The sequence below is a fragment of the Salmo salar genome, chromosome ssa18 (assembly GCF_905237065.1).
Source record: "Salmo salar chromosome ssa18, Ssal_v3.1, whole genome shotgun sequence".
In the NCBI taxonomy this organism is placed as follows: Eukaryota; Metazoa; Chordata; class Actinopteri; order Salmoniformes; family Salmonidae; genus Salmo; species Salmo salar.
In genome coordinates this window covers 73,617,830-73,906,187 of record NC_059459.1, presented here as the reverse complement: position 1 = coordinate 73,906,187, position 288,358 = coordinate 73,617,830, and the positions used below count along the sequence as shown (strand labels likewise).

The following is a 288,358-nucleotide window of genomic DNA, read 5'->3' as shown; positions in this document are numbered from 1 at the left end:
TAGACCACTAAGCTTTAAACAACATGCTAGACCTCTAAGCTTTATACCACATTTAAGACCTTTAAGCTTCATACAACAACATTCTAGACCTCTAAGCTTTATACAACATGCTAGACCTCTAAGCTTTATACAATATGCTAGACCTCTAAGCTTTATACAACAACATGCTAGACCTTTTAGCTTTATACAACAACATGCTAGACCTCTAAGCTTTACACAACAACATGCTAGACCTCTAAGCTTTACACAACAATATGCTAAACCTCTAAGCTTTATACAGCAACATGCTAGACCTCTAATCTTTATACAACAATATGCTAGACATCTAAGCTTTATACAACATGCAAGACCTCTAAGCTTTACACAACAACATTCGAGACCTCTAAGCTTTATACAACAAGCTAGAGCTCTAAGCTTTATACAACAACATGCTTGACCTCTAAGCTTTATACAACATGCTAGACCTCTAAGCTTTATACAACATTTAAGACCTCTAAGCTTTATACAAAAACATGCTAGACATCTAAGCTTTATACAACATGCTAGACCTCTAAGCTTTATACAACATTCTAGACCTCTAAGCATTAAACAACATGCTAGACCTCTAAGCTTTAAACAACATTATAGACCACTAAGTTTCAGACAACAACATGCTAGACCTCTAAGCTTTGTACAACATGCTAGACCTCTAAGCGTTATACAACATGCTAGACCTCTATGCTTTATACAACATTCTAGACCTCTAAGCTTTACACAACAACATGCTAGACCTCTAAGCTTTATACAACATGCTAGACATCTAAGCTTTATACAACAACATGCAAGACCTCTAAGCTTTATACAACAACATGCTAGACCTCTAAGCTTTATACAACAAGATGCTAGACCTCTAAGGTTTATACAACATGCTAGACCTCTAAGCTTTAAACAATAACATTCTAGACCTCTAAGCTTTAAACAACATGGTAGACCTCTAAGCTTTATACAACAACATGCTAGACCTCTATGCTTTATACAACATGCTAGAGCTCTAAGCTTTATACAACATGCTAGACCTCTAAGCTTTAAAGAACAACATGCTAGACCTCTAAGCTTTATACAACATGCTAGACCTCTAAGCTTTATACAACATGCTAGACCTCTAAGCTTTATAAAACAACATGCTAGACCTCTAAGCTTTATACAACATGCTAGACCTCTAAGGTTTATACAACAACATGCTAGACCTCTAAGATTGAAACAATAACATGATAGACCTCTAAGCTTTATACAACAACACGCTAGACCTCTAAGTTTTATAAAACAACATGCTAGACCTCTAAGATTTATAAAACAACATGCTAGACCTCTAAGCTTTATACAACATGCTAGACTGCTAAGCTTTATACAACATGCTAGAAATCTAAGCTTTATACAACATGCTAGACCTCTAAGCTTTATAAAACAAAATGCTAGACCTCTAAGCTTTATACAACATGCTACACCTCTAAGCTTTATACAACACGCTAGACCTCTAAGCTTTAAACAACATTCTAGACCTCTAAGCTTTATACAACATGCTACACCTCTAAGCTTTATACAACATGCTAGACCTCTAAGCTTTATACAACACGCTAGATCGCTAAGCTTTATACAACATGCTAGACCTCTAAGCTTTATACAACATGCTAGACCTCCAAGCTTTGAACAACATTCTAGACCACTAAGCTTTAAACAACATGCTAGACCTCTAAGCTTTATACAACAACATGCTAGACCTCTAAGCTTTACACAACATGCTAGACCTCCAAGCTTTGAACAACATTCTAGACCACTAAGCTTTAAACAACATGCTAGACCTCTAAGCTTTATACAACATGCTAGACCTCTAAGCTTTATACAATATGCTAGACCTCTAAGCTTTATACAACAACATGCTAGACCTTTTAGCTTTATACAACAACATGCTAGACCTCTAAGCTTTATACAACATTCTAGACCTCTAAGCTTTAAACAACATGCTAGACCTCTAAGCTTTATATAACATGCTAGACGCCTAAGCTTTAAACAACAACATGATAGACCTCTAAGATTTATACAACATGCTAGACATCTAAGCTTTATACAACAACATGCAAGACCTCTAAGCTTTATACAACAACATGCTAGACCTCTAAGCTTTATACAACAAGATGCTAGACCTCTAAGGTTTATACAACATGCTAGACCTCTAAGCTTTAAACAATAACATTCTAGACCTCTAAGCTTTAAACAACATGGTAGACCTCTAAGCTTTATACAACAACATGCTAGACCTCTATGCTTTATACAACATGCTAGAGCTCTAAGCTTTATACAACATGCAAGACCTCTAAGCTTTACACAACAACATTCGAGACCTCTAAGCTTTATACAACAAGCTAGAGCTCTAAGCTTTATACAACAACATGCTTGACCTCTAAGCTTTATACAACATGCTAGACCTCTAAGCTTTATACAACATTTAAGACCTCTAAGCTTTATACAAAAACATGCTAGACATCTAAGCTTTATACAACATGCTAGACCTCTAAGCTTTATACAACATTCTAGACCTCTAAGCATTAAACAACATGCTAGACCTCTAAGCTTTAAACAACATTATAGACCACTAAGTTTCAGACAACAACATGCTAGACCTCTAAGCTTTGTACAACATGCTAGACCTCTAAGCGTTATACAACATGCTAGACCTCTATGCTTTATACAACATTCTAGACCTCTAAGCTTTACACAACAACATGCTAGACCTCTAAGCTTTATACAAAAACATGATAGACCTCTAAGCTTTATACAACATTCTAGACCTCTAAGCTTTAAACAACATGCTAGACCTCTAAGCTTTATATAACATGCTAGACGCCTAAGCTTTAAACAACAACATGATAGACCTCTAAGATTTATACAACATGCTAGACATCTAAGCTTTATACAACAACATGCAAGACCTCTAAGCTTTATACAACAACATGCTAGACCTCTAAGCTTTATACAACAACATGCTAGACCTCTAAGCTTTATACAACAAGATGCTAGACCTCTAAGCTTTAAACAATAACATTCTAGACCTCTAAGCTTTAAACAACATGGTAGACCTCTAAGCTTTATACAACAACATGCTAGACCTCTATGCTTTATACAACATGCTAGAGCTCTAAGCTTTATACAACATGCTAGACCTCTAAGCTTTAAAGAACAACATGCTAGACCTCTAAGCTTTATACAACATGCTAGACCTCTAAGCTTTATACAACATGCTAGACCTCTAAGCTTTATAAAACAACATGCTAGACCTCTAAGCTTTATACAACATGCTAGACCTCTAAGGTTTATACAACAACATGCTAGACCTCTAAGATTGAAACAATAACATGATAGACCTCTAAGCTTTATACAACAACACGCTAGACCTCTAAGTTTTATAAAACAACATGCTAGACCTCTAAGATTTATAAAACAACATGCTAGACCTCTAAGCTTTATACAACATGCTAGACTGCTAAGCTTTATACAACATGCTAGAAATCTAAGCTTTATACAACATGCTAGACCTCTAAGCTTTATAAAACAAAATGCTAGACCTCTAAGCTTTATACAACATGCTAGACCTCTAAGCTTTATACAACACGCTAGACAGCTAAGCTTTATACAACATTCTAGACCTCTAAGCTTTATACAACATGCTACACCTCTAAGCTTTATACAACACGCTAGACCTCTAAGCTTTAAACAACAAGATGCTAGACCTCTAAGGTTTATACAACATGCTAGACCTCTAAGCTTTAAACAATAACATTCTAGACCTCTAAGCTTTAAACAACATGGTAGACCTCTAAGCTTTATACAACAACATGCTAGACCTCTAAGCTTTAAACAACAACATGCTAGACCTCTAAGCTTTATACAACATGCTAGACCTCTAAGCTTTATAAAACAACATGCTAGACCTCTAAGCTTTATACAACATGCTAGACCTCTAAGGTTTATACAACAACATGCTAGACCTCTAAGATTGAAACAATAACATGATAGACCTCTAAGCTTTATACAACAACACGCTAGACCTCTAAGTTTTATAAAACAACATGCTAGACCTCTAAGATTTATAAAACAACATGCTAGACCTCTAAGCTTTATACAACATGCTAGACTGCTAAGCTTTATACAACATGCTAGAAATCTAAGCTTTATACAACATGCTAGACCTCTAAGCTTTATAAAACAAAATGCTAGACCTCTAAGCTTTATACAACATGCTAGACCTCTAAGCTTTATACAACACGCTAGACAGCTAAGCTTTATACAACATTCTAGACCTCTAAGCTTTATACAACATGCTACACCTCTAAGCTTTATACAACACGCTAGACCTCTAAGCTTTAAACAACATTCTAGACCTCTAAGCTTTATACAACATGCTACACCTCTAAGCTTTATACAACATGCTAGACCTCTAAGCTTTATACAACACGCTAGATCGCTAAGCTTTATACAACATGCTAGACCTCTAAGCTTTATACAACATGCTAGACCTCCAAGCTTTGAACAACATTCTAGACCACTAAGCTTTAAACAACATGCTAGACCTCTAAGCTTTATACAACAACATGCTAGACCTCTAAGCTTTACACAACATGCTAGACCTCCAAGCTTTGAACAACATTCTAGACCACTAAGCTTTAAACAACATGCTAGACCTCTAAGCTTTATACAACATGCTAGACCTCTAAGCTTTATACAATATGCTAGACCTCTAAGCTTTATACAACAACATGCTAGACCTTTTAGCTTTATACAACAACATGCTAGACCTCTAAACTTTATACAACAACATGCTAGACCTCTAAGCTTTACACAACAACATGCTAGACCTCTAAGCTTTACACAACAACATGCTAAACCTCTAAGCTTTATACAGCAACATGCTAGACCTCTAATCTTTATACAACAATATGCTAGACATCTAAGCTTTATACAACATGCAAGACCTCTAAGCTTTACACAACAACATTCGAGACCTCTAAGCTTTATACAACAAGCTAGAGCTCTAAGCTTTATACAACAACATGCTTGACCTCTAAGCTTTATACAACATGCTAGACCTCTAAGCTTTATACAACATTTAAGACCTCTAAGCTTTATACAAAAACATGCTAGACATCTAAGCTTTATACAACATGCTAGACCTCTAAGCTTTATACAACATTCTAGACCTCTAAGCATTAAACAACATGCTAGACCTCTAAGCTTTAAACAACATTATAGACCACTAAGTTTCAGACAACAACATGCTAGACCTCTAAGCTTTGTACAACATGCTAGACCTCTAAGCGTTATACAACATGCTAGACCTCTATGCTTTATACAACATTCTAGACCTCTAAGCTTTACACAACAACATGCTAGACCTCTAAGCTTTATACAAAAACATGATAGACCTCTAAGCTTTATACAACATTCTAGACCTCTAAGCTTTAAACAACATGCTAGACCTCTAAGCTTTATATAACATGCTAGACGCCTAAGCTTTAAACAACAACATGATAGACCTCTAAGATTTATACAACATGCTAGACATCTAAGCTTTATACAACAACATGCAAGACCTCTAAGCTTTATACAACAACATGCTAGACCTGTAAGCTTTATACAACAAGATGCTAGACCTCTAAGGTTTATACAACATGCTAGACCTCTAAGCTTTAAACAATAACATTCTAGACCTCTAAGCTTTAAACAACATGGTAGACCTCTAAGCTTTATACAACAACATGCTAGACCTCTATGCTTTATACAACATGCTAGAGCTCTAAGCTTTATACAACATGCTAGACCTCTAAGCTTTAAACAACAACATGCTAGACCTCTAAGCTTTATACAACATGCTAGACCTCTAAGCTTTATACAACATGCTAGACCTCTAAGCTTTATAAAACAACATGCTAGACCTCTAAGCTTTATACAACATGCTAGACCTCTAAGGTTTATACAACAACATGCTAGACCTCTAAGATTGAAACAATAACATGATAGACCTCTAAGCTTTATACAACAACACGCTAGACCTCTAAGTTTTATAAAACAACATGCTAGACCTCTAAGATTTATAAAACAACATGCTAGACCTCTAAGCTTTATACAACATGCTAGACTGCTAAGCTTTATACAACATGCTAGAAATCTAAGCTTTATACAACATGCTAGACCTCTAAGCTTTATAAAACAAAATGCTAGACCTCTAAGCTTTATACAACATGCTAGACCTCTAAGCTTTATACAACACGCTAGACAGCTAAGCTTTATACAACATTCTAGACCTCTAAGCTTTATACAACATGCTACACCTCTAAGCTTTATACAACACGCTAGACCTCTAAGCTTTAAACAACAAGATGCTAGACCTCTAAGGTTTATACAACATGCTAGACCTCTAAGCTTTAAACAATAACATTCTAGACCTCTAAGCTTTAAACAACATGGTAGACCTCTAAGCTTTATACAACAACATGCTAGACCTCTAAGCTTTATACAACAACATGCTAGACCTCTATGCTTTATACAACATGCTAGAGCTCTAAGCTTTATACAACATGCTAGACCTCTAAGCTTTAAACAACAACATGCTAGACCTCTAAGCTTTATACAACATGCTAGACCTCTAAGCTTTATAAAACAACATGCTAGACCTCTAAGCTTTATACAACATGCTAGACCTCTAAGGTTTATACAACAACATGCTAGACCTCTAAGATTGAAACAATAACATGATAGACCTCTAAGCTTTATACAACAACACGCTAGACCTCTAAGTTTTATAAAACAACATGCTAGACCTCTAAGATTTATAAAACAACATGCTAGACCTCTAAGCTTTATACAACATGCTAGACTGCTAAGCTTTATACAACATGCTAGAAATCTAAGCTTTATACAACATGCTAGACCTCTAAGCTTTATAAAACAAAATGCTAGACCTCTAAGCTTTATACAACATGCTAGACCTCTAAGCTTTATACAACACGCTAGACAGCTAAGCTTTATACAACATTCTAGACCTCTAAGCTTTATACAACATGCTACACCTCTAAGCTTTATACAACACGCTAGACCTCTAAGCTTTAAACAACATTCTAGACCTCTAAGCTTTATACAACATGCTACACCTCTAAGCTTTATACAACATGCTAGACCTCTAAGCTTTATACAACACGCTAGATCGCTAAGCTTTATACAACATGCTAGACCTCTAAGCTTTATACAACATGCTAGACCTCCAAGCTTTGAACAACATTCTAGACCACTAAGCTTTAAACAACATGCTAGACCTCTAAGCTTTATACAACAACATGCTAGACCTCTAAGCTTTACACAACATGCTAGACCTCCAAGCTTTGAACAACATTCTAGACCACTAAGCTTTAAACAACATGCTAGACCTCTAAGCTTTATACAACATGCTAGACCTCTAAGCTTTATACAATATGCTAGACCTCTAAGCTTTATACAACAACATGCTAGACCTTTTAGCTTTATACAACAACATGCTAGACCTCTAAACTTTATACAACAACATGCTAGACCTCTAAGCTTTACACAACAACATGCTAGACCTCTAAGCTTTACACAACAACATGCTAAACCTCTAAGCTTTATACAGCAACATGCTAGACCTCTAATCTTTATACAACAATATGCTAGACATCTAAGCTTTATACAACATGCAAGACCTCTAAGCTTTACACAACAACATTCGAGACCTCTAAGCTTTATACAACAAGCTAGAGCTCTAAGCTTTATACAACAACATGCTTGACCTCTAAGCTTTATACAACATGCTAGACCTCTAAGCTTTATACAACATTTAAGACCTCTAAGCTTTATACAAAAACATGCTAGACATCTAAGCTTTATACAACATGCTAGACCTCTAAGCTTTATACAACATTCTAGACCTCTAAGCATTAAACAACATGCTAGACCTCTAAGCTTTAAACAACATTATAGACCACTAAGTTTCAGACAACAACATGCTAGACCTCTAAGCTTTGTACAACATGCTAGACCTCTAAGCGTTATACAACATGCTAGACCTCTATGCTTTATACAACATTCTAGACCTCTAAGCTTTACACAACAACATGCTAGACCTCTAAGCTTTATACAAAAACATGATAGACCTCTAAGCTTTATACAACATTCTAGACCTCTAAGCTTTAAACAACATGCTAGACCTCTAAGCTTTATATAACATGCTAGACGCCTAAGCTTTAAACAACAACATGATAGACCTCTAAGATTTATACAACATGCTAGACATCTAAGCTTTATACAACAACATGCAAGACCTCTAAGCTTTATACAACAACATGCTAGACCTCTAAGCTTTATACAACAAGATGCTAGACCTCTAAGGTTTATACAACATGCTAGACCTCTAAGCTTTAAACAATAACATTCTAGACCTCTAAGCTTTAAACAACATGGTAGACCTCTAAGCTTTATACAACAACATGCTAGACCTCTATGCTTTATACAACATGCTAGAGCTCTAAGCTTTATACAACATGCTAGACCTCTAAGCTTTAAACAACAACATGCTAGACCTCTAAGCTTTATACAACATGCTAGACCTCTAAGCTTTATACAACATGCTAGACCTCTAAGCTTTATAAAACAACATGCTAGACCTCTAAGCTTTATACAACATGCTAGACCTCTAAGGTTTATACAACAACATGCTAGACCTCTAAGATTGAAACAATAACATGATAGACCTCTAAGCTTTATACAACAACACGCTAGACCTCTAAGTTTTATAAAACAACATGCTAGACCTCTAAGATTTATAAAACAACATGCTAGACCTCTAAGCTTTATACAACATGCTAGACTGCTAAGCTTTATACAACATGCTAGAAATCTAAGCTTTATACAACATGCTAGACCTCTAAGCTTTATAAAACAAAATGCTAGACCTCTAAGCTTTATACAACATGCTAGACCTCTAAGCTTTATACAACACGCTAGACAGCTAAGCTTTATACAACATTCTAGACCTCTAAGCTTTATACAACATGCTACACCTCTAAGCTTTATACAACACGCTAGACCTCTAAGCTTTAAACAACAAGATGCTAGACCTCTAAGGTTTATACAACATGCTAGACCTCTAAGCTTTAAACAATAACATTCTAGACCTCTAAGCTTTAAACAACATGGTAGACCTCTAAGCTTTATACAACAACATGCTAGACCTCTAAGCTTTATACAACAACATGCTAGACCTCTATGCTTTATACAACATGCTAGAGCTCTAAGCTTTATACAACATGCTAGACCTCTAAGCTTTAAACAACAACATGCTAGACCTCTAAGCTTTATACAACATGCTAGACCTCTAAGCTTTATAAAACAACATGCTAGACCTCTAAGCTTTATACAACATGCTAGACCTCTAAGGTTTATACAACAACATGCTAGACCTCTAAGATTGAAACAATAACATGATAGACCTCTAAGCTTTATACAACAACACGCTAGACCTCTAAGTTTTATAAAACAACATGCTAGACCTCTAAGATTTATAAAACAACATGCTAGACCTCTAAGCTTTATACAACATGCTAGACTGCTAAGCTTTATACAACATGCTAGAAATCTAAGCTTTATACAACATGCTAGACCTCTAAGCTTTATAAAACAAAATGCTAGACCTCTAAGCTTTATACAACATGCTAGACCTCTAAGCTTTATACAACACGCTAGACAGCTAAGCTTTATACAACATTCTAGACCTCTAAGCTTTATACAACATGCTACACCTCTAAGCTTTATACAACACGCTAGACCTCTAAGCTTTAAACAACATTCTAGACCTCTAAGCTTTATACAACATGCTACACCTCTAAGCTTTATACAACATGCTAGACCTCTAAGCTTTATACAACACGCTAGATCGCTAAGCTTTATACAACATGCTAGACCTCTAAGCTTTATACAACATGCTAGACCTCCAAGCTTTGAACAACATTCTAGACCACTAAGCTTTAAACAACATGCTAGACCTCTAAGCTTTATACAACAACATGCTAGACCTCTAAGCTTTACACAACATGCTAGACCTCCAAGCTTTGAACAACATTCTAGACCACTAAGCTTTAAACAACATGCTAGACCTCTAAGCTTTATACCACATTTAAGACCTTTAAGCTTCATACAACAACATTCTAGACCTCTAAGCTTTATACAACATGCTAGACCTCTAAGCTTTATACAATATGCTAGACCTCTAAGCTTTATACAACAACATGCTAGACCTTTTAGCTTTATACAACAACATGCTAGACCTCTAAACTTTATACAACAACATGCTAGACCTCTAAGCTTTACACAACAACATGCTAGACCTCTAAGCTTTACACACCAACATGCTAAACCTCTAAGCTTTATACAGCAACATGCTAGACCTCTAATCTTTATACAACAATATGCTAGACATCTAAGCTTTATACAACATGCAAGACCTCTAAGCTTTACACAACAACATTCGAGACCTCTAAGCTTTATACAACAAGCTAGAGCTCTAAGCTTTATACAACAACATGCTTGACCTCTAAGCTTTATACAACATGCTAGACCTCTAAGCTTTATACAACATTTAAGACCTCTAAGCTTTATACAAAAACATGCTAGACATCTAAGCTTTATACAACATGCTAGACCTCTAAGCTTTATACAACATTCTAGACCTCTAAGCATTAAACAACATGCTAGACCTCTAAGCTTTAAACAACATTATAGACCACTAAGTTTCAGACAACAACATGCTAGAACTCTAAGCTTTGTACAACATGCTAGACCTCTAAGCGTTATACAACATGCTAGACCTCTATGCTTTATACAACATTCTAGACCTCTAAGCTTTACACAACAACATGCTAGACCTCTAAGCTTTATACAAAAACATGATAGACCTCTAAGCTTTATACAACATTCTAGACCTCTAAGCTTTAAACAACATGCTAGACCTCTAAGCTTTATATAACATGCTAGACGCCTAAGCTTTAAACAACAACATGATAGACCTCTAAGATTTATACAACATGCTAGACATCTAAGCTTTATACAATAACATGCAAGACCTCTAAGCTTTATACAACAACATGCTAGACCTCTAAGCTTTATACAACAAGATGCTAGACCTCTAAGGTTTATACAACATGCTAGACCTCTAAGCTTTAAACAATAACATTCTAGACCTCTAAGCTTTAAACAACATGGTAGACCTCTAAGCTTTATACAACAACATGCTAGACCTCTATGCTTTATACAACATGCTAGAGCTCTAAGCTTTATACAACATGCTAGACCTCTAAGCTTTAAACAACAACATGCTAGACCTCTAAGCTTTATACAACATGCTAGACCTCTAAGCTTTATACAACATGCTAGACCTCTAAGCTTTATAAAACAACATTCTAGACCTCTAAGCTTTATACAACATGCTAGACCTCTAAGCTTTATACAATATGCTAGACCTCTAAGCTTTATACAACAACATGCTAGACCTTTTAGCTTTATACAACAACATGCTAGACCTCTAAACTTTATACAACAACATGCTAGACCTCTAAGCTTTACACAACAACATGCTAGACCTCTAAGCTTTACACAACAACATGCTAAACCTCTAAGCTTTATACAGCAACATGCTAGACCTCTAATCTTTATACAACAATATGCTAGACATCTAAGCTTTATACAACATGCAAGACCTCTAAGCTTTACACAACAACATTCGAGACCTCTAAGCTTTATACAACAAGCTAGAGCTCTAAGCTTTATACAACAACATGCTTGACCTCTAAGCTTTATACAACATGCTAGACCTTTAAGCTTTATACAACATTTAAGACCTCTAAGCTTTATACAAAAACATGCTAGACATCTAAGCTTTATACAACATGCTAGACCTCTAAGCTTTATACAACATTCTAGACCTCTAAGCATTAAACAACATGCTAGACCTCTAAGCTTTAAACAACATTATAGACCACTAAGTTTCAGACAACAACATGCTAGACCTCTAAGCTTTGTACAACATGCTAGACCTCTAAGCGTTATACAACATGCTAGACCTCTATGCTTTATACAACATTCTAGACCTCTAAGCTTTACACAACAACATGCTAGACCTCTAAGCTTTATACAAAAACATGATAGACCTCTAAGCTTTATACAACATTCTAGACCTCTAAGCTTTAAACAACATGCTAGACCTCTAAGCTTTATATAACATGCTAGACGCCTAAGCTTTAAACAACAACATGATAGACCTCTAAGATTTATACAACATGCTAGACATCTAAGCTTTATACAACAACATGCAAGACCTCTAAGCTTTATACAACAACATGCTAGACCTCTAAGCTTTATACAACAAGATGCTAGACCTCTAAGGTTTATACAACATGCTAGACCTCTAAGCTTTAAACAATAACATTCTAGACCTCTAAGCTTTAAACAACATGGTAGACCTCTAAGCTTTATACAACAACATGCTAGACCTCTATGCTTTATACAACATGCTAGAGCTCTAAGCTTTATACAACATGCTAGACTTCTAAGCTTTAAACAACAACATGCTAGACCTCTAAGCTTTATACAACATGCTAGACCTCTAAGCTTTATACAACATGCTAGACCTCTAAGCTTTATACAACATGCTAGACCTCTAAGCTTTATAAAACAACATGCTAGACCTCTAAGCTTTATACAACATGCTAGACCTCTAAGGTTTATACAACAACATGCTAGACCTCTAAGATTGAAACAATAACATGATAGACCTCTAAGCTTTATACAACAACACGCTAGACCTCTAAGTTTTATAAAACAACATGCTAGACCTCTAAGATTTATAAAACAACATGCTAGACCTCTAAGCTTTATACAACATGCTAGACCTCTAAGCTTTATAAAACAAAATGCTAGACCTCTAAGCTTTATACAACATGCTAGACCTCTAAGCTTTATACAACACGCTAGACAGCTAAGCTTTATACAACATTCTAGACCTCTAAGCTTTATACAACATGCTACACCTCTAAGCTTTATACAACACGCTAGACCTCTAAGCTTTAAACAACATTCTAGACCTCTAAGCTTTATACAACATGCTACACCTCTAAGCTTTATACAACATGCTAGACCTCTAAGCTTTATACAACACGCTAGATCGCTAAGCTTTATACAACATGCTAGACCTCTAAGCTTTATACAACATGCTAGACCTCCAAGCTTTGAACAACATTCTAGACCACTAAGCTTTATACAACAACATGCTAGACCTCTAAGCTTTATACAACATGCTAGACCTCCAAGCTTTGAACAACATTCTAGACCACTAAGCTTTAAACAACATGCTAGACCTCTAAGCTTTATACCACATTTAAGACCTTTAAGCTTCATACAACAACATTCTAGACCTCTAAGCTTTATACAACATGCTAGACCTCTAAGCTGTATACAATATGCTAGACCTCTAAGCTTTATACAACAACATGCTAGACCTTTTAGCTTTATACAACAACATGCTAGACCTCTAAACTTTATACAACAACATGCTAGACCTCTAAGCTTTACACAACAACATGCTAGACCTCTAAGCTTTACACAACAACATGCTAAACCTCTAAGCTTTATACAGCAACATGCTAGACCTCTAATCTTTATACAACAATATGCTAGACATCTAAGCTTTATACAACATGCAAGACCTCTAAGCTTTACACAACAACATTCGAGACCTCTAAGCTTTATACAACAAGCTAGAGCTCTAAGCTTTATACAACAACATGCTTGACCTCTAAGCTTTATACAACATGCTAGACCTCTAAGCTTTATACAACATTTAAGACCTCTAAGCTTTATACAAAAACATGCTAGACATCTAAGCTTTATACAACATGCTAGACCTCTAAGCTTTATACAACATTCTAGACCTCTAAGCATTAAACAACATGCTAGACCTCTAAGCTTTAAACAACATTATAGACCACTAAGTTTCAGACAACAACATGCTAGACCTCTAAGCTTTGTACAACATGCTAGACCTCTAAGCGTTATACAACATGCTAGACCTCTATGCTTTATACAACATTCTAGACCTCTAAGCTTTACACAACAACATGCTAGACCTCTAAGCTTTATACAAAAACATGATAGACCTCTAAGCTTTATACAACATTCTAGACCTCTAAGCTTTAAACAACATGCTAGACCTCTAAGCTTTATATAACATGCTAGACGCCTAAGCTTTAAACAACAACATGATAGACCTCTAAGATTTATACAACATGCTAGACATCTAAGCTTTATACAACAACATGCAAGACCTCTAAGGTTTATACAACAACATGCTAGACCTCTAAGCTTTATACAACAAGATGCTAGACCTCTAAGGTTTATACAACATGCTAGACCTCTAAGCTTTAAACAATAACATTCTAGACCTCTAAGCTTTAAACAACATGGTAGACCTCTAAGCTTTATACAACAACATGCTAGACCTCTATGCTTTATACAACATGCTAGAGCTCTAAGCTTTATACAACATGCTAGACCTCTAAGCTTTAAACAACAACATGCTAGACCTCTAAGCTTTATACAACATGCTAGACCTCTAAGCTTTATACAACATGCTAGACCTCTAAGCTTTATAAAACAACATTCTAGACCTCTAAGCTTTATACAACATGCTAGACCTCTAAGCTTTATACAATATGCTAGACCTCTAAGCTTTATACAACAACATGCTAGACCTTTTAGCTTTATACAACAACATGCTAGACCTCTAAACTTTATACAACAACATGCTAGACCTCTAAGCTTTACACAACAACATGCTAGACCTCTAAGCTTTACACAACAACATGCTAAACCTCTAAGCTTTATACAGCAACATGCTAGACCTCTAATCTTTATACAACAATATGCTAGACATCTAAGCTTTATACAACATGCAAGACCTCTAAGCTTTACACAACAACATTCGAGACCTCTAAGCTTTATACAACAAGCTAGAGCTCTAAGCTTTATACAACAACATGCTTGACCTCTAAGCTTTATACAACATGCTAGACCTTTAAGCTTTATACAACATTTAAGACCTCTAAGCTTTATACAAAAACATGCTAGACATCTAAGCTTTATACAACATGCTAGACCTCTAAGCTTTATACAACATTCTAGACCTCTAAGCATTAAACAACATGCTAGACCTCTAAGCTTTAAACAACATTATAGACCACTAAGTTTCAGACAACAACATTCTAGACCTCATGCTAGACATCTAAGGTTTATACAACAACATGCTAGACATCTAAGGTTTATACAACATTTAAGACCTTTAAGCTTCATACAACAACATTCTAGACCTCTAAGCTTTATACAACAAGCTAGAGCTCTAAGCTTTATACAACATTTAAGACCTTTAAGCTTCATACAACAACATTCTAGACCTCATGCTAGACATCTAAGGTTTATACAACAACATGCTAGACATCTAAGGTTTATACAACATGCTAGAACTCTAAGCTTTATACAACATTCTAGACCTCTAAGCTTTAAACAACATGCTAGAACTCTAAGCTTTATATAACATGCTAGACGCCTAAGCTTTAAACAACAACATGATAGACCTCTAAGCTTTATACAACAACATGCTAGACCTCTAAGCTTTATACAACAACATGCTAGACCTCTAAGCTTTATACAACATGCTAGACCTCTAAGCTTTATACAACAACATGCTAGACCTCTAAGCTTTATACAACAACATGCTAGACCTCTAAGCTTTATACAACATGCTAGACCTCTAAGCTTTATACAACATGCTAGACCTCTAAGCTTTATACAACATTCTAGACCTCTAAGCTTTACACAACAACATGCTAGACCTCTAAGCATTATACAACAACATGCTAGACCTCTAAGCTTTATACAACAACATGCTAGACATCTAAGCTTTATACAACATGCTAGACCTCTAAGCTTTACACAAGAACATTCTAAACCTCTAAGCTTTATACAACAACATGCTAGACCTTTTAACTTTATACAACAACATGCTAGACCTCTAGGCTTTATACAACATTCTAGACCTCTAAGCATTAAACAACATGCTAGACCTCTAAGCTTTAAACAACATTATAGACCACTAAGCTTTACACAACAACATGCTAGACCTCTAAGCTTTATACAACATTCTAGACCTCTAAGCTTTATACAACATGCTAGACCTCTAAGCTTTATACAACATTCTAGACCTCTAAGCTTTACACAACAACATGCTAGACCTCTAAGCTTTATACAACAACATGCTAGACCTCTAAGCTTTATACAACATTCTAGACCTCTAAGCTTTAAACAACATGCTAGACCTCTAAGCTTTATACAACAACATGCTAGACCTCTAAGATTGAAACAATAACATGATAGACCTCAAAGCTTTATTCAACAACATGCTAGACCTCTAATCTTTATACAATAACATGCTAGACCTCTAAGCTTTAAACAATAACACGCTAGACCTCTAAGCTTTATAAAACAACATGCTAGACCTCTAAGCTTTATACAACAACATGCTAGACCTCTAAGCTTTATACAACAACATGCTAGACCTCTAAGCTTTATACAAAAACATGCTAGACCTCTAAGCTTTATACAACATGCTAGAACTCTAAGCTTTATACAACATTCTAGACCTCTAAGCTTTAAACAACATGCTAGAACTCTAAGCTTTATATAACATGCTAGACGCCTAAGCTTTAAACAACAACATGATAGACCTCTAAGCTTTATACAACAACATGCTAGACCTCTAAGCTTTATACAACAACATGCTAGACCTCTAAGCTTTATACAACATGCTAGACCTCTAAGCTTTATACAACAACATGCTAGACCTCTAAGCTTTATACAACAACATGCTAGACCTCTAAGCTTTATACAACATGCTAGACCTCTAAGCTTTATACAACATGCTAGACCTCTAAGCTTTATACAACATTCTAGACCTCTAAGCTTTACACAACAACATGCTAGACCTCTAAGCATTATACAACAACATGCTAGACCTCTAAGCTTTATACAACAACATGCTAGACATCTAAGCTTTATACAACATGCTAGACCTCTAAGCTTTACACAAGAACATTCTAAACCTCTAAGCTTTATACAACAACATGCTAGACCTTTTAACTTTATACAACAACATGCTAGACCTCTAGGCTTTATACAACATTCTAGACCTCTAAGCATTAAACAACATGCTAGACCTCTAAGCTTTAAACAACATTATAGACCACTAAGCTTTACACAACAACATGCTAGACCTCTAAGCTTTATACAACATTCTAGACCTCTAAGCTTTATACAACATGCTAGACCTCTAAGCTTTATACAACATTCTAGACCTCTAAGCTTTACACAACAACATGCTAGACCTCTAAGCTTTATACAACAACATGCTAGACCTCTAAGCTTTATACAACATTCTAGACCTCTAAGCTTTAAACAACATGCTAGACCTCTAAGCTTTATACAACAACATGCTAGACCTCTAAGATTGAAACAATAACATGATAGACCTCAAAGCTTTATTCAACAACATGCTAGACCTCTAATCTTTATACAATAACATGCTAGACCTCTAAGCTTTAAACAATAACACGCTAGACCTCTAAGCTTTATAAAACAACATGCTAGACCTCTAAGCTTTATACAACAACATGCTAGACCTCTAAGCTTTATACAACAACATGCTAGACCTCTAAGCTTTATACAAAAACATGCTAGACCTCTAAGCTTTATACAACATGCTAGACCTATAAGCTTTATACAACATGCTAGACCTCTAAGCTTTATACAACAACATGCTAGACCTCTAAGCTTTATACAACATGCTAGACCTCTAAGCTTTATACAACAACATGCTAGACCTCTAAGCTTTATACAACATGCTAGACCTCTAAGCTTTATACAACAACATGCTAGACCTCTAAGCTTTATACAACATGCTAGACCTCTAAGCTTTATACAACATGCTAGACCTCTAAGCTTTATACAACATGCTAGACCTCTAAGCTTTATACAACACGCTAGACCGCTAAGCTTTATACAACATGCTACACCTCTAAGCTTTGTACAACACGCTAGACCTCTAAGCTTTAAACAATAACATGATAGACCTCTAAACTTTAAACAATAACATGATAGACCTCTAAACTTTAAACAATAACATGCTAGACCTCTAACCTTTACATCACATGATAGACCTCTAAACTTCAAACAATAACATGATAGACCTCGAAGCTTTAAACAACAACATTCTAGACCTCTAAGTGTTAAACAATAACATTCTAGACCTCTAAGCTTTAAACAACATGGTAGACCTCTAAGCTTTATACAACAACATGCTAGACCTCTAAGCTTTATACAACAACATGCTAGACCTCTAAGCTTTATACAACATGCTAGACCTATAAGCTTTATACAACAATATGCTAGACATCTAAGCTTTATACAACATGCAAGAGCTCTAAGCTTTACACAACAACATTCTAGACCTCTAAGCTTTATACAACAAGCTAGAGCTCTAAGGTTTATACAAAAACATGCTAGACCTCTAAGCTTTATACAACATGCTAGACCTCTAAGCTTTATACAACATTTAAGACCTCTAAGCTTTATACAAAAACATGCTAGACATCTAAGCATTAAACAACATGCTAGACCTCTAAGCTTTAAACAACATTATAGACCACTAAGTTTCAGACAACAACATGCTAGACCTCTAAGCTTTATACAACATTTAAGACCTCTAAGCTTTATACAAAAACATGCTAGACATCTAAGCTTTATACAACATGCTAGACCTCTAAGCTTTATACAACATTCTAGACCTCTAAGCATTAAACAACATGCTAGACCTCTAAGCTTTAAACAACATTATAGACCACTAAGTTTCAGACAACAACATGCTAGACCTCTAAGCTTTGTACAACATGCTAGACCTCTAAGCGTTATACAACATGCTAGACCTCTAAGCTTTATACAACAACATTCTAGACCTCTAAGCTTTATACAACATGCTAGACCTCTATGCTTTATACAACATGCTAGACCTCTAAGCTTTATACAATAACATGCTAGACCTCTAAGCTTTAAACAATAACACGCTAGACCTCTAAGCTTTATAAAACAACATGCTAGACCTCTAAGCTTTATACAACAACATGCTAGACCTCTAAGCTTTATACAACATGCTAGACCTATAAGCTTTATACAACAACATGCTAGACTTCTAAGCTTTATACAACATGCTAGACCTATAAGCTTTATACAACATGCTAGACCTCTAAGCTTTATACAACAACATGCTAGACCAGTAAGCTTTATACAACATGCTAAACCTCTAAGCTTTATACAACAACATGCTAGACCTCTAAGCTTTATACAACATGCTAGACCGCTAAGCTTTATACAAAATCATGCTATACCTCTAAGCTTTATACAACAACATGCTAGACCTCTAAGCTTTATACAAAAACATGCTAGACCTCTAAGCTTTATAAAACAACATGCTAGACCTCTAAGCTTTATACAACATGCTAGACCTCTAAGCTTTATACAACATGCTAGACCTCTAAGCTTTATACAACAACATGCTAGACCTCTAAGCTTTATACAACAACATGCTAGACCTCTAAGCTTTATACAACAACTTGCTAGACCTCTAAGCTTTATACAACATGCTAGACCTCTAAGCTTTATACAACATTTAAGACCTTTAAGCTTCATACAACAACATTCTAGACCTCTAAGCTTTATACAACAAGCTAGAGCTCTAAGCTTTATACAACATTTAAGACCTTTAAGCTTCATACAACAACATTCTAGACCTCATGCTAGACATCTAAGGTTTATACAACAACATGCTAGACATCTAAGGTTTATACAACATGCTAGAACTCTAAGCTTTATACAACATTCTAGACCTCTAAGCTTTAAACAACATGCTAGAACTCTAAGCTTTATATAACATGCTAGACGCCTAAGCTTTAAACAACAACATGATAGACCTCTAAGCTTTATACAACAACATGCTAGACCTCTAAGCTTTATACAACAACATGCTAGACCTCTAAGCTTTATACAACATGCTAGACCTCTAAGCTTTATACAACAACATGCTAGACCTCTAAGCTTTATACAACAACATGCTAGACCTCTAAGCTTTATACAACATGCTAGACCTCTAAGCTTTATACAACATGCTAGACCTCTAAGCTTTATACAACATTCTAGACCTCTAAGCTTTACACAACAACATGCTAGACCTCTAAGCATTATACAACAACATGCTAGACCTCTAAGCTTTATACAACAACATGCTAGACATCTAAGCTTTATACAACATGCTAGACCTCTAAGCTTTACACAAGAACATTCTAAACCTCTAAGCTTTATACAACAACATGCTAGACCTTTTAACTTTATACAACAACATGCTAGACCTCTAGGCTTTATACAACATTCTAGACCTCTAAGCATTAAACAACATGCTAGACCTCTAAGCTTTAAACAACATTATAGACCACTAAGCTTTACACAACAACATGCTAGACCTCTAAGCTTTATACAACATTCTAGACCTCTAAGCTTTATACAACATGCTAGACCTCTAAGCTTTATACAACATTCTAGACCTCTAAGCTTTACACAACAACATGCTAGACCTCTAAGCTTTATACAACAACATGCTAGACCTCTAAGCTTTATACAACATTCTAGACCTCTAAGCTTTAAACAACATGCTAGACCTCTAAGCTTTATACAACAACATGCTAGACCTCTAAGATTGAAACAATAACATGATAGACCTCAAAGCTTTATTCAACAACATGCTAGACCTCTAATCTTTATACAATAACATGCTAGACCTCTAAGCTTTAAACAATAACACGCTAGACCTCTAAGCTTTATAAAACAACATGCTAGACCTCTAAGCTTTATACAACAACATGCTAGACCTCTAAGCTTTATACAACAACATGCTAGACCTCTAAGCTTTATACAAAAACATGCTAGACCTCTAAGCTTTATACAACATGCTAGAACTCTAAGCTTTATACAACATTCTAGACCTCTAAGCTTTAAACAACATGCTAGAACTCTAAGCTTTATATAACATGCTAGACGCCTAAGCTTTAAACAACAACATGATAGACCTCTAAGCTTTATACAACAACATGCTAGACCTCTAAGCTTTATACAACAACATGCTAGACCTCTAAGCTTTATACAACATGCTAGACCTCTAAGCTTTATACAACAACATGCTAGACCTCTAAGCTTTATACAACAACATGCTAGACCTCTAAGCTTTATACAACATGCTAGACCTCTAAGCTTTATACAACATGCTAGACCTCTAAGCTTTATACAACATTCTAGACCTCTAAGCTTTACACAACAACATGCTAGACCTCTAAGCATTATACAACAACATGCTAGACCTCTAAGCTTTATACAACAACATGCTAGACATCTAAGCTTTATACAACATGCTAGACCTCTAAGCTTTACACAAGAACATTCTAAACCTCTAAGCTTTATACAACAACATGCTAGACCTTTTAACTTTATACAACAACATGCTAGACCTCTAGGCTTTATACAACATTCTAGACCTCTAAGCATTAAACAACATGCTAGACCTCTAAGCTTTAAACAACATTATAGACCACTAAGCTTTACACAACAACATGCTAGACCTCTAAGCTTTATACAACATTCTAGACCTCTAAGCTTTATACAACATGCTAGACCTCTAAGCTTTATACAACATTCTAGACCTCTAAGCTTTACACAACAACATGCTAGACCTCTAAGCTTTATACAACAACATGCTAGACCTCTAAGCTTTATACAACATTCTAGACCTCTAAGCTTTAAACAACATGCTAGACCTCTAAGCTTTATACAACAACATGCTAGACCTCTAAGATTGAAACAATAACATGATAGACCTCAAAGCTTTATTCAACAACATGCTAGACCTCTAATCTTTATACAATAACATGCTAGACCTCTAAGCTTTAAACAATAACACGCTAGACCTCTAAGCTTTATAAAACAACATGCTAGACCTCTAAGCTTTATACAACAACATGCTAGACCTCTAAGCTTTATACAACAACATGCTAGACCTCTAAGCTTTATACAAAAACATGCTAGACCTCTAAGCTTTATACAACATGCTAGACCTATAAGCTTTATACAACATGCTAGACCTCTAAGCTTTATACAACAACATGCTAGACCTCTAAGCTTTATACAACATGCTAGACCTCTAAGCTTTATACAACAACATGCTAGACCTCTAAGCTTTATACAACATGCTAGACCTCTAAGCTTTATACAACAACATGCTAGACCTCTAAGCTTTATACAACATGCTAGACCTCTAAGCTTTATACAACATGCTAGACCTCTAAGCTTTATACAACATGCTAGACCTCTAAGCTTTATACAACACGCTAGACCGCTAAGCTTTATACAACATGCTACACCTCTAAGCTTTGTACAACACGCTAGACCTCTAAGCTTTAAACAATAACATGATAGACCTCTAAACTTTAAACAATAACATGCTAGACCTCTAACCTTTACATCACATGATAGACCTCTAAACTTCAAACAATAACATGATAGACCTCGAAGCTTTAAACAACAACATTCTAGACCTCTAAGTGTTAAACAATAACATTCTAGACCTCTAAGCTTTAAACAACATGGTAGACCTCTAAGCTTTATACAACAACATGCTAGACCTCTAAGCTTTATACAACAACATGCTAGACCTCTAAGCTTTATACAACATGCTAGACCTATAAGCTTTATACAACAATATGCTAGACATCTAAGCTTTATACAACATGCAAGAGCTCTAAGCTTTACACAACAACATTCTAGACCTCTAAGCTTTATACAACAAGCTAGAGCTCTAAGGTTTATACAAAAACATGCTAGACCTCTAAGCTTTATACAACATGCTAGACCTCTAAGCTTTATACAACATTTAAGACCTCTAAGCTTTATACAAAAACATGCTAGACATCTAAGCATTAAACAACATGCTAGACCTCTAAGCTTTAAACAACATTATAGACCACTAAGTTTCAGACAACAACATGCTAGACCTCTAAGCTTTATACAACATTTAAGACCTCTAAGCTTTATACAAAAACATGCTAGACATCTAAGCTTTATACAACATGCTAGACCTCTAAGCTTTATACAACATTCTAGACCTCTAAGCATTAAACAACATGCTAGACCTCTAAGCTTTAAACAACATTATAGACCACTAAGTTTCAGACAACAACATGCTAGACCTCTAAGCTTTGTACAACATGCTAGACCTCTAAGCGTTATACAACATGCTAGACCTCTAAGCTTTATACAACAACATTCTAGACCTCTAAGCTTTATACAACATGCTAGACCTCTATGCTTTATACAACATGCTAGACCTCTAAGCTTTATACAATAACATGCTAGACCTCTAAGCTTTAAACAATAACACGCTAGACCTCTAAGCTTTATAAAACAACATGCTAGACCTCTAAGCTTTATACAACAACATGCTAGACCTCTAAGCTTTATACAACATGCTAGACCTATAAGCTTTATACAACAACATGCTAGACCTCTAAGCTTTATACAACATGCTAGACCTATAAGCTTTATACAACATGCTAGACCTCTAAGCTTTATACAACAACATGCTAGACCAGTAAGCTTTATACAACATGCTAGACCTCTAAGCTTTATACAACAACATGCTAGACCTCTAAGCTTTATACAACATGCTAGACCGCTAAGCTTTATACAAAATCATGCTATACCTCTAAGCTTTATACAACAACATGCTAGACCTCTAAGCTTTATACAAAAACATGCTAGACCTCTAAGCTTTATAAAACAACATGCTAGACCTCTAAGCTTTATACAACATGCTAGACCTCTAAGCTTTATACAACATGCTAGACCTCTAAGCTTTATACAACAACATGCTAGACCTCTAAGCTTTATACAACAACATGCTAGACCTCTAAGCTTTATACAACAACTTGCTAGACCTCTAAGCTTTATACAACATGCTAGACCTCTAAGCTTTATACAACATTTAAGACCTTTAAGCTTCATACAACAACATTCTAGACCTCTAAGCTTTATACAACAAGCTAGAGCTCTAAGCTTTATACAACATTTAAGACCTTTAAGCTTCATACAACAACATTCTAGACCTCATGCTAGACATCTAAGGTTTATACAACAACATGCTAGACATCTAAGGTTTATACAACATGCTAGAACTCTAAGCTTTATACAACATTCTAGACCTCTAAGCTTTAAACAACATGCTAGAACTCTAAGCTTTATATAACATGCTAGACGCCTAAGCTTTAAACAACAACATGATAGACCTCTAAGCTTTATACAACAACATGCTAGACCTCTAAGCTTTATACAACAACATGCTAGACCTCTAAGCTTTATACAACATGCTAGACCTCTAAGCTTTATACAACAACATGCTAGACCTCTAAGCTTTATACAACAACATGCTAGACCTCTAAGCTTTATACAACATGCTAGACCTCTAAGCTTTATACAACATGCTAGACCTCTAAGCTTTATACAACATTCTAGACCTCTAAGCTTTACACAACAACATGCTAGACCTCTAAGCATTATACAACAACATGCTAGACCTCTAAGCTTTATACAACAACATGCTAGACATCTAAGCTTTATACAACATGCTAGACCTCTAAGCTTTACACAAGAACATTCTAAACCTCTAAGCTTTATACAACAACATGCTAGACCTTTTAACTTTATACAACAACATGCTAGACCTCTAGGCTTTATACAACATTCTAGACCTCTAAGCATTAAACAACATGCTAGACCTCTAAGCTTTAAACAACATTATAGACCACTAAGCTTTACACAACAACATGCTAGACCTCTAAGCTTTATACAACATTCTAGACCTCTAAGCTTTATACAACATGCTAGACCTCTAAGCTTTATACAACATTCTAGACCTCTAAGCTTTACACAACAACATGCTAGACCTCTAAGCTTTATACAACAACATGCTAGACCTCTAAGCTTTATACAACATTCTAGACCTCTAAGCTTTAAACAACATGCTAGACCTCTAAGCTTTATACAACAACATGCTAGACCTCTAAGATTGAAACAATAACATGATAGACCTCAAAGCTTTATTCAACAACATGCTAGACCTCTAATCTTTATACAATAACATGCTAGACCTCTAAGCTTTAAACAATAACACGCTAGACCTCTAAGCTTTATAAAACAACATGCTAGACCTCTAAGCTTTATACAACAACATGCTAGACCTCTAAGCTTTATACAACAACATGCTAGACCTCTAAGCTTTATACAAAAACATGCTAGACCTCTAAGCTTTATACAACATGCTAGACCTATAAGCTTTATACAACATGCTAGACCTCTAAGCTTTATACAACAACATGCTAGACCTCTAAGCTTTATACAACATGCTAGACCTCTAAGCTTTATACAACAACATGCTAGACCTCTAAGCTTTATACAACATGCTAGACCTCTAAGCTTTATACAACAACATGCTAGACCTCTAAGCTTTATACAACATGCTAGACCTCTAAGCTTTATACAACATGCTAGACCTCTAAGCTTTATACAACATGCTAGACCTCTAAGCTTTATACAACACGCTAGACCGCTAAGCTTTATACAACATGCTACACCTCTAAGCTTTGTACAACACGCTAGACCTCTAAGCTTTAAACAATAACATGATAGACCTCTAAACTTTAAACAATAACATGATAGACCTCTAAACTTTAAACAATAACATGCTAGACCTCTAACCTTTACATCACATGATAGACCTCTAAACTTCAAACAATAACATGATAGACCTCAAAGCTTTAAACAACAACATTCTAGACCTCTAAGTGTTAAACAATAACATTCTAGACCTCTAAGCTTTAAACAACATGGTAGACCTCTAAGCTTTATACAACAACATGCTAGACCTCTAAGCTTTATACAACAACATGCTAGACCTCTAAGCTTTATACAACATGCTAGACCTCTATGCTTTATACAACAACATGCTAGACCTCTAAGCTTTATACAACATGCTAGACCTCTAAGCTTTATACAACAACATGCTAGACCTCTAAGCTTTATACAACATGCTAGACCTCTAAGCTTTATACAACATGCTAGACCTCTAAGCTTTATACAACATTCTAGACCTCTAAGCATTAAACAACATGCTAGACCTCTAAGCTTTAAACAACATTATAGACCACTAAGTTTCAGACAACAACATGCTAGACCTCTAAGCTTTATACAACATTTAAGACCTCTAAGCTTTATACAACAACATGCTAGACCTCTAAGCTTTATACAACAACATGCTAGACCTCTAAGCTTTATACAACATGCTAGACCTATAAGCTTTATACAACATGCTAGACCTCTAAGCTTTATACAACAACATGCTAGACCTCTAAGCTTTATACAACATGCTAGACCTCTAAGCTTTATACAACAACATGCTAGACCTCTAAGCTTTATACAACATGCTAGACCTCTAAGCTTTATACAACATGCCAGACCTCTAAGCTTTAAACAACAACATGCTAGACCTTTTAGCTTTATACAACAACATGCTAGACCTCTAAGCTTTATACAACAACCTGCTAGACCTCTAAGCTTTATACAACAACATGCTAAACCAACAGCTTTGGCAATGTTAAATTCAATTGAGTAGGTTTGAAAGTCTCTTTGACTACACTACCCCCGTTTGGAACAAACGTGATATTACATGACACGAGGCGATGAGTCTCACTACGGGAATGAAACCCGTCTTTAGAAAAGGTTCAGATTTTTTTAAATATTTGACTAGTTAAGAACAAATTCTTATTTACAGTGACTGCCTAACACGGACGACGCAGGGCCAACTGTGCGCCGTCCAAGCGGACTCCTAATCACGGCAGGGTAGAGCCTGGATTCGAACCAGGAGCTGCAGCGACGCCTTTAAAGCTGAAATAAAGTGCGTTAGACGGCTGCGACACTCCAGTCTACGTTAGCTATTCGCAAAAAAAATTGACGACTTTGTGTAAGTGTACAATTGTAAATCCATATAATGTCTGCGGCACGCACAGGCGCCGTGGCTTAGATGGTTAAAGCGCCTGTCTAGTAAACAGGAGATCCTGGGTTCGAATCCCAGCGGTGCCTTTTGCTTTTGGTTCGATACTCACCACCTTTGTCTGACCTCGTTGCGTCGAATACTTGATATTGATTTCAAAATGTGTTACCGGTAGTTTTTCGTAAAAATCCTGACAACTTAAAAATCCTCACAATTCAATGGCGCCGAGAGTTCAATCAAAAGCCTACACTTTTGAAAGAAAATTGCAGTCAGATTGCAGTATAACTGCAGTAAACTGTAGTATAGCTGTAGTTAGAGTGCATTATAACTGCAGTGAACTACAAATACTGTGTCCAAAATATCCGTTTTTTATGCTGTAATTTTGCAGTTTAAAAGCAGTTACAGTGCAGTATAACTGGAGTTCAACAGCAATACACTGCAGTTATCCTGCAATTACTGCGTCCAAAATATCACAGTGGAGTGTAGGTACTGCACTTTTACGGCAGTTTCCAAACTACAATATTTTTTGTAAGGGTGTGCATGTTTCAAATTACTGTGGTAAAAAAAAATCCTGAAGGGAATAGGAAAAGCCAGTCAGTAGCCTATGTCCCAAAATCTTTTAAATATCTCAACTTTTTCTGCGGACTGCAAAACGGATGGCCCTGGACTAGTCTTTCACTTTTAAAACAATAAAACTGTAAGTCATTTTGTTCTCAGGATATGTTTAGCAACATCACATATAGTCTAGCCAAGAAGTTAATAAGTTTAAAAATATATATTTATTCGGAATACAGTTTGGACTTGAGCTGTTTATCACATGAACATACTAACTTCAGCTTCGAGTTTTCACACCGTCCCTGTCTGAATTTGTTTGAGTCATCAATGTTTATTGACCTTGATATTATCTCGTTAAACCGTCTTCATTGGAGTAGCTGGTGCAGGTGCCCATATAAACTGATGTAAACAGAGGAACCCATATAAACAGACGAAGTGTAGTTTTTACTTGCGCAAAATGTTGACCAACACTCGCTGCGAGCAGGGTTCGAACCTGCGCGGGAAGATCCCATTGGATTTCAAGTCCAACGCCTTAACCACTCGGCCATCGCAGCTGCTATTTTGAAGGAGTAGGAGTTGCATATAAAATAACGTCTTACCTGTCAGTGAACAATTTGTTACACTGTTATTTCCAGTAACTGTTGGAATTATGTAGCTACGTGTACGTCTATCTGTTTGTACCTGTCTACTTTTACTTCCAGTAACTGTTGGAATTATGTAGCTTCGTGTACGTCTATCTGTTTGTACCTGTCTACTTTTACAAATTGCCATGTGGTACAGCGCGCATAAATACACAGTACACTCACTGCGTGCACAGGCACAATATAGCCTACTCAACGAGAATCATGCGGCATTTTGTTCGAATCTGTATTTAGGTGGTAGTAGTGAGCTATGAATTAAACGTCCATTACATTAGCTAGTGTTCTGGGTGGTGTTGAACCCCTATGGACCCGTCACAAAGATTAAGCCTAGTGCTGGACTAAAAAACGATGTGAATGTTTTTTAATGCTAGGCTTAATCTGTGTGGAAGAAACTGGCCCTGTAAATGGTCTGTGCTTGAACCATTGACATAGTTAAACTATCTGTGGTTTAACCTTCACCTAACACAATGTATATGCAAAGTCTCTCTCTCTCTCTCTCTCTCTCTCTCTCTCTCTCTCTCTCTCTCTCTCTCTCTCTCTCTCTCTCTCTCTCTCTCTCTCTCTTCTCCGGGTTGCTCTACAATCCACACAAGCGTCTTGGGACTCGTCTGAGGTTGGTACAACAATTTAGAGAAATACAATAATTAACAAATACGTTTGAAAAAACTATAACTATACTGAAACTATTATCTTTGACTCCAAAACTAACTGAACAAAAAATAAAAAACCCATTAATTATGTTCAGTTTCAGTTTGTTTTTCTAAACTTTGGGCAGAAATGTAACTACGTTTTCAAGCTTTTGGGGATTTACTGAACCTGGACGGTAAATGTGGCCAAGAGATGGCGATGTTTCAAATAGGCCTAGCTTGTACATCATTATCACTAAATATCAATAGAAAAACTAAATAGAAATATACACCAAAAAACAAACAAAAAGAATTTAAAAAAGAATATAAATAAAAATGAATATAAAAACACTATAATGAATACCCTTGGATCAGAGGAACACCTCTCTTTCCATCTACGTCAATGGTTATATTAATATATTACCAGGCTTTTATTATTACCATATTATCACACCTATGACACACTTATTACCTAGTGTGTGGGTGTGGGTGTGGTTGTGGGTGTGTGTGTGTGTGTGTGTGTGTGTGTGTGTGTGTGTGTGTGTGTGTGTGTGTGTGTGCCTGCCTGCCTGTGTGCGTGGCAGGGCCTGTACCAGGCACAGGCTGGTAGATAGGGTCCGACGTTCATGCAACAGGGGCCATAAACCTTATTGGCATCCGCTTCAGAACTGACTGTAACCTGTTATGTTATCTGTCTCCTACAGTCACCAAACAATAAACAGTCCATTGATATTTAAAACATGTTTTAATGATGCAATTGCTGTTTGAATTTGAGGAAATTCCACTTCTGTAGCCTATACACTTCTGTAAAATAATTTAGTGTAGAGAAGTTGCTGGAGAACAAGCATGACAAAATGATTGCTTTCTGTTGTCTCGCCAAACATACAGCAGGCTATAGCTTGTCAAAGGATGAATGAGACTAAGATGGTGATTGAACATTTCTCACTGATCTAACTCAAGTGTAGTATGTGGTTTAAAACATGTAGTCAAATCCAGACTAGTCTATAACTTTGATCCCTATTTGCCAGTCATTCTGTTGCTGCTAATTGTATACCGATTTACAAAGATAATGAAAACAAAACATTTTCTTTCTCTGTGGACATTTCAATGTGTCTGTGAACATATTATTCATAATCAAATGAGACCTAGAACCTTTAGCCTTGAGGTCTTTTATAATCAGTGGTGGAAAAAGTACTAAATTGTCATACTTGAGTAAAAGTACAGGTACCTCAATAGAAAATGACTCAAGTAAAAGTAAAAGTTACCCAGTAAAATAATACTTGAGTAAAAGTCTAAAGTATTTGGTAAAAAAAAATACTTAAGCATCAAATGTAAATGGAATTGCTAAAATGTACTTAAGTATCAAAAGTTAAAGTATAAATAATTTCAAATTCCTTATATTAAGCAAACCAGACGGCACAAATGTCTTTATTTTGTATTTTTATTGATGGATGGTCACACTCCAACACTCAGACATCATTTACAAACGAGGCATTTGTATTTAGTGAATCTGCCAGATCAGATGCAGTAGGGATGACCAGGGATGTTCTCTTGAAAAGTGTGTGAATTGGACAATTTTTCTGTCAAAATGTAACGAGTACTTTTGGGTGACAGGGGAAATGTATGGAGTAAAAAGTACATTATTTTATTTCGGAATGTAGTGAAGTAAAAGTAAAAGTTGCCTAAAATATAAATAGTAAAGTAAAGTACAGACACCCCCAAAAAATACTTAAGTAGTACTTGAAAGTATTTTTACTTAAGTACTTTACACAACTGTTTATAATGAGATCTATAACCTTATAATGAGCCCCTAACCAACAGTGCAGTTAAAAAAATATGGATAAGAATAAAAAATAAAAGTAACAAGTAATTAAAGAGCAGCAGTAAAAAAGAACAATATTTACAGGGGGGTGCCGGTACAGAGCCAATGTGCGGTTGCACTGGTTAGTTGAAGTAGTATGTACATGTAGGTAGAGTTAATTTAAGTGACTACGCATAGATGACAACAGAGAGTGGCAGTGGTGTGGAGAGGGGAGGGGGGGGCAATACAAATAGTCTGGGTAGCCATTTGACTAGATGTTCAGGAGTCTTAGAAGCTATTTAGAAGCCTCTTGGACCTAGACTTGGTGCTCCGGTACCGCTTGCCGTGTGGTAGCAGAAAGAACAGTCTAGGACTAGGGTGGCTAGAGTCTTTGACAATTTGTAGGGCCTTCCTCTGACATCGCCTGGTATAGAGGTCCTGGATGGCAGGAAGCTTGGCCACAGTGATGTACTGAGCCGTTCGCACTACCCTCTGTAGTGCCTTGCAGTCGGAGGCAGAGCAGTTGCCATACCAGGCAGTGATGTAACTAGTCAGGATGCTCTCGATGGTGCAGCTGTAGAACCTGTGGAGTATCTCAGGACCCATGCCAAATCTTTTCAGTCTCCTGAGGGGGAATAGGTTTTTTCTTGCCCACTTCACTTCATGTCGTGCCCACTTCATGTCATGGTGTTCTTGGACCATGTTAGTTTGTTGGTGATGTGGACACCAAGGACCTTGAAGCTTTCAACCTGCTCCACTGCAGCCCCGACAATGAGAATGGGGGCATGCTCAGTCCTCTTTTTCCTGTAGTCCACAATCATCTCCTTTGTCTTGATCACATGGAGGGAGAGGATGTTGTCCTGGCACCACACGGCCAGGTCTCTGACCTCCTCCCTATAGGCTGTCTCGTTGTTGTCGGTGATCAGGCCTACCACTGCTGTGTCATCGGCAAATTTAATGATGGTGTTGGAGTTGTGCCTGGCAGTGCAGTCATGAGTGAACAGGGAGTACAGGAGAGGGCTGAGCATGCACCCCTGAGGGGCCCCAGTGTTGAGGATCAGCGTGGCGGATGTGTTGTTACCTACCCTTACCACCTGGGGGCGGCCCGTCTGGAAGTCCAGGTTCCAGTTGCTGAGGGAGTTGTTTAGTCCCAAGGTCCTTAGCTTTTTGATGAGCTTTGAGGACACTATGGTGTTGAACGCTGAGCTGTAGACAATGAATACCATTCTCACATAGGTGTTCCTTTTGTCCATGTGGGAAAGGGCAGTGTGGAGGGCAATAGAGACTACATCATCTGTGGCTCTGTTGGGGCGGTATTCAAATTGGAGTGGGTCTAGGGTTTCTGGGATGATGGTGTTGATGTGAGCCATGACCAGCCTTTCAAAGCATTTCATGGCTGCAGACGTGAGTGCTACGGGTCTGCTTAAAACATGTTGGTGTTACAGACTCGGACAGGGAGAGGTTGAAAATGTCAGTGAAGACACTTGCTAGTTGGTCTATGCATGCTCGCAGTACACATCCTGGTAATCCGTCTGGCCCTGCGGCCTTGTGAATGTTGACATGTCTAAAGGTCTTACTCACATCGGCTGTGGAGCGCGTGATCACACAGTCTTCCGGTACAGCTGGTGCTCTCATGCATGTTTCAGAGTTGTTTGCCTTGAAGCAGCATAGAAGTAGTCCGGTAGGCTCGTGTCACTGGGCAGCTCTCGGCTGTGCTTTCCTTCCCTTTTGACACATTCCCCCGACAAATTGAAGCTGTTCTGGGGCAAAAGGAGGAGGTGCAATTTGAGATTGACCACGTTTACATGCACACCAATATCCCGTTATTATTTGGCATACTCAAGTATTCTGTTTTTGAGTTGACGCATATAAACATCATATCCCGTTTACAATAAAAAGAAAAAGCTTGTATGAGAAACCCGGAAAGGATGCCTGGGATATGCTGATGTAAGATGGGGTACTGTGGCATGTAAACATCTTATCCGGTTTACTGTTGTTTTTGCGGTCTGCGCAAGCTCAGTTTCACATATCATGGGTGTTGTGTGATGTTTTCATCTGATTGTCAAACAAATCACTTCAAAAAGTAGGTTAGCTGTTCAGTTCGATCTGCCATAATAATTCTCAGGGAGCTACTTTGGTTTTAGAAGTGGGGGGGACATCCCCTTTATTATTATTTTATTCCAGTCGGATAAACACTCCAAAAAGCCTACCCGACCGCTCGGCGGTGTACGCACTTCTTTGCCTGTTTTGTATCACATTCCAATGATAAAACTGAGGGGGGACAAAAAATGCAATTTCAGTGAAAGGTTGCGCCCCTGACAATTCCATAATAATTTAGCCTACTATAATTAATTTACTATTGTATACAACTGGTCATTAGCACCCTTAATTTAGACATATGTAACCGATGTGAAATGGCTAGTTAGTTAGCGGTGGTGCGCGCTAATAGTATGTTACACATACTTCAGCTTTCGGGCTCCTAGTGGTGCAGAGGTCTAAGGCACTGCTTCTCAGTGCATAGAGGAGTCACTGCAGTCCATGGTTCAAATACAGGCTGCATCACATCTGGCTGTGATTGGGAGTCCCATAGGGTGTTGTCTGGGTTTGGCTGGGGAAGGCCGTCATTGTAAATAAGAATTTGTTCTTAACTGACTTGCCAAGTTAAATAAAAAATAGATTTAATTTCTGACATTTGGTAGGCTTTTCGTTAGTCAACTATATCTCTTCTGTCATAACTTGTTACCCCAGAAGACAAAATAAAGTAGTGCTCACCAGAATAATGTCTAATATCGATAGAATGAATGCATTGGTTATCTAGTGTTGTCTGTTTTCTTTAGGGACCAGGGAGGAAACGCAATAACTCCAAAACAGAGGAAAGATTATTTCTGTGCAAAATGTTCAAATGTCATCAGTTTGACCGGTTTTAAAGAAATGAAAAGCTGAGAAAACGACTAAACACATTTCTGATTAGACTTCAGTTCGTCATGGGTGCATATTTACTTGGTTGAAATACTCTCTGCTTGCATTACAGTGTCAAAGATAACACATTACACCAGCATTCATGTTCTTCGCAAAAGATGCTGAAATAAATCCTATTTCTCCACTCCTGTTCCTGAAACAAATGAAACATTTGCTGAATAATTTCACTGCTAGAAATGCATAATTCTGCAGGACTTAATAGTATATTACACTACATGTGAGAGGTTATAGTCCTACAGTCAGCGTCCATACTTCATTGAATCCATATACTGTAGTTAAATGAGGAATATTCTGTTTATTCATGGTAACAGGGATACTCATGAGTGGCATATCAAAGGTGTATGTAAGCTGCTTATCCTGAATAAGACCTAAAGTGGGATATGATCTACTATCCGGAATACTGTGTGTGTGTGTAAACGTGGCCAATGTCTCAACTGTATTCCATTACCAATTGATTCATTTCACGGTATTGGGGGATGGTCAAAACAGTTTGACTCGGACAAAATTTGAACGCACAAACTTCTGATTCGGAGTCACACACACTGCCGTTGTGCCACAATTGAGCTATGACCTATGGTCACACATATGCATGCACCCAGGCAGGCACACAAAGACACACACACATCAAGAGACTGAAGACAGCATGTCTGTGTGAACGATTGTAGTTGTGTGGTGGTTCCCCAAACACAGCCTAGTCCTCGACTAAAAAGCTATATAAACGGGAGATTCTCACTTGAGCAAGTCCAGGGTTAGGTTTAACCTACGTCCAGGAATCCGGCCCTATAAATTCCACTTTACATGGTATTGATGACATACTTACAATAATCTAAATGTACAATCTTACAGTGAAGAACTAACTGTTTTGAATGATATTTCGCCTTGTCATGATTGGTTGAAAAAAATATTTTGCTGCCATGACTTTTCCCCACTGGATTAAAGTCTGCCCTTAAAAGTGCAATGGAAAATGTGTCCTTGGTCTTTGATAAGATGCCACAGGTCTTGTCAGTTTTTCCCATCATGCTTTATGGTTGTCATCTGCGTGTGTGTTTGTCTGATATGGTTGTATCAATATATATGGTTCCCTATTCTGACAAGCTGCAATACAGCAGGAGATAGGGTCCAGAGATCACACACACACACACACACACACACACACACACACACACACACACACACACACACACACACACACACACACACACATCTGTCAAGGACACACAGATTCTCACATCACATTATACATCTCACAGATAGTCAGATGAAACACACACCCACACCTCCCCCAGTACTAGATTACCGCTTATCAGTAGCTATGGTGATGGACCATAGTATTCTGATGAATACACAGATACTGCATACTCTAAAACCACAGCTACGCTCTGGAGTATATTCAGGTAAAGGTTACCCATTGGACAAAATGGAAATCAAATTGAAGTAATAAACGGAGCATTACTATCATTGTTCAGATTCCAGAACGTGTCAAAGGGTTGAAAATGTGACATTACCAAGTTTATGGATGTTTGAACAAATTGAACCATTAAAAGTGTTTAGCCACGTAACATGTGCAACTTCAGCAGGAACATTTCGACCAATGGATAGATCAGCAGTGAATCGGAAATGAGTGGAACAGCAGTGAATGTTCAAGATGAGAAAAGTTGGGTGCCGTAGCCAATACAAGCATCCATATCTAATTTGCCATTTGGAATGTTCAATTTATTGACCGTTTTCACATTGGAACTCTGTGCCACATCGAAATTCGACACCAACAGTTTCCATTGTCCTACCCTATTGGGTGTAGGCTACCCAGAGCAATAGATAGATATTCATTTATGACTGTACCAACCACAGAGTCTGCTCTAATACATCTACGTGGAGGAGACAATCTATGAAGCAACCCAACCCTGTTTCTCTCTCTCCAGTTTCTCTCTCACCCAAGATACCTTTACATCCCTTTAAGCTAGGGGATTCAGACCAATGACCTTTCAGTTACTTGGCTAATATTGTTGTCTCTACCTTCTTGCCCTTGTCCGTTGTCCGTGCCCAATAATGTTTGTACCATGTTTTGCTACCATGTTGTGCTGCTGCCATGTTGTGTTGCTGCCATGCTATGTTGTTGTCTTAGGTCTCACTTTATGTAGTGTTGTGGTGTCTCTCTTGTCGTGATGTGTGTTTTGTCCTATATTTTTATTTCTAATCCCAGCCCCCATCCCTGCATGAAAGGAAGGGAAAGGGGGGATACCTAGTCAGTTATACAACTGAATGCCTTCAACTGAAATGTGTCTTCCACATTTAACCCAATTCCTCTGAATCAGAGACGTGTGGAGTGGCCTTTTGCCTTTTGGTAGGCCGTCATTGTAAATTAGAATTTGTTCTTAGCCGACTTGCCTAGTAAAATAAAGGTTCAATTAAATAAATAATGCTCTCAACCACTAGGCTACCTGCCGGCCTACATAGAGCGGCTTTGTTTTAATACGGCTAACTCTATTCATGAGCTAGTTATTGAGCTCCCTCGTAAAAGAGGTCTTCTAACCTCAACAGGACTTCCTTGATAAATGGCGGTTAAATACAAAGTGGACGAAAGAACCCAGTTTTATGACTCAACGCTCAGGCCAACTAAAGGTGATGTAATCACTGGGGTGTGGAGCCAGTCTTATCGCCTAACTAACCCCTCCTCTACCAAGCTTCCCTTCACCTCAGGATTTAAGCAGCTTCGCATCCATCACTAGAGCCACGCTGGACCTGGGCTGAGAAGAGAGCGAAGGAGGAGTAGTCTGGGAATTATTTTCAACTTCTGAATTCTTCTCATTATCTCTTTCTACGAGGACACCAAATTAGAGTCTTGAATTATCTACGCAACATTCTTGAGTTTTTCAACGTTGAAGAAAGCGTACAACCAGCGACATGTGTACAGGAAAGTGCTCTAAGGTCATTGCGATCCCGCTCTATATCCTGGCGGGGGTCTCAATCATCTGCAACATCATCGCGTTCTTCCCTGACTGGTCGACGAAGTACGCTCAGGAAGACAGAGATGGGAATGGAGACCGGATCACAGAGGAGATTAAATATATGGGAGGGTTCATCGGCGGCGGACTCATGGTGAGTTTAATTTTGGCCATTAGGTAACATGATTGGTTTCATTCTGACGATTACCTGACATGATTAGTTTAATTTGGACCATATTATGATATGATTATTTTAATTTTGAGCATTATGTGACATGATTGGTTTAATTTTGAACATTATGTGACATGATTGGTTTAGATGACCAGTGTTTACGTCAGTTCCATTTTTCAACTCCAAAGTTTCTTATTGAAAAACAATACTGACTGAATAGAAATGCAATTGACCCCAATCTTGGTTTAGACATGCTGGTTCTATAGAGCATTGGTGATCCTAAGTGTAAATTCATTTGAATGCTGAATGGATCTATACATCCGAAATATGCTGCCTCAATATGCTACTCCATGACAAAACAGTTGTCAAGAAGTGTGTGTGTGTGTGTGTGTGTGTGTGTGTGTTTCTCTCTCTCTCTCTCTCTCTCTCTCTCTCTCTCTCTCTCTCTCTCTTAGTGCCTTATCCCAGCCATCCACATCCACCTGACCAGCAGTAATGGTTGCTGTGCCAACCGCTGTGGGGTAAGTCAAACCACAGACCTAGGATCAGATTAACCCCCCCCCCAATCCTAACCTTAACCATGAAAGCAATGGTTCTCAATCCTGGTCCTGAACCACTGCATTAAAGGGATGAGTAAATATCTAAACCTGTGTCAGTCTCCCTACTGCAACACACAATATTAGGTTTGGTCATATGGGTGGGCCAATGACAGCTTGTGTATTATAAATTCATCACAATAGTGCAATAAGGAAAAACACCTTGACTTCACCACCCCCTACCTGTGAAACATGTGTAATGTCAGGAAATAATAAACTGTCCGTTTATGGTTCTGTCTGATGTTGGCCCACAATGTAACACTCAGTTACATTATGGTCAGTCTAATTTCCCAGTGAAATCAGTTTGTAAAAAGTGTTAGATTACTCGAGGAAGCAATCAAGCAGAAACCCATGGCTCAAAAACACATCAGCCTTGGATTAGATTTATTTGCCATCCCGTATTTAAAACGAGTTTGTAGAAGCCTAATTAAGAACAAAACCTATTTTCCATGTGGTAAATACACAAAAAAGATAACATTTGCTATAAAATCTCCGTTCTCTTCCCCTGACCTCCTCCCTAACCTCTGACCCCTGTGTGTGTCGCTTCTCTTCAGATGTTCCTGTCCATTGGGTTTGCTGCTGCTGGGGTTGTTGGAGCTCTGTACAGTTTGGCTACGGCTGCCCTGGTCCTGGCCAACGGGCCTGTCTGCTTATTCAAGGCTCCAGGTGACAAAGTTGCAAGTTGGGGGAGGCCCTTCATGAACAAGTACGTATTTTTATATTTTGAATGATAACACAACTATTCTTATTTCTATCTCTTTGGATACTTTACCGAGCTACTGTAAATAACTTTATGATGCCTGCCGATGTAAAAAGATCAATACAATTGATTGCTTGATTGATTGAATGATCGCTTGAATGTTCATCGTTGCAGCAACGGCAGTTACCTGGGTGAAAGTGAACTCTGGAATACTTGTCTAGAGCCAAAGGGTGTTGTGGAGTTTAACCTCGGCCTGTTCGCCACTCTACTTGTGGCTGCTAGTGTGGAACTGGTGCTGTGCGTAATACAGATGGTCAACGGACTGTTCGGATGCATCTGTGGTACCTGTGGCGGAAAGGAGGTGAGAGAGGGGCAAGGGGGAGGGGGGGGGTGAGAAGAGAAGGGGAAGGGGGAGGGAGTAAGAAAGAAAGTGTTCACCTAACCTTTGACCTTTATCTCCTGCCAGTAGGAAGCGTGATGATCAATGATGACCATCGACTGTGACCATTTTTCAACCACGACCACTTGAGGACCATAAGAACTGACAGCAACAACCCCCACCCTTTTACTATCCTTCGTCAAGAGGAATGAATGGTTATTTGAAGAGTGATTATATTGACTTTATCTTTGCTCTGGGGCCTGGAGTATTTATGATATACATAGACTGCTTAGTGTAGCCTAGTAAACACATCAGTGACTGTAATACGTAGCCTATAGTCATGTTTATATTGGTATGACATTTGCATCTTCTGTAAATTGTGTTTCTCATGTTTTAATTGAATTCTATGCAGATTTAATTTGTTTTATTTTGTAATAAAGGCTGAAAAATGTTTCTTCAACTTCTTTATGTCCTAGTTATTATTTTCTCATGAAAATATTTGAAAGCTAAATTGTAATTAAACAATATGTTATATACACCTGACACACACACACACACACACACACACACACACACACACACACACACACTCATACACACACTCATAGACACAAGCCTACTCCTGCCAGTCGCGTACTCATGCACACACTAACACACACTCACAGACAAGCAGATGAAAAACACAGGGAATCCCCCAGCCATAGCACTAGATTACTTCTTATTAGTAGCTATTGTGATTGACCCCAGCATTCCGATTAATACACAGATACTGCATACCTGTCATTTATCCATGTTCTATACATGAAACAACTCCAGCAGTTTCCATTGTCCCGCCAAATTGGGTGTTGGCTACCTAGAGTGATAGATGCACAGATATATCTATCTTTTGGAGTAGCTGCTGCATTTACAACAGATAATGGGGATCCTAAAAACTCAACTATTTATGACACTGTGTGCAATCCAAGATCCACAGAGCAGGGACTTTGTCTGTTCTAGTATGTCTAAGCCTATATACTGTAAACAACCCATGGAGAAACACCCAACCAGCATCTGACACAAGATCAATACATCTGCCTTTATGACGGTTGGTCTAGTAGACAAACTCAAGGTCCATAGAGCGAGGGACTTTGTTCTAGTAGAATAAGAGTTAGACATGTTTATGAAATGTCACTTACAGACTTATAAAAACACATTGTTGTGGACTTGTTTTTTGACACATGTCCTGACATACAAGATGGTGCTGATGGAGAAGGTGCCCGCTTTGCTAGCTCCTCCTAAGCATTTCACTGTACAATTTACACCTGCTTTCTGTATCCTGTGGAAGTGATTAATAAATTTTGATTTGGTTAAATTCTAATTGTTTTAAACTCAATAGTATAGGCCAAATTGTTAATCGATTACATGCTCACAGTTGGAGTTAATTCAATAGAACATATATGTTTTATCACCATTCATTACGTAATCACAGCATTGCATTGAAAAAATGATCCGATAGTATTCCATACGGTTTATAAGCGAAAGTTAATTTGGGGAAAACATTTTGACCCCGACGTGATTTGAACACGCAACCTTCTGATCTGGAGTCAGACGCGCTACCGTTGCGCCACGAGGTCCGTATCGAAAGTCGGTGCCTTGAGGTATACAATTCTTGATTGCTGTTAGTGGTAGGTAAGTACGTTGTGACCGTTATTTGTTACATTGTAGAAAATGGTTCTCCTGGTTTGGTCGAATATTTTCGAAATGTTGGCATCAATAATATATATACAAAAAATGTTCATACGGATAATGTTCTAATCGAATGTAGACTAAAATAATTTATAGATTTAAAAACGTTGTTTTTCTTAAACCGAATTATAGCTATGTCATGATTAACAGCAGCCTTGTCATGTGAATTTAAATGCACTCTCCTTCTCTTTCCAGTCACGTAAAAGTCAGTGGCTTTTACTGGCAGTGTCTGGGCAGACCTTTTATACAGAGTGTGTGCGTGTGTGTGTGAATAAATTAAGAGCTTCCCCCATAAATGCAGAAAATAAACACTCAGTCATGTCACAGACAGAGAGATACACATTCACTAACACAGATATGGATAGAGTGAGAGAAGAGAAAGAGTTGCAATATATAGAAAAAAATAGAAGGGGTAAAACAGAGAGAGAAAACAAAAAGAGGAAGAAACATAGAGAGAGAGAGAGAGAGAGAGAGAGAGAGAGAGAGAGAGAGAGAGAGAGAGAGAACAAGAAGAGAAAGTGAGGGTTCTCATCATCTCTCACTCTTTCATTACCTGACAAAGGCACTGTATTTGGAACTCAAGACCATCACAATCAAAATATTCCACTGATAAGCATCAAACGGGTGAGTGTTTCTCAGAATATCCCACAGTGTATTACTCTAGTCTACGTGTGTACCATACCAACATCATATTCACTTCACACTGGTACTGTAACTGTATCCTTCCAAACATTGAGGACGCTTCATAACAAACACCAATAACAGACAGGGTAACAGGATAACTTGGTCACCTGTGTGTGTAATTGTGTTGTGACTACTGTTATTGAGGGAAAGAGAAAATGTAGGGAGTAAAAAGGCTTCATAAAACGTTTTTGTTTTACTCTCTCTCGTAGAAAATACGTGAATGCAAATGCAAGAAATATACACGTAATGTTATGTTAATTTCTCAACTGTTCTGCAATGCTAGCAGCCATGTGTCTGCTTCTGCTTTAAGTGGGGAAAAGTAGGTTTACAGTTTCCATAGAGACGTCAATGAAGTCATTTATTTAGCTTTCACTGAAGTCAGAATGAAAGTGGACAAAATGTCTTCTTGTTCCTCTTTGGTGAAGGCAAAATAAGCATCTGAAACTGAAACAGTATTGATCTGTAAATATTGATAGAGGTTCTTGTACATAAACAGGGTCCATCAGACACAAATCTCTGTAGCGTTAAAAATAAGTTCCTCCCTCACCGACTGGCTGTTCAACTTCCTTAATTCATCAGCAGTTTTACCCTCTTTGCATGCATAAGACGACAACAGTGATAATAGGGGTGCATCCCAGCCTCCCAAATGGAACTCTATTTCCTGTAAACAACCCATGGAGAAACCCCCAAAACGGAATAGGGGTGCATCCCAGCCTCCCAAATGGAACCCTATTCAAATCAAATCATATCAAATTGTATTTGTCACATGCGCTGAATACAACAGGTGTAGACCTTACAGTGAAATGGTTACCATAAAATGCTTGTTCCCCTTATTGTGAACTACGTTTGAGCAAAGCCCAAACAAAATAGGGTGCCATTTGCAGTCTTTGTGTAGTGTCGACCAGGGGATACCACTAAGACAGGCTAAAAATACACAGACGGACGGTTAGGGAAATGGTGGCTATGTCACAATAACAAGAGAGGAATGTTACAATACAGATCACGACAGGAAAAGGTGTTTTGCAAGTGTGTGACAAAGAGATGAAGAAGAGAGCAATGGAGAGAGCGTAACGTCTGCTTCCAGCTCACACTCTCAAACATGTAGATCCCCTGAACGCAGCTCACTTTCCTGGCCACTTTCCAGCTCACACTCTCAAACATGTAGATCCCCTGAACGCAGCTCACTTTCCTGGCCACTTTCCAGCTCACACTCTCAAACACATAGATCCCCTGAACGCAGCTCACTCTCCAGATCCCAATCACCTGAATTCTGATCACCTCTTCACATACCTGTATGTCATTATCACACACTATTTAGTTCAGTTCTTTGCACCCCATCATTGTGAGGTATTGTTTATTTTGTGACACACTCAGAGCTCTGTTTCTCCCGTAATTTAATCCTCCTGTGTAGTTTTGGCCTGCCTCACTAACAACGCCTTTTGCCTATTCCCTGCCTGTACTTTATCAGATTTCCTGTTATCAACCTATTGCCTGATCTCCCGGACGACGTTACTAGCCTTTCCCCTGCCGGTACTGTTGCCTTTTTGGACCCCCTGTGTATGACCTTCTGCCTGTCTCTGGACCTAGCTACCTGCCTCCTCCTGTGGTCCTTTACAATAAACACCTGCTTGTTGACATTGAGTGAGAGGTTGTTTTCCTGACACCACACTCTGAGGGCCCTCACCTCTTCCCTGTAGGCCGTCTCGTCGTTGTTGGTAATCAAGCCTACTACTGTTGTGTTGTCTGCAAACTTGATGATTGAGTTGGAGGCGTGCATGGCCACGCAGTCGTGGGTGAACTGGGAGTACGGGGGGGCTAAGTACACAGCCTTGTGGGGCCCCAGTGCTGAGGATCAGCGAAGTGGAGATTGTTGTTTCCTACCTTTACCACCTGGGGGCAGCCCTTCCAGAAGTCCAGGACCCAATTTCACAGGGTGGGGTTGAGGCCCAGCGCCTCAAGCTTAATGATAAGCCTGGAGGGTACTATGGTTTTGAATGCTGAGCTGTAGAGAGGATGCCCTAACGTATAGGGGACAACTATAGAGTCCAGAGAGGATGCCCTAATGTATAGGGGACAACTATAGGGTCCAGAGAGGATGCCCTAACGTATAGGGTACAACTATAGGGTCCAGAGAGGATGCCCTAATGTATAGGGTACAACTATAGGGTCCAGAGAGGATGCCCTAACGTATAGGGTACAACTATAGAGTCCAGAGAGGATGCCCTAACGTATAGGGGACAACCATAGAGTCCAGAGAGGATGCCCTAATGTATAGGGTACAACTATAGAGTCCAGAGAGGATGCCCTAATGTATAGGGTACAACTATAGAGTCCAAAGAGGATGCCCTAATGTATAGGGTACAACTATAGAGTCCAGAGAGGATGACCTAACATATAGGGTACAACTATAGGGTCCAGAGAGGATGCCCTAAAGCATAGGGGACAACTACAGGGTCCAGAGTTGTTCCTGCTCAGGAAACATGGTCAGGAAATACTCCTGGTCCTATTGCATCATATCAGCCACAATCCTGTATCAATTCTATAGCCTGCTAATCCCTCTCTTTCCCGCCTGCCCTCTCTCTCTCCCTCTCTTTCCATCTGTCCCTCCCCCTCTCTCTCCCTCTCTCTCTTTCCATCCGTCCGTCCGTCCGTCCCTCTCTCTCTCTCTCTCTCTCTCTCTCTCTCTCTCTCTCTCTCTCTCTCTCTCTCTCTCTCTCTCTCTCTCTCTCTTTCCATCGGTCTCTCTCTCCCTCTCTTTCCATCCCTCCCTGCCTCTCTCTGTCTCTCTCTCTCCCTCTCTTTCCATCCCTCCCTGCCTCTCTCTGTCTCTCTCTGTCTCTCTCTGTCTCTCTCTCTCCCTCTCTTTCCATCCCTCCCTCCCTCTCTCTCTCTCTCTCTCTCTCCCTCTCTTTCCATCCCTCTCCTCAGAAACAACAAAAATAGTAGCCATGAGCATCAACACCTCTCATAACTGCACAGAGCCCCAGAGTAACCTGCTCTTTGTTGGGGTCTACTCCATGGTCTTCGTGGTTGGCCTCATCCTCAACCTCACAGGTATAGGGAGAGAATGTTCTTACATTATTATCTTCTTGCCTATATCAATGAAAATGTGTTTGGAGCCAAGATCAAACACGTATATATATATTTTTTAACAGGCCATAACTCACTTGGCAATAAGTTGCAATTTAAGCGTAATACGTCCATTTTCTTATTCCTCACAGCACTAGTGGTGTTCTTCCGCTACACCAAGTCTCGGTCTCACACCACCGTATACATGACCAACCTGGCCATCGCAGACCTCCTCCTGGTCCTCACTCTGCCCCTGAGGATCTACTACCATCTGGGGATTTCTGGGTTACCTCAGTTACCTCAGATCCTGTGTGAAGGTAAACGCTTGTCTAGGTTACATCAGGTCCTTTGTGAAGGTAAAGGCTTGTCTGAGTTACCTCAGTTTCTTCAGGTCCTTTGTGAAGGTAAACGCTTGTCTGGGTTACCTCAGTTACCTCAGGCCATGTGTGAAGGTAAACGCTTGTCTGGGTTACCTCAGTTACCTCAGGCCATGTGTGAAGGTAAACGCTTGTCTGGGTTACATCAGGTCTTGTGTGAAGGTAAAGGCTGGTCTGAGTTACCTCAGTTACCTCAGGTCCTGTGTTAAAGTAAAGGCCTGTTTAGGTTACCACAGGTCCTTTGTGACGGTATAGGCTTGTCCAGATTTCATCAGCTCCTGTTTGAAGGTATAGGCTTTGTCCAGGTTACCTCAGGTTCCGTGTGAAGGTAAAGGCTTGTCCAGGTTACCTCAGGTTCCGTGTGAAGGTAAAGGCTTGTCCAGGTTACCTCAGGTTCCATGTGAAGGTAAAGGCTTTGTCCAGGTTACCTCAGGTCCCGTGTGAAGATAAACGCTTGTCCAGGTTACCTCAAGATCCGTGTGAAGGTAAAGGCTTTGTCCAGGTTACCTCAGGTTCCGTGTGAAGGTAAAGGCTTTGTCCAGGTTACCTCAGGTCCCGTGTGAAGATAAACGCTTGTCCAGGTTACCTCAGGTCCCGTGTGAAGATAAACGCTTGTCCAGGTTACCTCAGGTTCCGTGTGAAGGTAAAGGCTTTGTCCAGGTTACCTCAGGTTCCGTGTGAAGATAAACGCTTGTCCAGGTTACCTCAGGTCCCGTGTGAAGATAAACGCTTGTCCAGGTTACTTCAGGTCCCGTGTGAAGATAAACACTTGTCCAGGTTACCTCAGGTCCCGTGTGAAGATAAACGCTTGTCCAGGTTACGTGTGAAGGTAAAGGCTTGTCCAGGTTACCTCAGGTTCCATGTGAAGATAAAGGCTTTGTCCAGGTTACCTCAGGTTCTGTGTGAAGATAAATGTTGAATCTTTGCTGTTATGTTAGCTTAGTCACAATATCTGTTTGTGATATCATGCCAACTCATTAATGTCATTGTCAAGCCAAACATGTTTATCATGACATTGAGTGAATCTACAATCTAGGATTTTTGTACTTGAATGTTATATGTTGCACTCTCTGTTTTGTCCGTCCGTGTCCTGTTTTTTTATAAAGATAATTTTAATTGCTTTTCTTATGATGTGTAAAACAAATTCCCATATGGCAGTAAAGGTTTTATTTTCCTCCACTCATGCATTCATTAATTTATAAATTCATGCATTTATTCCAGGGGTGGGCCTGGTTCTGCTGGTCAACATGTATGGCAGCATCTTTCTCCTCACCTGCATGTGTTTCGACCGTTGTGTAGCCGTGTGTTACCCCATGTCTTGCCGGATTCGGGAGGGCCGAAAGAAAGCCCCACTGGTCTGCCTCGGTGTCTGGGTCCTTACCATCGGAGCCAGCCTCCCATTCTACATCTCCAAACGCAGGTACAACTAAGACCCAGATATTCTCCTCATCAGGTCAACTAGGAGTCAGGCCTTCTCCTGGTCAGGTGAACTAGGACCCAGATATTCTCCTGGTCAGGTCAACTAGGACCTAGATATTCTCCTGGTCAGGTCAACTAGGACCTAGATATTCTCCTGGTCAGGTCAACTAGGACCTAGGTATTCTCCTGGTCAGGTCAACTAGGACCTAGATATTCTCCTGGTCAGGTCAACTAGGACCTAGGTATTCTCCTGGTCAGGTCAACTAGGACCTAGGTATTCTCCTGGTCAGGTCAACTAGGACCTAGGTATTCTCCTGGTCAGGTCAACTAGGACCTAGGTATTCTCCTGGTCAGGTCAACTAGGACCTAGGTATTCTCCTGGTCAGGTCAACTAGGACCTAGGTATTCTCCTGGTCAGGTCAACTAGGACCTAGATATTCTCCTGGTCAGGTCAACTAGGACCTAGGTATTCTCCTGGTCAGGTCAACTAGGACCTAGATATTCTCCTGGTCAGGTCAACTAGGACCTAGGTATTCTCCTGGTCAGGTCAACTAGGACCTAGGTATTCTCCTGGTCAGGTCAACTAGGACCTAGGTATTCTCCTGGTCAGGTCAACTAGGACCTAGGTATTCTCCTGGTCAGGTCAACTAGGACCTAGGTATTCTCCTGGTCAGGTCAACTAGGACCTAGGTATTCTCCTGGTCAGGTCACTAAAACAAATTGCCCTATAGACCCTTTTCCAGTACACGACACACTGACGTCACACACAGATCCGCGTGACTCTTGGCAGCAGTAAGAAAGCCATCGCCATCTGTGCCCATTCAACATCGCCTAGATTTCCTTTTTTATTGCTTCTAAACAAAATAACTTTATTGGGTTCTCATGCGCTTACAATTATGTTTTTATTCTTGTTTGAACAGTCGCTAAGATTATATTTGCTTGTGATCTTTGCAAAATAACTGTTTTGGATGTAGCAGTTGTTAGCTAGAATGCTAACGCTCATTGATATAGTCTGTAGCAAAACCTAGCTAAAGAATCATTTTACTGGTTGAAGTTGAAGTGTTTTTTAAGTATAATGCAGTTGATTTGCGATGATGACACAAACATTATATTAAGCAGGACATTCATATGAGCCTTAAAATCCAATTATAATCCAAAGCAGTGTGAAATGCACCCATTAGCAACATGTAAATAGAGGCTTTTTTTGCTGGCGTTCTATAAGAACTCCCCCTTGTTCTGCCACCAACTTGCGCTCATCTCCCTCGTGCGGCAATGTTTGCAAACACAGAAAGGGGTCTGTAACATCACATCAGACACAACCCTGTATCATTTATATATCCTGTTATATTCCCTCTCTCTCCCTTCCTCTCTCTCTCTTCCTCCCTCTCTCTCCCTTTCTCTCCCTCTCTGTCTTTCGGCTGAAACATAGAGAGGCATCCAAGGAGATGCAGAAGGACCAATGTTTCGGGAACCTCCCAGTCTACGCCACACAGGCCACGGCAGTTGCCTCGACACTAACCATCGGCTTCGGCATCCCCTTGGTGGTGATGTTGGTCTGTTCCTCGGCGTTGATCCGCACGATTACAAGGAGCGCTGTAGCCCAGACAGACCTCATCAACTCTGGGAAGATCCAGAGGATGATCACCACCAACCTGTTGATATTTCTGGCCTGCTTCCTGCCCTACCATGGGACTCTGGCGCTCCTCTATGTCCATAGGAAAGTGGTACCTTGCCCCCTACTGTCGGCATACCGCTATAGCCTAATGGTGGCCTGTCTGAACGCCATTTTGGACCCACTGGCCTACTATTTCACCACGGAGACGTTCAGGAGGAAGGTGGATATGGACGCCATTAGGAGGATGTTCCCACTCAACAGTCAGAACTCTGAGGGGAACAACTCTAGAGCCCCCTTCAACACTTAATGTTCTAAAGATACAGTCTGGGATTCGAAAAACAACAAATCCGTCACCCCGCCGGCCGCCAATTGTTTTGGTAAAAATGTATTAAAGCACGTTCCATGTACTGCCAAGATATAGAATGTTGATGGTATTGAATTTATGAAGTGTAGTTCTAAGCCAAGCTAACACCCAAGGTGTTAAGATATTGGATCATCCATGTGCAATCAGTTGGTTCTCATACTGAAGTTTCGGACTATGCAGTGGCATGTATTCATGGATGCCAAAGGAAGGCAGGCTTCCCCAAAACATTCACCAAGAAAAAAATAAAAAAATATATAAAATAAATGTATCTTTCATAATTTTACTTCAATTTGCAAGAGGCTAAATTTACAGTATCTCACAGGAGAAAGCATCCGAGCAAAGCAAAACAGCGCCCCTCTGTCTCTGTATGTGTAGCCCATCTATCTGATGCTTTCTGGTCAAAAAGAGTATAATATTGTTGTCGCCTGTAGCATTGAATACAAGGGAAGCCTCCCTTGATACATTTTTTAAAATTAATAATAATAGCCAATCAGCGTTGAGCTAAACTGAGTGAGCTCAGCTGTGAATGGTCATGGTGCACCAAAAAAAAGTGTAAAGGGAAGCCAGTTTGGATTTGGCTTCACACCAGTCATATCACATCCTGCCAAACATCATTGACAGAAAGAAACGTGAATTGTTGTATCTAGTTTCCTAAATTAGCCAAGGACGAATTCTCCATCCTGGCCAATTCTGCGATTCTGACACAACCATTAATTCATACATTGTGCCCCTGGACTGACAGAATGGAAGTTCAGTATGTAGAAGGTTAATGTTAACTAGCTAACGTTGTCAAGAAAGGAAATTAGGCTAGCAAGCAACATTTTAGCCAGGTAGCCTAGGACAACATAAACTTAAAGCATGGACTGTATGACAGAATCATAGACGTTTCAGCAACATGAAAGAGAGGAAGATGGCATTGGCCTTTCTTTACAAGTAGGGTAGTGTCGGGTCACGTCAATTCGAATCTGGTATTAGAACAAATTATTTAGCAAAGAGTATGTCATGATTTCTTTGTTCTTTAATTATTGCAAACACTTGAATGGAAAATATGTTGTTCGTATATACGGTCTCACTGTAACACCATGCAGGGCAGACAGAGAAGAAGAGCGTCACATCTTTTGTTCTCCCTTATATACTCTGACAGAGATAGTTCCTGCTCATTGCTGGCCTGCCAGAGGGAGGATGAGCGTGGTTTAAACTTCCTCATCCTATCTTCGGCGTGCAGGCTGGTCCCAGCCTCGTGACGCACTTCCTGTTGCCGGGTGTAGTTCTTGTCTTCAGCAGTTGACTTATCCGTAGTTTATATACTTAATATTGTAGCATAGCTTCGCCGGTATATTATATAGGTTATGCAAACAAATAGCCAGTTCAACCCTAACAGTAGTCAACACGTTTTTTTCTACATATGCACACAAACACACAAATCAGTACCATGGACAGCCACATGATATTTAGCTTATGTTGATTGGACTAAATCGTTTTTGCAATCTTTTAGATTTCACTGTATTAGACTAAGCATAGGTGATTTCATGATGTCGAAATGTTGAAGTTGAAATGGTGCTGGAATAGTGGAGGCTATAACGATACAGGGTGAGACCCAAATGCAGACACGGGAGGCAGAGGGTTCAAGTCTCTGATATTTATTATAAAACAAGGGGCAGGCAAGAGACAGGTTGTGGACAGGCAAAAGATCATAAGGAGGTACAGAGTGGCAGGCAGGCTCGAGGTCAGTGCAGGCGGGCTCAGTGTAAGGGCAGGCAAAGGCAGAACCGGGAGGACTAGAAAAACAGAGACTTGACAAGAAAAGCGCTGGTTGACGAGACAAGAAGAACTGGCAACAGACAAACAGAGAACACAGGAATAAATACCCTGGGAATAATGGGGAAAACGGGTGACACCTGGAAGTGGGTGGAGACAATCACAAAGACAGGTGAAACAGATCAGGGTGTGATAGAGGCAGCTCCCGTTTTCTTTGCGACTTGCGGTAACTCTCCAGTGTTTTAAATCAAACCTGTTTAGTAGTCCAAAAATGTGGGAAACATTAACTTGATTGACCATGCTGTAGGTCATGTAACTGTTTGTTACATGCAGTATGCATTGTGGACTCCACCGGACAGATGTTGCTCTCCAGTTTTGTGATGAAACAAAGGTGTGGTTGAATTTATTCTGCCACTGTGTCTTCTTATTGTCCCATCCTTAGGCATATATATCACGATCGCAAGGCATATGAACTAACAGGTTATAGAGCAAACAACGCAATTGTCACAACACATGGCTTGTAATATGGCTTTTTTTCCCTGGCTTGGTTTCCCCAGTGATTTTACCCAAACACCAGTACTAGGGCTATGGGTATTTTAGCGTTGGAGTTATACAGAAATGGTATCTACGTGGTTAAAACAAAGTGCTGTTCTAGAAAATTCTACTTTGATAAATCCACCCTTGTCTGCAGACAGAGCTGCATCGGTGAGAGCTTTCATACATGCTGCAAACTTGCAACTGGAAGAATGTGATACATTTCATGGTAGAGAGAGAGATTGCGTTTAAACAAACTACAATTGGTAAGTCTGAACCACGTGGTAATTTGCCACATAGATCTATTTACAGATTTCACACAGCTACAGAAACCATATATGTGGAATTGACAAGGCAACTCAAAGTGACAGGATGTACAAGATGACAACTTGTGTTGACTTAAGATAGTGTTAAAGTCAAGAAATCCTCATTCAGCGACAAGACATGTCATAAACAAACCCCATGAATGCAATGCACATTATTTTGCCATTCTCTTGAATTATACATTTTACACTGAGTAAGCTCGTTTGTAAGTGACTATTTCAAAATTGTATCAAATGTGTTTTCTAAAAGTTGGCTTTGTGTTGATACACTACATCTTTATCAAGCTTCAAATGTTTCTGTTGCTGGTTATTTTTCACATTATTTTCCTAAAATATCTAAAAGCTGACAATACACAGTCACAAAAACCTTGAAGCAGGTCTACACAATCTGTGGCTTCAATGTCAAAATAGGATTATTATATTGCAGCATAAAGAAGTGTTTTTAACACTCCACCCCCCCCCCCACCCCACCACCATGCCATCCTCCACACCAACCCACTACTTCCTCTCCTTGGTTCCACTGTTGCCTCCAAGCAGTACCACTTCCTGTGGGCTCCTGCCCTCAGTTTTAAATAGACAGATGCACATTTTGAGTCATCATTGTGTATATTATTATTATATAAATGAATTATAGTATATTCATTCATATTATCAAAATGAATACCACAAACAAATCAATAATAACTTAAAGGTAGACAGCGATATGGCGTAGAAAGTAAACATATTAGTTGGTTAATTTACGTGACGCGAAGCCATGCACACATACTGTGTGTGACTGTGTGAGAGCTGAAGTCTTGCATGTCGCTCATCTCAATATCTGCTTGTGGCAAAGCCATTTCACTGAGTTTAAAACCTCTCTGGGATATGTGGGACGCTAGCCAAATTCAAAACAACAGAAATCTCATAATTAAAATTTCTCAAACATACAAGTATTATACACCATTTTAAAGCTTAACTTCTTGTTAATCCAGCCACAGTGTCTGATTTCAAAAAGGCTTTATGGCAAAAGCATACCATATGATTATGTTAGGTCAGCGCCTAGTCACAAAAAAACTTACAGCCATTTTCCAGCCAAAGAGAGGAGTCACAAAAAGCAAAAATGGAGATAAAATTAATCACTAACCTTTGATGATCTTCATCAGATGGCACTCATAGGACTTCATGTTACACAATACATGTATGTTTTGTTCGTTAAAGTTCATATTTATATCAAAAAATCTCAGTTTACATTGGCACGTTATGTTCAGTAATGTTTTGCCTCTAAAACATCCAGTGATTTTGCAGGGAGCCACATCAATTTACAGAAATACTCATCCTAAATGTTGATATAAGATACAAGTGTTTTACATAGAATTAAAGATACACTTCTCCTTAATGCAACCGCTGTGTCAGATTTCAAAAAAGCTTCACGGCAAAAGCACACCATGCGATAATCTGAGTACAGCGCTCAGGCACCAAAACAAGCCATACAGATACCTGCCATGTTGTGGAGTCAACAAAAGTCAGAAATAGCATTGTAAATATTCTCTTACCTTTGATGATTTTCATCGGAATGCACTCCCAGGAATCCCAGTTCCACAATAAATGTTTGTTTTGTTTCAATAAAGTCCATATTTATGTCCAAATACCTCCTTTTTGTTCGCGTGTTCAGTTCACTATTCCAAATGCAGAAGGCGCATGCACTAAGTCCAGACGAAAAGTCAAAAGAGTTGCATTACAGTTTGTAGAAACATGTCAAACGATGTATAGAATCAATCTTTAGGATATTTTTATCATAAATCTTCAATAATATTCCAACCGGACAATTCCTTTGTCTTTAGAAATGAAAAGGAACTCAGCTCGCTCTCACGGCTGTGCGCGTGACTGAGCTCATGGCATTTTTCCAGACACCTGGTTGAAACGACTCTTATTCTCTCCCATTCACAGTAGAAGCATGAAACAACGTTCTAAAGACTGTTGACATCTAGTGGACGCCTTAGGAAGTGCAATATGACCCCACAGACACTGTATATTGGATAGGCAATCACTTGAAAAACTACAAACCTCAGATTTCCCACTTCCTGGTTGGATTTTTCTCAGGTTTTTACCTGCCATATGAGTTCTGTTATACTCACAGACATCATTCAAACAGGTTTAGAAACTTCAGAGTGTTTTCTATCCAAATATACTAATAATATTCGTATCCTAGCTTCTGTGCCTGAGTAGCAGGCAGTTTACTCTGGGCACCTTATTCATCCAAGCTTCTCAATACTGCCCCCAGATCCCAAAGAAGATTTATTAAGATACTTTGTGTGTGCACGCGTGTGTGAGTGTGAGTGCTTGCGTACAGTACCAGTCAAAAGTTTGGACACACCTACTCATTCCAGGGTTTTTCTTTATTTGTACTATTTTCTACATTGTAGAATAATAGTGAAGACATCAGAACTATATGGAATCATGTAGTAACCCAAAAAGTGATAAACAAATCAAAATATATTTTATATTTGAGATTTTTCAAAGTAGCCACTCTTTGCCTTGATGATAGCTTTGCTCACTCTTGGCATTCTCTCAATCAGCTTCATGAGGTAGTCATCTGGAATGCATTTCAATTAACACGTGTGCCTTGTTAAAAGTTCATTTGTGGAATTTCTTTCCTTCTTAATGCGTTTGAGTTGTGTTTTGACAAGGTAGGGGTGGTTTACAGAAGATAGCCATATTTGATAAAAGACCAAGTCCATATTATATATGTGTGTGTGTGTGTGTGTGTGTGTGTGTGTGTGTGTGTGTGTGTGTGTGTGTGTGTGTGTGTGTGTGTGCCCGCGCGCATGTATTTACAGATTGAGGTTGTTAGCGTTTAAGAAACAGGCTTAGGCCTGTGTGACAGTGTGTGGGTTTGAGATTGCAGAACAGTAGTTTCTTCTTCAAGTTATAACCACATAGTCAACCGTTGCCTTTGTGAAATGAAACACTGCAAGATAATTACAGATGTTGTGCAAATTACCATAACATACATATCAGTCCCATGTCAATAATAACCCTGCACTTACCAAATGTTCCTATCTGTCATGTCCTGACCAGTAAAGGGGTCATTTTGTTATTGTAGTTGGTCAGGACGTGGCAGGGGTGTGTTTGTTTTGTGTTGTTGTTTTTTTTTGGGTACTGTTCTATGTCATCTATTTCTATGTGGTTATCTAGTTGTTCTATTTCTATGTTCAGGGTTTTGGGTTTGGCCTTCAATTGGAGGCAGCTGTTCTTCGTTGCCTCTAATTGGAGGCCATATTTAAGTAAGGGTTTTCTGCATGTGTTTTGTGGGTGGTTGTCTCCGTGTATAGTCAGTGTACCTTACAGGACTGTTTTCGTCATTCTTTTGTTCAGTGTTCATTTTCTTTCAATAAAACAAGAAGATGATTCACATACCCGCTGTGTTTTGGTCCATTCCCTACAATGACGCTTATGACACTATCTTTGACCACTATGAGTGGTTGATTATTTTGGGATTCTTACAAGCAGAGCATAGCCTGGTCTCAGATTTGTATGCTTTATAGCCAACTCCTTTGAATATACATCAGAGGACCTAGCTAAAGCACAAACTGATAAGGGACCAGAGCTAAGCTGACTGCACCACCTGTAGCTGCTCATCTTAATCATTTTGTGTGAGAAAACACTTCATTGCATCTTTAGGACTTTTCCTATGTGTCTTGTCTACAAATCTAAATCTTCAACTTTTCTCTCAGAGAGTTGTAGTTCTTAATCACACACACGCACACATATATGAACACACAATCACAAGGCAGTCATATCCAGGGCAGTCAGAGTAGTTTATCAGTTGCATCACAGCGCTATTGAGGTCAACACATTGGGCTAAAAAAGAGTGCAGTGTGTGAAAATGTGCCAGACTCTTGTGTGAAAAGAGGACAGAAAAGGGGTGTATGCATATGTAGTTTTCTTTAGGGCAGCTGTGCAAAAAATAGAGAAGTGTATGTGTGTGTGCGTGTGTGCGCTTGAGCGTGCGCATGTGTATGTGTGCGTGCATGTGTGTATTAGGCATCTCAATATGTCTGTGGGGTTGAATCTGGCCTTCACTATTTAACTGTTGCTCCGGCCCCCATTTCTCCACTGCTGAGAAAAGGTGAAGAAGTCACCAACACACTCTGCAAAGTGCAAACAACAGACACAGAGGGATACCCAGGAACATTGAAACTAGGACAGACTACCACAACTATTCTTATTGTGACATCTAGGCCAAGAAACAAATACTTTAGTAAGTTGACATCATTTCTGAACCAAATCGTTGTCAATCTATCAATCAAAATCAGGAGACTATAGCCTGTCAAACAAACTAAGCCATAAAACCCTTCCCCCAACGCCTTGGACATTGATCAGGTGCAGGAGTGAGCTAGAGCGAAGGGGGAAAAAATAATTTGGATTTTATGGTCTTAAGATAGCCATAAAGGCTTTAGCACCTGGACCATTATTCTGCTAACAGGGGGTCATTACAGCTGGACTATAGGGTAGAAAAGAAAGAGCTAAAGAGACAACACGCTCCACTGGAGTGTGTCCATCCACCAGATAAAAAGGGGGAGAATAATAAGCTGGAGAGAGGAGGACAGGAGGGGTTGCTAGCTAAAAGAAGCTCAGGAAAGAGGGGCGGGACAGGGAGGAGGGACAAAGCTAATAGTTTGAGGATTTTGGAGTTTAAAAATAAAGGTTGCGGGGAGATCTCTTTAGCTGCTATTGTTGTGTGACTTTTTCCACCCCTCTAACTTTCTTTTTTTGGTTGTGGGGAGATCTATTTTGTATTTGGGTGCTGAAAAGTCTGAAGGGGAGGGGGCATGGGGAGTTTAATTGCTGTAGATTAATGTTGTTTGTATGAATTAATAAATGTTCTAAATAGTCTGATTCGTTTTATTACAGATTAAGTAGCCTACTCACTGTTATTGAAGTGTTGTTTATTGACGCTTGATGTATAGGCCAGGCCTATAGCCAGGACTATTGGTTTTATTTCAATTGAGCGGCATAAAGCCTGAATAAGTGATACATTTTATCACCATGTCAAATGTAATTTTCAGCTGTCATCAAAACTGTGGAAACGCCAACCGGATGCATCACATGTATACATTTTGTGAAATATCTGGCTCATTGTTATATATGTGGTAGCAGTACGGCTCTATCACTGATGCGATTCGGTTCCCGACGTTCAGCAAAAAGATCCATTCAACAAGAGACATTCGTTCGTCAACGATCCATTACTATTCCCGGTTGGTTCAACGTAATTTCATTGAAACGACGTGGAAACAATGTTGATTCAACCAGTGTGTGCCCAGTGCACTGTTTTCTAGCTGGCACCATCCATCAATCCATCCAAAACGTCACCTTTTTAAACTCCAGTGCCGTCCGCGCTTTGCAGGTCTTACCCGCGCCCCCCTCCTACCTTCCCCATTCTCCCGCTTGACAACAGCGGGGAGAATTGGACCATGTGCCATGAAACGTGCCCACGGTGGGGCTGTGGGAAAGTTCGGGGGAGAGAGAACCCACACATTGTCATGGTAATGTCGGTGGGTCGAGGTGTTGGGGGCGGGAGGCTGTGGTGCTTAAAACCCACACGGGGAGAGTACATTTACCCCTGCTTCTATTCTATTTTCTTTCACTCAGTGTTTCTCCATTCGTTACCTAGACATTAAAACAGTACAAACGGAGTTCTGTGTGTGGGTAGCTTTCAACTGCCACAAATAAAATCTAGCGTCATTTGGTGAATTGCGTGCAGACTGCCCACGGGAGATTAGGACGCCGATAGTGTGGACTGTGAAGCTCTGCTATCAGTTGGTCTGCTGGTTTGGTGTGCGCTCTGCACCGCGAGGATGACAGCCTCCAACATGGAACATGGGGGAAATGCTCCCGAGAAGAATTTTAACGGCAAAGATGAACGAAAGGTAGGCTTGCAATTATCTTGGCCTATACGCAATAATTTCGATATGAGTCATTTGAGTTTCCAAATGTCTCATATAACTGGGTAATACATCAAGGTAAGGGTTGTGCAGGAATTGTGCAAAGTATTTCCCCCCCCGATTAAAATCCTTAAATGCCTGATGCAAATGCATGCATGCATATCCCACTACTACATTTAATAAGATGTATGCATTTATGCAATGTGCGGAGACAGTTGGTTCAGTTTGCAGACTTTGCAAAAGGTTTGGCTGCAGGTTGTTGAATTCCCTTCAATGGGGTCTAGCTGCAGACTCATCACTATTGTAGTATCAAACGGAGTAACATTTCTCATATTTCATTCCAAAACTAAAATTTCGAGAGCTTGGGACCATAAGGTTTTACCTACAAAAAGATAATTGGCTTTAAAGTACCAAACCTACATTATCCCAGCTCAATTGATTAATACTTAAACAGAGGCATTAGTTGTAGTGTTGATTTGATTGACAGCTGCGGAAGCCTCTGATAGAGAAGAGGAGGCGGGAGCGAATCAACTGCAGTCTTGAGCAGCTGAAGGGGATCATGGTGGACGCCTATAACCTAGATGTGAGTACACCCACACATATGCATAGACACACAATGAGAGTATTTTGATAAACCACAAAACTTTTCATAGAATTTGCATTATCTTCTTCCCTTTGTAACTCTGACTTCTGTTAGCAATCTAAACTGGAGAAGGCTGATGTACTGGAGGTTACTGTCCAACATATGGAGGGTCTACAAAAGGGTCATGGTAAGCACATAGACACACACCATCACTTTAATCAACGACAGAATATCGTAGCCTACTTTTAATGCAATATTGTTCCAAGTTCTAATGGAACATATAGAGCTTGTTGTAAATTATATTCCAGTGATGCATGGGCTAATGTAAGTATTGGAACCAGTAATCTGTATAAACCCTGGATTGCTGATGCTAGGTAATTGCCAATGAGAGGCTTTGAAGCCACCGGCCGCCATATTGGTACTCCTCCGAAGGAGCAGTCTATACTAGAATTCTCCAGTGTATATATAAAAAGGGACAAAGTTACTCCTGAATGGTGCAGTGGTCTAAGGCACTGCATCTCGGTGCAAGAGGTGTCACAAAAGTACCTGTTTTGAATCCAGGCTGTATCACATCCGTCCGTGATTAGGAGTCCCATAGGGCGGTGCACAATTAGCCCAGCATCATCCAGATTTGGCCTGAGTAGGCCGTCATTGTAAATAAGAATTTGTTCTTAAATGACTTGCCTAGTTAAAGGTTACATTTTTTTTAAGTGTATTTAATTAAGCATGTATTTGTTGTAGTGGGGACAGTAAAATTGGTACACTAAAAAAAAAGATATATTTGTATATATTTTTGTTTAAATTCAGGTGGCATATCATTTAAGGTGTGTGTATAAACTTTTTTACAATGGAGGAGGAGCACCAAAATGGCTGTGGTGGATTCTAAACAGCGCCCCCTGTTGGTAATCTAGGGTTAATGCATGTAATTGATTGGAACCCTTATAGTGGGTGGGATTATCATGCGTTGTCAATCATTGACTAATGTCTCCCAATAGGGGTCCTTCACTCTACATATCAATGAGCTCCTATTGGGTAAATTCAGGAAACATGTTTGACAGCTCATGACAAACTGGAATTCAAAGCAATCCAGGGAATGAGATAGAACCCCCTTCACTACCCTGATCACATTCACCAGTTGATAACTGATTTATTTTTATTTGTTATATAAAGTAATACATTTCATTGACAGATATAAATGTGTTCACCCAGCTCACTGCATATTCATTAGTGCATAACACCATCAATATTCTGCATTGCTGACGATATTGTAACTATGCATTGCAGTGGTGGCTGGTTGGAAGAGCTATAGGAAGCGGGCTCATTTGTAATGGCTGAAATGGACCGGAGTCAATCATGTGGTGTCCAAGCATTTCGCTACAGTCGCATTAACCTCTGCTAACCAAGTGTATGTGACCAATAAAATTTGATATGTATATTGTGTTTTATACAGTTCCATTAATGCCATTCCAGTCGTTACAATGAGCCCGTTGTCCTATAGCTCCTCCGACCAGCCTCTGATGCATTGTAGGTCGTACTAAACCTCGACTGAGTTGTTGCTCACCCCTGACTCGCTGATACCCTGTGGTTCTTCTGTATTTAGGTCCCGGCATCCCTGCTGGTCCCAGCGTCGGGTTCCAGTCCCGGCAGCGCTACAGCAGTGGATATATCCAGTGTATGCAGGAGGTCCATAACCTGCTCCTGGGCTGTCCAGGCATGGACAAGCCTCTAGGGGCCCAGCTCCTCAATCACCTCCTTAAGTCTCTGCCCCATATCAGCTCAGAGACTGGGCCTGGAAACACTGGTGGCAATGGGCCTGGTGGTGGTGGTAGTAGTAGTGCTAGTCCCAATTCTGGACCTGGATCTCCTCCCCAGTCTCCGCTTTCACTGCCTTCTGGAGGTCTATTCCGACCTCGCCGTTTACAGATGCATCATGCCTCGCCGCCGTTGACCCTGCCCACAAGAAGTTCCCCGCTCCATGCCCCCCACAGGCGGGTGCATTTTGGGAGAGATGGGAGGGAGCAGCTGCCTGCCTCCTCCCCTTCTAGTTTACCCAACCTCCCCCAGCCAGGGGTGTCTCACCCCGCCCCCCTGCCCCCTTTCTTTGGCCCTGTGGGAGACCCCTCTATGTGGAGGCCTTGGTGAAAAAAGAGGACACACACACACCTTTCATCACTTTAGGACCCCTGAGTTTTTCCTGACCCTGTGATCTGAGTGTAAAAATGCCAATATGGCAGCAGACCACCTAGGTCCTGGAGTTTTTCCCAGTCACCTTATGCTGTGGTCAGGAAAAACTCAGGGACTCTGTTTTTTATCTAATTCCATCTCATGGGATCGCTCAACTCTGTTCCTGGATTGAGTGCAGAAGTCAGGAAATAAAGATCTGGGTGGATCTACAAGTTTTACTTCCTGTAAAATGTAACCCAATATGTTGTGGAGTGATTGAGATGCATCAGCCCTCTAAGAACATGTCTTTAGTGCTCTGCTATATTGTGCATTGCCAGCAGTTCTATGGTCTCATTTTTCGTTTAAATGCTTCACATTTTTAACATTTTAGACATACAAATATATATATTTTTAATGAGATTGGCCAGAAGTAAGCATTGTTTTTACAATTTTATTGTTTTCTTCCAAGTATTTTGCTGGTGTTCATTTTATGTTTTCGATGTGTAGAAAATGGTCACAGAATGTGGAATTTGTTTTGTCACACACTGATGATAAATTGATTCATTTACTAATTAAACAGATTTGATTAATTGATTCAGATCTAATGTTTGTAATTACAATGAATTGCTTACTTTGAAAATGTTTTCATCCTTGTATATTACAAGAAGATGGTCTGTTTCATATTGAAACAGCTAAAATAAAGTGTGTGCTGGATCTTTGTTGTTCAGAATTGAATAAAACGGCATTAAAACAATAGTAAATGTGAACCATCTTTTGTATGCTAAAGTTATGAATACCAAATCATATAAATACCATTATATTGTATGGGTATAAAAATCGGGCTAGAAAGTACTCTAGTTCCATGAACACAAAGCATAGCACAGGATAGCGTGGCCGAGCGGTCTAAGGCGCTGGATTAAGGCTCCAGTCTCTTCGGGGGCGTGGGTTCGAATCCCACCGCTGTCAGGCAAAATTTAATTTGGCTTGACCGTAGGAATAACCTTTAACCGAACGCCCCACTGCGAATACCAGTTCGTAGTTTGAAATATGCTATAAATCATGTATCTTTAACACTTAACGGGAACAGTTGTCATTTGTCGCATAAAATAAATATTTATTCGTAATGTCCGCAGTGTACATTCGGAAGCCAAAAGATTTTACCACTATGTGTCACTGTTGCATTGATAATTTATTTTTTAGGAATCCCTGGCTTGTCTGTACATTCAATTACATTTTCACCTACTTTAAAACCACTAACTGTTCTCATAAACCAGATTGGTTGATTTATGTTAACTATTAGGTGTGTATGTCTATATATATATATATATATATATATATATAGTACCAGTCAAAAGTTTGGACACACCTACTCATTCAAGGGTTTTTCTTTATTTTGACTATTTTCTACATTGTAGAATAATAGTGAAGACATCAGAACTATGAAATAACACATATGGAATCATGTAGTAACCTAAAGTGTTTGAACAAGTCAAAATATATTTCATATTTTAGATTCTTCAAAGTGGCCACCCTTTGCCTTGATGACAGCTTTGCACACTTGGCATTCTCTCAAATAGCTTCATGAGGTAGTCACCTGGAATGCATTTCAATTAACAGGTGTGCCTTGTTAAAAGTTCATTTGTGGAATTATTTTCCTTAATGTGTTTGAGTCAATCAGATGTGTTGTAAATAAAAAATAAAAACAAACAAAATAAATCATGATAAACAAGATTGGTTGAGAGCTACAGTGCATTCGGAAAGTATTCAGACCCTTGACTTTTTCCACATTTTGTTACGTTACAGGCTCAATTGTTTTTCTCCCTCATCAATCTACACACAATACACCATGATGACAAAGCAAAAACGATTTATAAAAAAATAAACTGAAATATCACATTTACGTAAGTATTCAAACCCTTTAGTACTTTGTTGAACCACCTTTGCCAATTACAGCCTCGAGTCTTCTTGGGTATGACGCTACAAGCTTGCACACCTGTATTTGGGGAGTTTCTCTCATTCTTCTCTGCGGATCCTTTCAAGCTCTACCAGGTTGGATGGGAAGCGTCGCTGCACAGCTATTTTCAGGTCTCTCCAGAGATGTTTGATTGAGTTCAAGTCCGGGCTCTGGCTGGGCCACTCAAGGACACTCAGAGACTTGTCCCGAAGCCAGAGACTTGTCCTGTTGGAAGGTGAACCTTCGCCCCAGTCTGAAGTCCTGAGCACTTTGGAGCAGGTTTTCATTAAGTATCTCTCTGTACTTTGCTCCGTTCATCTTTCCCTCAATCTCAATTGGTCTCCCAGTCCCTGCCGCTGAAAAATATTTCCACAGCATGATGCTGCCACCACCATGCTTCACCGTAGGGATGGTGCCAGGTTTCCTCCAGACGTGACGCTTGGTATTCAGGCCAAAGAGTTCAATCTTGGTTTCATCCAGTGGAGGCTCCTCATAGAGGGAAGGGGAGGACCATCCTCCTCAGTGAAATTTCATGAAAATAAAAATAGTTAAACATTAAAAAAGTTATCCTTTTTTAGATAAAACTGTATTAAATATATTCATATCTCACCAAATAATTTATTAAAATACACTGTTTGGCAATGAAGGTCTACAGTAACTTCAACAGCACTGTCTGGGGTAGCACCATGGGGTAGGCGTCTGGCTACATTGACTTCAAAACAAAACCTAGGATGCTCGTAGGCCTCACCCCCTTCCACAGACATACATGGTAATTATAACCACTTCCGGAGGACGTCCTCCAACCATTCAAAACTTTTGCAGTATGAACTGACATGTTGTCCATCCAATCATAGAATTAGGATCAGAGAACGAACCTAGTGAGTTGTATTGGGATTGTGCCACAGAGCATTATGGGGGTTCTATGTGTTGAGAAGCTTGGTGACATTGTTGGATAGAGATAAAGAGTGAAAAGTGATAGTTAAGCATTTTTTTATATTATTCAAATCAATTTACAGGAGACGGAGGAACTATATTATACATTGTTTTCTTGGTTTTAGAACTTCATTTTTGTGTCTAGTTAGTGCAATTTATTTAAATTTGCCTTGCTAACTTCAGTAGCTAGCTAGCTACCAGTGCGCGTGTGCAGTTTTCTCCGCCAGAATGGTACAGTAGAATAATCAACGCTGCCGAAAATGTTGTGGACTTTTTGTTGAAGAACCCGTTTCATTCTCTTGGGTACACGGTGCGAATTAAAAGTGAGGGTCGACCTCTGCCTTAGATCAGTTTCATGAAGAAGGAAGAAAAGATGAAGGCTTTCAATACCAACTGGTATCAAAAGTATACCCATGCTTTCCACCTGGCTACCCCTACCCTGGTCAACTGCCCGGCACCCTCCACAGCAACCCGCCAAAGCCCCCACCATTTCTCCTTCACCCAAATCCAGATAGCTGATGTTCTGAAAGAGCTGCAAAATCTGGACCCATACAAATCAGCCAGGCTAGACAATCTTGTCCCTCTCGTTCTAAAATTATCTGCCGAAATTGTTGCAACCCCTATTACTAGCCTGTTCAACCTCTCTTTCGTATCGTCTGAGATTCCCAAAGATTAGAAAGCTGCCGCGGTCATCCCCCTCTTCAAAGGGGGTGACACTCTAGACCCAAACTGCTACAGACCTATATCTATCCTACCCTTGCTTTCTAAGGTCTTCGAAAACCAAGTTAACAAACAGATTACCGACCATTTCGAATCCCGCCGTACCTTCTCCGCTATGCAATCTAGTTTTAGAGCTGGTCATGGGTGCACTTCAGCCACGCTCAAGGTCCTAAATGACATCATAACCGCCATCGATAAGAGACATTACTGTGCAGCCGTATTCATCGACCTGGCCAAGGCTTTCGACTCTGTCAATCACCACATTCTTATTGGCAGACTTGACAGCCTTGGTTTCTCAAATGATTGCCTCACCTGGTTTACCCACTACTTCTCTGATAGAGTTCAGTGTGTCAAATTGGAAGGCCTGTTGTCCGGACCTCTGGCAGTCTCTATGGGTGTGCCACAGGGTTCAATTCTCGGGCTGACTCTCTTCTCTGTATACATCAATGATGTTGCTCTGCTGGTGATTCTCTGCTCCACCTCTACGCAGACGACACCATTCTGTATACTTCTGGCCCCTCTTTGGACACTGTGTTAACTAACCTCCAGACGAGCTTCAATGCCATACAACTCTCCTTCCGTGGCCTCCAACTGCTCTTAAACGCAAGTAAAACTAAATGCATGCTATTCAATTGATCACTGCCCGCACCTGCTCACCCGTCCAGCATCACTACTCTGGACGGCTCCGACTTAGAATACGTGGACAACTACAAATACCTGGGTGTCTGGTTAGACTGTAAACTCTCATTCCAGACTCACATTAAGCATCTCCAATCCAAAATTAAATCTAGAATCGGCTTCCTATATCGCAACAAAGCATCCTTCACTCATGCTGCCAAACATACCCTCGTAAAACTGACCATCCTACCAATCCTCGACTTCGGTGATGTCATCTATAAAATAGCCTCCAACACTCTACTCAACAAACTGGATACAGTCTATCACAGTGCCATCCGTTTTGTCACCAAAGCCCCATACACTACCCACCATTGCGACCTGTACGCTCTCGTTGGTTGGCCCTCGCTTCATACTCGTCGCCAAACCCACTGGCTACAGGTTATCTACAAGTCTCTGCTGGGTAAAGCCCCGCCTTATCTCAGCTCACTGGTCACCATAGCAGCACCCACTCGTAGCACGTGCTCCAGCAGGTATATCTCACTGGTCACCCCCAAAGCCAATTCCTCCTTTGGTCGTCTTTCCTTCCAGTTCTCTGCTACCAATGACCGGAACAAACTGCAAAAATCTCTGAAGCTGGAGACTCATATCTCCCTCACTAGCTTTAAGCACCAGCTGTCAGAGCAGCTCACAGATCACTGCACCTGTACATAGCCCATCTGTAAACAGCCCATCTATCTACCTACCTCATCCCCATACTGTATTTATTTATTTATCTTGCTCCTTTGCACCCCAATATCTCTACTTGCACATTCATCTTCTGCACATCTACCATTCCAGTGTTTAATTGCTATATTGTAATTACTTCGCCACCATGGCCTATTTATTGCCTTAACTTACCTCATTTGCACTCACCTTTTGTTTTCTTTTATTCTACTGTATTATTGACTGTATGTTTTGTTTATTCCATGTGTAACTCTGTGTTGTTGCATGTGTCGAATTGCTATGCTTTATCTTGGCCAGGTCGCAGTTGCAAATGAGAACTTGTTCTCAACTAGCCTACCTGGTTAAATAAAGGTGAAAAAAAATAAAAAATAACGTTAGCTGGTTAACATTGAGCCTTTCATCAAGCCGCCTGTATTGCTTGCCTTGCCTGCTTTTTGGAAAGCCTGAGACCTGGTCGAAAAGTGTGTACAGGGACCCGAAGAACACTGATCGTTCCGCAGGCAGCATATAAATGCCCACATCAGATTCAAGCTTTAGGGAAAAGGCTGCATCAATCATGACGGAGGTCTGTGTACTCAAACTGCGCGACACAACGAGAAAGTTAGAAGAAACAGGGATGTTCTCAAGCGGCTTGTCAACACCACTATGTTTTTGGGCATGCAAGACTTTGCTTTTAGAGGACACTACGAGCTGGTAAATTCCGCGACAAGGGAAACTACAACGAGCTTGCAGAGGTAATTGCACGTAACAATGCTTTACTTGCTGAACATATCGAACTTTCAACTGTCTTTTCTGTGATGTCGAAATCAATTCCGAATGATTTGATAGCTTCCATCGCATCATCCATTAAAAGATTAAAGAGAGAGGTTTAGGCGCTCAAGTAGGCTCCACTTTCCTCCGTTATTTATTTACAGACACAAACAAAAATTCATGATATAAATGTTGCAGCAGCCTAGGCTACACCTAAACATTAGAGATCTGACATGCTGTATGGAATGAAAACTAGACAATTTTTCAGTCTGATCAACTGTAGGCTACTAATAAGAGTAGATGCATACAGCCAATGTGCCCTGTCCAGTTGGTCAGGGTAAACTAATTGGTACCGTTATGTATTTCTAGTCCATTTGTGTGTCAGGACAAAATGTGAACGTGATGAAATTTGGTAATATATTCAAAATTGGTCTGGCTAGGCTGCCAATACGTTTTCAATCCAAAATGAGTGACTGGAATGAATGAATCAACATAATAGTGATGACAGTGATGACAGATGTGAGGTCATTGTTGTTTTATAAGGCCTACAGTTGCATAGAACTGCATGATGCAAACATTCATAAAGCAAGCTCAGCCCTGTGAGTAATATTGTCTATCAGTTGTTGTCTCTGTGTCTGGGTAGAGGAAATCCCCTTTCTAATCTAAATATAATGAATATGAGCAAGTATAAGGTTGCTGCAGTTTGACAGGGTTTTCATCTACCCCAGGGCCAGGAGTTTTTTTCAGTTTTTTAAAACTGTGTGACCTGATTACGAAACACTGGTCCCATCATAGCCCTTATAAAACCTTTTTACAACTGATTAATCACTGTCATACCTTATATGGTCCAGAGTTTTCCTTGTTAAGTTAACAGATGAGGAAAAACTCTGGGCCCCAGGGGATAAAAATTACCCCCTGCTATGGGAGCTATGGTGCCACCATTCTGCTTGCAGTTGTCAGATATCGTCAGGTATGTGGATGATCAGGGCGTTATTCAGGAATGTTTCTTGGGCTCCTTTGATGTGTCAAGTGGGCGAGATGCCAACTCTGTGTTTAACTTCCCGGACAAACTTGCTGTTCACACCTACAATGTATCTGCTATTTGTATTTCCAGTTAAGTCCCCCCCTGTTCCCTGATTAAGAGGTGATGACCAGTCCACTCTGCTACCATTGTCAACTCTGTCCTGACATGAACTGAAGCCATGTCTCATGTGCCCACTCATCCACTGGCACATTGAATGTTTCTTCTCCAAGTACTGTGAGTACACCTATCAATTTTCTCTCATTACTGTATGTAGAGTTAATCACATACACAATCACATTATTACACATCAATGATTTTACTCCTTGCTTAGACTAACTCATGCTTAGCTCATTGGTCTAACTGTGTAGTGTGTTGTGTTATTGTTTTTTTGTCTTCCCAGACAAATCCTGTCCTGCACTGAAGTCAAGCCTCTGAACACCTCAACTCATGCCTCATATCCTCATTCAATCCCTGTGTAAGTAGCCCTCTCTCTCTCTCTCTCTCTCTCTCTCTCTCTCTCTCTCTCTCTCTCTCTCTCTCTCTCTCTCTCTCTCTCTCTCTCTCTCTCTCTCTCGGGTGAGTTCTACAACATTGGGAAGCACCAGGAGCATCTGTTCTCCCTGCCCCCTCAGGTCAAGTTTCGCTTCAAGTATCCAGACCACATTAATTCTCATATTCTTGATAAGAGCCCATAACCGAATGATACACCCTACAAGACATTACTTTATTCCCGCAATTATTGGTTGGATTTGTATCAAACAATGTGACCTAGTTCTCATTGGCACTCATGAACATTCCATTGTTTACTTTCTCTTTACTGTATATCCTGAACAATTCATTCTCTGAATGATATGAATGGAAGTCTGAAAATACGAATCTATTGGATTTGCAGACATAAATAAGGGAATAGCTTAGATTGTTCCTCTGCACAATGTTTTCTCCATCCCCTCTGCGTTATTTACAGAATGGGTAGTCAAGTATCAGTCAGCCCATTTCTCAAGCAGCTCTTCCTGGTTCAGAGAAGTGAATCAAAGGCCATGTGAATCTCTTCTCCTTTCACTCTGCCCTGCCGCCAGCCAGGGAGTGACAACAACAAAAGAAATCCTTCGCCACTTTCTTACCAGTGCATAAGGTAGGTAACTACAAAGTCGTGCATATGGTAATTATACTTTTTTCTAATTCAATCTGTATCTCATATGTAATGAATGGTACTGTATACAAAATAGACTGGCCTGTTTCTCTCTGTCAATTTAAAAGTTCTCTCTCTTTTACAGAAGTGTGTCAGGTTCTAAGTTAGAACCCCATGTTATCAGTTGTGCTAACATGCACGTACTGTATGTGGGAGTGTTTTGCAGGTATTTGGGGAAAATTTATTGTTGGGTCATTTTATAAAAGCTGTCACTCCTCAATCTCCACTAAATAAGCAGGCTAGATGGTGGGTTGACATGGACATACAGTGTGGAAATTATACAGTATATCAAAAGTGGTTCTTTATCCCTGGGTTGTTGAGAAACTGTCTATATGATTAGCAGTTTTAACATTTCTTCAACATTCTCCATTTGTTCAAGAGAGGTAAAAACAAAAAAACTCTATAGATACAGACAATGGTGTAAAGTACTTAAGTAAAAATACTTTAAAGTATTACTTAAATAGTTTTGGGGGGTATCTGTACTTCACTATTTATATTTTTGACTACTTTTACTTCACTACATTCCTAAAGAAAATACTGTACTTTTTACTCCATCCATTTTCCCTGACACCCAAAAGTACTCTTTACATTTTCAATGCTTAGCAGGACAGGAAAATGGTCCAATTCATACACTTATCAAGAGAACATCCCTAGTCATCCCTACTGCCTCTGATCTGGCAGACTTACTAAACACAAATGCTTAGTTTGTAAATTATGTCTAAGTGTTGCAGTGTACCTACCCCTGGCTATCCTTAGATTTTTGAAACAAGAAAATGATGCCGTCTGCTTTCCTTAATATAAGGAATTAGAAAATATTTATACTTTTACTTTTGATACTTAAGTATATTTTAGTAATTACATTTACTTTGATACTTCAGTATATTTAAAAACAAATATTTTTAGACTTTTACTCAAGTAGTATTTTACTAGGTGACTTTTACTTGAGTCATTTTCTATTAAGGTATCTTTACTTTTATTCAAGTATGACAATTGGGTACTTTTTCTATCACTGGATACAGAGTTCCTTGACAAAAAAAACAAAATAGCAACACAAGGCTTTATCGTTGGATTTTTAACAGAAATGTTTGGCGATCGACTAGGAATGCCTGCGATCGTCTGGTTGGTGACCACTGCTCTAGGAAGTTGAGTGAAGTTCAATCTTGTGCTTCTCTCTGTGAGCTCACATAGCCTAATATAATATTAACTCATGCAGAAGTAAGCAGTTGTTGCAGTAAAATGATACACCAAATATAAATTGTTACTTGGGAACAGGAGTGGATAAATATTTATTTATTTCAGCATCTTGAGAGAATTAATGATTGGTTAGGGATCGTCTGTAGATGTGCTATTTTTATCAGCATCAAAAAATCGGATAGAATTTCAACCACAAAAAATATGCATCCAAGACAAACCAAAATCTTATCAGAAACATGTTGGGTCATTCTCATAGCTTTTAATTCCTTTAAAACCGGTCCTACTGATATCATTTGGACATTGTTCACAGAAAACTGTTCCCGGTTGTTGTTTTTTTTTTTTTGCATTTTCTCCCCGGTCCCTAAATGTCTGCTGCAGGAGAGGCAGAGATGAAAGAGAAAGCTTTACCGATTAATTACACTGATGTACTACATATTTTCTGTCGAGCAAGGGTTTATTTTTAGTCTTCTAGGGCAACAAGTAATGACAGAAGATTACGCCTAATTAGATACAGGCAGGTTTAGACAAGTTGACTTAACTACCAAATTATAAGCAGAAACATAGACCTATCTAAATTAGGCTTAACGAAACAAAAAAATTCACGCATCTCTGACTGTACAGCACATTTTCTAAATTTGCGGGTTATGGTCAGATGTGGGCCTCAGAGTGAAAATCTATCACATATAGTTGGGCAGTTGCAGCTCGCCGGCTTTGTATTCATGTTACTTGATGAAATTGCTGTACAATATGATCTTGTTGCCATCTAATGCACATTCAAGTGTCATAAATCAGTACTGCAGAACTCTCCTTGTCCTCTGCCGTGTCTTGATTGTATTACTGCTGATGATATCTGGAAATGTGCATGTACACCCTGGCCTATCTACTGTTGTTAGCCCCAATTCTGACTTGTGCTCTTATATCTGCTTCACTGATTCTTGTGGGCTGACTAATTCATATGTCATAAATCAGTACTGCAGAGCTCTCCTTGTCCTCTGACGTGTCTTGATTGTATTACTGCTGATGACATCTGGAAATGTGCATGTACACCCTGGCCTATCTACTGTTGTTAGCCCCAATTCTGACTTGTGCTCTCATATCTGCTTCACTGATTTCTGCTCTCGTAAAAGCCTGAGTTTTCTGCACGTTAACACTAGAAGCTTATTACCTAAAATAGATCAATTGAAAGTGTGGGTTCACAGCTCCAATCCAGATGTGTTGGTCATTACTAAGACGTGGTTAAGGAAGAGTGTTTTGAATACTGATGTTAACCTTTCTGGTTATAACCTTTTTTGGCAAGACAGATCTTCCAAAGGTGGGGAAGTGGCAATCTCTACCAAGGATCACCTTCAGTGCTTGGTTGTCTCCACCAAGTCTGTCCCCAAACAATTTGATTTGCTGGTTTTAAGCATTAAAGTTTCAAATGGTCCCGTGTGGCTCAGTTGGTAGAGCATGGTGTTTGCAATGCCAGGGTTGTGGGTTTGATTCCCACGGGGGGCCAGTATGAAGAAAAAAAATGTATGAAATGTATGCATTCACTACTGTAAGTCGCTCTGGATAAGAGCGTCTGCGAAATGACTAAAATGTAAATAGCTCTTTGTTGACTGTTGCTGGGTGTTATCGTCCTCCATCAGCACCGGCCTGTACCCCACTTGCCCTAAGCTCTCTCCTGGCCCCTTACACTAAGTCTGAATTTGTCCTGCTAGGTGACCTAAACTGGGATATGCTTAAGCCACCTGACCAAGTCCTAAAGCAATGGGACTCCCTAAATATTTCTCAGATTATTACCAATCCCACAAAGTATGACTCCAAACACCCAGAAAAGGCTTCTCTCCTCAATGTTTTCCTCACAAATAATCCTGATAGGTATCAGTCTGGTGTTTTCTGTAATAACTTTAGTGATCACTGTTTTACAGCCTGTGTTTGTAATGGCTGCTCAGTGAAACAATCTGTCCTGATTTGTCATAGACGCTTGCTAAAAAACTTGAATGAGAAAGCCTACCTTCCTGAACTGGCCTCTGTAAAATGGTATAGAATCAGCTTGATCGCCTCTGTCTAAGAAGCTTGGACCTTCTTTTTTGATATTCTCAGTGGTATTGTTAACAAACACGCCCCCATAAAGAAAATGAGAATTAAAAACCGGTTCAGCCCCTGGTTCGACCGTGATCTTGCAGAGTTACTCCACCTCAGGAATTGCATTTGGGTTCGGCACACGCATACTCAGGCTGACTGGCTCTCGTTCAGGCAAATGAGAAATAAATGCACCCAGGCTAGCCGAAAGGCCAAAGTTAGTTACTTTCAGGAGAAGTTCTCGCTCTGTGTGTCTAACCCCAAGAAGTTCTGGAAAAAGGTTAAATACCTGGAGAATAAACCCTCCTCTTTGCAGCGGCCCATGTCCCTTAATGTTGATGATGTGGTTGTTACTGACAAGAACAACAAAAAGCTCAGCTCATGGCTGAGCTTTTTAATCACCACTTAAGTCAGGATTCCTATTTGACTCAGCCATGCCTGCTTGCCCGTCCAACATTTCCTCATCTCCCACCCCTTCTAATATGACTAGCCCCGATGCTTCTCCCTCTTTTTCCCTTGCCCCGCTACGAAGTTTCTCCCTGCTGGCGGTCCAAGGTGCTAAAGGAGCTCCTGAAACTTGACATCAAAAAACCATCTGGGTCAGATGGTTTAGACCCTTTCTTCTTTAAGGTTGCTGCCCCTATCATCGCCAAGCTTATTGCTGACCTTTTTAACCTGTTTCTCCTCTATGGGGAGGTTCCCATTGCTTGGAAGGCAGCCACGGTTCGTCCTTTATTTAAAGGGGGAGATCAAGCTGATCCTAACTGTTATAGGCCTATTTCTGTTTTTCCCTGTTTATCAAAAGTGTTGGAAATTCTTGTCAATAATCAACTGACTGGCTTTCTTGATGTCTATAGTATTCTCTCTGGTATGCAATCTGGTTCCCGCTCAGGTTATGGATGTGTCACTACACCCTTAAAGCTCCTTAATGATATCACCATTGCCCATGATTCTAAGCAATGTTGTGCTGATATTTTTATTGACTTGGCCGAAGCATTTGATACGGTAGACCATTCCATTCTTGTGGGCTGACGAAGGAGTATTGGTGTCTCTGAGGGGTCTTTGGCCTGGTTTGCTAACTACCTCTCTCAAAGAGTGCAGTTTATGAAGTCAAAACATCTGCTGTCTCAGCCACTGCCTGTCACCAAGGGAGTACCCCAAGGCTCGATCCTAGGCCCCACGCTCTTCTCAATTTACATCAACAACATAGCTCAGGCAGTAGGAAGCTCTCTCATCCATTTATATGAAGATGACACAGTCTTATACTCAGCTGGCCCCTCCCCGGATTTTGTGTTAAATGCTCTACAACAAAGCTTTGTTAGTGTCCAACAAGCTTTCTGTACTCTTAACCTTGCTCTGAACACCTTCAAAACAAAGGTCATGGGGTTTGGTAAGAAGAATGCCCCTCTACCCACCGGTGTGATTACTACCTCTGAGGGTTTAGAGCTTGAGGTAGTCACCTCGTACAAGTACTTGGGAGTATGGCTAGACGGTACACTGTCCTTCTCCCATTACATATCAAAGCTGCAGGCTAAAGTTAAATCTAGATTTGGTTTCCTCTATCGTAATCGCTCCTCTTTCACCCCAGCTGCCAAACTAACCCTGATTCAGATTACCATCCTACCCATACTAGATTACGGAGACATAATTTATAGATCGGCAGGTAAGGGTGCTCTCGAGCGGCTAGATGGTCTTTTCCATTCGGCCATCAGATTTGCCACCAATGCTCCGTATAGGACACATCACTGCATTCTATACTTCTCTGTAAACTGGTCATCTCTGTTTACCCATCGCAAGACCCACTGGTTGATGCTTATTTATAAAACCCTCTTAGGCCTCACTCCCTCTCTATCTGATATCTACTGCAGCCCTCATCCTCCACATGTAACACCCGTTCTGCCAGTCACATTCTGTTAAAGGTCCCCAAAGCACACACATCCCTGGGTTGCTAATCTTTTCAGTTCGCTGCAGATAGCGACTGGAACGAGCTGCAACAAACACTCAAACTGGACAGTTTTATCTCAATCTCTTCATTCAAAGACTCAATCATGGACAGTCTTTCTGGCAGTTGTGGCTGCTTTACGTGATATATTGTTGTCTCTACCTTCTTGGCCTTTGTGCTGTTGTCTGTGCCCAGTAATGTTTGTATCATGTTTTGTGCTGCTACCATGTCGTGTTACTACCATGCTGTGTTGTCATGTTGCTTCCTTGCTATGTTGTTATCTTAGGTATGTCTTTATGTAGTGTTGTCTCGTCGTGATGCGTGTTTTGTCCTATATATATATTCATCCCAGTCCCCGTAAGAGGCCGTCATTGTAAATAAGAATGTGTTCTTAAATGACTTGCCTAGTTAAATAAAGATGTCTTTATTGGCAAATTGTGCTGGTGAACAAACAGCTGACCCCCACATCACTAGTGTAAAGGGAAGACAGAGAGCGAGAGGGAAGACAGAGAGCGAAAGAGAAAGGTGGGAGAGAGAGAGAAAGTGGAACCAGAATTGCAGAGGGAGGTGGCTGGGGTGAAGGGTATGAGTAACACAACACATGAAAAGTTCCTGTCTAGCAAGGCTAGGGAGGCCCCTGATTCACTCAGAAACATGCATACTCTGCGGTCCACTTTTCAGCTTTCAGACACATAACAAAGTTCTGAAAAAGAAGTGTCTCTACTGTGTACCTGTTTTTAGACCTGTTGGCTAAGCTTCTTTTTGCCTATACAATTAATAGAGGAACAGTTTGGGACGAAATGAGTTTAATCTGAAAGGAAATCCAGCAAGTAAACACTAGATGAGCTCTTAAAAAATATGTGAAACCTCAAACCACTTTGATCAAGCAACTGACTCTGTCTCTCTCTCTAGTCAGAGGGGCCCAGAAAGTCTCTGTTCTCTTGCATGGCTTGTGTCCACCCGGATCCCCCTCGAGGTTCATTCTCCTCCGCCAGCAGCGCGAGAGGAGCGGGTATGAATGGAGCATTTGTTTTCTGCAGGGATATTGTACTGCTGGTGAACAGATAGGGTTGGAGGGATAGGAAGAGACAGGAGATAAGAGCTTCGACAATTGCTTGTGCAACTTCTGTTGCCTTTGCGTGGGTTCAGTTTCTAGACTAATTATGTCAATTTAATAACATTTTTATATATGCATTGTTTATACATTTTTCCCTGATTATATATATTTTTTAACAATGATTGCCTAGGCACCAGAGCTTTGAAAGAATATACTTAATTTTATTCTATTGATTACAAAATAAATATTTTTAAAATGTGGATTTATATGACAGCAAGGTGGCTCTTTCAACTGCCACATGCTATTTCCGAATGTAGAATCTCTTACCAATAAAGAATTTGCATGGGAGTTTGCATGGCACACATACACATTCTGTGTGGCTACTGTTGAAGGAGACAGAGGGGATGTAGGCAGCAGTGATGGACTAGTCAGGGATAGTGAGTGGGGAAGAGTGGGAGGGATAAGAGGAGGCTAGTAGGGGAAGGATTGATTGTGTTCTAGAAAGTAGGCTGCTAGAGAGAAGACTTGGAACACACTCTCCAACGGTTGATTTTTCCCGTTCTGTCCACTTCTCTGTTGGATTTTCAGATGCTAAGCTACACGTTTACCAAACGTTAGGACCACATTTGCAGTCTTTCTTTGCAGAGAGTTTGGAAGTGCAAGGTTCGAACTCACTAGACTAGATGAGTTAGCTAGCAGTTGAGTAAACTAACCGCTAGCTTCTTAAATCTGATTTATTTTGTGGAAACGGTTAGCAATATCGAGGAAAACCCTTGTCCACTCTGTCAAGAAAATTCCACGTAAGCCTAAGTACATTTGTCTGCATAAAATCGGTACCTACTTTCTAAGTTATAGCTACTTAGACGTCCTCCAGTGATTCTTTTTTTTTTGATTGTTGAAAAGCGATATCCCAAGTATAAATACAGCGAAGTACATACACTAAAGTACAGGTAAACAAATATGTTTTGAGCAAAACAAATAAATAGTGTTTTTGAAACTTCAAGGAGTTGGTCTGATGGGAATCTGTGATGTCATCGGCCTCCCCCTTGATTGAGGAACAATAGAGGAGCATTGGAGAACAAAAGAGGAAAGCCCCCTCCCCCCACTTGTGATGTTATGACTTACCTGGATCACCTATTGAGATGTGCCTTTTATTAAGTAAATAAGGTGTCAAATGAGGTGAAAGGAGACTGGAAGGCCACTTTAAAGGTAAAATATGTAAGAATTGTTCATTCAGATAGCTCTAAATGGCCATAATAAAGTGGCGAGGCTCAGAGAATAAAATGCTTTGAAGTTTGCGCGATCAATTAAACCTGTGTTGTCTCTGGCCACTCCTGAGAGAACAGTGGTCTGGTAAGATTTGGCGGGAAACTTGGCCTGCGCTCTCTCATGTCAGACGAGTGGTCACTTGCCTCTCCCAAGACCCCAGACCACCTGATTAGACTACAGTCACCCCATTAAAAAGGTTTCCCAGACAGTCACCCCACAACAAGACATTTCAGAAAGGGATGAAAAAAAGTCTCACCAATACTATGCTTTCAACAGGAGACTGACAGCATTTATCTGCTAAAAAAAATAAATTGGTCAGCCAAAAGGGAAGTTGGATGAAGGTTATGGAAAGACCCAGGTGATCGGATAGACTGGATAACTACTTTGGTAACTGATGGACCTTAACGTTAGTGCACTCAAACCTGGTAAGCCAAACCTCAAAATGAATGTTAGTTTAGCAACATTTAGGGCTACATGCTATTACTTTTTGGTATAAATCATACCTTATATCTATCTAGCTAGTAATCTAAAATTAATTGTACTATGTTCCAACAAAGTGTTAGGCTATATATTTTTGCCATGTTGTAGAGCGAGCCAGACTAGCTAGCTTGCCTACCTTTTCTAAGCACCACATGAATTTGCTATGCAGAGTCTGTGGTGTTATGTTTACAAATCACATTTCATAGGTCAATTTCAGCCAATGTAATGTATATAGCTAGCTAGCGTCAGCATTTATATTTAGCCTCAGCCAAATTGGTGCCTGAAAGTCAAGTGGGGCTAATGACTGTTTAGTCTAAATTACACTATTGTGTACCTGAAATACAATGACATTGCTAAATTAGGAAAATAATAAGTAGGAAAATTAATGCTAACGTTAGCTAGCTAAAGTTATACTGCATCTACAGACAATCTGGCCACATCACAATGACAAAATATTTTCATATAAATGATTTTTCTCTTGAAATATCTGCGTTGAATAGTACGTTCGGTCAGGCATCAGTCTTCAAAATAAAATGTATTGTGACAAAACATGCAACCCATGAGTAGCAAGTGTTGACGTATGAAGAGGTCATCTCTGTAGTAATGTAGAGTGGATTCCATTTTATACCGGAGTCACATGCCCATGTTGGATTTGCAAGTTGCTCTCGAGAACCCCAGACATTAACAAGGCATTCTGCTTTATCCCAATGGTTCTCAGCTATTAGCACCACTTACCAGTAGGACCATGTGAACTACAATCCCGAAACTTGGTTTTAATGTTTAGAAACGTCAATAATAATTTGCTTGCGATGCTTTTTTTGAAACATATGAAACTAATCTTTCATATCACTAATAAATAATCTTTAAAATAAAAAAAGATACGCTTAGCGTAGCAGGTCAGATCCATACGGCTGTGTGCCTCCAGCCAACAAACTACATTTCAGCTAAACTTCCTCACCAGTTGTGCTTACACACAGGTATTCGAGCAGGCTAGATAGCTAATTAGCACGTGGTCACCTCTGTCTTCCGTAACAAGCGCTGTAACATGGAGATATGGCTGTGTGGGAACCCTAAACCTATAAAAGTTATATACTAATTTAACCTCCTGTTTCTTGAAAATAATTTCTCACTGATATGAAAGATGCGTTCTTTATGTTTCCAAAACCGTACTGTAAGCAATGCGTGTTAATGTTCAGAAAGTGCATCGGGTCTCTTAACAAAACTCTCCTGACCAGAAGATATCTTCACGGATAGACACTAACGGAAACTGTTAACATTAACATTTCCTTGATTGAATTAATATTTCATCAAATATGTTTTTATCTTCTGTCACTCCAGAAGACAAAAGATTTATGCATTGAAGACTAACGTGTACGCTGAGAGTCGGTGTCACGTCCTGACCATTGAGTGCTCTTATTTTCTATGGTAGAATAGGTCAGGGCTAATCCATGGCCCGGAGCCTCCAGTGATAATCCAGGGCACGAAGCCTCCAGTGATGATCCATGGCCCAGAGCCTCCAGTGACGATCCATGGCGCGGAGCCAACAGCGACGATCTATGGCACGGAGCCTGCAGCGACGGTCCCCTGTCCGGAGCCTGCAGCGACGGTCCCCTGTCCGGAGCCTGCAGCGACGGCCCCCAGTCCGGAGCCTCCAGCGACGGTCGGCAGTTTAGAGCCTCCAGCGGGGGTTCCCAGTCCAGAGTCTCCAGCGACGGTCTGCAGTCCAGAGTCTCCAGCGACGGTCTGCAGTCCAGAGTCTCCAGCGACGGTCTGCAGTCCAGAGTCTCCAGCGACGGTCTGCAGTCCAGAGTCTCCAGCGACGGTCTGCAGTCCAGAGTCTCCAGCGACGGTCTACAGTCCAGAGTCTCCAGCGACGGTCTACAGTCCAGAGTCTCCAGCGGCGATCGGCAGTTTAGAGCCTCCAGCAGGGGTTCCCAGTCCAGAGCCTCCGGCGACGATCTACGGTCCGGTTCCTCCAGCAACGATCCACGGTCCAGTTCCACGAAAGTGGGGGGAGCTCCAAGCGGAGGGGGGTCTTCGTCCTGCACCAGAGCCGCCACCAACACTAGACACCTCCCTAACCCTCCCTCTTGGTTTCAGGTTTTGCAGCCGGAGACCGCACCTTTGGGGGGGGGGGGGTACTGTCACGTCCTGACCATTGAGTGCTCTTATTTTCTATGGTAGAGTAGGTCAGGGCGTGACTGGGGGTTTTATCTAGTTTATTTTTTCTATGTTGTGTTCTAGTTTATTTTTTCTATGTTGGGTTTTTTGTATGATTTCCAATTAGAGGCAGCTGGTCATCGTTGTCTCTAATTGGGGATCATATTTAAGTAGTTGTTTTTCCCACCTGTGTTTGTGGGAGATTATTTTGAGTTAGTGCATGTTGCACCTCTGTCGTCACGGTTTGTTATTTTGTGTATAGTTTATTGTTTGTCTGGCTAAGTTTCACTATATAATAAAGATGTGGAATGATACGCACGCTGCACCTTGGTCTGTTCCTACACACACTCGTGACAGAATCTCCCACCACCAAAGGACCAAGCAGCGTGCCCAGAAGTGGACATGGGAGGACATCCTGGACGGCAAAGGATCCTGGACGTGGGAGGAGATCCAGGCCAGATGGGTTCGCCTCCCATGGGAACAGGTGGAAGCAGCGAGTAAGGAACGGCGACGAGATCAGGAGTCACGGCAACGACGGAAGCCCGAGAGGTAGCTCCCCCCCAAAAATGGGGGGGGGGTGGCACACGGGGAGATTGGCAGAGTCAGGGTTTAGACCTGAGCCAACTCCCCGTGCTTACCGTGGGGAGCGTGTGACCAGTCAGGCACCGTGCTATGCGGTGATGCGTACGGTATCCCCAGTGCGCATTCACAGCCCGGTGCGCTTGTCGCCGGCTCCCTGCATTTGCCGGGCTAAAGTGAGCATTCAGCCAGGATGGGTTGTGCCGGCTCAGCGCTCCTGGTCTCCAGTACGCCTCCTCGGTCCAGGATGTCCTGCACCAGCTCTACGCACTGTGTCGCCAGTGCGCCTTCACAGCCCAGTGCGTCCTGTACCAGTGCCCCGCACTTGCCGGGCTAAAGTGAGCATCCAGCCAGGATGGGTTGTGCTAGCCCTACGCTCCAGACCTCCAGTGCCCCTCCACGGCCCAGTATATCCTGTGCCTGCTCCACGCATCCGGTCTCCAGTGCGTCTCTCCAGCCTGGTATTTGTAAACAACAGCTGGTGCACGAAATTTAAGGAAGTCTCTAGATTTTGCTCGCCTGAAGTACAGTATATTGTGATAAATTGCAGGACACGCTGTTTATTTACCACCACAGACAGATGCTGGCACTAAGACCACACTCAGTCAGCTGTATAAGGAAATAAGCAAACTGGAAACCACTCACCCAGAGGCGGCGCTCCTAGTGGCCGGAGACTTTAATGCAGGGAAACTTAAATCAGTACAACAAAATTTCTATCAACATGTTAAATGTGCAACCAGAGGGAAAAAATTCTAGATCACCTGTACTCCACACACAGAGACGCGTACAAAGCTATTCCTCGCCCTCCATTTGGTAAATCCTACCACAACTCTATCCTCCTGATTACTGCTTACAAGCAAAAATTAAAGCAGGAAGCACCAGTGACTCGGTCTATGAAAAAATGGTCAGATGAAGCAGATGCTAAGCTACAGGACTGTTTTGCTATCACAGACTGGAAAATGTTCCCGGGATTCCTCCGATGGCATTGAGGAGTACACCACATCAGTCACTGGCTTTATCAATAAATATATTGAGGACGTCGTCCCCACAGTGACTGTATGTACATACCCCAACCAGAAGCCATGGATTACAGGCAATATTCGCACTGAGCTAAAGGGTAGAGTTGCCACTTTCAAGGTGCGGGATTCTAACCCGGAAGCTTACACGAAATCCCGCTATGCCCTGCGACAAACCATCAAACATGCAAAGTGTCAATATAGGGCTAAGATACCATACTACACCGGCTCTGACGCTCGTCTTATGTGGCAGGGCTTGCAAACTATTACAGACTACAAAGGGAAGCACAGCCGCGAGCTGCCCAGTGACACGAGCCTACCAGACGAGCTAAATCACTTCTATGCTCGCTTCGAGGCATGCAACACTGAGGCATGCATGAGAGCATCAGCTGTTCCGGATGACTGTGTGATCACACTCTCTGAAGCCTACGTGTGTAAGACCTTTAAACAGGTCAACATACACAAGGCTGCGGGGCCAGACAGATTACCAGGATATTTGCTCCGGGAATGTGCTAACCAACTGGCAGGTGTCTTCACTGACATTTTCAACATGTCCTTGATTGAGTCTGTAATTCCAACATGTTTCAAGCAGACCACCATAGTCCCTGTGCCCAAGAACACAAAGGCAACCTGCCTAAATGACTACTGACCCGTAGCACTCACGTCCATAGCCATGAAGTTCTTTGAAAGGTTGGTAATGGCTCACATCAACACCATTATCCCAGAAACCCTACACCCACTCCAATTTGCATACCACCAAAACAGATCCACAGATGAGGCAATCTCTATTGCACTCCACACTGCCATTTCCCACCTGGACAAAAGGAACACTTATGTGAGAATGCTATTCATTGACTATAGCTCAGCGTTCAACACCAGAGTACCCTCAAAGCTCATCACTAAGCAAAGAATCCTGGGACTAAACACCTCCCTCTGCAACTGGATCCTGGTCTTCCTGACCGGCCGCTCCCAGGTGGTGAGGGTAGGTAGCAATATATCTGCCGCGCTGATCCTCAACACTGGAGCTCCCCAGGGGTGCGTGCTCAGTCCCCTCCTGTACTCCCTGTTCACCCACAACTGCATGGCCAGGCACGACTCCAACACCATTAAGTTTGCATAGGGAAGATAGGGAGGAGGAGGTCAGAGACCTGGCCGGGTGGTGCCAGAAAAACAACCTATCCCTCAACGTAACCAAGACTATGGCGATGATTGTGGACTATAGGAAAAGGATGACCGAGCACGCCCCCATTCTCATCGACGGGGCTGTAGTGGAGCAGGTTGAGAGCTTCAAGTTCCTTGGTGTCCACATCAATAACAAACTAGAATGGTCCAAACACACCAAGACAGTCGTGAAGAGGGCACGATAAAGCCTATTCCCCCTCAGGAAACTAAAAAGATTGGCATGGGTCCTGAGATCCTCCAAACGTTCTACAGCTGCAACATTGAGAGCATCCTGACGGCTACGGCAGCATCCTGACGGCTACGGCAGGCTTGGGGGGAAAAACTGTTGAGAAGCCTTTTTGTCCTAGACTTGGCACTCCGGTTCCGATTGCCTTGCGGAAGTAGAGAGAACAGTCTATGACTTGGGTGGCTGTCAGGGCCTTCCTCTGACACCGACTGGTGTAGAGGTCCTGGATGGCAGGCAGCTTAGCCCCAGTGATGTACTGGTCCATATGGATATCCTGACAAAGCTGGTGTAACTGAGTCAGGTTTGTAGGCCTCCTTCCTCACACAGACTTTCAGTTCTGCCCACAAATTTTCTATAGGATTGAGGTCATGGCTTTGTGATGGCCACTCCAATACCTTGACTTTGTTGTCCTTAAGCCATTTTGCCACAACTTTGGAAGTATGCTTGGGGTCATTGTCCATTTGGAAGACCCATTTGCGACCAAGCTTTAACTTCCTGATTGATGTCTTGAGATGTTGCTTCAATATATCCGCATAATTTTCCTTCCTCATGAAGCCATCTATTTTGTGAAGTGCACCAGCCCCTCCTGCAGCAAAGCACCCCCACAACATGATGCTGCCACCCCCGTGCTTCACGGTTGGGATGGTGTTCTTCGGCTTGCAAGCCTCCCCCTTTTTCCGATGGTCATTATGGCCAAACAGTTCTATTTTTGTTTCATCAGACCAGAGGACATTTCTCCAGAAAGTACGATCTTTGTCCCCATGTGCAGTTGCAAACCGTAGTCTGGTTTTTCATGGCGTTTTTGGAGCAGTGGCTTCTTCCTTGCTGAGCGGCCTTTCAGGTTATGTCGATATAGGACTCATTTTACTGTGGATATAGATACTTTTGTACCAGTTTCCTCCAGCATCTTCACAAGGTCTTTTGCTGTTGTTCTGGGATTGATTTGCACTTTTCACACCAAAGTACGTTCATCTCTAGGAGATAGAACACGTCTCCTTCCTGAGCAGTATGACGGATGCGTGGTTCCATGGTGTTTATACTTGCGTACTATTGTTTGTACAGATGAACGTGGTAACTTCAGGCGTTTGGAAATTGCTCCCAAGGATGAACCAGACTTGTGGAGGTTGTGTAACGCTAGGGCGTAGTGGGTGCAGAGTCAGGAGCAGGAGGCAGAGAATGCAGGGTAGTGTTATTTATTTAACACACAACGGCAAAACACAAGCCGCCCCAACAGCGAATTAGAGCGCACACCAAAACCAACGTGCCCAAACACATGGGACAAAAACAGGTCGGTGCAAAATATGTACTCGCACTTCAAAAATACAAATGAGCGCGCATACACAAGCAATACAGTACCAAACAATCCCGCACACAGAGCAGGTGGGCCTCCTGGCTAAAATAGCCCAGCTAATCAGCCCAAACCAAAAACAGGTGCACACAATCAACAAAAATGGGAAAAGGAAATCAGTGGCAGCTAGTAGGCCGGCGACGACGACCGCCGAGGGCCACCCGAACAGGAGGGGGAGCTACCTACGGTAAGAGTCGTGACAGGTTGACATTTGTTTTCTGAGGCCTTGGCTGATTTCTTTAGATTTTCCCATGATGTCAAGCAAAGAGGCACCGAGTTTGAAGGTAGGCCTTGAAATACATCCACAGGTACACCTCCAATTGACTCAAATTATGTCAATTAGCCTATCAGAAGCTTCTAAAGCCATGACATCATTTTCTGGAATTTTCCAAGCTGTTTAAAGGCACAGTCAACTTAGTGTATGTAAACTAGTGTATGTGACCCACTGGAATTGTGATACAGGGAATTGTAAGTGAAATAATCTGTCTGTAAACAATTGTTGGAAAAATGACTTGTGTCATGCACAAAGTAGATGTCCTAACAGACTTGCCAAAACTATCGTTTTTAACAAGAAATTTGTGGATTCGTTGAAAAATGAGTTTTAATGATTCCAACCTAAGTGTATGTAAACTTCCGACTTCAACTGTATATACAGTAGATTGTCATTGTGTGGCTGGGTCAGACAGTCAGCTAGCCATTACACTAGCTGGTCTAGTCATTGTGTGGCTGGGTCTGAGTGTACGAGTCTATTATTGATTGATCACTAATTTGATTAGTGCTCCCCGCACCAAGCCAGTGGTGCGTGTTCCCAGTCCGGCCCGGCCCGTTCCTGCTGCCCGCACCAAGCCAGTGGTGCGTGTTCCCAGTCCGGCACGGCCCGTGTCCGGTCCACCGGTGCCCAATCCTGTTCCGGTCGACGGCTCCGCTCCAGAGCCTGAGCATGCCGCTCCACAGTGGTCCAGTCCGGGCCAGAGGGGTAGGGCTAAGGTGGAGGCGGGGGAAAGAACACGCCCGGGGCCAGAGCCTCCACCGAGGGTGAGGCGCCCACCCGGGTTCCCCCCCCCCCTAATAGACTTAAGTTTGGTCCGCCGGGAGTACGCACCGTTGGGGGGGGGGGGGGTACTGTCACGCCCTGACCAGGTGAACTCGGGTATTTTGGGTCAGGGTGTGTCATGTTGGGTATTTTTCCTGGGTTTGTTTCCTTGTGTTAGCTCTATGTGGCTTATTTCTATGTTGGGTTCTGTCGATTCCCAATCAGAGACAGCTGTCGCTAGTTGTCTCTGATTGGGATAACATTTAAGTTCCTTTTTCCCCCACGCGGTTTGTGGGGTGTTGTCTCTTTGTGTTAAGAGCAGTTAACGTATCGGCATTTTCTTGTTTTTTTGTGTACGTGTTTAATTCAGTGTAAAGAATAAACATGTGTTCGCTCCCAGCTGCGTTTTGGTCCGCTTCCTCGTCACCCGACGACGATCGTTACACGCTTCCATTAAAGAAAACCCATTGAGTTCTAAACAGCAAAAAAAGAACTGTCAACTGTGTTTATTTTTAGCAAACTTAACATGTGTAAATATTTGCATGAACACAAGATTCAACAACTGAGACATAAACTGAACAAGTTCCACAGACATGTGACTAACAGAAATTGAATAATGTGTCCCTGAACAAAGGGAGTGGGGGGGCAAAATCAAAAGTAACAGTCAGTATCTGGTGTGGCCACCAGCTGCATTAAGTACTGCAGTGCATCTCATCCTCATGGACTGCACTAGATTTGCCAGTTCTTGCTGTGAGATGTTACCCCACTCTTCCACCAAGGCACCTGCATGTTCCCGGACATTTCTGGCGGGAATGGCCCTAGCCCTCACCCTCCGATCCAACAGGTCCCAGATGTGCTCAATGGGATTGAGATCGGCCATGGCAGAACACTGACATTCCTGTCTTGCCCCAACAGATCCACAGGTGACTCAATCGCATGCCACACTGTCCTTTCCCACCTGAACAAAAGGAACACCTATGTAACCACTCCCTCTTCAAATTAGGGCTAATTGGAAAAGCTGTTAAAAAGAGGACATTGAATTATTTCTTTGTACTCCCTGACGAAGGCCATGCAGCCGAAACGTGTCAGATTTTTTTTTAAACCTTGTTTCTATTGAACATGCCATACTAATAAAGTCATTTAAATTCTTTATATGAAGAGTGCCTTGGTCCTCCTTTCTTTTTGATGACCAATTCACCCCTTTTACCAAAGAGCACCTTCTGTCTACCAAAATGTACTATTGTGTACCTCAGTAGCGCTTCCCTTCCTCCTCTTTCTACCTATGTGAGAATGCTATTCATTGACTACAGCTCAGCGTTCAACATCATAGTGCCCACAAAGCTCATCACTAAGCTAAGGACCCTGGGACTAAACACCTCCCTCTGCAACTGGATCCTGGACTTCCTGACGGGCCGCCCCCACATGGTAAGGTAGGCAACAACACATCTGCCACGTTGATCCTCAACACTGGGGTCCCCAGGGGTGCATGCTTAGTCCCCTCTTAGTACTCCCTGTTCAACCACGACTGTGTGGCCAAGCACGACTTCAACACCATCATTAAGTTTGCTGATGACACAACAGTGGTAGGCCTGATCATCGACAACGATGAGACAGCCTATAGGGAGGTAGTCAGAGAACTGTCAGTGTGTTTCTAGGACAACAACCTCTCTTTCAATGTGAGCAAGACAAAGGAGCTGATTGTGGACTATAGGAAAAGGAGAGTTGAACAGTCCCACCTTAACATCGACGGTGCTGAAGTGGAGCAGGTCAAGAGTTTCAAGTTCCTTGGTGTCCACATCACCAACAAACTATCATGGTCCAAACACACCAAGACAGTTGTGAAGAGGGCACGACAACACCTTTTCCCCCTCAGGAGACTGAAAATATTTGGCATGGGTCCCCAGATCCTCAAAAAGTTATACAGCTGCACCATCGATCGGTTGCATCACCACCTGGTATAAGGCGCTACAGAGGGTAGTGCATACGGCCCAGTATATCACAGGGGCCAAGCTTGCTGATATCCAGGACCTATATAGTAGGCGGTGTCAGAGGAAGGCACAAAAAAATTGTCCTCGACTCCAGTCACCCAAGTCATAGACTGTTCTCTCTGTTACCACAGGGAAAGCGGTACCGGAGCACCAAGTCTAGAAACATAAGGCTTCTTAACAACTTCTACCCCCAAGCCATAAGACTGCTGAACAACTAATGAAATGGCCACCTGGACTATTTACATTGACCCCCCTGCTACTACTTGTTGTTAATTATCTATGCAAATTACCTCGACTAACCTGTACCCACGCACATTGACTCGGTACCGGTATAGCCTCGTTATTGTTATGTAAATGTATGTGTAACTTTTTGATTGATTCTATTTTTTTACTTTATTTAGTAAATATTTTATTAACTCTATTTCTTGAACTGCATTATTAGATAAGGGCTTGTAAGGAAGCATTTCACGGTAAGGTCTACATCTGTTGTATTCGGCGCATGTGACAAATACAATTTGATTTGAATAAAAGGCCACTCTAAAATGTGCAGTTTTGTCAATCAACACAATGCCACAGATGTCTTAAGTTTTGAGGGAGCGTGCAATTGGCATGCTGACTGCAGGAATGGCCACCATAGCTGTTGACAGAGAATTGAATGTTAATTTCTTTACCATAAGCAGCCTCCAACGTGGTTTTAGAGATTTTGGCAGTATGACCATCCGGCCTCACAACCGCAGACCACGTGTAGCAGACCACGCCAGCCCAGGACCTCTTCACTTACGGGATCGTCTGAGACCAGCCATGAAACTGAGGAGTATTTCCGTCTGTAAATATATATAAAAAAAGGAAGGCCCCAAAAAATCCTTCTGATTGGCTGATCCTGACTCCCCAGTGGGTGGGCCTGGCTCCCAAGTGGGTGGGCCTATGCCATCCCAGGCCCCCCATGCCCAGTCATGTGAAATCCATAGGTTCGGCCTAATGAATGTATTTCAATTGACTGACTTCCTTATATGAACTGTAATACGTAAAATTGTTGCATGTTGAGTTTATATTTTGGTTCAGTATAGTTTTTTTGTTGCTCAAAATGATAATTATTGGGCTATTCATGGATTCAAGGGGAAAAAATGGGCCATTGTGTTAGAAATTCCAGAGCCGATGTCTGATCCCAGTCTGCCCCTGTTGCTATAGGACACCCCTCAGGACTCTGCACCTTCGTTCGTTCTGTCATGCATCATCCGAGCAAACTACCCGAAGGCTAGATCCATGACGTCAGAGCTCAACCGAATCACAGTGCAGTGGGCACAGCAATCTCTATCTGTGTGTGTTACTCCCCCGCCTCTCATCACACACATACATAACGCATACCAAACATGTTTTATCATGGAGCCTTGAAGGAGCAGCCAACCAGGAAAGAAGGGCGCAAAATAAAAGCTTGACAATCAGCACTTTGACGGCGGCCGCGGAATGTACGCCCAATACTGTACACTACAGTCGTAAAGCAAAAACCTCTGGTATTTTATACAGGCGACAATAATACCCGTTGTACTATATCTCTCGCTGGCTTGATTATTTTGAAGCCTATAGTCGGTGGTTTTCGGGTCAAGGCACGGCCAGGGCTCAAGCCGTCGAGATGCACGGTGGCTGCTGCTGCAGCCAACCACTGCACCACAACACCGAAACGGGCCCAGTTCTATCATGGTTTTCAAACGGAGAGCGAGGTAAGCACATCGGGGTTATGTTCGGTCGGGACCGGGGGCTTGCATTGGCGGCGGGAGCACAACGGTGGTTGAGAACGATAGATAGGGCTCTGAAATTATGATTTAAACTGAAGCTGAGATTGATAGTGACCGCTGCTGTGGTCCGTGCAGACAGGACCTGAAAGGAGAGAAGCCTTTGCCTTACCAAACAAAGCCCCCCCCCCCCCCCTTTCGTTCGTACGAGAATGTGTCTTGCTTATACTCTTCATTGAGCAGTCATTGCGTTATATAATGTATGTTGGCGTCTCGAAATATAGCCTAACTTCGCCTCGCCATTGGCTGCCTTGCTTGTAGCAAGTCGAATCATCATGCATGCTTGTGTGACAAAATCAAATCCGTGCTTTGGCAGACGCTGTTTATGATTCGGCTATGTTGTAGGCTATCAAGCGAAATTAATTTTCAATAAACGCTATGCTGTTCTTGTGTAATTGCTTGATTCATTTTTCAGCCCGGAAATCTTTGTTCTTGATTGAACATCTGGGCATTAAGTATATTCCCCCCCCCTCTATCTCCGTTTTTATCAATTATTTTATTATAGTAATACATCCGTGTATTGTAGCACTTACCGAAGCGTGGGTGGTTATAGATACTGTGACAAACATTACAGTGGGACAGTTGGTGAGAACTGTAACCGGCTATCTAGCAGTACAATGCATGTTATTGTTCTGGCATTTGTTTAAGTTCTTCATGCAAAACGTCCAGTGGTGAACAGTGAGTCAGTGAGGCTTTGCATAGTCCATTGTTTTAATTACAGTACCACTAAACCAGGGATGGGCATTAGTTAATTTCGGGCAATTGTACACATTTTGCTATGAGCAAATTTCCTGCAATTCAACACATCTTTCCATAGGGTGGACGGTTATGTTTACGGGTTGTTATATCTGAGTTAAACTGAAAATCTATTGTGGCCGGTAATTCGACCATGATTACTTAGTTTAGATAGCTGGCCGCTAGACTAATTTACCAATCTAAAAAATGTTAGCTGACATGGGCTAATTGAGTGACTATCAGTGACCGACATAAGAGAAAAAAACACATTTCGAAATTGCATCTTGTGTAGTCTACTGTTCTAACTTGCAACAGTAAATTGAGAGCCCAACTGAGTTCACCCCCCTCCCCCTAAAAATGTATTTTTTGTCTACTCCCACGATTTTGCAAGCGTCGTAGCGCTGATAAATTGTCATTCACTGCTCTGTTTATAGTAATGTACACTGAGTCTGAACAACATCAGACTCAGAGTGTACTGTACTAGCTGAATGATGCTGGTCTTCACAACCCTCAAGTCATATTTGTTTGGTGAGCCATACAACTCTGCCTCTCTCCGAGCTCTCACACTCCCTCTTTCTGTTCTCCATATTTATTTGTCCTTTCTGTCTCCCCCTCTCCCCTCCCCTTATATTAGCTTGGTGTGTTATATCATATTTGTTTGATGACCCTTTGCAATTCTCTCCCTCCCAGCCTCTGTCTCTCTCTCTCCCCAGAAGGATGCGGCTGGGGCCTATGTGGATCTGGACCCTTAAATAATAACATAACAATAATAATAATATTTATTTTTCTCTCTCTCTGCCCAGGAGGATGCGTCTTGGGCTGGGGTGCTATCGGGTGGGGCCCACGTGGCTCTGGAAGGCCCTGCTGGTATTCGTGGCCATTGCCTTCGCAGGACAGCTCCTGGGAGTCATCTACAACAAAAGGTCAGAGGTCATCTAGCTTTTAGCCTGGCCACCTAGCCTCTAGCCTGGCCACTTAGCTCTTAGCCTGGTCACCTAACCCGGTCCCAGATCAGTTTGTGCTGTCTTGCCAACTTCTATGGCTGCACCCGCCCTGCAGCTTTTGTTGTTGTTCTACTTCACCACCATCATCAATCAAATCAAATGTATTTATAAAAACCCTTTTTACATCAGCCAATGTCACAAAGTGCTATACAGAAACCCAGCAAGCAATGCAGATGTAGAATCACGGTGGCTAGGAAAAACTCCCTAGAAAGGCAGGAACCTAGAGAGGAACCAGGCTCTGAGGGGTGGCCAGTCCTCTTCTGGCTGTGCCGGGTGGAGATTATAACAGAACATGGCCAAGATGTTAAAATGTTCATAGATGACCAGCAGGGTCAAATAATAATAATCACAGTGGTTGTAGAGGGTGCAACAGGTCAGCACCTCAGGAGTAAATGTCAGTTGGCTTTTCATTGCCGAGCATTCATCATCTTCTTCTGTTATTACTCTATATCTGTGTTGTGTTATGAAAATAGATTAGAAAAGACTAAGAGGACAGAGCTGTCTCTTCTATAACTGCGTAAAGGTAGTCCATCCTCCTATAGCTCCTCCTCCCATCAGCCTCCACTGTTTTTTTTTTTATTAAAAAAAAATGTAACTAGGCAAGTCAGTTAAGAACAAATTCTTATTTACAATGACGGCCTATACCGGACGGTGCTGGGCCAATTGTGCGTCGCCCTATGGGACTCCCAATCATGGCCAGTTGTGATACAGCCAGGAATCGAACCAGGGTCTGTAGTGACGTCTCTAGCACTGAGATGCAGTGCCTTAGACCGCTGCGCCACTCGGGAGCCCTATGGTGGGTGCATAGACAGATAACAGAACAGATGAGGCAGAACCGAAGACAGCAGGACTGGTTTGACTGGATCTCTAGGCTGTCATGCTCTTGGTAAGACTTAGATGTATTTCCTGGTGCTTTATAGATTGAAATAATATAAATCAACAACAGTCATTCACCATTTGGTTCACAGCCCATATGGGTATACAAGAAACTCTTCAACAAATACTTGTGCACAAAACAACATAACAAAACAGCTTATTAGGATACAAGCTTTAGCTATATGGGCCTTGGGTTGGGTAGGTTACATTGTGTATTGCCAAAGCAGCAATACACCATTTTTCTTTTGTCATGCCAATAAATAATTTTTGAAATTGAGAAGTTGGGACACACACTAAAGCTTTAGGTACAGTGAGGGAAAAAAGTATTTGATCTCCTGCTGATTTTATACGTTTGCCCACTGACAAAGAAATGATCAGTCTATAATTTTAATGGTAGGTTTATTTTGAACAGTGAGAGACAGAATAACAACAACAAAAAATCCAGAAAAAACAGATGTCAAAAATGTTATAAATTGATTTGCATTTTAATGAGGGAAATAAGTATTTGACCCCTCTGCAAAACATGACTTAGTACTTGGTGGCAAAACCCTTGTTGGCAATCAAAGGTCAGACGTTTCTTGTAGTTGGCCACCAGGTTTGCACACATCTCAGGAGGGATTTTGTCCCACTCCTCTTTGCAGATCTTCTCCAAGTCATTAAGGTTTCGAGGCTGACGTTTGGCAACTCGAACCTTCAGCTCCCTCCACAGATTTTCTATGGGATTAAGGTCTGGAGACTGGCTAGGCCACTCCAGGACCTTAATTAATGTGCTTCTTCTTGAGCCACTCCTTTGTTGCCTTGGCTGTGTGTTTTGGGTCATTGTCATGCTGGAATACCCATCCACGACCCATTTTCAATGCCCTGGCTGAGGGAAGGATGTTCTCACCCAAGAGTTGACGGTACATGGCCCTGCCCATCGTCTCTTTGATACGGTGAAGTTGTCCTGTCCCCTTAGCAGAAAAACACCCCCAAAGCATAATGTTTCCACCTCCATGTTTGATGGTGTTCTTGGGGTCATAGGCAGCATTCCTCCTCCTCCAAACACGGCGAGTTGAGTTGATGCCAAAGAGCTCCATTTTGGTCTCATCTGACCACAACACTTTCACCCAGTTGTCCTCCGAATCATTCAGATGTTCATTGGCAAACTTCAGATGGGCATGTATATGTGCTTTCTTGAGCAGGGGGACCATGCGGGCGCTGCAGGATTTCAGTCCTTCACGGCGTAGTGTGTAACCAATTGTTTTCTTGGTAACTATGGTCCCAGCTGCCTTGAGATCATTGACAAGATCCTCCCGTGTAGTTCTGGGCTGAATCCTCACCGTTCTCATGATCATTGCAATGCCACGAGGTGATATCTTGCATGGAGCCCCAGGCCGAGGGATATTGTCAGTTATTTTGTGTTTCTTCCATTTGCGAATAATCACACCAAATGTTGTCACCTTCTCACCAAGCTGCTTGGTGATGGTCTTGTAGCCCATTCCAGCCTTGTGTAGGTCTACAATCTTGTCCCTGACATCCTTGGAGATCTCTTTGGTCTTGGCCATGGTGGAGAGTTTGGAATTTGATTGATTGCTTCTGTGGACAGGTGTCTTTTATACAGGTAACAAACTGAGATTAGGAGCACTCCCTTTAAGAGTGTGCTCCTAATCTCAGCTCATTACCTGTATAAAAGACACCTGGGAGCCAGAAATCTTTCTGATTGAGAGGGGGTCAAATACTTATTTCCCTCATTAAAATGCAAATCAATTTATAACATTTTTGACATGTGTTTTCCTGGATTTTTTTGTTGTTATTCTGTCTCTCACTGTTCAGATAAACCTACCATTAAAATTATAGACTGATCATTTCTTTGACAGTGGGAAAACGTACAAAATCAGCAGGGGATCAAATACTTTTTTTTCCCTCACTGTATAGTGCCTTGGGGCCAGATATTTGGCCACTAACCCAGCCACACACTCCAGCGAATCGACACACTTTAATGTAATTTGTTGTTTTGTACACTAGAGACATGTTCTTAATCTTGTAGTTTTTTTTGTTGTTGCTGCTTTTCTCCCTCTCTCTGTCCCATTCTTTCATACTCTTTCTCTCTCTTCCTCACTCTCTCAATAACTTTCTCTCTCTTTCATTCTTCTCTCTTTCTCCCTTTGCCTGACTTTCTCTCCACATCTGGCAGTTTTAACCTAGGGTTTTTGGATAAATCCTTCTGCCTTCTGCGGAGAACTAGCGTCCCTGCTCTCTTTCAGTGGTCCAGCTGTTGTATGGATAAGTGTCTGCTAAATTATTACAATCTAACCTGTCTTATTGATATTCTGTCTGTCTGTCTGTCTACGGTGTTTGCAACGCCAGGGTTGTGGGTTTGATTCCCACGGGGGACAAGTACAGGGAAAAAATGTATGCTTTCACTACTGTAAGTCGCTCTGGATAAGCGCGTCTGCTAAATGACTAAAATGTAAATGTAGACAGACAGAGAATGTTGATGTCTGTCTGTCTGTCTGTCTGTAGCCTCCAGCAGGACAGGTCGCGGTGGTTGTTCTCGTCCGATGGCCAGGGCCCGTCTCTGGGCTCCTGTCGGCCACGCAGCCACGTCATGTTCCTGAAAACCCACAAGACAGCCAGCAGCACCGTCCTCAACATTCTCTACCGATACGGAGAGGTACAGACTCCATCTCCACATTCAGGGAAACATTTTTGTGTTTCAAAAGAGCACAAAGCTGTGCAAAAATACTGTAAACCTCATCTGGCAATTGGATTCTTCTTCTAGGAGAAGGACCTGCGCTTCGCCCTGCCTCTGGGGTATCAGTTCGGCTACCCCCTCTCTTTCAACGCCCACAGGGTCAAAGGTTACAGAGGGCCACATGTGGCAGATTTCAGCATCATGGGAAACCACATGCGCTTCAACAAACCAGAGGTACGTTACTTCAGGGGCGTATTCATTACGTCAATTGTTGCAAAACGTTTCTTAAACGGAACAAAACAGGGAGGGACCTACCTGAATTTATCCAATAGAAACTCTTGTTTTGCACTGTTGCACTTCCATTTGGTTCTTAAACGGTTTCCGCAATGAATACTCCCCAGATACGCCCCAAAATTATAAAAGTAGAACATTTCCCACATTTTATTTGAAGGTTTTAGTTTCAGATTATCAAAGTTATTGTATTTTTCCCCCTGTATTAATGTGTATGTTTAGCAATGTTTTTAAAAATGTATTCTAGAAATACATGTTGGCATTTTATTTCTTGAGGAAATTAAATAAAGTAAAATCAAATGTTTTAGTATTGTCGTATGTTAGCAAAACACAGATTGTAATTTGCATGGAGCTGATGATATCTTCTGTAGGTCTGTCAAGTGTTTTGTTAACTACTCATGTCACTGTTGGAAAAGAAAGGACTGAATGTTTAAGTTGTATGTAGGTGAATGTTTCAACAGGAGTTGGCTACGTATTATAACTGAAGAAGGAGCGATGCTGTGTGTGTATTACTTTTGATAACAGGACAACCAGAACTAAAATGGGTTTCTTAGTTTGAGATGACAGTGCATGCTGACATTTTGTGTGGTCTGCAGTGGTGGAACAAGTACCCAAATGTCATAGTAGAGTAAAAGTATAGATACCTTAATAGAAAGTTACTCAAGTAAAAGTGAAAGTTACCCAGTAAAATACTACTTGAGTAAAAGTATAGATACAGTTGAAGTCGGAAGTTTACATACACCTTAGCCAAATACATTTAAACTCAGTTTTTCATAATTCCTGACATTTAATCCAAGTAAAAATTCCCTGTCTTAGGTCAGTTAGGACCACCACTTTATATTAAGAATGTGAAATGTCAGAATAATAGTAGAGAGAATAATTTATTTCAGATTTTATTTCTGTCATCACATTCCCAGTGGGTCAGAAGTTTACATGCACTCAATTAGTATTTGGTAGCATTGCCTTTAAATTGTTTAACTTGGGTCAATCGTTTCAGGTAGCCTTCCACAAGCATCCCACAATAAGTTGGGTGAATGTTGGCCCATTCTTCCTGACAGAGCTGATGTAACTGAGTCAGGTTTGTAGGCCTCCTTGCTCGCACATGCTTTTTCAGTTCTGTCCACAACTTTTCTTTGGGATGGCGGTCAGGGCTTTGTGATGGCCACTCCAATACCTTGACTTTGTTGTCCTTAAGCCATTTTGCCACAACTTTGGAAGTATGCTTGGGGTCATTGTCCATTTGGAAGACCCATTTGCGACCAAGCTTTAACATCCTGACTGATGTCTTGAGATGTTGCTTCAATATATCCACATAATTTTCCTGCCTCATGATGCCATCTATTTTGTGAAGTGCACCAGTCCCTCCTGCAGCAAAGCACCCCCACAACATGATGCTGCCACCCCCGTGCTTCACGGTTGGGATGGTGTTCTTCGGCTTGCAAGCGTCCCCCTTTTTCCTCCAAACATAACGATGGTCATTATGGCCAAACAGTTCTATTTTTGTTTCATCAAACCAGAGGACATTTCTCCAAAAAGTATGATCTTTGTCCCCATGTGCAGTTGCAAACCGTAGTCGGGCTTTTTTTATGGTGGTTTTGGAGCAGTGGCTTCTTCCTTGCTGAGCAGGCTTTCAGGTTATGTTGATATAGCACTCGTTTTACTGTGGATATAGATACTTTTGCACCTGTTTCCTACAGCATCTTCACAAGGTCCTTTGCTGTTGTTCTGGGATTGATTTGCACTTTTCGCACCAAAGTACGTTCATCTCTAGGAGACAGAACGCGTCTCCTTCCTGAGCTGTATTACGGCTGCATGGTCCCATGGTGTTTATACTTGCGTACTATTGTTTGTATAGATGAACGTGGTACCTTAACCTGTTTAGGATAGGGGGAGGTATTTTCACAGCCGGATAAAAAAACGTACCCGATTTAATCTGGTTATTACTCCTGCCCAGAAACTAGAATATGCATATAATTGTTTGGTTTGGATAGAAAATACCCTAAAGTTTCTAAAACTGTTTGAATGGTCTCTGTGAGTATAACAGAACTCATATGGCAGGCCAAAACCTGAGAAGATTCTAAACAGGAAGTGCCCTCTCTCACCATTTCTTGGCCTTCTATAGAGGATCTCTGCTGTAACGTGACATTTTATAAGACTCCCATAGGCTCTCAGAAGGCGCCAGAACGTTGAATGATGACTCTGCAGTCCCTGGCTGAAAAACAGTAGCGCATTTGGATAGTGGTCGATCTGAGAACAATGAAACGGGTGCACGTGAAGAGTCCATTTTACATTTTCAGTCTTTGAACGAAAACAACGTCACCCGGTCGGAATATTATCGCTATTTTACGAGAAAAATCGCATAGAAATTGATTTTTAACAGCGTTTGACATGCTTCGAAGTACGGTAATGGAATATTTTGAATTTTTTTGTCACGATATGCGCCGGCGCGTCACCCTTCGGATAGTGTCTTGAACGCAAGAACAAAATGCCGCTATTTGGATATAACTATGGATTATTTGGAACCAAACCAACATTTGTTGTTGAAGTAGAAGTCCTGGGAGTGCATTCTGACGAAGAACAGCAAAGGTAATCCAATTTTTCTTACAGTAAATCTGAGTTTGGTGAGTGCCAAACTTGGTGGGTGTCAAAATAGCTAGCCATGATGGCCGGGCTATCTACTCAGAATATTTCAAAATGTGCTTTCACCGAAAAGCTATTATAAAATCGGACATAGCGATTGCATAAAGGAGTTCTGTATCTATAATTCTTAAAATAATTGTTTTTTGTGAACGTTTATCGTGAGTAATTTAGTAAATTCACCGGAAGTTTCGGTGGGTATGCTAGTTCTGAACGTCACATGCTAATGTAAAAAGCTGTTTTTTGATATAAATATGAACTTGATTGAACAAAACATGCATGTATTGTATAACATAATGTCCTAGGAGTGTCATCTGATGAAGATCATCAAAGTTTAGTGCTGCATTTAGCTGTGGTTTTGGTTTTTGTGACATTATATGCTAGCTTGCAAAATGGGTGTCTGATTATTTCTGGCTGGGTACTCTCCTGACATAATCTAATGTTTTGCTTTCGTTGTAAAGCCTTTTTGAAATCGAACAATGTGGTTAGATAAAGGAGAGTCTTGTCTTTAAAATGGTATAAAATAGTCATATGTTTGAAAAATGGAAGTTTGGGGATTTTTGAGGAGTTTGTAATTCGCGCCACGCCCTATCATTGGATATTGGAGCGGTGTTCCGCTAGCGGAACATCTAGATGTAAGTGTTTTAATGCATTTATATGAAAAAGGAAACCGCACACTGCTCTTGATAGTATCACTGATCTTTAATAAGCTTACGTATCGGCCTCACGGCCTTCGTCAGAGCTTTTGTGAATTTTTTGAAATTAGCACCCTTATGTAGACCTAGCCCCATCCACAGGTACACCTCCAATTGACTCAAATGATGTCAATTAGCCTATCAGAAGCTTCTAAAGCCATGACATCATTTTCTGGAATTTTCCAAGCTGTTTAAAGGCAGTCGACTTAGTGCATGTAAACTTCTGACCCACTGGAATTGTGATACCGTGAATTATAAGTGAAATAATCTCTGTAAACAATTGTTGGAAAAATTACTTGTGTTATGCACAAAGTAGATGTCCCAACCGACTTGCCAAAACTATAGTTTGTTTATTAGAAATTTGTGGAGTGGTTGAAAAATTTGTTTTAATGACTCCAACCTAAGTGTATGTAAACTTCCGACTTCAACTGTACCTTAATAGAAAGTTACTCAAGTAAAAGAAAGAGCTTGCCAGTAAAATACTACTCAAGTAAAAGTCTAAAAGTATTTGGTTCTAAATATACCTAAATATCAAAAGTAAAAGTTCAAATATTTTCAAATTTCTTATGTACGGATGGCCAGGGGCACACTCCAATACACAGACATAATTTGCAAATTATGCATTTGTGTTTAGTGAGTCCACCAGATCAGAGGCAGTAGGGATGACCACGTATTCTCTTGATAAGTGTGTGAATTTGAATATTTTCCTGTCCTGCTAAGCATCCAAAATGTAACGAGTACTTTTGGGTGTGAAGGAAAATGTAGGGAGTAAAAAGTACATTATTGTCTTTAGGAATGTAGTAAAGTACAGATACCCCCAAAAAACTACTTAAGTAGTACTTTATTTCTACTTAAGTACTTTACACCACTGGTTATCCTCTATCTCTAGTGCAGCAACATCCCCCTTTTTACATCTTAAAAATATAAAGGAAACATTTAATTTAGGCCTACTAAAATGTTTGCTATAATGCCACCCTGTACCTGATGAAGGCATCTCATACTGTAATGAAGACAGGAGTGTGTGTGTGACTCATTTATTTTTCATTAGTGCGCACGCCAGCACCTAACTTCATATGATCTGTTTTCTATGTCATGATTTCATTAAAATAACATTCTAACAGTTTGACGATGGCATCCGTCACTCATTTTCTTTCTCCATGACCTTTGACCCCTCTAACCTCTCACCTCTGACCTCTCTTCTTCTGCGGTCTACTACAGGTAGGGAAGGTGATGCCAGCCGACACCTTCTATTTCTCCATCCTTCGTGACCCTGTAGCGCTCACCGAGTCGTCCTACGCCTACTACAAAGCCGTTGCCCCTGCCTTCAGGAAAGCCAAAGGTACATATCAAATCATAGTGCATAGGCCTCCGGAGTGGTGCAGCGGTATCAATAAAGACCCGGGTTCAATCCCAGGCTGTGTCGCAGCCGTCTGGGACCGGGAGACCCATGAGGCGGTGCACAATTGGCCCAGCGTCGTCCGGGTTAGGGGAGGGTTTGGCCATCCGGGATGTCCTTGTCTCATCGCGCTCTAGAAACTCCTTGTGGTGGGCCGGGCGCATGCACGCTGACTTCGGTGTTTCCGCCAACACATTGGTGCGGCTAGCTTCCGGGTTAAGCGAGCAGTGTGTCAGTGCGGCTTGGCAGGGTCGTGTTTCGGAGGACGCATGGCTCTCGACCTTCGCCTCTCCCGAGTCCGTACAGGAGTTGCAGCGATGGGACAAGACTGCTAATTGGATGTCACAAAATTGGGGAGGAAAAAGGGGTAAAAAGTACAAAAATGTAAAATAAAACAACAGTATACATCAATATTTTAAACTACCTAGTTAAAAAAAATCCATACTTGGAGTCAGTCAGGGTCTGGGTCATTTCTATTTTAATTCCAGTCAATTCAGAATGTTAACCAAATTCCAATTCCACATTTTCCTCATTGAAAAACGTTTATGAGATTTTAAATTGTAATTTCAGTGTACTTCCTGAATTGACTGGAATTGATCCCAATGCTAGTATCGATATAATATCATCCAAAATAACGTTGAGATATGTAATTGTATAGACCCCCTCCCATCACCAATGTATTTAGAGTCTGGATGCAATCAAATGAATAGCCTCATTGAGGACATTTAGGTTTTTTAATCTTAATCTGACAGGCCTGGGAGACTTCGCCGACAACCCCTGGAAGTACTACGACCCCCGTCTCCGTAACAACCACTACGCTCGCAACCTGCTGTGGTTCGACTTCGGCCTGGACCACAACGCCAACTTCTCCACCACACTGGCGCAACAAGGTGAAGTGGCCATCCGACGTGCCTTCAAACTCATCCTGGTCTCGGAGCACTTCGACGAATCCATGGTACTGCTCCGCCACGCCCTCTGTTGGCCTCAGGACGCTGTCGTCTCCTTTAGCCTGAACGCCCGTCAGCAAAAGTCCAGTGGAGGCAGCTCCTGGGTGGATAAAGCGGCCGCTGCTCAGCCCCCCGCCTTGGCTCTCACAGACAACCAACGCCAGAAGCTCCGGGAGTGGAACGCCCTGGACTGGCACCTCTATCAGGCGTTCAACCGCTCCTTCTGGGATGAAGTGGATCGCTTTGGGAGAGCCAGAATGGACCAAGAGGTCGTTCTACTCCGGACCCGCCGGGAGTTGCTGGCTAAGGCTTGCCTGAGGGAAGGTGGGAGGCCGGTAGAGGCAAGCCGCATCCGGGACAAGAACATCAGGCCCTTCCAGAGCGGCTTTGTGAAGATCCTAGGATATGAGCTCCATCCTGGGCTGGACAACGCTACCCGTCAGGCCTGTCTGAGGATGATCAGGCCAGAGATCCAGTATAAAGACCTGCTGGATGCCAGGCAGTTCCCCAGGGCAGCTCCCCAGCCTGCCCAGGCTCTGCCCCCAGCTATCCCTGCTGGGAGAGCCCACGTAAGGAAAGGCCCCTCCTCCCAACTCCGGACAGGAGAGCTGGGAGTGGAGGGAGGAGGGTAGATGGGGGAGGAGAGGGACTGGGATGGGAGTCGGTTATCTCATAGTAATAATAATAACCAAAAATTGGTGCGAGATGGATTAAGAAGAGGTGGAAGAGAGGGGAAAAGGAACATAAGATAGTTTTCCATCCAGAATTAATTCCAGGTGGGGAGTGGATAAGACTAAACCCTGACTGAGCCTGTGTACTCGTACTCAAGCACTTGTTGAGTATTTCTATTACTCAAGTACTACTGAAGTACTCCAAAAGACCCATTCTCCCTCCAACCCTGCTGTACCTCCACTTTATTGTACATTCCCTTTTTTCTGGCACGTCTTATGACTCCTTTATGAACGGTTATGACTGGTTATAACTCCCTTATGTTCATATTGACTTTGTAAGGGTGCGAATTATGGGGAAGCTTCCCTGAATGACACATGAGCTCCTTTAAAGGTAACAAAAGTCCCCCCCAATTTTTTTTTTTTGGGAGGGGGGGGTTGATAATTTGACCTAGACACGCACCGACAGCAAGACGCATCAATCTTACCGCTCAGTATGTGTTGCCCATATATCTGATGCTGTCGGGACCAAACAAGTATGACAGGGGCGGCGTTTCTCACGCTCTGATCCGTTCTCTGGTGAGGTACAAGTAACTGCCAAAATAAAGGAAACCTCAACATCAAGTGTCTTAATAGGGCGTTGAGCCAGAACAGCTTCAATGTGCCTGCCGCCGTGGCATAGATTCTGGAACTCTAAGTGTCTGGAACTCTATTGGAGCGATGTGACACCATTCTTCCATGACAAATTCCATAATTTGGTGTTTTGTTGATGGCGGTGGAAAATGCTGTCTCAGGCAACACTCCAGAATCTCCCATAAGTGTTCAATTAGGTTGAGATCTGGTGACACACACACACCCTTTAAACCCCCTATGCTCATTTGAGACCTCTCTTTCAAAGTCACTGAGATCTCTTCTAGTCATGGTAGCCAAAATAATGGGCAACTGGGCATTTCTATACATGACCCTAAGCATGATGGGATGTTAAATGCTTAATTAACTCAGGAAGCACACCTGTGTGGAACCACCTGCTTTCAATATACTTTGTTCCCTCATTTACTCAAGTGTTTCCTTTATTTTGGCAGTTACATGTAGATTCATTTTGCGAATTGAAGGAAAATTACTAAACTTATTTTTGTAATTTTCTTTTTATTGTTCAAATCTTTTGGGAAACATGGCTTCCCTTGGCATCCAAGAATACACCCACTGTAGAAGGCCTAATGACAATCACCAAATGTCATTATACTGATGGTGTCTGTAGCAGATGTCTCTTTCGATTAATTAAATGGCGTGTGCATAGTGCACTGTTTGGATGCTGGAATTATTTTGGAGTGGAGGAACGTGCTCAGCCGTAGGTGGCCTACTTTTTGAAGTGATATGTTTGACAATCAGAAGACAACTTCATGACTGGTTGTGTTCATGTCACATTAAAATGTAATTTATTTTTACAGTTAAATGATAATAATATCTTTACTATTAGGCCAATAAAAAATGTTTCCTAGTAGAGGCTCCCCAGAATGTCACAGTATAGTTCGGCCTCTGGACTTTATGAACACTGTGGACGTGAAATGGATTTGCATTGCATTGTGGGCCAACTGTCGTTCAAAAAGTTTGCTTCTCTGCTTTGAGGTCCAACTTCTCTTGCACGATCAAAATGTTAGCATTTTTGGGGTTTTAGAAAAATAACTCGGCTTTTACCTTTTTCTTGAATGCTAATGTTAAAACAGCAAACAGGCAGCCAGCCATAGCTACTGTAAATGCTGGGATAGGGATGATGTGAATTGCATGTTCTGACTGAGGATCGGAATGGAATCCATCCCTCTGAATGCAGTGTGCCTGGCGTAGAAAATGTAGTCCATATGAAGCAGCGGAGGCTGGTGTGAGGAGGACAGCTCATAATGGCTGGAATGCAATGAAAGGAACGGCAACAATCACATGGTTTCCATGTGTTTGATAGCATTCTATTCATGCCATTACAATGAGCCTGTCCTATAATTTAAAGTGACACCAGCCTCCACTGATACAAAGCCAGCATTGAAGAGCAGTGAATTTCACAATAGGCCTTACTGTGATGTCTTCTAGAGCGATAGATGAAAAACATCTTAAAGGCCCAATGCAGCCATTTTTATGTCAAATAATGTCTGGCTACCAATTAAGTAATAGACTTCTATTAAAAAGGGCAAAAATAGTTTGGGGGGGGGGGGGGTGGGTTGGACTGAACTAGCTGTTATTGGCAGAGAGGATTTTAACTCTGTTATTATCTATTAAACAATTTATCCCATGGTGACGTCACCATGCAAGCCTGCTGATTTAGAAGGTCCTGTGTAGATATTTTTTTTTTCGACCAGCCACTATCAGGAAATAACACTGATAATAAAAATGTAAAAAACTTCTATAGTGTTAGTTTCATCAGCGGTATCAATTATATAACATCATTTTGACTGCACTGGGCCTTTAATGTTAACACATGGTACTTTGATAGGGACCGACATGTACTGTATCTGAACTCAAGCACTGTGGTTGAATGGATAGCAAGTCTGACTATGAACCTTTTTTTAGTGTCTTTTCATACACTGTACATACAGTATGTAAAATAGTATACACAGTATTTCCCTGGCTCAATGGTAGGTTTCAGTGCAAGCTATGATTCCACCCCCTCACATAGATATTCACATGTAAAGCCTGAGTACGTCTCATGCATACCTTACATACAAGAACACGTATGTACATCATATCTTACATAATATATACATTTTAACACACACACACACTGTACTCTGTCATGCTTGACAGCGTAAGTGAATCATGGAAGCTCATTGAAATGCATTCTCACATGTCTATGTGGCACAGCCAGCCAGCCAGCACAATTGGTGTCAGGTGACCATGGGGTGCATATATAAAGGTACGCCATCTGGTGGTGTGGAGGTGTAATGCTATAGCCTGGTCCCAGATCTAGTTGTGCTGTATTAACCAACTCCTATACTGATCTTAGACCAGGCTATAGCAATACCACTGAGGCCACTGAGTACCAGAATGTTATTATTGGTTGACGATCTAACTAGTGTAAGATACACACAGGTATTAATGTCTTTGGCGAACAAGCTGTGATTTTTGGAGAGAATCTGTGAGAGAATCTGTGACCAAGTCAGTTTGCTGGTGTGACACAGCATCTTTGAACAGAACAGAATTTACCTGAAGCTTCTTTAGACAGCAGGGACACCCACAGCTATCGATTCCCTTTCCATTCACCACTCCAGGTGCAGTGTAATCTATTTACATTTTTTTTTTTTTTTTTATCACTTAGGCACATTTTTCAGATGTAAGTGGTATATTTTCTAAGCTCTATGTACAAAACTCTAAACTGATAACACGTGTAATGCCTCCTGTCTTATGTTCAGAACCTTTGATTGTGTATTCATTGAGGTTGCACACATCTTTCACCCCAGGGTCATTCATGCCAAATCAAAGTTTTCCATAAAATACAACATTTAGTTTAGTCGCCAATACATCAGATAATGATAGGCTCACCATTTAGTAATTTGAACTAACATTGAATCCAATAGCAAAGAATACAAGATAGACATTGTAAAAACTGTTATTTTTGAAGTGCTGGTTAGAAAGAATAGTAGATTGTAAATATCTTTTTCCATACAGAATTTGACTAACTTGACATGCACAATTTTAGTTTCATTATCCTTATACAGTACTACAGTACATACAGTACGTAGGTCAAATAATCAGATATAGTGGTATTGTAAACCAGTCGGCTACGGTAAAAACGTACCACGGTGTTGTATTCCATTTCTGCCCCATGGATAATTGTACAATATCACCTTTTCTACATGACTTGTCAACTGACACAGTATCACCTGTCTCTCTGCTTGAAGTTCATCAGCTTAATGTATCAATGAAATTCAGATACTGGCTGGAATGTATTGTTATATACTGTATAATCCTAGGTATTTCAGCAGTGCATTGTACACTACGCTATAATGGTAGCACATAGGGAGTCTTTCCACTTTGTCCTATTGAAGCACACCGGCTGATGGAGAAGGAGGATGTAGTATTTAAAGCCACATCCATACATGATTTGAAATTGACAGTGTTCAGCCGTTATCAAGCTATACACGTTAGCTAGGCACTACATCATGTTGGTTCAGTAGTGAGCAGTTTGATTAAGTAATAGTTAATTGTATTGTTTGCAATTGACAAAATCATATCAAAAGTAAAGTGAATATTGCGTTTTGAAAAGCAGATACTTATAATGAATATGCATTCGAATTGAAAGAGTGATTCGGTGCAGTGAACAAGTGACACTGAATTTGTTTGGTGCTCAGTCAATGGAAAATGTGCTTAGAGTTTTGAAATATGAGCCATTTTGATGATCTGTTTTAGATTTCTGTGCTTAGAGTTGTGAAAATATACCACAGACTTGTGAAAATTGCACCAAAGGGATTGAAAAAAACTGACTTGGTATTACCATTGTGAAAGTGGTGTCTGTTAGTGTGTGACAAACAGTCAAGGAATTCATTGCCCATAAAACCTAGAACATTTATTACACAATCACATTGACACATTAGCCTACTGCAGTTTTACAACTGTTAAATTCACCTTTTAAGGAAAACCTGTTACGCCGTTCTGTTATGAGGCGAGATGTTTTATCATTTTATTTCATCTCAGTATACTACACTCCGTTGGGTAACTGCCGTTTTTGTTGTTGAGTTCAGGCAGTTTACTCAACAGCAATACAGTTGATTCATCCACAACTGAGATATATTTTTAAATGTATTTCAACGGTTAGACTTGTAACCAACAATTTCTATTTTTAGTTTTATCAACTGGTTACATCAACTGCTATGTCTTTCATTGTGTCTATGTTATGAACTACGGTTATGGTGGGCTTCTCAACTAAAAGCCCATTTCACTGTCTCCATGTTTGTAGTTTTTGATCGTCTTGACCAAGACTCGGAGATGGTGGTTTTAAGAGAAAAAGAAAATGTTGAATGACGAAGATACAAACGCTAATAAAATAGTTTTTTTTTTGCCTTAAACTGTACATTTTGGGAACAGGGCTTTAAAAATGACAGTTTCTGTATTTATCATTACTTTTTAATATTTCTTGTATATATTGTATGTATTATTTTAAGGTAAATTTGACTGGAGTGCACTGTTTTGTTTATTTATTTTTACATTTTAAGATCTAATGGAAACATACACACATTGATACACAATTTAATTATGTTGATTATCCCATTTCTTTGAGACATAATTATTATAATATTAACAATATTCAAAAACACACAATGTACAGTACGTGACCCAAGTTACCACGATTATGAATTATTTATTCATTAAAGCAATGGCAAGAATATACACACACACACACACACACACACACACACAAAGCAGTGAGTGATATAGGTAAATGTATCTACTGACAATACTGTAAGAAATTGTCATTTTGTTCCTCCAAACTTGTTAATTTTTAAAGTGATGGGATTTACACTTCTTGAAAGCAGCCTGTAAGGCAACTCTACCCATGAGGTTGAGAGTCTCACAGGCTACTTTCAAGGCATCTTTGTGCAGATTGCTATGTCCGTACAGAAAAACCACATGATTTCCCATGTGGAACATTTCACGTGTCTTCACATGTTGTCACGTGTTACCACATTAACGTCTCATACGATCATGCAAATTCATGTGGTTTTGGAACACCTATGTGAAATTCATATTTCTTTCAATAAGGGTGGTACTGTGATGAAGATACTTTTCTGTTGCCCTCTCTACTATTGACCTGATACACTATTCTCACATGATGGGAACCATGTTACATATTGTATGTCTGTGAGAATGAATGGTACTGTACACTATTGAAATAAAGGGTTTTTGTCTCATGTATGTTGACTTGAAGAATACTCACCTGGAATCATGGGACCTGAATCATTCTCACTGCCATTAAAAAAAACAACAGAATAAGGTGTTGAAGCAACAAAATGTAACTTAAATACATTGTCATTCCACCAAATAGTATTATTGATTGAATGGATATCATTATGCTTTAATTAATTTCTATGGTGAAACCAAGGAAATAGTAACTAGGGTAAATCGAGGGAATAGAAACTTTCTTTGATAGGCCTAACATTAACAAACAACCATAATGTACTGGTTTGATATGACTTTTATTCTCATTCAAATTGGGGCTATTCTACCATACTTGAGAGCATACTTTTTGCAGACATTGTAGGTAATACTTCAGAAAACTATATTTAACATGTCATTATCTCCCTGTTACTTGAAGATGTTTATACTTGGTTTGAAACCTCGATATACAGTATATCTGCATGCATTCATTCATTGGTTTTACAAAGCTTCTGCCTGTGATCCTTGTGTGGTTTTGAGTGGCTTATCTATTTAAGATTTAAATAGAAATTGCAAATCTCTAGGCATTGTTACAAATTGATCACATCAAGTTTACAATGGCTTTAACAGGATTTTCAGTCAATGTTTTCAACTTGACAAAATCAAGTGTTTATTTAATTGTCAGACATTTTTTTTTAAATATAATACTATAGTATTTAGTAGGCCTACCTGACTGGGGAGAGAAAGGCTTGCTATGTGGGCTTCTGTGAACTATATTTATAGGCAGTTGATTACTCCTGCCTAGTTTCAATATTCTGCTTTTTTTTTTGTCTGTGATCGACTGGTTGTACTGAAGGACAATGCAAAGTGAAGAGTCGGTTGCAGGTTCATCGACTGATGGCCACAATGAATTGGATTTTAAATGTTTATTATTGAGAATATATTTATAGAAAATAGGCCAGCTGTCGACGCTGGTCATAAACGGAGACTGTAACTCCAAAAGGGGTGTGAATCGTATTAGCTTGTTTGTATGTGGCAATAACCGGGTAAATAAGCTAGCTAACGTTAGCAATGGTTCTAATGATGGAATCGCAATGCGAGTATTTTATGTATTTCCCTGCTGTTCCCATCACGGACCTTTCCGACCCGTCAAAATACCGAACTCTCCCCCGTCGCAGTCACCTCTATCTCGGCGAGACCGTGCAGTTCTTGTTGGTCCTGCGGTCCAGAGATGAAAGGTCAGGTTCGGGCGGGACAAAGGGAAACGGGGATAGTGACAGCGGTACCCGGGCTTGGAAGGAGCTGGTAGGTTCCCTCTCCGCTGTAGCAAGTGTCTGCCCCGGCGAGAGCCGACATCGCTCCCAACTTCACCCCCACGAGTTCCAGAGAAGCTACAGCGACGACGGTGCAGACGAGGACCCCGACGAGGTTGACTTTGCTGTGGGTACAGCCCATATAGGCAGAAGGGAGTCCAGGAACCGAGGCTTCAGAGAATGCAAGCCGCTTCTCATTCACAATAACACGGGGAGTGATGGGCGGCAGTATCGGCGGGCACCGATGCAGGTAATATGAAATAATTAATAACAGTCTGGTGATAAGTTGAAGGGAAAGAAGGGTCCTTAAGTGGACTATAAACATGTCCAGTTTATTGTATTTTATAATAGGCTACGTGTACAGCTCTTGTGTGAAATAGGAAGTGCTGACATTTCCTGAGCTGATAAGAGTGCAGCAGAATCACACATGTAAACCACGACCACAGTGAACCAGACCTTTTTCAACTTCCTGCATGCACTGACCCAACAAGCCAAAACACTGTCTCACTCTATGATAACTTGTTATTGTGATCTGCTGTACATGTCGGCGCTATCTAGTAGTTACTGATGACATACAAGACGCCTCAAGCATGCGAGCCTCAGCACTGTTTCGATTTGTCCGAACTTGACATTGAGAGAGAGCAGGGCATGTGGAGTATTTGCTCACCATTGCCTGTTATGAAGCCGCGCAGTGCCAGTGCAGACAGACAAAAACAAGCCAGTCATATTTTCAGAGAAGTCATACCACCTCTCATAACACAGCAGCTCATAGCCAAACAAATGTACCTTGAGGTGTTGGCAACGCTGCAAGATAACACCCACTATGATATTCAATGTGGGAAAAACAATGGGAATGGATTGTTGTATTTCTGACACTCAACCACACTTTCATTTCCCATGACTTCTGTGAAAGATCCCGTTTGTCCATCATACACTGCTGATGTGGGAGAGTGGATAACAGTAGTGACTCACATCCGTATCAACAATCTATAGTCCAAATAAATCCTCCTCCTTTCTTTTTGTGAGAACCCGTTGTTTACATAATCTCTCTCTGTGTGGCGCGCACACACACACACACACACACACACACACACACACACACACACACACACACACACATATAATATAGTTTTTCTGTCTCGTCTTCTCTCGCCTAGTCACCCAGGAACAATAGAAAATGCTATAATATTTCTGTGTGTGTGTGCTTGTGCCTTCCTCTCTCTCCTAGTCACCCATGGACAAGCCAGTGGTACTGAACGATGAGGTCATCTTCCCTCTGACCGTCTCATTGGACAAACTCCACGTCAACACGCTCAAGGTCAAGGTGCGAGTGTGTGTATGTGTATGTGTGATCAGATCGTAGTGACTATTCATGTTCATAACCTCGCCATGACCTGTGCGTTCCTGTCTATGTCAGATCGTAGTGACAGTGTGGAAGCAGGAGAAGGAGAAGGCAGAGATCAGGGAACATGGTTACCTCACCATCCTACAGCTGAGGAGTCCCACACACACATTCAGACAGGACCTCAACACCTTCAAGGCCCAGGGTACACACAAACACACACATGCCTTTGAAATTAAAAAAAATCTCAATACATCATATTCGCATTCAATTAAATGGTGTACAGAATAGTTTTTGAATGCATTTTTTTATGACAAATATATCTCTCTCCCCCACCTTCCCCCTTTCGGTCCAGTCAGCACCACCCTGAGTGTTCTTCCTCCTCCGACTGTGAAATGTCAACAGATTACCGTCTCCGGGAAGCACCTGACCGTTCTCAAAGGTAGGGAGCTGGGGAGGTTCAACTTTGTTACACTGAACGAGAAACACTCTGGACCCTAGTTACACTGAATGAGAAACACTCTGGACCCTAGTTACACTGAACGAGAAACACTCTGGACCCTAGTTACACTGAACGAGAAACACTCTGGAGCCTAGTTAAAGCCTAGAAATGGCAGGGGGCTGTTTGTGGATTTAGAATGGTCTCGCACTATTTCTTCTTAACCCTAGACTCATTGGCTGTTTTCTATTCTCAGATTTGCTAAGTCTCACTCTCACCCTGCTCTGAAGCAGAGCTAAGAGCTCCTCACTTCTGAATAAAGGAAAGATTGAAACAAGGTGTGTGTGTGTGTGTGTGTGTGTGTGTGTGTGTGTGTGTGTGTGTGTGTGTGTGTGTGTGTGTGTGTGTGTGTGTGTGTGTGTGTGTGTGTGTGTGTGTGTGTGTGTGTGTGTGTGTGTGTGTGTGTGTGTAAAATCCTGTTCATTCACTGGAATTAATCAGAGCCATGTATATAGAGAGTTGGGCCAACTTTACGAATTTTGAATATTGTTCTAATTCCAGAAGTTCAGTTGCAAAGCATTATTTAAATATTCCCCATGTCATGTTAATGGGGCGCTAACATGCCTGCCATAGAATGTTGCTGTGTCATGTAAATGAATCATAATGCAGAAACCTCAATCTATCTAAATACACGGCTCTGGAATGAATCAACCAGGAAGCACAATCATTTGCTGGTGTCCAGTCTGACCTGGTGGCAGTACAGTAGCTGCTTGGGTAATGCCCTAGTTGAGGAGTGCCAAATGAAGATTCATGATTGGTCCTGTGTGGCTCAATTGGTAGAGCATGGCACCTGCAATGCTAGGGTTGTGGATTTCAATTCCCGCTTAGGCCACCCATATGAAAAGGTTATGCACTCACTGTTGTAAGTCGCTTTGGAAAAAAGCATCTGATAAATGGCATATTTATGTTATGTTCTTTCCTGTTTGAAAACAAAGTGCTTAAGCTAGTGGTTATGCTAATACAGCCTTTTTTTGTTAACAGCAACGGAGAGCAAAGTATGACAAATCAAGTACTTTATCCTCGCTGCCACAGTGTTATTACTGTGTTATGCAATAGCTCAGAAGTGTAATGGCTCATGTGTGTGTGTGCGTGTGCGTTTACACTATAGAGTAAGAGGACCCTCTGAAATGACCCTGTATTGTCTTAAAGGGATAGTGTGACAACTACAGTGCCTTCAGAAAGTATTCATGCCCCTTGACTTATTCCACATTTTGTCGTGTTACAGCTTGAATTAAAAATGGATTAAATGGATATATTTTCACACCCATCTACACACAATAACCCATAATGACAGTGAGAAAAAAAAATGTTAATACATTCTTGCAGATGTATTGAAAATAAATTACAGAAATATTTAATTTCCATAAGTATTCACACCCCTGAGTCAATACTTTTAAAAACACCTTTGGCAGCGATAACAGGTGTGAGTCTTTTGGGGTAAGTCTCTAAGAGCTTTCCACACCTCAATTGTGCAACATTTGCCCATTATTCTTTTCATAATTCTTCAAGCTATGTCAAATTGGTTGTTGATCATTGCTTGACAACCATTTTCATTGCCATATATTTTCAAGTAGATTTAAGTCAAAACTGTAACTCGGCCACTCAGGAACATTCACTGTCTTCTTGGTAAGAAACTCCAGTGTAGATTTGTCCTTGTGTTTTAGGTTATTGTCCTGCTGAAAGGTGAATTCATCTCCCAGTGTCTGGTGGAAAGCAGACTGACCCAGGGTTTCCTTTAGGATTTTGCCTTTCTGTTTTTTTTTTATTCTGAAAAACTCCCCAGTAGATAAACGATTACAAGCATAACCATAACATGATGCAACTACCACCATGCTTGAAAATATGGAGTGGTACTCAGTAATCTGTTTTACTGGATTTGCCCCAAACATCACACTTTGTATTCAGGACAAAAAGTGAATTGCTTTGCCACTTTATTTGCAGTATTACTTTAGTGCCTTGTTGCAAACAGGATTCATGTTTTGGAATATTTGTATTCTCTACAGGCTTCCTTCTTTTCATTCAATTAGGTTAGAATTGTGGAGTAACTACAATGTTGTTGATCTATCCTCAGTTTTTTCCTATCACAGCCATTAAACTCGGTAACTGTTTTAAAGTCGCCATTCGCCTCGTGCTGAAATCCCTGAGCGGTTTCCTTCTCCTCTGGCAACTAAGTTAGGAAGGATGCCTGTATCTTTGTAGTGACTAGGTATATTGATATACCATCCAATGTGTAATTAATAATTTCACTATGCTCAAAGGGATATTCAATGTCTGCTTTTGATTTTTTTTTTACCCGTCTACCAATAGGTGACCTTCTTTGCGAGGTATTGGAAAACCTCCCTGGTCTGTTTTGAAATTCACTGCTCAACCAAGTGAACTTACAGATAATTGTATGTGTGGGTACAGAGATGAGGTAGTCATTCAACATTCATGTTAAACCCTATTATTGCACACAGAGTGAGTCCATGCAATTTATTATGTGACTTGTTAAGCACATTTTTACTCCTGAACTTATTTAGGCTTGCAATAACTAAGGGGTTGAATACTTATTGACTTAAGACATTTCAGCTTTTCATGTTTAATTAATTTGTACAAATTTTGAGAAACATCATTCCACTTTGACATCATGGGGTATTGTATGTAGGCCAGTGACAAAAAAATCTAAATGTTAATACATTTTAAATTCAGGCTGTAACACAACAAAATGTGGAAAAGTCAAGGGGGTGTGAATACTTTCTGAAGGCAGTGTAAGCCCTTTTTTCTACTTACCCAGAGACAGATGAACTCATGGATACCATTTGTATGTTTCTACATGCATACACAAACCCCACTTACAACATCCACATCCCATTAAAGGAATAGTGCGACATTTTGGCAACCGAGTGCAGTTTCTCTGTGTGTAGTTTGAAGGAAGTTGAAGGTCGTATGCTAGCAGTTCCTATAGTGCAATGACTGGAAGTCTAACTGTAGTTAGCAATGGCCCCAGAAACTACATTCAACTTCCTTCAAACTGCACACAGAGAAACTGCACTCGGTTGCCAAAATGTCGCACTATTCCTTTAATGGGATGTGGATGTTGTAAGTGGGGTTTGTGTATGTTTATAAATATTGTCCTATGGAAGTGACTCCATTGTTTTAGGAGACAATACTACATCACTTAAACTTCTCCTTCTCTCTGTTTTCCTGTTCCTGTCTCTTTTAATATCTCCCACCTCTCTCTCGCTCCCCGCTCCACCTCCCACTCTCTCCCCCCTCTCCCCAGTATTAAACTCCAGTTCCCAGGAGGAGGTGTGTGTTAGGAACGTGAGGGTTCTTCCTAACTTCAACGCGTCCTATCTCCCCATGATGCCCGACGGCTCTGTACTCCTAGTGGACAATGTCTGGTAATTACAGTCCCAATCTTAACCATTAGGATTTATTGCAAAACTGGCCTTAGATCAGTGTCTGGTAAACAAGTGTTTGAAAGATGTAATGTCTCTCTAAATATTGTCTGTTTTTTTTAACTGCTGTAAACATTTTTAAAAAAGACCTTGATCAGAATGTTAAGTGCCACTTTTTGTAACCATTTTGTAACCACATTCTATACTACCTGTCTGCAGCCACCAATCAGCGGAGGTTACCATGACATCATTCCACAGAATGAACAGTAGCTCCTCCCACCTCCCCATCATGCTCTCTGCCCTGGAGGAGCAGAACTTCCTGTTTCAGCTGCAGCTCAGAGACCAGCCAGAGGAAGAGTCCAGCGAGGTGAGAGTGGGGGAGATTCTCAGTTGGGCAAAAGTCTATCCTCTCCTCGACTCCTTCCCTGAAACCGATAAGTGGGTAATAGTCGTGGAGAGTGTCAGTTCGTTAGTAGGAGAACGGAGGATTGTGCTCACCTCCATGATTACCTACTTCGGCAGAGGATGCACAGGTGTATCCTCATGGAGGCTAGTGCAGAAGTGTTTAAACATTGGCCACTCCCCCTTTGAATCAGCTGTTGTTTTCTGGAAGGAGAAAAGCAAGCACACATTTAAAAACTATATGCTACTTATCCTTTTAAAAACTATATGCTACTTATCCTTTTATCTAGAAAATGTTGATGCGCAAGTGCAGATGTCTCATTTCATACAAGCGCATTTGTTTCTACGTTTCCTCTCCTCGGCTCCTCTCCTCGGTTACCTTCAACCTTTTTCAAAAGCAGGCAAGGAGAGATTCTCTCACGGAGAGAAAGGAGAACGTAATACCAAATTAAATAGTCCCAGTTAGTAACGTGAAGGGAGTATCTGTGTCAGTGAGATACATTCCAGACTATAATATCATACTTAAGCCGAGTGTACACTACACGATTTTGGCCCGGATTTAGTTTTTGAGATTAGAGAAAAAATTCCCATGTCATTGCCTACATCACTGACGCTCGTTTAATGTGAACGGGTCAGAGACACAATCTGAGGACTACCGATCTCGTCTTTGAGCAGTCCCAGACGTCCCAAATTTTTTCAAACATGTTTGATTTTATCTGCATGAAATCTGCAGTGCTCGTGTAGTGTGAGATGTGAAACAAAACGTTTTGAAAACTGTGACAAGCAATAGCCAATGAGAGCTCGCCAGAGAAGAAAACAGTGAGATGATGAGTGTTTCGCTTCACCCAGGATGTGTAGACTAGAGCAGGAGCGATGACTACTACTAGTATGCGTTTGTACTTGCCTTTAATCAAAGCCAAAGTGTCAAATCGTTACAGCTCTGAAGTTCACAACCAATGTTATTCAATTTAATATGTTGGCTTAATACAGTTGAAGTTGGAAGTTTACATACACTTAGGTTGGAGTCATTAAAACTTGTTTTTCAACCACTCCACAAATTTCTTGTTAACAAACTATATTTTTGGCAAGTTGGTTAGGACATCTACTTTGTGCATGACACAAGTACATTTTCCAACAATTGTTTACAGATTATTTCACTTATAATTCACGGTATCACAATTCCAGTGGGTCAGAAGTTTACATACACTAAATTGACTGTGCCTTTAAACAGCTTGGAAAAATCCAGAAAATAATGTCATGGCTTAAGAAGATTCTGATAGGCTAATTGACATCATTTGAGTCAATTGGCGGTGTACCTGTGGATGTATTTCAAGGCCTACCTTCAAACTCAGTGCCTCTTTGCTTGACATCATGGGAAAATCAAAAGAAATCAGCCAAGACCTCAGAAAAAATTTGTAGACCTCCACAAGTCTAGTACATCCTTGGGAGCAATTTTCAAATGCCTGAAGGTAGCACATTCATCAGTACAAACAATAGTACACAAGTATAAACACCATGGGACCACGCAGCCGTCATACCACTCAGGAAGGAAACGCGTTCTGTCTCCTAGAGATTAACGTACTTTGGTGCGAATGGTGCAAATCAATCCCAGAACAACAGCAAAGGACCTTGTGAAGATGCTGGAGGAAACAGGTACAAAAGTATCTATATCCACAGTAAAACGAGTCCTATATCAACATAACCCGAAAGGCCGCTCAGCAAGGAAGAAGCCACTGCTCTAAAACCGCCATAAAAAGCCAGACTACGGTTTGCAACTGCACATGGGGACAAAGATCGTACTTTTTGGAGAAATGTCCTCTGGTCTGATGAAACAACAATAGAACTGTATGCCCATATAAGACCATTGTTATGTTTGGAGGAAAAAGGGGGAGTCTTGCAAGTCGAAGAACACCATCCCAACCGTGAAGCACGAGGATGGCAGCATCATGTTGTGGGGTGCTTTGCTGCAGGAGGGACTGGTGCACTTCACAAAATAGAATGCATCACGAGGAAAGAAAATGATGACGCTATATTGAAGCAACATCTCAAGACATCAGTCAGGAAGTTAAAGCTTGGTTGCAAATGGGTCTTCCAAATGGACAATGACCCCAAGCATACTTCCAAAGTTATGGCTTAAGGACAACAAAGTCAAGGTATTGGAGTGGCCATCACAAAGCCCTGACCTCAATCCTATAGAAAAATTTGTGGGCAGAACTGAAAAGGTGTGTGCGAGCAAGGAGGCCTACAAACCTGACTCAGTTACACCAGCTCTGTCAGGAGGAATGGGCCAAAATTCACCCAACTTATTGTGGGAAGCTTGTGGAAGGCTACCCGAAATGTTTGACCCTAGTTAAACAATAAAGGCAATGCTACCAAATACTAATTGAATGCATGTAAACTCTGACCCACTGGGAATGTGGTGAAAGAAATTAAAGCTGAAATCATTCTCTCTACTATTATTCTGACATTTCACATTCTTAAAAGAAAGAGGTGATCCTAACTGACCTAAGACAGAGAACTTTTACAAGAATTAAATGTCAGGAATTGTGAAAAACTGAGTTTAAATGTATTTGGCTAAGGTGTATGTAAACTTTCGACTTCAACTGTTTTTCCACTCTGTGCAGTGCATTCGGAAAGTATTCAGATCCCTTGACTTTTTCCACATTTTGTTACGTTACAGCCTTATTCTAAAATGGTTTAAATAAATAAAAAATCCTAATCAATTTACACACAATACCCTATAATGACAAAACAAAAACAGGTTTTAGAAAATGTTTGCAAATGTATAAAAAAATCCAAAACAGAAATACCTTATTTACATAAGTATTCAGACTCTTTGCTATGAGACTCGAAATTGAGCTCAGGTGCATCATGTTTCCATTGATCGTCCTTGAGATATTTCTACAACTTGACTGGAGTCCACTTTTGGTAAATTCAAATAATTGGACATGATTTGGAAAGGTCTATATAAGGTCCCACAGTTGACAGTGCATGTCAGAGCAAAAACCAAGCCGAGGTCGAAGGAATTGTCCGTAGAGGTCCGATACAAGATTATGTTGAGGCACAGATCTGGGGAAGGGTACCAAAATATTTCTGCAGCATTGAAGGTCCCATCATTGGCATCCATCATTCTTAAATGGAAGAAGTTTGGAACCACCAAGACTCTTCCTAGAGCTGGCTGCCTGGCCAAACTGAGCAATCGGAGGAGAAGGGCCTTGGTCAGGGAGGTGACCAAGAACCCGATGGTCACTCTGACAGAGCTTCAGAGTTCCTCTGTGGAGATGGGAGAACCTTCCAGAAGAACAACAGTCTTTGCAGCACTCCACCAGTCAGGCCTTTATGGTAGAGTAGCCAGATGGAAGCCACTCCTCAGTAAAAGGCACATGACAGCTCACTTGGAGTTTGCCAAAAGGCAGTTAAAGGACTCTCAGACCATGAGAAACAAGATTCTCTGGTCTGATGAAACCAAGATTGAACTTTTTGGCTTGAATGCCAAGCGTCACGTCCGGAGGAAACCTGGCACCATCCCTACGGCGAAGCATGGTGGCAGCGGCATGCTGTGGGGATGTTTTTCAGCGGGAGGGACTGGGAGACTAGTCAGGATCGAGAGAGAGGTGAATGGATCAAAGTTCAGAGAGATCTTTGATGAAAACCTGCTCCAGATGGCTCAGGACCTCAGACTGGGGGTGAACGTTCATCTTCCAACAGGACAACGACCTTAAGCATACAGCCAAGACAACGCAGGAGTGGTTTCGGGACAAGTCTCTGAATGTTGTGGTGGTTATTTCTTTATCGTCAAATAAGGAGACACAAACTTTTCATACAAGTCAGAGTTAAACTAAATCTTTATTCACTTATTAATAAGAAAAGCATGTCACACCACACACACACAGGTGACTCAATAACGATGGCTGGTCGACACAACACTCTTGAATGTTGTGTTGAGAGCTCCGACACAAAAAATACCAAAATCTTTTATATGGCAAAGATACACCCCCTTAGTCTGGGTGACAAACAACAGATGTGTGGAATGGGTCACAAGGTTAGGATTTGTATGAAATAAATGAATAATTCATAGCAGACAGTATCTGCTGTGAAGACTGTTCTCATTGTAAGGAAACCAGGGTTTGGCCCCCAAAACGAGGTTCCTCTCAACCCGAGCCATCTCTCCCTGGTACCTTCCAGTCAGACCAGAGTAATTTCCCTCACATGAATGGAATTTGGCTTGTTAGGTTTATCACCTAAGGCAACGTAAATCTACTCTTAGCATTAAGCCGCAGAGGTCACCTCTCTGTTCACACAGACACAATAGAGTTCTGAGAACCCCCTATTCTGTTGCATAAAATTACCATTTGATGCAGTAACAGTATTATAACAATCTTGTAATTTCACCACCACAATGTCCTTGAGTGGCCCAGACAGAGCCTGGACTTGAACCCAATAGAACATCTCTGGAGAGACCTAAAAATAGCTGTGCAGCGACGCTCCCCTTCCAACCTGACCGAGCTTGAGAGGCTCTGCAGAGAGGAATGGGAGAAACTCCCCAAATACAGGTGTACCAAGCTTGTAGCGTCATACCCAAGAAGACTTGAGGCTGTAATCGCTGCCAAAGATGCTTCAACAAAGTACTGAGTAAAGGGTTTGAATACTTATGTAAATGTGATATTTCAGTTGTTATTTTTTATGAATAGTTTTTGCTTTGTCATTATGGGGTATTGTGTGTAGATTGATGAGGGAGAAAAACAATTGAGGCTGTAAAATAAAAAAATGTGGAAAAAGTCATGGGGTCTGAATACTTTCAGATTGCATTGTATGGCAAGGCGTTAATGTCTGACTGAAAATATTTGAAGCTGCTTTGAGCCACAACTCGTCGTAGCTACGTTAAATCTAATCACGTCGTTGTTTTGGCGAGACAGCGTGGTATCGACAATCCTTACGACCAAGTGAAGAATCTTGTAGTGTGTGACCCCCATCTGTGCCACATTGTTTAGTGTGCGCACCACTATGTTGGCAAGACCATCGCTCAGCAAATTATTATAATTTTTTTTCTTTGTGTAGTGTACAACCGGCTTTAGTGTGAGATCATTTCAACTGTTTTAAATTAAACATATGCATGAAAGATCTGCCAATAATGTCCTTATGTCTACAGCATGAGATCATTTGAGGAATGTGTTTTTCTTTCTGCTTTAGGGTCTGGAGGTTCCATTGGTGGCTGTGCTGCAATGGTCTACCTCTAAGCTTCCATTTACCAGGTAGGTCTACTTTTTAATTTTTTTTATTTTACCCCCTTTTTCTCCACAATTTTTCTCCACAATCCGCCCAACCACGCTTCTTAAAACCCGCCCGCATAACCTGGAAGCCAGCCGCACCAATGTGTCAGACAAAACACCGTTCAACTGACGAGCGGGGTCAGCTTGCAAGTGCCCGGCCCACCATAAGGAGTCGCTAGAGAGCGCGATGAGCCAAGTAAAGCCCCCCCGCCAAACCCTCCCCTAACGACGCTGGGCCAATTGTGCGCCGCCCTACGGGACTCCCGATCACGGCCGGTTGTGATACTGCCCGGGATCAAACCCGGGTCTGTAGTGATGCCTCTAGCACTGCGATGCAGTGCATTAGACTGCTGCGCCACTCGGGAGGCCCAGGGGCCGGATTTACAAAACCTTCTTAAGAAGCAATTTCCTCTTAACTGCCATTTTCTTCCTTAACTATAGACTCGAGAAGAAAGTTAAGCAAAGCTGCTATTCCTCAAAAAGGTTATTGGAAATTTTCTTGTGCTATTTCTTATGTTTCTCCTTTAGCAAAAAGTTCAGAAGAAATTAGATTCTTGAAAATGAAGTTCTTGGAAATGTTCAAGATAGCTAAACCCTTGTCTTAAACTCTGGGCAGTGAGAGAAAAAGCTCATGAAAGCAATTGACCATGTTCAATTCACACAAACTTAATCTGAAAGTTTCAGTATTGATTATTTTAAACCCAAGAACATGTTTTAGAACTAATCTCAGTAAGAAATATGCTAACATGATTGCCATTGCTTGCTCGTGGGCTAGCTAAATTGGTTGCCTAGCAACAAACATCATAAGACTATATTTGAGAAGTTTATTAGAAAATCATTAAATCTTAAGATATTGTTGAGGAATTGCACTTATTTTTTTTCTTAAGAAACGTCTTAAGTTTTTGCGTAAGAAGTGTTTTGTGAATCTGGGCCCAGGTCTATATCTACTGATAGATAGAACTACCACATAATCACTAGAACTACCCCACACACTCACTATACCTGTTCCATTATACAGTGCATTTGGAAAGTATTCAGACCCCTTGACTTTCTCCACATTTTGTTACGTTACAGCATTTTTCTAAAATTGATTAAATTGTAATTTTTTTACCTCGTCAATCTACACACAATACCCCATAATGACAAAGCGAAAGCAGTTTTTTGTTGTTGAATTTTTGCTAATTTATTAAAAATAAAAAAAAACTGAAATGTCACATTTACATAACTATTCATACCTTTTACTCAGTACTTTGTTGAAGCACCTTTGGCAGTGATTACAGCCTCAAGTCTTCTTGGGTATGACTCTACAAGCTTGGCACACCTGTATTTGGGGAGTTTCTCCCATTCTTCTCTGCAGATCTTCTCAAGCTCTGTCAGGTTGGATGGGGAGCGTCGCTGCACAGCTATTTCAGGTATCTCCAGAAATGCTCGATCAGGTTCAAGTCCGAGCTCTGGCTGGGCCACTCAAGGACATTCAGAGACTTGTCCCGAAGCCACTCCTGCATTGTCTTGGCTGTGTGCTTAGGGTTGTTGTCCTGTTGGAAGGTGAACCTTGGCCCCAGTCTGAAGTCCTGAGCACTCTGGAGCAGGTTTTCATCAAGGATCTCTCTGTACTTTGCTCCATTCATTTTTCCTTCGATCCTGACTACTCTCCTTCCGCTGAAAAACATCCCCACAGTATGATGCTGCCACCACCATGTTTCACCGTAGGGATGATGCCAGGTTTCCTCCAGACGTGACGCTCGACTGTCAGGCCAAAGAGTTAAATCTTGGTTTCATCAGACCAGAGAATCTTGTTTCTCATGGTCTGAGAGTCCTTAGGTGCCTTTTGGCAAACTCCAAGCGGACTGTCATGTGCCTTTTACTGATTGGTGGTGCTACAGAGATGGTTGTTCTTCTGGAAGGTTCTCCCGTCTCCACAGAGGAACTCTGGAGCTCTGTCAGAGTGACCATTGGGTTCTTAATTACCTCCCTGACCAAAGCCCTTCTCTCCCAATTGCTCCGTTTGGCCGGGCAGCCAGCTCTAGGAAGAATCTTGTTGGTTCCAAAGTTCTTCCATTTAAGTATGATGGAGGCCACTGTGCTCTTGGGGACCTTCAATGCTGCAGAAATGTTTTGGTACCCTTCCCCAGATCTGTGCCTTGACACAATCCTGTCTCGGAGCTCTACTTACAATTCCTTCGACCTCGTGGCTTGGTTTTTGCTCTGACGTGCACTGTCAACTGTGGGACCTTATATAGACAGGTGTGTGCCTTTCCAAATCAATTGAATTTCCCACAGGTGGACTCCAATCATCTCAAGGATGATCAATGGAAACAGGATGCACCTGAGCTCAATTTCGAGTCTCATAGCAAAGGTTCTGAATACTTATGTAAATAAGGTGTTTTTTCAATATTTTTTAAATACATTTTGCAAAAAAATTCTAAAAACCTGTTTTCGCTTTGTCATTATAGGGTATTGTGTATAGATTGATGAGGGGGAAAAAGTATTTGAATCCATTTTAGAATAAGGCTGTAACGTAACTAAATGTGGGAAGGGGTCCCATTACTTTCTTAATGCACTGTAACTACCCTATTATAACTACAAGCCTTCCCTTCACAAGATACATGTACACCCAGTATTTGTTGGAACTACCCCATAATAACTACTCTCCATTAACTCTATTATCTGTCCAAATATACCTACCCCATTATTACCTGATTTGACCTTCTTCACTTCCCATCTCCAGGTACATTTCGACCCACTACCAGCTACCCAGCGTGAGACTGGACCGCCCCCGTTTGGTGATGACAGCTTCCTGTCAGAGTGCCGTGAGGCCGCAGGAGCACTTCCGGGTCAAATACACCCTCCTCAACAACCTGCAGGACTTCCTGGCTGTACGCCTGGTCTGGACACCCGAAGGTGAGAGGAGAGGGAGCGAGAGGAGAAGCGATAATCATTATGGAGGGGGGAAAAGAGTGATAGAGAGAGAGTGGAAGATGGATGGAAAGAGACAGAGGGAAGATGGAGGAGAGCGAAAAAATTATGGAGAGATAAAAGGAGAGGTTGTTACAGAACCGGGAGGGAAAAAAAGAAAGAGAGAGAGGGAGAGGAATGTAGTGGTGGTAGATGAGGGGTGAATCCTGTCTAACATCTAGTCATGATTTGTAACAAAGCCCCTAACTAACTGACTACATACCAGAGGAACAGAATGACTTTAGGTTATATTATATTGCTTTCCCCTTGGTTAAACTAAATACCATCCTCTCTCCCTTCCTCCCCCCAGGTCGTGGTCGGCAGGAGGACCCGTCAGCGAGTTCTGTGGTGTGTCACTCCCCCCTCAACAACTTGGTTAAACTAAACACCATCCTCTCTCCCTTCCTCCCCCCAGGTCGTGGTCGGCAGGAGGACCCGTCAGCGAGTTCTGTGGTGTGTCACTCCCCCCTCAACAACTTGGTTAAACTAAATACCATCCTCTCTCCCTTCCTCCCCCCAGGTCGTGGTCGGCAGGAGGACCCGTCAGCGAGTTCTGTGGTGTGTCACTCCCCCCTCAACAACTTGGTTAAACTAAACAGCATCCTCTCTCCCTTCCTCCCCCCAGGTCGTGGTCGGCAGGAGGACCCGTCAGCGAGTTCTGTGGTGTGTCACTCCCCCCTCAACAACTTGGGACAGTGTCGGAAAGGGTCCACCCTCTCCTTCACAGTTGCCTTCCAGATACTCAAGGCAGGACTTTTTGAGGTACCAGTGCGCACACACACACACACACACACACACACACACACACACACACACACACACACACACACACACACACACACACACACACACACACACACACACACACACACACACACACACACTCAGACAGACATTCAGTCAGTCTGTCTGTCGTTTCTCAGACCAAACATTACTCACTCACCCCCCTCTTCCTCTCCAGTTAAGCCAGCACATGAAGCTGAAGCTCCAGTTCACAGCGTCCTGTTCCAACCCTCCTGCTGAGGCCAGACCCATGTCTCTGTCCCTGTCCCGTAACAACTCTCCCTCCAGCCCTGTTGTTAGAGACCTGCTGGACAGACAGAGTCTGGGACGGTCACAGAGCTTCTCTCACCAACAACCCTCACGGTCGCATCTTATGAGGTAGGAGACACAGACGCGAATATACAGTCTTGCTGCCTTAAAATGTAATCTAAAAAGGAATACATAACAAAAAAATCCCTACCGATCTACACAACCTACTCCACATTTTCAAAAAATAATTAACAGTTATAGAACATTTTCCAAATGAATAAAACATTAAAAACCAAAGGTGTTTTGATTGCGTATGTATATAGTTCTCATTCACTTTGAGAATGTACAGTAGGTTGTGTAGATCCGGAGGAAAAACATCAAATTTACATTCCCTTTTTAGATTTAACTTGAAGGCAGAACACACACGTAGACACACACAGATTAGCATTCAGTCAAACACACACACACCCGACCACACTGTAATCCCCATTTTCTGGCAGTGCCTCCCTGACCACTCTGACTCTTTGAACTCTCTCCTAATCATCCCCATCTTGTGTGTGTGCCTGTGTGTGTGTCCGTCTGTTGCGTCTGTCTGTATCTGTCTGTGTGTGTGTTCCAGGACGGGCAGTGTTATGGAGCGCCGGGCCATCACTCCTCCAGTGGGATCTCCAGTGGGTCGACCCCTCTACCTTCCCCCCGAACGCCCCGTCCTCTCACTGGATAAGATCGCCAAGAGAGAGTGTAAGGTATTGGTACTGGAACTTGGAAGAGACTGGGAGAGCGAGCGAGGGAGGGAGGGTTGGAGGAACGAGGTAGAGAGGAAATAAGATGTAATGGGAGATTTAGAGGAAGAGGGGGGGAGGGAGGGAGAACATTTCTCATTGAGCTTTTCATCCAACCTGAAACAAAACGCAAGAACTGTTTCACATAAAAATACAGACCACAGTCACCACACTGAATGACTTACTCTACATGATCCACATCATTTCAAGACACCGGAGAAGTTACTTTCAACACAATTCTTTTTTTTTACTATTATTTCAACATTCTGTTTTATTCCTTGTTTTATGTCTTGGTGTGTAATTAAATATGTAAATAACTGTTTTACACAAAAAAACATCGGGTGGCGAGCTAGATCTGCAGTAATATTTGTGCTGCCATTTAACGTGAAAATAACAGGGTTTGGTTAATTAACAAACTTTTAATACATTGTCTAACTAATACTGTTAAGTGTTCTCTAACACTGTTCTGCATGTGACATGTTTGATGTAAAACTTTGGATGTTAAAGCTAGAGTCCTTGAGTCAAACAATAACAAGCATCCACCCCGCCTCTGTTTTTGTAAAACGCTTTGGCATAGGCCTGGAGTGATGTAACCACTGTCATAGACAGAGCTATGGATGCAAGGACTGACCTTCCATGATATCAACATTAGAATTTAGCCATGTTTTGAAGGACTGACCTTCCATGATATCAACATTAGAATTTAGCCATGTTTTGAAGGACTGACCTTCCATGATATCAACATTAGAATTTAGCCATGTTTTGAAGGACTGACCATCCATGATATCAACATTATAATTTAGCCATGTTTTGAAGGACTGACCATCCATGATATCAACATTATAATTTAGCCATGTTTTGAAGGACTGACCTTCCATGATATCAACATTATAATTTAGCCATGTTTTGAGGCTGTACGGTGTTTGTTCACATTGTTTTACTCCAATAGTTGTACACAAACTTATATTTTGGGTTCTGACGGGGTACAACAGTTGCTCATGAGGCATTTATAATATTCTTCAAGAATCAATGGGTATATATAATTCATAAGTAAAAAAAAAATATGTATGTAGCAACTAAGGATTCTAGCTTTAACAAAAGCGCCAGGATGACCCAGAGAAAGGGCCGAGTTCGGTTTCATTGTGGAAAAAAGATAGTTTCACTGTTGTTACAATGTATTGTAGTTTAGTGACTAAGGGCCACAGTCTCTACACTGGATTTAAAACATTTAATATTTTGTCTTTACACTGGCTATCAGAGATTTTGTGTGTTTGTCTGAGTTTTATTATTTTATTTTGTCAGCATTTGCTGCTGCTTAAAAATCTAACATTTTCTCATCTCCTTAGTACACTACATATTAGTACACACTCCATGAAAGGGAACAATCCTGCATCCTTTCCAATCATTTGTCTTTCCTTTCCGTCCCTATACAATCTACAGACTAATGGATTTAACAATGGTGGAACCTCTCTCCAATCCAATACTTTCACATCCAAGCCGGGAAATTGTGCAAGTGCACATTTTGGGAGAAGGGTGGAGAATTGGGACATAGCCTGCCACTGTGGTTCACAGCTGTTAAAGCGTTGACTGGTTGAGCCTGTTGATCGTTGAGGTCATTCACACTTGACATTATTATTAGGGATTTAGTCCTCTTGGGTAATCCAGAATAGTGCATTATTTAAAGTCAGTCCCTGTAGAGGTTTTCAACTGTTTCCATTTGTGTTAGGAATAATGAACGATCGTGGTTTGTGTGTGTTGTATGCTTCTGAATGAGCCTAAAACACTGGATGTATATTTGTATTTTCATTTTATTTTCTGGTTCATAAACCAATGGGAATGGCCAAGAGGTATCTATCCCCGATGTAAAAGACAATGTGATATTCGGTGGGGACATTTCAAACAATCTGACCAAATGTGACTGTCTACTGAGTGGTATGCCTCATTTTCCCTGGACATAAACCTTCTTGTGTATCCTTTGTTCATTTCTATATCTTGTCAAGGACACAAGAGACTTGAGTAGAGGATGTAGTTTGCTATTATCGTGTTTGTTTTTTGTTTTATTTCTGATGAAAAAACTCATTGCATTGTTGGAAAAGGACCTGTAAGTAAGCATTTCACTGTTAGTCTCCACCTTTTTGATTTCGAAGCATGTGACATATTTTTTGTTGTTGATTCCAGGCTTTGTTTAAGGCTAGTGGTAGATCATTGATAAAGAATAGAGAACCGTAAAGGACCAAGACAGCTGCCTTGCAGATTACCACATTTCCATTAAAGAAGACCCTCTGTGTTATATTGGATAGATACAGTCCATTCGGAAACTATTCAGACACTTTTACTTTTTCCACGTTTTGTTAGGTTCCAGCCTTATTCTAAAATGGATTACATTGTTTTTTTCCCCTCATCAATCTACACCCAATACCCCATAATGACGATGCAAAAACAGGTTTTAGAGAAACCTATTCAGACCCTTTACTCAGTACTTTGTTGAAGCGCCTTTAGCAACGATTACAGCCTCGAGTCTCTGCAGATCCTCTGAAACGCTGTCAGATTGGATGGGGAGTGTCGCTGCAGAGCTATTTTCAGGTCTCTCCAGACATGTTCGATGGAGTTCAAGCACGGACTCTTGCTGGACCACTCAAGAACATTCAGAGACTTTTCCTGATGTTGTCTTGGCTGTGTGCTTAGGGTTGTTGTCCTGTTGGAAGGTGAACCTTCGCCCCAGTCTGAAGTCCTGAGCCATCTGGAGCAGATTTCCATCAAGGATCTCTCTGTACTTTGCTCCGTTCATCTTTCCCTCGATCCTGACTAGTTTCCCAGTACCTGCCGCTGAAAAACATCCCCACATCATGATGCTGCCACCACCATGCTTCACCGTAGGGATGGTACCAGGTTTCCTCCAGATGTGGAGGTTGGCATTCAGGTCAAAGAGTTCAATATTGGTTTCATCAGACCAGGGAATCTTGTTTCTCATGGTGAGAGTCATTTAGGTGCATTTTGGCAAACTCCAAGCAGGCGGCCATGTGCCTTTTACTGAGGAGTGGCTTCCATCTGGCCACTCTACCATAAAGGCCTGATTGGTGGATTGCTACAGAGATGGTTGTCCTTCTGGAAGGTTCTCCCATCTCCACAGAGGAACTCTAGAGCTCTGTCAGAGTGACCATCGGGTTCTTAATCACCTCCCTGACCAAGGCCCTTCTCCCCCATTGCTCAGTTTGGCCGGGCGGCCAGCTCTAGGAAGAGTCTTGGTGGTTCCAAACTTCATCCATTTAAGAATGAGTGAGGCCACCATGTTCTTGGGAACCTTCAATGCTGCAGAAATGTTTTATACCCTTCCCCAGATCTGTGCCTCAACACAATCCTGTCCTGGAGCTCTACGGACAATTCCTTTGACCTCATGTCTTGGTTTTTGCTCTGACATGTACTGTCAACTGTGGGACCTTTTATATAGACAGGTGTGTGCCTTTCCAAATCATGTCCAATCAATAGAATTTACCACAGGTGGACTCCAAGTTGTAGAAATATCTCAAAGATGATCAATGGAAACAAAATGCACCTGAGCTCAATTTCGAGTCTCATAGCAAAGGGTCTGAATACTTATGTAAATAAGGTATTTGTTGTTGTTTTTAATACATTTGCAAAAGTATCTAAAAACCTGTTTTTACTTTGTCATTATGGGGTATTATGTGTAGATTGATGAGGATTGTTTTTTTTTTTAATAAGGCTGTAAGGTAACAAAATGTGGAAAAAGTCAAGGGGTCTGAATACTTTCCAAATGCACTGTAGCTGTCAACCCATAGTAGAGGATGTAGGCTTTGCTGTTATCTTGTTTATCATGATTTATTTTGTTTGGTTTTATTTACCTTGAAAAACAGCCCCATTCCAACTGCATTTCCATTGTTCCCTTTATCAGACAAAACGTTTGGTCATAACATTTCCATTCCTTTCCTTTGTGATTTGAAATTAATTTATTATTTCCACTCAGACCAAAGTAACTCATAATTGCATTGTTTATGTATATTTTGGACTTATTTTTAACAGTAATTTGTTTTTAAGCACTTTATTTACAATTAAAATGTATTGTTCATGGTTCCTCGGACACACAAACACAAGGAATGCCTTGAATGCAAACGTCTGTTGGCAAAAAGTGTTTTGAATTTGCAACAAACATGTTGGGGGAAAAAAAGTGTTTTTGGTCACTCCTAGTTTGTTGCACTGACTGAATGAATAAAGACAATTGGAAAGATTGGGCAGTGTGTGTGTGTGTGTGTGTGTGTGTGTGTGTGTGTGTGTGTGTGTGTGTGTGTGTACATAAAACAAGACCATGTTATGCTTGCAGCCAGTAGGGATTTTAGCATGTAAATCTTGGTGGAGCAAACAAAAACAAAAAAATGTGGGATGTATGCCAGCAAAGCCACTACACAACACAACACTAAGCAACACATTAATTGCACTATAACGGTGACAAATGGTGCCCACGAACTGTTAGGGCCTACATAAAGCTGTCCCAACAGCAGAGTCCCAACACCTTACCACTGTTACACCTGGCTATCAGCGGAGCCTTGTCTGGCAGCGAAACAGTTAATTCAGGCTCATTTACTGCCTTTAAAAAAAAAAAAAACGGAGCTGATATGGCTGACTTGCTTAAACAAATGTGGTTTCTACTGACAATTGAGATGTACAAACTAAACCATAAGGGGACGACAAGTGGATAAGCGGTAATCCGTAATTTCGATTAAGACATGAATGAGCGAGCTAGAACGGACGTAGTCAATATAACTATTTGTTCAGCACTTTTGAAATGTACAGTGACAGAATTCAGAACATGGGCCGTTCTTACACTATTCTCCCTGTACACCAAGTCAGAACCGTGGGATAAATAAAGGTGGCATATAAGCAGACAATGAAAGCTCTTACAATATTCGATGATTCCATTTCTATAAAACAGGTTATAGCCTACATGAGGGGAAAATAGATCAAATTATTAGGGTGAATCACATGGGCTACTAATAGCTTACTACACAACATACACTTAGTATTACTTTCTTAGTTACAGTATACATATTTCCCTGGCATATTACATAATTTATGCAGCAGCATACAAGACATTTTTGGACTCACCTTGTGCTGTGCTCACTTGAACAGGAAGGTGGCACGGCGGTCCTTCGTAGGCAAATTTTGTCATTAAACTTTGTCATCAAAGGGTCGAATCATGATGACGTCAGTGCTCTTCAAGTCGTAGCTCTAGAAAATGGCCCGAGTTCCCAATTTACAATTCCGAGTTGGATGACCGTTCAAAAATTATTTTCCCAGTCGGAGCTCGTATTTTCCCAGTTGTCTTGAACTCACTGAAGTAAGATTTCCCAGTTCTGAGTTAACAGTTGTTTTGAGCAAGGCACAAATCATGCTTCATTGACAGCATGGCCAATGTTGAATGTTTATCATTTTAAGCTTGGAAAAGAGACCCTTAATCCCAGACTTTGGACCACACAGCCACTCCACTGCATAGCAGGCTAGTGATTGCTTTTCAATGCTTGCAGTTAGCCACTGATTCGGGACAAACATGGAATATGACTGATCCTTGTGGCTTACCACGTTGACAGTATTGGTTCTTCACAAGATAAATAACACACATTACAAAAATTCCAAAAGCACACAGGTACAGTGCCTTGCGAAAGTATTCGGCCCCCTTGAACTTTTCGACCTTTTGCCACATTTCAGGCTTCAAACATAAAGATATAAAACTGTAATTTTTTTGTGAAGAATCAACAACAAGTGGGACACAATCATGAAGTGGAACGAAATTTATTGGATATTTCAAACTTTTTTAACAAATAAAAAACTGAAAAATTGTCCGTGCAAAATTATTCAGCCCCTATACTTTCAGTGCAGCAAACTCTCTCCAGAAGTTCAGTGAGGATCTCTGAATGATCCAATGTTGACCTAAATGACTAATGATGATAAATAGAATCCACCTGTGTGTAATCAAGTCTCCGTATAAATGCACCTGCTCTGTGATAGTCTCAGAGGTCCGTTTAAAGTGCAGAGAGCATCATGAAGAACAAGGAACACACCAGGCAGGTCCGAGATACTGTTGTGGAGAAGTTTAAAGCCGGATTTGGATACAAAAAGATTTCCCAAGCTTTAAACATCCCAAGGAGCACTGTGCAAGCGATAATATTGAAATGGAAGGAGTATCAGACCACTGCAAATCTACGAAGACCCGGCCGTCCCTCTAAACTTTCAGCTCATACAAGGAGAAGACTGATCAGAGATGCAGCCAAGAGGCCCATGATCACTCTGGATGAACTGCAGAGATCTACAGCTGAGGTGGGAGACTCTGTCCATAGGACAACAATCAGTCATATACTGCACAAATCTGGCCTTTATGGAAGAGTGGCAAGAAGAAAGCCATTTCTTAAAGATATCCATAAAAAGTGTCATTTAAAGTTTGCCACTAGCCACCTGGGAGACACACCAAACATTTGGAAGAAGGTGCTCTGGTCAGATGAAACCAAAATCGAACTTTTTGGCAACAATGCAAAACGTTATGTTTGGCGTAAAAGCAACACAGGCCATCACCCTGAACACACCATCCCCACTGTCAAACATGGTGGTGGCAGCATCATGGTTTGGGCCTGCTTTTCTTCAGCAGGGGCAGGGAAGATGGTTAAAATTGATGGGAAGATGGATGGAGCCAAATACAGGACCATTCTGGAAGAAAACCTGATGGAGTCTGCAAAAGACCTGAGACTGGGACGGAGATTTGTCTTCCAACAAGACAATGATCCGAAACATAAAGCAAAATCTACAATGGAATGGTTCACAAATAAACATATCCAGGTGTTAGAATGGCCAAGTCAAAGTCCAGACCTGAATCCAATCGAGAATCTGTGGAAAGAACTGAAAACTGCTGTTCACAAACGCTCTCCATCCAACCTCACTGAGCTCGAGCTGTTTTGCAAGGAGGAATGGGCAAAAATTTTAGTCTCTCGATGTGGAAAACTGATAGAGACATACCCCAAGCGACTTACAGCTGTAATCGCAGCAAAAGGTGGCGCTACAAAGTATTAACTTAAGGGGGCTGAATAATTTTGCACGCCCAATTTTTCAGTTTTTTATTTGTTAAAAAAGTTTGAAATATCCAATAAATTTCGTTCCACTTAATGATTGTGTCCCACTTGTTGTTGATTCTTAACAAAAAATTACAGTTTTATATCTTTATGTTTGAAGCCTGAAATGTGGCAAAAGGTCGAAAAGTTCAAGGGGGCCGAATACTTTCGCAAGGCACTGTATGTTACAGCACATGGAGGACAGACAGTCAGGTGTGTGTGTGTGTGTGTGTGTGTGTGTGTGTGACTTAAGATTGTAAAGATTGTTTCTTTAAAGCCAACTTAAGTATACATTGTTTTATCCTTTATTTAACCAGAGTTCACATTGAGATTTGACATTATTAAACAGTATTAAACCTTCACAAAGGTGAATCACAGGAGGGTTACTCACGGGATGGTAATCTCCAGAGGAGTTGACACAGCCACAGTCTTTAACAGGAACACACTTGTCGTCACTCAGGATAAAGCCAAGGTTACACTCACACCCCTCCACACACACCTCGGAGCAGCCAGGGGGGCCGCTGACACCCAGACATGTCTCTGGACAGGAGCTCACACACATGGAGTAAGAACTGTTGGGAGGACAGGCCAGGGCTATAGAGGTAGAGGAGAGAGCAGAAACGGGTCAGTACAGGAAGGTCTTCTGAATCATAAAGCAACTAACAGTTCCAAACATGATCAAGGAAGGACTGTAATATTGGGATCAATTGAGAAACATATTTGCACTGCAACTGTGTGACTTTGGCCTGGCTGAGAAATCGGGGGCGCTGACAGAAAAATGGATTTCCACGATATGTAAATGTATGCATATTTATTGAGATATCACCTAATTTGCATATTTCCCAAAAATATTTCAATTTTTTATACTAAAAAGTATTCTATTCATGTCTACATTCAAGGTTGATTATGATCTGGGAGAGAAAAAAAGACCCCTATGAGGTTGTGGCTCCTGGCCTTCTTAATTTCCACATTGAAATTTCAGACTTGATTTTCCTTCCCAGGTAGGTTAATATAACACACCACCCAGGTAGGTTAATATAACACACCACCCAGGAAGGTTAATATAACACACCACCCAGGTAGGTTAATATAACGCACCACCCAGGAAGGTTAATATAACTCACCACCCAGGTAGGTTAATATAACACACCACCCAGGTAGGTTAATATAACACACCATCCAGGAAGGTTAATATCACCCACCACCCAGGTAGGTTAATATAACACACCACCCAGGAAGGTTAATATAATACACCACCCTGGTAGGTTAATATAACACACCACCCAGGTAGGTTAATATAACACACCACCCAGGAAGGTTAATATAACTCACCACCCAGGTAGGTTAATATAACACACCACCCAGGAAGGTTAATATAACACACCACCCAGGTAGGTTAATATAACACACCACCCAGGTAGGTTAATATAACGCACCACCCAGGAAGGTTAATATAACTCACCACCCAGGTAGGTTAATATAACACACCACCCAGGTAGGTTCATATAATACACCACCCAGGTAGGTTAATATAACACACCACCCAGGTAGGTTAATATAACACACCACCCAGGAAGGTTAATATAACACACCACCCAGGTAGGTTAATATATAACACACCACCCAGGTAGGTTCATATAACACACCACCCAGGTAGGTTAATATAACACACCACCCAGGTAGGTTAATATAACACACCACCCAGGTAGGTTAATATAACACACTACCCAGGTAGGTTATTATAACACACCACCCAGGAAGGTTAATATCACACACCACCCAGGTAGGTTAATATAACACACCACCCAGGTAGGTTAATATAACACACCACCCAGGAAGGTTAATATAACACACCACCCAGGTAGGTTAATAAAACACATCACCCAGGTAGGTTAATATAACACACCACCCAGGTAGGTTCATATAAGACACCACCCAGGTATGTTAATATAATACACCACCCAGGTAGGTTAATATAACACACCACCCAGGTAGGTTAATATAACACACCACCCAGGAAGGTTAATATAACACACCACCCAGGTAGGTTACTATAACACACCACCCAGGTAGGTTAATATAACACACCACCCAGGTAGGTTAATATAACACACCACCCAGGAAGGTTAATAGGTTAATATAACACACCACCGAGGTAGGTTTATATAACACACCACCCAGGAAGGTTAATATAACACACCACCCAGGTAGGTTAATATATAACACACCACCCAGGAAGGTTAATATCACCCACCACCCAGGAAGGTTAATATAACACACCACCCAGGTAGGTTAATATAACACACCACCCAGGAAGGTTAATATAATACACCACCCTGGTAGGTTAATATAACACACCACCCAGGTAGGTTAATATAACGCACCACCCAGGAAGGTTAATATAACTCACCACCCAGGTAGGTTAATATAACACACCACCCAGGTAGGTTCATATAACACACCACCCAGGTTGGTTAATATAACACACCACCCAGGTAGGTTAATATAACACACCACCCAGGTAGGTTAATATAACACACCACCCAGGTAGGTTAATATAACACACCACCCAGGTAGGTTAATATAACACACCACCCAGGTAGGTTAATATAACACACCACCCAGGTAGGTTCATATAACACACCACCCAGGTAGGTTCATATAACACTCCACCCAGGTAGGATAATATAACACACCACCCAGGTAGGTTAATATAACACACCACCCAGGTAGGTTAATATAACACACCACTCAGGAAGGTTAATATAGCACACACAACCCCAGGTAGGTTAATTTAACACAAAATCCCAGGTATGTTTTTTCCTCATGTGATTTGTTCATGTGTTTTTTTATTTGTAAGGGGTAGGCTGAAGTAATTTGTACGTCATATCATTGGAAAAGACACCGCAAAACAACTAAAATAATTATTGATTTAAATCATTGTGCAACATTATAGGTAAGCTCAGCCATCATGCCCAGCATCCAAGATTCAAAATCTATATGTAGAAAGTTAAATAGGCGATTCAACTGTCTTGGGACAAGGTCCCTGGCATAAACATGGGGTAGCTAGTTGTTTACTGGTTGGAAACCGAACCCACCTTGCTGTTGCTGAGTTGTGGTTTATTCCAGGGTGCTGAGTGGGTAGCCTCCACAGTCTCCAGACTCTTGTCCTGTATCACCATCAGTGGGAATAAAGACAGGGTTAGAAAAACACAGAATACATCCACACACTAGTATGCTGATTATACTGTCAAATCCTCGTGTTTACTACAAAGCCGGTCTTGTCACAATGTAGCTCTGGTTACAAGCAGTGCACTTAATGGAAAAGAGTGGGCTCTAGTCAAAAGTAGTGCGCTATATAGGGAATAGTGTGTCATGTGAGACAGCCATAGACGACATCATCAGGGTCAGTGTGATTATATGTTACTGGAATTCTCCAATTGTTTCCCTGTAACTCATAAGACATGTATGACATTGGAACTGGATAGGGCACTATATAGGGAATAGGGTGTCATATGTCATAGAAGACAGCCTGCAGCTTGTCACTGAGGTTGGGCTTGTTCCAGGGTTCTGAGCCTCTGTCCTCCAACCTCAGGTGAAGGTCCTTCTCCTTCACCTTAGGAGTCCGGCTGCTGTGGTTATTAGGCTGCTGCATTATGGTCTATGGAGAGGAGGGAGGGAGGGCAAGAGAGCAAGAGAGAGAAATCTCAGTAAGACTAAAATAATGGTGTTCCAAAAAAGGTCCAGTTGCCAGGACCACAAATACAAATTCCATCTAGACACCGTTGCCCTAGAGCACACAAAAAACAATACATACCTCGGCCTAAACATGAGGGCCACAGGTAACTTCCACAAAGCTGTGAACGATCTGAGAGACAAGGCAAGAAGGGCCTTCTATGCCATCAAAAGGAACATAAAATTCGACATACCAATTAAGATCTGGCTAAAAATCAGTTATAGAGCCCATTGCCCTTTATGGTTGTGAGGTCTGGGGTCTGCTCACCAACCAAGAATTCACAAAATGGGACAAACACCACATTGAGACTCTGCATGCAGAATTCTGCAAAAATATCCTCTGTGTACAATGTAAAACACCAAAGAATGCATGCAGAGCAGAATTAGGCCGATACCCGCTAATTATCAAAATCCAGAAAAGGGCTGTTGAATTCTACAACCACCAAAAAGGAAGTGATTCCCAAACCTTCCATAACAAAGACCTACAGAGAGATGAACCTGGAGAAGAGTCCCCTAAGCAAGCTGGTCCTGGGGCTCTGTTCACAAACACAAACACACCCCACAGAGCCCCAGGACAGCAACACAATTAGACTCAACCAAATCATAAGAAAACAAAAAGATAATTACTTGACACATTGGAAAGAATTAACAAAAAAACAGGGCAAACTAGAATGCTATTTGGCCCTAAACAGAAAGTACACATTGGCAGAATACCTGACCACTGTGAATGACCCAAAATTAAGGAAAGACTCAGTGAGCATAGCCTTGCTATTGAGAAAGGCCGCCGTAGGCAGACCTGGCTCTCAAGAGAAGACAGGCTATGTGCACACTGCCCACAAAATGAGGTGGAAACTGAGCTGCACTTCCTAACCTCCTGCCAAATGTATGACCATATTAGAGATGCCACAATCACAGCGGCAGATTTGTGACCTGTTGCCACAAGGCAACCAGTGAAGAACAAACACCATTGTAAATACAACCTAAATATTTATGTTTATTTATTTTCCCTTTTGTACTTTAACTATTTGCACATCATTACTACACTGTATATAGACATAATATGACATTTGAAATGTCTTTATTCTTTTGTAACTTCTGAGTGTAATGTTTACTGTTAGTTTTTATTGTTTATTTCACTTTTGTTTATTATCTATTTCACTTGCTTTGGCAATGTAAACATATTTTCCCCATGCCAATAATGCCCTTAAATTGAAATTGAATTGAGAGTAAGGGTGAGAGAGGGATAAAGACAAAGAGAGGAGGAGAGAGAGAGAGATGTACTATTTCACAGGATCAATAACAATTGAGCCATGCAGTGAAGTTGTCTGCCAGTGTTTATAGGATCAAGGGTCAGTTCCAAAGACTGCCTTACAATAATTACGCGTTACTGGAATTCTCCAATTGTTTCCTTGTAACTCATAAGAAATGTATTGAACCAACATCAACCTCATGCAATGTGATCAATCATTTCACAGAACTCTTCGATTCAAAACCTTTTCAGGTATAATACTGTAACTGTAGGTGCACTTGCTTTGTTTTGATTGAAGTGGGTTTTAATGTCATATTTGTGAGTTATTTTAAATCCGATATCTCAGATGTATGAAATAGTAATTCAACAATACGTTTGTGACAGTAATTTTTAAGACAGTTAGTTATTAGCATTGAGTAGCTACAACTTTTGGTTTGACTGAGGTTTTGTCAGCTTAAATTTTTTTGCTGTTTAAGACATCTATATTAGCATCTCATACTATACAGCATCTTTAATTATGAAATATCTGAAAATACCCAGAATTTACCTCCTAAACACAAAAAAGTGACTTACCTGTTTATCGCTCACCTGCTTCTGTTGTGTTCATGGTACTATTGTTGGTCATACACACAGTAGATACACTATAGTCTTGGAAGTGGACTTATACCGAAAGAAATCATAACATTTTACTGGAAGCCAAATATGTTTCAACCTGCCATAATTTAGGCTAGGCAGATATAGGTAAGAGTGATCATGGTGCAAAGTTGCGTTACGCCAGCTGGCCTTACACAATGTAATAGACGCTGCCGTCCACAAGATGGCGACAAAGCACTTTGCTGTGACAACTAAACATTTTTCCAAACGACAAAATTACACTTGTTCTTCTTGCCATACCGTAGAACTGGTACAAGCTGTCAACAACCGATGTGATTGTTAGATACATGCAGTGAAATTTGTAGTTAATCGATCGAAAACTGTGATTCTGTAGCTGGCAAACATCTATTATTGAGCAGAGATGGAAGCGACTGAAAAAAAGAATGCATGTAACAGTAGCGAGTTTAGAAGAAGCGAGTTATCAGACACAGAACTCGAGATTGTGGGGCAACCCTACTCCATCTCGGTGCTCAAAGTAGGCTATTGTCTGTCCCAACAGGACGGTTCTTTTCGAGCAGACGGGACTATCTCTCTCCTAACGGGACCTAGAACTATTCTAGTAGACACCGGAGGACCGTGGGACCGGGACTTTCTAGTGAAACGGCTGAAGGATAAGCGACTAGACCCGGGTGATATCAGCTTGGTGGTGGGGACACATGGCCACTCCGACCATGTTGGTAATCTGGGGCTGTTTCCAGCGGCAACAATAGTTGTGGGGTGTGACATCAGTGAGGGGGATAGGTACCTTCCTAACCAGCTGGCTGAGGGGCAACCCTATCCTATTGATGAACATGTGAGTCTGAAACTCTTCTTTTGTTCAACCCAACTCAGTGTAATCATATTCAAAAGTGTGTGTGTAACATCCATATTCAATGGTTTCCCATGCATATTCACCAACACTTTAATCAGTAACTTTACAGTGCATCATTTGCATGTTACAATAGGTACTACCTAGTACTGTGCTCTGAACCTTAATCTCTTCACCAGGTGTCAATAGTACCCACTCCGGGCCACACAGGGCGCGATGTGAGCCTTCTTGTGAAGGGAACCACAATGGGCACGGTGCTTGTTGCCGGGGACCTATTTGAGCGTTGCACTGATGACGACAGTTGGAGGGAACTGAGTGAGAATCCTGCAGTTCAGGAGGTCAGCCGACAGGAGGCGCTACGCACCTCTGATGTCATCATCCCGGGACACGGGTTGCCGTTCAGGGTCCACAGGGAGGAGGCGGACGGACGCTCCGGGTAGAAACTGTCCTGTAAAGCCCTTAGGCACAGATCAGTTTTAGCCTTCCTCTCTCTAACCGTAGCAATATGGGGGAAGAAGTGCAAAACTTTAGATCAGTGGTTAGTAGTAACCACCGATGTGTACAGTGCTTTTGGAAAGTATTCAGACCCCTTCCCTTTTTCCACATTTTGTTACGTTACAGCCTTATTATAAAATGTATTAAATATTTTTTTCTCTCATCAATCTACATGCAATACCCCATAATGACATCACAATACCCCATAATGACATCACGATACCCCATAATGACAAAGCAAAAACAGGTTTTTAGACAGTTTAGCAAATTGTTTGTAGAGCTCCGTGACAGGATTGTGTCGAGGCACAAATCTGGGGAAGGGTATAAAAACATTTCTGCAGCATTGAAGGTCCGCAAGAACACAGTGGCCTCCGTCATTCTTAAATGGAAGAAGTTTGGTACCACCAAGACTCTTCCTAGAGCTGGCCACCCGGCCAAACTGAGCAATCAGGGGAGAAGGGCTTTGGTCAGGGAGGTGTCCAAGAATCCAATTGTCACTCTGACAGAGCGCCAGAGTTCCTCTGTGGAGATGAGAGAACCTTCTAGAAGGACCACCATCTCTGCAGCACTCAACCAATCAGGCCTTTATGGGAGAGTGGCCAGACAGACGCCACTCCTCAGTAAAAGGCACATGACAGCCCACTTGGAATTTGCCCAAAGGCACCTAAAGGACTCTCAGACCAAGTGAAACAATATTCTCTGGTCTGATGAAACCAAGATTTAACTCTTTGCCCTGAATGCCAAGCGTCACGTCTGGAGGAAACCTGGCACCATCCCTACGGTGAAGCATGGTGGTGGCAGCATCATGCTGTGGGAATGTTTTTCAGGGACTGGGAGACTAGTCAGGATTGAGGGAAAGATGAACGGAGAAAAGTGCATAGAGATCCTTGATGAAAACCTGCTCCAGAGCTCTCAGGACCTCAGACTGGGGCGAAGGTTCACCTTCCAATAGGACAACGACGCTAAGTACACAGCCAAGACAATGCTGTGTCTCTGAATGTTCTTGAGTGGCCGTGCCAGAGCCCGGACTTTAACCTGAGTAAAGGGTCTGAATACTTACAGTACCAGTCAAAAGTTTGGACACACCTACTCATTCAAGGGTTTTTCTTTATTTTTTACATTTTTTTTTTACATTTTATAATAATAGTGAAGACATCACAACTATGAAATAACACGTATGAATCATGTAGTAACCAAAAAACTGTTAAAGAAATCCAAATATTTTTTATATTTCAGATTCTTCAAAGTAGCCACCCTTTGGCTTGATGACAGCTTTGCACACTCTTGGCATTCTCTCAACTAGCTTCATGAAGTAGTTACCTGGAAGGTATTTCAAATAATAAGTGTGCCTTGTTAATTTGTAGAATTTCTTTCCTTCTTAATGCGTTTGAGCCAATCAGTTGTGTTGTGACAAGGTAGAGGTGGTATACAGAAGATAGCCCTATTTGGGAAAAGACCAAGTCCATTACTTTAAGAAATGAAGGTCAGGCAATCCTGAAAATTTATTTTGAAGTTTCTTCAAGTGCAGTCGCAAAAACTATTAAGCGCTCTGATGAAACTGGCTCTCATGAGGACCGCCACAGGAAAGAAAGACCCAGAGGAGACTGTGTGAATCATGCCTTCATGGTCAAATTGCTGCAAAGAAAGCACTACTATTTTTTTTATTTGTATTTAACTAGGGAAATCAGTTAAGAACAAATTCTTATTTACAGTGACGGCCTACCCCGGCCAAACCTTAACCCGGACGATGCTGGGCCAATTGTGCACCGCCCTATGGGACTCCCAATCACTGCCGGTTGTGGTATAGCCTGGAATTGAACCAGGGTCTGTCGTGATGCCTCTAGCACAGTGCCTTAGACCGCTGCGCCACTCGGGAACCCGAAAAGAAGAAGAGACTTGCTTTGGCCAAGAAACACGAGCAATGGACATTAGACCGATGGAAATCTGTCCTTTGGTGTGATGAGTCCACATTTGAGACTTTTGGTTCCAACCGCTGTGTCTTTGTGAGATGCAGAGTAGTGGAACGGATGATCACCACATGTGTGGTTACCATTGTGAAGTATGGAGGAGGTGTGATGGTGTGGGGGTGCTTTGCTGGTGATACTGTCAGTAATTTATTTACAATTCAAGGCACACTTAACCAGCATGGCTACCACAACATTCTGCGGCATTATGCCATCCTATCTGGTTTGCGCTTAGTGGGACTATCTCTTGTTTTTCAACAGGACAATGACCCAAAACACACCTCCAGGCTGTCTAAGGGCAATTTGACCAAGAATGAGAGTGATGGAGTGCTGCATCAGATGACCTGGCCTCTACAATCACCTGACCTCAACCCAATTGAGATGGTTTGGGATGAGTTGGACTGCAGAGTGAAGGAAAAGCAGCCGACAAGGGCTCAGCATATGTGGGAACTCCTTCAACTGTTGGAAAAGCATTCCTCAAGAAGCTGGTTGAGAGAATGCCAAGAGTGTGCAAAGCTGTCGTCAATGCAAAGAGTGGCTACTTTGAAGAATCTAAAATATATAAATTATATTTTGATTGGTTTAACACTCTTTTGGTTACTATGTGATTCCATATGTGTAATTTCATAGTTTTGATGTCTTCACTATTATTCTATAATGTAGAAAATAGTAAAAAATGAAGAAAAACCATGAGTAGGTGTGTAAAACATTTGCAAAAATGTCTAAAAACCTGTTTTTTTTAATGGGGTATTTATGTGTAAACTGATGTAGACATTAATAAATGCATTTTTATAGCTTCCAAAATCTTTTTTTTTTTTTACATTGGTGGAGAAGTACCAAAATGGTTGTGCGGTGCCTCCAACACAGCGCCTCAGTCATCTAGGGTTAATACACATCATTGGGCGGTAACCTTATCTTCACCTCACAGTGACTGAATCTATGTCGGGACCTTCCACACACATATTCGACTCACACTGAAGAGATGTATTGGCCATGCGTATTAGATGGTGTGCTAGTGTGTGTCGGGACACAGTGACTGTCCACAGACCCAAACAAGATGCTGTGGTACATCTAGCCGTGGCAAGAAACTCATCACACTGGTCTGCGGTATAGGGACAGTCATCTGTGTTGATCACCTGTCTACTTTGCAAACGTGCCTTGAAATGAACCGTGTACATGGGATGTGCATGTCTCCTTGTGGCACGAGGAGGCTATGAATGGTCATTCTGTGGTGGTAGACATATTTCAACCAAAGATACTGGTGTCCTTTATTCATCTGCGGTTGAAAATTCACCATAACCCCATGACACCTCAACACAAGGTATTGTCAATGAGTTGTATCTTTCTTTCAGATACTAAGGTTTACCATCTTGGGTTAAATGCTGTAACGTTTGTGTTGTTTTCTCTTTATACTATAAACCACAGGTAACAGCTGGGGTCTAAAGAGCTTGGTGGAATGTACATTCCATAAAGTAAGTGAATTCTAATAGGGGTCAATGTTGAATGATTAAATTGGAGAGAAGGATTTCCCCCTTAGATCGGAGACAGCAGCAGAGCCCTACACGATAGTCTACAATAGTACACTATGATATATGGGCAGGTGTGGAAATGGGAAAAAGTCACTCTGGGAACTCCCCAATAAAAGATTATAGGATTCTATGTAATAAATAAGTAAATAAATGATTCCACCCCTGACTGTAATGATATCTGGGGTAAAGTTGTCTTATGGACCACTGCCTTGCCTATGATGTTTATAGGATGTTTATAATGTTGGCTAGCCTTAAGCGAACACGTCTTTCATAGCCCTCATTATGAAATCAAAACTGATTTGAATAATGAGGACATCATAAAAAGCCATTGTGAATGTTAGTCAGAGGGCCTAAGGCAGGGGCCAGGGGCCATTCAATGTAACAGTGTTGCATAACTGGGATTTGTCAACACTTAATATCAAGTGACTTGGACTCAATAAAGTAATTACTTTTTCTTCATTCATCACTAGGCTTCCCCAATTAACTAACTCAGCATTGTTCTTCCCTCTGAATCAGTATTAGCATTGTAATAATGTAGAATAGAGTTCGCCAGTTTGCAGTCCAAAAAAACGGAAATGAAACCTGTTTCGTTTAGACATTCCTATGGGGCAAATGAATGGGGAAAGAATGGAGTTTTGGGATAAACACCGAAAATAAGGTTAATGGGCTTAGGAGATATACGTTTTGTTCAATGAGATAATATCGCTCAAGTAACATGAGCTTTATAAATTATGAAGCCTTTATGTGCTTATTTTGATTACATAAATGCTTCAAAATTCACAAAAAGTGACATTAGCTGATGAAGATTATCTCATAGAACAAAACGTCTAAGTTCTTCTAAGCCTGTGTTTACAAAAGACAGTATTTTTGGCCTTCATTCATTTCCCCATAGGCTTTGGCCAACGAGCCATGGTGGAGCTCTGTTAGTTCCTACAAAAAGATGCCATTACTATTGCTTCCTAAACAAACACGTGCCTTTTCATCAACTAGGTTACTGTATTTCATAGATGGACCAACTACTCTTACATAGACCTCATTAGCCTATATATTAGGTCTAGTAAATGCATTCCTCATTGCATTGGTAAATGTAGGCTACAGATTCACAGCTGTGATGGTACATCTATAGATTTCCCAATCATCCACCTCCACTCAAGTTAGGAGATGTGCATTACTGAACCAAAAAGCCTTATAGGGTTCAATGACATGACACTCAAGCCGCTCCTTGACCCCTCTGACAATACAACATGTCACTCATGTACTGTAAGTCCTGTGAATCTTGTTCGTCCTGTCTATGTTACTCAAAACCACTGCATATTTTCACTCAAGTACACATTCAGTGCACTGGAGGGGCCTTAATCTTAGACTTAGTTATTCATTCAGGGGGTCCTGCTGCTTGTGCAATATCACTACTGGTGTTGTGATTGTTGTTGTAGTCTTCACAAGGTCCTGTTTGTTGCCATAGTGATCTCATACCAATGCAAGAACCGTAGATCCTATGTGTTCTATTTAGATGTAAAAGTACCCTCCAGTAGGTTTTAACTCCAACCCTGTTCCTGGAGAGCTACCCTCCTGTAGGTTTTCACTCCAACCCTGTTCCTGGAGAGCTACCCTCCAGTAGGTTTTAACTCCAACTCTGTTCCTGGAGAGCTACCCTCCAGTAGGTTTTAACTTCAACCCTGTTCCTGGAGAGCTACCCTCCAGTAGGTTTTAACTCCAACCCTGTTCCTGGAGAGCTACCCTCCAGTAGGTTTTAACTCCAACCCTGTTCCTGGAGAGCTACCCTCCAGTAGGTTTTAACTCCAAACATGTACCTGCTGAGATACCCTCCTGTAGGTATTAACTCCAACCCTGTTCCTGGAGAACTACCCTCCAGTAGGTTTTAACTCCAACCCTGTTCCTGGAGAACTACCCTCCAGTAGGTTTTAACTCCAACCCTGTTCCTGGAGAGCTACCCTCCTGTAGGTTTTCACTCCAACCCTGTTCCTGGAGAACTACCCTCCAGTAGGTTTTAACTCCAACCCTGTTCCTGGAGAGCTACCCTCCTGTAGGTTTTCGCTCCAACTCCAGTTGTAACTATTGATTTTATCAATCAGCTAATTATTGAGTCAGGTGTGCTAGATTAGGGTTGGAGTGAAAACCTACAGGATGGTAGCTCTCCATGAACAGGGTTGGAGAGCCCAGATCCAAATTATAAATAAATCTTGAAAGTTAGATAATCGTTAATGATCAAATGAATATATGTCACAGGATGTTTGTGTACTTTACAGGTGTGTGCTTTAATCAAAGTTATGCAACGGGTGGTTTGGAATTCCTATTATTAGAGTCTATCCTGCAACCTTGATATACTAGACAACATACACATGGCCAGTATTCATAACATTTGCCATTGTTTGCATCGTTACCTAGCAATGCACAACTACTACTACTAGCAGAGTTTCTAAATGGCTACTTTTACTACTATTACTGCTATTACTACTATTACTACTGCTATTACTACTATTACTACTATTACTACTACTATTACCACTATTACTATTACCACTACTATTACTACTACTACTACTACCATTACTACTACTACTATTACTACTGCTATTACTACTATTACTAATACCATTGCTACTATTACTACTACTATTACTACTTTTACATCTTTACTACTATTACTACTACTATTGCTACTATTACTACGATTACTACTACTATTACTATTACTACTACTATTACTATTACTACTGCTATTACTATTATTACTACTTCTACTATTACTAGTACTACTACTATTACTACTACTATTACTACTACTATTACTACTAGTACTATTACTACTACTACTACTACTACTATTATTACTATTACTACTACTATTACTACTATTATTGCTATTACTACTACTATTACTACTTTTACGTCTATTACTACTATTTCTACTATTACTATTATTACTACTTTTACTATTACTACTACTATTGCTACTATTACTATTACTACTATTACTACTTTTACATATATTACTACTATTACTACTTTTACTACTATTACTACTACTTTTACTACTATTACTGGTACTATTACTACTTTTACTACTATTACTACTTTTACATCTATTACTACTTTTACTACTATTACTACTATTACTGATACTATTACTACTTTTACATCTATTACTGCTTTTACTACTATTACTATTACCACTATTGCTACTACTATTACTACTGTTACTACTATTACTACTTTTACTACTATTACTACTTTTATTACTATTACTTCTACTACTATTACTACTACTATTGCTACTATTACTACTACTATTACTACTTTTACTACTATTACTACTATTACTGCTGCTGTTACTACTTTTACTACAATTACTGATTTTACACCTATTACTACTTTTACTATTACTACTTTTACATCTATTACTACTATTACTATTACTACTTTTACCACCTTTACTACTATCACTATTATTACTACTTTTACTATTACTATTACTACTACTATTACTACTTTTACTACTATAACCATTACTACTATTACTACTTTTTTACTACTGTTACTACTTTTACTACTACTATTACTGCTTTTACATCTATTACTGCTTTTACATCTATTACTACTTGTACATCTATTACTACTATTACTAGTAGTACTATTACTACTACTACTATTATTACTACTACTATTGCTACTTTTACATCTATTACTCCTTTTACTACTACTATTACTACTATTGCTGCTATTACTATTAGCAGTGCAAGTCGTTGTATTTTATGTCTTAAAATCAAAGCTAAGATGTTTTGTGGTTGGAATTGCAGTATGTATTTAGTTTGATAATTTAGACATGAGCTAGCAACTTTTGACAGACTGGTTTCGCTTCGTCTCGTGGCTATAACCACACACAGCCATGATACAAATTTCACAACACCTGGCCTCATGTACCTTTTGGTTAATTCAAGTTGGGTCATCAAGTTATTAATAAATAAACCTTGTGTCCTATCTGCCATCACCTGTACTGTCCCACATGCTTTACCTAACCAAACCACACCCAGTCTCTAGTTCCAATTTCATAGAGCTGGAGTATCTACCTGTACAAAGATCCCTGCACCACATCAACAACGACCTTCAACATAGTACTGCTACCCGAATAGCACCCTATTACCTATGTAGGGCACTACTTTTGCTCTGGTCAAAAATAGTGCACTATAAAGCGAATAGGGTGCTATTTGGCTTTACATCCATAAACAGTGTTTTCCTGTGTTGCGAAGATAGCTACAGTATATAATTGTACCAGTCGAGAGGATGGTTAAAACACTGCTGTTCACGCTCCCAGGTGATATCTGGATGCCCGATGAAGATCTAAGGGTGGAAACGTTGTGTCGATAAGATCACCTGGGAGCGTGCAGCGTTTTCCTTTTGATTTTTCAAGAGTTCATCGAGAACTCCAGCACCTGCAAAAAAAAAGTACCAGGATGTGCGTTTGTTCTTCAGCTTCTGGTGACTAACGTAAACGTGCAGATATGTCAGGTGTTTAAAAGTGGCCATAAAGAGTGACATTTGACCTTTCTGTCTGATGTTACGATGGTACAATGTTCTTACATATTGTAGTGACCTTAACTAATTGATGTCACCAGGCGGGCCAAAACAGGCAAACATTTCAGGCGGCCTTTCAAAATAGCATTACCATCACTTTCACAATTTCACAGTATTATTCCAACTTCATAGTGCGGAAATATACACTCTGTGGCCATTTTATTAGGTACACCCATCTAGTACCGGGTTGGGCCCCCGTTTGCCTCCAGAACAGCCTGAATCCTTTGGGGCGTGGAAGGCAGGATAGGATGAGTCCATGGACTAATGCTGCTTACGCCAAATCCTGACTCAGTATGACGCAACAGGAACCGGGATTTGCCAGACCAGGCAATGTTTTTCCACTCCTCAGTTGTCCAGTGTGGGGGATCTGGAGACGCTTTTTCTTGTGTTTAGCTGATAGGAGTGGAGCCCTATCTTAATTGGGGAGGACGGGCTTGTGGTAATGGCTGAAGCGGAATAAGTGAAACGGTATCAAATGCATGAAACACATGGTTTCCATGTGTTTGATGACATTCCATTAGTGCCGTTCCAGCCATTATTATGAGCCGTCCTCCCCTTAGCAGCCTCCTGTAGTGTGGGCATCTGCTGCAATAACCCATCCGCGATTTGCCCGTTCCGATATGCCGCTCTGCACACTGTTGTACTGCGCCGTTATTTGCCTGTTTGTGGGCTGCTTCTTAGCTTGCACGATTCTTGCCATTATCCTTCGACCTCTTATCAACGAGCTGTTTTCGCCCACAGAACTGCCACTGACTGGATGTTTTTTGTTTGTCGCGCCATTCTGGGTAAACCCAAGACACTGTTATGCGTGAAAAGCCCAGGAGGCCGGCCATTTCTGAGATACTGGAACCCGCTCGCCTGGCACCGACGATCATACCACGTTTTTTGTTTCTTTTTCACCATTTTAATTGAAAACGATCACTCTAAGGTACTTCACTAACCAGGTTTCCATCCAACCTTTTTATGCGAGTAAAGTACATGTTGGATAAAAAATGTCATGACAGGCCTGATGGAAACAGAAAATGTGTCAGTTAACTTTCCAAATGTCCACAAAACTAAATACGCTAGACAAGGTGGGATCTTTTTGTGTCGGTAAAATTCATTATGAGAGAATTGTCTGCAGAAACTCTTAAGATGCACAAATATTGATATAATAACCATCATATGGAAGTGAATGTTGTGTGGTCTTCCCACTACGACTCGCTGGGAAAGCATGCAGTTCGTTAGGCTACAGATGAAATAAGTGATGAACTTCACAGGGTGGTGAAAGGGCAAGGTGGTGAGCTTGATGCTCCTTTCCAATACATATTACAGGTGTTATTCTGGTGACATGATGATCTATGTTTGGCTGCCCGTTTGACAAATAAAATGAATCTCGCTCTTTAGTCCATAATAATGTCATCATGTAGGCTATACATGTACGCTTTGGCGTATGTGCCAATACCGGAGTGGGCACACTATATAATGGCATTTTTTTGTTGAGAAAACCATCAGTAGAGTTGAAAATGCGCTGAAAACCCATTTAACTTGTATTTTTTTTATTCGGTACATGGTAATTTAACCGCAAAAAGTATTTTTATGTGCACTCACTTTGATGGAAGTCACTTTGATGGAAACATCTCTCTGGTGGGGAAATGTGCATATTGTTATTATGCAGATTCTAGAATATTTGCATGAAAATCTGTCGCCAATTAGATGGAAACCTAGCTACTGTTACCCAGAAATAATTTGATATTGTTATCAAATCAAATTTATTTATATAGCCCTTCTTACATCAGCTGATATCTCAAAGTGCTGTACAGAGACCCAGCCTAAAACCCCAAACAGCAAGCAATGCAGGTGTAGAAGCACGGTGGCTAGGAAAAGCTCCCTAGAAAGGCCAAAACCTAGGAAGAAACCTAGAGAGGAACCAGGCTATGAGGGGTGGCCAGTCCTCTTCTGGCTGTGCCGGGTGGAGATTATAACAGCACATGGCCAAGATATTCAAATGTTCATAAATGACTGTCATGGTCAAATAAAAAGAATCATAGTAGTTGTCGAGGGTGCAACAAGTCAGTAACACAAGAGTAAGTGTCAGTTGGCTTTTTCATAGCCGATCTTTGAGAGTATCTCTACCACTCCTGCTGTCTCTAGAGAGTTGAAAACAGCAGGTCTGGGACAGGTAGCACGTCCGGTGAACAGGTCAGGGTTCCAGCAGGTCTGGGACAGCAGGCCTGGGACAGGTAGCACGTCTGGTGAACAGGTCAGCGTTCCATAGCCGCAGGCAGAACAGTTGGAACTGGAGCAGCAGCACGGCCAGGTGAACTGGGGACAGCAAGGAGTCATCAAGCCAGGTAGTCCTGAGGCATGGTCCTAGGGCTCAGGTCCTCCGAGAGAGAGAAAGAGAGAAAGAGAGAATTAGAGAGAACATATTTAAATTCACACAGGACACCGGAAAAGACAAGAGAAATACTCCAGATGTGACAGACTGACCCAAGCCCCCCGACACATAAACTACTGCAGCATAAATACTGGAGGCTGAGACAGGAGGGGTCAGGAGACACTGTGGCTCCATCCGATGAAACCCCCGGACAGGGCCAAACAGGTAGGATATAACCCCACCCACTTTGCCAAAGCACAGCCCCCACACCACTGGTTATAAAAACATCTGCATTGGACCATTGCACCACGAACTTGCTACAATATCATGAGAGCCCGTGCAACTGAGCAACTTGAATACAGTGAGGGAAAAAAGTATTTGATCCCCTGCTGATTTTGTATGTTTGCCCACTGACAAAGAAATTATCAGTCTATAATTTTAATGGTAGGTTTATTTGAACAGTGAGAGACAGAATAACAACAACAAAATACAGAAAAACGCATGTCAAAAATGTTATAAATTGATTTGCATTTTAATGAGGGAAATAAGTATTTGACCCCCTCTCAATCAGAAAGATTTCTGGCTCCCAGGTGTCTTTTATACAGGTAATGAGCTGAGATTAGGAGCACACTCTTAAAGGGAGTGCTCCTAATCTCAGTTTGTTACCTGTATAAAAGACATCTGTCCACAGAAGCAATCAATCAATCAGATTCCAAACTCTCCACCATGGCCAAGAACAAAGAGCTCTCCAAGGATGTCAGGGACAAGATTGTAGACCAACACAAGGCTGGAATGGGCTACAAGAACATCGCCAAGCAGCTTGGTGAGAAGGTGACAACAGTTGGTGCGATTATTTCGTAAATGGAAGAAACACAAAAGAACTGTCAATCTCTCTCGGCCTGGGGCTCCATGCAAGATCTCATCTCGTGGAGTTGCAATGATCATGAGAACGGTGAGGAATCAGCCCAGAACTACACAGGAGGATCTTGTCAATGATCTCAAGGCAGCTGGGACCATAGTCCCCAAGAAAACAATTGGTAACACTACGCCGTTAAGGACTGAAATCCTGCAGCGCCCGCAAGGTCCCCCTGCTCAAGAAAGCATGTATACATGCCCGTCTGAAGTTTGCCAATGAACATCTGAATGACTCAGAGGACAACTGGGTGAAAGTGTTGTGGTCAGATGAGACCAAAATGGTGCTCTTTGGCATCAACTCAACTCGCCGTGTTTGGAGGAGGAGGAATGCTGCCTATGACCCCAAGAACACCATCCCCACCGTCAAACATGGAGGTGGAAACATTATGCTTTGGGGGTGTTTTTCTGCTAAGGGGACAGGACAACTTCACCGCATCAAAGGGACGATGGACGGGGCCATGTACCGTCAAATCTTGGGTGAGAACCTCCTTCCTTCAGCCAGGGCATTGAAAATGGGTCGTGGATGGGTATTCCAGCATGACAATGGCCCAAAACACACGGCCAAGGCAACAGTGGCTCAAGAAGAAGCACATTAATAAAGGTCCTGGAGTGGCCTAGCCAGTCTCCAGACCTTAATCCCATAGAAAATCTTTGGAGGGAGCTGAAGGTTCGAGTTGCCAAACGTCAGTCTCGAAACCATAATGACTTGGAGAAGATCTGAAAAGAGGAGTGGGACAAAATCCCTCCTGAGATGTGTGCAAACCTGGGGGCCAACTACAAGAAATGTCTGACCTCTGTGATTGCCAACAAGGGTTTTGCCACCAAGTACTAAGTCATGTTTTGCAGAAGGGTCAAATACTTATTTCCCTCATTAAAATGCAAATCAATTTATAACATTTTTGACATCTGTTTTTTTGGATATTTTTGTTGTTATTCTGTCTCTCACTGTTCAAATAAACCTGCCATTAAAATTACAGACTGATAATTTCTTTGTCAGTGGTGCAAATGTACAAAATCAGCAGGGGATCAAATACTTTTTACCCTCACTGTACATACCCAACATAAATAAATATTTCAGAAATAAATATTAAGTGTATCTATATAGGATCACTGTACTTAATTGTTGTAAATTACACCAATAATTAAGAAAATACAAATTTAAAAACGATTTTTTAAATTGCAAATTTGTTTTGATTACATAATTTCCCTTTTGTGTGAGTTTGTGTTAAAACACATGCTAGCTTTACAGAGTTCTCTATACGTGTGTGTGTATACTTTAACTGATGGAATGGGTTTGGATGCTCATTGGATTATAGATTAACAGTATAGCTCTATACTGTATGACTCACTGTGTGTGTGAGTCCAATCACTGTACTGATGGGAGAGTGAAGGTCAAAGGTTATTTAAAGGTTTTGATTTCAGTCACAAAAAAGTTACAAAAGACAAACTATCAGCTCTTTGTCAGAATTTTAGTTAGGATGACAGCTATAACAATGTTGTTCAATTATTATAAGATGAATTTGTTTGCGTTGTATAATGTATAGTGTTAAAGATGTTTGTACAGTATTTATTCAAATAACTGTTCAAATGCAAAAGGGACATTTTGATCATTCTAGGCCTAGTTACATGGTCTGTAACCTGAATTTCTGATGTGCATTTATGTGTGAGAAATCAGCGTATGCGCTTACGTGTTGAATGTACATGTTCCCATGGAGACAGCAACCTTGGTCTCTCTTGACCTCTTGGTTGGCCAATCCAAGCGGACTATTATGTGTTCAGATGGTGAAACATAAATATGTACAAAATGGAAAAATACCAAAGGCATGCCCAAACTAAAGACTTCAAAAACCAAGCAGCAGCCTCTCCAAGCTGGCAGTCTGACTGACGATCACCTTAACTGGCAGAACCTGTTGTTATTATCAACCAGGTTCAGCAGCTGGACAAGGTGAGTAGTGTGGATATTGTGTTTGTCTATCTCCCAACATTAACCTAAGTTACCGTATCCAACGAAAGTCAAACATAAGAACTGAATAGAACAGGAAATCCTGCAGGGGGACCAAAGTCTTTAATCAAAGTATTTCCAGTACCTTTTTTTACACCCTAATATGGCCGTAACTGATTAATCATTTCTCAAATTTTACACACTCCAGACAATCTTACTCGCCATTCCCGAAAGAAGATCAGAGGGGAGAAGGAAATCAATAGAGGGGAATAGTGGTGGTCAGACAGATGAAAAGAGAGGGTAAGAAAGAAAGAAAGACCGATACAGAACAGTTTACAGAGAGACAGTTGTTTAGTTTAGTTTATTAGGTTATCCATTAGCTACTGCACATGCAGCAGCTACTCTTCCTGGTGTCCACATAAAACTTACAAATACATGACAAAGTACAGAACAGTAATAGACAACATAGGATATTACATTAAATTTAAAATAAAATAGGAGTTATACACTGCTCAAAAAAATAAAGGGAACACTTAAACAACACAATGTAACTCCAAGTCAATCACACTTCTGTGAAATCAAACTGTCCACTTAGGAAGCAACACTGATTGACAATAAATTTCACATGCTGTTGTGCAAATGGAATAGACAACAGGTGGAAATTATAGGCAATCAGCAAGACACCCCCAATAAAGGAGTGGTTCTGCAGGTGGTAACCACAGACCACTTCTCACTTCCTATGCTTCCTGGCTGATGTTTTGGTCACTTTTGAATGCCGGCGGTGCTTTCACTCTAGTGGTAGCATGAGACGGAGTCTACATCCCACACAAGTGGCTCAGGTAGTGCAGCTCATCCAGGATGGCACATCAATGCGAGCTGTGGCAAGAAGGTTTGCTGTGTCTGTCAGCGTAGCGTCCAGAGCATGGAGGCGCTACCAGGAGACAGGCCAGTACATCAGGAGACGTGGAGGAGGCCGTAGGAGGGCAACAACCCAGCAGCAGGACCGCTACCTCTGCCTTTGTGCAAGGAGGAGCAGGGGGAGCACTGCCAGAGCCCTGCAAAATGACCTCCAGCCGGCCACAAATGTGCATGTGTCTGCTCAAACGGTCAGAAACAGACTCTATGAGGGCCCGACGTCCACAGGTGGGGGTTGTGCTTACAGCCCAACACCGTGCAGGACGTTTGGCATTTGCCAGAGAACACCAAGATTGGCAAATTCGCCACTGCCGCGCTGTGCTCTTCACAGATGAAAGGAGGTTCACACTGAGCACGTGACAGACGTGACAGAGTCTGGAGATGCCGTGGAGAACGTTCTGCTGCCTGCAACATCCTCCAGCATGACCGGTTCGGCGGTGGGTCAGTCATGGTGTGGGGTGGCATTTCTTTGGGGGGCCGCACAGCCCTCCATGTGCTCGCCAGAGGTAGCCTGACTGCCATTAGGTACCGAGATGAGATCCTCAGACCCCTTGTGAGACCATATGCTGGTGCGGTTGGCCCTGGGTTCCTCCTAATGCAAGACAATGCTAGACCTCATGTGGCTGGAGTGTGTCAGCAGTTCCTGCAAGAGGAAGGCATTGATGCTATGGACTGGCCCGCCCGTTCCCCAGACCTGAATCCAATTGAGCACATCTGGGACATCATGTATCGCTCCATCCACCAACGCCACGTTGCACCACAGACTGTCCAGGAGTTGGCGGATGCTTTAGTCCAGGTCTGGGAGGAGATCCCTCAGGAGACCATCCGCCACCTCATCAGGAGCATGCCCAGGCATTGTAGGGAGGTCATACAGGCACGTGGAGGCCACACACACTACTGAGCCACATTTTGACTTGTTTTAAGGACATTACATCAAAGTTGGATCAGCCTGTAGTGTGGTTTTCCACTTTAATTTTGAGTGTGACTCCAAATCCAGACCTCCATGGGTTGATAAATTGGATTTCCATTGATTATCTTTGTGTGATTTTGTTGTCAGCACATTCAACTATGTAAAGAAAAAAGTATTTAATAAGATTATTTCTTTCATTCAGATCTAGGATGTGTTGTTTAAGTGTTCCCTTTATTTTTTTGAGCAGTATATATAGGAAAGACACAAAGAGACAACAAAAATACTATTTACACACTATTCTATACTGAGCAGCTAACCGATCGCTGTAGCTGTACATAGTCCATCTGTAAATAGCCCACCCAATCTACCTACCTCATCCCCATATTGTTTTTATTTACTTTGCTGCTCTTTTGCACACCAGTATCACTACTCACACACAATCATCTGCTCATCTATCACTCCAGAGTTAATCTGCTAAATTTTAATTACTTTGCTACTATGGCCTATTTATTGCCGTACCTCCTCATGCCATTTGCACACACTGTATATTGACTTGTTTTTTCCCCAATTGTGTTGACTGTACGCTTGTTTATTCCATGTAACTCTGTGTTGTTGTTTCTGTCGCACTGCTTTGCTTTATCTTGGCCAGGTCGCAGTTGTAAAGGAGAACTTGTTCTCAACTGGCCTACCTGGTTAAATAAAGGTGAAATTAAAATAAAATAAAAAAGATCCTATAGTGTATTCATATTGTTATATACAGTACAGTTAAATAAGAGCATTAGAGAGAGGAGAGGTGCTGTGATGCAAGATGTTTGTTTATCTGTATTTTCAAGCTAAACCTGACTAACCTCTGGTGGCAGAGCATTCCACGATGACATGGCTCAATACATAATTGAGCGACGCATTAAATCTGTTTTTGATTTGGGTACCGTGAGGTATAGTGGCGTGGCTGGTGAAGTATGTATGTCTGTTTGAAGTGTATGCAAATAGATTATACAAGTAGTTAGTCATTTTCAACACACAAATGTTTATTCAAAAGACGAGAAGAGAGGTAGTCAATTTCTCCTCAACCATGAAAGACTATCATGTTGTTGATGTGAGTTCTGTATGTGCAGTTACGGGCAAGGCGTGCTGCTTTGTTTTGAGCCAGCTGCAGCTTTGCTAGGTCTTTCTTTGCTGCACCTGACCATATTACTGTAATCAAGGTGGGACAAGAAAAAAGCCTGAACACCATCCCGAGCCGACTAGGTGCAACCCTAATTGCTGGTTCTGGATAAGAGCGTCCGCTAAATGACATGTACATGTAACTAGTACAGTTGATCTTTGTGTCACAACATATTTTTATAACAGACATACCTCTCCCCATCTTCACAACTGTTTTGTCCATACGACTTGAACATGATAACTGACCATCCAATGTAACTCCTATTAGTTCAGCTTCTTCCACTTGTTCAATAGTCACACCCTTTATACACAACGCCAGTTGAGGTCTAGGTCTGAGTGAATGCATTGAACCAAATAGTTAAATAGTTCCAAATAGTACACAGTGAGGGAATATGCAGTAGTTCTGCAGATAGGATGGAAAGGCGTGCCGAGTGAAAGGTGACTGATAGCAGAGAGAGAGAGAGAGAGAGAGAGAGAGAGAGAGAGAGAGAGAGAGAGAGAGAGAGAGAGAGAGAGAGAGAGAGAGAGAGAGAGAGAGAGAGAGAGAGAGAGAGAGAGAGAGAGAGAGAGAGAGAGAGAGAGAGAGAGAGAGAGAGAGAGAGAGAGAGAGAGAGAGAGAGAGAGAGAGAGAGAGAGAGAGAGAGAGAGAGAGAGAGATAGGTGACTGATCGCATGACGGGGTCCCAGAGAGAGCGAGAGAAAGAGGGATGTATAAAGAGAGAAAGATGGAGAGGGAGCGTGAGATTGATAGCAGCATGGACAACACCTCTTTACAACCTCCTATAAAACCCTTATCATTGGTGCTCCATTTACAAAACTAGCAGTCGGGAACTTGTCAGAGAGTGGGATCAGGGCTGGAACTCTCTGGCAGTACTCCTGGAATCTTGTTACATTGATTAGATGTGTGTTTATTTGTTTGTTTTGTTTATTTGATTTGGAAACCACCCAATAGGCAATATGAATGTTCCAATCACATGTCTGAAAGAAAGCACAGCAGCTGGCAACTGACATCTGACTGACTGGCAGGATGTTGTTGACTTGACAACAGATTTGTGCTGTTAAGGCTATGCTATTCACTAATAATAAAAATCACAAATCTGTAAAACTGAGGCTGGACAGTCAGAAAAAAATATTACATATATAGAAACAAAATCCAATTTGGTTGTTTTGTTTAAACACAGCCATTGTGATTGTCTATCTGGTTTGATAATGACCCGTAATGACCTGTAGAGAAAGTTAAAGCCGAGTGTGACTGTCAATCCCAGCCTAATTATAAAGCACAGAGAGGTCAAATCTGGGTCTTGACCAGCCAATAATCATTATGTGTCCAATACTCAGTGGTGTAAAGTACTTAAGTAAAAATACTTTGAAGTACTATTTAAGTTGTTTTTTTGCGGTACATTCCTAAAGAAGAGATGTACTTTTTACTCCCTGACACCTAAAAGTACTCGTTACATTTCGAATGCTCAGGCAGGACATGAATATGGTCCAATTCACACACCTATCAATATAACGTATTGTCATCCCTACCGCTTCTGATCTGGCGTACTCACTAAACACAAATACTGCATTTGTAAATTATGTCTGAGTGTGGGAGTGTTGCCCTGTCTGTCTGTAAATAAAAAAAACAAGAAAGAATTGTGCCATCTGGTTTGCTTAAAATAAGGAATTTGATGTATAGCATTTACTTTTACTCAAGTATGACATTGAGTACTTTTTCCACCACTGTACTTAAGTATATTTAAAATCAGATACTTTTAGACTTTTACTCAAGTAGTATTTTACTGGGTGATTTTTCACTTTTACTCAGAGTCATAGAGTCATTTTCTATTAAGGTATCTTTACTTTTACTCAAGTATGACAGTAGAGTATTTTTTCCACCACTACCAATGCTGGTGTGGTTTTGTCCCAATTAAACTTAGGCCTTAAAACTGTTATGCAACGCATTTTAGAACAGATGCAGTACTTTACGAAGTATCTCCACCCATTCTAACTGTACACTGGCGTCAGACAAAAACTCACTAACTGAACACACCCATGCCATATCACTCACTGTTACTCATTCACACAGTGAGTTGGTGGTTTTGCAATGTGCAACGCAACATCATACACATCTTGAGACGTAGGCTAGTGATAGGGTAATAGCATTTATAATACACCCCACTCCCTTCACCCTTCTTTTCCTCCCTCCTCCTATCTTGTTCTACACTTTCATCCCACCTATAAAAGTACCCTGATCCCTCTCATTGTCCTCATTCCCTGCTAACTGAATGGTTAGCCCGCTAACTCTGAAGTTAGCCATGGGCAAATTAAAAAGTATTTGTGTCCTGCTGTGGATATGTGGGTACAGTGCCATGGCCACCACAGAAGAAGGGTGAGTTACAGAGACTGAGATATTAATATTGAGCTGCAATTTTATTCAAGATCTGTGATCGTCTTATTGAATTCATTGGACTTGATTGGTTGAGTAATCAAATGAGTTTAGTCAATTTGAAATGTTTGATTATAATTGTATCATGTACTGCAAAGTATGAATTACAGGTATCAGATATTGTAAGGTGTTTAGAGTATTTTACCAATCAAGTTTTACAGAATAATTGGTTTTGTTGCATTTGCCGTACTTGACACACGCTATTGTAAAGACAGTGTTAATGGACTCACATTTGGAGCTATCAGGAATGTGTGATTGTAATCTTCTTCTGATGGAGCGGGTTTAAACAGATGTGGCTCTGAAATGGTATCCTCTCAAGTAATTGTTCCGAATGATTGTAAAACAACTTCATGAACAATTGTTGGTTAGCTACCAAGCTAGCCAAATTATAATTTTTTCCATATTAGCAGAGACATGACATCAGTCAATGCAGCTCAAAACAAGACATGGTATCAAGACCAAAATAAAACTGGCTGAAACGACCCACCTACGATTCCCCACATGGCAGCATCGTGTCATTGTTGCTAGCTATCTGACCATCCAGAATCACAGCAACACATGGACTTCTTCCCTATTGAATCGGGTGCAGCGTTTTTTGTGACATTGTCAGCTATAATTAATTAATCAAATGAAATGATACGTCATCCACTTGTACGGTATAGAAAACAAATCTCTGCTGCTATTTTGATGTTGTCAGCTAAACCGTCTATAATTCATTTAATTTAATTTACTTCTTAAATCTCTGCTGATATTTTGGATTCTATAAGAATTCCTATTCTTCACATAGCATATGGATAGATCCCAGACAGTATATTTTATACAAACAGGAAACCGCATTTAATCTACCTCTTTTTTTTCTATACGTCTGTTCTCATCCATTCATTACTTTCTTTTACACAGCTATGCAAGATCAGCGAGAGATGCTGGTAAGTTTGCCATATCAAAACACAATTTGGTTTTTCATCTTTTGCCTTGTTGTTAATATTAGCAGAACGCTTAATTCAAATATGATGGGCAGCCCAGCTCTACCACAAGTGATTCAACTGATGATTAAGTGATTAGTTGAATCAGGTGTTTTAGTGTTAGGCTAATTGAATACTAATCATGCAACCCGACTCTGTGGGTCTACTGTACAGCGTCTGATAGATACAACAGGCAGGTGTGTTCAGTCACATGATCCAGTCATCACAATGTACCTGGGAACATGATGGTCTTCTTCCATCTCCTCCCCTATATTGTACAACACAAAGACGCTTATCGCTACACAACCTGCTTACACACTGCCAGACGTGCCCGCGCGCGCACACACATACACACACAGACACACAAAAACACACACACACACACAGACACTTTCTCACAGTTATGGTACAAAACAATGCAGGAGGGGGCCATAAAGTGGGGCAGCTCTCTAAGGCACTGCATCTCAGTGCAAGAGGTGACAGTACAGTCCCTGGTTCCAATCCAGGCTGAATCACATCCTGGCCGTGATTGGGAGTCCCATAGGGCGGCGCACAATTGGCCCACTGTCGTCCGGGTTTGGCCGGGGTAGGCCATCATTGTAAATAAGAATTTGTTCTTAACTGACTTGCCAGGTTAAATAAAAAAAATAAAGCAATTGGTTTAGGGCCTGGGTGTTCCATAATCAACAGATTCCAAATGCATTACTGTTGATATGGGAAGAGATAATCAACAGATTCCAAATGAATTACTGTTGATATGCCAAGAGGTAATCAACAGATTCCAAATGCATTACTGTTGATATGGCAAGATGTAATCAACAGATTCCAAATGAATTACTGTTGATATGGCAAGAGATAATCAACAGATTCCAAATGCATTATTGTTGATATGGCAAGATGTAATCAACAGATTCCAAATGAATTACTGTTGATATGCCAAGAGGTAATCAACAGATTCCAAATGCATTATTGTTGATATGGCAAGAGGTAATCAACAGATTCCAAATGAATTACTGTTGATATGGTAGTCAGCTGTCTTTTGCCAACGTGTTTGCGCAATGTCACCTTGGCAGTATGGTAGCCGTGAGGAGGACAACACATGACAACACATTTGATACAGTGCCATTTACCTATGATGACTTGATCAGCCAATTGCTCCATGATATTTGCCTTATTACATCAACAGCATGTCACATGCAACCAGGGGGGAAAAGATCCTAGAGCACCTTTACTCCACACACAGAGATGCATACAAAGCTCTCCCCCACCCTCCATTTGGCAAATCTGACCATAATTCTATCCTCCTGATTCCTGCTTACAAGCAAAAACTAAAGCAGGAAGTACCACTCAATATGGAAGTGGTCAGATGACGCGGATGCTACACTACAGAACTCTTTTGCTAGCACAGACTGGAATATGTTCCGGGATTCATCCAACGGCATTGAGAAATACACCACCTTAGTCATCGGCTTCATCAATAAGTGCATCGATGACGTCGTCCCCACAGTGACTGCACGTACATATCCCAACCAGAAGCCATGGATTACAGGCCACATCCGCATCGAGCTAAAGGCTAGAGCTGCCGCTTTCAAGGCTTATAAGAAATCCCGCTATGCCCTCAGACGAACCATCAAACAAGCAAAGCGTCAATACAGGATTAAGATTGAATCCTACTACACCGGCTCTGACGCTTGTCGGATGTGGCAGGGCTTGAAAACTATTACGGACTACAAAGGGAAACCCAGACACGAGCTGCCCAGTGACGCGAGCCTACCAGATGAGCTAAATGCCTTTTATGCTCGCTTCGAGGCAAGTAACACTGAAGCATGCATGAGAGCACCAGCTGTTCTGGATGACTGTGTGATAACGCTCTCGGTAGCCGATGTGAACAAAACCTTTAAACAGGTCAACATTCACCAAGCCGCTGGGCCAGACGGATTACCAGGACATGTACTCAAAGCATGCGCGGACCAACTGTCAAGTGTCTTCACTGACATTTTCAACCTCTCCCTGGCCAAGTCTGTAATACCTACATGTTTCAAGCAGACCACCATAGTCCCTGTGCCCAAGAAAGCGAATGTAACCTGCCTAAATGATTACTGCCCCGTGGCACTCACGTCGGTAGCCATGTAGTGCTTTGAAAGGCTGGTCAAGGCTCACAACAACAGCATCCTCCCTGACACCCTAGACCCACTCCAATTTGCATACCTCCCCAACAGATCCACAGATGACGCAATCTCAATCGCAATCCACACTGCCCTTTCCCACCTGGACAAAAGGAACACCTATGTGAGAATGCTCTTCATTAACTACAGCTCAGCGTTCAACACCATTGTGCCCACAAAGCTCATCACTAAGCTAAGGACCCACTTTGCCAAAGCACAGCCCCCACACCACTAGAGGGATGTCTCCAACCACCAACTTACCGTCCTAAGACAAGGCCGTGTATAGCCCAAAAAGATCTCCGCCACGGCACAACCCAAGGGGGGGCGCCAACCCATCTCTGGTATAGTTGATGAAACGCTGCTGGTTATAATAAATGTAATTTATCCAATCTACATTTTTATTGAGAGTCGACCACCAAAAAAGACTTGATTCCAATCCAGCCCATATCTGATTCCTAGCTTTAAACTCATCAGGCACCCCCCTTGGAACTCCAATGCTATCAAGGTGAACTCTATCGTTGGACGACCCTGACGGAGCGCCCCTCCTCTCTCTAGATAACCTTACCCTTTGGTTTTTGTTTACAATCGTGGTGATTATGTCCCGTCCTACCACAATGCTCACATGGGGCCTTACACTCTCTAGCAAAATGTCCATCTTTCTGACAATTGTAACATTTTCTAGTTCCCCCCTTTGACATTCCTTTTTCGTCTGGTCTAGTCCTGTCCTCTCTCTCTCTCTTCCTCCCGTGACCTTGTCTTCTAAAACTGCCATTAGAAATGCATCTTTCCTGTTCTCTTTCTTCCTCCTTTCTGTCTGTGCATGCTGTTCATGGTGGACAGCATATCTTTTTACCTCCGCCAGGGTAGCTAATCCCCATCCTACCAAATTTTTCCTCACCTCCTTACTTACTCCAGGATGCATCCCTGTCAAAAAGGCTATCTTTAATTGCTGATGATAAGGGGTGTTTTGGTCTCCCCCGTGGGGAGGTTCTGGTGTGCCACTGTTGGCGTTAAATACATCCTTTAACCGTTCTAGGTACTGGCTGACCGTCTCACTATCTCCCTGTCTGCATTCAGTTATCTTGGAGAAATCAGCATGTCGGTGATAATGTACCGTCAGATTAGCGCATAATTCCGTGATTTTAGCTCTAAAAGGATCCCCTGGCCCCTCGGTCCACTGAATGACGTTCCCGTCCTGCCCCGTGGGCACCCACGCCCCGCGCACGGCGAACCAATCCTTACCTACAATGGTTCTGACTGCTCTCTCTATCTCCCCTGTGTTTAATCTATAACTGGACGCTAGCCCGTTCAAATCTCTCTCAAATCCAGCCATTCCTGTCTTTGGGTGGGGAATCCCTTCCACTGCTTTCTCTATATCTCTCTGTGTCCAGGGCCTGTAGACCCGAACAGTAGGTTCGTTATCCCCCACCCCAGCTTGGGGATTGGGTAGTTCTATCAGGGGATACTGCTCTTCTCTCTCCCCACTGTCTTCTTCCCCACTATAATACTGAAACTCCCTCCTTGGTTTTAGTCTATTCCTTTCTCCTGTGTCTGATGTTCTCCTGAGTAGTCCTGATCGGTTCTGCCTTGGAGAATGTGCTTGATACTTTCCCTTCCACAACATTTCTCTATCTTTTACTGTTTGAGCCTCGGCCCATGCCCTTTCCAACTCTACTTTCCTCGATGCTGCAACAATCAGTTCCTGTTCTTTCTCCCTCTCTATTTTTCTATTTCTCTCATTCTCTCTCTCTCTACCTCTTCACCACCCACGCCTCGATCATAAGCTGGGGGAGGTTCAACCCGGGGCGGCGACTGCACCCTCCTCTGAACCACCACCACCTCATCATCGGGATTTCCCCTCCACGCTTGGTTTACCAGCGATGGGTATAGGTTTTGACCCCCACCCCCACCCGATTGGCTTATTCTTTCGGCTGGAGGAGCGGAGGGTAGTGTTTCTTGACTCTCTATGACTTCCTTTTTCTACTCTCCTTCCACCCTCTTTCTGGCTTCTGAAAGCCAGACCCTAGCTGTGTTCAAACCTTTTTTTTTCTGCTTGTTCTCATCTCTCCCACATTCCTTATGCATCCGTTTAATCATAGACTCCAGGTTATCTACGTCCAGGCGACCCTCAAACCCATATTTCTTCCTCCATTTTGGCCCATAATCTACATTCCGTTTATCTTTTAGCTCCATATATCTCTCATCGCCTGTGAGTTCTCCACGCCCCTTAGACCCTTTACTTCCCATTTTAACCTGGTTTTGTTCTATTACGACTACTAATTTGGATCTATGATTATCTTACCTTGTTTTATTTAATTCCACTCTGTTAATTTGGATCTACAATTAGTTTACCTTGTTCCGTTTAATTTAATGCTCTCGCCTCTCCTCCTTTTTGGACTTTATTTCAGTGTTGTCTTTTGAATCGGATCTATGGTTAATTCACTCTTGTTAATTGACCATTTTAGTTATCTTGTTCGCATAGAATTACCGTCCTATCTCACAAAACCTATTTTATATCCTCTCCTCTCCTCAATTTAGGATTTTATTTAGGTATGTCTCTTGACTCGGATCTATGGCTAATTTACCACTCGTTAATTAACCCTTTAAGTTATCCTATTTGCACAAAATCACCGTCCTATCTCACAGCACCTATTTTATGTCCCTTCTTAATAACCTCTCGGCCAATTCACAAAGAAAACACTGACCTCAATTATTAAGCTAGTTTAATTTATGGTAGTGCACATGTACCTCAGGTCTTTGCGGACCTGCTCCCTTATCGATTTTGTTAATACACAAAGTAAAAACACCTTAGTGAATCTGTTTAGAATAGCTAAGCTCTTATTATTGATAAATTCCAAGTATTTAGAACATCAAATCCAAGATACCTTAAATTATTCCCCCAAATTCGTGAATAAAGATTTACTGACCTTCGTCTTGTAGGCTGGGAAAAGCAATGTTGGTTGGATTCCGTCACCGTCTCTGTCGACCTTAGATATATGCCGGCCTGTTATGGAACCCCAATGTCAGGGGTCAGGTCTTTAATTTACGGGTCAAAGACCCGCCCGTGCACGGTTTTCGGCGTGTCACCTTTGGACGACAGGGACAGGTATTGAAATCCGGCTCGAAGGACCAAATTGTTATGAGAATTTTGTTCCCAATGTTCATAAACTGAACTTCAATTAAACTACTCAGTCTGCATCCCAGAGTTTGTAAGGTTCTGGTTAAATGACACAGATGGAGGCCCAGCCTACAATAGTCAACCAAGTTTATTCACGAGAGCTCTGAATATCATACAATGTACACAGCCTTTTATACCTAACATTTGGTCATATCATATGTCATACCCCTTACAGATGCCCCCTCCTCTTCTTTAACACGGTCAATGCTTATTTACAAGTCTTCTCCATCACATACATTGCTTATCATATCCTGCCCCATGTTACATAATCTACTGTAAGCCTAAAGGTTTCTCCCCTCCCTGGGTGGGGAGACCTTCTTCCTGTTATTAGTTTCACAGTGGTCACAAGTTGTATGCTGTCGGTTAACAGTTCCCCTGTCTTGCTTACATTGCTAAATCCTTAAGCTTAAACTTTTCCTACACACACACATTAGTACCTTCATCTTATAATCACTCGGTTATACATTTTCAGGGTGAAATCATTTAGTCAAACCTTTAATCATAACATTTTCATTACAATCCCTCTCTCCATCTCTCTCTCCATCCCTCTCTCTCCATCTCTCTCTCATCCCTCTCTCCATCCCCTCTCTTCATCTCTCTCTCCATCCCTCTCTCCATCCCTCTCTCAATCTCTCTCATCCCTCTCTCCATCCCTCTCTCTCCATCCATCCATCCATCCCTCTCTCTCTATCTCTCTCCATCCCTCTCTCCATCCCTCTCTCATCCCTCTCTCCATCTCTCTCTCCATCCCTCTCTCCATCTCTCTCTCCATCCCTCTCTCTCCATCCCTCTCTCATCCCTCTCTCCATCCCTCTCTCTCTGTCCCTCTCTCCATCCTTCTCTCTCCACCCATCTCTTTCCTACAGCCGTTCTGACCTCCTGTGACTTTAACCAGGAAAGTGCACCCTATTGTCAGTTCCAGCAGGACGGCAACGACAACAGTGATTGGACAAGACACCGAGGCCCCACTCCTACACCAGGAACAGGCCCCCCCGGGGACTACCCTGACGGCAGTGAGTAGCCTGTCCTCTTAGGGACACCCACTTGTGTATATTAGTGAATGTTCTCTTCACCCATGTAGGTAAATAGGTTGTGGTGGCTTTTGGGGGTCCAGTCTTCTTTCTGCTTTAGACAACTCCTACCATGAGGGATCTGGAGTTTTTATAGCAGTATCTTGCACCTCAAAACTCACAGTCATATCCAACATTTAGAATATGACTCTTACGTCACAGAAAATATTGCTTCAATGGTTCTTTGTTATCTCCACACCGATCTAAGTCATCAATCCCTCTCTCTCTTTCTCTCTCTCTCACTCACTCGCTCTCTCTCACTCTCTCTCTTTCTCTCTTTTTCTCTCTCTCTCTCTCTCTCTCTCTCTCTCTCTCTCTCTCTCTCTCTCTCTCTCTCTCTCACTCACTCACTCACTCACTCACTCTCTCTCTCTCTCTCACCCTCTCTCTCTCCTTTTCTTTCTTTATTTCTCCAGATGGTTTCTACATCTACCATGAGTGTGACAATGTGGCCAACGGGCAGAATGCTCGTCTTCTCAGCCCGGCCCTCTCCTCCACCTCCACCCAGATTTGTGTCCAGTTCCACTACTACATGTACGGCTCAGACAACCAGAACCACCTGCACGTGCTGGCCAAGAGGCCCACCTCGGAGGACAAAGTCTGGGAGAAGACTGGGATCCAGAGCCCCTCCTGGCTTGGAGCTGCTGTCACTGTGGCCAAACCAGCAGGACAGACCCTAAATGTGAGTGTGTGTGTTTGAATTAGATTCAGGATAGACACTCACATGTTTGAGTGCTGTATGTGTCTGATTTCAGTGAAAGAGTGATCAGTCGGGTCACAAGTGTCTGTGTCCGTTTTACAGTCCTCTGGTATTTCTTTACAGCGCTTTTCATCTCTCTTGTGTCTGAGTCCGTTTTACAGTCCTCTGGTATTTCTTTACAGCGCTTTTCATCTCTCTTGTGTCTCTGTCCGTTTTACAGTCCTTTGGTATTTCTTTACAGCGCTTTTCATCTCTCTTGTGTCTCTGTCCGTTTTACAGTCCTCTGGTATTTCTTTACAGCGCTTTTCATCTCTCTTGTGTCTCTGTCCGTTTTACAGTCCTCTGGTATTTCTTTACAGCGCTTTTCATCTCTCTTGTGTCTCTGTCCGTTTTACAGTCCTCTGGTATTTCTTTACAGCGCTTTTCATCTCTCTTGTGTCTCTGTCCGTTTTACAGTCCTCTGGTATTTCTTTACAGCGCTTTTCATCTGTCTTGTGTCTCTGTCCGTTTTACAGTCCTCTGGTATTTCTTTACATCACTTTTCATCTCTCTTGTCCTCCACAGCAAAGGCTTTAACGAGACACTGGTAGTTGTAAAACAATCACAGCTCAGGGAATGTGAGAGAGAGAAAAACAGAAAGACAAGGAGCCAATGACACCAGGGATGGGCCACTCAAGTTTTTTATATGTTGTGGCCCTTGCTTAGCTGGTTTTGTCTCTCTACCTGGCATATAATTGGACAATTATTGGTCAATGACAGTGACTTGGGTGACTACACATTCTCCATATTATATGTGTTTATCTCTGTCCACAGATTGTGTTTGAGGCACAGCGTGGATGTTGTGGCCCTTGCTTAGCTGGTTTTGTCTCTCTACCTGGCATATAATTGGACAATTATTGGTCAATGACAGTGACTTGGGTGACTACACATTCTCCATATTATATGTGTTTATCTCTGTCCACAGATTGTGTTTGAGGCACAGCGTGGATTGTCTGCTTCTTGTGACTCAGCCCTGGACAACATTGTCATTAGTGAGGGAGCTTGTCCAGGTATGTAGCTCTTTACTCTCGTTCTCATCACCCCCCACCCCTCTCTCTCTCTCTCTCTTCCTCTCTCACCCCCCCCCTTTCTCTCTTTCCCTTTCCAGTTTGACTATATCATACACCTGTACTGATCAATCCCATGTATTTCCACAGCCTGTCTGACTGGTTGTGACTTCGACACCACTGATGATCTGTGCAGCTGGGAGGCACGTAAACCATCAAATCCTGACTTGTTTGGTTGGGAGCAATGGAATGGTCCAACTGACACAGAAGGATCTGGTCCTGACGATGACTTCTCCAAACCAGGCTGTAGGTCTTCGTTTGAACACTGTGCTGCTGTCTAAATCATATTTTATTTACTGGGAGAAAATAAATTGTGACACCCAACAGCTCATATTAAAGGTCACTCATGTACTTTCTCATATTGTCTTGTTTTCATGTGGTCTCTTCTCTCCGTAGTCGGCCAATATCTGCTGATGGACTCGTTGTCTCGTGTCCCTGGAGAGAAAGTAGAGCTGTGGAGCCCATCCACCACCACCTCCTCTGGCTGTCTGGACCTCACCTTCCATTACTACATGTACGGCACTGCCACCACCATGAAGCTCAATGTCTATGCAGTGACCAGCGGTAAGATAACTGATGTCTTGCAGCTCCACTTACCTATAAGATAGATGTGACCTGTGGTAAGATAACCAATATCTTGCCGCTTCACTTACCTTTGATTACCCACTCTCTGCCTCTACTCTCTCTATATCTCTATCTCGCTCTCCCCCTCCAGGAGGAAGCCTTGGTTCCCCCATCTTCTCCTTGACAGGGAACCAGGGCCAGGGTTGGAAGCCTGCAGAGATACGCTACCTTGGCTCAGATAACATGCAGGTAAACAGGCTGAAAAGTGATGTGTTACGAATTTGATATAAACAAAGAAATTGCCTTGTGCTCTCATATTCAACCCTTCTTTATCGAGCACAAATGTGTATTTATCTGGTAAACCTGTTTTCCTTTTGTTTGAATGTTGATTTGATGGAGGGTGTTTGTGTTTCAGTTTGTGATCGTTGGCTTCTACGGTGAGACCCCTGAGACAGACATCGCTATAGACGCTGTATGCATCACAGCCTGCACAGGTAATGAATCATCTATGATCTGAGATGATCAATATCTTGTGTGAATATAGACAATCATGCCTTCTGATCTTTGAAAACTGCTAGCCTCTGGAGTTTATTTGGTCTTCTGAAAGTATTATTTTGTGTCTCAATTGTTTTCATTGGTTATTTCAGCTCCTCCACCAACTACACCAAAACCTCCAACACCGGGACCAACTACATCAGCACCAGGAACAACTACTCCCAAACCCTCAACCCCCAAGCCTTCTACACCAAAACCACCAACCACAAAACCACCAGGTGAGATTAACAGCCAATCACCTGTATCATTCTCACGGTCAGAATCAGAAACCGTCACAAATGAGCTCTGTTGTTAACCTTTGACTCCATTCCACCCCACCCCACCCCATACCTTTACCACCCCCTCCTCTCCCTCTCTCCCCCAACAGTGACGTGCCCTCCCAATGCTGAGTACATAGAGTGTGGCCCAGCCTGCATCCCCAGCTGTAAGGAACCCTCCACCAACTGCACTGGCTCCTGTATCAGTGCGTGTTTCTGTAAGCCAGGCTTTGTGTTCAAAGGCAGACGCTGTGTCCCCATAGAAACATGTGGCTGTCTGGAGGGAGGTGACTACTATGAGGTACGAGACCATCTGGGATTGTTAGTCTGTGGTTAAGAATGTACTTTGTGATAGAATATGACACAATAGAATGTGATATACAATATTGTGTATGATATACCATACAGCATACCAAACGATATATGATACACGATATACGATGTGATACACAATATGATACGATATCATACGATACGGTACTTTTACTGTCCAGAATGTCCACTCATTTGGATATTGATAGTACTCCTCTCAGCACATCACAAATATACTTTAAAAATGACCAACAACATAAGGAACACACACATACATTCACAGAATGCACAAATAAACTTTACAAAAAAATGAATGGGCAAACAACATGTTAATAATTCCTCTCTCCCCGTCTCTGTCCTTTTAGCCAGGAGAGATCATCTTTGGTGACGGCTGCTCCAAGCTTTGTCGTTGTGCTGGAAACTACATCCTGGACTGTGTGGACAACTCCTGCTCTCCCACGGAGGAGTGTCGCAACGGAGCCTGCTATCCTAAAGGTACTGTTAGCTGAGTTATAATAACTTGTATTAGCAAAGTTATCATAACTTGTATTAGCTGAGTCATCAAACTTGTATTAGCTCAGTTTCTCTTGTAATAGCTCAGTTATCACAACTTGTAATAGCTCAGTTATCATAACTTGTAATAGCTCAGTTATCACAACTTGTAATAGCTCAGTTATCATAACTTGTAATAGCTCAGTTATCATAACTTGTAATAGCTCAGTTATCATAACTTATAATAGCTCAGTTATCATAACTTGTAATAGCTCAGTTATCATAACTTGTAATAGCTAAGTTATATGAACTTGATTTAGCTGAGTTTTTATTTTACCTTTATTTAACTAGGCAAGTCAGTTAAAACTTCTTCAGGATTGGTTGGTCCCCACCAAGCAAACGTAGGCTAATGCGATAAGCATGAGGTTGTAAGTAGCAAGAACATTTCCCAGGACATAGACATATCTGACATTGGCAGAAAGCTTAAATTCTTGTTAATCTAACTGCACTGTCCAATTTACAGTGTCTATTACAGTGAAAGAATACCATGCTATTGTTTGAGGAGAGTGCACTGTTTTGAACATGAAAAGTTATTAAATAAGAAAATAGGCACATTTGGGCAGTCTTGATACAAAATTTTGAACAGAAATACAATGGTTCCTTGGATCAGTCTGAAACGTTGCACATACACTGCTGCCATCTACTGGCCAAAATCTAAATCGCAGCTGGGCTGGAATAATACATTATGGCCTTTCTCTTGCATTTCAAACATGATGGTACAAAAAATACAAAAAAACGGTTGGTTTTTTCTTTGTATTATCTTTTACCTGATCTAATGTGTTATCTTGTCCTACATTCCTTTCACATTTCCACAAACTACAAAGTATTTCCTTTCAAATGGTACCAAGAATATGCATATCCTTGCTTTAGTGCCAGAGCTACAGGCAGTTAGATTTGGGTATGTCATTTTAGGCGAAAATTGAAAAAAAGGAGTCAATACTTAAGAGGTTTTTAAGAACACATTTTTATTTACAATGACGGCGGGTTACCTGCCTTGTTCAGGGAAAGAACAACAGACTTTTACCTTGTCAGCTCGGGGATTCAATCTAGCAACCTTTCGGTTACTGGCCCAACGATCTAACCACTAGGCTACCTGCAGCCCCAGTTATCATAACTTGTATTAGCTCCGTTATCATAACTTGTCTTAGCTCAGTTATCATAACTTGTAATAGCTAATTTATCAGATCTTGTATTAGCTCAGTTATCAGAACTTGTATTAGCTCCGTTATCTTTACTTGTATTGGCTCAGTTATCATGAATTGTGTTTGCTAAGTTATCAACACTTATATTAGCTGAGATATCTTAACTTCTCTTTCATCAGATAGCATAAGTTGTATTAGCTCAGTTATTGTATTAGCTCAGTTGTCATAACTTGTATTAGCTGAGTAATTATAACTTGTATTAGCTCAGCTATCATAACTTGTATTAGCTCAGTTATCATCACTTATATAAAGATGACAGGCTTTTCAAATCAATTATATTGGTAAGGAGTTCCATCGTGAAACCCATGGGAACATCCAACCTACAGTAAAGTGGATCGTTCCTAGAGTTTGATTCCTAGCTATGCAAACAGACAGCCTTGTTTACAGTATACATGTATTATGTGCAGCTTGGAAAACACTATTTACATTTTGTCAGGCATCATTTGGTGAAAACAATAACCCAACTATGTTAACACTGAGTCTGTATTATTTCCATCAGCCAATTACTAATCTCACTCCCAACTTTATAATCACTATTCCCCCCCAGACACCTCTACCTGTATCGCATCTGGTGACCCTCACTACACCACCTTCGACAAGAAGAAGTACAACTTCATGGGGAACTGCAGCTACCTGATGTCAGAGCCCTGTAACCACACGTCAGTGCCTCACTACGAGGTGCATGCTGACAACGAGAACCGCTTCAACAAACCAACCATCTCCTACCTGAAGGCTGTGCATGTGTACGTGCGTGGGGTGAAGATCTCCATCTTGAAGGGAGGCACCGTGCAGGTGAGAGAGAGAGGGATTGATGGAGGGATAGGGTTGGGGTAGAGAGAAGAAGAGATGAGGAAGACATTTGAAAATGTTTAAAAACGTAACAATGGAAAGAAATACTGATAAAATGCAGAGCCCTGCATGTACGCATTCAATATAAAGTAACATACACAGTCAAGAACAGTTTGTCATTGTATTCAATAAATCTTTATTGTCACCGAAGGGAATTTCCTGAGCAGCATTAAATGCATAAAATTCATACAAAACACAGAACAGCTTATAAAGAGGAAGCTAAAAAACATGAAAAAAGAAATGCCCCTCACTAACACATGTCTGTGTCCTCTTCTCCTCCTAGTTGAATGGTATCAATGTGAACATCCCACTGACCCCAGCTACAGGCGTGTCTGTTTTGAAGTCTGGTAAACACTACACTGTAGCCATGGACTTTGGTGTGACCGTACGATATGACGGAAACCACTACATGGACATCAAGGTCATCAAGGAGTGAGTCAAAACTGCTTATGCAGCTTGGTTTCTCTACTACAGTTTTGGTGACCCCGACATGATATACCATTAAAATAACCATATAAACACAACATAAAAATGAAAACCAAATAGAAACATCTCACATTGTAATATTTTTATTTTATAACGTTGTCATTAAAATTTGCTCCTCTGTATTTAGCTATAAGGACAAGCTGTGTGGACTGTGTGGAGACTACAACGGAAACTCCAACGATGACTTCAGGAAACCCGACGGTTCTCTGACCACCAACCCCAATGACTTTGGACACAGCTGGGTCACAGATCCCAAGTGAGTCATGCCACCAGTTATTCACACACACACACACACACACACACACACACACACACACACACACACACACACACACACACACACACACACACACACACACACGCACACGCAGGCACACACACAAAGGCACTCACAAACACACACACATGACTGATTCACCCTGTCTCTGACTCCAGTTGTAACAAGAAGCCCAACACCACCATCCCAGGCTGTACTGATGATGAACTGGACAGGTATGAGAGCTCTGGCTACTGCGGCATGCTACTGGACAAGAACGGACCATTCGCTGTCTGTCACCCCAAGGTCAACCCCAATGTGAGTAACTACCGTAATGTGCGGGATATAGTGTCTTACCCAATGTGAGTAATTACTGTAATGTACAGAATATAGGGTCATATCATATTTTGTCTTTAAGATTGTCGTGTCTTTGGCATCATTAATTTAACTGAAGACATTTTTATCAAATAACTCTCTGTAATTATTATTAAGCGATTAAACTGATTAATCGTGTAACTGTAATTAACTAGGAGGTCGGGGCACCAAGGAAAATATTCAGATTACAAAGTTATAATTTTCCTAATATAACTTTCAGATATTATAATATCTGATCTATAAGTCTTCTGATTAATGATGTATTAGTTTACCTCGTCAGTCTCATTCCAAACGTCGTAAATTGTTGGTTATCTGCACGACCCCAGTCTTCACTATGAGTCATCCATACATCAATTGTCTTAAAATAATTTATTTACTAACTAAGTAATTCACAGAAATGCATAACAAACAGTAGATATCTTTACAAAGAAATGATAGAGGAATGTGCCCTAGTGGGCTAAAGCGGCATGGCGCTTGTTAGACAAAAGGTTGATAAAAGTTGATAATTATAACAATTGAAATGCTAATTCTTTGCACATGAACGCTCACTCATTCGGGAACAATTGCAATCAATATATATATTCACGCTCAGTGTGTCGTCGGGATCTTTCTCTCTCTCTCTCTCTCTCTCTCTCTCTCTCTCTCTCCCTTGGTTAGAATGTATATTTCAAAGTGACATTCGTTAATGTCGTTATAGGACAGATGTTTCGTTGGTCTTCGCATTCAATGATACCGAATTCCTAGCTGCAGACTAGTAATTAATATCAAAGACTTGTTATTATTCTGTCGGTATCGATAGTCTAAGAGTTTAACCACGTGGTATGGTTAAAGTTCAGTAAGAGGAAGGAATGGTCAAACCTTCAGCCAACTCGTAATGGAGTGGAGGCTCGGTCTGGTGATAGAAACCCTGGGTGGGGGTTATATTCGGAATAACAGAAAAAGGCTGTCTCATGATGCCAGGTCCCGTCTGTTCATGGGGGCGTGCCGATGACTTGGTGAAACCTTAAACAGAAATACAATTCTCTCACATTAATATCTTACAAGCATCCCAACATGTTCCCAATTGCTTTATCCTTATTCATTCATTTTTATACAACCATTAGATGTAAGTCTCACAACTGAGGCTATTATATAAACAGCGCCATGGTAATATGGCCGTATTGTCTCTCATGAGCTTCACAAAATTGTACCTAACGGACCAGTTCGTAGCTGGATTCTTCACCGATCTTTCATACCTTCTCCAAAACATAAATGTCGTTCGGTTCTCCAATTCTTTAAAGTGGAAGAACCCCTTGGTTCTTTCTATGAAACCCACTCTGTCTCCATACCGTGGCCATGAGGCAGGACATTCTCTTAGGAATTTACGACCGCTCTCACAGAGCCTGGGTGTGGGAGACAGAGGTAGGGGGATGGTGCATAGAAAACCCAAAGAGGGCAACGTCATGACAAGATTAAACAAAACTGTGATTAATGTGTGAAATCTCACCCCCAAGAAGACATTTTGTTAATGTATAGACATATTTAGTGCAGAAATGTTTAACCTCTCTAGGCTAGGCGGGACGAATTCGTCCCACCTACGTAACAGCCACTGCTATCCTGTGTCGCGATTTTCAAAACCTTAAAAATCCTATTACTTCAATTTCTCAAACATATGACTATTTTACAGCCATTTAAAGACAAGACTCTCGTTAATCTAACCACACTGTCCGATTTCAAAAAGGCTTTACAACGAAAGCAAAACATTAGATTATGTCAGCAGAGTACCAAGCCAGAAATAATCAGACACCCATTTTTCAAGCCAGCATATAATGTCACCAAAACCCAGAAGACAGTTAAATGCAGCACTCACCTTTGATGATCTTCATCAGATGACAACCCTAGGACATTATGTTATACAATACATGCATGTTTTGTTCAATCAAGTTCATATTTATATCAAAAAACAGCTTTTTACATTAGCATGTGACGTTCAGAACTAGCATACCCCCGCAAACTTCCGGGGAATTCGCTAACATTTTACTAAATTACTCACGATAAACGTTCACAAAAAGCATAACAATTATTTTAAGAATTATAGATACAGACCTCCTCTATGCACTCGATATGTCCGATTTTAAAATAGCTTTTTGGTGAAAGCACATTTTGCAATATTCTAAGTACATAGCCCAGGCATCACGGGCTCGCTATTTAGACACCCGGCAAGTTTAGCACTCACCATAATCATATTTACTATTATAAAAGTTTGATTACCTTTTGTTGTCTTCGTCAGAATACACACCCAGGACTGCTACTTCAATAACAAATGTTGGTTTGGTCCAAAATAATCCATCGTTATATCCGAATAGCGGCGTTTTGTTCGATGCGTTCCAGACACTATCCGAAATAGTAAAGAAGTGTCGCGCGCATGGCGCAATTCGTGACAATAAAATTCTAAGTATTCCATTACCGTACTTCGAAGCATGTCAACCGCTGTTTAAAATCAATTTTTACGACATTTTTCTCGTAGAAAAGCGATAATATTCCGACAGGGAATCTCCTTTTCGGCAAACAGAGGAAAAAATCCCAAAGGCGGGGGCGGTCGGGGTCACGCGCATAAGCCAGTGTCCCTTGATCGGCCACTTGAGAAAGGCGATAATGTGTTTCAGCCTGGGGCTGGAAAGACGACATTCTGTTTTTTCCCGGGCTCTGAGCGCCTATGGACGACGTGGGAAGTGTCACGTTAGAGCAGAGATCCTTAGTAAATGATAGAGATGGAAAACAAGTTCAAGAAATGGTCAGACAGGCCACTTCCTGTAAAGGAATCTCTCAGGTTTTGACCTGCCATTTGAGTTCTGTTATACTCACAGACACCATTCAAACAGTTTTAGAAAATGTAGGGTGTTTTCTATCCATATGTAATAAGTATATGCATATTCTAGTTACTGGGTAGGAGTGGTAACCAGATTAAATCGGGTATGTTTTTTATCCAGCCGTGTCAATACTGCCCCCTATCCTAAACAGGTTAAATACGTTTCATTTAATTCAATTCAAACAACTTTGTCACTTAACCTCTATGGGCTAGGTGGGACGCTAGCGTCCCACCCGTGGTGCACTCCATCAACAGCAGGTGCATTTCAAGAGCGGCAAATTTGAATCCAAATAAATGTCAAAATTCAAATTTTTCAAACATACAACTATTTTACACCCTTTGAAAGATAAACATCTCCTTAATCTAACCACGTTTTACGATTTCAAAAAGGTTTTACGGCGAAAGCATACATTTAGAGTATGTTAGGACAGTACATTTACAAGGGTTGTGTGTAATGTTTTGTCAATTCAAAGACAGGGTCACCAAAACCATAAAACCAGCTAAAATGATGCACTAACCTTTTACAATCTCCATCAGATGACACTCCTAGGACATTATGTTAGACAATGCATGCATTTTTAGTTCTATCAAGTTCATATTTATATCCAAAAACAGCGTTTTACTATGGCATTGATGTTGAGGAAATCGTTTCCCTCCAATAACCGGCAGTCAAGTCAGCGTCACAAATTAAATAATTAAAATTAGAAAACATTGGTAAAATATTATATTGTCATTTAAAGAATTATAGATTTACATCTCTTGAACGCAATCAACTTGCCAGATTTAAAAATAACCTTACTGGGAAATCACACTTTGCAATAATCTGAGCACTGCGCCCAGAAAAATACCCGTTGCGATACAGACTAGACGTCATGTTGGGGAGATCTAAAATCGAAAATACTATGTAAATAATCCATTACCTTTGATTCTCTTCATCAGATGTCACTTCCAGGTATCACAGGTCCATAACGAATGTAGTTTTGTTCAAAAAAGCTCATAATTTATGTCCAAAAATCTCCGTCTTGTTAGCACATGATCTAAGCCAGCCGGACTTCTCGTCATGAACGAGGGGAAAAAATATATTTACGTTCGTTCAAACATGTCAAACGTTGTATAGCATAAATCATTAGGGCCTTTTTTAACCAGAACATGAATAATATTCAAGGTGGACGAATGCATACTCTTTTATAACGTATTGGAACGAGGGTACCCAACATGAACTCGCGCCAGGTGTCTAATGGGCCATCATCGTTCCATGGCTCTTGTTCGGTCAGATCTCACTCCAGAAGACTCAAAACACTTTGTAAAGGCTGGTGACATCTAGTGGAAGCAATAGGAAGTGCCAAAATATTCCTCAGACCCTGTGTTTTTCAATGGGATAGGTTTAAAGGTAATACAACACATCAGGTATCCACTTCCTGTCAGAAAATGTCTCAGGGTTTTGCCTGCCAAATGAGTTCTGTTATACTCACAGACACCATTCAAACAGTTTTAGAAAATTTAGGGTGTTTTCTATCTATATGTAATAAGTATATGCATATTCTAGTTACTGGGTAGGAGTGGTAACCAGATTAAATCGGGTATGTTTTTTTATCCAGCCGTGTCAATACTGCCCCCTAGCCCTAACAGGTTTTAAGTAACCAAACCTACAAGCTTTGTGTGCAAGTCGAAGACAAGCGTATGTTTATGTGTGTCTACTTCAGAGTTTCTTCAAGGACTGTCTGTTTGACCTGTGCGAGCTGGATGGTGCTCAACCCATCCTGTGTGAGTCCATCGAGTCGTACGTCAACGACTGTCAGGACCGAGGAGTCACCATCGGAACCTGGAGGAACAGCACCTTCTGCCGTGAGTACAGATCAATGTTGGGGTCAATTCCATTTCAATTCCAGTCATTTCATAAAGTAAACCAAATTCTCATTCCAAATGTCCCTCACTGAAAAGCATTAAAGAGAATTGGAATTGGTATTTCAAAGTGCTTCCTGAATTGACTGGAATTGAAATGGAATGGACCCCAACCCTGGTACAGATACATGTTATACGTAATAATAACAAGGAAGAGACGGATATTGATGATGAAGATGGAAATTGTAGTGATTCATATAATAATAATGATTTCTTCACTCACCAAAGACCCTGCTGTTATTAGCACATCAAAGACCAAACAATACACTCTAACAGTACTGTTCCATATAATCAACAAAGTCATTATTAAGAGACAGTCATGTTTTAAAGTAGACTTATCTCCTAAAGTCTCCTCTTCCCTCCTCCTCTCCAGCTCTGACATGCCCCCCCAACAGTCAGTACGTGCCCTGTGCCGCCCCTTGCCAGCCCACCTGTGCCTCCAGACCCTCCACAGGGTGTGATGCTCCCTGTTCAGAGGGCTGTGTGTGTGACCCTGGTTACGTCCTCAGCGCCGGGGACTGTGTCAAAGAGAACTCCTGTGGCTGCAAAGACACTAACGGACAGTACTACGAGGTGAGTGTGTTGTGTGTGTCGGGTGATGGACTTTGTGTGTGTGACGTGTATGTAACCAACCAGCAACCATCCACTGATTAACTATTGTCTCTCCATCCATCTCTCCTCCTTCCCTCCCTCCCTCCAGCCTGGTGAGGAGTGGTACGTGGAGGACTGTAAGCTGAAATGTTATTGTAACGCTCCCTTCGTCACCTGCAATCCTTCTGATTGCCCTCCAATGCACGAGTGTAAGGTCCAGGGTGGAGAGCTGGACTGCTACCCTACAAGTAAGTTCCCTGACATAAACAGTCCGTACAAACACCCACACACACTCATAATGGTGTTTTGACGTCTGAGGTCTTGGATGGTAGGGTAGGTGACCAGGCTGTGACCATATGAGTTGACCAGACAGCACAAACAGATCTGAGACTTGGCTATAATATCTTTCTCTCTTATGTCTCATGCTGTCTCCCTCTGTCCCTCAGCCCCAACTACAGTCAAACCAACTACTCCCATACCAACTACACCTAAACCAACTACTGCCAAACCTACTACCACAAAACCACCAGGTGAAATTAACAGACAATCATCTGTTCTCATTCTTACGATCAGAATCAGAAACCGCTTTCTGTATTTGCACAAATCAGTTAATTGGTAACCAAATAATTCCTGATACTAACCCCTTGTCTCCCTTTCACCACACCCTCTTACCGTCTCTTCTTTGCCTCCCCCATCCTCCTCTCCCTCTCTCCCCCAACAGTGACGTGCCCTCCCAATGCTGAGTACATAGAGTGTGGCCCAGCCTGCATCCCCAGCTGTAAGGAACCCTCCACCAACTGCACTGGCTCCTGTATCAGTGCGTGTTTCTGTAAGCCAGGCTTTGTGTTCAAAGGCAGACGCTGTGTCCCCATAGAAACATGTGGCTGTCTGGAGGGAGGTGACTACTATGAGGTACGAGACCATCTGGGATTGTTAGTCTGTGGTTAAGAATGTACTTTGTGATAGAATATGACACAATAGAATGTGATATACAATATTGTGTATGATATACCATACAGCATACCAAACGATATATGATACACGATATACGATGTGATACACAATATGATACGATATCATACGATACGGTACTTTTACTGTCCAGAATGTCCACTCATTTGGATATTGATAGTACTCCTCTCAGCACATCACAAATATACTTTAAAAATGACCAACAACATAAGGAACACACACATACATTCACAGAATGCACAAATAAACTTTACAAAAAAATGAATGGGCAAACAACATGTTAATAATTCCTCTCTCCCCGTCTCTGTCCTTTTAGCCAGGAGAGATCATCTTTGGTGACGGCTGCTCCAAGCTTTGTCGTTGTGCTGGAAACTACATCCTGGACTGTGTGGACAACTCCTGCTCTCCCACGGAGGAGTGTCGCAACGGAGCCTGCTATCCCAAAGGTACTGTTAGCTGAGTTATAATAACTTGTATTAGCAAAGTTATCATAACTTGTATTAGCAAAGTTATCATATTAGCTGAGTTACCAAAGTTAACAAACTTGTAATAGTTCAGTTATCACAACTTGTAATAGCTCAGTTATCATAACTTGTAATAGCTCAGTTATCATAACTTGTAATAGCTAAGTTATAAGAACTTGAATTAGCTGAGTTTTTATTTTACCTTTATTTAACTAGGCAAGTCAGTTAAAACTTCTTCAGGATTGGTTGGTCCCCACCAAGCAAACGTAGGCTAATGCGATAAGCATGAGGTTGTAAGTAGCAAGAACATTTCCCAGGACATAGACATATCTGACATTGGCAGAAAGCTTAAATTCTTGTTAACCTCTTACATCTAGACGTTCCGCTAGCGGAACACCTGCTCCAATATCCAATGATAGGTGTGGCGCGAATGACAAATTCCTCAAAAATACAAAAACTTCCATTTTTCAAACATATGACTATTTCACAGCATTTTAAAGACAAGACTCTCCTTTATCTAACCACACTGTCTGATTTCAAAAAGGCTTTACAGCGAAAGCAAAACATTAGATTATGTCAGCAGAGTACCAAGCCAGAAATAATCAGACACCCATTTTTCAAGCTAGCATATAATGTCACAAAAACCCAGAAGACAGCTAAATGCAGCACTAACCTTTGATGATCTTCATCAGATGACACACCTAGGACATTGTTATACAATACATGCATGTTTTCTTCAATCAAGTTCATATTTATATCAAAAAACAGCTTTTTACATTAGCATGTGACGTTCAGAACTAGCAAACTTCGGGAGGAATTTGCTAACATTTTACTAAATTACTCACGATAAACGTTCACAAAAAGCATAACAATTATTTTAAGAATTATAGATACAGAACTCCTCTATGCACTCGATATGTCCGATTTTAAAATAGCTTTTTGGTGAAAGCACATTTTGCAATATTCTAAGTACATAGCCCAGGCATCACGGGCTAGCTATTTAGACACCCGGCAGGTTTAGCCTTCACCAAAATCAGATTTACTATTATAAAAGTTTGATTACCTTTTGTTGTCTTCGTCAGAATGCACTCCCAGGACTGCTACTTCAATAACAAATGTTGGTTTGGTCCAAAATAATCCATCGTTATATCCAAATTGCGGCGTTTTGTTAGTGCGTTCCAGACACTATCTGAAAGGGTAAATAAGGGTCGTGCGCATGGCGCAATTCGTGACCAAAAAAATCTAAATATTCCATTAAAGTACTTCGAAGCATGTCAACCGCTGTTTAAAATCAATTTTTATGCCATTTTTCTCGTAAAAAAGCGATAATATTCCGACCGGGAATGTCCATTTAGCTAAACAGAGGAAAGTAAACAAAGCTTTCGGTCGACGCGGGCACGAGCCTGAGTCTCACAGTACTGTAACCAGCCACTACCCAAACGCGCTACTTTTTTTCAGCCAGAGCCTGCAAAGCCACGATTCAGCTTTTTACCGCCTTCTGAGACCCTATGGCAGCCGTAGGAAGTGTCACGGGACAGATAAGATCCTCACTCTTCAATAAACAGAGACAAGAAGAACGACACCTTGTCAGACAGGCCACTTCCTGAATGAAACCTTATCAGATTTTGGCCTGCCAAATGAGTTCTGTTATACTCACAGACACCATTCAAACAGTTTTAGAAACTTTAGGGTGTTTTCTATCCATATGTAATAAGTATATGCATATTCTAGTTACTGGGTAGGAGTGGTAACCAGATTAAATCGGGTACGTTTTTTATCCAGCCGTGAAAATACTGCCCCCTAGCCATAACAGGTTAATCTAACTGCACTGTCCAATTTACAGTGTCTATTACAGTGAAAGAATACCATGCTATTGTTTGAGGAGAGTGCACAGTTTTGAAAAAAACGGTTGGTTTTTTCTTTGTATTATCTTTTACCTGATCTAATGTGTTATCTTGTCCTACATTCCTTTCACATTTCCACAAACTACAAAGTATTTCCTTTCAAATGGTACCAAGAATATGCATATCCTTGCTTTAGTGCCTGAGTTACAGGCAGTTAGATTTGGGTATATCATTTTAGGCGAAAATTGAAAAAAAGGGGTCAATACTTAAGAGGTTTTTAAGAACAAATTTTTATTTACAATGACGGCGGGTTAACTGCCTTGTTCAGGGAAAGAACAACAGACTTTTACCTTGTCAGCTCGGGGATTCAATCTAGCAACCTTTCGGTTACTGGCCCAACGATCTAACCACTAGGCTACCTGCAGCCCCAGTTATCATAACTTGTATTAGCTCCGTGATCATAAGTTGTCTTAGCTCAGTTATCATAACTTGTATTAGCTAATTTATCAGATCTTGTATTAGCTCAGTTATCATAACTTGTATTAGCTCCCTTATCTTTACTTGTATTGGCTCAGTTATCATGAATTGTGTTTGCTAAGTTATCACCACTTATATTAGCTGAGATATCTTAACTTCTCTTTCAACAGATAGCATAAGTTGTATTAGCTCAGTTATTGTATTAGCTCAGTTGTCATAACTTGTATTAGCTCAGTTATCATCACTTATATAAAGATGAAAGGCTTTTCAAATCAATTATATTGGTAAGGAGTTCCATCGTGAAACCCATGGGAACATCCAACCTACAGTAAAGTGGATCGTTCCTAGAGTTTGATTCCTAGCTATGCAAACAGACAGCCTTGTTTACAGTATACATGTATTATGTGCAGCTTGGAAAACACTATTTACATTTTGTCAGGCATCATTTGGTGAAAACAATAACCCAACTATGTGAACACTGAGTCCGTATTATTTCCATCAGCCAATTACTAATCTCACTCCCAACTTTATAATCACTATTCCCCCCCAGACACCTCTACCTGTATCGCATCTGGTGACCCTCACTACACCACCTTCGACAAGAAGAAGTACAACTTCATGGGGAACTGCAGCTACCTGATGTCAGAGCCCTGTAACCACACGTCAGTGCCTCACTACGAGGTGCATGCTGACAACGAGAACCGCTTCAACAAACCAACCATCTCCTACCTGAAGGCTGTGCATGTGTACGTGCGTGGGGTGAAGATCTCCATCTTGAAGGGAGGCACCGTGCAGGTGAGAGAGAGAGGGATTGATGGAGGGATAGGGTTGGGGGTAGAGAGAAGAAGAGATGAGGAAGACATTTGAAAATGTTTAAAAACGTAACAATGGAAAGAAATACTGATAAAATGCAGAGCCCTGCATGTACGCATTCAATATAAAGTAACGTACACAGTCAAGAACAGTTTGTCATTGTATTCAATAAATCTTTATTGTCACCGAAGGGAATTTCCTGAGCAGCATTAAATGCATAAAATTCATACAAAACACAGAACAGCTTATAAAGAGGAAGCTAAAAAACATGAAAAAAGAAATGCCCCTCACTAACACATGTCTGTGTCCTCTTCTCCTCCTAGTTGAATGGTATCAATGTGAACATCCCACTGACCCCAGCTACAGGCGTGTCTGTTTTGAAGTCTGGTAAACACTACACTGTAGCCATGGACTTTGGTGTGACCGTACGATATGACGGAAACCACTACATGGACATCAAGGTCATCAAGGAGTGAGTCAAAACTGCTTATGCAGCTTGGTTTCTCTACTACAGTTTTGGTGACCCCGACATGATATACCATTAACCTCTATGGGCTAGGTGGGACGCAAGCGTCCCACCCGTGGTGCACTCCATCAACAGCAGGTGCATTTCAAGAGCGGCAAATTTGAATCCAAATAAATGTCAAAATTCAAATTTTTCAAACATACAACTATTTTACACCCTTTGAAAGATAAACATCTCCTTAATCTAACCACGTTTTACGATTTCAAAAGGTTTTACGGCGAAAGCATAAATTTAGAGTATGTTAGGACTACATTTACAAGAGTTGTGTGTAATGTTGTGCCAATTCAAAGACAGGCGTCACCAAAACCATAAATCAGCTAAAATTATGCACTAACCTTTTACAATCTCCAACAGATGACACTCCTAGGACATTGTGTTAGACAATGCATGCATTTTTAGTTCTATCAAGTTCATATTTATATCCAAAAACAGCGTTTTACTGTGGCGTTGATGTTCAGGAAATCGTTTCCCTCCAATAACCGGCATTCAAGTCAGCACCACAAATTAAATAATTAAAATTAGAAAACATTGGTAAAATATTATATTGTCAATTAAAGAATTATAGATTTACATCTCTTGAACGCAATCAACTTGCCAGATTTAAAAATAACCTTACTGGGAAATCACACTTTGCAATAATCTGAGCACTGCGCCCAGAAAAATACGCGTTGCGATACAGACTAGCCGCCATGTTGGGGAGATCTAAAATCGAAAATACTATGTAAATAATCCATTACCTTTGATTCTCTTCATCAGATGTCACTTCCAGGTATCACAGGTCCATAACGAATGTAGTTTTGTTCAAAAAAGCTCATCATTTATGTCCAAAAATCTCCGTCTTGTTAGCACATGATCTAAGCCCGCCGGACTTCACTTCATGAACGAGGGGAAAAAATATATTTACGTTCGTTCAAACATGTCAAACGTTGTATAGCATAAATCATTAGGGCCTTTTTTAACCAGAACATGAATAATATTCAAGGTGGACGAATGCATTCTCTTTTATAACGTATTGGAACGAGGGTACCCAACATGAACTCGCGCGCCAGGTGTCTAATGGGCCATCATCGTTCCATGGCTCTTGTTCGGTCAGATCTCCCTCCAGAAGACTCAAAACACTTTGTAAAGGCTGGTGACATCTAGTGGAAGCAATAGGAAGTGCCAAAATATTCCTCAGCCCCTGTGTTTTTCAATGGCATAGGTTTAAAGGTAATACAACACATCAGGTATCCACTTCCTGTCAGAAAATGTCTCAGGGTTTTGCCTGCCAAATGAGTTATGTTATACTCACAGACACCATTCAAACAGTTTTAGAAACTTTAGGGTGTTTTCTATCCATATATAATAAGTATATGCATATTCTAGTTACTGGGTAGGATTAGTAACCAGATTAAATCGGGTACATTTTTTTATCCAGCCGTGCAAAAACTGCCCCCCTAGCCCCAACAGGTAAAAATAACCATATAAACACAACATAAAAATGAAAAACAAATAGAAACATCTCACATTGTAATATTTTTATTTTATAACGTTGTCATTAAAATTCTACAAAAATGCTTGACTCATCGGTCTGTTTGCTCCTCTGTATTTAGCTATAAGGACAAGCTGTGTGGACTGTGTGGAGACTACAACGGAAACTCCAACGATGACTTCAGGAAACCCGACGGTTCTCTGACCACCAACCCCAATGACTTTGGACACAGCTGGGTCACAGATCCCAAGTGAGTCATGCCACCAGTTATTCACACACACACACACACACACACACACACACACACACACACACACACACACACACACACACGCACACGCACACGCAGGCACACACACAAAGGCACTCACAAACACACACACATGACTGATTCACCCTGTCTCTGACTCCAGTTGTAACAAGAAGCCCAACACCACCATCCCAGGCTGTACTGATGATGAACTGGACATGTATGAGAGCTCTGGCTATTGCGGCATGCTACTGGACAAGAACGGACCATTCGCTGTCTGTCACCCCAAGGTCAACCCCAATGTGAGTAACTACCGTAATGTGCGGAATATAGTGTCCTACCCAATGTGAGTAATTACTGTAATGTACAGAATATAGGGTCATATCATATTTTGTCTTTAAGATTGTCGTGTCTTTGGCATCATTAAAATTGAAGACATTTTTATCAAATAACTCTCTGTAATTATTATTACGCGATTAAACTGATTAACCTCTTGGGGCTAGGTGGGACGCTAGCGTGCCACCCGTGGTGCACTCCATCAACAGCAGGTGCATTTCAAGAGCGGCAAATTTGAATCCAAATAAATGTCAAAATTCAAATTTTTCAAAAATACAACTATGTTACACCATTTGAAAGATAAACATCTCCTTAATCTAACCACGTTTTACGATTTCAAAAAGGTTTTACGGCGAAAGCATAAATTTAGAGTATGTTAGGACAGTACATTTACAAGAGTTGTGTGTAATGTTTTGTCAAGTCAAAGACAGGGTCACCAAAACCATAAAACCAGCTAAAACGATGCACTAACCTTTTACAATCTCCATCAGATGACACTCCTAGGACATTATGTTAGACAATGCATGCATTTTTAGTTCTATCAAGTTCATATTTACATCCAAAAACAGCGTTTTACTATGGCATTGATGTTGAGGAAATCGTTTCCCTCCAATAACCGGCAGTCAAGTCAGCGTCACAAATTAAATAATTAAAATTAGAAAACATTGGTAAAATATTATATTGTCATTTAAAGAATTATAGATTTACATCTCTTGAACTCAATCAACTTGCCAGATTTCAAAATAACCTTACTGGGAAATCACACTTTGCAATAATCTGAGCACTGCGCCCAGAAAAATACGCGTTGCGATACAGACTAGACGTCATGTTGCGGAGATCTAAAATCGAAAATACTATGTAAATAATCCATTACCTTTGATTCTCTTCATCAGATGTCCTTTCCAGGTATCACAGGTCCATAACGAATGTAGTTTTGTTCAAAAAAGCTCATCATTTATGTCCAAAAATCTCCGTCTCGTTAGCACATGATGTAAGCCAGCCGGACTTCTCGTCATGAACGAGGGGAAAAAATATATTTCCGTTCGTTCAAACATGTCAAACGTTGTATAGCATAAATCATTAGGGCCTTTTTTAACCAGAACATGAATAATATTCAAGGTGGACGAATGCATACTCTTTTATAACGTATTGGAACGAGGGTACCCAACATGAACTAGCGCGCCAGGTGTCTAATGGGACATCAACGTTCCATGGCTCTTGTTCGGTCAGATCTCCCTCCAGAAGACTCAAAACACTTTGTAAAGGCTGGTGACATCTAGTGGAAGCAATAGGAAGTGCCAAAATATTCCTAAACCCCTGTGTTTTTCAATGGGATAAGTTTAAAGTCAATACAACACATCAGGTATCCACTTCCTGTCAGAAAATGTCTCAGGGTTTTGCCTGCCAAATGAGTTCTGTTATACTCACAGACACCATTCAAACAGTTTTGGAAACTTTAGAGTGTTTTCTATCCATATATAATAAGTATATGCATATTCTAGTTACTGGGTAGGATTAGTAACCAGATTAAATCGGGTACATTTTTTTTATCCAGACGTGCAAATGCTGCCCCCTAGACCCAACAGGTTAATCGTGTAACTGTAATTAACTAGGAGGTCGGGGCACCAAGGAAAATATTCATATTACAAAGTTATAATTTTCCTAATATAACTTTCAGATATTATAATATCTGATCTATAAGTCTTCTGATTAATGATGTATTCGTTTACCTCGTCAGTCTCATTCCAAACGTTGTAAATTGTTGGTTATCTGCACGACCCCAGTCTTCACTATGAGTCATCCATACATCATTTGTCTTAAAATCATTTATTTACTAAGTAATTCACAGAAATGCATAACAAACAGTAGATATCGTTACAAGAGATGATAGAGGAATGTGCCCTAGTGGGCTTAACCGGCATGGCGGCTTGTTAGACAAAAGGTTGATAAAAGTTGATAATTATAACAATTGAAATGCTAATTCTTTGCACATGAACGCTCAGTCATTCGGGAACAATTGCAATCAATATATATATTCACGCTCAGTGTGTCGTCGGGATCTTGGTTGAAAAGTTCGTTCTGTTGGAGAGTTTGTTCTCGCGTTCTTTCTCTCTCTCTCGGTTAGAATGGATATTTCAAAGTGACATTCATTAATGTCGTTATAGGACAGATGTTTCGTCGGTCTTCGAAATTCAATGATACCGAATTCCTAGCTGCAGACTAGTAATTAATATCAAAGTCTTGTTATTATTCTGTCAGTATCGATAGTCTAAGAGTTTAACCACGTGGTATGGTAAACCTCTCTGGGCTAGGCGGGACGAATTCGTCCCACCTACGCAACAGCCAGTTGAATCCCGTGGCGCGATTTTCAAATACCTTAGAAATACTATTACTTCAATTTCTCAAACATATGACTATTTTACAGCCATTTAAAGACAAGACTCTCGTTAATCTAACCACACAGTCCGATTTCAAAAAGGCTTTACAACGAAAGCAAAACATTAGATTATGTCAGCAGAGTACCCAGCCAGAAATAATCAGACACCCATTTTTCAAGCTAGCATATAATGTCACAAAAACCCAAACCACAGCTAAATGCAGCACTAACCTTTGATGATCTTCATCAGATGACAACCCTAGGACATTATGTTATACAATACATGCATGTTTTGTTCAATCAAGTTCATATTTATATCAAAAACCAGCTTTTTACATTAGCATGTGACGTTCAGAACTAACATACCCCCGCAAACCTCCGGGGAATTTACAAACAATTTACTAAATTACTCACGATAAACGTTCACAAAAAGCATAACAATTATTTTAAGAATTATAGATACAGAACTCCTCTATGCACTCGATATGTCCGATTTTAAAATAGCTTTTTGGTGAAAGCACATTTTGCAATATTCTAAGTACATAGCCCAGCCATCACGGGCTCGCTATTTAGACACCCAGCAAGTTTAGCCTTCACCAAAATCAGATTTACTATTACAAAAGTTTGATTACCTTTGTTGTCTTTGTCAGAATGCACTCCCAGGACTGCTACTTCAATAGCAAATGTTGGTTTGGTCCAAAATAATCCATCGTTATATCCAAATAGCGGCGTTTTGTTCGTGCGTTCCAGACACTATCCGAAATGGTAAATCAGGGTCGCGAGCATGGCGCAATTCGTGACAAAAAAAATTGTAAATATTCCATTACCGTACTTCGAAGCATGTCAACCGCTGTTTAAAATCTATTTTTATGCCATTTTTCTCGTAAAAAAGCGATAATATTCCGACCGGGAATCTCCTTTTAGGTAAACAGAGGAAAGAAAACAAAGCATTCTGTCGACGCGGGCACGAGCCTGAGTCTCACAGTACTGTAACCAGCCACTACCCAAACGCGCTACTTTTTTCAGCCAGAGCCTGCAAAGCCCCGATTCAGCTTTTTGCCGCCTTCTGAGAGCCCATGTGAGCCGTAGGAAGTGTCACGTAACAGCAGAGATCCTTTGTAATGGATAGAGATGGCAAAGAAGGCCAAGAAATGGTCAGACAGGGTACTTCCTGTACAGAATCTTCTCAGCTTTTGACCTGCCATTTGAGTTCTGTTATACTCACAGACACCATTCAAACAGTTTTAGAAACTTTGGAGTGTTTTCTATCCAAAGCCAATAATTATATGCATATTCTAGTTACTGGGCAGGAGTAGTAACCAGATTAAATCGGGTACGTTTTTTATCCAGCCGTGTCAATACTGCCCCCTAGCCCTAACAGGTTAAAGTTCAGTAAGAGGAAGGCATGGTCAAACCTTCAGCCAACTCGTAATGGAGTGGAGGCTCGGTCTGGTGATAGAAGCCCTGGGTGGGGGTTATATTCGGAATAACAGAAAAGGGCTGTGTCATGATGCCAGGTCCCGTCTGTACATGGGGGCGTGCCGATAACTTGGTGAAACTTTAAACAGAAATACAATTCTCTCACATTAACATCTTACAAGCATCCCAACATATTCCCAATTGCTTTATCCTTATTCATTCATTTTTATACAACCATTAGATGTAAGTCTCACAACTGAGGCTATTATATAAACAGCGCCATGGTAATATGGCCGTATTGTCTCTCATGAGCTTCACAAAATTGTACCTAACGGACCAGTTCGTAGCTGGAATCTTCACCGATCTTTCATACCTTCTCCAAAACATAAATGTCGTTCGGTTCTCCAATTCTGTGAAGTGGAAGAACCCCTTGGTTCTTTCTATGAAACCCACTCTGTCTCCATACCGTGGCCATGAGGCAGGACATTCTCTTAGGAATTTACGACCGCTCTCACAGAGCCTGGGTGTGGGAGACAGAGGTAGGGGGATGGTGCATAGAAAACCCAAAGAGGGCAATGTCATGACAAGATTAAACAAAACTTTGTTTAATGTGTGAAATCTCACCCCCAAGAAGACATTTTGTGAATGTATAGACATATTTAGTGCAGAAATGTTTAAATACGCTTCATTGAATTCAATTCAAACAACTTTGTCACTTAAGTAACCAAACCTACAAGCTTTGTGTGCAAGTCGAAGACAAGCGTATGTTTATGTGTGTCTATTTCAGAGTTTCTTCAAGGACTGTCTGTTTGACCTGTGCGAGCTGGATGGTGCTCAACCCATCCTGTGTGAGTCCATCGAGTCGTACGTCAATGACTGTCAGGACCGAGGAGTCACCATCGGAACCTGGAGGAACAGCACCTTCTGCCGTGAGTACAGATCAATGTTGGGGTCAATTCCATTTCCATTCCAGTCATTTCACAAAGTAAACCAAATTCTCATTCCAAATGTCCCTCACTGAAAAGCATTAAAGAGAATTGGAATTGGTATTTCAAAGTGCTTCCTGAATTGACTGGAATTGAAATGGAATAGACCCCAACCCTGGTACAGATACATGTTATACGTAATAATAACAAGGAAGAGACGGATATTGATGATGAAGATGGAAATTGTAGTGATTCATATAATAATAATGATTTCTTCACTCACCAAAGACCCTGCTGTTATTAGCACATCAAAGACCAAACAATACACTCTAACAGTACTGTTCCATATAATCAACAAAGTCATTATTAAGAGACAGTCATGTTTTAAAGTAGACTTATCTCCTAAAGTCTCCTCTTCCCTCCTCCTCTCCAGCTCTGACATGCCCCCCCCAACAGTCAGTACGTGCCCTGTGCCGCCCCTTGCCAGCCCACCTGTGCCTCCAGACCCTCCACAGGGTGTGATGCTCCCTGTTCAGAGGGCTGTGTGTGTGACCCTGGTTACGTCCTCAGCGCCGGGGACTGTGTCAAAGAGAACTCCTGTGGCTGCAAAGACACTAACGGACAGTACTACGAGGTGAGTGTGTTGTGTGTGTCGGGTGATGGACTTTGTGTGTGTGACGTGTATGTAACCAACCAGCAACCATCCACTGATTAACTATTGTCTCTCCATCCATCTCTCCTCCTTCCCTCCCTCCCTCCAGCCTGGTGAGGAGTGGTACGTGGAGGACTGTAAGCTGAAATGTTATTGTAACGCTCCCTTCGTCACCTGCAATCCTTCTGATTGCCCTCCAATGCACGAGTGTAAGGTCCAGGGTGGAGAGCTGGACTGCTACCCTACAAGTAAGTTCCCTGACATAAACAGTCCGTACAAACACCCACACACACTCATAATGGTGTTTTGACGTCTGAGGTCTTGGATGGTAGGGTAGGTGACCAGGCTGTGACCATATGAGTTGACCAGACAGCACAAACAGATCTGAGACTTGGCTATAATATCTTTCTCTCTTATGTCTCATGCTGTCTCCCTCTGTCCCTCAGCCCCAACTACAGTCAAACCAACTACTCCCATACCAACTACACCTAAACCAACTACTGCCAAACCTACTACCACAAAACCACCAGGTGAAATTAACAGACAATCATCTGTTCTCATTCTTACGATCAGAATCAGAAACCGCTTTCTGTATTTGCACAAATCAGTTAATTGGTAACCAAATAATTCCTGATACTAACCCCTTGTCTCCCTTTCACCACACCCTCTTACCGTCTCTTCTTTGCCTCCCCCCATCCTCCTCTCCCTCTCTCCCCCAACAGTGACGTGCCCTCCCAATGCTGAGTACATAGAGTGTGGCCCAGCCTGCATCCCCAGCTGTAAGGAACCCTCCACCAACTGCACTGGCTCCTGTATCAGTGCGTGTTTCTGTAAGCCAGGCTTTGTGTTCAAAGGCAGACGCTGTGTCCCCATAGAAACATGTGGCTGTCTGGAGGGAGGTGACTACTATGAGGTACGAGACCATCTGGGATTGTTAGTCTGTGGTTAAGAATGTACTTTGTGATAGAATATGACACAATAGAATGTGATATACAATATTGTGTATGATATACCATACAGCATACCAAACGATATATGATACACGATATACGATGTGATACACAATATGATACGATATCATACGATACGGTACTTTTACTGTCCAGAATGTCCACTCATTTGGATATTGATAGTACTCCTCTCAGCACATCACAAATATACTTTAAAAATGACCAACAACATAAGGAACACACACATACATTCACAGAATGCACAAATAAACTTTACAAAAAAATGAATGGGCAAACAACATGTTAATAATTCCTCTCTCCCCGTCTCTGTCCTTTTAGCCAGGAGAGATCATCTTTGGTGACGGCTGCTCCAAGCTTTGTCGTTGTGCTGGAAACTACATCCTGGACTGTGTGGACAACTCCTGCTCTCCCACGGAGGAGTGTCGCAACGGAGCCTGCTATCCCAAAGGTACTGTTAGCTGAGTTATAATAACTTGTAATAGCTCAGTTATCATAACTTGTAATAGCTCAGTTATCATAACTTGTAATAGCTCAGTTATTATAACTTGTAATAGCTCAGTTTTCATAACTTGTAATAGCTAAGTTTTATGAACTTGAATTAGCTGAGTTTTTATTTTACCTTTATTTAACTAGGCAAGTCAGTTAAAACTTCTTCAGGATTGGTTGGTCCCCACCAAGCAAACGTAGGCTAATGCGATAAGCATGAGGTTGTAAGTAGCAAGAACATTTCCCAGGACATAGACATATCTGACATTGGCAGAAAGCTTAAATTCTTGTTCATCTAACTGCACTGTCCAATTTACAGTGTCTATTACAGTGAAAGAATACCATGCTATTGTTTGAGGAGAGTGCACAGTTTTGAACATTAAAAGTTATTAAATAAGAAAATAGGCACATTTGGGCAGTCTTGATACAACATTTTGAACAGAAATACAATGGTTCATTGGATCAGTCTGAAACGTTGCACATACACTGCTGCCATCTACTGGACAAAATCTAAATCGCAGCTGGGCTGGAATAATACATTATGGCCTTTCTCTTGCATTTCAAACATGATGGTACAAAAAATACAAAAAAAACGGTTGGTTTTTTCTTTGTATTATCTTTTACCTGATCTAATGTGTTATCTTGTCCTACATTCCTTTCACATTTCCACAAACTACAAAGTATTTCCTTTCAAATGGTACCAAGAATATGCATATCCTTGCTTTAGTGCCTGAGTTACAGGCAGTTAGATTTGGGTATATCATTTTAGGCGAAAATTGAAAAAAAGGGGTCAATACTTAAGAGGTTTTTAAGAACAAATTTTTATTTACAATGACGGCGGGTTAACTGCCTTGTTCAGGGAAAGAACAACAGACTTTTACCTTGTCAGCTCGGGGATTCAATCTAGCAACCTTTCGGTTACTGGCCCAACGATCTAACCACTAGGCTACCTGCAGCCCCAGTTATCATAACTTGTATTAGCTCCGTGATCATAAGTTGTCTTAGCTCAGTTATCATAACTTGTATTAGCTAATTTATCAGATCTTGTATTAGCTCAGTTATCATAACTTGTATTAGCTCCCTTATCTTTACTTGTATTGGCTCAGTTATCATGAATTGTGTTTGCTAAGTTATCACCACTTATATTAGCTGAGATATCTTAACTTCTCTTTCAACAGATAGCATAAGTTGTATTAGCTCAGTTATTGTATTAGCTCAGTTGTCATAACTTGTATTAGCTCAGTTATCATCACTTATATAAAGATGAAAGGCTTTTCAAATCAATTATATTGGTAAGGAGTTCCATCGTGAAACCCATGGGAACATCCAACCTACAGTAAAGTGGATCGTTCCTAGAGTTTGATTCCTAGCTATGCAAACAGACAGCCTTGTTTACAGTATACATGTATTATGTGCAGCTTGGAAAACACTATTTACATTTTGTCAGGCATCATTTGGTGAAAACAATAACCCAACTATGTGAACACTGAGTCCGTATTATTTCCATCAGCCAATTACTAATCTCACTCCCAACTTTATAATCACTATTCCCCCCCAGACACCTCTACCTGTATCGCATCTGGTGACCCTCACTACACCACCTTCGACAAGAAGAAGTACAACTTCATGGGGAACTGCAGCTACCTGATGTCAGAGCCCTGTAACCACACGTCAGTGCCTCACTACGAGGTGCATGCTGACAACGAGAACCGCTTCAACAAACCAACCATCTCCTACCTGAAGGCTGTGCATGTGTACGTGCGTGGGGTGAAGATCTCCATCTTGAAGGGAGGCACCGTGCAGGTGAGAGAGAGAGGGATTGATGGAGGGATAGGGTTGGGGGTAGAGAGAAGAAGAGATGAGGAAGACATTTGAAAATGTTTAAAAACGTAACAATGGAAAGAAATACTGATAAAATGCAGAGCCCTGCATGTACGCATTCAATATAAAGTAACGTACACAGTCAAGAACAGTTTGTCATTGTATTCAATAAATCTTTATTGTCACCGAAGGGAATTTCCTGAGCAGCATTAAATGCATAAAATTCATACAAAACACAGAACAGCTTATAAAGAGGAAGCTAAAAAACATGAAAAAGAAATGCCCCTCACTAACACATGTCTGTGTCCTCTTCTCCTCCTAGTTGAATGGTATCAATGTGAACATCCCACTGACCCCAGCTACAGGCGTGTCTGTTTTGAAGTCTGGTAAACACTACACTGTAGCCATGGACTTTGGTGTGACCGTACGATATGACGGAAACCACTACATGGACATCAAGGTCATCAAGGAGTGAGTCAAAACTGCTTATGCAGCTTGGTTTCTCTACTACAGTTTTGGTGACCCCGACATGATATACCATTAACCTCTATGGGCTAGGTGGGACGCAAGCGTCCCACCCGTGGTGCACTCCATCAACAGCAGGTGCATTTCAAGAGCGGCAAATTTGAATCCAAATAAATGTCAAAATTCAAATTTTTCAAACATACAACTATTTTACACCCTTTGAAAGATAAACATCTCCTTAATCTAACCACGTTTTACGATTTCAAAAAGGTTTTACGGCGAAAGCATAAATTTAGAGTATGTTAGGACTACATTTACAAGAGTTGTGTGTAATGTTGTGCCAATTCAAAGACAGGCGTCACCAAAACCATAAATCAGCTAAAATTATGCACTAACCTTTTACAATCTCCAACAGATGACACTCCTAGGACATTGTGTTAGACAATGCATGCATTTTTAGTTCTATCAAGTTCATATTTATATCCAAAAACAGCGTTTTACTGTGGCGTTGATGTTCAGGAAATCGTTTCCCTCCAATAACCGGCATTCAAGTCAGCACCACAAATTAAATAATTAAAATTAGAAAACATTGGTAAAATATTATATTGTCAATTAAAGAATTATAGATTTACATCTCTTGAACGCAATCAACTTGCCAGATTTAAAAATAACCTTACTGGGAAATCACACTTTGCAATAATCTGAGCACTGCGCCCAGAAAAATACGCGTTGCGATACAGACTAGCCGCCATGTTGGGGAGATCTAAAATCGAAAATACTATGTAAATAATCCATTACCTTTGATTCTCTTCATCAGATGTCACTTCCAGGTATCACAGGTCCATAACGAATGTAGTTTTGTTCAAAAAAGCTCATCATTTATGTCCAAAAATCTCCGTCTTGTTAGCACATGATCTAAGCCCGCCGGACTTCACTTCATGAACGAGGGGAAAAAATATATTTACGTTCGTTCAAACATGTCAAACGTTGTATAGCATAAATCATTAGGGCCTTTTTAACCAGAACATGAATAATATTCAAGGTGGACGAATGCATTCTCTTTTATAACGTATTGGAACGAGGGTACCCAACATGAACTCGCGCGCCAGGTGTCTAATGGGCCATCATCGTTCCATGGCTCTTGTTCGGTCAGATCTCCCTCCAGAAGACTCAAAACACTTTGTAAAGGCTGGTGACATCTAGTGGAAGCAATAGGAAGTGCCAAAATATTCCTCAGCCCCTGTGTTTTTCAATGGCATAGGTTTAAAGGTAATACAACACATCAGGTATCCACTTCCTGTCAGAAAATGTCTCAGGGTTTTGCCTGCCAAATGAGTTATGTTATACTCACAGACACCATTCAAACAGTTTTAGAAACTTTAGGGTGTTTTCTATCCATATATAATAAGTATATGCATATTCTAGTTACTGGGTAGGATTAGTAACCAGATTAAATCGGGTACATTTTTTTATCCAGCCGTGCAAAAACTGCCCCCTAGCCCCAACAGGTAAAAATAACCATATAAACACAACATAAAAATGAAAAACAAATAGAAACATCTCACATTGTAATATTTTTATTTTATAACGTTGTCATTAAAATTCTACAAAAATGCTTGACTCATCGGTCTGTTTGCTCCTCTGTATTTAGCTATAAGGACAAGCTGTGTGGACTGTGTGGAGACTACAACGGAAACTCCAACGATGACTTCAGGAAACCCGACGGTTCTCTGACCACCAACCCCAATGACTTTGGACACAGCTGGGTCACAGATCCCAAGTGAGTCATGCCACCAGTTATTCACACACACACACACACACACACACACACACACACACACACACACACACACACACACACACGCACACGCACACGCAGGCACACACACAAAGGCACTCACAAACACACACACATGACTGATTCACCCTGTCTCTGACTCCAGTTGTAACAAGAAGCCCAACACCACCATCCCAGGCTGTACTGATGATGAACTGGACATGTATGAGAGCTCTGGCTATTGCGGCATGCTACTGGACAAGAACGGACCATTCGCTGTCTGTCACCCCAAGGTCAACCCCAATGTGAGTAACTACCGTAATGTGCGGAATATAGTGTCCTACCCAATGTGAGTAATTACTGTAATGTACAGAATATAGGGTCATATCATATTTTGTCTTTAAGATTGTCGTGTCTTTGGCATCATTAAAATTGAAGACATTTTTATCAAATAACTCTCTGTAATTATTATTACGCGATTAAACTGATTAACCTCTTGGGGCTAGGTGGGACGCTAGCGTGCCACCCGTGGTGCACTCCATCAACAGCAGGTGCATTTCAAGAGCGGCAAATTTGAATCCAAATAAATGTCAAAATTCAAATTTTTCAAAAATACAACTATGTTACACCATTTGAAAGATAAACATCTCCTTAATCTAACCACGTTTTACGATTTCAAAAAGGTTTTACGGCGAAAGCATAAATTTAGAGTATGTTAGGACAGTACATTTACAAGAGTTGTGTGTAATGTTTTGTCAAGTCAAAGACAGGGTCACCAAAACCATAAAACCAGCTAAAACGATGCACTAACCTTTTACAATCTCCATCAGATGACACTCCTAGGACATTATGTTAGACAATGCATGCATTTTTAGTTCTATCAAGTTCATATTTACATCCAAAAACAGCGTTTTACTATGGCATTGATGTTGAGGAAATCGTTTCCCTCCAATAACCGGCAGTCAAGTCAGCGTCACAAATTAAATAATTAAAATTAGAAAACATTGGTAAAATATTATATTGTCATTTAAAGAATTATAGATTTACATCTCTTGAACTCAATCAACTTGCCAGATTTCAAAATAACCTTACTGGGAAATCACACTTTGCAATAATCTGAGCACTGCGCCCAGAAAAATACGCGTTGCGATACAGACTAGACGTCATGTTGGGGAGATCTAAAATCGAAAATACTATGTAAAAAATCCATTACCTTTGATTCTCTTCATCAGATGTCCTTTCCAGGTATCACAGGTCCATAACGAATGTAGTTTTGTTCAAAAAAGCTCATCATTTATGTCCAAAAATCTCCGTCTCGTTAGCACATGATGTAAGCCAGCCGGACTTCTCGTCATGAACGAGGGGAAAAAATATATTTCCGTTCGTTCAAACATGTCAAACGTTGTATAGCATAAATCATTAGGGCCTTTTTTAACCAGAACATGAATAATATTCAAGGTGGACGAATGCATACTCTTTTATAACGTATTGGAACGAGGGTACCCAACATGAACTAGCGCGCCAGGTGTCTAATGGGACATCAACGTTCCATGGCTCTTGTTCGGTCAGATCTCCCTCCAGAAGACTCAAAACACTTTGTAAAGGCTGGTGACATCTAGTGGAAGCAATAGGAAGTGCCAAAATATTCCTAAACCCCTGTGTTTTTCAATGGGATAAGTTTAAAGTCAATACAACACATCAGGTATCCACTTCCTGTCAGAAAATGTCTCAGGGTTTTGCCTGCCAAATGAGTTCTGTTATACTCACAGACACCATTCAAACAGTTTTGGAAACTTTAGAGTGTTTTCTATCCATATATAATAAGTATATGCATATTCTAGTTACTGGGTAGGATTAGTAACCAGATTAAATCGGGTACATTTTTTTTATCCAGACGTGCAAATGCTGCCCCCTAGACCCAACAGGTTAATCGTGTAACTGTAATTAACTAGGAGGTCGGGGCACCAAGGAAAATATTCATATTACAAAGTTATAATTTTCCTAATATAACTTTCAGATATTATAATATCTGATCTATAAGTCTTCTGATTAATGATGTATTCGTTTACCTCGTCAGTCTCATTCCAAACGTTGTAAATTGTTGGTTATCTGCATGACCCCAGTCTTCACTATGAGTCATCCATACATCATTTGTCTTAAAATCATTTATTTACTAAGTAATTCACAGAAATGCATAACAAACAGTAGATATCGTTACAAGAGATGATAGAGGAATGTGCCCTAGTGGGCTTAACCGGCATGGCGGCTTGTTAGACAAAAGGTTGATAAAAGTTGATAATTATAACAATTGAAATGCTAATTCTTTGCACATGAACGCTCAGTCATTCGGGAACAATTGCAATCAATATATATATTCACGCTCAGTGTGTCGTCGGGATCTTGGTTGAAAAGTTCGTTCTGTTGGAGAGTTTGTTCTCGCGTTCTTTCTCTCTCTCTCGGTTAGAATGGATATTTCAAAGTGACATTCATTAATGTCGTTATAGGACAGATGTTTCGTCGGTCTTCGAAATTCAATGATACCGAATTCCTAGCTGCAGACTAGTAATTAATATCAAAGTCTTGTTATTATTCTGTCAGTATCGATAGTCTAAGAGTTTAACCACGTGGTATGGTAAACCTCTCTGGGCTAGGCGGGACGAATTCGTCCCACCTACGCAACAGCCAGTTGAATCCCGTGGCGCGATTTTCAAATACCTTAGAAATACTATTACTTCAATTTCTCAAACATATGACTATTTTACAGCCATTTAAAGACAAGACTCTCGTTAATCTAACCACAGAGTCCGATTTCAAAAAGGCTTTACAACGAAAGCAAAACATTAGATTATGTCAGCAGAGTACCCAGCCAGAAATAATCAGACACCCATTTTTCAAGCTAGCATATAATGTCACAAAAACCCAAACCACAGCTAAATGCAGCACTAACCTTTGATGATCTTCATCAGATGACAACCCTAGGACATTATGTTATACAATACATGCATGTTTTGTTCAATCAAGTTCATATTTATATCAAAAACCAGCTTTTTACATTAGCATGTGACGTTCAGAACTAACATACCCCCCGCAAACCTCCGGGGAATTTACAAACAATTTACTAAATTACTCACGATAAACGTTCACAAAAAGCATAACAATTATTTTAAGAATTATAGATACAGAACTCCTCTATGCACTCGATATGTCCGATTTTAAAATAGCTTTTTGGTGAAAGCACATTTTGCAATATTCTAAGTACATAGCCCAGCCATCACGGGCTCGCTATTTAGACACCCAGCAAGTTTAGCCTTCACCAAAATCAGATTTACTATTACAAAAGTTTGATTACCTTTGTTGTCTTTGTCAGAATGCACTCCCAGGACTGCTACTTCAATAGCAAATGTTGGTTTGGTCCAAAATAATCCATCGTTATATCCAAATAGCGGCGTTTTGTTCGTGCGTTCCAGACACTATCCGAAATGGTAAATCAGGGTCGCGAGCATGGCGCAATTCGTGACAAAAAAATTGTAAATATTCCATTACCGTACTTCGAAGCATGTCAACCGCTGTTTAAAATCTATTTTTATGCCATTTTTCTCGTAAAAAAGCGATAATATTCCGACCGGGAATCTCCTTTTAGGTAAACAGAGGAAAGAAAACAAAGCATTCTGTCGACGCGGGCACGAGCCTGAGTCTCACAGTACTGTAACCAGCCACTACCCAAACGCGCTACTTTTTTTCAGCCAGAGCCTGCAAAGCCCCGATTCAGCTTTTTGCCGCCTTCTGAGAGCCCATGTGAGCCGTAGGAAGTGTCACGTAACAGCAGAGATCCTTTGTAATGGATAGAGATGGCAAAGAAGGCCAAGAAATGGTCAGACAGGGTACTTCCTGTACAGAATCTTCTCAGCTTTTGACCTGCCATTTGAGTTCTGTTATACTCACAGACACCATTCAAACAGTTTTAGAAACTTTGGAGTGTTTTCTATCCAAAGCCAATAATTATATGCATATTCTAGTTACTGGGCAGGAGTAGTAACCAGATTAAATCGGGTACGTTTTTTATCCAGCCGTGTCAATACTGCCCCCTAGCCCTAACAGGTTAAAGTTCAGTAAGAGGAAGGCATGGTCAAACCTTCAGCCAACTCGTAATGGAGTGGAGGCTCGGTCTGGTGATAGAAGCCCTGGGTGGGGGTTATATTCGGAATAACAGAAAAGGGCTGTGTCATGATGCCAGGTCCCGTCTGTACATGGGGGCGTGCCGATAACTTGGTGAAACTTTAAACAGAAATACAATTCTCTCACATTAACATCTTACAAGCATCCCAACATATTCCCAATTGCTTTATCCTTATTCATTCATTTTTATACAACCATTAGATGTAAGTCTCACAACTGAGGCTATTATATAAACAGCGCCATGGTAATATGGCCGTATTGTCTCTCATGAGCTTCACAAAATTGTACCTAACGGACCAGTTCGTAGCTGGAATCTTCACCGATCTTTCATACCTTCTCCAAAACATAAATGTCGTTCGGTTCTCCAATTCTGTGAAGTGGAAGAACCCCTTGGTTCTTTCTATGAAACCCACTCTGTCTCCATACCGTGGCCATGAGGCAGGACATTCTCTTAGGAATTTACGACCGCTCTCACAGAGCCTGGGTGTGGGAGACAGAGGTAGGGGGATGGTGCATAGAAAACCCAAAGAGGGCAATGTCATGACAAGATTAAACAAAACTTTGTTTAATGTGTGAAATCTCACCCCCAAGAAGACATTTTGTGAATGTATAGACATATTTAGTGCAGAAATGTTTAAATACGCTTCATTGAATTCAATTCAAACAACTTTGTCACTTAAGTAACCAAACCTACAAGCTTTGTGTGCAAGTCGAAGACAAGCGTATGTTTATGTGTGTCTATTTCAGAGTTTCTTCAAGGACTGTCTGTTTGACCTGTGCGAGCTGGATGGTGCTCAACCCATCCTGTGTGAGTCCATCGAGTCGTACGTCAATGACTGTCAGGACCGAGGAGTCACCATCGGAACCTGGAGGAACAGCACCTTCTGCCGTGAGTACAGATCAATGTTGGGGTCAATTCCATTTCCATTCCAGTCATTTCACAAAGTAAACCAAATTCTCATTCCAAATGTCCCTCACTGAAAAGCATTAAAGAGAATTGGAATTGGTATTTCAAAGTGCTTCCTGAATTGACTGGAATTGAAATGGAATGGACCCCAACCCTGGTACAGATACATGTTATACGTAATAATAACAAGGAAGAGACGGATATTGATGATGAAGATGGAAATTGTAGTGATTCATATAATAATAATGATTTCTTCACTCACCAAAGACCCTGCTGTTATTAGCACATCAAAGACCAAACAATACACTCTAACAGTACTGTTCCATATAATCAACAAAGTCATTATTAAGAGACAGTCATGTTTTAAAGTAGACTTATCTCCTAAAGTCTCCTCTTCCCTCCTCCTCTCCAGCTCTGACATGCCCCCCCAACAGTCAGTACGTGCCCTGTGCCGCCCCTTGCCAGCCCACCTGTGCCTCCAGACCCTCCACAGGGTGTGATGCTCCCTGTTCAGAGGGCTGTGTGTGTGACCCTGGTTACGTCCTCAGCGCCGGGGACTGTGTCAAAGAGAACTCCTGTGGCTGCAAAGACACTAACGGACAGTACTACGAGGTGAGTGTGTTGTGTGTGTCGGGTGATGGACTTTGTGTGTGTGACGTGTATGTAACCAACCAGCAACCATCCACTGATTAACTATTGTCTCTCCATCCATCTCTCCTCCTTCCCTCCCTCCCTCCAGCCTGGTGAGGAGTGGTACGTGGAGGACTGTAAGCTGAAATGTTATTGTAACGCTCCCTTCGTCACCTGCAATCCTTCTGATTGCCCTCCAATGCACGAGTGTAAGGTCCAGGGTGGAGAGCTGGACTGCTACCCTACAAGTAAGTTCCCTGACATAAACAGTCCGTACAAACACCCACACACACTCATAATGGTGTTTTGACGTCTGAGGTCTTGGATGGTAGGGTAGGTGACCAGGCTGTGACCATATGAGTTGACCAGACAGCACAAACAGATCTGAGACTTGGCTATAATATCTTTCTCTCTTATGTCTCATGCTGTCTCCCTCTGTCCCTCAGCCCCAACTACAGTCAAACCAACTACTCCCATACCAACTACACCTAAACCAACTACTGCCAAACCTACTACCACAAAACCACCAGGTGAAATTAACAGACAATCATCTGTTCTCATTCTTACGATCAGAATCAGAAACCGCTTTCTGTATTTGCACAAATCAGTTAATTGGTAACCAAATAATTCCTGATACTAACCCCTTGTCTCCCTTTCACCACACCCTCTTACCGTCTCTTCTTTGCCTCCCCCATCCTCCTCTCCCTCTCTCCCCCAACAGTGACGTGCCCTCCCAATGCTGAGTACATAGAGTGTGGCCCAGCCTGCATCCCCAGCTGTAAGGAACCCTCCACCAACTGCACTGGCTCCTGTATCAGTGCGTGTTTCTGTAAGCCAGGCTTTGTGTTCAAAGGCAGACGCTGTGTCCCCATAGAAACATGTGGCTGTCTGGAGGGAGGTGACTACTATGAGGTACGAGACCATCTGGGATTGTTAGTCTGTGGTTAAGAATGTACTTTGTGATAGAATATGACACAATAGAATGTGATATACAATATTGTGTATGATATACCATACAGCATACCAAACGATATATGATACACGATATACGATGTGATACACAATATGATACGATATCATACGATACGGTACTTTTACTGTCCAGAATGTCCACTCATTTGGATATTGATAGTACTCCTCTCAGCACATCACAAATATACTTTAAAAATGACCAACAACATAAGGAACACACACATACATTCACAGAATGCACAAATAAACTTTACAAAAAAATGAATGGGCAAACAACATGTTAATAATTCCTCTCTCCCCGTCTCTGTCCTTTTAGCCAGGAGAGATCATCTTTGGTGACGGCTGCTCCAAGCTTTGTCGTTGTGCTGGAAACTACATCCTGGACTGTGTGGACAACTCCTGCTCTCCCACGGAGGAGTGTCGCAACGGAGCCTGCTATCCCAAAGGTACTGTTAGCTGAGTTATAATAACTTGTATTAGCAAAGTTATCATAACTTGTATTAGCTGAGTTATCAAACTTGTATTAGCTCAGTTATCATAACTTGTAATAGCTCAGTTATTATAACTTGTAATAGCTCAGTTATCATAACTTGTAATAGCTCAGTTATTATAACTTGTAATAGCTCAGTTATTATAACTTGTAATAGCTCAGTTTTCATAACTTGTAATAGCTAAGTTTTATGAACTTGAATTAGCTGAGTTTTTATTTTACCTTTATTTAACTAGGCAAGTCAGTTAAAACTTCTTCAGGATTGTTTGGTCCCCACCAAGCAAACGTAGGCTAATGCGATAAGCATGAGGTTGTAAGTAGCAAGAACATTTCCCAGGACATAGACATATCTGACATTGGCAGAAAGCTTAAATTCTTGTTAATCTAACTGCACTGTCCAATTTACAGTGTCTATTACAGTGAAAGATTACCATGCTATTGTTTGAGGAGAGTGCACAGTTTTGAACATAAAAGTTATTAAATAAGGAAATAGGCACATTTGGGCAGTCTTGATACAAAATTTTGAACAGAAATACAATGGTTCATTGGATCAGTCTGAAACGTTGCACATACACTGCTGCCATCTACTGGACAAAATCTAAATCGCAGCTGGGCTGGAATAATACATTATGGCCTTTCTCTTGCATTTCAAACATGATGGTACAAAAAATACAAAAAAACGGTTGGTTTTTTCTTTGTATTATCTTTTACCTGATCTAATGTGTTATCTTGTCCTACATTCCTTTCACATTTCCACAAACTACAAAGTATTTCCTTTCAAATGGTACCAAGAATATGCATATCCTTGCTTTAGTGCCTGAGCTACAGGCAGTTAGATTTGGGTATATCATTTTAGGCGAAAATTGAAAAAAAGGGGTCAATACTTAAGAGGTTTTTAAGAACAAATGTTTATTTACAATGACGGCGGGTTAACTGCCTTGTTCAGGAAAAGAACAACCATAGACTTTTACCTTGTCAGCTCGGGGATTCAATCTAGCAACCTTTCGGTTACTGGCCCAACGATCTAACCACTAGGCTACCTGCAGCCCCAGTTATCATAACTTGTATTAGCTCAGTTATCATAACTTGTCGTAGCTCAGTTATCATAACTTGTATTAGCTAATTTATCAGATCTTGTATTAGCTCAGTTATCATAACTTGTATTAGCTCCCTTATCTTTACTTGTATTGGCTCATTTATCATGAATTGTGTTTGCTAAGTTATCACCACTTATATTAGCTGAGATATCTTAACTTCTCTTTCATCAGATAGCATAAGTTGTATTAGCTCAGTTATTGTATTAGCTCAGTTGTCATAACTTGTATTAGCTGAGTAATTATAACTTGTATTAGCTCAGTTGTCATAACTTGTATTAGCTCAGTTATCATCGCTTATATAAAGATGAAAGGCTTTTCAAATCAATTATATTGGTAAGGAGTTCCATCGTGAAACCCATGGGAACAGCCAACCTACAGTAAAGTGGATCGTTCGTAGAGTTTGATTCCTAGCTATGCAAACAGACAGCCTTGTTTACAGTATACATGTATTATGTGCAGCTTGGAAAACACTATTTACATTTTGTCAGGCATCATTTGGTGAAAACAATAACCCAACTATGTGAACACTGAGTCTGTATTATTTCCATCAGCCAATTACTAATCTCACTCCCAACTTTATAATCACTATTCCCCCCAGACACCTCTACCTGTATCGCATCTGGTGACCCTCACTACACCACCTTCGACAAGAAGAAGTACAACTTCATGGGGAACTGCAGCTACCTGATGTCAGAGCCCTGTAACCACACGTCAGTGCCTCACTACGAGGTGCATGCTGACAACGAGAACCGCTTCAACAAACCAACCATCTCCTACCTGAAGGCTGTGCATGTGTACGTGCGTGGGGTGAAGATCTCCATCTTGAAGGGAGGCACCGTGCAGGTGAGAGAGAGAGGGATTGATGGAGGGATAGGGTTGGGGGTAGAGAGAAGAAGAGATGAGGAAGACATTTGAAAATGTTTAAAAACGTAACAATGGAAAGAAATACTGATAAAATGCAGAGCCCTGCATGTACGCATTCAATATAAAGTAACATACACAGTCAAGAACAGTTTGTCATTGTATTCAATAAATCTTTATTGTCACCGAAGGAAATTTCCTGAGCAGCATTAAATGCATAAAATTCATACAAAACACAGAACAGCTGATGAAGAGGAAGCTAAAAAACATGAAAAAGAAATGCCCCTCACTAACACATGTCTGTGTCCTCTTCTCCTCCTAGTTGAATGGTATCAATGTGAACATCCCACTGACCCCAGCTACAGGCGTGTCTGTTTTGAAGTCTGGTAAACACTACACTGTAGCCATGGACTTTGGTGTGACCGTACGATATGACGGAAACCACTACATGGACATCAAGGTCATCAAGGAGTGAGTCAAAACTGCTTATGCAGCTTGGTTTCTCTACTACAGTTTTGGTGACCCCGACATGATATATCATTAAAATAACCATATAAACACAACATAAAAATGAAAACCAAATAGAAACATCTCACATTGTAATATTTTTATTTTATAACGTTGTCATTAAAATTCTACAAAAATGCTTGACTCATCGGTCTGTTTGCTCCTCTGTATTTAGCTATAAGGACAAGCTGTGTGGACTGTGTGGAGACTACAACGGAAACTCCAACGATGACTTCAGGAAACCCGACGGTTCTCTGACCACCAACCCCAATGACTTTGGACACAGCTGGGTCACAGATCCCAAGTGAGTCATGCCACCAGTTATTCACACACACACACACACACACACACACACACACACACACACACACACACACACGCACACGCACACGCAGGCACACACACAAAGGCACTCACAAACACACACACATGACTGATTCACCCTGTCTCTGACTCCAGTTGTAACAAGAAGCCCAACACCACCATCCCAGGCTGTACTGATGATGAACTGGACAGGTATGAGAGCTCTGGCTATTGCGGCATGCTACTGGACAAGAACGGACCATTCGCTGTCTGTCACCCCAAGGTCAACCCCAATGTGAGTAACTACCGTAATGTGCGGAATATAGTGTCCTACCCAATGTGAGTAATTACTGTAATGTACAGAATATAGGGTCATATCATATTTTGTCTTTAAGATTGTCGTGTCTTTGGCATCATTAAAATTGAAGACATTTTTATCAAATAACTCTCTGTAATTATTATTACGCGATTAAACTGATTAATCGTGTAACTGTAATTAACTAGGAGGTCGGGGCACCAAGGAAAATATTCATATTACAAAGTTATAATTTTCCTAATATAACTTTCAGATATTATAATATCTGATCTATAAGTCTTCTGATTAATGATGTATTCGTTTACCTCGTCAGTCTCATTCCAAACGTTGTAAATTGTTGGTTATCTGCACGACCCCAGTCTTCACTATGAGTCATCCATACATCATTTGTCTTAAAATCATTTATTTACTAAGTAATTCACAGAAATGCATAACAAACAGTAGATATCGTTACAAGAGATGATATAGGAATGTGCCCTAGTGGGCTTAACCGGCATGGCGGCTTGTTAGACAAAAGGTTGATAAAAGTTGATAATTATAACAATTGAAATGCTAATTCTTTGCACATGAACGCTCACTCATTCGGGAACAATTGCAATCAATATATATATTCACGCTCAGTGTGTCGTCGGGATCTTTGTTGAAAAGTTCGTTCTGTTGGAGAGTTTGTTCTCGCGTTCTTTCTCTCTCTCTCGGCTAGAATGGATATTTCAAAGTGACATTCATTAATGTCGTTATAGGACAGATGTTTCGTCGGTCTTCGAAATTCAATGATACCGAATTCCTAGCTGCAGAATAGTAATTAATATCAAAGTCTTGTTATTATTCTGTCAGTATCGATAGTCTAAGAGTTTAACCACGTGGTATGGTAAACCTCTCTGGGCTAGGCGGGACGAATTCGTCCCACCTACGCAACAGCCAGTTGAATCCCGTGGCGCGATTTTCAAATACCTTAGAAATACTATTACTTCAATTTCTCAAACATATGACTATTTTACAGCCATTTAAAGACAAGACTCTCGTTAATTTAACCACACAGTCCGATTTCAAAAAGGCTTTACAACGAAAGCAAAACATTAGATTATGTCGGCAGAGTACCCAGCCAGAAATAATCAGACACCCATTTTTCAAGCTAGCATATAATGTCACAAAAACCCAAACCACAGCTAAATGCAGCACTAACCTTTGATGATCTTCATCAGATGACAACCCTAGGACATTATGTTATACAATACATGCATGTTTTGTTCAATCAAGTTCATATTTATATCAAAAACCAGCTTTTTACATTAGCATGTGACGTTCAGAACTAGCATACCCCCCGCAAACCTCCGGGGAATTTACTAACAATTTACTAAATTACTCACGATAAACGTTCACAAAAAGCATAACAATTATTTTAAGAATTATAGATACAGAACTCCTCTATGCACTCGATATGTCCGATTTTAAAATAGCTTTTGGTGAAAGCACATTTTGCAATATTCTAAGTACATAGCCCAGCCATCACGGGCTAGCTATTTAGACACCCAGCAAGTTTAGCCTTCACCAAAATCAGATTTACTATTACAAAAGTTTGATTACCTTTGTTGTCTTCGTCAGAATGCACTCCCAGGACTGCTACTTCAATAGCAAATGTTGGTTTGGTCCAAAATAATCCATCGTTATATCCAAATAGCGGCGTTTTGTTCGCGCGTTCCAGACACTATCCGAAATGGTAAATCAGGGTCGCGAGCATGGCGCAATTCGTGACAAAAAATTGTAAATATTCCATTACCGTACTTCGAAGCATGTCAACCGCTGTTTAAAATCCATTTTTATGCCATTTTTCTCGTAAAAAGCGATAATATTCCGACCGGGAATCTCCTTTTAGGTAAACAGAGGAAAGAAAACAAAGCATTCTGTCGACGCGGGCACGAGCCTGAGTCTCACAGTACTGTAACCAGCCACTACCCAAACGCGCTACTTTTTTTCAGCCAGAGCCTGCAAAGCCCCGATTCAGCTTTTTGCCGCCTTCTGAGAGCCCATGTGAGCCGTAGGAAGTGTCACGTAACAGCAGAGATCCTTTGTAATGGATAGAGATGGCAAAGAAGGCCAAGAAATGGTCAGACAGGGTACTTCCTGTACAGAATCTTCTCAGCTTTTGACCTGCCATTTGAGTTCTGTTATACTCACAGACACCATTCAAACAGTTTTAGAAACTTTGGAGTGTTTTCTATCCAAAGCCAATAATTATATGCATATTCTAGTTACTGGGCAGGAGTAGTAACCAGATTAAATCGGGTACGTTTTTTATCCAGCCGTGTCAATACTGCCCCCTAGCCCTAACAGGTTAAAGTTCAGTAAGAGGAAGGCATGGTCAAACCTTCAGCCAACTCGTAATGGAGTGGAGGCTCGGTCTGGTGATAGAAACCCTGGGTGGGGGTTATATTCGGAATAACAGAAAAGGGCTGTGTCATGATGCCAGGTCCCGTCTGTACATGGGGGCGTGCCGATAACTTGGTGAAACTTTAAACAGAAATACAATTCTCTCACATTAACATCTTACAAGCATCCCAACATATTCCCAATTGCTTTATCCTTATTCATTCATTTTTATACAACCATTAGATGTAAGTCTCACAACTGAGGCTATTATATAAACAGCGCCATGGTAATATGGCCGTATTGTCTCTCATGAGCTTCACAAAATTGTACATAACGGACCAGTTCGTAGCTGGAATCTTCACCGATCTTTCATACCTTCTCCAAAACATAAATGTCATTCGGTTCTCCAATTCTGTGAAGTGGAAGAACCCCTTGGTTCTTTCTATGAAACCCACTCTGTCTCCATACCGTGGCCATGAGGCAGGACATTCTCTTAGGAATTTACGACCGCTCTCACAGAGCCTGGGTGTGGGAGACAGAGGTAGGGGGATGGTGCATAGAAAACCCAAAGAGGGCAACGTCATGACAAGATTAAACAAAACTTTGTTTAATGTGTGAAATCTCACCCCCAAGAAGACATTTTGTGAATGTATAGACATATTTAGTGCAGAAATGTTTAAATACGCTTCATTGAATTCAATTCAAACAACTTTGTCACTTAAGTAACCAAACCTACAAGCTTTGTGTGCAAGCGTATGTTCATGTGTGTCTATTTCAGAGTTTCTTCAAGGACTGTCTGTTTGACCTGTGCGAGCTGGATGGTGCTCAACCCATCCTGTGTGAGTCCATCGAGTCGTACGTCAATGACTGTCAGGACCGAGGAGTCACCATCGGAACCTGGAGGAACAGCACCTTCTGCCGTGAGTACAGATCAATGTTGGGGTCAATTCCATTTCAATTCCAGTCATTTCACAAAGTAAACCAAATTCTCATTCCAAATGTCCCTCACTGAAAAGCATTAACCTCTCTAGGCTAGCCACTGCTATCCTGTGGCGCGATTTTCAAAACCTTAAAAATCCTATTACTTCAATTTCTCAAACATATGACTATTTTACAGCCATTTAAAGACAAGACTCTCGTTAATCTAACCACACTGTCCGATTTCAAAAAGGCTTTACAACGAAAGCAAAACATTAGATTATGTCAGCAGAGTACCAAGCCAGAAATAATCAGACACCCATTTTTCAAGCCAGCATATAATGTCACCAAAACCCAGAAGACAGCTAAATGCAGCACTCACCTTTGATGATCTTCATCAGATGACAACCCTAGGACATTATGTTATACAATACATGCATGTTTTGTTCAATCAAGTTCATATTTATATCAAAAACCAGCTTTTTACATTAGCATGTGACGTTCAGAACTAGCATACCCCCGCAAACTTCCGGGGAATTCGCTAACATTTTACTAAATTACTCACGATAAACGTTCACAAAAAGCATAACAATTATTTTAAGAATTATAGATACAGACCTCCTCTATGCACTCGATATGTCCGATTTTAAAATAGCTTTTTGGTGAAAGCACATTTTGCAATATTCTAAGTACATAGCCCAGGCATCACTGGCTCGCTATTTAGACACCCGGCAAGTTTAGCACTCACCATAATCATATTTACTATTATAAAAGTTTGATTACCTTTTGTTGTCTTCGTCAGAATACACACCCAGGACTGCTACTTCAATAACAAATGTTGGTTTGGTCCAAAATAATCCATCGTTATATCCGAATAGCGGCGTTTTGTTCGTGCGTTCCAGACACTATCCGAAATAGTAAAGAAGTGTCGCGCGCATGGCGCAATTCGTGACAATAAAATTCTAAGTATTCCATTACCGTACTTCGAAGCATGTCAACCACTGTTTAAAATCAATTTTTACGACATTTTTCTCGTAGAAAAGCGATAATATTCCGACAGGGAATCTCCTTTTCGGCAAACAGAGGAAAAAAATCCCAAAGGCGGGGGCGGTCGGGGTCACGCGCATAAGCCAGTGTCCCTTGATCGGCCACTTGAGAAAGGCGATAATGTGTTTCAGCCTGGGGCTGGAATGACGACATTCTGTTTTTTCCCGGGCTCTGAGCGCCTATGGACGACGTGGGAAGTGTCACGTTAGAGCAGAGATCCTTAGTAAATGATAGAGATGGAAAAGAAGTTCAACAAATGGTCAGACAGGCCACTTCCTGTAAAGGAATCTCTCAGGTTTTGACCTGCCATTTGAGTTCTGTTATACTCACAGACACCATTCAAACAGTTTTAGAAAATGTAGGGTGTTTTCTATCCATATGTAATAAGTATATGCATATTCTAGTTACTGGGTAGGAGTGGTAACCAGATTAAATCGGGTATGTTTTTTATCCAGCCGTGTCAATACTGCCCCCTAGCCCTAACAGGTTAAAGAGAATTGGAATTGGTATTTCAAAGTGCTTCCTGAATTGACTGGAATTGAAATGGAATGGACCCCAACCCTGGTACAGATACATGTTATACGTAATAATAACAAGGAAGAGACGGATATTGATGATGAAGATGGAAATTGTAGTGATTCATATAATAATAATGATTTCTTCACTCACCAAAGACCCTGCTGTTATTAGCACATCAAAGACCAAACAATACACTCTAACAGTACTGTTCCATATAATCAACAAAGTCATTATTAAGAGACAGTCATGTTTTAAAGTAGACTTATCTCCTAAAGTCTCCTCTTCCCTCCTCCTCTCCAGCTCTGACATGCCCCCCCAACAGTCAGTACGTGCCCTGTGCCGCCCCTTGCCAGCCCACCTGTGCCTCCAGACCCTCCACAGGGTGTGATGCTCCCTGTTCAGAGGGCTGTGTGTGTGACCCTGGTTACGTCCTCAGCGCCGGGGACTGTGTCAAAGAGAACTCCTGTGGCTGCAAAGACACTAACGGACAGTACTACGAGGTGAGTGTGTTGTGTGTGTCGGGTGATGGACTTTGTGTGTGTGACGTGTATGTAACCAACCAGCAACCATCCACTGATTAACTATTGTCTCTCCATCCATCTCTCCTCCTTCCCTCCCTCCCTCCAGCCTGGTGAGGAGTGGTACGTGGAGGACTGTAAGCTGAAATGTTATTGTAACGCTCCCTTCGTCACCTGCAATCCTTCTGATTGCCCTCCAATGCACGAGTGTAAGGTCCAGGGTGGAGAGCTGGACTGCTACCCTACAAGTAAGTTCCCTGACATAAACAGTCCGTACAAACACCCACACACACTCATAATGGTGTTTTGACGTCTGAGGTCTTGGATGGTAGGGTAGGTGACCAGGCTGTGACCATATGAGTTGACCAGACAGCACAAACAGATCTGAGACTTGGCTATAATATCTTTCTCTCTTATGTCTCATGCTGTCTCCCTCTGTCCCTCAGCCCCAACTACAGTCAAACCAACTACTCCCATACCAACTACACCTAAACCAACTACTGCCAAACCTACTACCACAAAACCACCAGGTGAAATTAACAGACAATCATCTGTTCTCATTCTTACGATCAGAATCAGAAACCGCTTTCTGTATTTGCACAAATCAGTTAATTGGTAACCAAATAATTCCTGATACTAACCCCTTGTCTCCCTTTCACCACACCCTCTTACCGTCTCTTCTTTGCCTCCCCCATCCTCCTCTCCCTCTCTCCCCCAACAGTGACGTGCCCTCCCAATGCTGAGTACATAGAGTGTGGCCCAGCCTGCATCCCCAGCTGTAAGGAACCCTCCACCAACTGCACTGGCTCCTGTATCAGTGCGTGTTTCTGTAAGCCAGGCTTTGTGTTCAAAGGCAGACGCTGTGTCCCCATAGAAACATGTGGCTGTCTGGAGGAGGTGACTACTATGAGGTACGAGACCATCTGGGATTGTTAGTCTGTGGTTAAGAATGTACTTTGTGATAGAATATGACACAATAGAATGTGATATACAATATTGTGTATGACATACCATACAGCATACCAAACGATATATGATACACGATATACGATGTGATACACAATATGATACGATATCATACGATACGGTACTTTTACTGTCCAGAATGTCCACTCATTTGGATATTGATAGTACTCCTCTCAGCACATCACAAATATACTTTAAAAATGACCAACAACATAAGGAACACACACATACATTCACAGAATGCACAAATAAACTTTACAAAAAAATGAATGGGCAAACAACATGTTAATAATTCCTCTCTCCCCGTCTCTGTCCTTTTAGCCAGGAGAGATCATCTTTGGTGACGGCTGCTCCAAGCTTTGTCGTTGTGCTGGAAACTACATCCTGGACTGTGTGGACAACTCCTGCTCTCCCACGGAGGAGTGTCGCAACGGAGCCTGCTATCCCAAAGGTACTGTTAGCTGAGTTATAATAACTTGTATTAGCAAAGTTATCATAACTTGTATTAGCTGAGTTATCAAACTTGTATTAGCTCAGTTATCATAACTTGTAATAGCTCAGTTATTATAACTTGTAATAGCTCAGTTATCATAACTTGTAATAGCTCAGTTATTATAACTTGTAATAGCTCAGTTATTATAACTTGTAATAGCTCAGTTTTCATAACTTGTAATAGCTAAGTTTTATGAACTTGAATTAGCTGAGTTTTTATTTTACCTTTATTTAACTAGGCAAGTCAGTTAAAACTTCTTCAGGATTGTTTGGTCCCCACCAAGCAAACGTAGGCTAATGCGATAAGCATGAGGTTGTAAGTAGCAAGAACATTTCCCAGGACATAGACATATCTGACATTGGCAGAAAGCTTAAATTCTTGTTAATCTAACTGCACTGTCCAATTTACAGTGTCTATTACAGTGAAAGATTACCATGCTATTGTTTGAGGAGAGTGCACAGTTTTGAACATAAAAGTTATTAAATAAGGAAATAGGCACATTTGGGCAGTCTTGATACAAAATTTTGAACAGAAATACAATGGTTCATTGGATCAGTCTGAAACGTTGCACATACACTGCTGCCATCTACTGGACAAAATCTAAATCGCAGCTGGGCTGGAATAATACATTATGGCCTTTCTCTTGCATTTCAAACATGATGGTACAAAAAATACAAAAAAACGGTTGGTTTTTTCTTTGTATTATCTTTTACCTGATCTAATGTGTTATCTTGTCCTACATTCCTTTCACATTTCCACAAACTACAAAGTATTTCCTTTCAAATGGTACCAAGAATATGCATATCCTTGCTTTAGTGCCTGAGCTACAGGCAGTTAGATTTGGGTATATCATTTTAGGCGAAAATTGAAAAAAAGGGGTCAATACTTAAGAGGTTTTTAAGAACAAATGTTTATTTACAATGACGGCGGGTTAACTGCCTTGTTCAGGAAAAGAACAACCATAGACTTTTACCTTGTCAGCTCGGGGATTCAATCTAGCAACCTTTCGGTTACTGGCCCAACGATCTAACCACTAGGCTACCTGCAGCCCCAGTTATCATAACTTGTATTAGCTCAGTTATCATAACTTGTCGTAGCTCAGTTATCATAACTTGTATTAGCTAATTTATCAGATCTTGTATTAGCTCAGTTATCATAACTTGTATTAGCTCCCTTATCTTTACTTGTATTGGCTCATTTATCATGAATTGTGTTTGCTAAGTTATCACCACTTATATTAGCTGAGATATCTTAACTTCTCTTTCATCAGATAGCATAAGTTGTATTAGCTCAGTTATTGTATTAGCTCAGTTGTCATAACTTGTATTAGCTGAGTAATTATAACTTGTATTAGCTCAGTTGTCATAACTTGTATTAGCTCAGTTATCATCACTTATATAAAGATGAAAGGCTTTTCAAATCAATTATATTGGTAAGGAGTTCCATCGTGAAACCCATGGGAACAGCCAACCTACAGTAAAGTGGATCGTTCGTAGAGTTTGATTCCTAGCTATGCAAACAGACAGCCTTGTTTACAGTATACATGTATTATGTGCAGCTTGGAAAACACTATTTACATTTTGTCAGGCATCATTTGGTGAAAACAATAACCCAACTATGTGAACACTGAGTCTGTATTATTTCCATCAGCCAATTACTAATCTCACTCCCAACTTTATAATCACTATTCCCCCCCAGACACCTCTACCTGTATCGCATCTGGTGACCCTCACTACACCACCTTCGACAAGAAGAAGTACAACTTCATGGGGAACTGCAGCTACCTGATGTCAGAGCCCTGTAACCACACGTCAGTGCCTCACTACGAGGTGCATGCTGACAACGAGAACCGCTTCAACAAACCAACCATCTCCTACCTGAAGGCTGTGCATGTGTACGTGCGTGGGGTGAAGATCTCCATCTTGAAGGGAGGCACCGTGCAGGTGAGAGAGAGAGGGATTGATGGAGGGATAGGGTTGGGGGTAGAGAGAAGAAGAGATGAGGAAGACATTTGAAAATGTTTAAAAACGTAACAATGGAAAGAAATACTGATAAAATGCAGAGCCCTGCATGTACGCATTCAATATAAAGTAACATACACAGTCAAGAACAGTTTGTCATTGTATTCAATAAATCTTTATTGTCACCGAAGGAAATTTCCTGAGCAGCATTAAATGCATAAAATTCATACAAAACACAGAACAGCTGATGAAGAGGAAGCTAAAAAACATGAAAAAAGAAATGCCCCTCACAAACACATGTCTGTGTCCTCTTCTCCTCCTAGTTGAATGGTATCAATGTGAACATCCCACTGACCCCAGCTACAGGCGTGTCTGTTTTGAAGTCTGGTAAACACTACACTGTAGCCATGGACTTTGGTGTGACCGTACGATATGACGGAAACCACTACATGGACATCAAGGTCATCAAGGAGTGAGTCAAAACTGCTTATGCAGCTTGGTTTCTCTACTACAGTTTTGGTGACCCCGACATGATATATCATTAAAATAACCATATAAACACAACATAAAAATGAAAACCAAATAGAAACATCTCACATTGTAATATTTTTATTTTATAACGTTGTCATTAAAATTCTACAAAAATGCTTGACTCATCGGTCTGTTTGCTCCTCTGTATTTAGCTATAAGGACAAGCTGTGTGGACTGTGTGGAGACTACAACGGAAACTCCAACGATGACTTCAGGAAACCCGACGGTTCTCTGACCACCAACCCCAATGACTTTGGACACAGCTGGGTCACAGATCCCAAGTGAGTCATGCCACCAGTTATTCACACACACACACACACACACACACACACACACACACACACACACACACACACACACACACACACACACACACACGCACACGCACACGCAGGCACACACACAAAGGCACTCACAAACACACACACATGACTGATTCACCCTGTCTCTGACTCCAGTTGTAACAAGAAGCCCAACACCACCATCCCAGGCTGTACTGATGATGAACTGGACAGGTATGAGAGCTCTGGCTATTGCGGCATGCTACTGGACAAGAACGGACCATTCGCTGTCTGTCACCCCAAGGTCAACCCCAATGTGAGTAACTACCGTAATGTGCGGAATATAGTGTCCTACCCAATGTGAGTAATTACTGTAATGTACAGAATATAGGGTCATATCATATTTTGTCTTTAAGATTGTCGTGTCTTTGGCATCATTAAAATTGAAGACATTTTTATCAAATAACTCTCTGTAATTATTATTACGCGATTAAACTGATTAATCGTGTAACTGTAATTAACTAGGAGGTCGGGGCACCAAGGAAAATATTCATATTACAAAGTTATAATTTTCCTAATATAACTTTCAGATATTATAATATCTGATCTATAAGTCTTCTGATTAATGATGTATTAGTTTACCTCGTCAGTCTCATTCCAAACGTTGTAAATTGTTGGTTATCTGCACGACCCCAGTCTTCACTATGAGTCATCCATACATCATTTGTCTTAAAATCATTTATTTACTAAGTAATTCACAGAAATGCATAACAAACAGTAGATATCGTTACAAGAGATGATATAGGAATGTGCCCTAGTGGGCTTAACCGGCATGGCGGCTTGTTAGACAAAAGGTTGATAAAAGTTGATAATTATAACAATTGAAATGCTAATTCTTTGCACATGAACGCTCACTCATTCGGGAACAATTGCAATCAATATATATATTCACGCTCAGTGTGTCGTCGGGATCTTTGTTGAAAAGTTCGTTCTGTTGGAGAGTTTGTTCTCGCGTTCTTTCTCTCTCTCTCGGTTAGAATGGATATTTCAAAGTGACATTCATTAATGTCGTTATAGGACAGATGTTTCGTCGGTCTTCGAAATTCAATGATACCAAATTCCTAGCTGCAGACTAGTAATTAATATCAAAGTCTTGTTATTATTCTGTCAGTATCGATAGTCTAAGAGTTTAACCACGTGGTATGGTAAACCTCTCTGGGCTAGGCGGGACGAATTCGTCCCACCTACGCAACAGCCAGTTGAATCCCGTGGCGCGATTTTCAAATACCTTAGAAATACTATTACTTCAATTTCTCAAACATATGACTATTTTACAGCCATTTAAAGACAAGACTCTCGTTAATCTAACCACACAGTCCGATTTCAAAAAGGCTTTACAACGAAAGCAAAACATTAGATTATGTCAGCAGAGTACCCAGCCAGAAATAATCAGACACCCATTTTTCAAGCTAGCATATAATGTCACAAAAACCCAAACCACAGCTAAATGCAGCACTAACCTTTGATGATCTTCATCAGATGACAACCCTAGGACATTATGTTATACAATACATGCATGTTTTGTTCAATCAAGTTCATATTTATATCAAAAACCAGCTTTTTACATTAGCATGTGACGTTCAGAACTAGCATACCCCCCGCAAACCTCCGGGGAATTTACTAACAATTTACTAAATTACTCACGATAAACGTTCACAAAAAGCATAACAATTATTTTAAGAATTATAGATACAGAACTCCTCTATGCACTCGATATGTCCGATTTTAAAATAGCTTTTTGGTGAAAGCACATTTTGCAATATTCTAAGTACATAGCCCAGCCATCACGGGCTAGCTATTTAGACACCCAGCAAGTTTAGCCTTCACCAAAATCAGATTTACTATTACAAAAGTTTGATTACCTTTGTTGTCTTCGTCAGAATGCACTCCCAGGACTGCTACTTCAATAGCAAATGTTGGTTTGGTCCAAAATAATCCATCGTTATATCCAAATAGCGGCGTTTTGTTCGCGCGTTCCAGACACTATCCGAAATGGTAAATCAGGGTCGCGAGCATGGCGCAATTCGTGACAAAAAAATTGTAAATATTCCATTACCGTACTTCGAAGCATGTCAACCGCTGTTTAAAATCCATTTTTATGCCATTTTTCTCGTAAAAAGCGATAATATTCCGACCGGGAATCTCCTTTTAGGTAAACAGAGGAAAGAAAACAAAGCATTCTGTCGACGCGGGCACGAGCCTGAGTCTCACAGTACTGTAACCAGCCACTACCCAAACGCGCTACTTTTTTTCAGCCAGAGCCTGCAAAGCCCCGATTCAGCTTTTTGCCGCCTTCTGAGAGCCCATGTGAGCCGTAGGAAGTGTCACGTAACAGCAGAGATCCTTTGTAATGGATAGAGATGGCAAAGAAGGCCAAGAAATGGTCAGACAGGGTACTTCCTGTACAGAATCTTCTCAGGTTTTGACCTGCCATTTGAGTTCTGTTATACTCACAGACACCATTCAAACAGTTTTAGAAACTTTGGAGTGTTTTCTATCCAAAGCCAATAATTATATGCATATTCTAGTTACTGGGCAGGAGTAGTAACCAGATTAAATCGGGTACGTTTTTTATCCAGCCGTGTCAATACTGCCCCCTAGCCCTAACAGGTTAAAGTTCAGTAAGAGGAAGGCATGGTCAAACCTTCAGCCAACTCGTAATGGAGTGGAGGCTCGGTCTGGTGATAGAAGCCCTGGGTGGGGGTTATATTCGGAATAACAGAAAAGGGCTGTGTCATGATGCCAGGTCCCGTCTGTACATGGGGGCGTGCCGATAACTTGGTGAAACTTTAAACAGAAATACAATTCTCTCACATTAACATCTTACAAGCATCCCAACATATTCCCAATTGCTTTATCCTTATTCATTCATTTTTATACAACCATTAGATGTAAGTCTCACAACTGAGGCTATTATATAAACAGCGCCATGGTAATATGGCCGTATTGTCTCTCATGAGCTTCACAAAATTGTACATAACGGACCAGTTCGTAGCTGGAATCTTCACCGATCTTTCATACCTTCTCCAAAACATAAATGTCATTCGGTTCTCCAATTCTGTGAAGTGGAAGAACCCCTTGGTTCTTTCTATGAAACCCACTCTGTCTCCATACCGTGGCCATGAGGCAGGACATTCTCTTAGGAATTTACGACCGCTCTCACAGAGCCTGGGTGTGGGAGACAGAGGTAGGGGGATGGTGCATAGAAAACCCAAAGAGGGCAACGTCATGACAAGATTAAACAAAACTTTGTTTAATGTGTGAAATCTCACCCCCAAGAAGACATTTTGTGAATGTATAGACATATTTAGTGCAGAAATGTTTAAATACGCTTCATTGAATTCAATTCAAACAACTTTGTCACTTAAGTAACCAAACCTACAAGCTTTGTGTGCAAGCGTATGTTCATGTGTGTCTATTTCAGAGTTTCTTCAAGGACTGTCTGTTTGACCTGTGCGAGCTGGATGGTGCTCAACCCATCCTGTGTGAGTCCATCGAGTCGTACGTCAATGACTGTCAGGACCGAGGAGTCACCATCGGAACCTGGAGGAACAGCACCTTCTGCCGTGAGTACAGATCAATGTTGGGGTCAATTCCATTTCAATTCCAGTCATTTCACAAAGTAAACCAAATTCTCATTCCAAATGTCCCTCACTGAAAAGCATTAACCTCTCTAGGCTAGCCACTGCTATCCTGTGGCGCGATTTTCAAAACCTTAAAAATCCTATTACTTCAATTTCTCAAACATATGACTATTTTACAGCCATTTAAAGACAAGACTCTCGTTAATCTAACCACACTGTCCGATTTCAAAAAGGCTTTACAACGAAAGCAAAACATTAGATTATGTCAGCAGAGTACCAAGCCAGAAATAATCAGACACCCATTTTTCAAGCCAGCATATAATGTCACCAAAACCCAGAAGACAGCTAAATGCAGCACTCACCTTTGATGATCTTCATCAGATGACAACCCTAGGACATTATGTTATACAATACATGCATGTTTTGTTCAATCAAGTTCATATTTATATCAAAAACCAGCTTTTTACATTAGCATGTGACGTTCAGAACTAGCATACCCCCGCAAACTTCCGGGGAATTCGCTAACATTTTACTAAATTACTCACGATAAACGTTCACAAAAAGCATAACAATTATTTTAAGAATTATAGATACAGACCTCCTCTATGCACTCGATATGTCCGATTTTAAAATAGCTTTTTGGTGAAAGCACATTTTGCAATATTCTAAGTACATAGCCCAGGCATCACGGGCTCGCTATTTAGACACCCGGCAAGTTTAGCACTCACCATAATCATATTTACTATTATAAAAGTTTGATTACCTTTTGTTGTCTTCGTCAGAATACACACCCAGGACTGCTACTTCAATAACAAATGTTGGTTTGGTCCAAAATAATCCATCGTTATATCTGAATAGCGGCGTTTTGTTCGTGCGTTCCAGACACTATCCGAAATAGTAAAGAAGTGTCGCGCGCATGGCGCAATTCGTGACAATAAAATTCTAAGTATTCCATTACCGTACTTCGAAGCATGTCAACCACTGTTTAAAATCAATTTTTACGACATTTTTCTCGTAGAAAAGCGATAATATTCCGACAGGGAATCTCCTTTTCGGCAAACAGAGGAAAAAATCCCAAAGGCGGGGGCGGTCGGGGTCACGCGCATAAGCCAGTGTCCCTTGATCGGCCACTTGAGAAAGGCGATAATGTGTTTCAGCCTGGGGCTGGAATGACGACATTCTGTTTTTTCCCGGGCTCTGAGCGCCTATGGACGACGTGGGAAGTGTCACGTTAGAGCAGAGATCCTTAGTAAATGATAGAGATGGAAAAGAAGTTCAACAAATGGTCAGACAGGCCACTTCCTGTAAAGGAATCTCTCAGGTTTTGACCTGCCATTTGAGTTCTGTTATACTCACAGACACCATTCAAACAGTTTTAGAAAATGTAGGGTGTTTTCTATCCATATGTAATAAGTATATGCATATTCTAGTTACTGGGTAGGAGTGGTAACCAGATTAAATCGGGTATGTTTTTTATCCAGCCGTGTCAATACTGCCCCCCTAGCCCTAACAGGTTAAAGAGAATTGGAATTGGTATTTCAAAGTGCTTCCTGAATTGACTGGAATTGAAATGGAATGGACCCCAACCCTGGTACAGATACATGTTATACGTAATAATAACAAGGAAGAGACGGATATTGATGATGAAGATGGAAATTGTAGTGATTCATATAATAATAATGATTTCTTCACTCACCAAAGACCCTGCTGTTATTAGCACATCAAAGACCAAACAATACACTCTAACAGTACTGTTCCATATAATCAACAAAGTCATTATTAAGAGACAGTCATGTTTTAAAGTAGACTTATCTCCTAAAGTCTCCTCTTCCCTCCTCCTCTCCAGCTCTGACATGCCCCCCCAACAGTCAGTACGTGCCCTGTGCCGCCCCTTGCCAGCCCACCTGTGCCTCCAGACCCTCCACAGGGTGTGATGCTCCCTGTTCAGAGGGCTGTGTGTGTGACCCTGGTTACGTCCTCAGCGCCGGGGACTGTGTCAAAGAGAACTCCTGTGGCTGCAAAGACACTAACGGACAGTACTACGAGGTGAGTGTGTTGTGTGTGTTGGGTGATGGACTTTGTGTGTGTGACGTGTATGTAACCAACCAGCCACCATCCACTGATTAACTATTGTCTCTCCATCCATCTCTCCTCCTTCCCTCCCTCCCTCCAGCCTGGTGAGGAGTGGTACGTGGAGGACTGTAAGCTGAAATGTTATTGTAACGCTCCCTTCGTCACCTGCAATCCTTCTGATTGCCCTCCAATGCACGAGTGTAAGGTCCAGGGTGGAGAGCTGGACTGCTACCCTACAAGTAAGTTCCCTGACATAAACAGTCCGTACAAACACCCACACACACTCATAATGGTGTTTTGACGTCTGAGGTCTTGGATGGTAGGGTAGGTGACCAGGCTGTGACCATATGAGTTGACCAGACAGCACAAACAGATCTGAGACTTGGCTATAATATCTTTCTCTCTTATGTCTCATGCTGTCTCCCTCTGTCCCTCAGCCCCAACTACAGTCAAACCAACTACTCCCATACCAACTACACCTAAACCAACTACTGCCAAACCTACTACCACAAAACCACCAGGTGAAATTAACAGACAATCATCTGTTCTCATTCTTACGATCAGAATCAGAAACCGCTTTCTGTATTTGCACAAATCAGTTAATTGGTAACCAAATAATTCCTGATACTAACCCCTTGTCTCCCTTTCACCACACCCTCTTACCGTCTCTTCTTTGCCTCCCCCCATCCTCCTCTCCCTCTCTCCCCCAACAGTGACGTGCCCTCCCAATGCTGAGTACATAGAGTGTGGCCCAGCCTGCATCCCCAGCTGTAAGGAACCCTCCACCAACTGCACTGGCTCCTGTATCAGTGCGTGTTTCTGTAAGCCAGGCTTTGTGTTCAAAGGCAGACGCTGTGTCCCCATAGAAACATGTGGCTGTCTGGAGGGAGGTGACTACTATGAGGTACGAGACCATCTGGGATTGTTAGTCTGTGGTTAAGAATGTACTTTGTGATAGAATATGACACAATAGAATGTGATATACAATATTGTGTATGATATACCATACAGCATACCAAACGATATATGATACACGATATACGATGTGATACACAATATGATACGATATCATACGATACGGTACTTTTACTGTCCAGAATGTCCACTCATTTGGATATTGATAGTACTCCTCTCAGCACATCACAAATATACTTTAAAAATGACCAACAACATAAGGAACACACACATACATTCACAGAATGCACAAATAAACTTTACAAAAAAATGAATGGGCAAACAACATGTTAATAATTCCTCTCTCCCCGTCTCTGTCCTTTTAGCCAGGAGAGATCATCTTTGGTGACGGCTGCTCCAAGCTTTGTCGTTGTGCTGGAAACTACATCCTGGACTGTGTGGACAACTCCTGCTCTCCCACGGAGGAGTGTCGCAACGGAGCCTGCTATCCCAAAGGTACTGTTAGCTGAGTTATAATAACTTGTATTAGCAAAGTTATCATAACTTGTATTAGCTGAGTTATCAAACTTGTATTAGCTCAGTTATCATAACTTGTAATAGCTCAGTTATTATAACTTGTAATAGCTCAGTTATCATAACTTGTAATAGCTCAGTTATTATAACTTGTAATAGCTCAGTTATTATAACTTGTAATAGCTCAGTTTTCATAACTTGTAATAGCTAAGTTTTATGAACTTGAATTAGCTGAGTTTTTATTTTACCTTTATTTAACTAGGCAAGTCAGTTAAAACTTCTTCAGGATTGTTTGGTCCCCACCAAGCAAACGTAGGCTAATGCGATAAGCATGAGGTTGTAAGTAGCAAGAACATTTCCCAGGACATAGACATATCTGACATTGGCAGAAAGCTTAAATTCTTGTTAATCTAACTGCACTGTCCAATTTACAGTGTCTATTACAGTGAAAGATTACCATGCTATTGTTTGAGGAGAGTGCACAGTTTTGAACATAAAAGTTATTAAATAAGGAAATAGGCACATTTGGGCAGTCTTGATACAACATTTTGAACAGAAATACAATGGTTCATTGGATCAGTCTGAAACGTTGCACATACACTGCTGCCATCTACTGGACAAAATCTAAATCGCAGCTGGGCTGGAATAATACATTATGGCCTTTCTCTTGCATTTCAAACATGATGGTACAAAAAATACAAAAAAACGGTTGGTTTTTTCTTTGTATTATCTTTTACCTGATCTAATGTGTTATCTTGTCCTACATTCCTTTCACATTTCCACAAACTACAAAGTATTTCCTTTCAAATGGTACCAAGAATATGCATATCCTTGCTTTAGTGCCTGAGCTACAGGCAGTTAGATTTGGGTATATCATTTTAGGCGAAAATTGAAAAAAAGGGGTCAATACTTAAGAGGTTTTTAAGAACAAATGTTTATTTACAATGACGGCGGGTTAACTGCCTTGTTCAGGAAAAGAACAACCATAGACTTTTACCTTGTCAGCTCGGGGATTCAATCTAGCAACCTTTCGGTTACTGGCCCAACGATCTAACCACTAGGCTACCTGCAGCCCCAGTTATCATAACTTGTATTAGCTCAGTTATCATAACTTGTCGTAGCTCAGTTATCATAACTTGTATTAGCTAATTTATCAGATCTTGTATTAGCTCAGTTATCATAACTTGTATTAGCTCCCTTATCTTTACTTGTATTGGCTCATTTATCATGAATTGTGTTTGCTAAGTTATCACCACTTATATTAGCTGAGATATCTTAACTTCTCTTTCATCAGATAGCATAAGTTGTATTAGCTCAGTTATTGTATTAGCTCAGTTGTCATAACTTGTATTAGCTGAGTAATTATAACTTGTATTAGCTCAGTTGTCATAACTTGTATTAGCTCAGTTATCATCACTTATATAAAGATGAAAGGCTTTTCAAATCAATTATATTGGTAAGGAGTTCCATCGTGAAACCCATGGGAACAGCCAACCTACAGTAAAGTGGATCGTTCGTAGAGTTTGATTCCTAGCTATGCAAACAGACAGCCTTGTTTACAGTATACATGTATTATGTGCAGCTTGGAAAACACTATTTACATTTTGTCAGGCATCATTTGGTGAAAACAATAACCCAACTATGTGAACACTGAGTCTGTATTATTTCCATCAGCCAATTACTAATCTCACTCCCAACTTTATAATCACTATTCCCCCCAGACACCTCTACCTGTATCGCATCTGGTGACCCTCACTACACCACCTTCGACAAGAAGAAGTACAACTTCATGGGGAACTGCAGCTACCTGATGTCAGAGCCCTGTAACCACACGTCAGTGCCTCACTACGAGGTGCATGCTGACAACGAGAACCGCTTCAACAAACCAACCATCTCCTACCTGAAGGCTGTGCATGTGTACGTGCGTGGGGTGAAGATCTCCATCTTGAAGGGAGGCACCGTGCAGGTGAGAGAGAGAGGGATTGATGGAGGGATAGGGTTGGGGGTAGAGAGAAGAAGAGATGAGGAAGACATTTGAAAATGTTTAAAAACGTAACAATGGAAAGAAATACTGATAAAATGCAGAGCCCTGCATGTACGCATTCAATATAAAGTAACATACACAGTCAAGAACAGTTTGTCATTGTATTCAATAAATCTTTATTGTCACCGAAGGAAATTTCCTGAGCAGCATTAAATGCATAAAATTCATACAAAACACAGAACAGCTGATGAAGAGGAAGCTAAAAAACATGAAAAAGAAATGCCCCTCACAAACACATGTCTGTGTCCTCTTCTCCTCCTAGTTGAATGGTATCAATGTGAACATCCCACTGACCCCAGCTACAGGCGTGTCTGTTTTGAAGTCTGGTAAACACTACACTGTAGCCATGGACTTTGGTGTGACCGTACGATATGACGGAAACCACTACATGGACATCAAGGTCATCAAGGAGTGAGTCAAAACTGCTTATGCAGCTTGGTTTCTCTACTACAGTTTTGGTGACCCCGACATGATATATCATTAAAATAACCATATAAACACAACATAAAAATGAAAACCAAATAGAAACATCTCACATTGTAATATTTTTATTTTATAACGTTGTCATTAAAATTCTACAAAAATGCTTGACTCATCGGTCTGTTTGCTCCTCTGTATTTAGCTATAAGGACAAGCTGTGTGGACTGTGTGGAGACTACAACGGAAACTCCAACGATGACTTCAGGAAACCCGACGGTTCTCTGACCACCAACCCCAATGACTTTGGACACAGCTGGGTCACAGATCCCAAGTGAGTCATGCCACCAGTTATTCACACACACACACACACACACACACACACACACACACACACACACACACACACACACACACACACACACACACACACGCACACGCACACGCAGGCACACACACAAAGGCACTCACAAACACACACACATGACTGATTCACCCTGTCTCTGACTCCAGTTGTAACAAGAAGCCCAACACCACCATCCCAGGCTGTACTGATGATGAACTGGACAGGTATGAGAGCTCTGGCTATTGCGGCATGCTACTGGACAAGAACGGACCATTCGCTGTCTGTCACCCCAAGGTCAACCCCAATGTGAGTAACTACCGTAATGTGCGGAATATAGTGTCCTACCCAATGTGAGTAATTACTGTAATGTACAGAATATAGGGTCATATCATATTTTGTCTTTAAGATTGTCGTGTCTTTGGCATCATTAAAATTGAAGACATTTTTATCAAATAACTCTCTGTAATTATTATTACGCGATTAAACTGATTAATCGTGTAACTGTAATTAACTAGGAGGTCGGGGCACCAAGGAAAATATTCATATTACAAAGTTATAATTTTCCTAATATAACTTTCAGATATTATAATATCTGATCTATAAGTCTTCTGATTAATGATGTATTAGTTTACCTCGTCAGTCTCATTCCAAACGTTGTAAATTGTTGGTTATCTGCACGACCCCAGTCTTCACTATGAGTCATCCATACATCATTTGTCTTAAAATCATTTATTTACTAAGTAATTCACAGAAATGCATAACAAACAGTAGATATCGTTACAAGAGATGATATAGGAATGTGCCCTAGTGGGCTTAACCGGCATGGCGGCTTGTTAGACAAAAGGTTGATAAAAGTTGATAATTATAACAATTGAAATGCTAATTCTTTGCACATGAACGCTCACTCATTCGGGAACAATTGCAATCAATATATATATTCACGCTCAGTGTGTCGTCGGGATCTTTGTTGAAAAGTTCGTTCTGTTGGAGAGTTTGTTCTCGCGTTCTTTCTCTCTCTCTCGGTTAGAATGGATATTTCAAAGTGACATTCATTAATGTCGTTATAGGACAGATGTTTCGTCGGTCTTCGAAATTCAATGATACCGAATTCCTAGCTGCAGACTAGTAATTAATATCAAAGTCTTGTTATTATTCTGTCAGTATCGATAGTCTAAGAGTTTAACCACGTGGTATGGTAAACCTCTCTGGGCTAGGCGGGACGAATTCGTCCCACCTACGCAACAGCCAGTTGAATCCCGTGGCGCGATTTTCAAATACCTTAGAAATACTATTACTTCAATTTCTCAAACATATGACTATTTTACAGCCATTTAAAGACAAGACTCTCGTTAATCTAACCACACAGTCCGATTTCAAAAAGGCTTTACAACGAAAGCAAAACATTAGATTATGTCAGCAGAGTACCCAGCCAGAAATAATCAGACACCCATTTTTCAAGCTAGCATATAATGTCACAAAAACCCAAACCACAGCTAAATGCAGCACTAACCTTTGATGATCTTCATCAGATGACAACCCTAGGACATTATGTTATACAATACATGCATGTTTTGTTCAATCAAGTTCATATTTATATCAAAAACCAGCTTTTTACATTAGCATGTGACGTTCAGAACTAGCATACCCCCGCAAACCTCCGGGGAATTTACTAACAATTTACTAAATTACTCACGATAAACGTTCACAAAAAGCATAACAATTATTTTAAGAATTATAGATACAGAACTCCTCTATGCACTCGATATGTCCGATTTTAAAATAGCTTTTTGGTGAAAGCACATTTTGCAATATTCTAAGTACATAGCCCAGCCATCACGGGCTAGCTATTTAGACACCCAGCAAGTTTAGCCTTCACCAAAATCAGATTTACTATTACAAAAGTTTGATTACCTTTGTTGTCTTCGTCAGAATGCACTCCCAGGACTGCTACTTCAATAGCAAATGTTGGTTTGGTCCAAAATAATCCATCGTTATATCCAAATAGCGGCGTTTTGTTCGCGCGTTCCAGACACTATCCGAAATGGTAAATCAGGGTCGCGAGCATGGCGCAATTCGTGACAAAAAAATTGTAAATATTCCATTACCGTACTTCGAAGCATGTCAACCGCTGTTTAAAATCCATTTTTATGCCATTTTTCTCGTAAAAAAGCGATAATATTCCGACCGGGAATCTCCTTTTAGGTAAACAGAGGAAAGAAAACAAAGCATTCTGTCGACGCGGGCACGAGCCTGAGTCTCACAGTACTGTAACCAGCCACTACCCAAACGCGCTACTTTTTTTCAGCCAGAGCCTGCAAAGCCCCGATTCAGCTTTTTGCCGCCTTCTGAGAGCCCATGTGAGCCGTAGGAAGTGTCACGTAACAGCAGAGATCCTTTGTAATGGATAGAGATGGCAAAGAAGGCCAAGAAATGGTCAGACAGGGTACTTCCTGTACAGAATCTTCTCAGGTTTTGACCTGCCATTTGAGTTCTGTTATACTCACAGACACCATTCAAACAGTTTTAGAAACTTTGGAGTGTTTTCTATCCAAAGCCAATAATTATATGCATATTCTAGTTACTGGGCAGGAGTAGTAACCAGATTAAATCGGGTACGTTTTTTATCCAGCCGTGTCAATACTGCCCCCTAGCCCTAACAGGTTAAAGTTCAGTAAGAGGAAGGCATGGTCAAACCTTCAGCCAACTCGTAATGGAGTGGAGGCTCGGTCTGGTGATAGAAGCCCTGGGTGGGGGTTATATTCGGAATAACAGAAAAGGGCTGTGTCATGATGCCAGGTCCCGTCTGTACATGGGGGCGTGCCGATAACTTGGTGAAACTTTAAACAGAAATACAATTCTCTCACATTAACATCTTACAAGCATCCCAACATATTCCCAATTGCTTTATCCTTATTCATTCATTTTTATACAACCATTAGATGTAAGTCTCACAACTGAGGCTATTATATAAACAGCGCCATGGTAATATGGCCGTATTGTCTCTCATGAGCTTCACAAAATTGTACATAACGGACCAGTTCGTAGCTGGAATCTTCACCGATCTTTCATACCTTCTCCAAAACATAAATGTCATTCGGTTCTCCAATTCTGTGAAGTGGAAGAACCCCTTGGTTCTTTCTATGAAACCCACTCTGTCTCCATACCGTGGCCATGAGGCAGGACATTCTCTTAGGAATTTACGACCGCTCTCACAGAGCCTGGGTGTGGGAGACAGAGGTAGGGGATGGTGCATAGAAAACCCAAAGAGGGCAACGTCATGACAAGATTAAACAAAACTTTGTTTAATGTGTGAAATCTCACCCCCAAGAAGACATTTTGTGAATGTATAGACATATTTAGTGCAGAAATGTTTAAATACGCTTCATTGAATTCAATTCAAACAACTTTGTCACTTAAGTAACCAAACCTACAAGCTTTGTGTGCAAGCGTATGTTCATGTGTGTCTATTTCAGAGTTTCTTCAAGGACTGTCTGTTTGACCTGTGCGAGCTGGATGGTGCTCAACCCATCCTGTGTGAGTCCATCGAGTCGTACGTCAATGACTGTCAGGACCGAGGAGTCACCATCGGAACCTGGAGGAACAGCACCTTCTGCCGTGAGTACAGATCAATGTTGGGGTCAATTCCATTTCAATTCCAGTCATTTCACAAAGTAAACCAAATTCTCATTCCAAATGTCCCTCACTGAAAAGCATTAACCTCTCTAGGCTAGCCACTGCTATCCTGTGGCGCGATTTTCAAAACCTTAAAAATCCTATTACTTCAATTTCTCAAACATATGACTATTTTACAGCCATTTAAAGACAAGACTCTCGTTAATCTAACCACACTGTCCGATTTCAAAAAGGCTTTACAACGAAAGCAAAACATTAGATTATGTCAGCAGAGTACCAAGCCAGAAATAATCAGACACCCATTTTTCAAGCCAGCATATAATGTCACCAAAACCCAGAAGACAGCTAAATGCAGCACTCACCTTTGATGATCTTCATCAGATGACAACCCTAGGACATTATGTTATACAATACATGCATGTTTTGTTCAATCAAGTTCATATTTATATCAAAAACCAGCTTTTTACATTAGCATGTGACGTTCAGAACTAGCATACCCCCGCAAACTTCCGGGGAATTCGCTAACATTTTACTAAATTACTCACGATAAACGTTCACAAAAAGCATAACAATTATTTTAAGAATTATAGATACAGACCTCCTCTATGCACTCGATATGTCCGATTTTAAAATAGCTTTTTGGTGAAAGCACATTTTGCAATATTCTAAGTACATAGCCCAGGCATCACTGGCTCGCTATTTAGACACCCGGCAAGTTTAGCACTCACCATAATCATATTTACTATTATAAAAGTTTGATTACCTTTTGTTGTCTTCGTCAGAATACACACCCAGGACTGCTACTTCAATAACAAATGTTGGTTTGGTCCAAAATAATCCATCGTTATATCCGAATAGCGGCGTTTTGTTCGTATGCGTTCCAGACACTATCCGAAATAGTAAAGAAGTGTCGCGCGCATGGCGCAATTCGTGACAATAAAATTCTAAGTATTCCATTACCGTACTTCGAAGCATGTCAACCACTGTTTAAAATCAATTTTTACGACATTTTTCTCGTAGAAAAGCGATAATATTCCGACAGGGAATCTCCTTTTCGGCAAACAGAGGAAAAAATCCCAAAGGCGGGGCGGTCGGGGTCACGCGCATAAGCCAGTGTCCCTTGATCGGCCACTTGAGAAAGGCGATAATGTGTTTCAGCCTGGGGCTGGAATGACGACATTCTGTTTTTTCCCGGGCTCTGAGCGCCTATGGACGACGTGGGAAGTGTCACGTTAGAGCAGAGATCCTTAGTAAATGATAGAGATGGAAAAGAAGTTCAACAAATGGTCAGACAGGCCACTTCCTGTAAAGGAATCTCTCAGGTTTTGACCTGCCATTTGAGTTCTGTTATACTCACAGACACCATTCAAACAGTTTTAGAAAATGTAGGGTGTTTTCTATCCATATGTAATAAGTATATGCATATTCTAGTTACTGGGTAGGAGTGGTAACCAGATTAAATCGGGTATGTTTTTTATCCAGCCGTGTCAATACTGCCCCCTAGCCCTAACAGGTTAAAGAGAATTGGAATTGGTATTTCAAAGTGCTTCCTGAATTGACTGGAATTGAAATGGAATGGACCCCAACCCTGGTACAGATACATGTTATACGTAATAATAACAAGGAAGAGACGGATATTGATGATGAAGATGGAAATTGTAGTGATTCATATAATAATAATGATTTCTTCACTCACCAAAGACCCTGCTGTTATTAGCACATCAAAGACCAAACAATACACTCTAACAGTACTGTTCCATATAATCAACAAAGTCATTATTAAGAGACAGTCATGTTTTAAAGTAGACTTATCTCCTAAAGTCTCCTCTTCCCTCCTCCTCTCCAGCTCTGACATGCCCCCCCAACAGTCAGTACGTGCCCTGTGCCGCCCCTTGCCAGCCCACCTGTGCCTCCAGACCCTCCACAGGGTGTGATGCTCCCTGTTCAGAGGGCTGTGTGTGTGACCCTGGTTACGTCCTCAGCGCCGGGGACTGTGTCAAAGAGAACTCCTGTGGCTGCAAAGACACTAACGGACAGTACTACGAGGTGAGTGTGTTGTGTGTGTCGGGTGATGGACTTTGTGTGTGTGACGTGTATGTAACCAACCAGCAACCATCCACTGATTAACTATTGTCTCTCCATCCATCTCTCCTCCTTCCCTCCCTCCCTCCAGCCTGGTGAGGAGTGGTACGTGGAGGACTGTAAGCTGAAATGTTATTGTAACGCTCCCTTCGTCACCTGCAATCCTTCTGATTGCCCTCCAATGCACGAGTGTAAGGTCCAGGGTGGAGAGCTGGACTGCTACCCTACAAGTAAGTTCCCTGACATAAACAGTCCGTACAAACACCCACACACACTCATAATGGTGTTTTGACGTCTGAGGTCTTGGATGGTAGGGTAGGTGACCAGGCTGTGACCATATGAGTTGACCAGACAGCACAAACAGATCTGAGACTTGGCTATAATATCTTTCTCTCTTATGTCTCATGCTGTCTCCCTCTGTCCCTCAGCCCCAACTACAGTCAAACCAACTACTCCCATACCAACTACACCTAAACCAACTACTGCCAAACCTACTACCACAAAACCACCAGGTGAAATTAACAGACAATCATCTGTTCTCATTCTTACGATCAGAATCAGAAACCGCTTTCTGTATTTGCACAAATCAGTTAATTGGTAACCAAATAATTCCTGATACTAACCCCTTGTCTCCCTTTCACCACACCCTCTTACCGTCTCTTCTTTGCCTCCCCCATCCTCCTCTCCCTCTCTCCCCCAACAGTGACGTGCCCTCCCAATGCTGAGTACATAGAGTGTGGCCCAGCCTGCATCCCCAGCTGTAAGGAACCCTCCACCAACTGCACTGGCTCCTGTATCAGTGCGTGTTTCTGTAAGCCAGGCTTTGTGTTCAAAGGCAGACGCTGTGTCCCCATAGAAACATGTGGCTGTCTGGAGGGGAGGTGACTACTATGAGGTACGAGACCATCTGGGATTGTTAGTCTGTGGTTAAGAATGTACTTTGTGATAGAATATGACACAATAGAATGTGATATACAATATTGTGTATGATATACCATACAGCATACCAAACGATATATGATACACGATATACGATGTGATACACAATATGATACGATATCATACGATACGGTACTTTTACTGTCCAGAATGTCCACTCATTTGGATATTGATAGTACTCCTCTCAGCACATCACAAATATACTTTAAAAATGACCAACAACATAAGGAACACACACATACATTCACAGAATGCACAAATAAACTTTACAAAAAAATGAATGGGCAAACAACATGTTAATAATTCCTCTCTCCCCGTCTCTGTCCTTTTAGCCAGGAGAGATCATCTTTGGTGACGGCTGCTCCAAGCTTTGTCGTTGTGCTGGAAACTACATCCTGGACTGTGTGGACAACTCCTGCTCTCCCACGGAGGAGTGTCGCAACGGAGCCTGCTATCCCAAAGGTACTGTTAGCTGAGTTATAATAACTTGTATTAGCAAAGTTATCAAACTTGTATTAGCTCAGTTATCATAACTTGTAATAGCTCAGTTATCATAACTTGTAATAGCTCAGTTATCATAACTTGTAATAGCTAAGTTTTATGAACTTGAATTAGCTGAGTTTTTATTTTACCTTTATTTAACTAGGCAAGTCAGTTAAAACTTCTTCAGGATTGGTTGGTCCCCACCAAGCAAACGTAGGCTAATGCGATAAGCATGAGGTTGTAAGTAGCAAGAACATTTCCCAGGACATAGACATATCTGACATTGGCAGAAAGCTTAAATTCTTGTTCATCTAACTGCACTGTCCAATTTACAGTGTCTATTACAGTGAAAGAATACCATGCTATTGTTTGAGGAGAGTGCACAGTTTTGAACATTAAAAGTTATTAAATAAGAAAATAGGCACATTTGGGCAGTCTTGATACAACATTTTGAACAGAAATACAATGGTTCATTGGATCAGTCTGAAACGTTGCACATACACTGCTGCCATCTACTGGACAAAATCTAAATCGCAGCTGGGCTGGAATAATACATTATGGCCTTTCTCTTGCATTTCAAACATGATGGTACAAAAAATACAAAAAAAACGGTTGGTTTTTTCTTTGTATTATCTTTTACCTGATCTAATGTGTTATCTTGTCCTACATTCCTTTCACATTTCCACAAACTACAAAGTATTTCCTTTCAAATGGTACCAAGAATATGCATATCCTTGCTTTAGTGCCTGAGCTACAGGCAGTTAGATTTGGGTATATCATTTTAGGCGAAAATTGAAAAAAAGGGGTCAATACTTAAGAGCTTTTTAAGAACAAATTTTTATTTACAATGACGGCGGGTTAACTGCCTTGTTCAGGAAAAGAACAACAGACTTTTACCTTGTCAGCTCGGGGATTCAATCTAGCAACCTTTCGGTTACTGGCCCAACGATCTAACCACTAGGCTACCTGCAGCCCCAGTTATCATAACTTGTATTAGCTCAGTTATCATAACTTGTCTTAGCTCAGTTATCATAACTTGTATTAGCTAATTTATCAGATCTTGTATTAGCTCAGTTATCATAACTTGTATTAGCTCCCTTATCTTTACTTGTATTGGCTCATTTATCATGAATTGTGTTTGCTAAGTTATCACCACTTATATTAGCTGAGATATCTTAACTTCTCTTTCATCAGATAGCATAAGTTGTATTAGCTCAGTTATTGTATTAGCTCAGTTGTCATAACTTGTATTAGCTGAGTAATTATAACTTGTATTAGCTCAGTTGTCATAACTTGTATTAGCTCAGTTATCATCACTTATATAAAGATGAAAGGCTTTTCAAATCAATTATATTGGTAAGGAGTTCCATCGTGAAACCCATGGGAACAGCCAACCTACAGTAAAGTGGATCGTTCGTAGAGTTTGATTCCTAGCTATGCAAACAGACAGCCTTGTTTACAGTATACATGTATTATGTGCAGCTTGGAAAACACTATTTACATTTTGTCAGGCATCATTTGGTGAAAACAATAACCCAACTATGTGAACACTGAGTCTGTATTATTTCCATCAGCCAATTACTAATCTCACTCCCAACTTTATAATCACTATTCCCCCCAAGACACCTCTACCTGTATCGCATCTGGTGACCCTCACTACACCACCTTCGACAAGAAGAAGTACAACTTCATGGGGAACTGCAGCTACCTGATGTCAGAGCCCTGTAACCACACGTCAGTGCCTCACTACGAGGTGCATGCTGACAACGAGAACCGCTTCAACAAACCAACCATCTCCTACCTGAAGGCTGTGCATGTGTACGTGCGTGGGGTGAAGATCTCCATCTTGAAGGGAGGCACCGTGCAGGTGAGAGAGAGAGGGATTGATGGAGGGATAGGGTTGGGGGTAGAGAGAAGAAGAGATGAGGAAGACATTTGAAAATGTTTAAAAACGTAACAATGGAAAGAAATACTGATAAAATGCAGAGCCCTGCATGTACGCATTCAATATAAAGTAACATACACAGTCAAGAACAGTTTGTCATTGTATTCAATAAATCTTTATTGTCACCGAAGGAAATTTCCTGAGCAGCATTAAATGCATAAAATTCATACAAAACACAGAACAGCTGATGAAGAGGAAGCTAAAAAACATGAAAAAGAAATGCCCCTCACAAACACATGTCTGTGTCCTCTTCTCCTCCTAGTTGAATGGTATCAATGTGAACATCCCACTGACCCCAGCTACAGGCGTGTCTGTTTTGAAGTCTGGTAAACACTACACTGTAGCCATGGACTTTGGTGTGACCGTACGATATGACGGAAACCACTACATGGACATCAAGGTCATCAAGGAGTGAGTCAAAACTGCTTATGCAGCTTGGTTTCTCTACTACAGTTTTGGTGACCCCGACATGATATATCATTAAAATAACCATATAAACACAACATAAAAATGAAAACCAAATAGAAACATCTCACATTGTAATATTTTTATTTTATAACGTTGTCATTAAAATTCTACAAAAATGCTTGACTCATCGGTCTGTTTGCTCCTCTGTATTTAGCTATAAGGACAAGCTGTGTGGACTGTGTGGAGACTACAACGGAAACTCCAACGATGACTTCAGGAAACCCGACGGTTCTCTGACCACCAACCCCAATGACTTTGGACACAGCTGGGTCACAGATCCCAAGTGAGTCATGCCACCAGTTATTCACACACACACACACACACACACACACACACACACACACACACACACACACACACACACACACACACACACACGCACACGCACACGCAGGCACACACACAAAGGCACTCACAAACACACACACATGACTGATTCACCCTGTCTCTGACTCCAGTTGTAACAAGAAGCCCAACACCACCATCCCAGGCTGTACTGATGATGAACTGGACAGGTATGAGAGCTCTGGCTACTGCGGCATGCTACTGGACAAGAACGGACCATTCGCTGTCTGTCACCCCAAGGTCAACCCCAATGTGAGTAACTACCGTAATGTGCGGAATATAGTGTCCTACCCAATGTGAGTAATTACTGTAATGTACAGAATATAGGGTCATATCATATTTTGTCTTTAAGATTTTCGTGTCTTTGGCATCATTAAAACTGAAGACATTTTTATCAAATAACTCTCTGTAATTATTATTACGCGATTAAACTGATTAATCGTGTAACTGTAATTAACTAGGAGGTCGGGGCACCAAGGAAAATATTCATATTACAAAGTTATAATTTTCCTAATATAACTTTCAGATATTATAATATCTGATCTATAAGTCTTCTGATTAATGATGTATTCGTTTACCTCGTCAGTCTCATTCCAAACGTTGTAAATTGTTGGTTATCTGCACGACCCCAGTCTTCACTATGAGTCATCCATACATCATTTGTCTTAAAATCATTTATTTACTAAGTAATTCACAGAAATGCATAACAAACAGTAGATATCGTTACAAGAGATGATAGAGGAATGTGCCCTAGTGGGCTTAACCGGCATGGCGGCTTGTTAGACAAAAGGTTGATAAAAGTTGATAATTATAACAATTGAAATGCTAATTCTTTGCACATGAACGCTCACTCATTCGGGAACAATTGCAATCAATATATATATTCACGCTCAGTGTGTCGTCGGGATCTTTGTTGAAAAGTTCGTTCTGTTGGAGAGTTTGTTCTCGCGTTCTTTCTCTCTCTCTCGGTTAGAATGGATATTTCAAAGTGACATTCATTAATGTCGTTATAGGACAGATGTTTCGTCGGTCTTCGAAATTCAATGATACCGAATTCCTAGCTGCAGACTAGTAATTAATATCAAAGTCTTGTTATTATTCTGTCAGTATCGATAGTCTAAGAGTTTAACCACGTGGTATGGTTAAAGTTCAGTAAGAGGAAGGCATGGTCAAACCTTCAGCCAACTCGTAATGGAGTGGAGGCTCGGTCTGGTGATAGAAACCCTGGGTGGGGGTTATATTCGGAATAACAGAAAAGGGCTGTGTCATGATGCCAGGTCCCGTCTGTACATGGGGGCGTGCCGATAACTTGGTGAAACTTTAAACAGAAATACAATTCTCTCACATTAACATCTTACAAGCATCCCAACATATTCCCAATTGCTTTATCCTTATTCATTCATTTTTATACAACCATTAGATGTAAGTCTCACAACTGAGGCTATTATATAAACAGCGCCATGGTAATATGGCCGTATTGTCTCTCATGAGCTTCACAAAATTGTACCTAACGGACCAGTTCGTAGCTGGAATCTTCACCGATCTTTCATACCTTCTCCAAAACATAAATGTCGTTCGGTTCTCCAATTCTGTGAAGTGGAAGAACCCCTTGGTTCTTTCTATGAAACCCACTCTGTCTCCATACCGTGGCCATGAGGCAGGACATTCTCTTAGGAATTTACGACCGCTCTCACAGAGCCTGGGTGTGGGAGACAGAGGTAGGGGGATGGTGCATAGAAAACCCAAAGAGGGCAACGTCATGACAAGATTAAACAAAACTTTGTTTAATGTGTGAAATCTCACCCCCAAGAAGACATTTTGTGAATGTATAGACATATTTAGTGCAGAAATGTTTAAATACGCTTCATTGAATTCAATTCAAACAACTTTGTCACTTAAGTAACCAAACCTACAAGCTTTGTGTGCAAGTCGAAGACAAGCGTATGTTTATGTGTGTCTATTTCAGAGTTTCTTCAAGGACTGTCTATTTGACCTGTGCGAGCTGGATGGTGCTCAACCCATCCTGTGTGAGTCCATCGAGTCGTACGTCAATGACTGTCAGGACCGAGGAGTCACCATCGGAACCTGGAGGAACAGCACCTTCTGCCGTGAGTACAGATCAATGTTGGGGTCAATTCCATTTCAATTCCAGTCATTTCACAAAGTAAACCAAATTCGCATTCCAAATGTCCCTCACTGAAAAGCATTAAAGAGAATTGGAATTGGTATTTCAAAGTGCTTCCTGAATTGACTGGAATTGAAATGGAATGGACCCCAACCCTGGTACAGATACATGTTATACGTAATAATAACAAGGAAGAGACGGATATTGATGATGAAGATGGAAATTGTAGTGATTCATATAATAATAATGATTTCTTCACTCACCAAAGACCCTGCTGTTATTAGCACATCAAAGACCAAACAATACACTAACAGTACTGTTCCATATAATCAACAAAGTCATTATTAAGAGACAGTCATGTTTTAAAGTAGACTTATCTCCTAAAGTCTCCTCTTCCCTCCTCCTCTCCAGCTCTGACATGCCCCCCCAACAGTCAGTACGTGCCCTGTGCCGCCCCTTGCCAGCCCACCTGTGCCTCCAGACCCTCCACAGGGTGTGATGCTCCCTGTTCAGAGGGCTGTGTGTGTGACCCTGGTTACGTCCTCAGCGCCGGGGACTGTGTCAAAGAGAACTCCTGTGGCTGCAAAGACACTAACGGACAGTACTACGAGGTGAGTGTGTTGTGTGTGTCGGGTGATGGACTTTGTGTGTGTGACGTGTATGTAACCAACCAGCAACCATCCACTGATTAACTATTGTCTCTCCATCCATCTCTCCTCCTTCCCTCCCTCCCTCCAGCCTGGTGAGGAGTGGTACGTGGAGGACTGTAAGCTGAAATGTTATTGTAACGCTCCCTTCGTCACCTGCAATCCCTCTGATTGCCCTCCAATGCACGAATGTAAGGTCCAGGGTGGAGAGCTGGACTGCTACCCTACAAGTAAGTTCCCTGACATAAACATTATACTTGCATAATAAATATGTTTATGATGTGCTTGTATATTTACTTTCTTAATCCTCTTGGCTCCTGGAGGAACATAGGGCCTGTACTAAAGTTATCCTCTTGGTTCCTGGAGGATCATAGATCCTGTACTGAAGTTTTTATCTTGGTTGCTGGAGGAACACAGGGCCTGTACTAAAGTTTTTATCTTGGTTGCTGGAGGAACACAGGGCCTGTACTAAAGTTATCCTCTTGGTTCCTGGAGGATCATAGATCCTGTACTGAAGTTTTTATCTTGGTTGCTGGAGGAACACAGGGCCTGTACTAAAGTTATCCTCTTGGTTCCTGGAGGATCATAGATCCTGTACTGAAGTTTTTATCTTGGTTGCTGGAGGAACACAGGGCCTGTACTAAAGTTATTATCTTGGTTGCTGGAGGAACATAGGGCCTGTACTAAAGTTATTGTCTTGGTTGCTGGAGGAACATAGGGCCTGTACTAAAGTTATTATCTTGGTTGCTGGAGGAACATAGGGCCTGTACTAAAGTTATTATCTTGGTTGCTGGAGGAACATAGGGCCTGTACTAAAGTTATTATCTTGGTTGCTGGAGGAACATAGGGCCTGTACTAAAGTTATTATCTTGGTTGCTGGAGGAACATAGGGCCTGTACTAAAGGTATCCAACATTTCTTGATCTTTCTTTGCGTCAGGCCATGACAAGATAAGATCATTTGTTCTCCTTCTATTATAACGTATCATATCTCATATCTGTTCTCCAGGCTCTCAGGACTGGAATATCTGTCATCTTTAATACAGGCTACTGTTATTCTATCTCCTGCTTATAGTCCATGATATCTCCCTCTGTCCCCTCTACCTACCCCAGGTTCCCAGGACTGTGTGATCTCTGGAGACCCCCACTACAATACATTTGATGATAAATTCTACAGCTTCATGGGGACCTGCACCTACACCCTGGCCAGGACCTGCAAGAACAACACAGGTAACAGTTCTAACTCTGGGTTCTGGGTTATGTAGTTCTATCTCTGGGTTCTGGGTTCTGTAGTTCTAACTCTAGGTTCTAGGTTCTATAGTTCTAACTCTGGGTGCTCGGTTATGTAGTTCTAACTCTGGGTTCTAGGTTCTATAGTTCTAACCCTGGTGTCTAGGTTCTGTAGTTCTAACTCTGGGTTCTAGGTTCTGTAGTTCTAACTCTGGGCTCTGGGTTTTGTAGTTCTAACTCTGGGCTCTGGGTTCTGTAGTTCTAACTCTGGGCTCTGGGTTTTAGATTCTGTAGTTCTAACTCTAGGTTCTGTAGTTCTAACTCTGAGTTCTAGGTTCTGTAGTTCTAACTCTGCACTCTGGGTTCTGTAGTTTTAACTCTGGGCTCTGGGTTCTAGGTTATGTAGTTCTAACTCTGGGCTCTGGGTTCTTGGTTCTGTAGTTCTAACTCTAGGTCCTGCTGTGTTCTAAGCCCTGTGGTTCTACTTGTGTTCTGCTGTATGTGTTCTAGGTCCGTGGTTCTCTGTGGAGGGTAAGAACGAGGAGCGTGGTCTGGCTGGAGTGTCCTACCTGAAAAAGCTCTACGTCACTGTCGATGGAATCACTGTCACACTAATGAAGAGCAGGAAGACTCTGGTACATGTTAATACATCCATCCATCCATCCATGAATTCATGAATTCATCAATTCATCCTTCAGTCAATCAATCAGTCAACCCAATGTATTTATACAGCTCTTCATGCATCAGCAGTTGTCCCAAAGCATTTAACCCCGCCTAGACCCAAATAGCATGTTAACCTCTATGGGCTAGGTGGGACGCTAGCGTGCCACCCGTGGTGCACTCCATCAACAGCAGGTGCATTTCAAGAGCGGCAAATTTGAATCCAAATAAATGTCAAAATTCAAATTTTTCAAAAATACAACTATTTTACACCATTTGAAAGATAAACATCTCCTTAATCTAACCACGTTTTACGATTTCAAAAAGGTTTTACGGCGAAAGCATAAATTTAGAGTATGTTAGGACAGTACATTTACAAGAGTTGTGTGTAATGTTTTGTCAAGTCAAAGACAGGGTCACCAAAACCATAAAACCAGCTAAAATGATGCACTAACCTTTTACAATCTCCATCAGATGACACTCCTAGGACATTATGTTAGACAATGCATGCATTTTTAGTTCTATCAAGTTCATATTTATATCCAAAAACAACGTTTTACTATGGCATTGATGTTGAGGAAATCGTTTCCCTCCAATAACCGGCAGTCAAGTCAGCGTCACAAATTAAATAATTAAAATTAGAAAACATTGGTAAAATATTATATTGTCATTTAAAGAATTATAGATTCACATCTCTTGAACGCAATCAACTTGCCAGATTTAAAAATAACCTTACTGGGAAATCACACTTTGCAATAATCTGAGCACTGCGCCCAGAAAAATACGCGTTGCGATACAGACTAGACGTCATGTTGGGGAGATCTAAAATCGAAAATACTATGTAAATAATCCATTACCTTTGATTCTCTTCATCAGATGTCACTTCCAGGTATCACAGGTCCATAACGAATGTAGTTTTGTTCAAAAAAGCTCATCATTTATGTCCAAAAATCTCCGTCTTGTTAGCACATGATCTAAGCCAGCCGGACTTCTCGTCATGAACGAGGGAAAAAAATATATTTACGTTCGTTCAAACATGTCAAACGTTGTATAGCATAAATCATTAGGGCCTTTTTTAACCAGAACATGAATAATATTCAAGGTGGACGAATGCATACTCTTTTATAACGTATTGGAACGAGGGTACCCAACATGAACTCGCGCGCCAGGTGTCTAATGGGACATCATCGTTCCATGGCTCTTGTTCGGTCAGATCTCCCTCCAGAAGACTCAAAACACTTTGTAAAGGCTGGTGACATCTAGTGGAAGCAATAGGAAGTGCCAAAATATTCCTCAGCCCCTGTGTTTTTCAATGGGATAGGTTTAAAGTCAATACAACACATCAGGTATCCACTTGCTGTCAGAAAATGTCTCAGGGTTTTGCCTGCCAAATGAGTTCTGTTATACTCACAGACACCATTCAAACAGTTTTAGAAACTTTAGAGTGTTTTCTATCCATATATAATAAGTATATGCATATTCTAGTTACTGGGTAGGATTAGTAACCAGATTAAATCGGGTACATTTTTTTTATCCAGACGTGCAAATGCTGCCCCCTAGCCCTAACAGGTTAAAGCAGAAGCACTGACTAGGAAAAACTCCCCAGAATAAATACATGTTATCAAACAGTTAATAACATAGAATTATGACACTTACACAGTTATTAACATGTAATAACACTTTCTCATACATGTTTATGTCATTCACATTCCACGTCACAGATGTGGTGGTATCACTCTGTTATCTCTTTCTTGTTCTCCATCTCTCCCTTAAGCTGAGGATCAGCAATATTATGCCGTGATGATTCACCCAAAGCCTTTTTCCCCTTCGTAATGCACCTTTTATCTCTCTTTCTCTCTCTTTCATTGTCTCTTTTTATCTATTCTCTCCCTCCCTCCGTCATCATCATCATCATCATCATCATCATCGTCGTCTCTTTTATCAGTAACCCTTTAAATCTGTCTTTCAGTAAGACCTCATCTTCACCTCTACTTTTTTCTTTTTCGACAGATCAGCAAAGTCTTTCCTAGAATTATGTCTGTCTTATCCTTAACAGAGCTCAAACATCAAAATCCTCTGTCTGTGTAGCTAACGCTGTCTCTCTCTCTCTCTCTCTCTCTCTCTCTCTCTCTCTCTCTCTCTCTCTCTCTCGACAGGTGAATGGAAAGCGAGTGTCCCTCCCTCACTCCCCCTCTCCGCTCATCTCTCTATCACTGGCGGGTCAGTACGTCACGCTGCAGACTCCGTTCGGCCTCAAGGTGCGCTGGGACGGAAACCACTACGCCCAGATCTCAGTGCCCAGGTACACACAGACACAAGAAGTGGGCACAGGAATTAGAATCTAGTATCTTCCTTTTTCAACAAGGCCGATCTCAAACAAATTACGCCCTATTCCCTTTATAGTGTACTACTTTTGTGCCATATCTATGTGATAAATGTATCAATACTATTGCAAATGATTTATCATCATGACTTATGATTTAATATTATTCATATAGAAACCATTTCTGTAGAAATCATATAGAAACCATTTCTGTTCTAATAACTATTATGAACTTTGTAATATGATCTCTCTAGTAATCCACCAGTTTTATGTCTTTGTATCTTGACCTTTGAACTAATCCACTGTGCTGTGTATCTAATCTACTGTGTCGTGTGTCTTGGTCAACACAGCTCCTACTCTGACAAGATGTGTGGTCTGTGCGGCGACTACGACGGTAACCCTAACAACGACTTCACCAAGCCGGATGGATCCCAGGTTACCAGCTCCAAGGACTTTGGAAACAGCTGGAAGACCGAGGAAGATGAGGATGTCACGTGAGTGGGAGTTATGAGGGAATTTTCTTTGGGAATATTGACTGATGAAGTCGGGAATATTTCTGCCATTAATGTATGTAGTAGAACTTAAGTACACACTTGAGACTGAGTGTACACTTGCAAGAGTTTGGGAACTGAAATAGTTTGGGAACTGAAATAGTTTGGGAACTGAGTGTACACTTGTAATATGCAATAGTTTGGGAACTGAGTGTACACTTGTAATATCAATAGTTTGGGAACTGCGTGTACACTTGTAATATCAATAGTTGGGGAACTGAGTGTACATTTGTAATATGCAGTTTTTGGGAACTTAGTGTACACTTGTAATATCAATAGTTTGGGAACTAAGTGTACACTTGTAATATGCAACAGTTTGGGAGCTGTGTGTACACTTTAAGGGGTAATAAGTGTATTGTGCATTATATTATAAAATGGTATTGTCTTTCCATTTTTTTTTATTGTTTATTAATGTTGAGGCTAGACGTTCCGCTAGCGGAACGCCTAGCCAATATCCAATGGTAGAGCGTGGCGCGAAGTACAAAAACCTAAAAATGCAATAATTTCAATTTTTCAAACATACGACTATTTTAAACCATTTTAAAGATACGACTCTCGTTAATCTAACCACATTGTCCGATTTCAAAAAGGCTTTACAGCGAAAGCAAAACATTAGATTATGTTAGGAGAGTACATAGACAAAAATAATCCCACAGCCATTTTCCATGCAAGTATATATGTCACAAAAACCCAAAACACAGCTAAATGAAGCACTAACCTTTGATGATTTTCATCAGATGACACTCCTAGGACATTATGTTAACTTCTCTAGGGCCGGCGGGACGAAATCGTCCCACCTACGTAACAGCCAGTGGAATCCTGTGGCGCGTTATTCAAATACCTTAGAAATGCTATTACTTCAATTTCTCAAACATATGACAATTTTACAGCATTTTAAAGACAAGACTCTCGTTAATCTAACCACACTGTCCGATTTCAAAAAGGCTTTACAACGAAAGCAAAACATTAGATTATGTCAGCAGAGTACCCAGCCAGAAATAATCAGACACCCATTTTTCAAGCTAGCATATAATGTCACAAAAACCCAGAAGACAGCTAAATGCAGCACTAACCTTTGATGATCTTCATCAGATGACACACCTAGGACATTATGTTATACAATACATGCATGTTTTGTTCAATCAAGTTCATATTTATATCAAAACCCAGCTTTTTACATTAGCATGTGACGTTCAGAACTAGCATACCCCCTGCAAACTTCCGGTGAATTTACTAAATTACTCACGATAAACGTTCACAAAAAGCATAACAATTAGAAGAAGAATTATAGATACAGAACTCCTCTATGCACTCGATATGTCCGATGTTAAAATAGCTTTTCGGTGAAAGCACATTTTGCAATATTCTGAGTAGATAGCCCGGCATCACAGGGCTAGCTATTTAGACACCCAGCAAGTTTAGCACTCACCAAAGTCAGATTTACTATAAGAAAAATGTTATTACCTTTGGTGTTCTTTGTCAGAATGCACTCCCAGGACTTCTACTTCAATAACAAATGTTGGTTGGGTTCAAAATAATCCATAGTTATATCCAAATAGCGGCGTTTTGTTCGTGTGTTCAAGACACTATCCGAAAGGGTAAATAAGGGTTACGAGCATGGCGCATTTCGTGACAAAAGAATTCTAAATATTCCATTACCGTACTTCGAAGCATGTCAACCGCTGTTTAAAATACATTTTTATGCCATTTTTCTCGTAAAAAAGCGATAATATTCCGACCGGGAATCTGCATTTAGGTAAACAGACGAAAGAAAATAAAGCACGGGGTCGACTCGTGCACGCGCCTAAGCCCATAGTACTCTGATCGGCCACATGCCAAAAGCGATAATGTGTTTCAGCCAGAGGCTGCCTCGATATCGTTCAGCTTTTTCCCGGGCTCTGAGAGCCTATGGGAGCTGTAGGAAGTGTCACGTTAGAGCAAAGATCCTCAGTCTTCAATAAAAAGAGCCCAGATGAACAACAACTTGTCAGACAGGCCACTTCCCATATAGAATCCTCTCAGGTTTTTGCCTGCCATATGAGTTCTGTTATACTCACAGACACCATTCAAACAGTTTTAGGAACTTTAGGGTGTTTTCTATCCAAAGCCAATAATTACATGCATATTCTAGTTACTGGGCAGGAGTAGTAACCAGATTAAATCGGGTACGTTTTTTATCCGGCCGTGTCAATACTGCCCCCTAGCCCTAACAGGTTATACAATACATGTATGTTTTGTTCAATCAAGTTCATATTTATATCCAAAAACAGCTTTTTACATTGGCGTGTGATGTTCAGAACATGCATTCCCACCAAAAACATCCGGTGAATTTACAAAATTACTCATCATAATCGTTGACAAAATACATAACAATTATTTTAAGAATTATAGATACAGAACTCCTTTATGCAATCGCTATGTCAGATTTTAAAATAGCTTTTCGGCGAAAGCACATTTTGCAATATTCTGAGTACATAGCTCAGCCATCACGGCTAGCTATTTTGACACCCGCCAAGTTCGGGACACACTAAACTCAGATTTAGTATTAGAAATATTGTATTACCTTTGCTGATCTTCGTCAGAATGCACTCCCAGGACTGCTACTTCCACAAGAAATGTTGTTTTTGTTCCAAATAATCCATAGTTATGTCCAAATACCTCCGTTTTGTTCGTGCATTCAGGTCACTATCCAAAGGGTGACGCGCGAGCGCATATCGAGACAAAAAAAGTCTAAATGTTCCATTACTGTACCTAGAAGCATGTCAAACGCTGTTTAAAATCAATTTTTATGGTATTTTTCTCATAAAATAGCGATAATATTCCAACCGGACAATAGTGTATTCATTCAAAGAGGAAAAGAAAAAACGGCGCATATCCAATCTCTTTGTCCCCAGGCAGACCACTGAGAAACTGAGCTACTATACTCTGCCCAGAGACAGGAGACGGCTCAATCCGCTTTCTGAAAGCTTTAGACAGCCAATGGAAGCCTTAGAAAGTGCTACGTAACCCCACAGATACTGTAGTTTCGATAGAGAATCAAAAGAAGAACTACAAATTCTCAGACAGGCCGCTTCCTGCTTGGAATTTTCTCAGCCTGCCATATGAGTTCTGTTATACTCACAGACACCATTCAAACAGTTTTAGAAACTTCAGAGTGTTTTCTATCCAAATCTACTAATAATATGCATATTCTCGTTTCTGGGCAAGAGTAGTAACCAGTTCATATAGGGTACGTTTTTTATACGGCCGTGAAAATACTGCCCCCTACACCTTAACAGGTTTTAAAATTGTGTTTCCACAGATGCAAACCCGACACCAACCCAGATCCACACTGTGATCCCTCACTGGAGGCAGAAGTTTCCAAACCTGAGAACTGTGGGAAATTAACTGACACCAAAGGACCCTTCAGGTGAGCAAGAACACTAACAACTCTGAATTATTGTAATGTTTGTTTATGTGTCAATTAATTCCATAAGGGATTAACTGACCATTTGACACGAAAATGTATTCATACAGAATATTAACTCAGTACTCACCCCATATAGTATGTAAAGAGAAAGTGATTTAAGGTTCTATAAGAAGAATTTATGTCCAAAACGCTATATCCACCAACTTTTCACATTGGTATTTTTTCATCACAAATCAATGCTTATTTGAAAATAATGCAGATTTAATTAATTGAATTTAAAGTTTTGGACTATATATGTGAAAATATACTTGAGGAGTTTCATTCCAAATCGCTATATTCACTTTTTTTTTTTTTTTTTACATTTTCACAAATCTTTCACAATCATCAGAAATGATTGCTTATGGGTACCTTCATGTGTGTGTAAAGCATTACTGTTCTCAGATTTTTTTATTAATAGATTTTAGATGTATATGAAAATGTGTTTTTTTTGCAAAACGCTACATATCCATTGTTTAGCTGGAAAGTAATGCTCGTATCGTGTATATTTGACTGTGATATGCGGTCTTACATAGCTCACATAGCCATCGTAAGATGAAGGCACTTACTGTAAGTCACTCTGGATAGGAACATCTGCTAAATGATTAAAATGTCAAATGCAAATGTTCTACATACATATCTCATGTTGCTATATTGAATTATAATTATTGTTTTCTTTTTTAATATTGTGGTAACAAATATATAATTTGTACAGCTCTTTATATAAAATGTAGTTATTTGTTACATTTGGCTGTGTAAAACCTAGCAGTATTACTTATTTCTCTCAGAGTGAGGCGGATGTATAGTATTTTGCAAGAAACATGATTATTTGTCTCTGAAATGAAACCATCAAGTGATAGATTTCAAACAAATACATGTCTGTCATTGAACAACCCGATACAATGATTACATAGTGAAAAAAACACACCAATCTCTTTCATAATTTCTTTAAAACAATAAAAGCTAATTTACCAACATTTCTGAAAATGGATATACAGCGTTTTGGAGTGAAGCTCATATAACTCAGTGTATTTATTTTTCTCTCTTATTCTCCCTCTCTCCTTCACTCTTTCTTTCTTTCTTTCTTTCTTTCTTTCTTTCTTTCTTTCTTTCTTTCTTTCTTTCTTTCTTTCTTTCTTTCTTTCTTTCTTTCTTTCTTTCTCAAATCCCCCTGTCTTGTCACACATTTCACTCATTCCCTTACTTTCTCTGCATTTTATCCTCCCCCCACCCCCAACAGGGAGTGCATAGCGTTGGTGGACCCTAGTCCGTTCTTCCAGAGCTGTGTGTATGACATGTGTCGCTTCATGGGCCAACAGCAGATGCTGTGTGACCAGCTCCAGGTGTATACCGACGCCTGCCTGAGCGCAGGGATCAAGGTCCACCCCTGGAGGGAGCCAGATTTCTGCCGTGAGTCTCATATATAGACATCACAGACATTTAGTCACACAATAGACCAGGGTTGTGTTCAGTAGTGAGAACATTTTTTTGTTTTGAATGGGAGTGAATTGGGGAGGTTCCGAGGTCAAGGTCCACCCTCGGAGAGAGCCAGACTTCTGCTGATTTCTGTCTCACACTGAAGACACCGCAGACACCATAGACAGAGTGTCACGGTTGTCGAAAGGAGAAGCGGACCAAAGTGCAGCATGTGTGTCGTTCCACATTTTATTTACACTGTGAAACTATGCAATACATAAATAAACTGGAGAACAAAAACAACAAACCGTGACGCAGAGTAGAAACATACACTAACTCAGAAATAATCTCCCACAAACCCAGGTGGAAAAAACCCTACTTAAGTATGATCTCCAATTAGAGACAACGAGGACCAGCTGCCTCTAATTGGAGATCATCCCAAACAAATCCCCAACATAGAAATACAAAACTAGACCCTGACAACATAGAAATAGAAAACATAGGAAAAAAAACCTGAAGGATGGGGTTGGAGAAATGTAATCACTCTCAAGTCTCTAGACAGAGCTATGGATACAAGGCTTGAATGATAGTTTTAACCATGGTTTGAGGCTATATAGTGTTGTTTATTTTTCATTTTCTTTGTTTACAAACATTGGAGTAAAACCCGTTTATATTTGGGGTTCTGATGGGGTACGACTAAGCTCATGAGGCATTTATTTGTAAGTTATATTCTTCAAGAATCAATGGGTAAATATCATTCATTTATCAAAAAATGTATGTAACAACTGCAGATTGCCCCTTTAAAGGTGTGCTCATTATTGTATTTATACTTGGGATATTTCTTTTCAACAGCAAAAGTTAAAAACTAGTGCTTCTTTAAAAACAATCCTGTCCTCGTCTCCTCCCCTTCGTCTGCACTGATTGGAAATTACTTGGCAGGTCACACCGTCACACTACCTTCGGAGTCTGCTGGAGCTTTTCCATAGGAGAAGCAGAATCTGATTTCTCAGCCTGGCACACAGGCCGAAGTCACACAGTTGCAGTGCAAATATGTTTCTCAATTGATCCCAATATTACAGTCCTTCCTTGATCATGTTTGGAACTGTTAGTTGCTTTATGATTCAGAAGACCTTCCTGTACTGACCCGTTTCTGCTCTCTCCTCTACCTCTATAGCCCTGGCCTGTCCTCCCAACAGTTCTTACTCCATGTGTGTGAGCTCCTGTCCAGAGACATGTCTGGGTGTCAGCGGCCCCCCTGGCTGCTCCGAGGTGTGTGTGGAGGGGTGTGAGTGTAACCTTGGCTTTATCCTGAGTGACGACAAGTGTGTTCCTGTTAAAGACTGTGGCTGTGTCAACTCCTCTGGAGATTACCATCCCGTGAGTAACCCTCCTGTGATTCACCTTCGTGAAGGTTTAATACTGTTTAATAATGTCAAATCTCAATGTGACGTCTGGTTAAATACCACTGAACTGTAGACTCCCCATAATGTGTGTGTTTCAGGTGGGGGACGCCTGGTACATGGAGGGCTGTAAGGAGAAGTGTGTGTGTCTGGGTGGAGGGGTGCTACAGTGTCACAACACCACCTGTACCCCGGCAGAGAGCTGTGGCCTGCAGGACGGGGAGTTAGGATGTTACCCACTGGGTACTATACAGTTATATGATTTACAACACACATGAATTACAACACACATGAATTACAACACACATGAATTACAACACACATGAATTACAACACACGAATTACAACACACATGAATTACAACACACATGAATTACAACACACATGAATTACAACACACATGAATTACAACACACATGAATTACAACACACATGAATTACAACACACGAATTACAACACACATGAATTACAACACACAAGAATTACAACACACATGAATTACAACACACATGAATTACAACACGCATGATTTACAACACATATGATTTACAACACATATGAATTACAACACGCATGATTTACAACGTACAATAATTACAACGTACAATAATTACAACACACATGAGTTACAACACATTTAAGAACGTCACAACCATAAATTAATTCAATACAATAAACTATAACTAAACTCTACCCTCCATCTCTCCTTCGTCTACCCACAGAAACAGGTATCTGCACTGTACAGGGCGACCCTCACTACACCTCTTTCGATAAAAAGGTGCATAACTTCATGGGTTCCTGCTCCTACACTCTCACCAAGCCGTGCGATGAGTCCTCCGGCTTGCCGTACTTCACTGTCGACACCCAGAATGAGCACCGAGGCAGCAACAAGAAGGTGTCGTACGTCCGAGCCGTCATGGTCAAGGTCTACGGGATGACCGTCATCTTGGGAAAGGGACGCAAAATACAGGTGAGGAGGATTATGGATAGATCAGCGCTACAGTTTGACTTCACCACAATGTTACATTTCCCACATTTTAGTTTATTTATATTATTTATTTATATATAAATTATGCAGCCAAAGTGTCAGAAAAAGGCTTCGCAGTGTAGAAGATGGAAGGTGGTAATGCCTTTCACCAGTAAAGAAATACCGAAATATATCAAAAATAATATTCAACGCTGCACTGTATTGTCAGTTTTTAGCGTCAAGGCGTTTAATCAAACTGGTTGCTCTCTGCCCCTCTCCCAGGTTAACGGTACCCTGGTGACCCCTCCTGTGACTCTGACCAGTGGGGTGAAGATCTACCTGAGCGGGAAGTTTGTTGTGTTGGAGACGACCTTTGGCCTGCGGGTGAGGTTCGATGGTAACCACCACGCTGACGTCACTCTGCCCTCCTTCTACAACGGACAGCTCTGTGGACTTTGTGGTAAGAACGGTTCATCAACAGATAATCAATATATCAATGACCAGTTAGTTGATTGACAGACAAGGAAACCTGCAGTAGTACACCCGCCCTTAGGATGAGAAAATAACGATTCAAAACATCCTAATTGAGTGGATAGTGATTCTGTAATTATTTGGTGATTGTCTGTCTAATAGGAAACTTCAATGACCAACCTGGTGATGACAACATCAAACCAGATGGTAAACCAGCCGTCAACACCAACGAGCTGGGAGAGAGCTGGCAGGTGCCCGACGACCGCACCGAGTGAGTCTCACACACCTGTTTCTGTTTCTTTTGCATTCATGAATTGAGTGGTTTTGTTTATCTTGTATTTTTCAGGAAGTACTATAGTCTGAACTCGGTTACCAGAGCCAGACTTTTACATTCAGCCAAGATCCCACTGTTTTCTATCAAACGTGACCTTCTACCGGTCTGTCTCCATGGAGATTTCATTTCACTCCTCGACAGTGATGTCTTTGACGTTCATCGCTTTCTTTAATCCCTCCATCCCTCGGTCCCTGTCAGCTGTACCCACGGTGGAGGAGAGGAGGAGTGTGATCCCAAGGTGGAGGCAGAGGCTGTGAAACCTACCAGCTGTGGGATGATCAGTGACCCTAACGGTGAGACACACACACACACACACACACACACACACACACACACACACACACACAACACACACACATACACAGTGCATTCGGAAAGTATTCAGACCCCTTGACTTTTTCCACATTTTGTTGCGTTACAGACTTATTCTAAAATTGATTAAATAGTTTTTTTCCCCCTCATCAATCTACACTAAGTACCCCATAATGATAAAGAAAAAACAGGCTTTTAGACATTTTTACAAATGTATTACAAATAAAAAACTGAAATGTCACATTTACATAAGTATTCAGACCCTTTCCTCAGTACTTTGTTCAAACACCATTGGCAGCGATTACAACCTTGAGTCTTCTTGAGTATGACGCTACAAGCTTGGCACACCTGTATTTGGGGAGTTTCTCCCATTCTTCTCTGCAGATCCTCTCAAGCTCTGTCAGGTTGGATGGGGAGCGTCGCTGCACAGCTATTTTCAGGTCTCGCCAGAGATTTTTGATCGGGTTCAAGTCCGAGCTCTGGCTGGGCCACTCAAGGACATTCAGAGACTTGTACCGAAGCCTGTCCTGCATTATCTTGGCTGTGTGCTTAGGGTCGTTGTTCTGTTGGAAGGTGAACCTTCGCCCCAGTCAGAGGTCCTGAGCGCTCTGGAGCAGGTTTTCATCAAGAATCTCTCTGTACTTTGCTCCGTTCATCTTTCCCTGACTAGTCTCCCGGTCCCTGCCACTGAAAAACATCCCCACAGCAGGATGCTGCCACCACCACACTTCACCGTAGGGATGGTGCCAGGTTTCCTCCAGATGTGACGCTTGGCATTCAGGCCAAAGAGTTAAATCTTGGTTTCATCAGACCAGAGAATCTTGTTTCTCATGGTCTGAGAGTCTTTATGTGCCTTTTGGCAAACTCCAAGCGTACTGTCATGTGCCTTTTACTGAGGAGTGGCTTCCGTCTGGCCACTCTACCATAAAGGCCTGATTGGTGGAGTGCTGCAGAAAAAGTCCCTCTGGAAAGTTCTCCTATCTCCACAGAGGAACTCTGTAGCTCAGTCAGAGTGACCATCAGGTTATTACTCACCTCACTGACTAAGGCTCTTCTCCCCCGATTGCTCAGTTTGGCCGGGCGGCTAGCTCAAGGAAGAGTCTTGGTGGTTCCAAACTTCTTCCATTTAAAGATGAGGAGGCTACTGTGTTCTTGGGGACCTTCAATGCTGCAGACATTTTTGGTACCCTTCCCCAGATCTGTGCCTCGATATAATCCTGTCTCGGAGCTCTACAGACAATTCCTTCGACTTCATGGCTTGGTTTTTGCTCTGACATGCACTGTCAACTGTGGGACCTTATACAGACAGGTGTGTGGCTTTCCAAATACTGTCCAGTCAATTCAATTTACCACAATTGGACTCCAATCAAGTTGTAGAAACATCTCTAACATGATCAATGGAAACAGGATGAACATGAGCTCAATTTTGAGTCTCATAGCAAAGGGTCTGAATACTTATTTAAATAAGGTATTTCTGTTAGTTAGTAAATAAATAGACAACAATTTCTAAAAACGTATTTTCGCTTTGTCATTATGTGGTTTTGTGTGTAGATCAATGAGGGATTTTTTTTATTTAATCTATTTTATAATAAGGCTGTAACGTAACAAAATGTAGAAAAAGTCAAGGGGTCTGAATACTCCAAATGCACTGTATGAACACACTGTCTAGATTTGAAAGAAAATCCTATGCTCAAACATATTTTCTTTCTTGTAATGTATATTTCAGTCTCCCCCTTCACTAAAACCATTTATCACCAATCATTCTCCATGGTTGTCCCAGGTATCTTCAAGCCGTGCCATGCGGGGGTTCCCCCCAACATCTACCAGGAGAACTGTGTGTATGACCAGTGTGCTACAGGAGGGGAGACGGTGGCTCTGTGCCAGGCTATAGAGAGCTACGCTGACCTGTGTGCCTTGGCTGGAGTACCCATCGCATGGAGGAACAACACCTTCTGTCGTAAGTCACACACACACACGTACAGACACACACACACCTGTTGTAAGTCACACACACACACACCTGTCTTAAGACACACACACACACACACACACACACACACACACACACACACACACACACACACACACACACACACACACACACACACACACACACACACACACACACACACACACACACACACACACACACACACACACACACACACACACACACACAGACACACACACACCTGTCGTAAGTCACACACACACACCTGTCTTAAGTCACACACACACACACCTGTCGTAAGTCACACACCAAGAAACAATCTTTACAACTTTACCTTCTGTTGTAACACACACCTGTGTCTTCTCTATGTAAAACACAAGGCTGTGAATCTACTAAGAAACCTGTCAATATACTGTAACATACTGTATCTGTATGTTACTGTATCTGTATGTTACTGTAACTCTATGTTACTGTATCTGTATGTTACTGTATCTGTATGTTACTGTAACTGTGTTACTGTATATGTATGTTACTGTATCTGTATGTTACTGTAACTCTGTTACTGTATCTGTATGTTACTGTATCTGTATGTTACTGTTACTCTGTTACTGTATCTGTATGTTACTGTATCTGTATGTTTCTGTATGTTACTGTAACTCTGTTACTGTATCTGTATGTTACTGTAACTCTATGTTACTGTATCTGTATGTTACTGTAACTCTATGTTACTGTATCTGTATGTTACTGTATCTGTATATTACTGTACATATATTACTGTACATTGGTTAACCCTTTATTAGGGTTAACCAATGTCCCCCATCTCTCCCCCAGCTCTGAAGTGTCCCTCAGGGGAATGTTAGAAAGCATCATACAACCTTTATTGAGATGAACCATGATGTCCTCCATCTCTCCCCCAGCTCTGAAGTGTCCTTCAGGGGAATGTTAGAAAGCATCATACAACCTTTATTGAGATGAACCTTGATGTCCTCCATCTCTCCCCCAGCTCTGAAGTGTCCTTCAGGGGAATGTTAGAAAGCATCATACAACCTTTATTGAGATGAACCTTGATGTCCTCCATCTCTCCCCCAGCTCTGAAGTGTCCTTCAGGGGAATGTTAGAAAGCATCATACAACCTTTATTGAGATGAACCATGATGTCCTCCATCTCTCCCCCAGCTCTGAAGTGTCCTTCAGGGGAATGTTAGAAAGCATCATACAACCTTTATTGAGATGAACCTTGATGTCCTCCATCTCTCCTCCAGCTCTGAAGTGTCTCCCAGGTAGCCACTACGAGCCCTGTGGTAGCGCCTGTCCCTCCAGCTGTCAGAACCCTACTTTCAACTCCACCTGTAACCAACCCTGTGTAGAGGGGTGTGTGTGTGACCTCGGACTGCTCCTCAGCGGAGACAAGTGTGTCCCACCCAGCCAGTGTGGCTGCACCGACGAGGATAACAACTATAGACCGGTAAGCAAGACAGTCACTGTTTTATCGTTGCTTTCACAGAAGTCAATACGATGCCTGGAACTCGTGGGAATAACATTAGCTAGAGTTCAAGTCATCTCATAAACCGTTTGAAATAGTTTTAGTTTGAGCCTCTGTTTGCAAAAGCACAGCTTAGCTTTTAGCACTCTACATTTGGTAGACTATGTTTAAGGCTAGCTCGTATTGCTGTGGCAGATTTGTATGTGTGTGCGTGTCCTAGGTGGGAGACAGTTGGTTCACTGAGCTGGACTGTTCGGAGCGTTGTAGGTGTAACCCTGGCAACAACATGACCTGTGAGCCGTGGCAGTGTAGCCCCGCCCAGGAGTGTAAGGTGTTGGAGGGAGAGCTGGGGTGTGTCTCAACAGGTAAATACCACACCCACTGTAGACCTTTAACACCCTTCAAATAGCATGTCACTATTTCATTATCAGGCTCAGTTGTCTTTGTTCTATATTTCAGAACTGTTACTGGGACAAAAAAATATAATTGATTGTTTTTAGCCCATCAAACGCAGCAACGCTGTGAATTCACTATCTCTGTCCTTTCTATAGGTTTGGGTGTGTGTCATGTGTCTGGAGATCCTCACTACTACACCTTCGACGCTGTCATGCACACCTTTATGGGTACCTGTACCTACACCCTGGTAGAGGTGAGTAATGTCATCCTCTCCTCCCTCCCTTTAACATCTCCCTCCCTCCATCCTTCCCTCCATCCCTCCCTCCATCTCTCCCTCCATCCCTCCCTCCATCCCTCCATCCCTCCCTCCATCCCATCCCTCTGTCTGTCTCTCACTCCAGCAATCCCTCCCTTCCCCCCTCCCTCCCTCCCTCCCCATCTCTCTCTCTCATCCCAATCTCCCTTTCTCTCTCCCTCATCCATCCCTCCATCCCTGTCTCTTTGTCTCTCTCTCTCTCTCCATCCATCCCCATCTCTCTCTCTCCCTCCCTCCCTCCTTCCCTCCATCCCTTCCTCCCCCACCCTCCCCATCTCTCTCTCTCCATCCCAATCTCCCTTTCTCTCTCTCTCTCTCCCCTCCATCCATCCCTCCCTCCCCATCTCTCTCCCACGCTCCCTCTGTGTAACCGATTTCTCCCTCCATTCCCCCATCTCTCCCTTTCCCTCCCTCCCTCTCTCTCTGTCAGGTGTGTAACTCCACCAAGGTAACTCCGTTCACCATCGTGGCGAAGAATGAGGAGCGCGGCCAACCAGAGGCATCTTACGTGCAATCTGTTACCGTCTACCTTCCCAACGCCAACGTCACGCTACAGAAGAGCCGCAGAGTTCTGGTGAGATGGAGGGAGGGAGGGAGTCTTTGGGGAGTATATATATTACTGTTAGCTGTGAATCAGATTTCCCCAGAAAGTACAGCAGTTCTCTGCTTTGTCAAATTGTTTCAGTCAGATAGTAGAGTCACCGTTATGGTAAGTATTGGTCATTATTCATCGTCAACAATCACTATCCTCTCTATGAAGCTGGCAGAGGAGACAGGGGAGACAGTGGAGACGGGGGAGACGGGGGAGACAGAGGAGACAGAGGAGACAGATGAGACTGGGGAGACAGGGAAGACAGGGGAGACAGAGGAGACAGAGGAGACAGATGAGACTGGGGAGACAGGGAAGACAGGGGAGACAGAGGAGACAGATGAGACTGGGGAGACAGGGAAGACAGGGGAGACAGAGGAGACAGATGAGACTGGGGAGACAGGGAAGACAGGGGAGACAGAGGAGACAGATGAGACTGGGGAGACAGGGAAGACAGGGGAGACAGAGGAGACAGAGGAGACAGATGAGAGAGATGAGACTGGGGAGACAGGGAAGACAGGGGAGACAGAGGAGACAGAGGAGACAGATGAGAGAGATGAGACTGGGGAGACAGGGAAGACAGGGGAGACAGAGGAGACAGAGGAGACGGGGGAGACGGTGGAGACAGGGGAGGCACGGGAGATGGGGTAGACAGTGGAGACGGAAGACAAGGGAGACAGGGGAGAAAGGGGAGGCAGGGGAGACAGTGGAGACAGGGGAGACAGGGGAGAAAGGGGAGATGGGGTAGACAGTGGAGACGAGGGAGACGGGGGAGACAGTGGAGACGGGGAGACGGGGGAGACAGTGGAGACAGTGGAGACAGTGGAGACGGGGGAGACAGTGGAGACAGTGGAGACAGTGGAGACGGGGGAGACAGGGGAGGCACGGGAGACGGGGGAGACGGGGGAGACGGGGGAGACAGGGGAGACAGGGGAGACGGGAGACAAGAAGACAGGGGAGACGGGGTAGACAGTGGAGACGGAAGACAAGGGAGACAGGGGAGACAGGGGAGACAGTGGAGACGGGGGAGACAGGGGAGACAGAGGAGACAGGGGAGACAGTGGAGATGGGGGAGACAGGGGAGACAGAGGAGACAGGGGAGACAGTGGAGATGGAAGACAAGGGAGACAGGGGAGAAAGGGGAGGCAGGAGGCTTTGCCTGTACTAAAATATTGTTTCTAGGGGGTGCTAATGGAGGTTGCCTATTCTAGTGAGGACTTCAGCACCGGCAAGCACCTCCCTTGAACCGTCCATGGAAGCTGTGATGGCCTAGTTTGATAAACAATAACCCAGAAGCCTTATAATTTATTATTGATCACCACTAATAACCTCCTTCTCCCTTCACTCCCCCACCCCTCTATGTCTCCCTCTATCTTTCTCCCTCCCCCCTCTCTCCTCTCCAGTTGAACGGGCACAGGGTGCGTACTCCTCTGTCCATCGGTGTGGCCGGGGCCAGGGTCTTGAGTAGTGGTGTCTACATTCTACTGGACACTAACTTTGGACTGAAGGTGAAGTTTGATGGAGTCCATCACCTGGAGATCACCATCCCTGGAGAATACTTCAACAAGGTACGTACAACTGGACCCAACTATTATAATGCTACTGTATGATGATGATACATATAATATAACTAATAATGATGGGAAAATAAAGCTTCTTTCACACAAACATGTATTTTGCAGTGTCAAAATACGTACATCTCAAAATATGCACATCTTCAGATCAAATAAAGTTATATTTGTGACAACAACAGTTATAGACCTTACCGTGAAATGCTTACTTACAAGCCCTTAACCAACAATGCAGAGTTTTTAAAAAGTAAGTAATGTGCTAAATAAACTAAAGTAAAATGGTAACACAATAAAATAACAATAACGAGGCTATGGGTAGTGGTAGAGTCAATGTGCAGGGGTACGTTTTAGTCAAGGTAGTTGAGGTAATATGTACATGTAGGTTGGGGTGAAGTGACTATGTATAGATAATAAACATAGAGTAGCAGCAGCATATGTGAAGAGTGTGAAGGAATGCCTGCGTGTGCGCGTGTGTGTGTGTGTGTGTGTGTGTGTGTGTGTGTGTGTGTGTGTGTGTGTGTGTGTGTGTGTGTGTGTGTGTGTGTGTGTGTGTGTGTGTGTGTGTGTGTGTGTGTGTGTGTGTTGGAGTGTCAGTGTAGTATGTGTGTGTGTGTGTGTGTGTGTGTGTGTGTGTGTGTGTGTGTGTTTGTGTGTGTTGGAGTGTCAGTGTAGTATGTGTGAGTGTGTGTGTTGGAGTGTCAGTGTAGTATGTGTGAGTGTGTGGTCCAATGAGTGTACATGGAGCCTGAGCAACATAAAAAAATAAATAAAACAACAATAAAAAATAAGATTCAAATAAGGGGGTCAATGCTAATAGTCCGGGCAGCCATGTGATTGTTCGAGCAACTGTTCAGCAGTCATATATGGCTTGGGGGTAGAAGCTGGAGTGACATGGACACCAGGGATATGAGTGCTACAGATGTGAGTGCTAGTCATTTGGACAGGTTACCTTGGTGTTGTTGGGCACAGGGACTATGGTGGTCTGCTTGAGACATGTCGGTATTACAGTCTGGGTCAGGAAGAGGTTGAAAATGTAGGTGAAGACACTTGCCAGCTGGTCAGCGCATGCTCTGAGTACGCGTCCTGGTAATCTGTCTGGTAATCTGTCCTGGTAATCTGTCCTGGTAATCTGTCTGGTAATCTGTCCTGGTAATCTGTCCTGGTAATCTGTCCTGGTAATCTGTCCTGGTAATCTGTCTGGTAATCTGTCCCGGTAATCTGTCTGGTAATCTGTCCTGGTAATCTGTCCTGGTAATCTGTCCTGGTAATCTGTCTGGTAATCTGTCCGGTTAATCTGCCCTGGTAATCTGTCCTGGTAATCTGTCCTGGTAATCTGTCCTGGTAATCTGTCTGGTAATCTGTCCCGGTAATCTGTCTGGTAATCTGTCCTGGTAATCTGTCCTGGTAATCTGTCCTGGTAATCTGTCTGGTAATCTGTCCGGTTAATCTGTCCTGGTAATCTGTCCTGGTAATCTGTCCTGGTAATCTGTCCTGGTAATCTGTCTGGTAATCTGTCCTGGTAATCTGTCCTGGTAATCTGTCCTGGTAATCTGTCTGGTAATCTGTCCTGGTAATCTGTCCTGGTAATCTGTCCTGGTAATCTGTCCTGGTAATCTATCTGGTAATCTGTCCTGGTAATCTGTCCTGGTAATCTGTCCTGGTAATCTGTCTGGTAATATGTCCTGGTAATCTGTCCTGGTAATCTGTCCTGGTAATCTGTCTGGTAATCTGTCTGGTAATCTTCTACATTATCTCTCTCTCTCACACTCTCTCTACATCTCGCCAGGTGTGTGGTATGTGTGGTAACTTCAACATGAACACATCTGATGACAACCTGAAACCAGATGGAAAGCCGGCCAAGGACGTGATAGAACTGGGAAACAGCTGGAAGTCAGAGGGAGACTCAGACCCAGGGTCAGTCACCTTGGACCTCTTACCTTAGACCTTTAACCTCTGACCTTATTCATGTGCTACACCTGAAGGAAAAGGATTCATATACAAGAACAAACTCACTTTCCCCCACATTGCTGATTTGCAGATATCCATCTCTGTAGATATCCTCTCCTTCCTTTCTCTACCACATACATGGAACTTTATTCCACATCAAGTAACTGACGCAAGCAGTAAAATTAAATAAAAAAAACAGATAAAAATACACCTATTGGAACAGCGGGGACTGTGAAGCAACACAAACATAGACACAGACACACGCAAACACACACGATAACATACGAACTACACACACACAAGCACATGGATTTTCGGTTGTAGATATGTGGTAGTGGAGTAGTGGCCTGAGGACACACACTTAATGTATTGTAATGTTTTTAAAAAATGTACTTGGCCAATATACCATGGCTAAGGGCTGTTCTTAAGCACGATGCAACATGGAGTCCCTGGATACAGCCCTTAGCCGTGATATATTGGCCGTGTACCACAAACCTCTGAGGTGCCTTATTGCTGCTAAAAACTGGTTACCAACATAATTAGAGCAGTAAAAATAAATGTTTTGTCATACCCGTGGTATACGGTCTGAAATACCACGGCAGTCAGCCAATCAGCATTCAGGGCCCGAACCACTGGGCGGTTCGAGCCCTGAATGCTGATTGGCTGACGGCGTTGTGCCTAAGAACAGCCCTTAGTCATAGTATATTGGCCATATACCACACCCCCTCGTGCCTTATTGCTTAAATACATACCTCTCTCCTTTCATCTATCTAACCCATTTGTCTCTCTCTCTCTTCATCTCTCCAGGTGCTCGCCAGATGAGCGTCCCAGCATCCACCCCAACTGCACGACAGAAGAAGAGAACCAGTACGAGACCCTGTGTTCTTCTGTTGTCCTCGGAGACAAGTTCAAGCCCTGCCACTCTTTACTGTCCCCAGAGGCTTTCCTGGGGAACTGCGTGTATGACATGTGTGAATACAACGGCATGCAGACCACACTGTGTGATAACGTGGAAGCATACGCACAAGCCTGTCAGTCAGCCGGGGTGACCATCAGCTGGAGAAACAATACATTCTGTCGTAAGTGAAGAGGGGAAGAGGGAGGAGAGGAGAGAGGGGAGGGGAGGTGGAGAGAGGGGGAGGGTGGTGGGAGGGAGAGAGGGATGAAGAAAGTAAGAAAGAGAGGGTGAAGAGAGTGATAGAAAATGAGTGAAATCATCCCATACAGTATATTATGTACCAAGAACATATTGAACCAACGTCATGTGTTGTGTTCTGGTTGTCTTCTAACCTCTCTCTCCCCTCTCCTCTCCCTCTCCCAGCCCTGCCGTGCCCCCCCAATAGCCACTACTCTGACTGCACGGCCCCCTGCCCCCCCACCTGCTCTGACCTGTTCCCCACGCTCTGCCACCTGCCCTCCACCACCTGTGTCGAGGGGTGCCAGTGTGACGCAGGGTTTGTCCTCAGTGATGTGCAGTGTGTTCCTCTGGCCAAGTGTGGCTGTGTGGACGGAGTGGGAGAGTACCATGATGTGAGTCTGATTGGTACACACACACTCACTCACACTCACACACACACACACACACACACACACACACACACACACACACACACACACACACACACACACACACACACACACACACACACACACACACACACACACACACACACACACACAGGCTTCCTCTCATCAGATGAAATTACCTCTCTCTGAAATTACCTCTCTCTGATGTTACCTCTGTCTGATGTTACCTCTGTCTGATATTACCTCTGTCTGATATTACCTCTGTCTGATGTTACCTCTGTCTGATATTACCTCTGTCTGATATTACCTCTGTCTGATATTACCTCTGTCTGATGTTACCTCTGTCTGATGTTACCTCTGTCTGATGTTACCTCTGTCTGATGTTACCTCTGTCTGATGTTACCTCTGTCTGATATTACCTCTGTCTGATATTACCTCTGTCTGATGTTACCTCTGTCTGATGTTACCTCTGTCTGATGTTACCTCTGTCTGATGTTACCTCTGTCTGATGTTACCTCTGTCTGATGTTACCTCTGTCTGATGTTACCTCTGTCTGATGTTACCTCTGTCTGATGTTACCTCTGTCTGATGTTACCTCTGTCTGATGTTACCTCTGTCTGATGTTACCTCTGTCTGATATTCCCTCTGTCTGATATTACCTCTGTCTGATGTTACCTCTGTCTGATATTACCTCTGTCTGATGTTACCTCTGTCTGATGTTACCTCTGTCTGATGTTACCTCTGTCTGATGTTACCTCTGTCTGATATTACCTCTGTCTGATGTTACCTCTGTCTGATATTACCTCTGTCTGATGTTACCTCTGTCTGATATTCCCTCTGTCTGATGTTACCTCTGTCTGATGTTACCTCTGTCTGATATTCCTTCTGTCTGATATTACCTCTGTCTGATGTTACCTCTGTCTGATGTTACCTCTGTCTGATGTTACCTCTGTCTGATATTACCTCTGTCTGATGTTACCTCTGTCTGATATTACCTCTGTCTGATATTCCCTCTGTCTGATATTACCTCTGTCTGATGTTACCTCTGTCTGATGTTACCTCTGTCTGATGTTACCTCTGTCTGATATTACCTCTGTCTGATATTACCTATAGCTGATACGTCATCAAGTGAGCCTACTAAAAGTTTAAGTTATGCGGGGGGGGGGACTGTGCCAAAATATCCTATCATCATCGTTTCGGTAACTGACACACTCCTAGAATCAACAGTCAGTCATAATCCTGACGTGTGTGTTCCAGGTGGGTGACTCATGGTTGACTGACCACTGTGATGGCCAGTGTACCTGTAACCTGGGAGGCTCCATAACCTGCTCAGACGTTAAATGTCCCGACAAGTCTGTCTGCATTCTGGACAAATATGGAGAACTCTACTGCAAACCTGAGAGTAAGTCTCTCAATTCTACTCCCAATATTGGCAATATTACCTCCAATTCCACTTGTAGTACTAGTAGATACTATTACAGATACTAATACTCAATACTCACAAACCTTGGCCTTATAACAGCCTATATTATCTTGCTGTATGATTTTAGGCTAATGTTTCTACTTGCTCATACAGCTTTCTCTTTCCCTTTTCCCTCCCACCCCCTCTCCAGAGTTCGACAGGTGTAATATCCACGGTGACCCCCACTACCGTACGTTCGATGGGCTCACCCACCACTTCCAGGGCCCCTACACCTACACCCTGACCCAGGGTCACGACCTGCCCAACTCACTGGTCGATCTGAAGGTGCGGGGGAAGAACGTCCGTCGTGGTGGCAGCAGGAAGGTCTCCTACCTGGATGAGATGTATGTAGATGTCTACGGAGTCAGCATTCGCTTCCTGCAGAAGAAAGTAGTACTGGTGAGTTGAATGGAAGAACATACTGTATTTAGAGTGAATGGAAGAACATACTGTATTTAGAGTGAATGGAAGAACATACTGTATTTAGAGTGAATGGAAGAACATACTGTATTTAGAGTGAATGGAAGAACATACTGTATTTAGAGTGAATGGAAGAGGAGATGAATCTCACTGTGTTGTGAGTGCAGCCATTCATTTGCATGTGCTGGGTTGTTATTACATAGAGCCATTCTGTTTTCCAAATGGTGGTTTGAGACCCACTAGTGGATCATATCCGATGCATTTAAAGGTTTAAAACGGTTCGGATCATCTGTAGAGCCACAACACCAATAGAAGACTGTATCAATGCATTATAAAAAAAAAAACACTTCTAATCGAATCACTTCCGTTCTCTCTGTAGGTGAACGGAGAGCGTGTGGCTCTTCCTCTCAGTCCTGGGGGAGGCCTGACCATCACGATAAACTCTAAGAATGTCCAGCTGGTTGCCGACTTCGGCATGACCGTACGCTTCGACGGCAAGCAGCACGGAGGTGAGAGACTAGAAAGGGACTGCACCAGTTAGTCAGTCTGTCCTCCCTCCCTCCCTCCCTCCCTCCCTCCCTCCCTCCCTCCCTCCCTCCCTCCCTCACTCACTCACTCACTCATTCCCTCCCTCCCTCCCTAACAGAGGTGATCCTACCCAGTACGTACAGGGACAGGGTGAGGGGTTTGTGCGGGAACTATGACGGGGTCTCCAGGAATGAGTACATGAAACCAGATGGAACCGTGACGCGGAAACTTGACGAGTTTGGAAACAGCTGGAGGGTGACTGACAGGCAGGGGGCGGAGCTAGTGACATCAGAACTCCCCAAAATGGTGCACCTGCACAGGTGAGAGGGAATCACTGGATTATGTATAAACATAATGTAAACACATCTCATTCATTAGCTTATTTGTTGGTTCATTAATTCATACATTCATAATCTACTGTATTTATAAACACATCCAACAGTGTGTTTAGATGATTGAGTGTACATACAGTGCATTTGGAAAGTATTCAGACCATTTAACTTTTTCCACATTTTGTTACGTTACAGCCTTATTCTAAAATTGATTAAATTGTTTTTTTTCGTCATCAATCTAAACACAATACCCCATAGTGACAAAGCAAAAACAGGGTTTTAGAAATGTTTGCAATTTTAGAAAAATGTTTAAACTGAAATATCACTTCATACCTCAACCTCTCCTCCCCCTCTTCACCCTCCCTAGGCGTGATGTGGAGACCGACCCAGAGACAGGCTTTGAGACAGCAGGTTGTACTGACGCTCAGCTGGCTGAGTTCAATGCTATTAAACAGTGTGGAGCCATATCAGACCCTACAGGACCCTTCGCTGCCTGCCATGCTCCACTACTGCCCAACAGCTTCCAGGAGTGAGTAGAGACAGAAAGAGAGAGTGAAAAAGAGTGACAGAGAGAGAGAGAGCGAGAGAGATAAGTTGCTTGTGTGTGTGTTGGGGGGGCTCAGTTACAGGTACACACAAGTCACAAGTTTGACCCTGTTTATCAAGAGTGTATAGATGTATTTGAACTATATTGTGGACTCACCGTCTCATGTGTTCTTCCAGGGACTGTTTGTTTGACCTGTGTGCGGATCAGGAAACCGCCTCCCTGCGTTGTGACAGTTATGAGGTGTACGCCCTGGCCTGCCAAGAGGCTGGAGTCAAACTGGGCAACTGGAGACAACAGCTGGGCTGTGGTAAGATACACACACACACAGACAGACAGACAGACAGACAGACAGACAGACAGACAGACAGACAGACAGACAGACAGACAGACAGACAGACAGACAGACAGACAGACAGACAGACAGACAGACAGACAGACAGACAGACAGACAGACAGACAGACAGACAGACAGACAGACAGACAACTACAGATATGCTATTATACACACACAAATGCACGCATTTACACGCAAACATACAGACACAGTCTCACACTCACTTGTTCCCTCCCCCCTCCTGCTCTCTCACCCTCTTTCTCACTCTCTCTCTCTCCCCTCTCTCTCCTTCCTCTCGCTCCCTTCCCTCTCCCGTCCCTCTCTCTCCCCGTTCCAGTCCTGAGCTGTGTAGCCAACAGTGCCTACTCTGAGTGTATGACCCCTTGCCCTGCCTCCTGCGCTGACCTGGCCGCGCCCTCCGAGTGTGACTTCACTGCCTGTGTTGAGGGGTGCCAGTGTTCCCCAGGATTCACCATGAGCGAAGGCATCTGTGTTCCCTACAGCGAGTGTGGCTGCACCTACCTGGATAGATACTACCCTGTGAGTTAATATATTAAAATAGAGTAGAATGCAGTAAAACTTAGCACAGAAAGATACCGCGTGTTGTTACACCTACCTGGATAAATACTACCCTGTGAGTTAATATATTAAATAGAGTAGAATGCAGTAAAACTTAGTACAGAAGGATACAGTGTGTTGTTACACCTACCTGAATAGATACTACCTGGTGGGTTCATTAAGCAATAAGGCCTGAGGAAGTGTGGAATATGGCCATTATACCACGGCTAAGGGCTGTTCTTATGCACGGTGTAATGCGGAGTGCCTGCATACAGCCTTTAGCCGTGGTGTATTGGCAATAAACCACAAACCCCCCTTGGTGCCTTATTGCTATTATAAACTGGTTACCAACGTCATTAGAAAAGTAAAAAGTAATGTTTTGTCATACCCATGGTCTACAGTCTGATATACCACGGCTTTCAGCCAATCAGTATTCAGGCCTCAAACCACCCGGTTTATAATACACAATAAGAGATTATTACTGTAGTGCAGTCAGTTGTTGAGATGAGACACAAAATCTGATGACTAAAGTGAATTTAAGAACTGGTGTTGAGACAGGATTGTTTGGTGTATAACTGTCTCTTTCCCCCTCCTTTTCTCTCTCTCTCCCCCATATCGACCTCCATCCCTCCATCCCTCCATTCCTCCATGCCTCCATCCCTCCATTCCATCCCTCCATTCCCTTCCTCCCCAGCTTAAGGAGAAGTTTGTGACAGAGGACTGTGCCCTGTCCTGTGAGAGTACGCCCTCGGGCGCCGTGTGCCAACCCAAGGGCTGTTCCGACACACACGTCTGTACTATCTTCAACTTCACACGTGACTGCTACAAAAGTGAGTGTGTTGCTACTGATCATGCATTCATGCCCAAGTGGTTACAATAAGAACAACGTGAGTGTGCAAAATGGACTGCAATGCCTTCGATAACAGACTTACCCCTCCACGTTCTCTCTCTCCCCTCTCTCTCTCTCTCTCTCTCTCTCTCCTCTCTCTGTTCCCCTCCCCCTCCCCTCCCCCTTCTCAGAGAGCCCGTGTCTGAGTGACCCCTGTCTGAACAACGGTACATGCTCTGAGATTACAGTAGACTTATTCAGCTGTCAGTGTCCAGAGGGTTTCGAGGGCAACCTGTGTGAGATTGAGAAGACGGATACCAGCGGAGGCCTGGGTACGTGACTGACTGGAGCTAGTACTATATTCTACTGTACTTTACTGTACTGTATTATACTGTACTATACTCAGTGGTGTAAAGTACTTAAGTAAAAATACTTTAAAGTACTACTTATGTCGTTTTCTGGGGTATCTGTACTTTACTATTTATATTTTTGACAACTTTTACTTTTACTTCACCACATTTCCAAAGAAAATAATATACTTTCTACTCCATACATTTTCCCTGACACCTAAAAGGTCTCGTTACATTTTGAATTCTTAGCAGGACAGGAAAATAGTCCAATTCACACACTTATCAAGAGAACATTCCTGGTCATCCCTACTGCTTCTGATCTGGCTGACTCACTAAGAAAAATGCTTTGTTTGTAAATAATGTCTGAGTGTTGGAGTGTACCCCTGGCCATCCATACATTTTAAAAACAAGAAAATGGTGCCATCTGGTTTGCTTAATATAAGCAATTTGAAATGATTTATACTTTTATTTTTACTTTTGACACTTAGGTATATTTCAGCAATTACGTTTTCTTTTGATACTTTCTATTAAGGTATCTATACTTTTACTCAAGTATGACAATGGGTACTTTTTCCACCACTGACTATACTGTACTCTACTATACAGTACTCTACTATACTGTAGCGTAGCCTAGTGGTTAGAGCGTTGGACTAGTAACTGAAAGGTTGCAAGTTCAAATCCCCGAGCTGACAAGGTAAAAATCAGTTGTTCTGCCCCTGAACAAGGCAGTTAACCCACTGTTCCTAGGCTGACATTGAAAATAAGAATTTGTTCTTAACTGACTTGCCTAGTTAAATACAGTAATGTACTCTATGTGTAATGTACTCTATGTTAATACTTGTTGAGACATATAGTGTTGTTGCAACGGTCTTCTTCTTCATTGTCCCCCAGATAAGAACACGATCATATTCATCGCAGTCGTGGTGCCTCTGGGAATCATCATCATAGCACTGATCTGTGTGTTATGCTACAAATGCTGTAGAAAGTAAGCACTGTTCAACAACCACTAAAACACAACATCGGTCTGTTTGTCTCAGTCCTGAGTCCTATCTACAGTCAACATGAAATAACCAAAGATCAAATTGATATTAATCCTGACAGTTGATTTTATTCGTCAGTGTACAAGACAGAAAAAGATAATGTCACCTGTTACTACAGTATATTTTTTCCATTGTGAATGGATGGTAACTCTAAACCATTTTGTGTTTACAGGAACAAAGAAAATAAGTATTATTGTGACAGCACAGATTCAAGTAAGTGCCTGTCTCAATCTTGCTTAAAATGTATATATATTTTTACTTTCACTTACATTCATTTTTAATAACCTACTTAGCTACTATTATAGTAATATTATACTTCTTAGCTCATATTATCTCAGTAAAAGCAGACCAAGGATTTAGATGGGGAGGATTAGGTGAACATAAAATAGAATAAATAGAACAGATATTCCCTATTCAGGCCTAGGATGCTATAATGGGTGAACTGGTGGCCATTTTGACTGAGTAAATTATTTCAAGTCGATTATTTTGACACAGAACGTGGGAAGCCAGCGAAAGGGAAAAGCACGAGAAAAACACCTGTCCCACCTATTCAGCTGATTTATTGCAGAGGCAAGTGAAACTTGTGTTGATGTGTTATAATTATATAACCTTAAACCCACTGAAATGATACATACAAGTTTAGGATTTTTTGTCATTTAGCAGATGCTCTTATCCAGAGAAACTTACAGAGAAACGTTTTAATACTTTTCTCGTACTGGTCCTCCGTGGGAATTGAACCCACATCCCTGGCATTGCAAGCTACCAACTGAGCCACGCGGGACCATACTAACCTTAAAACTTCTTGCGGATCAGTGGGACGCTAGCGTCCCATTTTGACAACTTCCGGTGAAATTGCAGAGCGCCAAATTCAAATGAAATTACTATAAATATTAAACTTTCATGAAATCACAAGTGCAATACATCAAAATAAAGCTTAACTTGTTGTTAATCCAGCTGCCATGTCAAATTTCAAAAAGGCTTTACAGCGAAAGCAAAACATGTGATTATCTGAGGACAGCGCCCAGCACACAAATGCATAACAAATCATTTTCAACCAGGGAGTTGCGACACGAAAGTCAGAAATAGCGATATAATATATGCCTTACCTTTGAAGATCTTCTTCTGTTGGCACTCCAAAAGGTCCCAGTTACATTACAAATGGTCCTTTTGTTCGATAAAGTCCTTCTTTATATCCATAAAAACTCAGTTTAGCTGGCGCGCTTCAGTCAATAATCCACTCGGTTTCCCTCCTTCAAAATGCATACAAAATGAATCCCAAACGTTACCAATAAACTTATCCAAACAAGTCAATCAACGTTTATAATCAAACCGTAGGTACCCTAATACGCAAATAAACGATACAATTTAAGACGGAGAATCGTTATTGTCTATACCGGAGAAAAATACCAAAGAACGCGCTCTCATTCACGTGCTTGGAAACACTACAGCCAAAATGGGAGCCGCCTAGAAAAACTACAATTTCTGGCTAATTTTTCCAAAAACCAGCCTGAAACTCTTTCTAAAGACTGTTGACATCCAGTGGAAGCCCTAGGAACTGCAATCGGACACGATTTCGCCCTATTATAAAAGTGCCATATTTTTGCTTTTGGAAGGTTTGTCCTCGGGGTTTCACCTGCCATTTCATTTCTGTTATACTCACAGACATTATTTTAACTGTTTTAGAAACTTTTGAGTGTTTTCTATCCAAATCTACCAATTATATTCATATCCTAGCTTCTGGGCCTGAGTAGCAGGCAGTTTACTTTGGGCACACTTTTCATCCGGAGGTCAAAATACCGCCCCCTATCCCAAAGAAGTTAACCTAACCCTTGTTCCTAAATTTAAACCTTTATTCATTTTCACCCCTATGCCTAAACTTAAAGAGGCTTGAAAACAACCTAGTTCTTTTTCAAACCTCCCGTTTCAGACTCGACGTGGCTCATACATGATAATAAACCATCTGCTGTCCTCTCCCAGCGGAAAAAGGCACAGAATCCTTACATTCTAACCTGGCATCATTTAGTGGAGGAGATACACGCTAGCCTAGTGTGCACTCTGAAGCGAGTGGGATTTCCTGTTTACATGCACTAACCATTAGTTATTTTGATAACAACGAAAATACATTGAATACATCAATCAAAACCATGCATCGTAAGTCTGACAAAACATTTGAAATTAGAAGATAGACCTCTGTAGTTGGTTAATTTCTCTTTCAATCGGCTGCATTTCTCTGGAAACCATACAGAAAATAACTATTGGCATATACATTACAAAAAACAAAAAGAAATGGAGGAACTTATTCAAGAAAGATCAAGTTTAATATATAATACAAATAAAGCTAACTGGATGGAATATGGGGCAAAATGGACGAAATAATTTTTTTATCTTCAACATAGAAATACTATCGAAAATAATTTACTGCGAGCTCCCAAGTGGTGCAGTGGTCTAAGGCACTGCATCGCAGTGCTTGAGGCGTCACTACAGACTTGGGTTCGAGCCAAGGCTGTGTCACAGCCGGCCGTGACCGGGACACCCATGAGGCGGTGCACAATTGGCCCAGCGTCGTCTGGGTTAGGGGAGGGTTTGATTCACTAAACAATACATTGAAAGAGGAAGCAATGAACTTCAGCATCAGTCTCCTCCAACAACCAAAGCTAATTGTAAAGATTTTTTCCTGTTAATAATGTAAAATTAACAGCTGTACAGAAAGACTCATGTGAAGCCCAAATTACAGAGGAGGAACTTACTCAGATACTCAACAAGAAGGTCTGATTTCATCATTACTGAAACAGGACCCAAGTGGTAAATAAAGATTTAGTCCCTTTAAAAAATCTAGCAAAATGCATAGCTGGAATAGAATTAAAAAGATATTGTTGGATATTATTCAGCCTAATCAGACAGGTTTTTTACATGGACGATACATTGGAGATAATATAAGACAAGTACTGGAAACAATAGAATACTATGAAAAATCTGGGAAACCAGGCATTGTATTCATAGCTGACTTTGAAAAGGCTTTTGATAAAGTACGACTGGAATTTATATATAAATACCTGGAATATTTCAATTTTGGAGAATCTTTAATACAATTGATTAAAGTTTTCTAGTAACCCTAGTTGTAAAATAGTAAATAACAACCAAAATAATAAACTACAACCAAATGATGATAAATGTAATATATTTAAGGAATAAGGCCAGAGAAGGTGTGGTATATGGCCAGTATACCACAGCAAAGGGCTGTTCTTGGGCACGAGTGCCTGGACAGAGCCCTTAGCCGTGGTGTATTGGCCATATACCACAAACCCCCAAGGTGCCTTATTGCTATTATAAACTGGTTACCAAAGTAATTCTAGCAGTAAAAATAAATGTTTTGTCATACCAATGGTATACGTTCTGATATACCACAGCTGTCAGCCAATCAGCATTCAGGGACTCGAACCATCCCAGTTTATAATGAGTATTGGATCACACAAAGAATACAGCTTTTACTTTACCAACAAAATGGTCTGACGGTGAAGTGGACGTACTCGGTATTCATATCCCGAAAGAAGTAAAGGATATCGCTACAATAAATAGAAAGTTAGCAAAAATAGATAAGATCTTGCTACCATGGAAAGGTAAATACCCCCTATTTGTGGAAAAATCACCCTGATTAACTCTTTAGTCATGTCCCAGTTTACCCTGATTAACTCTTTAGTTACATCCCAGATTACCCTGATGAACTCTTTAGTTACATCCCAGATTACCCTGATTAACTCTTTAGTCATGTCCCAGTTTACCCTGATTAACTCTTTAGTTACATCCCAGATTACCCTGATTAACTCTTTAGTTACATCCCAGATTACCTTTTTTCTACTGGTCTTGCCTACACCTAGCAGCTTTTTATTTTTTTATTATATCAGCAAAAAATATTCAGTTTTATTTGGAACGGCAAAACAGACAAAATTGAACGAGCCTATTTAGATAATGAACATGAATTTGGAGGGCAGAAATGATTAAATATTAAAGCATTAGACCTCTCACTAAAGGCTTCAGTCATACTTTATTTATTTATTTCACCTATATTTAACCAGACAGGCTAGTTGAGAACAAGTTCTCATTTACAACTGCAACCTGACCAAGATAAAGCAAGGCAGTATGACACAAACAACACAGAGTTACACATGGCATAAACAAACGTACAGTCAATAACACAATAGAAAAATATATATACAGTGTGTGTAAATGTAGTAAGATTAGGGAGGTAAGGCAATAAATAGGCCATAGTGGCGAAATAATTACAATTTAGCGTTAACACTGGAGTGATAGATGTGCAGAAGGTGATGTGCAAGTAGAAATACTGGGGTGCAAAGGAGCAAAAAATTAAATAACAATATGGGGATGAGGTAGTTGGGTGGGAAATGTACAGATGGGCTGTGCACAGGTGCAATGATACAAAGGTTATACTTAAATCTGAACTGGTTCTCTAGCAGATTAGTAAGAATGTCTCACCCCATGTTCAAAATTGCCCTTTTCCCTTTATTCAGATTACAACCTCTCACTTTCGGTTATTTGAAAATTAAATAATCCCCAAAATATCACTGTTTTTAAAACAAGCCATAGAAAGTTGGTTGCAATTTCAGTTTAATCCACCAGAAAAGACAGAACAAATATTACAACAAATATTATGCTTAAACTTAAATATTGATTGATTAGGCTAGCTATTCAGACACCCGCCAACTTCGGGGCTCACTAAACTGAGAATTACTATTAGAAAAATTTGATTACCTTTGCTGTTCTTTGTCAGAATGCACTCCCAGGACTTCTACTTCAACAACAAATGTTGTTTTGGTTAAAAATAATCCATAGTTATATCCAAATACCTCCGTTTTGTTCGTTCGTTCAGGTCACTATCCAAAGGGTAATGCGCGAGCGCATTTCGTGACAAAAAAAATCAAAATGTTCCTTTACCGTACTTAGAAGCATGTCAAACGCTGTTTAAAATCAATTTTTATGGTATTTTTCTCGTAAAATAGCGATAATATTCCAACCGGACAACGTTGTATTCATTCAAAGAGGGAAAGGAAAAAATGGCGAGATCTCGTGAATGCGCATCTCCAGTCTCTCTGTCACCAGGCAGTCCACTGACAAACTCTGCTGCTGTTATCTGCCCAGAGACAGGAGACGCGTCAATACGGTTTCAGAAGGCTTTAGAGAGCCAATGGAAGCCTTAGAGAGTGTCACGTAACAGCACAGATACTGTAATTTTGATAGAGATGCAACAGAAAGACTACAAATTGTCAGACAGGCCACTTCCTGCTTGGAATCTTCTCAGGTTTTTGCCTGCCATATGAGTTCTGTTATACTCACAGACACCATTCAAACAGGTTTAGAAACTTTAGAGTGTTTTCTATCCAAATCTACTAATAATATGCATATTCTCGTTTCTGGGCAAGAGTAGTAACCAGTTTAAATCGGGTATGTTTTTTTATCCTGCCGTGAAAATACTGCCCCCTATCCCAGACAGGTTAACTTTCATTTATAATCTATAGAAACTATGAGAATAGAAACTTTTGTGAAACATCACAGCACAGTTGAAAAATATATGGCAAATAGAAATCAAAATGGGATGGTGTTCAGAGATAGATGGGAGGGGTTGAGTGGAGCAGAAGGATGGGACTAAAAACAAACCAGAGATAACGATTGTAAAATATGCTGTGTCTGTAAAATGTATATAGTATGCATAAACTGGAAGTTGAAGCCTAAGTGTTGTTGTCCATTAGTTTACTCCAATTAGGGGAAGGGTGGTAGGGTTAGGGGAAAATAATAAAGAAAAAAATATATATGGGCAATTGGAAATGATGCAGACAATTACATTGATGGAAGCCACAATCTATCTGCAATATTAAAGCTGATCAGCACAGCATTGACCAATGAGGTTGTGGGGTGAGCTCAAGCATGTGCATGTCTTTGAACAGCTGCAGGGGTTCGAGAGCAATTACATGATAACGTAGTACCCACCTTTCAGGGACCCTATTTGGCTCTTGGGCGCTGCTTTCAGAACTACTGGCTAAAAAATATACAACATTTATGGAGAGCCTCTTTAAGTTTTGTTCTGTGGGTCAAATATACACTTTCAAAATTCTATGAAGCAATGATCAGGAGGGAAATTGTGAAATCAATGCTACTTAAAAGACGTGCTTCAGTTTACACTCTTGAAAATGTATTCTTCCACTAGATTGCATGACAAGTAGGTCACCCTCTAGCTTTCCAAACGAATCCCTTGATCACCTTAGTGACCTGACTAGGAGAAACACCTGGACCTAACTAATGTCATAAAAACAACAAATTAATAAACCTTACACCTCTTTTTCCCCTCTCTCTGTGTCTCATCTCTCTTTTTCCTTCTCCCTCTCTTTCCCTCCCTCTCTCATAATTCTATCAATTTAATTTCTACTAGGCACCCAGTACCACATGCATCTTAAGGACAGCAACGTCAAATACGACAACTTTGGCAACCATGAGAAGAACGCAAGCAACAATGTGACTCCCATGTAGATGGAGAGAGAGAAGAGAACTCAAGAGTTCCATGTTTACTGGCAGATGAATGTACGGAGGTCACACACAAACACAAGCTAGACCCTAACAGTGGCATGATACTCAATAATAATACATGTCATTTAGCAGATGCGTGCATACAATTATAGAACATTTTTTTATTTTAAAATGCACATAAATTCATAACAGTCCGTAATGTCAATGTTAAATATTTGTCCCGATATTATTTGTAGAATTTGTGAATATTGTCATTATATTACTTGCTTTTATTAACGTATTCATGCTTTTGTTGTTGTAATTTGATAATGTGTGAAATATTACATCAGAAAAGATCCAAGGAAAAGTGAAATTATTAAATGCCTAAAGTGAGATGTTATTGATTGAATTAAATTATGTTGCTGCAAGCATAAAATATTCGTATTTTTACACACACACACACACACACACACACACACACACACACACACACACACACACACACACACACACACACACACACACACACACGCCCAATCCCTCCAATTGCCTTTATTCATTCAGCAAGTGCAACAATTGACCAAAAACAAAACAAATTACAGAGGCTCTTTGGGGTCATGGTGGAGGGAAAAAAACAGCCAGGCTAATCCGTTCCCTCTGTTTTTGTATTCATTTCCTCCATTTTTTTTATTCGTTCCCCCTGTTTTTTATCCTTTCCTCCAATTTTTTTATTCATTCTCTCAGTTTTTTTACCCATTCCCTCAGATATTTTATTTGTTCCCTCTGGGTTTTTTTTATAAGCTACTCCTGACCTTGTGGATTTATGTAGCCTATCTTTGTGGCATTATCCCATAAAGAATAGTAAGGAAAGCATCCCTATAAAGTTCCCATTAAAGCATCTGTGAGCGCACGGGCAGCGCCATTTTGAGGCAATCTCCATTTTGAAGTAGTCAATTTTCTTCTAAACGTTTGGACATGACTCCAACAGGGTCACCAGAAGGGATCGCCAATGAAGTTGGAAGTCCCACCCAGTTGACTACAGTGGTTGCTCTACTGAAAGTTTTGAGATTATACTGCGGGATTTAGAGGTAATTCTTGGTTTAGTACGGTACCCTGCTTCATTGTTCCAGACCAGCTCAAGGGGGAGTTCGGGCACTGATTACACCCAAGGTGCTAATGTGTCTCTAACTGACAATGAATGGGCGACATAAACCAAATAGAAACTGATAATTGTGCACAACTTCAAAATGTAATTTCAATGAACTGAATAATGAGGATGAAGAAGGTGATTGAATTTAGAACAATAGTGTAAGAATTGCTATTCATCTGTCCTGCTTGCGCACACCCTGAAAAATACACTTATTTTTTTGTTTCTACTCGTCTGTATTTCTTACTAAAACTGTTGTTACAGAAACGTTTTTATTCTAAGAGAAACGAAAATGTTCCATTATATTCCACGAAATTCTTAAGATATATGTGTTGAATGAATTTTAGCAAGTGGTGTCTGCTAAATAATCAAGTTGATGGCGCAGTCATATAGCCTCGGCACCTACATAAAGCTGAGTGACTCAGTCATATAGCCTCGGCACCTACATAAAGCTGAATGACTCAGTCATATAGCCTCGGCACCTACATAAAGCTGAGTGACTCAGTCATATAGCCTCGGCACCTACATAAAGCTGAGTGACTCAGTCATATAGCCTCGGCACCGACATAAAGCTGAGTGACTCAGTCATATAGCCTCGGCACCTACATAAAGCTGAGTGACTCAGTCATATAGCCTCGGCACCTACATAAAGCTGAGTGACTCAGTCATATAGCCTCGGCACCTACATAAAGCTGAGTGACTCAGTCATATAGCCTCGGCACCTACATAAATCTGAGTGACTCAGTCATATAGCCTCGGCACCTACATAAAGCTGAGTGACTCAGTCATATAGCCTCGGCACCTACATAAAGCTGAGTGACTCAGTCATATAGCCTCGGCACCTACATAAAGCTGAGTGACTCAGTCATATAGCCTCAGGCACCTACATAAAGCTGAGTGACTCAGTCATATAGCCTCGGCACCTACATAAAGCTGAGTGACTCAGTCATATAGCCTCGGCACCTACATAAAGCTGAGTGACTCAGTCATATAGCCTCGGCACCTACATAAAGCTGAGTGACTCAGTCATATAGCCTCGGCACCTACATAAAGCTGAGTGACTCAGTCATATAGCCTCGGCACCTACATAAAGCTGAGTGACTCAGTCATATAGCCTCGGCACCTACATAAAGCTGAGTGACTCAGTCATATAGCCTCGGCACCTACATAAATCTGAGTGACTCAGTCATATAGCCTCGGCACCTACATAAAGCTGAGTGACTCAGTCATATAGCCTCGGCACCTACATAAAGCTGAGTGACTCAGTCATATAGCCTCGGCACCTACATAAAGCTGAGTGACTCAGTCATATAGCCTCGGCACCTACATAAAGCTGAGTGACTCAGTCATATAGCCTCGGCACCTACATAAAGCTGAGTGACTCAGTCATATAGCAACACCTACATAAAGCTGAGTGACTCAGTCATATAGCCTCGGCACCTACATAAAGCTGAGTGACTCAGTCATATAGCCTCGGCACCGACATAAAGCTGAGTGACTCAGTCATATAGCCTCGGCACCTACATAAAGCTGAGTGACTCAGTCATATAGCCTCGGCACCTACATAAAGCTGAGTGACTCAGTCATATAGCCTCGGCACCTACATAAAGCTGAGTGACTCAGTCATATAGCCTCGGCACCTACATAAAGCTGAGTGACTCAGTCATATAGCCTCGGCACCTACATAAAGCTGAGTGACTCAGTCATATAGCCTCAGGCACCTACATAAAGCTGAGTGACTCAGTCATATAGCCTCGGCACCTACATAAAGCTGAGTGACTCAGTCATATAGCCTCGGCACCTACATAAAGCTGAGTGACTCAGTCATATAGCCTCGGCACCTACATAAAGCTGAGTGACTCAGTCATATAGCCTCGGCACCTACATAAAGCTGAGTGACTCACTCATTCATGTCTTTGGATCAAAATAAATAAGTAGCAACATTCTTTCTGATAGTCTTTAATAAAGAAATATTTTGGTTATCCTGACCTGGGCATTATAATAGTCCATTATGGGCTATTAGCAGGATAATAGACTCATCATGTATTATAATAGTCCATTATGGGCTATTAGCAGGATAATAGACTCACCATGTATTATAATAGTCCATTATAATAGTCCATTATGGGCTATTAGCAGGACAATAGACTCACCATGTATTATAATAGTCCATTATGGGCTATTAGCAGGATAATAGACTCAGCATGTATTATAATAGTCCATTATAGGCTACTAGCAGGACAATAGACTCACCATGTATTATAATAGTCCATTATGGGCTATTAGCAGGATAATAGACTCAGCATGTATTATAATAGTCCATTATGGGCTATTAGCAGGATAATAGACTCAGCATGTATTATAATAGTCCATTATAGGCTACTAGCAGGACAATAGACTCACCAGGACAATAGACTCTTGCCAACACCTCTCTGTATTTTGATACTTTTTGCAAGGCAACTGATCAGCATTAAAAACTTTGTGGATGGGGCCTTCCGAGTGACACTGCAGATGCTAGTTCAATACAGATGCTAGTTCAATACCTGTGCCAGCCACGACCGGAAGACCCATGAGGTGATTGTGGGCTTTTGGATTCTCTTCCTCTAAAAACATAAATAAAGAATGCTAAATAACAAACTGGCTTTATTTACAAATTAGTAAGAATGTCTCACCCCATGTTCAAGAATGGCCTTTTTCTCACTCACTTTAGGTTAGTTGAAAACTAAATAATCTCCAAAATATCTTTATATTTTAAACAAAGTGATTATTATTATTATTAATTAATTTAGAATGATATAAAAGCCCCTGAGATATTTTCACAGAAATATTATTAACCCTGTTTTTCACAAGCGTAGCAGGCTGTGAATTCTGCAAACAACGTTTCTAGGATGGGCTATTAGCAGGACAATATATATTGGTCATATTGGTCACGGCTCCCGAGTGGCGCACAGTTCTCCAGCTTTATCCACTGAGATAGCGGTGGGCGCACGAGGTTCAAGGCACGAGGGCTGGGGGCACGGGACGGGCCGCAGAGCAGCGCACAGAAGACGGACCTATCCCATGGGGAAGGGAGGAGGTGGGGGAAGGGGGGGGGGGGTCATTGCGGCGGGGACCCCCGCCCCACCCCACTGGGTAGCGGGAACCTCCGCCCCGCCCCACCCCACTGGGTAGCGGGGACCTCCGCCCCGCCCCGCCCCGCCCCACTGGGTAGCGGGGACCTCCGCCCCGCCCCACCCCACTGGGTAGCGGGGACATCCGCCCCGCCCCACCCCACTGGGTAGCGGGGACCTCCGCCCCGCCCCACCCCACTGGGTAGCGGGGACCTCCGCCCCGCCCCACCCCACTGGGTAGCGGGGACCTCCGCCCCGCCCAACCCCACTGGGTAGCGGGGACCTCCGCCCCACCCTACTGGGTAGCGGGGACCTCCGCTCCGCCCCGCCCCACTGGGTAGCGGGGACCTCCGCCCCGCCCCGCCCCACTGGGTAGCGGGGACCTCCGCCCCGCTCCACTGGGTAGCGGGGACCTCCGCCCCGCCCCACTGGGTAGCACAGAGCAACACTTTAAGGGACATTACACTAATAACGGCGCTGACTAGGGAAATGTTCCCGCTGTTCTTAGTGCCTGTCTGCACATTCACAATAAAACAATGTAACTAATAATGGTGCGAAAAATGCATCTTAGATATGAAGTTGGAGGGCAGAAATTATTAAATATTAAAGCATTAGACCTCTCACTAAAGGCGACACTCAAAAGTTATACTTAAATCAGAAAAATGACATGAAAAGCACACATTTGTAAATCCCAAACTCTAAAAGTAATTGGAAAGGTAGATACAAATGATTTGTGACATTGTGGTTACTATAAAGAACGTAAACAAGATGTAAACAATATGCTGTGTTTTTATTTACAGTAGTGATGGACAGCTGGAGGCATTTTGAAAACAGGTTTTCAAAAACGTGTTTTTCACAAGTGTACTGTAGTACAGTAGCAGGTGTAGCCCTACTAGCAGGACAATATATTCTTTATAGCCTGGCTACTGTAGGTGTGAAAATCCCCCAATTTACAATGTATTTGATGTTACATTTCTAACTAAAACAGCAGTACAGTATTTATTCATCAACACCTTTATGCTTTCGTTAGTAAAATAATGAGAAAAAAGTCTACCAGTATTTTTGTAATGTCTCCAGTAGATTTTTCCGTTCCTCCTGAAAGCCCTAATCTGCTCACTTAAATGAATAGAGATCCGGGTCATGGTGTCACGCCCTGACCATAGAGAGCCATTGTTTCTCTATGGTGAAGTAGGTCAGGGCGTGACTGGGGGGTATTCTAGTTTATTATTTCTATGTGGGGTTCTAGGTTATTATTTCTATGTTGGTGATTGTGTATGATTCCCAATTAGAGGCAGCTGGTAATCGTTGTCTCTAATTGGGGATCATATTTAAGTAGTTATTATTCCCACCTGGGTTTGTGGGATCTTGGTTTTGTATAGGTGCCTATTTGCACGTCACTGTCTTCACGGTTCGATTTATCATTTATTGTTTTTGTAATTTGCTGAAGTTTTACATTATAATAAAGATTTGGAATGCTACTCATTCTGCGCCTTGGTCCAATCATTACAACGATCGTGACACATTTTACAGCATAATCAAAGTGAGGAAAATCGGCCATCTGCTGTATACTTATAGCCTATTGTAACCTGAAAGTCACACCTTTCCAGTACTCCTCACCCCGCCACAATCCTCTAAATTGTATTATTGATGGAGAGCCATATAGATTGCAAAATAGTTGGGAAGAGATTCCATGGCATATGATTTATGAATTGACTCGCAATTTTCCGTTCCTCCTGTAAGCTCTAACAGTCAAATGCCTTCTCTGTGTTGCTACAGATGCTGGTTCGATACCCGTGCCGGCCGCAACGAGGAAACCCATGAGGCAATGTGCAAGTGGCCTAGCATCATCTGGGTTAGAGGAGGGTTTGGCTGACTACACCAGTTGAGCAATTCATTTAAACATTCTTCATTTTAATTTGACTTTACAAACAACAAGAGGGCTTAATTGGAGTCTATGTCTTTGAGGCCTAGACCTATATAAAATAACTTAACTGTCTGAGGTAGGGTATGAGGCCTAACAGCCTTAACAGCCTAATAGAAGTAGGATTTTTTATTAGGCCTAATTACAATTGCAACTGGTCAAAAATGTAGCATCCTACATAAAACAATGAATTAAAGAAAAAAAGTCTGTCCGGATAGCCTGTTCTTGTAATGACAGAACAAACAGTTGCTGTCAACAACTGCCAGCTTGAGATGCAAACATCCCTGTATAACCTCTCACAATAATATTAGTATTTACTAAATACAGTCAACGAAGTTACTTAATGAGAAAAGTTGCATTTCCCCTCGGACACAATCTTGTGGATGTCGGGTTTGATTTTGATGTGCAGGCAGTCCTCGATTGACTTATGTGAAAGCCGGTTCCTGCGTTCATAGAGGAAAATGAGTACTTGAAGGTGTAAGTTGATCCAAACATTGTTAGCACATAAAATGCAAGTTTCTTTATTGTGCTGTATTCCTCTGAGCTGCCACCCGCTCAGTTTGAATTGCGGCCTCGTCCAGCGAGGGTATAGTTTTCTTAGCAAGGGAGGAGTATTCCAATGTATGCACCACACAGAACGACACTGCAACTGCCTCTGCAACGCAATGCTGCAATGCTGGAAATTAATGTAATTCTGGTGTACCACAATGACTGACGCTGTCGGTTTGTTCGAAGCGTCAGTCATTTCAATAGCCTGAAAAGCCAGGAGCCTCACTAGCAGTCATAACTGAATGATGCATGAGTACGATGCAAAACAAAAAGGCGACACTTTGTGCCAACTCGGATTCATGCCACATGGACAACATGAACAGTTGTCCGTGCCTCTCATCTCCGAGACCCATGTCCTACCCCTCATGCATAAAGTTAAAGGGGGGGGCGGCGTTTATTCCTGAGTCCAAAACACCACGAACAGGCATAAAACAACCAGACAAAATAGTCCACCCAAAAGGGCCGGGACGCAGTGTGTTATATTAACCTACCTGGGTGGTGAGTTATATTAACCTACCTGGGTGGTGCGTTATATTAACCTACCTGGGTGGTGTGTTATATTAACCTACCTGGGTGCTGTGCTATATTAACCTACCTGGGTGGTGTGTTATATTAACCTACCTGGGTGGTGTGTTATATTAACGTACCTGGGTGGTGTGTTATATTAACCTACCTGGGTGGTGTGTTATATATTAACCTACCTGGGTGGTGCGTTATATTAAAATACCTGGGTGGTGCATTATATTAACGTACCTGGGTGGTGTGTTATATTAACCTTCCTGGGTGGTGTGTTATATTAACCTACCTGGGTGGTGTGTTATATTAACCTACCTGGGTGGTGTGTTACATGAACCTACCTGGGTGGTGTGTCATATTAACCTACCTGGGTGGTGTGTTATATTAACCTACCTGGGTGGTGTGTTATATTAACCTACCTGGGTGGTGCATTATATTAACCTACCTGGGTGGTGCATTATATTAACCTACCTGGGTGGTGTGTTATATTAACCTACCTGGGTGGTGTGTTATATTAACGTACCTGGGTGGTGTGTTATATTAACCTTCCTGGGTGGTGTGTTATATTAACCTACCTGGGTGGTGTGTTATATTAACCTTCCTGGGTGGTGTGTTATATTAACCTTCCTGGGTTGTGTGTTATATTAACCTACCTGGGTGGTGTGTTACATGAACCTACCTGGGTGGTGTGTCATATTAACCTTCCTGGGTGGTGTGTTATATTAACGTTCCTTGGTGGTGTGTTATATTAACCTACCTGGGTGGTGTGTTATATTAACCTACCTGGGTGATGTGTTATATTAACCTACCTGGGTGGTGTGTTATATTAACCTACCTGGGTGGTGTGTTATATTAACCTACCTGGGTGGTGTGTTATATGAACCTACCTGGGTGGTGTGTTATATGAACCTACCGGGTGGTGTGTTATATGAACCTACCTGGGTGGTGTGTTATATTAACCTACCTGGGTGGTGTGTTATATTAACGTACCTGGGTGGTGTGTTATATTAACCTACCTGGGTGGTGTGATATATTAACCTACCTGGGTTCTGTGTTATATGAACCTACCTGGGTGGTGTGTTATATGAACCTACCTGGGTGGTGTGTTATATTAACCTTCCTGGGGTGTGTGTTATATTAACCTACCTGGGTGGTGTGTTGTATTAACATACCTGGGTGAAGTGTTATATTAACCTACCTGGGTGGTGTGTTATATTAACCTACCTGGATGGTGTGTTATATTAACCTACCTGGGCGGTGTGTTATATGAACCTTCCTGGTGTGCTATATGAACCTACCTGGGTTGTTTGTGTTTTGCTCACAGCCTGGCCTGGAACATATTCACATGTTCCAGGAGTGTCTACAGCTCATTGAGGAGCTAGCCAAGGAGGTGAAGGACATCAGTAAGGTACGACAATCTCCATCTGTACAGATGTAGGATCTTAATTTGAACCAGTTTGCTACAGCAGGAAAATAAATCCTGCAGCAACCTAAAATGTGAGTCATTATTAATGGACATCTTTGAGTGGTTGCTATATTTTTTGTAAGGGAAAATCAAGTATTACATTTCGCAGTGGAATATTCAAACTTCAGAAGCCTTTTTAAACCTCAAATTCAGTACAAGTTTAAAATGTCCTGCATTGCAGGAATGTAACTTTTATTTAACTAGGCAAGTCAGTTAAGAACAAATTCTTATTTACAATGACGGCCTACCGGGGAACAGTGGGTTAACTGCCTTGTTCAGGCACAGAACAACAGATTTTTATGTTGTCAGCTCGGGGATTAGATCCAGAAACCTTTCAGTTACTGGCCCAATGCTCTAACCACTAGGCTACCTGCCGCCCCAGGTAGCCTAGTTCTCCTGTATACAGTGAGGGGAAAAAGTATTTGATCCCCTGCTGATTTTGTACGTTTGCCCACTGACAAAGAAATGATCAGTCTATAATTTTAATGGTAGGTTTATTTGAACAGTGAGAGACAGAATAACAACTAAAGAATCCAGAAAAACGCATATCAAAATTGCTCTAAATTGATTTGCATTTTAATGAGGGAAATAAGTATTTGACCCTTCTGCAAAACATGACTTAGTACTTGGTGGCAAAACCCTTGTTGGCAATCACAGAGGTCAGACGTTTCTTGTAGTTGGCCACCAGGTTTGCACACATCTCAGGAGGGATTTTGTCCCACTCCTCTTTGCAGATCTTCTCCAAGTCATTAAGGTTTCGAGGCTGATGTTTGGCAACTCAAACCTTCAGCTCCCTCCACAGATTTTCTATGGGATTAAGGTCTGGAGACTGGCTAGGCCACTCCAGGACCTTAATTAATGTGCTTCTTCTTGAGCCACTCCTTTGTTGCCTTGGCCGTGTGTTTTGGGTCATTGTCATGCTGGAATACCCATCCACGACCCATTTTCAATGCCCTGGCTGAGGGAAGGAGGTTCTCACCCAAGATTTGACGGTACATAGCCCCGTCCATCGGCCCTTTGATGAGGTGAAGTTCTCCTGTCCCCTTAGCAGAAAAACACGCCCAAAGCATAATGTTTCCACCTCCATGTTTGACGGTGGAGATGGTGTTCTTGGGGTCATAGGCAGCATTCCTCCTCCTCCAAACACGGCGAGTTGAGTTGATGTCAAAGAGCTCCATTTTGGTCTCATCTGACCACAGCACTTTCACCCAGTTGTCCTCTGAGTCATTCAGATGTTCATTGGCAAACTTCAGACGGGCATGTATATGTATTCTTGAGCAGGGGGACCTTGCGGGCACTGCAGGATTACAGTCGTTCATGGCGTAGTGTGTTACCAATTGTTTTCTTGGTGACTATGGTCCCAGCTGCCTTGAGATCATTGACAAGATCCTCCCGTGTAGTTCTGGGCTGATTCCTCACCGTTCTCATGATCATTGCAACTCCACGAGGTGAGATATTACATGGAGCCCCAGGCCGAGGGATATTGACAGTTCTTTTGTGTTTCTACCATTTGCGAATAATCGCACCAAATGTTGTCACCTTCTCACCAAGCTGCTTGGCGATGGTCTTGTAGCCCATTCCAGCCTTGTGTAGGTCTACAATCTTGTCCCTGACATCCTTGGAGAGCTCTTTGGTCTTGGCCATGGTGGAGAGTTTGGAATCTGATTGATTGATTGCTTCTGTGGACAGGTGTCTTTTTTACAGGTAACAAGCTGCGGTTAGGAGCACTCCCTTTAAGAGTATAAAAGACACCTGGGAGCCAGAAATCTTTCTGATTGAGAGGGGGTCAAATACTTATTTCCCTCATTAAAATGCAAATCAATTTATAACATTTTTGACATGCGTTTTTCTGGATATTTTTGTTGTTATTCTGTCTCTCACTGTTCAAATAAACCTACCATTAAAATTATTGTCTGATCCTTTCTTTGTCAGTGGGCAAAAGTACAAAATCAGCAGGGGATCAAATACTTTTTTCCCTCACTGTAAGGGGGATCAAATTAAGTTAAATTAAATTATCTGTACACGTAACTCAAACTTTCACATAAATCTCACATTGACACAAACATATAGTTCTATGGAAAAGTTCACATTCACTCACACAGTTTGTCAAACCTAAAATGTCAATACAGTGATCAATATGTGACCTCACGTCTGCATCACTTATTTGAATATGAAATCACTTCCTTCAATATGACATCACTTCCTTGCTTGCAGCTTGCCAGGAGAAGAGGGGTGACGGGAGGAGAAGGTTCCACAGCATCACCTAGCTTGGAGAGCAGCCGGAGTCTCATTCTATTGTGGGCCAAGGAGCTTGACCAGGTAACATGATGAACAGGCTAACAGAATATAATAGAAGTAGTGTCATACAGTACATTTGGAAAGTATTCAGACCCCTTCCCTTTTTCCACATTCTGTTATGTTTCAGCCTAATTCTAAAATGGATTAAATAATTATTTTTTCTCATCAATCAACATACAATACCCCAAAATGTGATATTTCTGTTAGCTTTTTTATATACATTTGAACAAATTTCATTTGCTTTGTCATTATGGGGTATTTTGTGTAGATTGATGAGAAAAAAACATTTTAATCAATTTCAGAATAAGGCTGTAAAGTAACAAAATATGGAAAAAGTCAAGGGGTTTGAATACTTTCATAATGCACTGTGTGTGTTTTCTGTGATCAATTTCTGTGATAGATTTAGTGTGTTTGGTTGTCATTATATTTCCTGACCTCACAGATTTCATATGAACACAAATGTTGGCTGCATTCTCAGGGTAATTTACGATAAAATTACCTTCTTATATAAATTATACAAGTGTTCCTTTGTTCGCTCAGCTCCAGAAGACATCCACACCAACAACAGAGGTTCAGATGACGAGAGGAAAGAGGGATCCAGGCGGAGGAGGGAAAGACGGAGGGAAAGACAGAAGTTTGGAGAAAGAGAATCAGAGAATATTGGAATGGGCAACAGAACTGAAGAATGTCTCAGAGGTGTGTGTGTGTGTATGTGTGTGTGTGTGTGTGTGTGTGTGTGTGTGTGTGTGTGTGTGTGTGTGTGTGTGTGTGTGTGTGTGTGTGTGTGTGTGTGTGTGTGTGTGTGTGTGTGTGTTTGAGAGACAGAGAGAGAAATGTGCTACTGTGTATATAGTGTGTTCACTGTATTTGAGAGTGTGTAAATGCGTCCCAAATGTGTTCCCAGGTGTGTGGGCTGTCAGACGAGGACCTGAAGCGTCTGTTGGATCCGCGGGGGGTCAAGGAGTCTAGGCTAGCTGGCGTTCTGCCATTGCTGGAGTTCATCGCCTGGTCTCTACTGTCAAATGACACTGAGGTGAGAGAAAAGTATGTCATTGTGTGTGTGAGTGAGTGAGTGAGTGAGTGAGTGAGTGAGTGAGTGAGTGAGTGAGTGAGTGAGTGAGTGAGTGAGTGAGTGAGTGAGTGAGTGAGTGAGTGAGTGAGTGAGTGAGTGAGTGAGTGAGTGAGTGAGTGAGTGAGTGAGTGAGTGAGTGAGTGAGTGAATGAGTGAAAGGTATGTTTTGACAAATTCTACCCTAGTAGATTTTCTGGGCTGCTGTAGCCATGCTGCCATATGAATATAAACACTCCGGCAATTCATCTCCCTGTTTGTCATGTCAGGAGGATGTATCAAAGCTGTGGTTGTCAACCAAACAGAGAGCATGGAGAGATTATATTGAATTACACCAAGCATTTTTCCTTTTTCACTGAACCTTTTTGTAATGATATTACAGTTTGAACACAATAAACAGAAAACTATGACAGACTGTTTATTTGTTCATTTTAGATACCATCATGATAAAAGGTGAATTATTGAAACTTCAGCGACAGCAAGCCAATACATTGATACGGAAGATCCGGATCCGTAGTCTCTGTTAATGTTTCCATCTAGCGTGGGGGGAACAGTTATTATGCGCACACTGCTACGTCATGTCATATTTCCATAATGGCGACCCCTATGATGGAACTTCCCAAGATCTCTGTGTTTGACCAACTGAAGGGTCTCCTGCTGACCTATTTCATGACAGAATCGTGTTACGACGAGTTTTTTGTAAATTGTAACTTTTTGGATGGTAATTAAAGTTTTTGCACAGTTTTCTGACGTTTGATTTTGTGCGCTATCTTAGCTAGCCAGGGCTTCAACGTTCAATGGATGAGCTAATATTAGCTAATGTTAGCTACGGGTTTAACGTGGAAGACACATTTCAGTTGAATACATTCAGTTGGACAACTTACTATGTATCCCCATTTCCCTTTCCCTTACCTAACTTGCAAACACATTCGTTTTTGCTCGATATTTCACAATGTGTAACTTGTATCTTATCTTTTATGATTAATAGATATTGTGCTAACGTTGCTTCCAGAGCCAGTTTGGAACTCGGTGGTGAGTGTTGCAACTGAGGACAGACGATTTTTACGCGTTTCAGCACTCGTTGGTCCCGGTCTGTGAGCTTGTGTGGACTACCACTTCGCGGTTGAGCCGTTTTTGCTCCTAGACGTTTCCACTTCACAATAACAGCACTTGCAGTTGATCGGCATCCTATGACGGTGCCACGTTGAAAGTCGCTGAGCTCTTCAGTAAGGGTCTTTCTACTGCTAACGTTTGTCTATGGCTATTGCATGGCTGTGTGCTCCATTTTATACTGTCAGCAACGGGTGTGGCTGAAATTCCCGAATCTGTTCATTTGAAGGGTTGTCCACATACTTATGTATATATAGTGTATATGTACAGTATCAGTCAAAAGTTTGGACACACCTACTCATTCAAGGGTTTTTCTTTATTTTTACTATTTTCTACATTGTAGAATAATAATGAAGACATCAAAACTATGAAATAACACATATGGAATCATGAAGTAACCAAAAAAGTGTTAAACAAATCCAAATATATTTTATATTTCAGATTCTACAAAGTAGCCACACTTGATGACATCTTTGCACACTCTTGGCATTCTCTCAACCAGCTTCACCTGGAATGCTTTTGAAGGAGTTCCCACATATGCTGAGCACTAGTTGGCTGCTTTTCCTTCACTCTGCAGTCCAACTCAGCCCAAACTATCTCAATCGGGTTGAGGTCGGGTGATCATGGAGGCCAGGTCATCTGATGCACCCCTCCATCACTCTCCTTCTTGGTCAAATAGCCCTTACACAGCCTGGAGTGTGTTGGGTCATTGTCCTGTTGGAAAACAAATGATAGTCCCACCAAGTGCAACCAGATGGGATGGCGTATCGCCGCAGAATGCTGTGGTAGACATGCTGGTTAAGTGTGCCTTGAATTCTAAATAAATCACAGACAGTGTCCCAAGCAAAGCACCATCACACCTCCTCTTCCATGCTTCATGGTGGGAACTACACATGCGCAGATCATCCGTTCACCTACTCCGTGTCTCACAAAGACACAGCGGTTGGAACCAAAAATTGCAAATTTGGACTCATCAGACCGAAGGGCAGATTTCCAACGGTCTAATATCCATTGCTCGGGTTTCTTGGCACAAACAAGTCTCTTCTTGTTATTGGTGTCCTTAGTAGTGGTTTCTTTGCAGCAATTCGACCAGGAAGGCCTGATTCACACAGTCTCCTCTGAACAGTTGATGTTGAGATGTGTCTGTTACTTGAACTCTGTGAAGCATTTATTTGGGCTGCAATTTCTGAGGCTGGTAACTCTATTGAACTTATCCTCTGCAGCAGAGGTAACTCTGGGTCTTCCTTTCCTGTGGCGGTCCTCATGAGAGCCAGTTTCATCAAAGCGCTTGATGGTTTTTGCAACTGCACTTGAAGAAACTTTCAAAGTTCTTGAAATTGTCCGGATTAACTGACCTTCATGTCTTAAAGTAATGATAGACTGTCGTTTCTCTTTGCTTATTTGAGCTGTTCTTGCCATAATATGGATTTGGTCTTTTACCAAATAGGGCTATCTTCTGTATACCCCCTTACATTGTCACAACACAACTGATTGGCTCAAACTCTTTAAGAAGGAAAGAAATTCCACAAATTCCACAAATGAACTTTTAACAAGGCACACCTGTTAATTGATATGCATTCCAGGTGACTAACTCATGAAGCTGGTTGAGAGAATGCCAAGGGTGTGCAAAGCTGTCCTCAAGGCAAAGGGTAGCTACGTTGGAGAATCTGAAATATAAAATATATTTTGATTTGTTTAACACTTTTTTGGTTACTACATGATTCCATATGTGTTATTTCCTAGTATTGATGTTTTTGCTATTATTCTACGATGTAGAAAATAGTACAAATAAAGAAAAACCCTGGATGAGTAGGTGTGTCCAAACTGTTGACTGGTACTGTATATGATGGTGTGTATAGACATTATTATATGATTATATGATTACTTCGGTCAAAGTCCACTTTCAAGACCAAATGCATCTACTGTGTGTATGACCAGCAGTAGTACCATGAACACAACAGAAGCAGGTGAGAGATAAACAGGTAAGTCACTTTTTTGTGTCTAGGAGGTAAATTCTGGGTATTTTCAGATATTTCATAATTATAGATGCTGTAAATTATGAGATGCTAATATAGATGTCTTAAACAGACAAAAAAAGAAAGCTGACAAAAGTGTCAAACCTCAGTCAAACCTCAAACCAAAATGTGTAGCTACTCAATGTTAATAGTTAATTGTCTTATAAATAACTGTCACAAACTTACAGAATATACATTGTTTAAGTACTATTTCATACATTTCAGACATTGAATCAAAATGACTGAAAACTATGACATTATAACCCACCTCAATCAAAACAAAGCATGTGAACCTACAGTTACAGTATTATACCTGAAAAGGTTTTGAATCTAAGAGTTCTGTGAAATGATTGATCACATTGCATGAGGTTGATGTTGGTTCAATACATTTCTTATGAGTTACAAGGAAACAATTGGAGAATTCCAGTAACGCGTAATTATTGTAAGGCAGTCTTTGGAACTGACCCTTGATCCTATAAACACTGGCAGACAACTTTACTGCATGGCTCAATTGTTATTGTTCTTGTGAAATAGTACATCTCTTTCTCTCCCCCTCTCTTTGTCTTTATCCCTCTCTCACCCTTACTACCTAATTTCTCTCTCTCTCTCTCTCTCTCTCTCTCTCTCTCTCTCTCTCTCTCTCTCTCTCTCTGTCTCTCTGTCTCTCTTTCTCTCACCCTCCCTCCTCTCCATAGACCACAATGCAGCAGCCTAATAACCACAGCAGCCGGTCTCCTAAGGTGAAGGAGAAGGACTCTCACCGGATAATGATGTTGTCTATTGCTGTCTCACATGACACACTACTCTCTATATAATGCACTACTTTTGACTAGAGCCCACTCTTTTCCATTAGTGCACTGCTTGTAACCAGAGCTACATTGTGACAAGACCGGCTTTGTAGTATACACGAGAATTTGACAGTATAATCAGCATACTAGTGTGTGGATGTATTCTGTGTTTTTCTAACCCTGTCTTTATTCCCACTGATGGTGATACAGGACAAGAGTCTGGAGACTGTGGAGGCTACCCACTCAGCACCCTGGAATAAACCACAACTCAGCAACAGCAAGGTGGGTTCGGTTTCCAACCAGTAAACAACTAGCCATACCATCTTTTCTACATATAGGTTTTGAATCTGGGATGTAGGGCAATCCTATAGCAAATGTGGGGACATCATATTAAATAGATTATGACTGGGCTGGGCACCCCCATAAATGTTATTTTTGGTACTTTCCACTATTTTGGATCCATCTATAATTTGGGTCCTGCCTGTACCACTTCTACAGGGGAGGGACTTTGAGAAACGGGACGCCCACCATTCAGAACCATGGACCAAGCCTCATCTCAACAACACCAAAGTGGGTTCTATGGAGAAAAAACATTTCAGTGAGAGGATGATATTGTGTGTTGTGTGTTATTAGCCTACCAGGGTGGTGTGTTATATTAGCCTACGTGGGTGGTGTGTTATATTAACCTACCTGGGTGGTGTATTATATTAACCTACCTGGGTGGTGTGTTATATTAACCTACCTGGGTGATGTGTTTTATTAACCTACATGGGTGGTGTGTTATATTAACCTACCTGGGTGGTGTGTTATATTAACCTTCCTGGGTGGTGTGTTATATTAACCTTCCTGGGTGGTGTGTTATATTAACCTACCTGGGTGGTGTATTATAATAACCTACCTGGGTGGTGTGTTATATTAACCTACCTGGGTGGTGTGTTATATTAACCTACATGGGTGGTGTGTTATATTAACCTACCTGGGTTCTGTGTTATATTAACCTACCTGGGTGGTGTGTTATATTAACCTTCCTGAGTGGTGTGTTATATTAACCTACCTGGGAGGTGTGATATATTAACCTTCCTGGGTGGTGTGTTATATTAACCTTCCTGGGTGGTGTGTTATATTAACCTTCCTGGGTGGTGTGTTATATTAACCTTCCTGGGTGGTGTGTTATATTAACCTTCCTGGGTGGTGTGTTATATTAACCTACCTGGGTGGTGTATTATAATAACCTACCTGGGTGGTGTGTTATATTAACCTACCTTGGTGGTGTGTTATATTAACCTTCCTGGGTGGTGTGTTATATTAACCTTCCTGGGTGGTGTGTTATATTAACCTTCCTGGGTGGTGTGTTATATTAACCTACCTGGGTGGTGTATTATAATAACCTACCTGGGTGGTGTGTTATATTAACCTACCTTGGTGGTGTGTTATATTAACCTTCCTGGGTGGTGTGTTATATTAACCTACCTGGGTGGTGTATTATAATAACCTACCTGGGTGGTGTGTTATATTAACCTACCTGGGTGATGTGTTTTATTAACCTACATGGGCGGTGTGTTATATTAACCTACCTTGGTGGTGTGTTATATTAACCTACCTGGGTGGTGTGTTATATGAACCTACCTGGGTGATGTGTTTTATTAACCTACCTGGAGTGTTATATTAACCTACCTGTGTGGTGTGTTATATTAACCTACGTGGGTGGTGTGTTATATTAACGTACCTGGGTGGTGTGTTATATTAACCTACCTGGGTGTTGTGTTATATTAACCTACCTGGGTGGTGTGTTATAATAACATACCTGGGTGGTGTGTTATATAAACCTACCTGGGTGGTGTGTTATATGAACCTACATGGTGAGTTATATTAACCTACCTGGGTGGTGTATTATATGAACCTACCTGGGTGGTGTGTTATATTAACCTACCTGGGTGGTGTGTTATATTAACCTACCTGGGTGGTGTGTCATATTAACCTACCTGGGTGGTGTGTTATATTAACCTACCTGGGTGGTGTGTTATATTAACCTACCTGGGTGGTGTGTTATATTAACCTACCTGGTGTGTTATATGAACCTAGC

At 41.3% G+C, this 288,358-nt stretch overlaps 7 protein-coding genes, 4 non-coding genes and 1 pseudogene across 11 annotated transcripts in view; 10 read left to right on the top strand and 2 right to left on the bottom strand.

The window, feature by feature from the left end:
• The first annotated feature begins 27,349 nt into the window (after nucleotides 1–27,349).
• Nucleotides 27,350–27,423, top strand: trnat-agu (transfer RNA threonine (anticodon AGU)). Its single transcript has one exon. It is a non-coding gene; the product is annotated as a tRNA-Thr (tRNA).
• A 938-nt stretch (nucleotides 27,424–28,361) lies between these two features.
• On the bottom strand, nucleotides 28,362–28,443 carry trnas-uga (transfer RNA serine (anticodon UGA)). The gene has a single exon. It is a non-coding gene; the product is annotated as a tRNA-Ser (tRNA).
• An 8,249-nt stretch (nucleotides 28,444–36,692) lies between these two features.
• t4s5 (Transmembrane 4 L6 family member 5) lies at nucleotides 36,693–38,236 on the top strand (the record flags this gene model as incomplete). Its single annotated transcript, NM_001141538.1, is given in 3 exon segments — nucleotides 36,693–37,032; nucleotides 37,506–37,571; nucleotides 38,201–38,236. Coding segments are annotated over 3 exon segments (297 nt in total), but the record flags the coding sequence as incomplete, so codon positions are not given.
• A 2,030-nt stretch (nucleotides 38,237–40,266) lies between these two features.
• Nucleotides 40,267–40,338, bottom strand: trnaw-cca (transfer RNA tryptophan (anticodon CCA)). The gene has a single exon. It is a non-coding gene; the product is annotated as a tRNA-Trp (tRNA).
• A 656-nt stretch (nucleotides 40,339–40,994) lies between these two features.
• si:dkey-3k24.8 (P2Y purinoceptor 5) lies at nucleotides 40,995–48,211 on the top strand. The gene is given in 5 exon segments (NM_001141127.2): nucleotides 40,995–41,074; nucleotides 44,063–44,188; nucleotides 44,356–44,520; nucleotides 45,802–46,000; nucleotides 47,429–48,211. Coding segments are annotated over 4 exon segments (963 nt in total). The 5' UTR covers nucleotides 40,995–41,074; nucleotides 44,063–44,082; the 3' UTR covers nucleotides 47,922–48,211.
• A 7,685-nt stretch (nucleotides 48,212–55,896) lies between these two features.
• her8a (hairy-related 8a) lies at nucleotides 55,897–59,977 on the top strand. Its single transcript, XM_014156335.2, has 4 exons — nucleotides 55,897–56,502; nucleotides 57,005–57,100; nucleotides 57,215–57,287; nucleotides 58,701–59,977. The coding sequence occupies exons 1-4, from the start codon at nucleotides 56,431–56,433 to the stop codon at nucleotides 59,240–59,242; spliced, it is 783 nt and encodes a 260-aa protein (XP_014011810.1). The 5' UTR covers nucleotides 55,897–56,430; the 3' UTR covers nucleotides 59,243–59,977.
• A 170-nt stretch (nucleotides 59,978–60,147) lies between these two features.
• trnal-aag (transfer RNA leucine (anticodon AAG)) lies at nucleotides 60,148–60,229 on the top strand. The gene has a single exon. It is a non-coding gene; the product is annotated as a tRNA-Leu (tRNA).
• Nucleotides 60,230–85,943: 25,714 nt separating this feature from the next.
• LOC106577898 (galactose-3-O-sulfotransferase 2) lies at nucleotides 85,944–104,323 on the top strand. Its single transcript, XM_014156334.2, has 6 exons — nucleotides 85,944–86,433; nucleotides 88,044–88,163; nucleotides 91,623–91,773; nucleotides 91,882–92,028; nucleotides 96,636–96,756; nucleotides 97,566–104,323. The coding sequence occupies exons 1-6, from the start codon at nucleotides 86,411–86,413 to the stop codon at nucleotides 98,390–98,392; spliced, it is 1,389 nt and encodes a 462-aa protein (XP_014011809.1). The 5' UTR covers nucleotides 85,944–86,410; the 3' UTR covers nucleotides 98,393–104,323.
• A 794-nt stretch (nucleotides 104,324–105,117) lies between these two features.
• On the top strand, nucleotides 105,118–122,504 carry LOC106577918 (trafficking protein particle complex subunit 14). The gene is made up of 11 exons (XM_045701529.1): nucleotides 105,118–105,847; nucleotides 106,826–106,921; nucleotides 107,015–107,144; nucleotides 107,295–107,381; nucleotides 110,701–110,821; nucleotides 111,038–111,185; nucleotides 116,411–116,472; nucleotides 119,219–119,391; nucleotides 120,071–120,207; nucleotides 120,407–120,606; nucleotides 121,097–122,504. Exons 1-11 carry the CDS (start codon nucleotides 105,356–105,358, stop codon nucleotides 121,302–121,304), a joined length of 1,854 nt encoding a protein of 617 aa, XP_045557485.1. The 5' UTR covers nucleotides 105,118–105,355; the 3' UTR covers nucleotides 121,305–122,504.
• An 11,738-nt stretch (nucleotides 122,505–134,242) lies between these two features.
• Nucleotides 134,243–135,472, top strand: mblac1 (metallo-beta-lactamase domain containing 1). Its single transcript, XM_014156383.2, has 2 exons — nucleotides 134,243–134,799; nucleotides 134,994–135,472. Exons 1-2 carry the CDS (start codon nucleotides 134,368–134,370, stop codon nucleotides 135,252–135,254), a joined length of 693 nt encoding a protein of 230 aa, XP_014011858.1. The 5' UTR covers nucleotides 134,243–134,367; the 3' UTR covers nucleotides 135,255–135,472.
• Nucleotides 135,473–153,704: 18,232 nt separating this feature from the next.
• Nucleotides 153,705–270,723, top strand: LOC106577901 (IgGFc-binding protein-like; annotated as a pseudogene).
• A 14,618-nt stretch (nucleotides 270,724–285,341) lies between these two features.
• Nucleotides 285,342–288,358, top strand: part of LOC106577902 (E3 ubiquitin-protein ligase TRIM7) — an 8,586-nt gene continuing 5,569 nt past the window's right edge. The window contains exons 1-4 of the mRNA XM_014156340.2: nucleotides 285,342–285,454; nucleotides 286,183–286,227; nucleotides 286,486–286,557; nucleotides 286,774–286,845. Of these exons, the coding sequence (XP_014011815.1) occupies nucleotides 286,189–286,227; nucleotides 286,486–286,557; nucleotides 286,774–286,845 (183 nt within the window). The 5' untranslated portion in view covers nucleotides 285,342–285,454; nucleotides 286,183–286,188. The remainder of the gene's footprint in view (nucleotides 285,455–286,182; nucleotides 286,228–286,485; nucleotides 286,558–286,773; nucleotides 286,846–288,358) is intronic.

Excerpts from the sequence above, each read along its gene's own strand:
- LOC106577918 (XM_045701529.1), top strand. The coding sequence starts at position 105,356 with ATGGTTCTAATGATGGAATCGCAATGCGAGTATTTTATGTATTTCCCT. Across the intron at positions 105,848-106,825 it reads ATCGGCGGGCACCGATGCAG|TCACCCATGGACAAGCCAGT; the intron begins GTAATATGAAAT and ends TCTCTCTCCTAG. Across the intron at positions 106,922-107,014 it reads TCAACACGCTCAAGGTCAAG|ATCGTAGTGACAGTGTGGAA; the intron begins GTGCGAGTGTGT and ends TGTCTATGTCAG.
- mblac1 (XM_014156383.2), top strand. The coding sequence starts at position 134,368 with ATGGAAGCGACTGAAAAAAAGAATGCATGTAACAGTAGCGAGTTTAGA. Across the intron at positions 134,800-134,993 it reads CCTATCCTATTGATGAACAT|GTGTCAATAGTACCCACTCC; the intron begins GTGAGTCTGAAA and ends TCTCTTCACCAG.
- LOC106577898 (XM_014156334.2), top strand. The coding sequence starts at position 86,411 with ATGGTTTTCAAACGGAGAGCGAG. Across the intron at positions 88,164-91,622 it reads GGAGTCATCTACAACAAAAG|CCTCCAGCAGGACAGGTCGC; the intron begins GTCAGAGGTCAT and ends GTCTGTCTGTAG. Across the intron at positions 96,757-97,565 it reads TGCCTTCAGGAAAGCCAAAG|GCCTGGGAGACTTCGCCGAC; the intron begins GTACATATCAAA and ends TTAATCTGACAG.
- her8a (XM_014156335.2), top strand. The coding sequence starts at position 56,431 with ATGACAGCCTCCAACATGGAACATGGGGGAAATGCTCCCGAGAAGAAT. Across the intron at positions 57,101-57,214 it reads TGGACGCCTATAACCTAGAT|CAATCTAAACTGGAGAAGGC; the intron begins GTGAGTACACCC and ends GACTTCTGTTAG. Across the intron at positions 57,288-58,700 it reads GGGTCTACAAAAGGGTCATG|GTCCCGGCATCCCTGCTGGT; the intron begins GTAAGCACATAG and ends TTCTGTATTTAG.